This window comes from Coregonus clupeaformis, chromosome 10 (genome assembly GCF_020615455.1).
Source record: "Coregonus clupeaformis isolate EN_2021a chromosome 10, ASM2061545v1, whole genome shotgun sequence".
NCBI lineage: Eukaryota > Metazoa > Chordata > Actinopteri > Salmoniformes > Salmonidae > Coregonus > Coregonus clupeaformis.
This window is the reverse complement of record NC_059201.1, coordinates 16,469,103-16,757,460: the sequence shown is the minus strand read 5'-3', so window position 1 is coordinate 16,757,460 and position 288,358 is coordinate 16,469,103. Positions and strand designations below refer to the sequence as shown.

Below are 288,358 nucleotides of genomic sequence, written 5' to 3'. Positions count from 1 at the left end.
CAGGGCCAGCGCATCTAACCTCTCTGCAAATCAGCACGCTCGCTCCGGCAAGATCCCACCCATCCCCCAGGGACACCCAGACACTCTCTGGAGGCTGGGAGCCCACTCTGGCTTTGGCAAGGCAGGGGTCAGGCCTGTGCACCCACCCTTTAGACACCCAGGTTGGCGCAGGAACCTCTCCCCAGCACCCACCATGCATTCTTTAGTTACTTTGCCAGATACAAATATGGTACACACTCGAGGGTAAACACTCATTGAGACATGTACCCTTTATAAGGCCCATTCGTCCATTACTCTCTCTTTCTCGCTCTCTCTCAGCTCATCCCAGAACCCTGATTAAGCTCACAGAGACTAGATAATGAAGTCTCTGCCTGTTTATGTTGGATTAATCACTGTAATTATTTAGCAGTGCTGTTTTTACCTGACTCTGATGCCAGGGGATATCTACTTTACCCTGGTGCTGAAAATTGCCTTTTTAGTCCCATGTATTCACTCTCCATAAAACAGGATCTATGTTATGAGAACTTTAACTAGCCCCCAGTGACTACATATATGTGAGGATTTAACTACTGTTATACTGTAATGCTTTATCTTCTTGATTATAGTATTGAGCTCAAACTCCCATGAAAACCTTGCCAGGACAGGAAGCAGTGAAGCACTGTGACAGTGAGTATACACAGAGCTCTGTTTAGTGTCAGTGATTTAGATACTAGAGTACAATCATCTGATGTATTCTACATTTACACAAGTGGATCCCAAATTGACTGAGAGTGCATGCCAGAGAAATTGAGTGAAAGACTGGAAAACGTTGTTGACAGACCAAAGTTAAATGACACCATGACCAGCATCGTGATGAAGGGAAATACTTTGGCACCATGTCCATATGTCATCATCATTGCCACCCTCTTCATGAGACAAGATGCCCCCATACAGCATCTGGTTCCCAGTTGTTACCTGGCTCAGGGCTCATCCATTAGTCTAGAGGGCTTCCTAGTCAGCACTGTCACACACACACACGCACACACACACACACACACACACACACACACACACACACACACACACACACACACACACACACACGCACACACGCACACACACACACACGCACACACACACACACACACACACACACACACACACACACACACACACAGACACACACTTAGCAGAAAGATTGAGGGGGTTAACTCAGTTTAGTGGAGCAGTGTATCTAAAAGACAATCAGTACATCACTAATGTCCTTTATTACTTAAGTCTTAAAGACCCGTTGCGCTTTCATGAACCATATGAGAGAAGGTGTGAGATTGCATAGATCAGACTGTTGGAAGACTGAGTGCTGCGATGAAAGATGGAGAGAAAAATAAAGATTGAACACGTGTCTAGGAGAGAGAGTGTGATTGATGGGGAGATAGAAAGGGTTTGATGCTGTAAAGCTCCAAACTGAAAGACTGATTGTACTTCTGGTCACATGACACATCAGTGTGTTCTGTGACACGTAGAGCTGTGATCCAATTGAAACATGACTCCCAGTGTTTCAGGCCCACTCTGTCCTCTATTACCCCCCTGGGGGAGACTGACCTCTCTCTGTGACCCTTGACGACCCTGTACTAGTGGGCTAGAGGTCATAGCTGATACTCACCTGGTACTCATTACATATCAATCAAAAAGCAGACAGTCAGAGGCTCCCACACTCATTTATACACAGAGGGGAGGGAGGGTTGGTTTAAATTGTGTGTGTTGTTAGTTAGTACAAGTTAGCAACTGTCTCTAAGTGTCACAGAGGTTTAAAGGAATACATTGTCATGACTTCCACATAGTCATAATTATCCATGAACAAACTAGGGTCTCCATTCAATCCATATTGTGGAAGTTCAGCTTCATAGCGCAATTGACAATTAAAGGTAATGTTCCCGCGGTCGTGGAGACTGCATTAACCGTAAATGCTGCATATGTCTGCTCAATAGGAAATGAGCTTTTAGTGTTTAGGGTTATTTCCATCTCTGTTGTACAACTCACTGTACAACTAAGCACAGCTATCCCAACTGTAGCCTTGAGACATTTGTATTGTGCATTAGGGGGATTCTTTACATTTACAGTCATGGAGTTACATATGATTTACGTTCTTCCCTGGCAGAGGTAAAATATATATTATTTTGTATGGAGGACATATTGTGTGCGTGTGTGTGTGTGTGTTTGAGGACACGGTTGCTACAATACATTTCCTGCTGTGTCAGTAGCTGCCAGGAAGGATAGAAGGATAGATAGATAGATACTGGTGTTCAGTGTTTTTCTCTATCACTGAGAGGCTCACTGACACTGTCTACATGCCTGAGAGAAGTGACCAACACAAACACTGCCACCAGCCAGTCTGTGTGGAGACTGTGGACAAGGCACATTAAGTGTTTGAGCGGCAAGGCTGACCCAGGCCTTTGTTAGCCCACAGTGGCTTGACCCCAGGGTCAAATGCTCAGGAGAGTGCAAGAAGCCATAAAGTTAAACGTGAGAGAAAAGGATAATTAACGGACCAGGGCTGTTAGTAATGAAAGACTGGGGTTAGTTGTGTTGATCTGTGTCACCAACACACTCTGTCTAAATTAGAATAGCCCTTCCTTCCCCGCTGCATTGTCTTATGTTATGAACAGGATGGGGCCCTATAGAGCCACAGCCAGCCAGCTGTCATACAACATGGTCACTGTGTGCCCACAGCCCACTGTCCAGGTGTGCTCTCATTATGTGTGGCATGGTGTGTTTCACTTTGAACGGCTTTATGAAGCCTAATGAATTAATTCAATATGTTTTGATTATGCTTTTGGTGGCATTCTATCATTCAGTATAGACGTAGCCTATTGTAAGAAATCTTTCAGATTGTTTTCACATTTACAAATAATGAGTCAGTTGAGCATGGCTATTGTGTGGTCTGCATGAGCAGACGTGTTGCACACCACTGAAAACATCTCCACTGCCCTCCACTGTGAATGATGTTGCTCTTTTTCATTCATGACTTGAGCTATAGCTTCTGTGTTGACTGCAGTCATTCACTCATTGAGGTTACTATTGTGTGTTGATTTCTAAAGCTAAAATGCAGGTTGACACGATGTGTTTGATAGTCTTGTTTTTTTATTCTCTGGAGAAAAGTTGTCGCTCTATAACTCATTGTAAACATATATTGGAGCTGAGTGATGTAAGTAGCAGAACAATCCTGTCACATCCGCTCCTCTCAGCTCCTCTCAGCCCAGAGCCTTGAAGTCTGTTTTGGTATGTGGTGGGTAAGATGGCCAGATTGTCCATTGGGGATATCGTGTTACGCAAGTGGTATTTAAATCAGGAATATGAGTCTGGATGCTCTTCTGCAGAGGCCTGCATGGGGCGAGGGGGGGGGATTTGAGTAGACTCGGAGGGTGCAGTTTCCTCATATGACATTTTAATCCTTCTTTGTGCTCAAATACAGAAACACAATGCCCTTCTTCCTTACTCAGAGTGGATGTGAGTGCTTGGAGGCAATATTACACTGTAAAAATAGAGATCTAACGTAATTCTCAAAATATCTTATTTAATAATGCAGACTAGTGAATATGGATATAGAGATAACATAAAGTAGCTTAGTAGTTTCAGTGTACTTCAGCAAAGCTAAATCTATTTTAGGCCTACAGTAGATGTCCATAGGGTTCTGGGGGGATACCTGGAGTTGGGATGCTCACACACAGCAGCCTCCAACATTCCTAGGGCCAAGCTGAATCTGAACACCTCTCAGGGCTCCAGACTAACATTTTCCCCTGGTGGCACTAAGTTTTTCAGTTGGTGGCACCAGCCCTTTATTAAAAAGTGTAATAGACTACTGATATGGTATACAATAAATACATTGTTTCATCATCTTTTCATGTTGTGATTCAAAATATTTTAATGTGCAACCTAATCCAGTGATTGTCATGCATTTTGGGTTGACAATTAGGGGTCCATTTTCAGATTATAATTTTTTGTTCAATATACTGTACGTACAGTGGGGAGAATCCAGAAAATCACATTGTATGATTTTTAAGTAATTAATTTGCATTTTATTGCATGACATAAGTATTTGATACATCAGAAAAGCAGAACTTAATATTTGGTACAGAAACCTTTGTTTGCAATTACAGAGATCAAACATTTCCTGTAGGTCTTGACCAGGTTTGCACACACTGCAGCAGGGATTTTGGCCCACTCCTCCATACAGACCTTCTCCAGATCCTTCAGGTTTCGGGGCTGTCGCTGGGCAATACAGACTTTCAGCTCCCTCCAAAGATTTTCTATTGGGTTCAGGTCTGGAGGCTGGCTAGGCCACTCCAGGACCTTGAGATGCTTCTTACGGAGCCACTCCTTAGTTGCCCTGGCTGTGTGTTTCGGGTCGTTGTCATGCTGGAAGACCCAGCCACGACCCATCTTCAATGCTCTTACTGAGGGAGAGAGGTTGTTGGCCAAGATCTCGCGATACATGGCCCCTTCCATCCTCCCCTCAATACGGTGCAGTCGTCCTGTCCCCTTTGCAGAAAAGCATCCCCAAAGAATGATTTTTCCACCTCCATGCTTCACAGTTGGGATGGTGTTCTTGGGGTTGTACTCATCCTTCTTTTTCCTCCAAACACGGCGAGTGGAGTTTAGACCAAAAAGCTCTATTTTTGTCCCAGACCACATGACCTTCTCCCATTCCTCCTCTGGATCATCCAGATGGTCATTGGCAAACTTCAGACGGGCCTGGACATGCGCTGGCTTGAGCAGGGGGACCTTGCGTGCGCTGCAGGATTTTAATCCATGACGGCGTAGTGTGTTACTAATGGTTTTCTTTGAGACTGTGGTCCCAGCTCTCTTCAGGTCATTGACCAGGTCCTGCCGTGTAGTTCTGGGCTGATCACTCACCTTCCTCATGATCATTGATGCCCCACGAGGTGAGATCTTGCATGGAGCCCCAGACCGAGGGTGATTGACCGTCATCTTGAACTTCTTCCATTTTCTAATAATTGCGCCAACAGTTGTTGCCTTCTCACCAAGCTGCTTGCCTATTGTCCTGTAGCCCATCCCAGCCTTGTGCAGGTCTACAATTTTAACCCTGATGTCCTTATACAGCGCTCTGGTCTTGGCCATTGTGGAGAGGTTGGAGTCTGTTTGATTGTGTGTGTGGACAGGTGTCTTTTATACAGGTAACGAGTTCAAACAGGTGCAGTTAATGCAGGCAATGAGTGGAGAACAGGAGGGCTTCTTAAAGAAAAACTAACAGGTCTGTAAAAGCCGGAATTCTTACTGGTTGGTAGGTGATCAAATACTTATGTCATGCAATAAAATGCAAATTAATTACTTAAAAATCATACAATGTGATTTTCTGGATTTTTGTTTTAGATTCCGTCTCTCACAGTTGAAGTGTACCTATGATAAACATTACAGACCTCTACATGCTTTGTAAGTAGGAAAACCTGCAAAATCGGCAGTGTATCAAATACTTGTTCTCCCCACTGTATATACAGGCTAATTTATTTGGGTCTAATTCATCACCTGAGTAAGTAGAAACTCAAAACACATTAGCTAGATGGCTAACTCTAAATATAATACCCACTGCTAGTAGCCATGTATTAATATAATATTATGTTTTTAATGTCTCAAAAAACTTTGCAGTTGTAGCCTACAATCAATTTGCATTTCGCACGCTCCGTATCTCAAAGCCATATCAAATATTTTAGTTGTAAAATAGTTGCTATTGAGCTGACAATTGAGAGCTGAGAAATAAAAAACATACCTACAGAAAGCTGATAACCTCCTTTCTTCAACTCAAGGAGAGAGAGAGTGACTCGCTCAACACAGCAGCAGGCCCCAGCGAAACAAGTACAGGGACAGGCAGACACATTCATTACAGGAATCATGAGGATAATGTACTTTTACTATTTGACCAAATCATGGTTTTAGCCTCCTAAAAAATAGGACGTTTTAAGTGAGGTGACCATGTAGAATGTGCAGCTCGCACTGACGTGACCAATAAAAAATGTAACTCGCACAGCCAAGTCAAAGGGTTGCAAAATGAGACTTAATGGTCACAGCCTGGAGCTCTGCCTCTTTGTGGCCTAATGGAATGTCCCGTGGTGTGGCAGGCTCCGGGGCCGAGGCGAGCAGAGGGAAGCAGTAGTTTCAATGTCGCCCCTAACAGGCATGCTTTGTTGGTTCCCCACAGCAAGGAGGGCCATTTCCTGCCCTCACAGGAAGCACCCCTATTGGAAACAGATTTTCACTGACAGTTGACTGTGATCCCAGGCTCAGCTGAATCCACTCTCAGCCTCTCCTGCTTTGAAACTCATCTGCCTCATCTGATAGGAGGGAGGAGGGGGGGGTTCTTTCCTTCATTATTTCACTTTTTTATGACTGTTTCTTCTCTCTTCCTCTTCTCGCACATCTACAGCCAATGCTTTCCTGTGTTCTGCTCACATTTTACTATGCAGTTTGGGTTTTCAAATGTCAACAGCCAGGGGCCGGGAGGGGTAGATGGAGCAAGGGAGGAGACACCCAAACCTCAGCAATGCAGCGGGGGTCCAGGCAGAGCCCTGTGCAGATGGACCAGCCGCAGCCCTAACATAAATAGTAGAGACGACACACCATCACAGAGCACTTTTAAACCTTCAGCCCCTTCAGCAGGAGGGAGTTAACATCGGAGCCCCGGAGTGCAAATACCCAGTCATCTATTGGGTATATAAAACTGTCAGGAAAAACTTAACTGACCCTGGCGTTAACCCAAACATAACCTTCCTGCAGCGCCCAGCACACACATGTACACGCATGCAAACACGCACGCAAACACACACACACACGCATGCACACACACACACACACACACACACACACACACACACACACACACACACACACACACACACACTCAGGGCTCTGGCTGACTAGCACCACACGCAGTGTTGACAGATCAGTCTAATAAATAGTGTATGTGATGGACCATGGACCATACTCTTGTTGGCTGGCCCTCACTACATATTCGTCGCCAAACCCACTGGCTCCAGGTCATCTATAAATCACTTCTAGGCAAATCCCCGCCTTATCTTAGCTCATTGGTCACCATAGCAACACCCACCCGTCGTATGCGTTCCAGCAGGTATATCTCACTGGTCATCCCCGAAGCCAACACCTCCTTTGGCCGCCATTCCTTCCAGTTCTCTGCTGCAAATGACTGGAACGAACTGCAAAAATCTCTGAAGCTGGAGACACTTATCTCCCTCACTAACTTTAAGCATCAGTTGTCAGAGCAGCTTACCGATCACTGCACCTGTACACAGCCCATCTGTGATTAGCCCACCCAACTACCTCATCCCCATATTGTTATTTACATTGTTATTTATTTTGCTCATTTGCACCCCAGTATCTCTATTTGCACATCATCTTCTGCACATCTATCACTCCAGCGTTAATACTAAATTGTAATTATTTTGCACTATGGCCTATTTATTGCCTTATCTCCATATCTTACTACATTTGCACACACTGTATATAGATTTTCTATTGTGTTATTGACTGTACGTTTTGTTTATTCCATATGTAACTCTGTGTTGTTGTTGTTTTTATCGCACTGCTTTGCTTTATTTTGGCCAGGTCGCAGTTGTAAATGAGAACTTGTTCTCAACTGGCTTACCTGGTTAAATAAAGGTGAAATAAAATAAAAAATAAAATAAAATACTGCTGCTGCTGTGGTGTCTAGTGGAGGCTGAATGGAGTGTTTTATAAGGCATAGGGCATCACATGGGGAACAGGGAATGGCTAGTTACATAAGAATTGGCAATGGAGCACTCACTCACATGTCAGAGGGATACAGTAGTTCCCCGAAATGTTGTATAAGTTTTCCCTCTTAACTGAATTTACCTCTGGTGGAGAAAGAACCCATTTTAGAGCACCACATGGAGGGGGTTTATAGCATTGTTGTTTGTGATTTTTGCTCTGTTTGATTTTATTGTTTTATTGATGTCACATTGTTTGTGTGTGAGGTACATGGATTTTAACTAGAAATGCATTTTATTCAGTGCTGGTATTAAATGAGATCTCATTGGATCATTATTGAATTTTACTAGGGCTGGCGGTTACCACAAGCAAATAATTAAGGTCTGGGGGCTATATCGGGCATGTTAACGTTGGCTAGCTAACGCTGCAGATGAGATGACCTAATCCCATTGTGAGGCATACAAACAGAACACACAGAATGTCTGCTACCACACCAAAGACTCAATACTACACCCAATCCCAGCAGCTCACCTCCAACCACAGCCCAGCAGAAGGGTCATTTCAGCCAGGCCCAGGCCAGGTATATTACCCAGTAGCCACTGGGCCATTCCTCACAGAGGCCATAATGATAACCCTGAGGTCAAGGGAAGTGTGTCAGGAAGAGGATCCCCCATACTGAGGCAGCAGCAGGCTCCCAGAGGACCAGACTGTTCATGTGTTTACCTTGCGTCACTTCTTCCACTAATAAATGAACAAAGCAAACAGAACATAGTGCATCTGCTTGATCCTAAGGGAGGAGCAAGCATTCCAAGCCACACACAACTCTGATGCATGGTGGAAGGCACATGGACACATTGTTATTAACCAAAACATAGGTTGAGTTTGTATTGCATGGCCGGGTACCCCAGGTTGGTGGAGTTTGCTCATTTGAGATCATTCCATTGGTCCTTAAGTGAAATCTCCACCCACCCGGGGCATCAGGCCATGCAAAACTAACTCCACCATATACTGTAGAGTCAGGGGTCAATTTTGAAATATATATTTTATGTTTTTACAGTTATTGGTTGAATATGACAAATTTTTCATTGAGGATGCTAAATGTATGCAGGCTATACAGCTGGAAGCTCATTGAGTTTCACCAAAAAAACATAAGCAAACCACTACAGCATGAGAGCTCATAAATATAAACACAACTCTCTGATGTATGTGCTCTAGTGCAACATTCTGGACTGTTTTGTTTTAGTGTGGGAAGCATGGAGCATCCAAAACCATACTCTTCTCTAATTAAAAAGTACACTTTTTTGTGGGCTGCCTGTGTGAGTAACTTGTCCCAGCTTTTCTGGGTTCATTGTGTTTGTGCTGCTGTTGATGCAGGATGATTTCACCTTCCCTTGGTGTTCTATTTCTCCATGACTAATCCATCTCTCCTTTTCTCTCCTTTCAGTTGATTCTTCTGCGCCGCTGCATGTTACTTTTGGCCCTCTTCAAAGCCTTTGTCCCATCTGCCGGTGGCCCAGGCCTCAACTTACCTGGGCAGGTGTTCTTAACAAGCCGTGGGTCTCCTAGCAACCAGGCAGGTGAAAGGGGGCTTGGAAAACAGAGGCAGATGTGGGTGTATTATAATCCACAGCCTCAAATCAGGAGGCTACAGTAGGGCAAACTAAATCTCTCAAAACATCCCACAAGTTGGGTCCTGGTTTTTCAGCACCCCATAACTTAACTTAAATGTAATCATAGATCAACTACACCACGATTCTCTCCACCCTCCAATGTGTGCATGGTGTGTGTGTGTGTGTGTGTGTTAGCGTGCCTGTGTGCAACCTGTGTATGTGTGTGTGTTTGTGTGAGCGGCCTCCAATTGAGGACCGAAGAGACCACAGGAGAGAGCTATGTCTTTAGGGAGGGTGAGGTGACTTTTCCCAGCTCTCTCTTGCTCTGGCTGTGGGAGATAGAGAAGGTGTTCACAGGCCTCTTAACATGCAGCCTGTGAGTGCTAAACTGGGGTTAGTGGGAGAGTGTTCACCCTCCCATCATATTCTCTCCACAGGGGTGCTGCCAGAATGACACACTGCAATTTGGCTGGGGCTGCAAGGGTGTATGCTGCAACTCGCTGCTGGGAAAGAATGTGTGCTCTGTATAATTTTGTCCCTCTGGCTCTTGCCTATATTTGAACATGAAGACGTCCTCTGAGGCGAAACAGATGCTTTGTTGAGAGTTCAAAGAGGAGGCTGTTCTTGGCTGAGCAAAGTGATAAAGCATTGGAGAGCGGAGATGGACTGTGCAGCTCAGTTCTCTCACCACCACAGCCCAGTCTCTTCACTGCCTGACCATGACCTCCATCTCCGTAGTGCCGCAGAGCTGTGGTCTCTGTGTGAGTTAGAGACAGCACTTATACTGATATGATGCAACAAGGGATAAAATGGCACATTTAACAGCTAGAAAGCAAGTCATTGAGATTTATAAGGAGAAATTCTCAATGCAAGTTGTGTTTAATACAAATGTGTGTGGTATGTGTGTATCTCTAATTGAGTAGTCACATTATAGAATAGCACATACAGTTGGAGAGAAAGTAATGACGATACTGTTCTGTAATGGCAATAACATACTGTAACAGTCATCCATTTGCAGGGTGGCATAGTGAATTCTCTAAATGTGTGACACTATGTGTAGTGGTACTATGGGCATAAACATCATCACACTTCACATCCTTTGCTCACCACACAACAGCAATACTAAGTTTGAATGTCTTACCTAATATGAAGCTTGTTTTGGGGGAACTGCTTATTGTCCTCAGACAGTATGATGTTATATAACTGAATTTAAATCAGAATAAAACTCAATTACACAATTTTTCAAGCTGTATTTATTTCTCTCTCTTTCCCGTCTCTCTTATTTTCCATCCATAATAGTGTGTACAGAGAGCAGACAGAGCGAGAGAGGGCATGTGGCAGTGATTAGGTGGGCCTGGATCCAGGGAGAATGTGTTAACTGCAAGCCCCAATCCCCTCCTCTCTCCTCTGCTCTTCACACCCTTGTGTCAGGGGAGGAGAGAGTTGAAGAGGCTGCTCCACTGCCCAACACAGAGCTCTACACAGAAGCACCCTTGATATGAACTAGTGTAAAGAACGTCATGCTGCTTGCTTAGAAAGTACTGCTTCCCCCTGATCAGATCATATCGAGACTTGAACTCAGGACCACAAACGTGACCACCCTCATGAAGCATTCCAACCCATTGTGCCATTGAAAAAGGTATTCTTCAACAGAGCAAAGGGTGACACACAGGCTGAGGAGTGAGTTTCACAGATCCCCAATAAAACACCTTTATTTAACTAGGCAAGTCAGTTAAGAACAAATTCTTCTTTACAATGACGGCCTACCATGTGCTACACTAGCATAAACAAGCCATGGTTTACACACATACTGTAGATGTATTAACACACACACACACACATTGAATCAGCCAGCTGAAAATGGTTAGTACTGCATTATACTAATATTATATAATATATTAGAATTGTAATATTATCACATTCCTGTTGGATCACACATGCATAGAGAACATTGATGCAATTCATGCATTTCAATGATATGTTGTTGTTATTCTTGCTGTACTTTCTGGGGCCTACGTTTAGGATTTCGCTGTTTAGACGTGTGTGTATCTTTCTCCGCATGCAGTCAGTAAGGGACCATCTTGTTCCTAGCCCACCATAGACAGAGAGGACAGAGGGGACTCACAATCCCCTGGCTTGCATCACAGGGCACCCATCTCCCTCCCTATGTCCCAAACAACTGCCCCCATTAGCCCGCCAGCACACCCCTCTGGTATTTGCCCTCAGGTAGGCAACAGTGGGCTACAGGAGGGTCCAGACCCCCTAGCCAACATAAACATAGTAGTGGAGCTCACTCAGAGAGAGAGGCTGGGTCAGAGTTAACACTGGACTGATATTGCTGCTCTGCCGTAGTACTGTTGTACCACACAGAATATCTGTGTTTATACTTGGTGAAAGGCAACAGCAGTCTTCAGCTTTGTCTCTGTTTATTGACACTCCATCTCCATGACAGTGGAGAGAGCATGTACAGCATGCTATTGACTTATTCAATATAAATGTATGCTGTTTGTCTTGTGTTTTACTAATGGGGTATGTCAGGGTGTTGTTCAGTAGACATACAGTAGTGGTAGATGAGAGCGCTGAGGAGAGGTAGAGCAGTGTTCTGACTTGCCCCTCTAGCTGGCTTGCAATCTGGTGCCAATTATGCTGATTGGAGGGCTGCTGGCCTGCAGACAGCCTGCAGTGTGAACGTGATTAGCTTCCTCCCAGTGCTGCAGATACACCATCAGGTGTGAGGACCACATGGAGAAACGGTAATGAGAGACAGGTAGGAGGCAGGGGGGCAGGGTAAGAGGGTTTGGATCCATTTGGTAAGGTCCAGGCACTTTGGTCAAATAAGATTCAAATAAGATTCCGGTGTTCACCACAGTTAAATCAATTGGGCTACACAATTAAAGGGATGTTTCACTCAAAATACAACCTTAAACCTTTTACTGCAGTGGGCTAATTCAAGGTCACACAGAGTGTTTCTTGGTAGTCATAAATACATCTACTTTGATACAGAAGTATACACCTCACACACATGGTTATGGGCTTTAAAAAAAAGTCAGATATAGAGTTGATATGTATTCCATTTTGAGTTTGCATCCCAATATTACACTTTATATACATCACAGAAGACTGAAATATAACAAAACAGGTTTTTTTGAAAGAATGTTTATTAATTATGAAATTATGAAAAAGATTAATAACATTCCACCTATGAGGCCACTAGAGGTTGATTTGGTCATTTGACTGTAGGAAAGGGCTACCTTAAGGCTAATTTTATAAAGTAAAAGGCTCATTGTGTATGAATTGATGGGAGAGAGAGGGAAAAGAACAGCAGGTCCAGTTGTGTAACATAAGAAGAGACCAGGAAGTGAATGGAATACTCCCTTAGGAAATACTGTAGTTTGAATAGAATGTAGAATATTTCATTTTCACCATGGCCAAGTTCTATGTCTCTAAGCAGTGGTGAAGGATTCTAGCATTGTTTTTTTTATCCCATATTTGGAACAGTTCCAGAGGGTAGTCGCTGCATTCTTACTGCATTAAACCATTGGTTTGGTTTATATTTTACACACTTTGAAGGATTATTAACTGATGTTAAGATGCATGTCATCACATGTCTAGCATGGTGTGGTTACAAGAAGCAGCTGTCATATTTATGGTTTGATGTAGAATGGAACATATCTTCCTCTCTGTGTCCTCCTCCCATGCTATTGTTTTGGCAGGCCACTGTAAACATTTCCATCTCTAGGGAGGACTAGTAGTAAATTGGGTTATTTATATTCACTGCTCAAGACAAGGCTGCTCAAGACAAGTGCCATCTCCTTATATAGACCTGGAGCATCAATCTGTCTGACTGCAATAAACGTCCTCATCAGTCCCAGACAGTCCCATTTAGCCCCATACCTTCTCATTGATATCAGCCTGCTCTCTTCAACCCCATACCTTCTCATTGATATCAGCCTGCTCTCTTCAACCCCATACCTTCTCATTGATATCAGCCTGCTCTCTTCAACCCCATACCTTCTTATTGATATCAGCCTGCTCTCTTCAACCCCATACCTTCTCATTGATAGCAGCCTGCTCTAATCAACCCATACCTTCTCATTGATATCAGCCTGCTCTAATCAACCCATACCTTCTCATTGATATCAGCCTGCTGTCCTCAGCCCCATACCTTCTCATTGATATCAGCCTGCTATCATCTCCAGAACATCACAGAAGACTACTCTCTCTCACACACCAGAGGTCACCCCATGGTAGCCTTGCTTGGTTGAGCCCTTTGTGTCATAATGGGTCCAATTATCTTTGGGAGTGTGATTGAGTCCCTCTACAGTGGTCACTTCTGGCCCTCTATTACTGTCACTTCTATCCACTTCTATCCTTTGACCAGCAACAGAGGCTGGCCCACTGTTGTAAAACGCCAGGTCACATTAATGCTCAGTCTGTGACTTTCTTGACGTCCTCAATCACTAAGACATCTGCTGTGAGCTAATTGAGAGAGGTCTCATCTACAGACAGAGAGACAGACAGACAGACAGACAGACAGACAGACAGACAGACAGACAGACAGACAGTGCAGTCAGACTGCTGCCAGACTCTGCAGTGTTAACTGGCAGACCTTGTGTTCTGACTGGCCTAACACAGGAGAGGAAGAGCGCCTCCCTTCACATTGTTCTCCTAACAGACACATTTTGAGGGGGTATTCTCTACATATATTGTGCCACTGCACACCATTGATATCATTGTTATTGAATTGTGAATTAGTGCATAATCTTCTGCAATGAAAATATACTCCCTGATTCAATACAATTGTCATAAAAAATGAACACTACAATGCTAATTTATCTCTGTTGATAGTAGCTCCTGTGTGGAAGATCATAGGTGATGATGTCAGCTGTTCTGTGACTGACCCAGGTTAGTAAGAGTGGGCTGGGCTCTGTGTTGAGCTCGTGAGGGTGTGACACAGTAGTATGTGGGGAGGACTTGTACAGGGAAAAAGAGAGGGAGCGGATCACTAGGACTTAAAGGACTCATCACTGGTATAAATGTCCAGTTGAGCAGAGAGTGCAGGGTTAAGGGTGTGTTGAGGGTGTGTGGGTGCGGCCAGCGCTCTGTGCCACATATTGGCGAGCCGGCACCCGCCCCCTCAGAGAGCAGACAGAGGGGCACACATAACCTCAAGGGTCAGGAGTCAAGAGGAGCCACACTTCCTGTGGTCCGGGTCGACCGGTCGTCAGCCCCCTGCCTTCAGACTCCTTTACTGGCTCCCTCATTATTCTGATTTATCATCAGGCCCATTGATGTGGCCCCTTCCAGAACCTGGTAAACACCAAAGAGATTCACCCCAAACCAGATGTTGCACCAAACGACCTCTCTACAGGTCATCACTGAGACTGATAGTACGTATCCAAGGAGGAGTGATGGCTCATATAACTTAACTTAGTCTATAAGTACTAGGAACTATTTAATCAACTACAGAGAGTAAAAGATCTAACTGTCCAGGCTGGGGTCAAATATAGCATTGGTCGTCATTCACCCACAGAGTTTCAACACCATTTAAACTGTCAGAGCGAACTATGCGCGGCTCATTTCTGGAGTTATTTTGGTGGGTAAATACCAGCCTGTAGGGTAGTTTAATGTCTGTGGTGGGGAGGAGGAGTCTGTCCCCAGAGAGAGAGAGAGAGAGACCGGTGGGGTGACGTGGCCTTGATCAGGGACTGGAGAAGGAGAAGTGGCCACCATGGTCCTGTGTCTATGTCTATATGTCTCTGATGATGGTACATGAAAGCCCTTCTCCTCTCTGAGCCATGTGTCATTTCACTCAGGACCAGAGAGAGGACCACCGCCCTGCAGCCCTGCTGAGCTCCAGAGAGGCAGGAAGTGGAGGCGGGGCCAGGGACTAATGTGATCACATCAACCCCATTAGGAGGGTCCCACGTGAGGCAGGGCCGAGGGGGAGAGGGCAGCGCACACAAAGGGGTGCACTGTTCCCCCCCTTGGCTGGGTGAAAGAGCTGCCGCATGCCAATGTAAAAATGAACTTAGGGGCTAATCAGAGACAGCAGCCCCATGCACTTTCCCACTGAAGTACAGATGATGATGCATATTTAAACTATGTGGCCAGTGACAGTGGTTTCCTTTGGCGTAATGCGATGAGAGAGTGAGGCACAGCTGCAGCCAGGAGAGAGAGGAGAGGTCTGGAGCTGAAGCTGTGGTGGGAGACCAGAGGGAAAACCTCTCTCATCACTGGGATTCGCTGGGATTGTTTGCAGACACACTGTACCTCTACTAACTGTGTTCAGGGACATAGTGTTCCACAAACACAAGGCATAGAAACACACAGTTGGGAGAAAAACAATTCTTAAGATTTGTGGGATTTCAGAGTAGGCCTACTATGTTATTTCCCCTATGCTTCTTATGATTAAATAAGAAAGATGAGGATCATTTATCTTTTGCAGTTATGCTGGCTAAACATGAAACCATTTCCTCAAGAGAAAAGGCACTGTTGTCAAGTAATCAGTTATGGTTAAATATAGCAATTACATGGTCTATTTTTTTATTTATCTGGGCAAGTCAGTTAAGAACAAATTATTATTTACAATGACGGCCTACCCCGGCCAAACCCGGATGACGCTGGGCCAATTCTGCGCCGCCCTATGGGACTCCCAATCACAGCCGGATTGTGATACAGCCTGGAATCAAACCAGGGTCTGTAGTGACGCCTCTAGCACTGAGATGCAGTGCCTTAGACCGCTGCGCCACTCGGGAGATAGAGTCAGCACATACTGACATGAAACCTAATCAACAAAACCAACCAGCAACCTCTTACATCATAGCAGCCTGTGAGGATCAGCATCATATATGTGGTTTTTATCGGTTTTACTTCTGCCTTCCCCTCACAAAACATGTAAATAGATGATCTGCAAGTCAAGACTGTTGGTAATGTAAAAAGAGGTGAAAGACCACACGTTAAGAGAATGAATGACTTCAGTGGACTCTGTTTTCCGAGGTGAATTTATCAAACCTGAGTCTAAACCAATCTGTCGGGACAAGCCACAGAGAAGATTGCCAAATTGCTGCAATAACAAAGCATTCCACTGAAAACCAACGCTTATTATTTTAAGGTGTCATTTAAAAGAGGATGAAAAACATAGCTTCTCTGGAACCATGCAAACCAAACCCTGGGTTGTTGGTTACGCTTGGGTTGCGGTTCTACAAATCAAACAAAGCATGTTGTTAGGCTCAGGTTGAACACTCAGCAGGAATGTGAATGTGAGGATCTTAATTGCGATCAGGCGTGTGTGTGTATTTGATCAGAGTGACACGCATTAGTCAGAGCAACACATTCCCTGAAAACCAGCCAAGAAACCAGCCTGACTTCCACTGTATAAACACTAGTATTATCAGGGTTTATTTGACCTGTTGGCCTGATGTATGCATGTGTAAGCACATACTGGGTAGAGACAGCATAGATAGAAAATATAAGAGTGACGATTGACTCCAGATTAGATGGCAGTGTTTAATGAATGGCTATAAGATCAGGTCAATATGTTAGTGCATGGGAACTACAGTGTGAACTAATACTGTCTGAACTCAGTAGAGAAGCATTGTGTCCATACGTCTGAAGATTGTTGAGTTTTGAGGGAACGGCTTATTGCTGACAACCAGGAGTTGTTTTTGCTGTACTGTTTAAATTGCAGCTCAGGCCCGAGTCAAACTCTCAGCTTGACTGTGACAGTCTCTCCTCCACAGCCACAAACTCTCTAATTTCAGACTAATATACATGCAAATTTAGTGGGAAGGTGTGAAAGTGACTGAATGAAAGGTTGGATGTTTATGCAGTTGAAAGAGGACCTCAGCTTTTAGTTTTGTCTTGAGTACAGTGGGGGAGGGGTGGTGGCTGCAGTGGCTGGATGATGACCATCACAAGGGGGTCAGGGGGTCAGTGCCCTGTGGTCAGTCTGTGTGGTCAGATGTGAGAACTGTTGTCCAGTATTGCCCTGCAGCATCACTGGTGCTGTGAGCTGAGGGACCTGGCATCATAGGTCAAACATGTTCGGCACGGTCATCAAAGACAAAACAGCCATTCAACACCACCATTCTCTGATTCTCGCCCTCTTTCGATGTGTTTTTGTGTGTGTGTGTGTACCTTTGTGTATGCGCATGCATGTGTGTGTATGCACATTAATTAATTGCATGTGCAGTAACAAACATGCAAGCCTTACAACCAACATTCAAACAAAAGGTTCCTTGTTGAGGTGACAGTAATGGTTATGACACCGTTACAGTTTCCCACTCTGCATGACGTTTGTCACTTTTCTCCGTTATGCTAAACAGCTGAACTGGTCCTGCCAGTCGGCTGTCTGATGAGAGTTCCCACATAGAGAGCTATGGCTCTCTGCTGTGCCTTGTGGCGTAGAGAGCTAACTAACTGTGGCTTGTGGCGTTGCCCGGGACGGCTACTGGCTGGCTCACACCGAGCAGTCTGGTCTGTTCCCTGACTCAGTCTTACTCACCCAGTTAGCCTCCGTTCACATGACCATGTGACCCACTGACAGTTCATACACAGACACTGGGGGGAAATCCAATATATTCCCTCAGTAGGGTGGTTTTCCTAGGTCCAGGGATGGTTTCTGAGACAACTAGGCATAGGAGTGTTTGGCAGCCTGGTATAATAATATCTGAAAGCAGGCCTGTGGCTATTGTGTGCCCTGTGTACCATGTACTGTATTGTACTGTGCTATGCGGTGTGGCGTGTGAGGGGTTGAGGCTGGCTGGGCCTGGCAGGGCAGGGTTGACATCTCCATTAGATTAGCCCACAGCAGTCATTAACGCTAATCTATTTTCAAATAATGTCATCAGATGAACTCAATCAGAGCGCATCATTAGATGTGAGCAGGACGACATTGACCACCCCATGTCTGACTAGTCATGGATAGCCTGTGTCCCTTTATATAAAGGTGTGATCTCCATTACATTGATTATTACTCCATTACACCCACTATTGTGCCGTTTAGAGGACTCATAGATAGGCCAATGTGCAGTGAATGCGGTGGGAATTGTTTATCAGTACTGATAGGTGAGGTGTTTCATGACCCATGGCATCTCTCTTTTTGTCTCGTGTCACCAAACCTGTTTCACTTTCGCTTCGACTGTTGACTTCACATTGTCAATCAATGGCAACTGGCAGCTTAAACTCGAGGATAACGTTAGGACCTGAAATTCAGGTCATGAGTACTCTTGTTTTTTGTTTTTACACAGAGGCTAGTGGCATTTAGCTTGATACTGCATCTGTGTACTGCTGAGATAAACAACAAGAAAATCTAAACTCATAATCAACCGAAGTAATGAATTGTGGTTATTTGTCACGATCGTCGGGTACAGAGGACCAAGGCGCAGCGTGGAAGGTGAACATATTTATTAAATAATGATTACACGAACAAAACAACAAATGATACGTGACGTCCAAAGGTGCAAAACACAAACCTACACAGGAACAATATCCCACAAACACTGTGGGAAAACTGGCTGCTTAAGTATGGTTCCCAATCAGAGACAACAAGCAACAGCTGATACACGTTGCCTCTGATTGAGAACCACACTGGCCAACATAGAAATACTAAACTAGAACGAAAACAAATGAAAACTCACACCCTGGTTCAACATACTAGAGTCCCCAGAGCCAGGGCGTGACAGTACCCCCCCCCAAAGGCGCGGACTCCGACCGCGCCAACCAAACACCACAGGGGAGGGACCGGGTGGGCACTCCACCTTGGCGGCGGATCCGGCTCCGGGCATGATCCCCACTCCCTCTCTAACCCCCCAAAGTACCCCTGGTCCGGTCTGGCCCTGCTGACCGGAGCTGGACTGCACACTGGTGGAGCGGATTGCTCTAGCTCCGGCGTGAAGCAGCTGACCCGTGCCGAACCAGGCACCAGTGGAACAGGCACGGGCTGTGCCGGACTGACGACGCACACCACTGGCTTGGTGTGGGGAGCAGGAACGGGCCGAGCCGGGCTGACGAAACGCACCCCTGACTTGGTGCGGGGAGCAGGAGCGGGCCGGACCGGGCTGACGAAGCGCACCACTGACTTGGTGCGGGGAGCAGGAACGGGCCGGACCGGGCTGACGAAGCGCACCACTGACTTGGTGCGGGGAGCAGGAGCGGGCCGGACCGGGCTGACGAAGCGCACCACTGACTTGGTGCGGGGAGCAGGAGCGGGCCGAACCGGGCTGACGATGCGCACCATAGGCTTGGTGCGTGGAGCAGGAACAGGCCGGGCCGGGCTGACGACGCGCACCACAGGCTCGATGCGAGGAACAGGAACAGGCCGGACCGTACTGGGGACACACACCACTGGCCCTACGCAGGGATCAGGAATGGGCCGGACTGGACTGGTAACACACCCCAGTACCTCTCGCCGTGCCTCTACACTTTCCCTCTCCTCTGTGACCAGTGGCCCCCTTAACCTGGCGGCCTCCTCTGCAAACCCGCTGGACCGCTCTATCATGGCCTCCTGCTGCCCCGTCGTCCACGGCGTGAGCCCCCCCCTAAAAATTTTCTGGGGGTCTCTCCTCCCCGTGGGCCAGGCCCAGTCGAGGTTGATGTCCTTTAGCGATACCTCTGGCGCTGGCTCCTGGACACGCTGCTTGGTCCAGTGTTGGTGGGATCTTCTGTCACGATCGTCGGGTACAGAGGACCAAGGCGCAGCGTGGAAGGTGAACATATTTATTAAATAATGATTACACGAACAAAACAACAAACGATACGTGACGTCCAAAGGTGCAAAACACAAACCTACACAGGAACAAGATCCCACAAACACTGTGGGAAAACTGGCTGCTTAAGTATGGTTCCAAATCAGAGACAACAAGCAACAGCTGATACACGTTGCCTCTGATTGAGAACCACACTGGCCAACATAGAAATACTAAACTAGAACGAAAACAAATGAAAACTCACACCCTGGCTCAACCAAAGACAGGTCCGTCCCGTCTGTAAGCGAACGTGACAGAAGATCCCACCAAACGAGGACCAAGCAGCGTGCCCAGGAGGAGCGAATAGTCATGACACAGGTGGGCAAATTGTGATCATGGGAAGAGATATTCGCGGGGAAAGGGCCATGGGCGAAGGTAGATGCCCAGGCAGGGGAGGAGCAATGGCAACACGGAAGCCGGCCGAGGAGGAGGCCCGAGAAGCAGCCCCAAGAAAATGTTTTGGGGGGGCTAAAGGGGTGGTCGGGGAGCGTGAGAGAAGAGCCCCGACCACTGCACCCGGTTGGTTTTCAGTTTGGGTCCCTACAACCTTGGGAAGAGGAGTGGGAACAGTATTATACTGAGGAGTCGGAGGATGACGACGACGACGAGTTTCTGTTCCCTAACTCGTGGGGGCTCCCGGAGGAGTCCTCACGGGAAGAGGAGTGCCGACAACAGAGACCCGAGAGGCAACCCCAAGAAACCCCAAGCCAGTGGTGCGCGTCGCCAGCCCGGCCCGGCCTGTTCCTGCCCCTCGCACCAAGCCAGGGGTGCGCGTCGCCAGCCCGGTCCGGCCTGTTCCTGTCCCTCGCACCAAGCCAGTGGTGCGCGTCGCCAGCCCGGCCCGGCCTGTTCCTGACCCTCGCACCAAGCCAGTGGTGTGCGTCGCCAGCCCGGCCCGGCCTGTTCCTGCTCCCCGCACCAGGCCAGTGGTGCGCGTCGCCAGTCCGGTACGGCCCGTTCCTGCTCCCCGCACCAAGCCAGTGGTGCGCGTCGCCAGCCCGGTCCGGCCCGTTCCTGCTCCCCGCACCAAGCCAGTGGTGCGTGTGTCCAGTCCGGCACGGCCCGTGCCTGTTCCACCGGTACCTGGTCCGGCACCGGTCAGCTGCTCCACTCCGGAGCCAGAGCAATCCGCTTCACCGGGGTCCAGTCCAGCTCCGGTCAGCGGCTCCACTCCGGAGCCAGAGCAGTCCGCTCCACCGGTGCCTGATCCAGCTCCGGTCAGCTGCTCCAATCCGGAGCCAGAGCAGTCCGTTCCACCGGTGCCCAGTTCAGCTCCGGTCAGCTGCTCCACTCCGGAGCCAGAGCAATCCGCTTCACCGGGGTCCAGTCCAGCTCCGGTCAGCGGCTCCACTCCGGAGCCAGAGCAGTCCGCTCCACCAGTGCCTGATCCAGCTCCGGTCAGCTGCTCCAATCCGGAGCCAGAGCAGTCCGCTCCACCGGGGTCAAGTCCAGATCCGGTCAGCGGCTCCACTCCGGAGCCTGTGCAGTCCGCTCCACCGGTGCCCGGTCCAGCTCCGGTCAGCGGCTCCAGTCCAGACCCAGATGTCAGCCCCTCTCCAGGTTCGGGGTCTCCCACACCAGGGTCCAGACAGGGCTTGGTACTTCGTGGGAGGAAGGAGAGGGGAAGCAGCACGCCGAGGTCCAGACCAGACCAGGGGTGCAACAGGGAGGCGGAGAGTAAGTGGTCGTCACGCCCTGAGCCGGATCCGCCTCCGAGGCGGAATGCCCACCCGGCCCCTACCCTGTTATGTTTATGTTGTGCGGTCGGAGTCCGCACCTTTGGGGGGGGGTACTGTCATGCTCTGACTCAGAGGACGCTTGTATGTTGAGTCAGGGTGTGTATTTTCCTTGCTGTGTTTGTCCATGTTGTACATTCTAGTTTGTATAGATCTATGTTGGCCTGTCTGGTTCCCAATCAGAGGCAGCTGTCGCTCGTTGTCTCTGATTGGGGACCATACTTAGGCAGCCTATTGGCACTAGTGGGTTGTGGGATCTTGTTCCGTGTAGGTATGTTTTGTGTTCTACCTTGGACTTCACGTTTCGTTTGTTTATTGTTTTGTCGGTTGTTTATTCATTTAAATAAACATGTACGCATATCACTCTGCGCCTTGGTCCGTCCCGTCTGTAAGCGAACGTGACAGCTGTGGAACTTTGCAACTCCTTCAGGGTTATCTTTGGTCTCTTCGTTGCCTCTCTGATTAATGCCTTCTTTGCCTGGTCCGTGAGTTTTGGTGGGTGGCCCTCTCTTGGCAGGTTTGTTGTGGTGCCATATTCTTTCAATTTTTTAATAATGGATTTAATGGTGCTCCGTGGGATGTTCAAAGTTTCGGATCTTTTTTTATAACCCAACCCTGATCTGTACTTCTCCACAACTTTGTCCCTGACCTGTTTGGAGAGCTCCTTGGTCTTCATGGTGCCGCTTGCTTGGTGGTGCCTCTTGCTTAGTGGTGTTGCAGACTCTGGGGCCTTTCAGAACAGGTATGTATATATACTAAGATCATGTGACAGATCATGTGACACTTAGATTGCACACAGGTGGACTTTATTTAACTAATTATGTGACTTCTGAAGGTAATTGGTTGCACCAGATCTTATTTAGGAGCTTCAAAGCAAAGGGGGTGAATACATATGCACGCACCACTTTTCCGTTATTTATTTTTTAAGTTCTTTTTGTCATTTCACTTCACCAATTTGGACTTATTTTGTGTATGTCCATTACATGAAATCCAAATAAAAATACGTTTAAATTACAGGTTGTAATGCATCAAAATAGGAAAAACGCCAAGGGGGATGAATACTTTTGCAAGGCACTGTATCGTATCATTGTGTAGTCTATTTTTGTTTGTAAAGGGAAGCCTACGTGGTATCAAGGCCAAAGGACCTTTGCATACAGTTAGAAATCACATGTAGTAATACAGTGCATTTTGTACAGCGCCCAACTGATGTAACATATTGAGAGTCACATAGAGACCTCCTCAACCCAAGCATTGGAAGTTGTGGAATGAACACATATGGAGAGATGATCCATGCATTCCTCCATGCCCCTGCTGCAAAAATAAGCTACTGTCCTTGTGTCACTAAGTATTCATTCCATACAGAACCGATTCAGAAGCCTACAGCTCTGTGTGTGTGCTTAAACAGGGAAGGACTAAACTGTAGGAAATTCTGTTTAGAGAGAGACACATATTCACACTCTCCCAGACACACAAACAGTCACCAGAATCCTCACATACTTTCTCTCTCCAAAACACACAGACACTGAGGGGTACAATCAATAAACCAGCCTCCTCTCCCTAGTTCTCATGTCTTTATACACAGCAGGGCCTGTAGGACTGAGCTCCAGAATATTTTGTATTATTTCAGCAACCATACTGAATCACTATAAACATTCCCTCTCCAATCCCAACATATAAAGCCTGACTAACAACCATATGCAGCTATACCATCCATTGAGAATCTATGTCCCATTCAACACAACATCATAGTGTAAGCGTGGCATGTGACTCATGATACATATAGAGCCCTTACCCCCTATGGTGACTAATACAGCCATTCACTCTCAGACTAGTGAGAGCAGAGCTGAAGGCCTGCTGACTGACCTGCCCACAGGCTACTGTGGAACAAGCAAGAGACTGCACAGTCCAGACCCTAATCTATAAACTAACATGCCTGGCTAAAACGGGCTCATGTAATTTTAATATAAAAGGGTGAGAGAGAGAGAGCAATAACCAAAGCTTTACAAATGTTTTGAGACACAGGAAATGTCTTTACTGGGGGAGAGGGGGAGCGGAGCGACTTCTGGCTCGTGGTCAGAGAGAGGAGTGGAAAGGAGTGGAGTGGAGGATATTTGAGCTGAGGAAGGAAGGCTGCATGATGGAGAAGAACCACAGGGATGTGAGAGAGAGAAACCGCAGCCTGGTCCCAGATCTGTAGTGCTTAAAGTTTCACCAACTGCTCTGTCGTTCTCATGTATGGCCTGCCTGACAACGTTAGTCACAGGAGTGGACTAAATACAAATGTTGAACCCACTGACTGTATAGGTCTTGGAACAGGCTGGTACAGCAGTGTGGGCAAACTGCAGTGATGACGTTAGCCTACTACAAGCCGCACAATGGGTCATTCTGGCGAGCAGGAAGCTGAGGTCAGAACAGTGACCTTGATAAGTTGTCTTCCTGTCGCGGACCACAGCATGGCCGTGTCACTGTCCCCCTCCATGGCTCCAGAGAGAAGGCCCTCGCCACAGTCTCCAGTTTCCAACAAAGGGGCAATTTTTTCAGATCCAGACACGTTGTGTTGAGGGGACAGGCAAGGGACAGGCACTGTGTGGTCTCAATATGCTCTCACTGACCCACTTCCTCCTGCTCTGTTCTCTGTGACATTCTGACTTCCTACAGCATTTCATCATCCCCTCAAACTGTGACGCCTCTTTAGCTGAAACAGTTGAAAAGAATGGAGTTACAAATGATTCGCTTTGTTCCTGGCAAATGTATGGTTGCTTCTCAGACTGCTGATCAGAGCATATTCATCACTCTATACTTTTCTAATGTTCATGTACTCTTGTGTGACTGGCTAGTGTTTTACCCTTGGTCTGTCAGTGTTAGAGCACAGTTTGCTATATGAGGGCAGAATCTGTTAAATGACCTCCTGCCTTGATATAGAGCAGAGCTGAGTAGATGTCAATATAAATGGTGGGAATACAAGCAGATGTTGATGCAGTGAGAATATGGTGGAGAGGGCGGGTATGGGTGTCAGACACACAAATCAGATGCCTAGGCTGGCCACGCTTCTGTGGGTCACAGCAGTGGTGATATCCCACAGGCCTCTGTCCAGGGCTCCAGAGGTAGGCCCAGAGACAGTAGAGAAAGTGAGACATCCAACTCCCTCATTTTTTCTGATCGGGGCGGGGCCGCTTTGGTTGACTTATTGCCCCCGCCCCGCGGAGGGGGTGCCCCAGAAACAGTAGAGAAAGGAGACATCTCACTGGCAAAACAATTCTGATCGGGGCGGCTGGGGCGAGCGGGGAGGTGACAATAAGTAGACCAGTGCCAGCTGTTCCCGCTCTCGCGTGAGCATGCCAGAGATTATGGAGGAACCGTGAGCACACATGGAAAAGTACGCTCACGTGAGAGAGGGAACGCCCACTTATACAGACATGTAAAAAATGTAAATGGTAAACGGCTTAAGTCGTTCATCTTAATTTATCCACCATCTTTTTTAGGCCTACTGGTTGTACTGTCTTTAAAACAGTAAAAGAGGTAATTGTTTCCTCTTTCCAAATGGATGGCATGACAAAGATCTCTTATTGAACAGAAGGTTTACAGAACTCATCACAAGGCTATCACACTGCCCTTTGCATTGATGTAACATTTGGTTTCAAGCAGCCCTTGTGCTGGTGAAGGGTTATCTAGGGCAGCCTGTCAACATGTTATTGTGTTATAACACGGCAAGCCTTACGTGAAAAATAAAGAAAGGTTGTGTTATTTCAAAGGTCAAATGATCATATGCTGGCCCAGATGAATCAAGTTAAAGTAGAATCCTATCAGGCTAACTTTGTGATCACTGATCATGAGCAGTGTCAGGGAAGCTACTCTGAAAATGTAATTTATCAAGCTACCAATTACTTCTTACTGAAAGAAGTTAAGCTACACTATAGCTACCGTTAAGAAAAATATACACTGAGTGTACAAAACCTTAGGAACACCTTCGTAATATTGAGTTTCACCCTCTTTTGCCCACAGAACAGCCTAAATTCGTCGGCCATGGACTCTACAAGGTGTTGAAAGCGTTCCACAGGGATGCTGGCCCATGTTGACTCCAATGCTTCCCACATGGGAAATTGGATGGAAAATTGCTGAGGATAATAGCGGACGATATTGCCACTCCTTTTTGCCATATTTTCAATTTAAGCCTACTAGAATGTGTGTGCCCCCAGGCTTGGAGGGAAGCAAAAGTCATTCTGCTACCTAAGAATAGTAAAGCCCCCTTTACTGGCTCAAATAGCCGACCAATTAACCTGTTACCAACCCTTAGTAAACTATTGGAAAAAATGGTGTTTGACCAGATACAATGCTATTTTACTGTAAACAAATTGACAACAAACTTTTAGCATGCTTATAGAGAAGGACATTCAACAAGCACAGCACTTACACAAATGACTGATGATTGGCTGAGAGAAATTTATGATAAAAAGATTGTGGGGGCTGTTTTGTTAGACTTCAGTGTGGCTTTTGACATTATCGATCACAGTCTGCTGCTGGAAAAACGTATGTGTTATGGCTTTACACTCCCTGCTATAATGTGGATAAAGAGTTACTTATCTAACAGAACACAGAGGGTGTTCTTTAATGGAAGCCTCTCAAACATAATCCAGGTAGAATCAGGAATTCCCCAGGGCAGCTGTCTAGGCCCCTTGCTTTTTTCCATCTTTACTAACGACATGCCACTGGCTTTGAGTAAAGCCAGTGGCTCTATGTATGCAGATGACTCAACACTATACACCTCAGCTACTACAGCAACTGAAATAACTGCAACACTTAACAAAGAGCTGCAGTTAGTTTCGGAATGGGTGGCAAGGAATAAGTTAGTCCTGAATATTTCTAAAACTAAAAACATTGTATTTGGGTCAAATCATTCACTAAACCCTAAACCTCAACTACATCTTGTAATGAATAATGTGGAAATTGAGCAAGTTGAGGTGACTAAACTGCTTGGCGTAACCTTGGATTGTAGACTGTCATGATCAAAGCATGTTGATACAACAGTAGCTAAGATGGGGAGAAGTATGTTCATAATTAAGTGCTGCTCTGCCTTCTTAACAACACTATCAACAAGGCAGGTCCTACAAGCCCTAGTTTTGTCGCACCTAGACTACTGTTCAGTAGTGTGGTCAGGTGCCACAAAGAGGGAATTTGCAGTTGGCTCAGAACAGGGCAGCACAGCTGACCCTTAAAAGTACACGGAGAGATAACCTTAATGACATCATTAGGCACGTCAGTCTCTCCTGGCTCAGAGTGGAAGAGAGATTGACTTCATCACTGCTTGTTTTTGTAAGAGGTGTTGACAAGCTGAATGTACCAAACTATCTGTTCGGAATACTGGCACACAGATCAGACACCCATGCATACCCCACAAGACATACCACCAGAGGCCTCTTCACAGTCCCCAAGTCCAGAACAGACTATGGGAGGCACACAGTACTACATAGAGCCATGACTACATGGAACTCTATTCCACATCAGGTAACTGATGCAAGCAGTAGAATCAGATTTTTAAAAACAGGTAAAAATACACCTTATGGAACAACGGGGACTGTGAAGAGACACACACAAGGGTATAGACACATGCATATGCACACATTGTGATATTGTTGTATGGTGGTATTAAACATTTTGAATTGTAGATAGGTAGTTGTGTAATAATGTCATATGATGTACTGTTTTATATTTTGTTTTATATGTAATGTAAGTGTTTTAATATGTTTGGACCCCAGGAAGAGTAGCTGCTGCCTTGGCAGCAGCTAATGGGGATCTCTAATAAATACAAATAAATACAAATACAGTGCCTTGCAAAAGTATTCATCCCCCTTGGCGTTTTTCATATTTTTTTGCATTACAACCTGTAATTTAAATGGATTTTATTTTGATTTCATGTAATGGACATACACAAAATAGTCCAAATTGGTGAAGTGAAATGAAAAAAATTACTTGTTTAAAAAAATTCGAACAAATGAATAACGGAAAAGTGGTGTGTGCAAATGTATTCACCCCCTTTGCTATGAAGCCCCTAAATAAGATCTGGTGCAACTAATTACCTTCAGAAGTCACATAATTAGTTTAATAAAGTCCACCTGTTTGCAAAAAAATAAGCAAACACGTTTGTTGTTTTCGCCAAAAGGCATGTGGGCGACTCCCCAAACATATGGAAGAAGGTACTCTGGTCAGATGAGACTAAAACTGAGCTTTTTGGCCAACAAGGAAAACGCTATGTCCCCACAGCATGATGCTGCCACCACCTTGCTTCACTGTGGGGATGTTTTACATTGGCAGGGACTGGGAAACTGGTCAGAATTGAAGGAATGATGGATGGCGCTAAATACAGGGACATTCTTGAGGGAAACCTGTTTCAGTCTTCCAGAGATTTGAGACTGGGACGGAGGTTCACCTTCCAGCAGGACAATGACCCTTAGCATACTGCTAAAGCAACACTCGAGTGGTTTAAGGGGAAACATTTAAATGTCTTGGAATGGCCTAGTCAAAGCCCAGACCTCAATCCAATTGAGAATCTGTGGTATGACTTAAAGATTGCCCATCCAACTTGAAGGAGCTGGTGCTGTTTGTCTTATTCTTTGTTTGTTTCACAAAAAAAAATATTTTGCATCTTCAGAGTGGTAGGCATGTTGTGTAAATCAAATGATACAAACCCCCCAAAAATACATTTTAATTCCAGGTTGTAAGGGGTGAATACTTTTGCAAGCCACTGTACAGTTGTGTCAAGTTGGCTGGATGTCCTTTGGGTGGAGGTCCATTCTTGATACACACGGGAAACTGTTGAGTGTGAAAACCCCAGCAGAGTTGCAGTTCTTGACACACTCAAACTGGTGTGCCTGGCACCTACTACCATACCCCGTTCAAAGGCACTTCGATATTCTGTCTTGCCCATTCACCCTCTGAATGGCATACATAACCAATCCATGTCTCAATTGTCTCAAGGCTTAAAAATCCTTCTTTAACCTGTCCCACCCCCTTCATCTACACTGATTGAAGTGAATTTAACAGCTGACATCAATAAGGGATCATAGCTTTCACCTAGATTCACCTGGTCAGTCTATGTCAAAACAAAGAGCAGGTGTTCCTAATGTTTTTTACACCACAGAGCATCATTAGGGTGAAATCATAGAAAAGGCCGCAAATCAGAGAGTGGTTTGCTGCCGGCCTGGCCCGTGTGTTTATAGAGTGTAGCAGAGGCTGTATGTCCACAAAGCGTAGCAGAGCAGAGGCAACCAACTCAGAGACAGATGGCGAGACCCCTGAGCCCACTCTCCTGCACCTAGACCACCATTTTAAACAGAGATGTCAGCTTGTAATGGAGACCGCATGACTAAGTGACTAGCCTAGCGCTACTGATTGAGTAAAATATTAAACTCACACACACAGTTCAAACACACTCTCCCAGACCTCAATACAAGTGACTAACCTATACTACTTTTAAAAAGTTAGGATAATAATTTGCTTAGTATAAGGCCTTGAGTAGTTTCAACAAGCAAAATAATGTCACGATCGTCGGATATAGAGGACCAAGGCGCAGCGTGGAAGGTGAACATACTTATTTATTAAATGATACACGAACAAAACAACAAATCGATACGTGACGTCCACAGGTGCAAAACACAAACCAACACGGAACAAGATCCCACAAACACTGTGGGAAAACCACCTGACTAAATATGGTTCCCAATCAGAGACAACCAGCAACAGCTGATACTTGTTGCCTCTGATTGAGAACCACTCTGGCCAACATAGATATACAAAAACTAGACTAGACACAACGAGCACAAAACATAAACTCTACACACCCTGGCTCAACTTAAAAGAGTCCCTAGAGCCAGGGCATGACAGGACCAAGGCGCAGCGTGATATACGTACATGTTTTTTTAAATGAATAAACAACCGACAAAACAATAAACAAACGAAACGTGAAGTCCAAGGTAGAACACAAAACATACCTACACGAAACAAGACCCCACAACCCACTAGTGCCAATAAGCTGCCTAAGTATGGTCCCCAATCGGAGACAACGAGCGACAGCTGCCTCTGATTGGGAACCACACAGGCCAACATAGATCTATACATACTAGAATGTACAACATGGACAAACACAGCAAGGAAAATACACACCCTGACTCAACATACAAGCGTCCTCTGAGTCAGAGCGTGACAACAGCGGAGATTGGAGTATCTGTCCATAGGACCACTTTAAGCCGTACACTCCACAGAGCTGGGCTTTACGGAAGAGTGGCCAGAAAAAGCCATTGCTTAAAGAAAAAAATAAGCAAACACGTTTGGTGTTCGCCAAAAGGCATGTGGGAGACTCCCCAAACATATGGAAGAAGGTACTCTGGTCAGATGAGACTAAAACTGAGCTTTTTGGCCATCAAGGAAAACGCTATGTCTGGCGCAAACCCAACACCTCTCATCACCCCGAGAACACCATCCCCACAGTGAAGCATGGTGGTGGCAGCATCATGCTGTGGGGATGTTTTTCATCGGCAGGGACTGGGAAACTGGTCAGAATTGAAGGAATGATGGGTGGCGCTAAATACAAGGAAATTCTTGAGGGAAACCTGTTTCAGTCTTCCAGAGATTTGAGACTGGGATGGAGGTTCACCTTCCAGCAGGACAATGACCCTAAGCATACTGCTAAAGCAACACTCGAGTGGTTTAAGGGGAAACATTTAAATGTCTTGGAATGGTCTAGTCAAAGCCCAGACCTCAATCCAATTGAGAATCTGTGGTATGACTTAAAGATTGCTGTACACCAGCGGAACCCATCCAACTTGAAGGAGCTGGAGCAGTTTTGCCTTGAAGAATGGGCAGAAATCCCAGTGGCTAGATGTGCCAAGCTTATAGAGACATATCCCAAGAGACTTGCAGCTGTAATTGCTGCAAAAGATGGCTCTACAAAGTATTGACATTGGGGGGGTTGTCTTATCTCTTGTTTGTTTCACACAAAAAAATATTTTGCATCTTTAAAGTGATAGGCAAGTTGTGTAAATCAAATGATACAAACCCCCCAAAAATCCATTTTAATTCCAGGTTGTAAGGCAACAAAATAGGAAAAATGCCAAAGGGGTGAACAATTGTCTATTATTGCATGACAGTCTTACTCAAGTGTGCCTTTTCTTAGACAAACAGGGAAACCGGGGTCGTTTTGATGGGAGTTTACAAACAAGAAACCAAGCAGGAAACAAAAAGGCCATTAATAGTCTCTAGAGAAGTAAATGTTTTTTCCGTTCTCCTTTATTGTAGGTTTTTTCTCTTTTTCCAGTGCTTGGAGGGGAGACATCATAGTTGTGGCTGGCAGCGACCGTGCTCTGGTCTCAGAACGTGACTGCTGGGGTTTCTGGAGAGGAGAGGCCCACACCTCTGCCACTGAGCCAGGGGCAAATGGGTTAACTGGAGCACAACACACAGGCTCAGACAGGCCCTGTAATACACACACACACACACCACACCTGGGTTCAAATACATGTGTATTTGAGTATCTGGTATTTAAAATACTTTTTCTGTGTATTTGATTATTTTCAAATACAGCCCAAAACAAGTAATTTTATTTGAGTTTTTGAATGGTTATTTATAAAAACCAAATAGTTGACTAAATTGTATTTGAGAGTATTTTCAAATACTTTCCAAGTGTATTTCCAAATACATTAAAGTATTATTTTCAAATAAAATATCTGAATGTTACTTTGAATGTATGTAAAAGTAATTGAGATATTTGAAATAGTATTTGAACCGAGGTCTGATACACAAACACAGACACACACACACACACACACACACACACAAACAAACACACACACTCCAGTGGCGGTCGGTGCCGTTTAAGATTAGGGAGGACGATAATTTTTTTTAATGAGCATGGCCTTATTTCTATTACAGCATATTGGATGACTGTCATTCACATTCCAAACTGTTGAGCCCCCCAAAAATGTGGGTAAACTGTGTTTACTTGTGTTTACCTTCCACTACACCACTGGCCCTGATCACTTGCATACACAGTTCACGTTCATAGCAGCCACATACAGCATCATCACTTTGCTTCTTGTATAATTCCTTCTCGCATCTACGCGCTCTCCTCCTTTCACCTTTTCCCTTTGCTTGTGGACTTCAGTGCACAACACAACAGCTGCCTTCATACCAGAACCGCTACACAGCCTATATCATTGTCACCATATTAACGTTATAGTCAAGAAGCTAGAACTAACGCGTTAGTAATCCCACAATCCAATCCATGTGTACAATCACGCAGTACAGTGTACAGCAAGCAGTTTAGCAGTTACACCGACAGACCCTGGCTGCAATAAATCAATAAAACCAAAAGCTTACCTTAACTTGGAAGAATTGCTGTGTTGGATAGCCTTAGCCAATTATCATTCCTCCCTGTTTGAGTCAGGTTGTGGATTAGGCTAAATTAGCTGCATTAGCTACGTAAGTGATAGGTAAACTAAGAAGAAAAAAATACAAAGAAATATAGCTAGCTCTATTTCTCTCTCTCTCTCTATGCTGCTTCTCCTTAATTTTTTTAGAAATGAATTTGTTCAGAACTGTTCAACTATTGTCTTTCTCTCCAGTGGTGTGTATTCATGACCAGGCTTCTCCAAAAAATTTACCAACAAAAATACTAAAACAAATAAAAAATAATGTATCTTTCATCTCTCTGTGTTTCATAAATGTGACTGACCGCCTCGATTCGGGTATTATATAGCAACATTTTAAATTGTGTTTTTTTTTACATTGGATAAAAGTTGAGACTCAGAGCTAGAAAATGGTATATCATACACTACAATTGAGGAACAATGAGAAAGTAATTCTGCTTTGAAAGTTGATAAACTTGTAACTCCACTTTTGAGAAAATGGACCTTGAATGTTTTGGTACACCTACTGGAGAGCTCTTCTTTGTCTACACCCATTCAGCATCGTTCACACCCTCTTGAGCCTTAGCTCCACCCATCTCTTTAAGGATTCACTTGTGAGGTCATGTGCTATACAGAGTGAGTATGGTAGTGTACTAAACAACCAAAGATTTCAAGACTAAAGGCTGTTTTATACTACGTCTATCGACATGTCTGTAGACAGTTGTAGCAGTGACATCATGAACATTCTGTTGTTGTTATGAAAAAGTATAAAAACAAAAATGATAAGCTGCATGACATCAGCAGCCTAGTAGTCCAAAATAGCATAACTGGTGTATGTTAACACCAATAAACCAATCCATTTAAAAATGAATTTAGTATATGTCAATCTAGCAAACCAGGCAACTAAAAGCACATTTCTAATCAATGTTTTGGTTCATTTCTAGCTTGTTAGCTCGCTAGCCGGTTCAAATAAGGACCATATCATATAGCTGACAACGTCTTAACTTTAGCTAATTTCTATTCGTTATTACAGTAAAATAAACTCACAACAAGATCATTATTTACAAGTTAATGGCGAGCTAATTGGAGAAAATAGAGTGTGACTAAATAAAAGCAGGGCATTCTACAGGAAAATTTTAGAACTTGGACACTGTATCGTTGGCCTAACGATATATCCTAATTTGACTTTGGTGCAGGTCATGTTGTTCTTTACATTACTGTCTCTAGTAAACACACACTATATCAAATAAAATCAAAGTTTATTTGTCACATGCACAGGATACAGAAGGTGTAAACGGTACAGTGAAATGGTTACTTGCATAGTGGAGTCTTTTGTTTAGATGTAGCTAGCTAGTTAGCTAGACAATGAACCATAATCCCAACTCATAACGTTACTACCCTCCATTAATCTGCTGGTAGCTAAAGCTAACCAACTAACTAGGTTAAATGTTACCTAGCTAGCTAACATAAGGCTATAACTAGTAATGCCAATGGCTCTGAGATACAAATAATATTACCACACATAATGTTAGCTAGCGAGCCAACCAGCTAATGTTAGCTAGCTAACTAACAGTATGCTTTAACTTGCTATAAAAACAACTTTCTGACAAAATTTGAAACGTATAATATCTGACAATGTAGCTAGCTAGACTCTCTTACCCGTATGCATGGAGGAACGCTTCTCCCTCTCTGTCAGGGATGCCATGGTTGCCCTTAGTTTGAAGATGTAATCCGAAGACAGGTGTTTTATACAACAGCCTTCTTCTGTATGTTCTCTTTTCGACTCCCTCTGCATTATTTGCAATCAAACGCCAGAATTTTCTCCATCTCCTTAGCTATCATACTCTGCTTCCACCAAGCATTCCACTGATTTCAAAACTCGGTCCTCCAGAAAGTGGAGAACATTAGCAACACTTATGCAGTTCTTCATGATATCTTTTGAAATAGCCGCATTAGAAAGGATTACCTACACATACCGAGCAGCTCCTGTTACAGACAGAAGTGTGCTACATGGCAGACTAATCCAAACTCATATCTCGGCCAATTATGGCTAGCGGGAAGGTTCCTGGTTTAATTTTGTGGCTATATCAGCTAGGCTCGTAATTTAACAATTGTATTTGTATTTATAGATGGCATACAAGTTTGTTATTAAGGCACATCAAAGTTCACATGTTACAGAGGGCGTTTTTGTTAGCAGAAATGTTTTGATAAAAAATTAATGTTTACGTTCAAATGCCTCTCCTGTAAAGTAGTGACGCACGCCATACGCCTAGTTTCCTGAAACGAGTCACAAATGTCCTTCAATTCGCAAGAGACTGAATGTATCTCACCGGAGAAAGCATCCGAGCGAATGAAACAGCACCCCTCTATCTCTCTATTTGTAGCCTATCTATCTGATGCTGTCTGGTCAAAAAGAGTATGACATTGTTGCTGCCCGTAGCTTTGAATGCAAGGGAAGCCAGTGAGCATTTGGCTTCCCTTGATAAAAAAAGTAATAAAATAATAGCCAATCAGCGTTGAGCTAAACTAAGTGAGCTCAGCGGTGAATGTTCCTGGCGCACCAAAAAAAAGTGTCAAGGGAAGCCAGTTTGGATCTGGCTTCACCCCAATCATATCAGAAGTCAAACGTCATTGACAGAAAGAACTTGAATTATTGCATCTCGTTGTGTCGTTGTCCTCCGGTGGCTACCTAGCTAGCTAAAATCAACCCTTTCCTAAATTAGCCATCGATGGAGATAGGGATTTGGACTACAAGACTTGTGGTTTTACTTAATTCTCCATACTGGCCAATGATTATAATGGTGATTCTGTTCCAACTATAAATTCATACATTGTACCCCTGGCCTGAGAGGATGGAAGTTCAACATGTAGCTAGATGTAATATGCTAATGTTAACTAGCTGGCCTGGCACATCATTGCCCATGAAAGGAAGTTAGGCTAGCGAGCAAGCATTTTAGCAAGGTAGCCTAAGACAACAAAAACTAAAAGCGTGTACTGTATGACAGAGTCATGGACTGTTTAGGCAACATGAGGAGGATGGCATTGGCGTTTCTCTACAAGAAGGGTGAGTCAACATGTTTTTTCTACTTGCACGCACACGCACGCACACACACACACACACACACACACACACACACACACACACACACACACACACACAGAGAGAAATCAGTACCATGGAAAGCCACATCATATTTAGCTTACGATGATTGGACTAAATAGTTTTTGGTATCTTTTAGTTGTCACTGTATTAGACTAAGCATAGGTGATTTTTGAAAAGGTGTGCAGAATGGCAGATTATATTAATCTTACAGAGCGTTTCTGCAGGTGATAGATTGATAGTAGTTTGGTATGGTGTGTGCTGGCCCATATAATGTTACAGTAACTGATGAATGGGAAGATCATAGTGTTATAGAGACTAAGAGCAGTCCTTCTGTTTAGGAGATATCTCATTTTGCCAAGTATCCCGGTATTTTTGGCGATCTTAGAGGTTATTATCTTTATGTGTGGTTTCCATGACAATTCATCATCAATCAGAACACCAAGAAAGCGGGTCATACAGGCATAATCAACAGGTATATTATCAATATGGACCCCTATATAATATAAATGATAGATTGAAAAAGTGGGCAAGAGGTGTGATAATATCAACCACTTATTTAGCCATCTTAGCATTCAATCTGTTTTGACCAGAGGCAGTGTCTTTCAGAGATAATAAGATGTCACATACATCATTGCAGGACACAGGTGTAAATTAAAACTTGCTAGATTGGGACAGATTCATAAATTGGAGTGGACTTTCATCAGTCACAGGAATTTTGTCTGCTAAAGTAGGCCCAATTTCTGTGAAAAACGGATTAAACTTGTGCGCTATTGTCACGCCCTGACTTATGGGACTCTAGTATGTTGAGTCAGGGTGTGGAGTTCTATGTTGTATTTTCTATGTTCTCGTTCTAGGTGTTGTATGTCTATGTTTGGCCGGGTGTGATTCCCAATCAGAGACAGCTGTCGCTCGTTGTCTCTGATTGGGGATCATACTTAGGGAGCCTGTTTGAATCATTAGTTGTGGGATCTTGTTCCGGTTTGAGGCTTGTTTTGTGTTTAGCCTTAGGACTTCACGTTTCGTTGGTTTGTTGTTTTGTTAGTTTGTTTATCGTTGTAATACGAACCAAGCAGCGTGCCCAGGAGCAGACAGCCTGGACATGGTAGGAGATCCTGGACGGAAAGGGATCCTGGACATGGGAGGAGATTCAGGCTGGGATGGATTGCCGTCCTTGGGAGGAGACAGTGGAGGCCCGGTTCAGAGAGGAGCAACGGCAACGCAGAAGGCACAGGCCGAGGAAGAAGCCCGAGAGACAGCCCCAAAAAAATTTTTTGGGGGGGCTAAAAGGGTGGTCGGGGATCGATGGAGAAGAGCCCCGACCACTGCACTTGTGGGGGCTCAGGGAGGAGTCCTCACGGGAGGAGGACTGGGCGCGGAGAGTGAAAGACTGGTACAGTCGGAGATCTCTAACGTCAGTTCTCAGTCCGGTACACCTCGTGCCTGTGTCTCGCACCAAGCCAGTGGTGCATGTTCCCAGTCCGGTACGGTCCGTGCCTGCTCCCCGCACCAAGCCAGTGGTGTGTGTCCCCAGTCCGGCCCGGCCCGTTCCTGCTCCTCGCACCAGAGTAGTGGTGCGTATTCCCAGTCCGGTCCGGCCCGTTCCTGTTCCTCGCACCAAGGCAGTGGTGCATGTTCCCAGTCCGGCCCGGCCCGTTCCTGCTCCTCGCACCAGAGTAGTGGTGCGTATTCCCAGTCCGGTCCGGCCCGTTCCTGTTCCTCGCACCAAGCCAGTGGTGCGTGTTCCCAGTTCGGCCCGGCCCGTACCTGCTCCCCGCACCAAGCCAGTGGTGCGTGTTCCCAGTCCGGCCCGGCCCGTTCCTGCTCCTCGCACCAGACCAGTGGTGCGTGTTCCTAGTCCGGCCCGGCCCGTTCCTGTTCCTCGCACCAAGCCAGTGGTGCGTGTTCCCAGTCCGGTACGGCCCATGCCTGCTCCCCGCACCAAGCCAGTGGTGCGTGTCGCCAGCCCGGTACGCCCCGTACCTGCTCCCCGCACCAAGCCAGTGGTGTGTGTCCCCAGTCCGGCCCGGCCCGTACCTGCTCCTCGCACCAGACTAGTGGTGCGTGTTCCCAGTCCGGCCCGGCCTGTTCCTGCTCCTCGCACCAGACCAGTGGTGCTTGTTCCCAGTCCGACCCGGCCCGTTCCTGTTCCTCGCACCAAGCCAGTGGTGCGTGTTCCTAGTCCGGTCTGGCCCGTGCCTGCTCCTCGCACCAGACCAGTCGTGTGTGTGTCCAGTCCGGCACGGCCCATGCCCGTTCCACCGGTGCCTGGTCCGGCATCGGTCAGCTGCTCCACTCCGGAGCCAGAGCAGTCCGCTCCACCGGGGTCCAGTCCAGCTCCGGTCAGCTGCTCCACTCCGGAGTCAGAGCAGTCCGCTCCACCGGTGCCCAGTCCAGCTCCGGTCAGCGGCTTCACTCCGGCGCCAGAGCAGTCCGCTCCACCGGTGCCTAGTCCAGCTCCGGTCAGCAGCTCTACTCCGGAGCCAGAGCAGTCCGCTCCACCGGTGCCCAGTCCAGCTCCGGTCAGCGGCTCCAGTCCGGAGCCAGAGCAGTCCGCTCCACCGGTGCCTAGTCCAGCTCCGGTCAGCGGCTCCAGTCCAGACCCAGACGTCAGCCCCTCTCCAGGTTCGGGGTCTCCCACACCAGGGTCCAGACAGGGCTTGGTACATCGTGGGAGGAAGGAGAGGGGAAGCAGCGCGCCGAGGTCCAGACCAGACCAGGGGCGTAACGGGGAGGCTGAGAGAATGTGGTCGTCCCACCCGGACCCTTCCCTGTTAAGTCAGGTTGGTGCGGTCAGAGTCCGCACCTTTGGGGGGGGTACTGTCACACCCTGACTTATGGGACTCTAGTATGTTGAGTCAGGGTGTGGAGTTCTATGTTGTATTTTCTATGTTCTCGTTCTAGGTGTTGTATGTCTATGTTTGGCCGGGTGTGATTCCCAATCAGAGACAGCTGTCGCTCGTTGTCTCTGATTGGGGATCATACTTAGGCAGCCTATTGGCACTAGTTAGTTGTGGGATCTTGTTCCGAGTGGAGGCTTGTTTTGTGTTTAGCCTTAGGACTTCACGTTTCATTGGTTTGTTGTTTTGTTAGTATGTTTATCGTTGTAATAAACATGTACGCATTTCACGCTGCGCCTTGGTCTGACCCGTCCTTAAACGAACGTGACAGCTATCTTTTTTAGATCAGTAGTAAGTGATCCGTCGACTAGGAATTCATTGGGGAGGGATTTGGGTTTCATCTTTTTTATTGAGGATTTAATTAATGGTGCTCCATAGTGCTCTCATATTGTTCTTACGCTTTGAGAGTTTACGGTCATAGTATACTTTTTTGGTTGTTTTAATAATTTGATTGAATTTGTTTCTATATGTTTTGAATCTCACATGGTTGTATGGAATAGGGTTTGAAAGATACTTTTTGTATAATTTGTTCTTAAAAGAAAGGGATTTAATAATACCATTGGTCAGCCAGGGTTTTCTTATTTTAGACTGTACTTAAGTAATTTTTCTTTTTTCAGGGAATGCAAGATTGTAAAATCTGGATATTTCAAATACTGTGTATAGGCTTGCTGAGGATCATCAGCCTCTAAAGTCTCATTCCAAGAAACTTGCTGTATCAGATTATAAAAATGATTGGTTGTATGCTGGTTGACTATCCTATAACTTTTTGATTGATGCCATTAACCTGTCTCCTCACTGATGTCGATGACATTAGGAATATCGGAAGATTATCAGAAATATCCATGCAAAGGATACTGCAGTGCTAGCTAGCTGTAGCTTATGCTTTCAGTATTAGATTAATTATCTGATCCTTTGATTGGATGGACAACATGTCAGTTCCTACGGCAAGAGCTCTGATAGGTTGGAGGACGTCCTCCGGAAGTTGTCATAATTACTGTGTAAGTTTATGGTGAGAGCCATGAGCCTCCTAGGTTTTGTATTGAAGTCAATGTACCCAGAGGAGAACGGAAAACATCTGTCCTCCGGCTACACCATGGTGCTTCCCTAGAGGGTGCTGTTGAGGCTACTGCAAAACAGTATGTTTTAATCAGTTATTTGTTGACGTGAATATATTTAGTATAGTTTTATCAAAAAATTATAATTTTTAAATGTTTTACTAGTTTTAGTTTTATGAAATTCACTGATTAGGATGGGTTTCCCCTTCCTCCTCTTCGGAGCCTCCACTGATACACACACACACACACACACACACAGACCCACAAATGCGTATGTGGGCACACAGAGGGAGAAAAGTGCAGAAATAGCATAGTTTACATTCTGCTCTAGGGGGTAGTGGCTAAATTCTACACAAGAAAAGTCTGGCAGACTGAAGAAGTCATTTTTTCTACACCATTAATATCGTGGGGGAAACCATTTTGATCCTGAAAAGGGATAATCCTACCATTCTCACACTGCTAATTAAGCGTGTACTGTAAATGCTGCAACCATTTAAATTATGCATTATCATTTCCATCTTGCAAAGTGTTGCTACATTAATCTACTTCCTATGACCACCCCCAAAAAACCTGCTTGCATAAAAACACACGTACATAACATTCACATTATTTATTATAGTCTTCTACAACAACTGTGATTCAACCTCTAGCATGGCTGTAAATGCCAAAGTTGTATTTATACTGAGCCATGTCTTATTTGCTTGTGAAAGAGCCTGTTTGGCCCAGCAGAGGAAGTGGGGTTTGACCCCAGCGGTTATGTTTGGCCTTCATCGTGTCATGGCCATGAGAACCCAGGCAGGCTGGCCGGGCTCAGAGCAAGCCAAGACCCCGTGGGATGCTCCCTCTCTCTGTGTGGGTCAGCTCTTCTGTTATGTTTCTCATGAACCTCATGGTAAAAGTTTAAGCCATACCATGACATGTGTGAGTGTGTTGGCACTAGATCATGAAAGCAGAAACTATTACAAAGTCTTCTCTTTTACAAATGGCTATTTTATTATGCAACCTTTAATTCTCATGAATAAGATAAAGTTTCTTCTTATTTGATGGGAAGAAGAATAACCATCTACATGATCTTAGACTACAGTATACACTGAGTGTACAAAACATTAGGACAACCTTCCTCAGAGGGTTTGGGTTAAATGTGGAAGACACATTTCAGTTGAACGCATTCAGTTGTACAACTGACTAGGTATCCCCCTTTCCCCTAACATAGAGCCCTCAGAACAGCCTCGATTCGTCGGGGCATGGACTACAAGATGTCAAAAGCGTTCCACAGGGATACTGGCCCATGTTGACTCCAATGCTTCCCACAGTTGTGTCAAGTTGGCTGGATGTCCTTTGGGTGGTGGACCATTCTTGAACCCAGCAGCGTTGCAGTTCTTGACACACTCAAACCGGTGCGCCTGGCACCTACTACCATAACCCATTCAAAGGCACTTAAATATTTTATTTTGCCCATTCACCCTCTGAATCGCACACATACACAATCCATGTCTCAATTGTCTCTGGTCTTAAAAATCCTTCTTTAACCTGTCCCCTCCCCTTCATATAGACTGGTTAAAGTGGATTTAACAGGTGACATCAATAAGTGATCATAGCTTTCACCTGGATTCACCTGGTCAGTCTATGTCATGGAAAGACAGGTGTTCCTAATGTTTTGTACACTCAGTGTATAATAAAACTAAAGGCAAAAGTTTAAGCAGAAAATGAAAATGAGATACACCATCCTCTTCCAGTCCTCCCTGAAATGGTGTGAAAGGCTGTGTCTGTAAATATGTAGAGTGATTACTGTGTGCTGAGTGAGGAGGACTCTATGCTGACTGCACCTTCTGATTGATTTTATTTACCCAGTCCCCTCAGAGAGATGGGTATTAATCACATTCAGCCTATGTCAGCCTCTCTCAGACTCCAGCCTTGACTGACTCCATGCACACACCCACACTCCACTTTCTGCCTACCACGCTCTCTCTCTGTGGAAGACTAGCGACTGACGGAATGGTGTGTGTGTGTGTGTGTGTGTGTGCGTGCGCGCTTGCATGTGTGTGCATAGGTGTTTGTCTGTTTGTGTTTGTGTGTGCGCGCTTGCATGGTTTGCGTGTGTGTGCGTAGGTGTGTGTGTGTGTCTGTGTGTGTACACCTCTTCTCATGTGGCATCAAGACAGAATGGAGTGAGAGAGGGAGAGAGAGTTGAATATACTTGTACTTTCTATCAGAGACAGAAGCGGTCTAGCCCAGTGGCAGATATATCCTTAATCCTCAGTCTGTCTGAGTCTGGGTCTGATAGTGGGAAGCTCGGCACTGGGCAGGGCTCCAACACATTTTTCATCCATTTATCGCTTTAGATTCTGCAGAGTCTGCAGGCCCACAGTGGTCATAAGCTAACTTTTCAACTACATTGTCCGCAGTTACTCTTTCCCTAATATAACAGACATCCTGTGAGATAAATACTGTACATATGGTGTTGTTGTTGTCCACATGTTTGGCCTCAGGATGTTTTTTGACCCTCCTGAGTTCACTGAACTATAATAATGCTTACTGAGAAACGTTACTGCTACACTTGGCTGATTCACCTCCATTCCAGAGAGGTGAGTTTAAACTCTCTCCCAACATGGGAAGTTTATGAACTGCTGGCTTAGAGGTAGATAATGAATTCAGTAGAAGCCAGCATTGACAGCAGGGATCATACTTTCTAAAGAGAAGTATACTGGAGAATGAGCACAGCAAACGGCCACTCTCATGCTGAGACAATTGCTTAGCCTAGTTCTAGCCCAGTAGCCAGCAATGTGGGATGAGTTCAGACATGTTCCTTTATCCTGCTCATGTTCCCTCCATCTCTGATCCTGCATGACGCTAAACCGAAAACTAGGGCTTCCGGCGAAGTGTGTTAGACCAGTCAGACTTCCAAGTGATATCTTTTGATGTGCGTGAAATCAGTCGTCTTCTGCGTAATCGGCTTGTCGAACATCTCACTCCAGAATCATGGGCATTAATATGTAGTTGCCCCCCTCCTTTGCTGCTTTAACAGCCTCCACTCTTCTGGGAAGGCTTTCCACTAGATGTTGGAACATTGCTGAGGGGACTTGCTACCATTCAGCCACAAGAGCATTAGTGAGGTCGGGCACTGATGTTGGGCGATTAGGCCTGGCTCGCAGCCGGCGTTCCAATTCATCCCAAAGGTGTTCGATGGGGTTGAGGTCAGGGCTCTGTGCAGGCTAGTCAGGTTCTTCCACACTGATCTCGACAAACTATTGTTGTATGGACCTCGTTTTGTGCACTGGGGCATTGTCATGCTGAAACAGTAAAGGGCCTTCCCGAAACTGTTGCCACAAAGTTGGAAGCACAGAATCGTCTAGAATGTCGTTGTATGCAGTAGCGTTAAGATTTCCCTTCACTGGAACTAAGGGGCCTAGCCCAAACCATGAAAAACAGCCCCAGACCATTATTCCTCCTCCACCAAACTGTACAGCTTGCACAATGCATTCGGGCAGGGATCGTTCTCCTGGCAAAACCCAGATTTGCCCAATGGCGGCGAGCTTTACACCACTCCAGCCGACACTTGGCATTGCGCATGGTGACTTTAGGCTTGTGTGCTGCTGCTCGGCCATGGAAACCCATTTCATGAAGCTGCCGACGAACAGTTCTTGTGAGGACGTTCCTTCCAGAGGCAGTTTGGAACTCGGTAGTGAGTGTTGCAACCGAGGATACGCGCTTCAGCAGTCCCGTTCTGTGAGCTTGTGTGACCTATCACTTTGCGGCTGAGCCCCCATCCAGATCGACTGGGCTGTAGTGGAGTGTTTCTCCTAGACGTTTCCACTTCACAATAAGAGCACTTACAGTTGACCGGGGTAGCTCTAGCAGGTCAGAAATTTGACAAACTGACTTGTTGGAAAGGTGGCATCCTATGACGGTGCACGTTGAAAGTCACTGAGCTCTTCAATGAGGCCATTCTACTGCAAATGTTTGTCTATAGAGATTGCATGGATGTGTGCTCGATTTTATACACCTCTCAGCCGAATTCACTAATTTGAAGGGGTGTCCACATACTTTTGTATATAGTGTGTGTTGAGGGAAAGATCAAACTTTGCTGGGGGGGAGGGTTTGGTCCAACACAAGGTGTCACAAAAACGCGTATGTCTAGCGACCGTCTTGCATGTTTCGAATCACATCACGGACTGATTTAACATATTAGCAATTTTGCAAGTACTTACTACTTTTTAGCTACTTTGTAACTACTTAGCATGTTAGCTAACCCTTCCCCTAACCTTAACCACTAACCCTAACCTTAAGCCTAACCCTAACCCTTAACCCCCTAACCCTAACACCTAGCCTAGCTAATGTTAGCCACCTAGCCACCAAGCTAACGTCAGCCACAACAAAGTGGAATTCGTAACATATCATATATATTGCAAATTCATAACATATTGTACAAATTTCAATTCGTAACATATCATACGAAATCGATGATGGACATCCACCAGTTAATACATACATACGAAACGTAACATATCATACTAAATGGAGGGTACAGATTTACCTTTACTATGTTACGTCTATCCCTGAGTCCAGGTTGTCTGCCCAGACAGCCCCTATTGAAGTCATTCGAATACTGAGCCCGTTTAGGATCCGGTCCATTCTGGTCCCAGAGTGTCTGTGCATTTCAGATTAGAGGGTTTACTGATTATACCTGGCTGTCACCCTTTTCTCACTACAACTAGAGTGCTCTGTGGCCCTAAGAGAGTGGAGTAGTGTCAGGTTTACTGACTTTTCCTCCCATACAAACTGATCAACTGCAGTTTGGAAGAGCTCTGACTGAAATTGGTCTCCTCTGACACTACAAAGCCACAAGAATGAAGAACATGCCAAACTTTAACACATGGTTGATCTCCTGTTGTTTATTCTGGGGATGATTGGAATCAGAGAGATTACAGAGCCTGATTGGTGTGTGCTTTTCATCAGGCTATCAGTTGGGACCAGGGAAAAGCCATGGTTCATTTCACAACCACTGTTCATTAAAAATAGATTTGGTTAAGAGGTCTGTCTGTCTGCCTGCCTGCCTGCCTGCCTGCCTGCCTGCTTGTCTTTCTTTCTGTCTGTTGCCTTTAAACTGTTTACAAACAGAGCCTTGGCTGATTTAGAACATCTGCTTGCTGCCCTGATCCCTTCACCCGCATGCAATTACATGATCTCCAAACCATCCAACATCTGGCATCCACACGCCTGCCTGTCTGTCTGTCTGCCTGGCTGTCTCACTGCAGACAGTCCTTAGACCCTCAGTAGTGATAAAGCCCGTGTTGACCACTCTCATTAGTCTAGATCTACTGAGGATTACATTGGTATTACTATGGTATTACTATGGTAATCACAGCACTGTAGGTCATGGCTCACATCAGCACCATCATCCCAGACACCCTGGACCCACTCCAATTTGCATACCGCCCCAACATATCCACAGATTACGCAATCTCTATTGCACTCCACACTGCCCTCACCTACCTGGACATAAGGAATACTTATGTAAGAATGCTGTTCATTGACTACAGCTCAGCACTCAACACCATAATCCCATCCAAACTCATCACCAAGCTCAGGACCCTGGGACCGAACACCTCCCTCTGCAACTGGATCCTGGACTTCTTGAGGGGCCGCCCCCAGGCGTTGAGGGTAGGCAACAACAAATCCGCCACGCTGACCATCAACACAGGTGCTCCTCAGGGGTGCGTGCTTAGTCCCCTCCTGAACTCCCTGTTCACCTATGACTGCGTGGCCTCGCACAACTCTAACACCATCATCAAGTTTGCTGACAACCCGACGGTGGTAGGCCTGATCACGACGACAATGAGACAGCCTACAGGGAGGAGTTCAGAGAACTGGCAGTGTGGTGCCAGGACAACAACCTCTCCTTAAACGTCAGCAAGGAGGGAAAGGAGGGGCGAGCCCGCCCCCATCCACATCGACTGGGCTGTAGTGGAGGGGGTCGAGAGCTTTAAGTTCCTCAGTGTCCACATCATTAAGGAATTAACATGGTCCACACACACCCACACAGTCGTGAAGAAGACACAACAGTGGCTTTTCCCCCTCAGAAGGCTGAAAAGATTTGGCATGGGCCCTCAGACCCTTAAAAAAAGTTATTCAGCTGCACCATTGAGAGCATATTGACTGGCTGCATCACCGCTTGGTATGGCAACTGCAAGGCATCCGACCGCAAGGCGCTACAGATGGTGATGATTATGGCCCAGTACATCACTGGGGCCGAGCTCCCTGCCATCCAGTACCTCTATACCAAGCGGTTTCAGAGGAAGTCCCAAAAAATTGTCAAAGACTCCAGCAACCCAAGCCATAGACTGTTCTCTCTGCTACCACACAGCAAGCAGTACCAGCGCACCAAGTCTGGAGCCAACAGGACCCTGAATAGCTTCTACCCCCTAGCCATAAGACTGCTAAACAAGACTGCTAAATAGCTCAATCAAATGGCTACCCGGAGTCTACACCTATTGTTTACGAAGCATGTGACAAATAAAAATCTATTTGATTTGATTTAGGATCTTATTAAAGATATTCAGGGATTATTGAATGGTGATCAACTCAGGGTGTATTGTTGAATTGATTGCAGTTGAACAACACTGGATACTACTGTTCAATGGACTAGTATTCAGATAGTAGAGTAGACATCTTCATCTCAGTTTAGTATCTGTCATCCACTCCTGTGTGATCCCCTCCTGTGTGATCCTGTGTCCCAGGGTACAATAAGGACAGGGATGAGAGGACCAGGCTTATTAATAGAGTGGCACCTTCAATGACTCCTACAGCCATCACATAGAATACCTTCTAAATCCGCAAAAAACATAAAACCGCTGCATCTACCTACTCAAACTATGATCTATAGAACAAGTCAGGTGGAGGAACAAAGCAAAACTTTTTGGGGACTGTATGTTGGTGTAAAGTAGGCTGAGTAATAGTTGCTTGCTCCACAACTCTACCGCTTCAGCTCTCTCTATCTCTTATCCCTCCATGAATTATTCCTAGCGTAGTAGACAGATTGATGCACTTAGTAGCCGGGGCACCTAATATTTCTAAAAAAGAAGCAATACGCTCTCAGAATACTAAGTGCAAACCCTCGTTTCTTAAAATACTAGATAAACCACTCTCATGCAGTCTGTTCTTTGTTGAGCGTGTTTCTATAAAAATATAAAAAAATTCTCAGCCATCATACATTTGTCCTTCCTTTTTTTCAATGTGTAAACTTAAGACATCAGAGGATAAGGGTTCACTTTATCACTGCTGCCTCAGTTAGAATAGGTCTGGCTGGCTTTCCGCTAGAAGACCTAGATAAACAGGCAAAGATAAAGGAGTCCTCCCAGGGTCCTCCATATCACACATGATTGGTGATGCTGGATGCCCCTATGGAACTCTGGGAGAATGTGTGAGATTCTACACTGGAAACTCTTTCCCTCATTACTTCTTAATGCTATCAGTAAACTTTTATCATGAAACTGGACATGATAATTAGAGAAAACCATAAATTAATCTCTATCGCATTTTGGTGTAGATTTCCTCTCTGTCTGTAACCTGTCTGAGTGAGTAAGCATTCTGTACTGAATGAGTGCAAACAAATGGTACCCTCCGTTAGCCAATGAGTGTGGATGAGTGGGCACCACCTGTGAGTCCAGCAGCCCAGTGAGTATTAGAGCTGCTTAAATGAGACGGTGGGTGGGCTGTTAGTTTGTTTGTGAGAGCCCTAAAGCGAGTGATAAGGAGAAGAGTAAACTTCTGCTCCATCTGCATACAGCTGATCTGCTTAACTTCTCCTCACATTGCTCTGTTGGGACACATGGGGCATTAGCTCATAAGACACGTGTAGCTGGGGCTGGGGCTGGGGCTGGGGCTGGGGCTGGGGCTGGGGCTGGGGCAGGCAGGCAGGCAGGCAGGCAGAGATTTTTGTGTTGATACAGCCTTTCTCTTTCCATGGTCTGTAAATAACTTGGTCACCATCTTTACTCTCTCTGGGATATATTCAGAATTTCTGATATATTCAGTCCTTGTAGGGTGATACAGAGGAGTGAAACAGGGACTTGTGAGAACAATGTGTTTTAACCTACTGAGTTAGATACAGTGCCTTCAGAAAGTATTCACACCCCTTGACTTTTTTTTATTTTTATGTATGAAAGATAAAAAACTAATATATATTTTTTACATAAGTATTCAACCCCCTGAGTCAAAACATGTTAGAATCACCTTTGGCAGCGATTACAGCTGTGAGTCTTTCTGGGTAAATCTCTGAGTGCTTTGCACACCTGGACTGTACAATTTTTGCACATTATTCTTTTTTAAAGCTCTGTCAAGTTGGTTTTTGATCATTGCTAGACAGACATTTTAAAGTCTTGCCATAGATTCTCAAGCCGATTTAAGTCAAAACTGTAACTATGCCACTCAGGAACATTCAATGTTATCTTGGTAAGCAACTCCAGTGCATATTTGGCCTTGTGTTTTAGTTTATTGTCCTGCTGAAAGGTGAATTTGTCTCCCAGTGTCTTTTGGAAAGCAGACTGAACCAGGTTTTCCTCTAGGATTTTGCCTACGCTTAGCTCTATTCCGTTTCTTTTTATCCTAAAAAACTCCCTAGTCCTTGCCGATGACAAGCATACCCATAACATGATACAGCCACTACCATGCTTGAAAATATGAAGAGTGGTACTCAGTGATGTGTTTGTCACGAATACCGCCGAGGCTGCTCCTCCTCCTTGCTCGGGCAGGCTTCGGCGTTCGTCGTCCCCGGAGTACTAGCTACTTGTTTGGTCTTGTCTAGTTGGTCGCACCTGTTTCGTCTTCTGTATTGATTATGTCACCTATAAGTTTCCTTTGGTTTTGTTTGCAGTTGTGTGTTATTGTCCGCCTGTCGTTTGGTGTCAAGGTTCGGTACTTTTGTGTTTAAGAGTATTTTACGCATTGCGCGTGTTAGTTCGCCTCCGGTGTTTTCGAGGCCATTTACTTTGTATTGTTCATGAGTCTCAGTAAAGTCGTGTTGACTTATCCTCTGTGTCCTGCGCCTGACTTCACCACCGCATCCACATCAACAACGTGACATGACAGAATAACACACCATTACTATGGAGTCAGCAGGAGCAGCGGCGGGGACCGAGTCGCTGGAGGATCGGGTCAGCTGCCAGGACGCCAGGATCCAGCAACTCGGATCCGCCATGCAAGAGGTCATGAACACCCTGCGCCGATGGGAGAGAGGAGGCTTGCCCACACCTCCTCCTACATCACCACCACCATCGGCCAGCCCCACCAGACCAGCTCCGGAGTCCGGTGGGATTCGGCTCTCGCTCCCGAGGGCATATGATGGCACCGCAGCCGGGTGTCAGGGGTTCCTCCTTCAGGTGGAACTCCTGTCTCTCCGGCAAGGCGTTGGAGTGGGCCAATGCCGAATGGAGGGGAATAGACGCCGCCACCATCAGCTACGCGGAGTTCTCCCGCCGCTTCAGGGCTGTTTTCGATCATCCCCCTGAGGGTAAAGCGGCGGGGGAGCGTCTGTTCCACCTTCGACAGGGGAAGAGGAGCGCACAGGAGTTTGCCCTGGACTACCGGACTCTAGCGGCGGATGCGTGGTGGAATGAGAGCGCCCTCATCGACCACTATCGGTGCAGCCTGCGTGAGGACGTTCGACGAGAGTTGGCCTGCAGGGACACCAATCTGACCTTCGACCAGTTGGTGGACATGTCAATCCGTCTGGATACCCTGCTGGCCACCCGCGGACGTCCAGAGTTGGGGCCGTCCATTCCATTCCCCAGCACCTCCGAGCCGAGCCCTATGGAGCTCGGGGGTGCTGGCGCTAGAGAGAGGAGGAGAGAGAGCCCGAGGGGGGCCGTCCCCTGCACCAACTGTGGCCGTGGAGGACACACTGCGGCTAGGTGCTGGGGAGGGTCTCCTGGGATTCGAGGCAACAGGTCGCGCACTGGAGAGTCATTCCAGGTGAGTAGGTGCCCAACTCACCCAGAGCTCTCTGTTGTTCACTTGTGTATACCTGTAGTATTTCCTCAGGTTGCATCTCATTCCCAGCATAAGGCGCTAGTCGATTCTGGCGCAGCTGGGAATTTCATTGATCATACATTTTGTGTTAAGTTAGGGATTCCCCTCCTGCCCGTTGATGCACCCTTCCCTGTCCATGCCCTAGATAGCCGTCCGTTGGGATCTGGGTTGATTAGGGAGGTCACAGCGCCACTAAAGATGAAGACGCAGGGGGGTCATGAGGAGATCATTCAGTTGTACCTGATCAACTCTCCTGCGTATCCCGTGGTGCTGGGGCTTCCTTGGTTAATCGCCCATGACCCCACCATTTCGTGGCAACAGAGGGCTCTTAAGGAGTAGTCTGTCCAGTGTGTCAGCGATGTTTAGGTGTTTCCGTCGGGGCGACCACGGTGGAGAGTCCGAACCAAGTGCCCGCAATGCACATTCCCCCCGAGTATGAGGATTTGGCACTCGTGTTCAGCAAGACTAGGGCGACGCGATTGCCACCTCATAGACGGGGAGATTGTGCGATAAACCTCCAGGCAGGTGCGGCTCTTCCGCGGAGCCATGTGTATCCTCTGTCTCAAGAGGAGACGGCGGCTATGGAGACATACAGTGGGGAAAAAAAGTATTTAGTCAGCCACCAATTGTGCAAGTTCTCCCACTTAAAAAGATGAGAGAGGCCTGTAATTTTCATCATAGGTACACGTCAACTATGACAGACAAATAGAGAAAAAGAAATCCAGAAAATCACATTGTAGGATTTTTTATGAATTATTTGCAAATTATGGTGGAAAATAAGTATTTGGTCACCTACAAACAAGCAATATTTCTGGCTCTCACAGACCTGTAACTTCTTCTTTAAGAGGCTCCTCTGTCCTCCACTCGTTACCTGTATTAATGGCACCTGTTTGAACTTGTTATCAGTATAAAAGACACCTGTCCACAACCTCAAACAGTCACACTCCAAATTCCACTATGGCCAAGACCAAAGAGCTGTCAAAGGACACCAGAAACAAAATTGTAGACCTGCACCAGGCTGGGAAGACTGAATCTGCAATAGGTAAGCAGCTTGGTTTGATGAAATCTACTGTGGGAGCAATAATTAGGAAATGGAAGACATACAAAGACCACTGATAATCTCCCTCGATCTGGGGCTCCACGCAAGATCTCACCCCGTGGGGTCAAAATGATCACAAGAACGGTGAGCAAAAATCCCAGAACCACACGGGGGGACCTAATGAATGACCTGCAGAGAGCTGGGACCAAAGTAACAAAGCCTACCATCAGTAACACACTACACCGCCAGGGACTCAAATCCTGTAGTGCCAGATGTGTCCCCCTGCTTAAGCCAGTACATGTCCAGGCCCGTCTGAAGTTTGCTAGAGTGCATTTGGATGATCCAGAAGAGGATTGGGAGAATGTCATATGGTCAGATGAAACCAAAATATAACTTTTTGGTAAAAACTCAACTCGTCGTGTTTGGAGGACAAAGAATGCTGAGTTGCATCCAAAGAACACCATACCTACTGTGAAGCATGGGGGTGGAAACATCATGCTTTGGGGCTGTTTTTCTGCAAAGGGACCAGGACGACTGATCCGTGTAAAGGAAAGAATGAATGGGGCCATGTATCGTGAGATTTTGAGTGAAAACCTCCTTCCATCAGCAAGGGCATTGAAGATGAAACGTGGCTGGGTCTTTCAGCATGACAATGATCCCAAACACACCGCCCGGGCAATGAAGGAGTGGCTTCGTAAGAAGCATTTCAAGGTCCTGGAGTGGCCTAGCCAGTCTCCAGATCTCAACCCCATAGAAAATCTTTGGAGGGAGTTGAAAGTCCGTGTTGCCCAGCGACAGCCCCAAAACATCACTGCTCTAGAGGAGATCTGCATGGAGGAATGGGCCAAAATACCAGCAACAGTGTGTGAAAACCTTGTGAAGACTTACAGAAAACGTTTGACCTGTGTCATTGCCAACAAAGGGTATATAACAAAGTATTGAGAAACTTTTGTTATTGACCAAATACTTATTTTCCACCATAATTTGCAAATAAATTCATTAAAAATCCTACAATGTGATTTTCTGGAATTTTTTTTCTCATTTTGTCTGTCACGGTTGACGTGTACCTATGATGAAAATTACAGGCCTCTCTCATCTTTTTAAGTGGGAGAACTTGCACAATTGGTGGCTGACTAAATACTTTTTTCCCCCACTGTATATAGCCGAGTCCCAGAGACAAGGATACATACGGTCCTCCACTTCCCCTGCGTCCTCGAGTTTCTTTTTTGTGAAGAAGAAGGATGGAGGGTTGCGCCCGTGTATTGATTACCGTAGTCTCAATCAGATCACTGTTAAATAAAGTTATCCCCTTCCTCTGATTGCGACTATGACTGAATCATTACGCGGAGCGCGTTTCTTCACAAAACTGGATCTCAGGAGCGCCTACAACCTGGTGCGCATTAGGGAGGGAGTTAATGGAAGACAGCATTTAGTACCACCACGGGTCATTATGAGTATCTCGTCATGCCATACGGGTTAATGAATGCTCCTTCAGTCTTCCAATCTTTTGTGGACGAGATCTTCCGGGACCTGCATGGGCAGGGTGTGGTAGTGTACATTGACGACATTCTAGTGTACTCTTCTACACGAGCCGAGCATGTAGCCCTGGTGCGCCGAGTGTTGGGTAGGCTGTTGGAGCATGACTTGTATGTCAAGGCAGAGAAATGTCTGTTTTTCCAGGAGTCCATCTCCTTCTTGGGTCATCGGTTGTCCGCGTCAGCGGTGAAGATGGAGATTGACCGTGTGTCAGCCGTGCGTAATTGGCAGACTCCAACCACTGTTAAAGAGGTGCAGCGGTTTTTGGGTTTTGCCAATTACTACCGGAGGTTTATCCGGGGTTTTGGACAGGTAGCAGCTCCCATCACGTCCCTGCTGAAGGGGGGCCCGGTGCGTTTGCAGTGGTCGGCTGAGGCGGACAGGGCGTTTGGTAAACTGAAGGACCTGTTCACTTCGGCTCCGGTGCTGGCGCACCCGGACCCTGCTTTAGCGTTCCAGGTGGAAGTGGACGCGTCAGAGGCCAGTATTGGGGCAGTATTGTCTCAACGCTCAGGCACGCCTCCTAAGCTCCGTCCCTGCACTTTTTATTCTAAGAAGCTCAGCCCGGCGGAACGAAATTATGACGCAGGGGACAGGGAGCTGCTAGCCGTGGTTCAAGCCCTAAAGGTGTGGAGGCTTGAGGGGGCTCAACACCCTTTTCTCATTCTGACTGACCATCGTAACCTGGAGTACATCCGGGCAGCTAGGAGATTGAACCCTCGTCAGGCTAGGTGGAACATGTTTCTGACCCGGTTCGTTTTTAGGATAACTTACATCCCAGGGTCCCAGAACGGTAAGGCAGACGCCCTGTCCCGGCGGTATGACACAGAGGAGAGGTCCATTGAGCCCACTCCCATACTGCCGGAGTCTTGTCTGGTGGCACCGGTGGTGTGGGAGGTTGATGCGGAAATCGAGCGGGCGTTACGCACCGACCCTACTCCTCCAGAGTGTCCAGTGGGGCGGACGTACGTTCCGCTCGAGATCCGTGATCGTCTCATATATTGGGCTCATACGTCACCCTCCTCTGGACATCCAGGTATTGGCCGGACAGTGCACTGCCTTAGTGTTAAGTACTGGTGGCCAACATTGGCTAGGGACGTGAGGGTTTATGTCTCCTCCTGCTCGGTGTGCGCTCAGTGTAAGGCGCCTAGACACCTGCCCAGGGGGAAGTTACAACCCCTGCCCATTCCACAACGGCCGTGGTCTCACCTCTCGGTAGACTTAGTCACGGACCTTCCCCCCTCTCAGGGGAATACCACTATTCTGGTCGTTGTGGACCGGTTCTCTAAGGCCTGTCATCTCATCCCAATGCCGGGTCTCCCTACTGCCCTACAGACCGCTGAGGCTTTGTTTACCCACGTCTTCCGGCACTACTGTGTTCCCGAGGATATAGTGTCTGATCGGGGTCCCCAATTCACCTCTAGAGTCTGGAGGGCGTTCATGGAACGCTTGGGGGTCTAGGTTAGCCTTACCTCGGGTTTCCACCCTGAGAGTAATGGGCAGGTGGAGAGAGTGAACCAGGATGTGGGTAGGTTTCTGAGATCGTATTGCCAGGGCCGGCAGGAGGAGTGGTCGGGGTATATCCCCTGGGCAGAGATGGCCCAGAACTCTCTTCGCCACTCCTCTACTAACCTGACCCCTTTCCAGTGTGTGTTAGGGTATCAGCCGGTTCTGGCACCATGGCATCAGAGCCAGATCGAGGCTCCTGCGGTGGATGAGTGGTTTCGGCGCTCGGAGGAGACGTGGAACGCTGCACACGTACATCTGCAGCGGGCTATCCGTAGGCAGAAGGCGAGCGCCGATCTCCACCGCAGTGAGGGTCCAGTATACGCACCTGGAGATCGAGTCTGGCTCTCGACTCGAAACCTGCCCCTTCGCCTGCCCTGCCGGAAGCTTGGTCGGCGGTTTGTGGGCTCATTTAAAGTCCTGAGGAGATTGAACGATGTATGTTAAAAGTTACAACTGCCTAATGATTATCACATTAACCCCTCGTTCCATGTGTCTCTCCTCAGGCCGGTGGTAGCTGGTCCACTCCAGGACAGTGAGATAAGAGAGACTCCTCCGCCCCCACTGGACATCGAGGGGGCTCCGGCGTACTCTACAATAGTGGGAGGGGTACGGAGTGAGAGGGGTACGGTCCGGAGGAACGGTGCTGGGTGCCTAGGAGGGACATTTTAGATCCCTCCCTCCTGACGGAGTTCCACCGTAGTCATCCCACGCGCCCTGCTCCGCGTCCTCCTGGCCGTCCCCGAGGCCGGGGTCGGTGCACGGCTGGAGCCGTGCGTCAAGGGGGGGGGTACTGTCACGAATACCGCCGAGGCTGCACCTCCTCCTCGCTCAGGCAGGCTTCGGCGTTCGTCGTCCCCGGAGTACTAGCTACTACCGCTTGTATGTTCTCGATGTTTGTTTGGTCTTGTCTAGTTGGTCGCACCTGTTTCATCTTCTGTATTGATTATGTCACCTATAAGTTTCCTTTGGTTTTGTTTGCAGTTGTGTGTTATTGTCCGCCTGTCGTTTGGTGTCAAGGTTCGGTACTTTTGTGTTTAAGAGTATTTTACGCATTGCGCGTGTTAGTTCGCCTCCGGTGTTTTTTCGAGGCCATTTACTTTGTATTGTTCATGAGTCTCAGTAAAGTCGTGTTGACTTATCCTCTGTGTCCTGCGCCTGACTTCACCACCGCATCCACATCAACAACGTGACAGTGTTGGATTTGCCCCAAACATAACGCTTCATATTCAAGAGATAAAGTTTTTCTTTGCCACATTTTTGCAGTTTTACTTTGTGCCTTGTTGCAAACAGGATGCATGTACAGGCTTCCTTCTTTTCACTCTGTCATTTAGATTAGTATTTTGGAGTAACTACAATGTTGTTGATCCATCCTCAGTTTTCTCCTATCACAGCCATTAAACTCTGTAACTGTTTTAAAGTCACCATTGGTATCATGGTGAAATCCCTGAGTGCTTTCCTTCCTCTCCGGCAACTGAGTTAGGAAAGACACCTGTATAGTGACTGGATGAATTGATACACCATCCAAAGTGTAATTAATCGCCATGCTCAAAGGGATATTCAATGTCTGCTTTTTTTTCATATTTACCCAATAGGTGCCCTTCTTTGCAAGGCATTGGAAAACCTCCCTGGTCTTTGTGGTTGAATTTGTGTTTGATATGTACTGCTCGACTGAGTGACCTTACAGATAGAGTCCATTCTGAAAGTATTCAGACCACTAGACTTTTTCCACATTTTGTTATGTTACAGCCTTATTCTAAAATTGATTAAATCGGTTTTTTTCCCTTATCAGTCTACACACAATACCCCATGATGACAAAGCAAAAACAGGTTTTTAGAAATTATTGCAAATTTATAAAATAAAATAAAAACGGAAATATCACATTTACATAAGTATTCAGACCGTTTACTCAGTACCTTGTTGAAGCACCTTTTGCAGTGATTACAGCCTTGAGTCTTCTTGGGTATGACGTTACAAGCTTGGCACACCTGTATATGGGAAGTTTCTCCCAATCCTCTCTGCAGATCCTCTCAAGCTCTGTCAGGTTAGATGGGGAGCGTATTTTCAGGTCTCTCCAGAGATGTTCGATTGGGTTCAAGTCTGGGCTCTGGCTGGGCCACTCAAGGACATTCAGAGACTTGTCCCGAAGGCACTCCTGCGTTGTCTTGGCTGTGTGCTTAGCGTCGTTGTCCTGTTGGAAGGTGAACCTTCGCACCAGTCTGAGGTCCTGAGAGCTCTGGAGCACATTTTCATCAAGGATCTCTCTGAACTTTGCTCCGTACATCTTTGCCTCGGTTTCCTCCAGACGTGACGCTTGGCATTTAGGCCAAAGAGTTCAATCTTGGTTTCATCAGATCAGAGAATTTTGTTTCTCATGGTCTGAGAGTCTTTAGGTGCCTTTTGGCAAACTCCAAGCGGGCTGTCATGTGCCTTTTACTGAGGAGTGGCATCCGTCTGGCCACTCTACCATAAATGCCTGATTGTTGGAGTGCTGCAGAGATGATTGTCCTTTGGGAAGGTTCTCCCATCTCCACAGAGGAACTCTAGAGCTCTGTCAGAGTGACCATCGGGTTCTTGGTCACCTCCCTGACCAAGGCCCTTCTCCCCCGATTGCGGCCAGCTTTACGAAGAGTCTTGGTGGTTTCATTTAAGAACTTCTTCCATTTAAGAAAGATGGAGGCACTGTGTACCTTAAATGCTGCATAATTTTTTTGGTACCCCTACCCAGATCTGTGCCTCGACTCAATCCTGTCTTGGCGCTCTACGGACAATTCCTTCAACCACATGGCTTAGTTTTTTCTCTGACATGCACTGTCAACTGTGGGACCTTATATAGACAGGTGTGTGCCTTTCCAAATCATATCCAATCAATTGAATTTACCACAGGTGGACTCCAATCAAGTTGTAGAAACATCTCAAGGATGATCAATGGAAACAGGATGCACCTGAGCTCAATTTTGAGTCTCATAGCAAAGGGTCAAAATACTTACGTAAATAAGATTTTCTGTTTTTCATATTTTATAAATTTGCAAACATTTCTAAAAACCTGTTGTCACTTTGTCAATATGGGGTATTGTGTGTAGATTGCTGAGGATTTTGTTTTATTTAATCCATTTTAGAATAAGGATGTAACGTAACAAAATGTGGAAAAAGTCAAAGGGTCTGAATACTTTCCGAAGGCACTGTAATTGTATGTGTGGGGGTACAGAGATACATTAAAAAATCATGTTAAACACTATTATTGCACACAGAGTGAGTCCATGCAACTTATGTGACTTGTTAAGCACATTTTTACTCCTGAACTTATTTAGGCTTGGCATAATAAAGGGGTTGAGTACTTATTGACTGAAGATATTTCAGCTTTTCATTTTGTATTAATTTGTAAAAAATTCTAAAAACATAATTCCACTTTGACATTATGGGGAATTGTGTGTAGGCCAGAGACACAGACTCTCACAAAAAAAAGGCTATAGCACAACAAAATGTGGAAAAAGTCATGAATACATTCTGAAGGCACTGGGGGATTAATTGAGACGAAAGAGGCCTTGGAAAATATAATTTCTTCCTACTTTGAGGTAACTTTGGACTTTCATTTTGTCATTCAATTGTTACATAACTTGAATGATAAAAACGGTTTTAAATAAACAGTGGTCTGGTGACTAAGCGGTCCAAATGGGTTACCCTCTCTTCTCAAGCTTGCATGATTCCCACCAATCTCTATGCTATTTGCCTTGAGTTTCTATATGATTCTAACAACGTAATTAACCTTACTTTGTGTTCCATCTCCCACAGCAGGTAGTAAAAAATGTTTTTGATCATGTGTGTGCAGTGAGTAGTGAAGCGCCCCTCACTCTGACGGACATTAATTAATCTCCGGTGAAGACAGCAGGCTAAATAAGTAAGCATTTCACGGTAATATCTACACCTGTTGTATTCGGCGCATGTGGCAAATAAAATTTGATTTCATTTCATTTGAATACTCTGGCCTCACTTTGTCTAACTGTTACTAGGCAGAGTTTCCTTTGGGTAATAGCTCTCCATTCCTTCTGACTGGTATTCAGCAACTGTAAAGCCTGAGTCTTATAGTTGAATATGTCAATGACACAACAAATATTTCCAATCTCAAATAATATGTTTTATTTTTGGCAGTTTATAGTCAGAACAAAGTGATAACGTTTATCATATGAAAATAGTGACTTTGGGGATTGTCCATTGTTTAGAATGAGAGTCTGTTAGTGGCTGACCTGGAGTCAGATGTAGCCGATGTCATTACAGATAATAGGCTGTCTGCTGCCAGTCTTCATGAGGGCAGTGAACTGATAGAAGTCTGTGTCTAGTTCATGCAGGCCAGAATGGGACTGGTGGAAGAAGGGGGACTGGCGTGGGGCAGGGGCCTGCACCCCTAGGGGGCAGGAGAGTCGTTTGGGGGCCATGGCTGTCCGACTCACATGTGAAGAAGAGTCTGAGGACCTCATCCTCACCCTCCCCTCTACACTCTTTGACATCCCAGCTATTTTCCGCCTCATGTTTACCAAGAAGCCAGAGATGGGCTTCAGTTCTGCTGGTTCAGGGCAGTCCGGTAGGTCCATCCAGTTCTGTATGAGGTCAGCAAAGCTGTTGTCCCCCAGTACCAGAGGTTGTCTGTTCCGTCCCCGTGTCAGCAGTGACGTAGTCCAGTCCTCCGGGTCACTGGCCTCGAATGAGGTCCACCTCTCCAGGCAGGCGTCTGATGTGGATTTGGGCCGGACCAGGTCACTGGAGGCCCGGTTGGTGCGGAGGCAGGCAGAGGAGGACACCCGTACGTTCCTGGTCCTCCTGAGCACCACGGCCTCGTCCTGCCAGGAGGCCTCAGAGTAGCCAGAGTCAAACTCAAGACTCTTCTCACTGCTGGGGGAGGTCAGACCCAGGCCAAGGCCCAGACCCAGCCGGCTGCCTGCATCCTCCTCCTCCTCCAGAGGACTGGCCAGACAGCAGGCTGAGTCGTAGGTGCTGGCCGTACTGGCGTCAGAGATGCGCAGCCGGGTACGGTGCTCCCTCTGCGGTGCTCTCTGATGGCAGGCTCGTGCCACTGCAGAGCGGTGGACCAGGGTAGGGGCAGGGGGGATGGCAGGGGCAGCAGCAGGGCAGGTCCTCCTCAGGTGCTTCAGGTCCTGCAGGGACCTCATCATGTAGTGCATCTGGTCCCGCAGGCAGTCCCCAGAGTCACGCAGACACAGCTGGGAGGGACAGGGGACACGGTCAGACATAGGCTGGTACACACACACTATGACACATTACTATGTTTAGATAAAGAAAACAAAGTCAGTGGTTGAGTGCTATTCTTTTGTCATAGCAAAGATTTTCTATTAAGCCGGTGAATACAAAATCACACAAATGTAGTGTGCTTATTAGAAAGAGCTATTTCTAATAAGCACACTGCATTTGTTGGTGACTATAGTGGAGACCGGCTCTGTAGGGCAGGCTCAGACTTGAAGAGTGGGTGACTGCTGCTAAGTTTCGACTGTCTGGAAGAGCTACGCCTCTTCTGTAAACTTGAACTCACACAGCCAAACGGCCGTAAATACTCCCCTCAATCATCCATTTGAGCGGTTAACAACACCTATGCTCTACCTGTACTGCTTTACCTGTCCTGCTTTACCTGTCCTGCTTTACCTGTCCTGCTCAACCTGTCCTGCTTCACCTGTCCTGCACCTCACACCCTTCTCAGAAACAAAACTATCACACCACACTTGACCAGTTTTCATATGGATCCACCCACTCCAAGTTGTTTTAGCAACAACAATTTTTTATTTTTTTTATTTTATTGTTGGACATAAAAGACTGTAAAAACACCAGCAAATCAGCTCCAAGTGATTTTAATTTTGGAAATCTGTTCCAAAGTATTCCCACGCATAATAGAGAGATATATGTGATCATATAGAAATATAGGCATGGTTTGAAATGATAATATTTTTGTCAAATATTATATCTGTTTGGGCTTCTTGCGGTCAGTTTGCAGTCTACAAATTATTTGTAATTATGTTCCGGCCCCCTGACCATCCGCTCAAGAAAAAATTGTGGCTGAATCTAGTTGATGATCCCTGCTGTAGGGGGATGTGCAGGGGGATTGAGGTTTCTCTGATGTAGTTCAAGGCACAGGATGTAGGTATAACTGTGTGTCTCTTTAAAGGTGCGGCATGCCTGCATATGAAAGTCAGCTGTGACACACTAAAGAGCATATACTCTCATTTCCTCTCCCTTTGATTCACAGGGACCCACTCTGATTGGTCCAAACCAACCAGTGAGCAGAGTCGGCTCACACTCAAAATCAAACAGGGCTGACTGAGCATAACGGTGTGTGAACCACGTACAACATTACCTCTGAATGAAAAAGGTGGGCTACAAAACATATACAAACTGATACTTCAAAAAGTGGGATAGAAGAGTAAATCATGTAGTCCTGACAGAAATGTTAACTTTGTTAAAAATAAAACATTGAGAGGATCCATTAAGTCCTTTCATGACAGTGATAATACCTTGCGACAGTACCAAATAGCATTACAATAATAATGATGTCCTGTAATGGAGATACAAGGGAGTGGTTCCCTCTTTCCAAACATTTAGAAAATCTAGTATACTTTAAATGCCCGGATGTCATACTCATTTTGGCTCATCAACGAATAGCAGGAAACAACGCAACCACGCACGACACATTCTCAGTATGCGAAAATATAATATTTAATAGTATGCCAAACATTTTTTACATCTAGTATGGTTTAAATGACAGGATGTTATACTAATTTCGGCTCTTCCTCTAGTAGAATTCGATGCACACTTTTCCACAATGCACTGAAAGAGTTGGGCTGCGAGTGATAGGCCCTAGTTCTCTTCAAATAGCCAACAACAAAACTAAGCTACTTAATTGAGAAGATTCCAGAAGCTTCTGTGGTGGTGTTCAAATATAGGCTAAGTAGTTTTTGTTCTCCTTAAAATTATCAGGAGTATTGCATCATAGGCTACATCTACCCAAAGTGGATTTCTGTTTTTGAAAAGTGTTTCTTGTTCTCTTGGCCTTCGTCAGAGCTTTTAAACAAAATACTAAACCATCTTTTGATTTCTGAATGTGTCGGCACCGGGGACTCGATATGTAACTGTGTTATTGATGTCACGTTAATCAGGCCTGTGCAATAGCCTTTTGAATTTGGGAAAATCCACCCACACTCGGCCCCGCCCCAACTACTCAGCCAATCAGGAGCCGCTACTGCGTTGCAGCCGTGGAATACTGCATACTTTTTACTAGACAATGACGATGAGAAAATAGTATGCAGTTTAAGTATGTAGTACACTAGTATGGGTATACGGACATGGCCACTGTACCTTTACCTTCCATACCTTTATGGGGGACTGATCTGAGAGTGAGGTGAGAAATGTTTAGCAGACCAGAGGAGGAGAAACATGGAGCCCTCTGAGACACAGGTTTATATCTGACCATAGAGGTCACATCCAGTGAATGAACAGTCCTGTTCACCCCACAGTCCTCTCTTTCCTGTCCTGTCAGTGTGTGTGACCCTATGCCCTTTCATGCAGTGGGTAAGTGCCCCAACTCCTCTATTATCCACTGAAGCATTTGACCCTGTGCCAAGACCTTCTGCCTCTGTTTGCTCTCATCACAACAATGTTAGATACAGCGGGAACTTGAGAATGCAGCCACAACACAGGTTGTGTGGTACACTCATAGACACAACAGACACAACTTGCTTATAAAAGTCAGACTTATGCAGGGATGATTTTCCTGCAGGGATGATTTTTTTGTTGCCAAAATGGACAAAGTGGTAAAACCACATGTATAGTTTCAAGAGATAGGCCTCCACAAAGGAAAATACCCTTTACAGTTACAGGAAATTATGATGCCCTTTTCATACAGTGAAAATGAAAAGTATATCTAACAAATTAGACACCCATCTGCCTCATAGATTTAGAGCACATTAACAAACTGCCATGTGTTTGTTTAACTGACTCATGGCATAGCCTACAGTGGATAGCATCACTCTGGAGAGGCATTTGGGTATTTAGTCAGACATTATGCGTGATAACGCCGTCTGTGCACAGAGCGTTGTTGCCCTGCAGATGTTGTCCCTATATGCTGGTGTAAAACCCCATCATTTCAGGGACAGACAGTTCATTTAGTATCTTGTAATACAATTGGGCTATTTAATTTTAAATATGGTAGGCCTATAGTTTATCTAATTCATTGCCATTTTATGCACAGAAAAATTACAATTGGAGCAAACTGAGCATAAACCAATTTCAATGCCATTGCCTACTACTGTACTGTATTGCATGGCAGTCTATGCTTAGGTGACAGAATGGAAAAATACTTACCATTTTATTTATTTCAGAGTGACCGTCACAATTAACTCCTGAAAGAGAAAATACGAGGAGATGAATTCCTGCAAGTTTTAGTCTAAAATACAGTAAGAGCAAAATCCATCATAATTGTAGCCTATAATCCACTTTAACTAGTCTGTTAATACTCACATTTGATATGGTACGTTGCATCCAGTTTGACATTAATCCATAAAGGGTTGATATGTTCCCATAAGTCAGTCAGTTTTGCGCACAGCTGTTGGTATGAATCCTCGGGACTGAAGGCGCACTGTGAAGTGTAGTGATTTTGTCAGATTCGTTTTTTTTCCAATGTGCACTCTCCAGCCAGTTAGAGCGTTGCATCTCTGAAGCAGCCAATCTGAGTTTGAGATCTGAGCAAGTGAATTAGCAAATCATCACCTGTTATTTATGCACATCTGGACATACTGTTTCATGCGCTGGACTGAATAGAAATAGATTCAGATAGTCATCGGTGGCATAAATTGCATATTAAAATAGGCCTACTTGGTCATAAAAATGTAGCCTATCATAGAGCTATGTATTTAATAATAAAAAAATATTAAATAAATGACAGATGTGTGCAAATGTTTGTGTTATCTTTTTTGTACTAAACATGCCCGCTTTTTTATTTTATCCCTAGGGTTTAGGCTACTATAATTATCCTCCTATATGTTTGTTTTTTTACATAACATAAGTGTTTGGGGTGAGAATTAAAACAATATATATATATATATATATATATATATATATATATATATATATATATATATATATATATATTGTTATTTATCTTTTATTGTAAGTAAAAATGTTCCTCTGTAGTGGTCATTAGGACATTAATATGAAACATTTTACATTACAGTCAATGGGTACAGTAGGTGAAAAACATAGTTGCGGCATCCGGGTGTCCACTACAGAGGATATTTCTTGATAAGCTCATATTTAATGTTTTAAAATTATTAAACAGTCCTGACAACTCACTTAACTATTCCTGAGACATTCACTTACTAGAAACAATTTGAATATCAAACTCACAAAAAAAATTGATAATTGCACACAATTCTTTTTTACATTTCCATAAAATGTGCTAATTTTGATGGCAGCCATTTTTTAAGAACCAGGAAGATAAAGTTGTCAAGGTCACACCCCTGCACATGTGATATCATTGAAAAGCCCAGAATGTCCTCTCAAAGGGACAACAGGACTTAATACAGTGGCTTGTATGGCTTCAGAGATAGGGACCAAGAACTGATGTCCACTAGAGAGGACAAAAATGAATTGCTGGGTCTCAGGAGGATAAATATAGAGCAGAAATTATTTAGGCGTCTCTACAGCTTGGTCTCATAGACTAGACGTGACATAGTAAATGTAAATCCAGGACACTGAAATTAGTATGATATGTTACGTTTGGTATAGTCACATAAGACAGAAGGTTACTTAAGGCAAAAACAAAAGTAGGGTTGTTGGTCGGCGTGGGCGTATAAAGAGAACATCTAGCAACCCAAAGGTTGTGTGTTCGAATCTCATCACGTACAACTTTAGCTAATTTGCTACTTTGCAACTACTTAGCATGTTAGCTAACCCTTCCCCTAACCACAACCCTTTAACCTAACTCCTAACCCTAACCTTAACCCTAACCGTAACCCCTAACCCCTAGCCTAGCTAACATTAGCCACCTAGCTAACGTTAGCCACAACAAATTGGAATTCGTAACATATCACACGTTTTGCTAATTGTTGAACATTTTGTACGATTTGCAATTCGTAACATGTTGTACTAATTGCAATTCATAACATACCATATGAAATGTAATTCGTAACATATCATATGAAATGGATGATGGACATCCACAACTGAATACATACTATACAAAACATAAAATATCATACTAATTGGAGTGTCCCGGATTTACTTTACCCTGTTACATCTATCCCTGAGTCCAGGTTGGTCTCTGGGGTCACATGAGTGAAATTAGTCACAAAGATTAGTCTCTGGGAGAACCTGCGGAACCAGCAAACCAAATGGGAAACAGTTAAATCTGTAAAGTGTGTGAGGCTGCATTGTGCTCTTGCTGATGATTTTAACTTATGATTTTACGGTATTCCAGCAAACGGAACTCAATTGACTGGTCAAAATTAAATCAGCCATGAAAACATTTTCAAATTTGCCCTATATTGTGGAGGCTCCAACGGAATGTCATCTACAGTATAAGTACATTAAATAACATACATGTAAGTGCTTTAAAGCACCAAGTTGAAACAATAACAAAGCATTCTCCCTGCCCCTGTTTCGGTAAAAAGCTAAGGGATGGGGCTGGAGAAATGGAACCACTCTCAAATTCATAGACAGAGTCATGATATCAAAATTATAGTTTTAACCATGTTTTCAGGCTATATAGTTTTTGTTTACATTTCCTTTGTTTACAAACATTGGAGTAAAACAAGCTTATATTTTGGGTTCTGATGGGGTACAATGGTTGCACTAAGCTCATGAAGCATTTATAAGTGATATTCTTCAAGAATCAATGGGTACAATCAATGGGTACAATCAATGGGTACAATCATGTCCACCATCCTGGCTGTCTGCCCTGGAGTTGCCTTATATGTTGACTTGGTGACATTATGGTGTATGGGGAGGATGCAACCACACATGACAAGCGCATAAGACAAGTGTTCACTACAACGAACCAACACAGCCTGACACTCAGTGACAATAAATGTCTTCACATACAGTATAATAAGAATTGCACCTCTCCAATATCAATGCGTGGTCCTCTGTAGCTCAATTGGTAGAGCACGGCGCTTGTAACGCCAGGGTAGTGGGTTCGATCCCCGGGACCACCCATACGTAAAAATGTATGCACGCATGACTGTAAGTCGCTTAGGATAAAAGCGTCTGCTAAATGGCATATTATTATTATTATTATTACATGTAATTAATTTATGTAGCAATGGATGTAGCAACTGCAGAATGCCCCTTTAAGTATATTGTGCACAAACATTTCTGAAATGACAGATTAATTAAATATTTGAAAATTATAGCGCATGAAGGTTGCCACAGTAATAGAAATGTATAGGTCCACATATGTCGCCATCTAGTGAGATAGATGCTGTACTGTATAGAATGCCACAGAGCAGGTGATAATCACCTACTGTCAATGGGTCTTCAGCATTCATTTGCAACATTTTTGTAATGTATTGTTATTCATGTCAGTGTTAAGGTGAGCGATGTATGGTAGACTATCACTGTTAATTGGACAAATCCAAATTTGATAGTCTACTATTCATGTGCAGATGTACACATCTCATCAACCATGATGTGACCAGACTGTGTAGAGTGCATCATATGTGACATGTCTCAACCTGCTTCTACAACTTGTCCTTTTTGGGGGGAAGTGAGTAGTTTATTTAGTCCACACATATTTTCCCATACAGTGTAAAATCAAATATATAACCTAGTTCTCCAGATGCCTGACAACTCAGTCTGGTAATGGTGTTTTACTAAGTAGGCCTACTTCTAATGTAGTCCACTAAAACCAGCCCCAGCTACCTCATTGACATCTTATAGTGCCCATGGGGCTGATTTTATAATGATGTGCCATGTGTGAATTAAGAAATTCACAAGATGTTCCCATCTTTGCTTTTAGGGTCTTTTGTGTGTTTTTGTGAAAGGGCCCCTGATTTCTATAAAAGGGTCCCTCTTCATAATTGAATAATGTCTCTGAAAAATTGTCCATTAACAACTGCACACCTCAATGATAAACCTTTCTATGTCTCTAATAGCAACTGTAAATGCCTCTCCCCATACATTTTGGATCAATTATGTCTGTTTTTATCTACATGCATTAGGCCTAAGTAATTACACTGTGCCACTTTGAGTGCGTTTTTGACCATTACTGCATTACGACGGATCGAAATGTGAATTCATTTTAGGAACATCCAGGCCTTTCCTTCTCCCTCCTTGGTTTACAGAGTATATCTAATGTGTCAGTCAGTATACACGTATTGCTATGGCATTTTCATGTGTTGCCCAGTCTCTGTTCTGTTCCTGTTAATATGACCTAGATAATACAACATGTTATCAGTTCATATTGACTTTAGGATCATAAATGTGTCAAGACCAGGCAGAGCTGATGTGGTCATGTACTTTACGTCTGAGGAGGGGTATGTTTGTTTGGTAACCAGGGCTGAGGAACACAGAACATACAGCCATACTAGCTCTACTAGGTCTGCCCAGTTCTACACAGTCCAGATAATCAGCTTTCCCAGTCAGCCTTAACCTCCAACTATGGGTGTCTACAATCTCCTCTGTCTCCTGCTCCTACCATCTTTTTTACAGCTTCACATTTTGACCGGTGAGTTCATTAAGATCTATCTATAACATACATCTTTCAGTTGGACGTATCGATGAATGGGTACTCGTGCTCGTGAAAATGTGTCTTCATTAATCTACTCCGATAGACAAGCTGTAGATGGACATTATAACTAAAAGCCCAAGTTTCTTTATAATCAATTGAAAATAGGACTTCCGAACAAGTTGAGACTATTTGCATATGTAGTGGAGAAACCTGATTTTATACTGCCACAGCTGTACAATTTTGTGAAGTCAAAAGTCTGATGAGATACTCTTCAAATGCTCTTATTAATTTAACTTATTCTGTGCTGTTCATTGTCTTAAGGAGCACAAGTTTCCATAGCGACTGGTGAGTTACCTGTGTCTGCTGTCAACTCAAATCAAATCAAATTGTATTTGTCACATACACGTGTTTAGCAGATGTTATTGCGGGTGAAGCGAAATGCTTGTGCTTCTAGCTCTGACATTGCAGTAATATCTAACAAGTAATATCTAACAATTTCACAACATATACCCAATACACACAAATCTAAGTAAGGAATGGAATTTAAGAATATATACATATATGGACAAGCAATGACAGAGCGGCATGGACTAAGATACAGTAGAATATTATAGAATACAGTATATACATATGAGATGAGTAATGCAAGATATGTAAACATTATTAAAGTGTTCAATTTCTTAAAGTGGCCAGTGATTTGAATAGGCAGCAGCAGCCTCTAGTGTGCTAGTGATGGCTATTTAACAGTCTGATGGCCTTGAGACAGAAGCTGTTTTTCATTCTCTCAGTCCCAGCTTTGATGCATCTGTACTGACCCCGCCTTCTGGATGATAACGGGGTGAACAGGCAGTGGCTCGGGTGGTTGATGTCCTTGATGATCTTTTTGGCCTTCCTGTGACATCGGGTGCTGTAGGTGTCCTGGAGGGCGGGTAGTTTGCCACCGGTAATGCGTTCGGCAGACCACACCACCCTCTCTAGAGCCCTGCGGTTGCGGGCGGTGCAGTTGCCGTACCAGGCGGTGATACAGCCCGACAGGATGCTCTCAATTGTGCATCTGTAAAAGTTTGTGAGGGTTTTAGGTGCCAAGCCACATTTCTTCAGCCTCCTGAGGTTGAAGAGGCTCTGTTGCGCCTTCTTCACCACACTGTCTGCATGGGTGGACCATTTAAGTTTGTTAGTGATGTGTACACCAAGGAACTTGAAGCTTTCCACCTTCTCCACTGGGGTCCCGTCGATGTGGATATGGGGGTGCACCCTTTGCTGTTTCCTGAAGTCCACGATCATCTCCTTTGTTTTGTTCACGTTGAGTGAGAGGTTATTTTCCTGGCACCACACTCCCAGAGCCCTCACCTCCTCCCTGTAGGCTGTCTCGTCATTGTTGGTAATCAAGCCTACTACTGTTGTGTCGTCTGCAAACTTGATGATTGAGTTGGAGGCGTGCTTGGCCACACAGTCATGGGTGAACAGGGAGTACAGGAGGGGGCTGAGCATGCACCCTTGTGGGGCCCCAGTGTTGAGGATCGGCGAAGTGGTGATGTTGTTTCCTACCTACAGTTAAGGAGTTTATGTCTAGCTGTATGTCTGCAGTGCTCCCCAGTGCACTGCTGTGCTGCGCTAAAGCCACTCATCTTGTATTTCTAATATCATTCATATAATTGATTAATCCCCCTCTCTCACTCTTTCTCCCTTCCTCCCGAGTGGCGCAACAGTCTAAGGCACTGCCGTTTTATGGACTCTTAACCAACCGTGCTATTTTGTGTGTTTTTTCGCATTGTTTGTAACTTATTTTGTACATTATGTTGCTGCTACTGTCTCTTATGACCGAAAACAGCTTCTGGACATCAGAACAGTGATTACTCACCTTGAACTGGGCTAATCATTTTTCTTTAATGAGTCGGACGAGTGGGATTTGCTCCAGACACCCGACAGGGCACTCATCCCTGTCATTCGCAGTAGAAAGAAAATGAGATATCGCGGAAGGAGATCGGGGTGCTTGGTAAGGAGCCAGCGACGAGTGGCTAATCTGCCTTTGTGTCACGCCCTGACCTTGAGAGGCTGGTTGTTTTTAGTTGGTTTGGTCAGGGCGTGAGGATCTATGTTATAATTTCTATGTTTAGGATCTAGAAATGTTGTTTCTATGTTTGGCCGGGTGTGATTCCCAATCAGAGACAGCTGTCGCTAGTTCTCTGATTGGGGATCATACTTAAGTAGCCTGTTTGCCTACCTTAGTTGTGGGATCTTGTTCCGTATTAGGCTTGTATGTGTATAGCCGGAGGACTTCATGTTACGTTGTTTCTTGTTTTGTTGTATGTTTATTTAGTTAAATATACATGTACGCTTTTCACGCTGCACCTTGGTCCGACCCGTCTCTCAACGTTCGTGACAGAAGATCCCACCACAAAAGGACCAACAGCGTGCCGAGGCGGAGCGAATAGCTTTGTCACAGGTGGGCAAATGGTGGTCATGGGAGGAGATACTCACTTGGAAAGGACCCTGAGCGAAGGTACAGGCACTGGCAAGAGAGGATCAATGACAACGCCAACGGGAACAACTGCTGAGGAAGCACTAGAAGCAACCCCCAATTTTTTTGGGGGGGGCTAGAGGGGTGGTCGGGGATCGAGAGAGAAGAGCCCCGACCACTGCACCCGGTGGGGTTCCAGTTGGAGTCCCTACGACCATGGGAACAGGAATGGGAACAGTTTTACTCTGAGGAGTCGGAGGATGACGACGACGATGAGTTTCTGTTCCCTAACTCGTGGGGGCTTCTGGAGGAGTCCTCACTGGAGGAGTTTTGGCGAGAGAGAGAGAAGGACTGGAGCTGTCTGAGAAAGGAGGCCACCACGTTACGGGGGCTGTTAGATCAGAGGGAGCAGGAGTTATCCTTTCAGAGGGAGGCGCTACAGGAGGCTCAAAGGGAGAAGGAAGTAGTGGAGGCAAGGAGAGAGGAGCTGGTCAGGCAACAGAAGGAGTGTGTGTTCATAGAAGAACCTAGGTATGCAGAGATACGCACTGTGTCGCCAGTGCGCATTCACAACCCAGTGCGTCCTGTGCCAGCGCCACACTTTCGCTCGTGCGAAAGTGGGCATCCAGACAGGACGGGTTGTGCCGGCTCATTGCTCCTGGTCTCCAGTGCGCCTTCAAGGTCCAGTATATCCTGCACCGGTTCTACGCACTGTGTCACCAGTGCGCCTCACCAGTCCAGTACGGCCCGTGCCTGCTCCCTGCACCAAACTAGTGGTGCGTGTTCCAAGTCCAGTACGGCCCGTCCCTGCTCCTCGCACCAAACCAGTGGTGCGTGTCGCCAGTCCAGTACGCCCCATACCTGCTCCCCGCACCAGACCTGTGGTGCATGTATCCAGCCCGGTACGCCCCGTACCTGCTCCCCGCACCAAACCAGTGGTGTGCGTATCCAGTCCAGTACGGCCCGTGCCAGCTCCTCGCACCAAAACAGTGGTGCCTGTCGCCAGCCCTGTACGCCCCGTACCTGCTCCTCGCACCAGACCTGTGGTGCGTGTTCCCAGTCTGGCCCGGCCCGTCCCTGCTCCTCGCACCAGACCTGTGGTGCGTGTTCCCAGTCCAGCCCGGCCCGTTCCTGCTCCTCGCAACAGACCTGTGGCGCATGTCTCCAGTCCGGCCCGTTCCTGCTCCTCGCACTAGACCAGTGGTGTGTGTCCCCAGTCCGGCCCGGCCCGTTCCTGCTCCTCGCACCAGACCTATGGTGCGTGTGTCCCCAGTCCGGCCCGGCCCGTTCCTGCTCCTCGCACCAGACCTGTGGTGCATGTGTCCCCAGTCCGGCCCGGCTTGTTCCACCGGTGCCTGGTCCAGCAACGGTCAGCTGCTCCACTCCAGAGCCAGAGCAGTCCGCTCCACCCAGTCCAGCTCCGGTCAGCGGCTCCATTCCGGAGTCAGAGCATTCCGCTCCACCGGGGTCCAGTACAGCTCCGGTCAGCGGCTCCACTCCGGAGCCAGAGCAATCCGCTCCACCGGGGTCCAGTCCAGCTCCGGTCAGCGGCTCCACTCCGGAGCCAGAGCAATCCGCTCCACCGGGGTCCAGTCCAGCTCTGGTCAGCGGCTCCACTCCGGAGCCAGAGCAGTCCGCTCCACCGGTGCCCTAGTCCAGCTCCGGTCAGCGGATCCACCCCGGAGCCAGAGCAGTCCGCTCCACCGGGGTCCAGTTCAGCTCCGGTCAGCGACTCCACTTCAGACCCAGAAGTCAGCCCCTCTCCAGGTTCGGGGCCTCCCACACCAGGGTCCAGACAGGGCTTGGTGCATCGTGGGGGGATTGCCGATCCAGGCCCAGACGTCAGCCCCTCTCCAGGTTCGGGGTCTCCCACACCAGGGTCCAGACAGGGCTTAGTGCATCGCGGGAGGATTGCCGATCCAGGCCCAGACGTCAGCCACTCTCCAGGTTCAGGGTCTCCCACACCAGGGTCCAGACAGGGCTTGGTGCATTGCGGGAGGAAGGAGAGGGGAGGCATTGCGCTGAGGTCCAGACCAGACCAGGGGCGCAACGGGGAGGCAGAGAGGGAGAGGTCGTCACGCCCGGAGCCGGATCCGCCTCCGAAGCTGAATGACCACCCGGACCCTCCCCTAAAGAGTCAGGTTGGTGCGGCCGGAGTACGCACCTTTGGGGGAGGGGGGGTACTGTCACGCCCTGGCCTTGAGAGGCTGGTTGTTTTTAGTTGGTTTGGTCAGGGCGTGAGGATCTATGTTAGAATTTCTATGTTTAGGATCTAGAAGTGTTATTTCTATGTTTGGCCGGGTGTGATTCCCAATCAGAGACAGCTGTCGCTCGTTGTCTCTGATTGGGGATCATACTTAAGTAGCCTGTTTGCCTACCTTAGTTGTGGGATCTTGTTCCGTATTAGGCTTGTATGTGTATAGCCGGAGGACTTCACGTTACGTTGTTTCTTGTTTTGTTGTATGTTTATTTAGTTAAATAAACATGTACGCTTTTCACGCTGCACCTTGGTCCGACCCGTCTCTCAACGTTCGTGACACTTTGCCATCGATACTATTGGCCAATTTACAATAGCTTGATAATAAAGTGGACGAACTACAGGCACGAATATCCTTCCAACGGGACATTAAAAACTTTAATATCTTATGTTTCATTGAGTCATAGCTGAACGAAACATGAATAACATACAGCTGGCGGGTTATACACTGTATCAGCAGGATAGAATGGCAGCCTCTGGTAAGAAAAGGGGTGGCTGTCTATGTATATTTATAAACAACAGCTGGTGTACGATATCTAAGGAAGTCTCGAGGTTTAGCTCGCCTGAGGTAAAGTATCTCATAATAAGCTGTAGACCACACTATCTACCAAGAGAGTTTTAATCTATATTCTTTGTAGCTGTCTATTTACCACCACAAACCGATGCTGGCACTAAGACCGCACTCAATTAACTGTATACGGCCATAAGCAAACAGGAAACCGCTCATCCAGAGGCGGCGCTCCTAGTGGCCGGGGACTTTAATGCAGGGAAACTTCAATCTGTTTTACCTCATTTCTACCAGCATGTTAAATGTGCAACCAGAGGGAGAAAAAAAACTCTAGACCACCTTTACTCCACACACAGAGATGCATACAAAGCTCTCTCTCGCCCTCCATTTGGCAAATCTGACCATAATTGTATCGTCCTGATTCCGGCTTACAAGCAAAAACTAAAGAAGGAAGCACCAGTGACTCGGTCAGTAAAAAAGTGATCAGATGAAGTGATGCTAAGCTACAGGACTGTTTTGCTAGCACAGACTGGAATATGCTCCGGGATTCTTCCGATGGCATTGAGGAGTACACCACATCAGTCACTGGCTTCATCAATAAGTGCATCGATGACGTCGTCCCCACAGTGACTGTACGTACATACCCCAACCAGAAGCCATGGATTACAGGCAACATCCCCACTGAGCTAAATGGTAGAGCTGCCGCTTTCAAGGAAAGGGACTCTAACCCGGAAGCTTATAAGAAATCCCGCTATGCCCTCTGACGAACCATCAAACAGGCAAAGTGTCAATACAAGAATAAGATCAAATCGTACTACACCGGCTCCGCCGCTCGTCGGATGTGGCAGGGCTTGCAAACTATTACAGACTACAAAGGGAAGCACAGCCACGAACTGCCCAGTGACACGAGCCTACCAGATGAGCTAAATTACTTCTATGCTCGCTTCGAGGCAAGTAACACTGAAACATGCATGAGAGCATCAGCTGTTCCGGACGACTGTGTGATCACGCTCTCCGTAGCCGATGTGAGTAAGACCTTTAAACAGGTCAACATTCAAAAGGCCGCAGGGCCAGACGGATTACCAGGACGTGTACTCCGAGCATGCGCTGACCAACTGGCATGTGTCTTCACTGACATTTTCAACCTCTCCCTGTCTGTCTGTAATACCAACATGTTTCAAGCAGACCACCATAGTCCCTGTGCCCAAGAACACTAAGGTAACCTGCCTAAATGACTACCGACCCGTAGCACTCACATCTGTAGCCATGAAGTGCTTTGAAAGGCTGGTCATGGCTCACATCAACACCATTATCCCAGAAACCCTAGAGACACTCCAATTTGCATACCACCCCAACAGATCCACAGATGATGCAATCTCTATTGCACTCCACGCTGCCCTTTCACACCTGGACAAAATAAACACCTATGTGAGAATGCTATTCATTGACTGCAGCTCAGCGTTCAACACCATAGTGCCCTCAAAGCTCATCACTAAGCTAAGGACCCTGGGACTAAACACCTCCCTCTGCAACTGGATCCTGGACTTCCTGACGGGCCGCCCCCAGGTGGTAAGGGTAGGTAACAACACATCTGCCACGCTGATCCTCAACACGGGGGCCCCTCAGGGGTGCGTGCTCAGTCCGCTTCAGTACTCCCTGTTCAGTCATGACTGCATGGCCAGGCATGACTCCAACACCATCATTAAGTTTGCCAATGACACAACAGTGGTAGGCCTGATCACCGACAACGACGAGATAGCCTATAGGGAGGAGGTCAGAGACCTGGCCGTGCATTGCCAGGACAACAACCTCTCCCTCAACGTGATCAAGACAAAGGAGATGATTGTGGACTACAGGAAAAAGAAGAGGACCGAGCACGCCCCCATTCTCATCGGCGGGGCTGTAGTGGAGCACATTGAGAGCTTCAAGTTCCTTGGTGTCCACGTCACCAACAAACTAACATGGTCCAAACACACCAAGACAGTCGTGAAGAGGGCACGACAAAACCTATTCCCCCTAAGGAGACTGAAATGATTTGGCATGGGTCCTCAGATCCTCAAAAGGTTCTAGAGCTGCACCACTGAGAGCATCCTGACTGGTTGCATCACTGCCTGGTATGGCAACTGCTCGGCCTCCGACCGCAAGGCATTACAGAGGGTAGTGCGTACGGCCGAGTACATCACTGGGGCCAAGCTTCCTGCCATCCAGGACCTCTATACTAGGCGGTGTCAGAGGAAGGCCCTAAAAATTGTCAAAGACTCCAGCCACCCTAGTAATAGACTGTACTCTCTGCTACTGCACAGAAAGCGGTACTGGAGCGCCAAGTCTAGGTCCAAGAGGCTTCTAAACAGCTTCTACCCCCAAGCCATAAGACTCCTGAACATCTAAGCTTTTATTTCTTTCATCACATTCCCAGTGGGTCAGAAGTTAACATACACTCAATTAGTATTTGGTAGCATTGCCTTTTAATTCTTTAACTTGGGTCAAACATTTCAGGTAGCCTTCCACAAGCTTCCCACAATAAGTTGGGTGAATTTTGGCCCATTCCTCCTGACAGAGCTGGTGTAACTGAGTCAGGTTTGTAGGCCTCCTTTCTCGCACACACTTTTTCAGTTCTGTCCACAAATGTTCTATAGGAGGGAGGTCACGGCTTTGTGATGGCCACTCCAATACATTGACTTTGTTGTCTTTTAGCCATAACTTTGGAAGTATGCTTGGGGTCATTGTCCATTTGGAAGACCCATTTGCGACCAAGCTATAACTTCCTGACTGATGTCTTGAGATGTTGCTTCAATATATCCACATAATTTTCCTTCCTCATGATGCCATCTATTTTGTGAAGTGCACCAGTCCCTCCTGCAGCAAATCACCCCCATAGCATGATGCTGCCACCATGGTGCTTCATGGTTGGGATGGTGTTGTTCGGGTTGCAAGCCCCCACTTTTTCCTCCAAACATAACGATGGTCATTATGGCCAAACAGTTGTATTTTTGTTTCATCAGACCAGAGGACATTTCTCCAAAAAGTACGATCTTTGTCCCCATGTGCAGTTGCAAACCGTAGTCTGGCTTTTTTATGGCGGTTTTGGAGCAGTGGCTTCTTCGTTGCTGAGCGGCCTTTCAGGTTATGTCGATATAGGACTCGTTTTACTGTGGATATAGATACTTTTGTACCTGTTTCCTCCAGCATCTTCACAAGGTCCTTTGCTGTTGTTCTGGGATTGATTTGCACGTTTCGCACCAAAGTACGTTCATCTCTAGGAGACAGAGCGCGTCTCCTTCCTGAGCGGTATGACGGCTGCGTGGTCCCATGGTGTTTATACTTACGTACTATTGTTTGTACAGATGAACGTGGTACCTTCAGGCGTTTTGAAATTGCTCCCAAGGATGAACCAGACTTGTGGAGGTCTACCATTTTCTTTCTGAGGTCTTGGCTGATTTCTTTAGATTTTCCCATGATGTCAAGCAAAGAGGCACTGAGCTTGAAATACATCCACAGGTACACCTCCAATTGACTCAAATTATGTCAATTAGCCTATCAGAAGCTTCTAAAGCCATGAACATAATTTCCTGGAATTTTCCAAGCTATTTAAAGGCACAGTCAACTTAGTGTATGTAAACTTTTGACCCATTGGAATTGTAACACAGAGAATTATAAGTGAAATAATCTGTCTGTAAACAATTGTTGGAAAAATTACTTGTGTCATGCACAAAGTAGATGTCCTAACCGACTTGCCAAAACTATAGTTTGTTAACAAGAAATATGTGGAGTGGTTGAAAAACAAGTTTTAATGACTCCAACCTAAGTGTATGTAGACTTCAACTGTAGCCTTGCTATTGTTATTTTTACTGCTGCTCTTCAATTATTTGTTACTTTTATTTCGTATTATTTTATATAGTATTTTTTTGTGCTTTTTTTTGGTATTCTTTCTTAAAACTGCATTGTTGGTTAAGGGCTTGTAAGTAAGCATTTCACTTTAAGGTCTACACCTGTTGTATTCGGCGCATGTGACAAATAAAATTTGATTTGTTCTCAATGCTAGAGGCGTCAGTACAGACCCTGGTTCAATCCTGGGCTGTATCACAACTGGCCATGATCGGGAGTCCCATAGGGTGGCGCACAATTGGCCCAGCGTCGTCCGGGTTAGGGGAGGGTGTCACGCCCTGGCTCTGGGACTCTGTTATGTTGAGCCAGGGTGTGTGGTTTCTATGTGTTTTGTGTGCTAGGGTTATTATCTAGTTATTTTGTTTCTATGTTGGCCGGTGTGTTTCTCAATCAGAGGCAACGTGTATCAGCTGTTGCTTGTTGTGTCTGATTGGGAACCATACTTAGGCAGCCTGTTTTCCACAGTGTGTTGTGGGATCTTGTTCCGTTTGGTTTGTGTAACCGTAGGACTACACGTTTCGTATCGTTTGTTGTTTTGTTCGTGTGGTGACTCAAATAAAAAGAAGTATGTTCACTCATCACATCTGCGCCTTGGTCCACTGTATTCGACGATCGTGACAGAAGATCCCACCATAACTGGACCAAGCAGCGTGTCCAGGAGCCGACGCCAGAGGTGACTCTGAAGGATATCAACCTCGACTGGGTCAAGCCGCGGGAGGAGGAGAGAGGCTGGACTTTGGAGCAGAGGAGCGAGAGTCTGGCGAGAGCCATGGAGGCCTGGCCCACGGGGAGGAGAGAGACGCCCAGACATTTTTTGAGGGGGCTCACGCCGTGGGACGACGGGGCAGCAGGAGGCCGGGATAGAGTGGTTCAGCGGGTTGGCAAAGGAGGCCGCCAGGTTACGGGAGTCACTGGTCACCAGGGGGAAGGAGAACGTAGAGGCACGGCGAGAGGTACTGGGGTGTGTTGCCAGTCCGGTCCGGCCCGTTCCTGATCCCCGCGTAGGCCAGTGGTGTGTGTCCCCAGTACGGTCCGGCTTGTTCCTGTCCCTCGCACCGAGCCTGTGGTGCGCGTCGCCAGCCCGGTCCGGCATGTTCCTGCCCCTCGCACCAAGCCTGTGGTGCAGCCCGTCAGCCCGGTTCGCCCGTCCCTGCTCCCCGCACCAAGCCAATGGTGCGCTTCGTCAGCCCGGTTCGGCCCGTCCCTGCTCCCCGCACCAAGCCAGTGGTGCGCTTAGTCAGCCTGGTTCGGCCCGTCCCTGCTCCCCGCACCAAGCCAATGGTGCGCGTCGTCAGCCCGGTCCGGCCTGTTCCTGCTCCCCGCACCAAACCAGTGGTGCGCTTCGTCAGCCCGGTTCAGCCTGTCCCTGCTCCCCGCACCAAGCCAATGATGCGCGTCGTCAGCCGGGTCAGGCCCATCCCTGCTCCCCGCACCAAGCCTGTGGTGCGCGTCGTCAGTCCGGCACAGCCCGTGCCTGTTCCACCGGTGCCTGGTCCGGCACCGGTCAGCTGCTCCACTCCGGAGCTAGAGCAATCCGCTCCACCAGTGTTCAGTCCAGCTCCGGCCAGCAGGGCCAGACCGGACCAGGGGCGCTTTGGGGGGTTAGAGAGGGAGTGGGGGTCATGCCCGGAGCTGGAACCGCCTCCGAGGAGGAATGCCCACCCGGCCCTGTTCGGTTTATGTTTGGCGCGGTCGCAGTCCGCGCCTTTGGGGGGGTACTGTCACGCCCTGGCTCTGGGACTCTGTTATGTTGAGCCAGGGTGTGTGGTTTCTATGTGTTTTGTGTGCTAGGGTTATTATCTAGTTCTTTTGTTTTTATGTTGGCCGGTGTGGTTCTCAATCAGAGGCAACGTGTATCAGCTGTTGCTTGTTGTCTCTGATTGGGAACCATACTTAGGCAGCCTGTTTTCCACAGTGTGTTGTGGGATCTTGTTCCGTTTGGTTTGTGTAACCGTAGGACTTCATGTTTCGTATCGTTTGTTGTTTTGTTCGTGTGGTGACTCAAATAAAAAGAAGTATGTTCACTCATCACGCTGCGCCTTGATCCACTGTATTCGACGATCGTGACAGAGGGTTTGGCTGGGGTAGGCCGTCATTGTAAATAAGAATTTGTTCTTAACTGACTTGCCTATTTAAATTAAGGTTAATAAATAAATAAAAATAAATAAGAACTACCACCGCCACTGACAACACTCAGCCCAGGTGAACTATAAGAGTATTCCCCATTCTGTCATTCATTTGAAATGTTTCTCTTTTCCCCATCTAACAGTCTATGATTACACCATGTATAATATGCCAGTATATCAGTAGCCATGCCCTACTACACTACATATTTCTATTCAGTGCAGTGGTTTACTCTGGTACTGGTACTCCCTGTATATAGACCCATTCTTATTTTATTCCTTGTGTAAGTTACTATTTTACTTTGTATTATCTTTTAAACTCTGCATCGTTGGGAAAGGTTCATAAGCAAGTATTTCACTGTAAAGTCTACACCAGTTGTATTCGGCACGTGATAAATAAAATTTTATTTTATTTGGACAGGAGCTCTGAATGTTCTGTTTAGTATTTAGATCAGTGCTGTGCTGTGGCTCCCTCTAGGGTTCATAGACCTCCCAGCCTCTGTGTCTGTATCGGAGAGCACCCGTCCCAGGAGTGTGGTGGTGGAGTTTCAGGTGCAGAGCTCCAGTCTTCTCCCCACAGTCATCATCCTCTCTGTCAACCCAGAGTTAGCAGTGTTTGAGACGCCCATCGTAAACCCTACTAAAGTCTCTGGGATCTTCAATGTCCAGGTCGGAACAGCCAATTTAGTCAAATATCAGTTCTCAGGTATCTTTATTGTCATCTGCTTTTTATACTGATGAAGACATTAAAAAATGTAACATTCTAACCTAACCCAAGCTTCATGTCCACACCCTGGCACAACCCTAGTCTCAACCCTAACTTCATGTCCACATCCCAGTTCAACCCTAACCCTAGCTTCATGTCCACATACCAGTTCAACCCTAACTCTAGCCTCAACTACAACCCTGACCCCCAACCATAACCCTAACTTCATGCCCACATCCCCGTTCAACCCTAACCCTAACTTCATGTCCACATACCAGTTCAACCCTAACTCTAGCCTCAACTACAACCCTGACCCCCAACCATAACCCTAGCTTCATGTCCACATACCAGTTCAACCCTAACCCTAGCCTCAACTACAACCCTGACCCCCAACCATAACCCTAGGGTTATGTCCATACGCCAGCTTAACCCTAAACCTAGCCACCTAACCCTAACCTCTGTTTTGCACATGGACAAATGAGACATTAGTAAAGATACATGTTTTGCAACTAATATTGTGTATATGTGTAGATAGTGTTGAACGGTTCTCTGGACTATGAGAAGGCCAGCATGGTGAGTGTTCGTCTGGGCCTGGTCACTCCATCAGGCCGTGTAGACCAAACCTTCCATATCAGAGTGGTGGATGAGAACAACACGCCACAGTGTGAACCTCTGTTCCAGCTGCCTGGTAACACAACCTCACCCCAACCACTACACATACATTATACACTGTTTACGTGGCTATTTCGATGTTATACTATGGTATAAGGTCAGTGTATTGTTAAGAGGGACGTTGTAATGAATAGATGGGCTGATGAGTGTTTGTGTACAGGAGCTGAGGTTCATGTCCCTGAGAACCTTCCTGTTCCTGTGACTCTCTACACTGTCCTGGCCTCCGACCCAGACCGCAACGACACTCTCTCTGTAATATACACACACTACCTCCTCATTACTTTATGATCTCAATTGTATTACTGTACCAATACATTGTCTAATCATATTTAGTATAGGTTTAGACCGAGTGTTGATACCCGTTCTGGTTTGTGCGGCAGTTCTCTATCAGTCAGGTCCTGCCCAACACCTCCAAAGAACAGTTCCACATCAGTGGAGGTGGCAGCATCATCTCAAACCAACCATTTGATTATCACACAGGGCCAAGGGTGAGGGTGTGATATGGTTGACCTTTATGTATAAAGAGAGATTTTAGAAGTTTGTTTTATCAGAATGATTTCCTCCTCGTGTGATGCTGTTGAACAGGAGTTGATGCTGTCTGTGGTTGTGAGAGACAAACATGGGGCTAACTGCACTGGGACAGTCAGGATCAAGGTGCTGAAAGTCTACAACCCTCCCCTGGATCTGCTGTGAGTTCAGCAGAGATGGAATGATGCCTTGCCTTCTGAATGTTTATCTATCACCCCCAGTCCTAAGAGGTTTCATTTCTGGGGTTTATGATACGATTTGTGTTTATCAGATTTAAATGTTAAAAGCTTGGTTAATCCAGATCTCTTGTCAGTCTTGTTTCCCAGAATGTGTCCACCTTTGAGAACCAAGGACCCGAGGATATTGTAGCTATCGTCAGAGCTAACCTCACCATCCCTGATGTACTCTACACTTTTGTGAAAGATTATCCCCATTTCAAGATTGGTAGAGGTTCGGATTTTCTAATTCTTATCTCACCAATAATATGTGAAGAAAATCAATGTTTTTATAATATCCTCTATGCATTGAGATGCATAAATAGCTGAATCCTAATTTGGGATTTCAACGTGAAACTCAATTTTCTTTGCGTAAATCCTCGACATCAGTGCATAATGATCTGTTTCCTACATATATTTAATTGTTAGGGAACTACTACCAAATATCACTTAAATTGGTACAGCACTCTCACTAACGGGTGCAACAAATATAGCCAATTACAAGGCACACCTCAAAATATGTTAATCAGTGAGAAACAACAATACCATGCACCCACTGGTGTTCAAAAGGTTTTTGGCGCTCCAAAAATGCGGTATGATACTATATTCTGAATTACAGTAAATAACTGGCAGTAATTAGTTAATGTAGAGTTTCAGGACATGGTTTGTAGAATTCCTAAAATACAGTATTTTACTTTATTCTGTGGTGGTACACCGTTCTCATTCCTGGGTGCAACAAATATAGCCTCTTACAACCTTAATATGTTAATGAGCCAGAGATTCTTTGCCCTCCCACATTTTCCCACAGTGCACCATAATTAATACTGTAAAGCACATTTACGGTATTTTACGGTGCATCTTACAGTATTTTACTGTTGAAAGTACATGAAGGTCTTACAGTGTGCTGCAAAACAAATGTATGGTATTTTACTGGGCATTATACAGTAATCTAGTGTGTACAGTTTATACAGTGTCATTTGGTCGATTAATACATCAAGTTACCGATAACATTACAAAAAACGGCTAACAGTGAAGGATTTGCGCCCAAAGTGTTGAACTGTCTCTCTTCCTGTCTTGTCCTATCAGAGGACGGTATCATCAGAACAGCCTATAACCTGGACCTGGAGGCGGAGCGGGCCCTGGCCCAAAGTGTTCTATTGGTCAGAGCCTACAGTGTGGCAGTGGAACGCTCTGCTACCGCCACTGTCACGGTCAACGTTTTGGATGTCAATGAGTTCCCACCTTTCTGCTTCCCCTCAGTGTTTGTGTAAGTAACATGACTCCACTGGATCACTGGGCACCTGACTAAAATCAGCCTTATATTACTAAAGTATATTTTTGATAGATTACATTAGGTCATGTCTATGGCCAGGAGTTTTCTATGACCATGTTACGTGACCATAACTCCTATAACTGGGGTCCATAGTTTTTTTGGTTAGGAGAAACTCTGGGGCCTACTCATGTGCAGACTGCAGTGCCCCAAAGGCTGACTCAAGAGGAGGAAGCATAGAGAGGATATAGGGGTGTATAGTGTTAGACTAATGGTGGTCATTAGGACAAGACAAGCATCATTATACAGTCTCCTTCACTACAGATGAATGACCACCCAGCCTGTATGACCTACTTCATACCCACCATCATTATCCCTATCAGGCTACAGCCTAATTATGAATGATGATATGTATTATTGGACAGAGGTTGGAGATAATTGGGTCTTAGCTGAATTACTTTAGAACTGCTTTGAATCAGTGCAGAGAAATGAGTCCCATTTGGGTCTGGGATAAGGCGCTTATGCAGTGTGTGAGGTTAATTATTGTTATACATATTAGCTCAAATAAAACAGATGTTTATAGTCTAAGAAATGTAAGAAGCTGAACTTAAACAGTTTGATAATTTCACCTTTCTGTAAATGGTTTTGGAAACAGAAATAGAACAGCCGTTTGCCAGATTGAACACAGACTGTGTGTCCTGTTGTGTTGTAGGCTGGAGGTGTCAGAGACCACTGAGGTGGGCAGCAGTCTGGGCTCACTGACCTGTGTTGACATTGACGTCAGTAACCAGAGTGTGTCTCTCACACTTGTCGAGAACAGATTATCACTGTTCAAATTCCGCCTCAGAGACGGACAGCTCCAGGTAACCATGATAATGACATAACAATGCATAACATTTGAAGTGAGGGCTCGATTCAATCCGTAGCGCAGAATATCTGCATTGTAGCGCGGTTCACATTTAAAGGTCTTTTCCGATTGAGCCGACATATGCAGCGGTTACAGTGAATGCAGTCTCTGCGACTGCCTTTAATTGTCAATCGCGCTATAAAGCCGATCTTCAGCGATACAGATTGAATTGAGCCCTGAATCTTCCTGCCAGGTAAACAACACTCTGGACTACGACTCTGCAGAGATAGCTACCAATAACTTCCAGTATGAGGCCACCATCTTGGCTATGGACACAGGCACCCCTCCTCTCACATGTCAGTTTACTTTGTGTTGTTCCGTGTGTGTGTGTCATGTACACAGTACACCATCATCTAATGTATGTGGCAGTTTACTTCAAAGTTATAGGATGGCAGTATAACACAGTTTCTCTCTGTATCCAGCCCAGGTGCGTGTGCTGGTCAGTGTGACCCCAGTCAATGAACATGATCCAGCATTTCAGACTTTGTTCTTCAGTGTCCCAGAGGGCACCAGGCCTGGTACGGCAGTGGGGACGGTGGTGGCCAGAGACACAGACTGGCCCTTTGACAACATCCGCTACTCCATCACTTCAGGAGATGCCATGTTCACTATTGACCCTGAGGGAGGTGAGGCTACAGCTGAGCACACAGGGATCATCTTAAGATTATTAGTTAACATTTAACATCCATAAATATGTTGCATGTACCAACATGTAGAGTGGCCCCTTCTCTCTCTCCAGGGGAGCTGTATCTGGGCGGAGAGCTGGACTTTGAGGAGCAGCAGGTGTATGTAGTGAGGGCTCAGGCTGAGGATTATGACCAGGATGTGGACCGTACCAACCGCAAGAGAAGAACAGTGGACATCACTGTGCAAGTGGAGGTGAGGAATGGACAGAGAGCTAAAGCCCCATTGTACATTTATCTAGTACAGTAGAACAGAGTACATACTTTCAGACATTTATCCATATAATACCATAGATTAAATAGTTTTGGATGTAAACTGTGAAAACTAATATGATTACTGTGTTTCCATTCCATCCTCTCTCTTCTCTGTCAGGATGTGAATGATAATGCTCCAGTGTGTGACCCAATCTCCTATGAGTCCACCATCTTCTCCACCTTGTCTAATAAACTCCCCATCCTCTCACTCAGCTGCACTGATGCAGACGACGACGAACTAACAGCTACCATCGCTAACGGTACAGTGTGTTTATGTAACTGAGTGTATGTTTCAGTTTACACTAATATTCCCCAGCTGAAGATTTTTTGCATATCTGAGCATGTGTGATTTCATTCATGACAGGTGCTGCAGTGGACCGGTTTCTGATGACCGGGTTGAGTCTCTTCTCCAAAAATGTGTTCTCCTACGTAGTGGATGGGGTTTATGACCGCACCATGTTTGAAGTCACCATTTCTGTGTCGGATGGCAGGCATCACACTGCGACTGTGGCCTACATCTATGTAGTTCCCTGGACCACTACTGTTCCTACTACTACCACTACAGTAAGATCAGCCCTGTAGAGACATGGTACACACCACTGTAACACAGCTACTGCATATGAAGGAAAACCTTTTACAATAGGAGACCCATAAGAGACTGTATCATCTCACTGCTGTCCCTCCTCTAGGCCAAGCCTCCACAGGTGGTCACTGTGATGTCAGACTACTGGGATCCAGAACCTTGGTTTGTTGCCGTGGTGACGGTTACCGGTGTCCTGCTCCTGGTAGTCACAAGTCTGCTCATCTGGACCATACTGAGCCGGTGATCACCCCCCGCACACACTGATCACCTGTGCCCAACTCTCTCGCTCTAGACTCTCTATAAAAGAGATAAAAATAAGTCTGAAGTGATGATGTCGAGCAAGGTTGCACAACTCTGGTCCTTCACGACCTCTGTTCAATTAATCCGCTCACTGAAGAGTTCACAAGACCTGCTCTCCCATGGAAGCAGCAGGGTTTTCGGGCAGGGGTTAAGGTATTATAACAGTTCATAATAAGCATTTTATGTTTATGCCTGCAGCGTCTATGGTTGGGGACTAAAATACGTGCCTGAACCTACATCAAATAAGACGTGAGTGCCATTAGAGAACCAAGTTGTGAATTATAAACGTTTTACCACTAACTCACAACGTACTGTATAATATGTTATCTGAGCAGGGAAGAGATCGGCAAAATGAGCACAGAAGTGAGTCAAAATGGAGCCAATGAAAATGACCAGGTAAGTTTGGATCAATGGTTTCCAATTGCATCCTGCTAAGAATAAATGATGTGGAACAACATGGGTTTACCTTTGAATGTGTTTCTCCAAGGCCTCACTAGATGGCACTCTAAGTCTGTCTAAAGTCAGCATACAAGACGACCTGATGGTAGGTGTTCATTGCCTATGGAAAACTCTATTATGGGTTACAGTCTGCATGAGGTCCAGGCTTAATAGAGATTTAACTTGTCATTTCTGTTCTCTCAGAGGTTTGATGGGAAGGCACAAGATCCAGGTAAGAGCTGTGCTTACAAACCGGTTTCAAAATGTTCCAATATTCATATTAAGCAAATCATCTTCTGGAATTTATCAAAACATACGAATTAATCCAATGTTTTCAGGCCTAAAATGTGAGAAGTAATTCGAAAACATGTTTTTTGTTAGTTTCAGGGCGCAGTTACCTGTTCAAGTCGACCACTGGTGAACGGCGTTGGTTGTAGGGGACGTCCACAGCCTCACCATCAACGACCTGCAGTGATCTATGTGCTGTTTACATCATCTGGTTCTGCCTGAAGAGGATTCATATGATGTGTGCAATCAGGCATTCTAGCATAATTTTGATTTCAATTACAGGTCGATTTGAAGTTTGTGTGAGTAAATTTTAAAATATATACTGTACTTATAACACATAATCATACTGACATGCTGTGTTGGAGCCTACTACTAAATTACTATTCCTGTGTGTGTACCTCTAGTTCAGCATCAACAACATACACTATATATACATAAGTATGTGGACACTCCTTCAAATTAGTGGATTCGGCTATTTCAGCCACACCCGTTGCTGATTGGTGTATAAAATCGAGCACACAGCCATGTAAATGTCCATAGATAAACATTGGCAGTTGAATGGCCTTACTGAAGAGCTCAGTGACTTTCAACGTGGCACAATCATAGGATGCCACCTTTCCAACAAGTCAGTTCATACAATTTCTGCCCTGCTAGAGCTGACCCGGTCAACTAAGTGCTCTTATTGTGAAGTGGAAAAGTCTAGGAGCAACAACGGCTCAGCCGCAAAGTGGTAGGCCACACAAGCTCACAAAACGGGACAGCTGAGTGCTGAAGCGCGTAAAAATCGTCTATCCTCGGTTGCAACACTCACTACGGAGTTCCAAAGTGCCTCTGGAAGCAATGTCAGCACGAGAACTGTTAGTCGGGAGCTTCATGAAATGGGTTTCCATGGCCGAGCAGCCGCACACAAGCCTAAAATCACCATGCGCAATGCCAAGCGTCGGCTGGAGTGGTGTAAAGCTCACCACATTTGGACCCTGGAGCAGTGGCAACGCGTTCTCTGGAGTGACGATTCACGCTTCACCATCTGGCAGTCCAACAGACAAATCTGGGTTTGGCGGATGCCAGGAGAACGCTACCTGCTCCAATGCATAGGGCCAACTGTAAAGTTTGGTGGAGGAGGAATAATGGTCTGGGGCTGTTTTTCATGGTTCGGGCTAGGCCCCTTAGTTCCAGTGAAGGGAAATCTTAACGCTACAGCATACAATGACAGTCTAGACGATTCTGTGCTTCCAACTTTGTGGCAACAGTTTGTGGAAGGCCCTTTCCTGTTTCAGCATGACAACGCCCCTGTGCACAAAGCAAGGTCCATACAGAAATGGTTTGTCGAAATCGGTGTGGAAGAACTTGACTGGCCTGCACAGAGCCCTGACCTCAACCCCATTGAACACCTTTGGGATGAATTGGAACGCCGACTGCGAGCCAGGCCTAATCGCCCAACATCAGTGGCCAACCTCACTAATGCTCATGGCTGAATGGAAGCAAGTCCCCGCAACAATATTCCAACATCTAGTGGAATGCCTTGCCAGAAGAGTGGAGGCTGTTATAGAAGCAAAAGGGGGGACCAACTCCATATTAATGCCCATGATTTTGAGATGTTCGACGAGCAGGTGTCCACATACTTTTGGTCATGTAGTGTACGTCGTTTTGTCTGACTTGTGGAATAACAATTTGTTTTGGTTTTATTACACCAACAGTTCTAACATGCTTTAAATTATGTGGTTTGGTGGAATTAAACTATATCTGTTGTGTTCTATGAACAACTTGTCCATTAGTATGTGAAAATGACCTAAACAATGTGTAGGAAAAAACACACAAGAGCAAGTAAATCAGATGATCTCTACTTTTTATTTAAATTAAATCATTATATAAGACTTTCAAAGCATTTTAATATTGACCAAAAACACTAACCTTTTTTCCCCAATTAGATTTTGTCTTTCCTTAATCACTATTTATCCTTAAGATGGTTTGACGAAAATGGAAGGAAAATTTAGGCATACGGTCGATCAAACAGTACTGATAAAAGCATATCTACGAATCGGTTGTAAACTTAAGTGAAGGCACAAACATACTGCAAAAGACATGGAATTGGTACTATAAAAAAAATAACAATGTTAGGTACATACATACTTTAAATCAGTTAGAATTGTTGCCATTCTTTCCCCTGGTTGTGATGCTTTTTTTGTTTTACTTTTTAATATTTTTATTTAGATTTTGTAAAAGGAATGTTAAAATATTCTGTGCAGATTACAGAGCTAATATATTTGCCATCTTGAGTCATGCAGGAACAATATGCGGTTTGGCTATGAATGAGGAACATATGTAAACATGATAAAAAAAAGCACTTCCTTTTTCCATTCATAATCTTTATCCATGCCTGTGCTTCTTTTAAAAAATGAGCTTTATGCGATTAAAAGTTTAACAGAATTTGCACTGCACATCAGATTTTCGAAAGTAAAATGAACGCATTTATATAAAAACTTTTTCCATTGCCTCCTCTAATAATTGAAAATAAACTAAGAAAAAACAACAATACAATAATAAATGTTTGATTTGTGGTCTTAGCCCAAAGAGTTAACAATACGAGCAACTGGATCAGCAATCGTTGAAATTCTGCAAGGCTCTCCGAGTTCTCAGTCTCTTAGGTGTCCTTAAAAAAAGCAGATCAAAGCAGAAATCGTGGTTGGCCAGTGCATTCCTTCACAACATGTTTCTTCCCCAACCTTCCTTCTAGTCATCAGAGCTGTTCAAGTAATCTGAGGGAACACAGAGAAAGGGAGGGGTTAATGCATCCAACATTTACCTTTAAGTTGCATTCAAAGCACATTAAGTAACTGGTTTCTGTGCATTTATGAACAGATATCTCTCAGTGTGTGCTCTATTGTACATGTGTAGAAGCTCACCTTGACTATTCCTCTGGCTTCACTCTAGAAGAGACCACAGTCCTTCAGGTTGTTCTTGATGATGACGTCGGTGACGGCGTCGAAGACAAACTGAACGTTCTTGGTGTCGGTGGCTTGAGTGAAGTGGCTGTAGATCTCCTTGGTGTCCTTCTTCTTGTTCAGGTCCTCAAACTTGGTCTGGATGTAGGCCTGCGCCTCCTCAAATGTGTTGGGACCTGGGCATAGGAGAGGAGGCCCATAGAATTACAATGGTTGTGCTACCGATTCTGTACGCGACAGGAGAAATCTAGTATCAGGTGGAGAAGTTGATCTGCTCTACTGATGGGATTCATGGGGTTATTGAGCTACACATCTTGCCACTAGATTCCTTCTACTGGTAAAAACGACACCTCTTAGCCTGACATGAGAATTTCAACATAAAGCACTGCCAACTACAAGAGAACATGGAACATTCAGGGGATTCCAAGTTGTGTTGTGGTCTTACCAGAGTACTCTGGGAAGCAGATGGTCAGGGGGCTGTGGGTGATCTTATCCTCAAACAGATCCTTCTTGTTGAGGAACAGGATGATGGAGGTCTCTGTGAACCACTTATTGTTGCAGATGGAGTCAAACAGCTTCATGCTCTCGTGCATACGGTTCTATGGGGAGAGAGGAAATGAAAACAGAGAACATAATTTAATTCCAGTTGATCCAGACAACTCAAAATGAATGTGAAGTAATTTCCTTTAGAAATAAAACTGCATTAAAGGGATAAGAGAGATCCCGTCAGTGGTACTTAAAACAGTCTTCTGCCTCCTCACCATCTCCTCATCCTCAGCCAGCACCAGATCATAGGCACTCATGGCCACACAGAAGATGATGGCTGTGACTCCCTCAAAGCAGTGGATCCATTTCTTCCTCTCGGAACGCTGACCGCCCACGTCAAACATCCTGCAGGGACACAAGCAGCAAGTGAGGGTCACCCTTTTACTGCTGTTAGTCTAACCCTGTATCTCTTTGATGTGTGCAGATTGTGAAGTGGATAGGTGTAAACAATATGGTGCTGGCTGCACAGATTTTCATGGGCTTACGGGATTTCCCCAATGTTGTTTACACTTATCCAGTCTATTTGGATCTGGAAACACAGGAGGGGAGGTTTTCTGCAGGGCCATTCATGTCCTCTGTATTGGGATCCATAATTACACCACTGAGAGGGAAGCACCATGATGATGTGACATTCCTGGGGGAGCCCCCACACTCCATCAAACCAGGCTGGCCCAGAGGAGAAGGGAGGCCTGAGGGTCTCTCTGTACTTATAGCAGCTAGCCTTCCTCTGGGGACATTTCGCTATGTGCACTGCAGTTCGAGAGAGATGGAGAGAGAGCGAGGCAGACTGTCTCCACTGGGCAAAAACCTTCGCTGCACAGACCCTGGCATTTTGTTGGAATGTTTTGTACTGTGAGCCCTGCTAGAAATTCTGCTGATATTTGGATGAATTTCGTATGTAATGGAGTGCTGCTAAGCTATGTGTTGATAGGCTGTGTAAGCCTGCCAACACAGGGCTGTAATGTTCAGGGCTGTAATGAGTAGCGCTCACCTCAACAGGGCTCTAGTCAGCTCTAATATCACTCACTGTAGCCTGATTCCATCAGCCCAGCTAAACACTAGCTAACACTGCTGCAGGGCATGTTACTTTTGTTTGGGGTTGTGTGTGTGTATATCGAGTATACACACACACACAAACAAACAAACCTCTAATAATGACAAAAGTCTAATAGATACAGTTGAAGTCGGAAGTTTACATACACTTAGGTTGGAGTCATTAAAACTTGTTTTTCAACCACTACACACATTTCTTTTTAACAAACTATAGTTTTGGCAAGTCGGTTAGGACATCTACTTTGTGCATGACACAAGTAATTTTTCCAACAATTGTTTACAGACAGATTAATTCACTTATAATTCACTGTATCACAATTCCAGTGGGTCAGAAGTTTACATACACTAAGTTGACTGTGCCTTTAAACAGCTTGGAAAATTCCAGAAAATGATGTCATGGCTTTAGAAGCTTCTGATAGGCTAATTTACATAATTTGAGTCAATTGGAGGTGTACCCGTGGATGTATTTCAAGGCCTGCCTTCAAACTCCGTGCCTCTTTTCTTGACATCATGGGAAAATCTAAAGAAATCAGCCAAGACCTCAGAAAGAAAATGGTAGACCTCCACAAGTCTGGTTCATCCTTGGGAGCAATTTCCAAACGCCTGAAGGTACCACGTTCATCTGTTCAAACAATAGTACGCAAGTATAAACACCATGGGACCACGCAGCCATCATACCACTCAGGAAGGAGACGCGTTCTGTCTCCTAGAGATGAACCTACTTTGGTGCGAAAAGTGCAAATTAATCCCAGAACAACAGCAAAGGACCTTGTGAAGATGCTGGAGGAAACAGGTACAAAAGTATCTATATCCACAGTAAAACGAGTCCTATATCGACATAACCTGAAAGGCCGCTCAGCAAGGAAGAAGCTACTGCTCCAAAACCACCATAAAAAAGCCAGACTATGGTTTGCAACTGCACATGGGGACAAAGATCGTACTTTTTGGAGAAATGTCCTCTGGTCTGATGAAACAAAAATATAACTGTTTGGCCATAATGACCATCGTTATGTTTGGAGGAAAAAGGGGGGCCTTGCAAGCCGAAGAACACCATCCCAACCGTGAAGCACGGGGGTGGCAGCATCATGCTGTGGGGGTGCTTTGCTGCAGGAGGGACTGGTGCACTTCACAAAATAGATGGCATCATGAGGAAGGAAAATTATGTGGATATATTGAAGCAACATCTCAAGACATCAGTCAGGAAGTTATAGCTTGGTCGCAAATGGGTCTTCCAAATGGACAATGACCCCAAGCATACTTCCAAAGTTGTGGAAAAATGGCTTAAGGACAACAAAGTCAAGGTATTGGAAGCCCTGACCTCAATCCTATAGAACATTTGTGGGCAGAACTGAAAAAGCGTGTGCGAGCAAGGAGGCCTACAAACCTAACTCAGTTACACCAGCTCTGTCAGGAGAAATGGGCCAAAATTCACCCAACTTATTGTGGAAAGATTGTCGGAAGGCTACCTGAAACGTTTGACCCAAGTTAAACAATTTAAAGGCAATGCTACCAAATACTAATTAGTGGTTAAGAGCGTTGTGCCAGTAACCGAAAGGTCGCTGGTTCTAATCCCCGAGCCGACTAGGTGAAAAATCTGTCGATGTGCCCTTGAGCAAGGCACTTAACCCTAATTGCTCATGTAAGTCGCTCTGGATAAGAGTGTCTGCTAAATGACTAAAATGTAAATGTATGTAAACTTCTGACTCACTGGGAATGTGAAGAAATAAAAGCTGAAATAAATCATTCTCTCTACTATTATTCTGACATTTCACCTTCTTAAAATAAAGTGGTGATCCTAACTGACCTAAAACAGGGAATTTATACTAGGATTAAATGTCAGGAATTGTGAAAAACTGAGTTTAAATGTATTTGGCTAAGGTCAAATCAAATCAAATCAAATTTTATTGGTCACATGCGCCGAATACAACAGGTGCAGACATTACAGTGAAATGCTTACTTACAGCCCTTAACCAACAGTGCATTTATTTTAAACAAAAAAAAGTAAGAATAAAACAACAACAAAAAAAGTGTTGAGAAAAAAAGAGCAGAAGTAAAATAAAGTGACAGTAGGGAGGCTATATATACAGGGGGGTACCGTTGCAGAGTCAATGTGCGGGGGCACCGGCTAGTTGAGGTAGTTGAGGTAATATGTACATGTGGGTAGAGTTAAAGTGACTATGCATAAATACTTAACAGAGTAGCAGCAGCGTAAAAAGGATGGGGGTGGGGGGGCAGTGCAAATAGTCCGGGTAGCCATGATTAGCTGTTCAGGAGTCTTATGTCTTGGGGGTAGAAGCTGTTGAGAAGTCTTTTGGACCTAGACTTGGCACTCCGGTACGCTTGCTGTGCGGTAGCAGAGAGAACAGTCTATGACTAGGGTGGCTGGAGTCTTTGACAATTTTGAGGGCCTTCCTCTGACACCGCCTGGTATAGAGGTCCTGGATGGCAGGAAGCTTTGCCCCAGTGATGTACTGGGCCGTACGCACTACCCTCTGTAGTGCCTTGCGGTCAGAGGCCAAGCAGTTGCCATACCAGGCGGTGATGCAACCAGTCAGGATGCTCTCGATGGTGCAGCTGTAGAATTTTTTGAGGATCTGAGGACCCCATGCCAAATCTTTTTAGTCTCCTGAGGGGGAATAGGCTTTGTCGTGCCCTCTTCACGACTGTCTTGGTGTGTTTGGACCATGATAGTTCGTTGGTGATGTGGACACCAAGGAACTTGAAGCTCTCAACCTGTTCCACTACAGCCCCGTCGATGAGAATGGGGGCGTGCTCAGTCCTCTTTTTTTTTCCTGTAGTCCACAATCATCTCCTTTGTCTTGGTCACGTTGAGGGAGAGGTTGTTGTCCTGGCACCACACGGCCAGATCTCTGACCTCCTCCCTATAGGCTGTCTCATCGTTGTCGGTGATCAGGCCTACCACTGTTGTGTCGTCGGCAAACTTAATGATGGTGTTGGAGTCGTGCCTGGCCATGCAGTCATGGGTGAACAGAGAGTACAGGAGGGGACTGAGCACACACCCCTGAGGGGCCCCCGTGTTGAGGATCAGTGTGGCAGATGTGTTGTTACCTACCCTTACCACCTGGGGCGGCCCGTCAGGAAGTCCAGGATCCAGTTGCAGAGGGAGGTGTTTAGTCCCAGGATCCTTAGCTTAGTGATGAGCTTAGAGGGCACTATGGTGTTGAATGCTGAGCTGTAGTCAATGAATAGCATTCTCACGTAGGTGTTCCTCTTGTCCAGGTGGGAAAGGGCAGTGTGGAGTGCGATAGAGATTGCATCATCTGTGGATCTGTTGGGGCGGTATGCAAATTGGAGTGGGTCTAGGGTTTCTGGGATTATGCTGTTGATGTGAGCCATGACCAGTCTTTCAAAGCACTTCATGGCTACAGACGTCAGTGCTACGGGTCGGTAGTCATTTAGGCAGGTTATCTTGGGCACGGGGACTATGGTGGTCTGCTTGAAACATGTTGGTATTACAGACTCAGTCAGGGACATGTTGAAAATGTCAGTGAAGACACTTGCCAGTTGGTCAGCACATGCTCGGAGTACACGTCCTGGTAATCCGTCTGGCCCTGCGGCCTTGTGAATGTTGACCTGCTTAAAAGTCTTACTCACATCGGCTACGGAGAGCGTGATCACATAGTCATCCGGAACAGCTGGTGCTCTCATGCATGCTTCAGTGTTGCTTGCCTCGAAGCGAGCATAGAAGTGGTTTAGCTCGTCTGGTAGGCTTGTGTCACTGGGCAGCTCGCGGCTGTGCTTCCCTTTGTAGTCTGTAATAGTTTTCAAGCCCTGCCACATCCGACGAGCATCAGAGCCAGTGTAGTATGATTCAATCTTAGACCTGTATTGACTCTTTGCCTGTTTGATGGTTCGTCGGAGGTCATAGCGGGATTTCTTATAAGATGTAAACTTCCGTATGTAAACTTCCGACTTCAACTGTACCTTGCAACTGGAGATTCCTTCAAAACACTAAATGGAAGTGTATGCTGACTCCATTTGAACACCTCTATTCCATTTGATGTGTAAAGGTGGTTGTGGTGGTGGTATTGACATTTAACCTGGAACTTCCTCAGGAGTTTATAATTAATACATAGATAGAAAGATGACTGAGAAATTGTTCAGTTACACAGGATAAAAGAGTAATGGAGGAATGGATCCAATTCCCACATTCAAATGATCAGAGATTTCTGAAGCCACTGCCATTGAACACATAAACCAGCCTGCAAATAGCCACGCAACAGGCCAGTCCATCAACACTTTTTCACACCACTTCCCCACCATACACACACACACACACACACACACACACACACACACACACACACACACACACACACACACACACACACACACACACACACACACAGAGAGAGAACCAGACCAAGTCAGTCAGCTGGAAATGGCCTTTTCAAAGTAACAACCAGACAAGATGGTGTCTTGGAGTGAAGAAGAAAGACAGAGAGGAAAGAAACAGAGGTTCCTTTGTGTTTGGGCAATGGTGCGGGCAGTGGTTTCAAAATGAACCACATCCTGATGCTAACTTATGAGAAAGGATTAGGCTACCCATTTCACATTCACCATCAACAACAGACAGAAATTAAAGCAGTGCTTTCTGCTGGAACAATACATATCAGAATATAAAGGAGGAACCTTTGATTCACAATGGGGAACTAGTGCACTGGCGCGCGCGCGCACACACACACACACTAGGAAAGTCAGTGGTCCACTTACTTAAAGTGCAGGTCTTTGAAGGTGAAGTGTGTCTCAACGATGCCGGTGGTCTTCACTCTGGTCCGCAGCACGTCCTGCTGTGTGGGGATGTAGTCTGCTTTGGCTATCCTCTCCAGGTCATTCAGGTAGCTGACAGGGACAACACACACACATGGGTCAGAATATAGACAGCTGTCAGATTAAAAACCAGGTGGACTTTCACTAAGCCTAGGGTCACAGGGTTTCAGGCATCTAACTCTACACCACTGGCTTTCCCACATTGTTAATGGTATTGGTGAAATCTGTTTATTTAACCCCCATCAATATAAACTCATCACTTAACAAGTACACACACTAAGTAGATAAAGATCCATCAACATAAGTCTGAAGTGCCCTCTCTATGGTGGATATGATACGCATCAGCACTCAATCTGCCAGGAGATTCCGACAGACTGACTCTTAACCCATTTACACACACATACAGATGATAGTGGTATTAGATCATTGGGAAACCATCTGATTTTGCCTGTTGAGAGGGAAAACTATTGTGTCAGACCACTGCAAATCATTACTGTCCAGCCTAGTCTCAGACTAGACGTAACATAGTAAACTAAAATCTGGGACACTCAAATGAGTATGATATGTTAGTTTTGGTTACATAACACAGAAGGTTATTTAAGTCAAAAACAAAAATGAAGGTGGTTGGTCAGGGTGGATAGGTGGGCATATAACGCAAACGTCTAGGAACCCAAAGGCTGCGTGTTCGAGTCTCATCACGGAAAACATTAGCATTTCTGCTAATTAGCCACTTTGCAACTAGTTACTACTTTTTAGCTACTTTGCAACTAAACTCAGCAAAAAAAGAAATGTCCTCACTGTCAACTGAGTTTATTTTCAGCAAACTTAACATGTGTAAATATTTGTATGAACATAAGATTCAACAACTGAGACATAAACAGAATAAGTTCCACAGACATGTGACTAACAGAAATAGAATAATGTGTCCCTGAACAAAGGGGTGGGGATCAAAATCAAAAGTAACAGTCAGTATCTGGTGTCGCCACCAGCTGCATTAAGTACTGCAGTGCATCTCCTCCTCATGGACTGTACCAGATTTGCCAGTTCTTGCTGTGAGATGTTACCCCACTCTTCCACCAAGGCACCTGCAAGTTCCCGGACATTTCTGGGGGGGAATGGCCCTAGCCCTCACCCTCCGATCCAACAGGTCCCAGACGTGCTCAATGGGATTGAGATCCGGGCTCTTCGCTGGCCATGGCAGAACACTGACATTCCTGTCTTGCAGGAAATCACGCACAGAACGAGCAGTATGGCTGGTGGCATTGTCATGCTGGAGGGTCATGTCAGGATGGGCCTGCAGGAAGGGTACCACATGAGGGAGGAGGATGTCTTCCCTGTAACACACAGCGTTGAGATTGCAGGCAATGACAAGCTCAGTACGATGATGCTGTGACACACCGCCCCAGACCATGACGGACCCTCCACCTCCAAATCAATCCCGCTCCAGAGTACAGGCCTCAGTACAACGCTCATTCCTTCGACGATAAACGTGAATCCGACCATCACCCCTGGCGAGACAAAACCGCGACTCGTCAGTGAAGAGCACTTTTTGCCAGTCCTGTCTGGTCCAGCGATGGTGGGTTTGTGCCCATAGGCGACGTTGTTGCCGGTGATGTCTGGTGAGGACCTGCCTTACAACAGGCCTACAAGCCCTCAGTCCAGTCTCTCTCAGCCTATTGCGGACAGTCTGAGCACTGATGGAGGGATTGTGCGTTCCTGGTGTAACTTGGGCAGTTGTTGTTGCCATCCTGTACCTGTACCGCAGATGTGATGTTCGGATGTACCCATCCTGTGCAGGTGTTGTTACACGTGGTCTGCCACTGTGAGGACGATCAGCTGTCCGTCCGGTTTCCCTTTAGCGCTGTCTTAGGCATCTCACAGTACGGACATTGCAATTTATTGCCCTGGCCACATCTGCAGTCCTCATGCCTCCTTGCAGCATGCCTAAGGCACATTCACGCAGATGAGCAGGGACCCTGGGCATCTTTCTTTTGGTGTTTTTCCGAGTCAGTAGAAAGGCCTCTTTAGTGTCCTAAGTTTTCATAACTGTGACCTTAATTGCCTACCGTCTGTAAGCTGTTAGTGTCTTAACGACCGTTACACAGGTGCATGTTCATTAATTGTTTATGGTTCATTGAACAAGCATGGGAAACAGTGTTTAAATCCTTTACAATGAAGATCTGTGAAGTTATTTGGATTTTTACAAATTATCTTTGAAAGACAGGGTCCTGAAAAAAGGGACGTTTCTTTTTTTGCTGAGTTTACTTAGCATGTTAGCTAACCCTTCCCCTAACCCTAACTTTAACCTAACTCCTAAACCTAACCCCTAACCCTAAAACCTAGCTGACGTTAGCCACCTAGCCAATGTTAGTGTTAGCCACCTAGCTAACGTTAGCCATAACAAATTGGATTTGTAACATGTATCGCAAATTCGTAACATATTGTACGAATTAAATCGTAACATATCATACAAATTGTAATTCGTAACATATAATACAAAATTGGATGATGGACATCCACAAATTAATACATACCATATACAAATGTTACATATCATACTAATTTGAGTGTCCTGGATTTTCGTTTACTATGTTACGTCTACCCTCGAGTCCAGGTTGTACTGTCAGATTCCTCTCATGTTGCGGCCAGGAGTTAATTGAATGGTTTCATTAATTGAGATCTTTAGTTCATGGAAATGGAGCTTTGTTTATCAACAGCTGTCTGTTCATTTCCTTAGCAGTAGTGGCCCTGTGGTGTAATTTGAATATAGAGCACAGTTCTTGGCCCTATGAGGATGATTGACACATATCTGAATGGTGGAGATAGAAGCTGGGAGGCTGGGCTTCATATTTAAGATCAAATCAATGTCTCAACACACAGTTTATTAGGTACACCACCCCGTTCACAAAAATGGCCATGTGGCCGTGGCTTGCTACATAAAGCAGGCAGACCGGCATTGAGGCATTCAGTTACGGTTCGATTGAAAGTTAGAATGGGCAAAATTAGTGACTTAAGTGACATTGAGCATGGTATGATCGTCGGTGCCAGACACGCCGGTCCCAGTATCTCAGAAACGAGCATCCTGGGCTTTTCACGCACGAAAGCGTAGCGTTTACCGAGAACGGTGCGACAAACAAAAAACATTCCAGTCAGCGGCCGTTCTGTGGGTGAAAACAGCTCGTTGATGAGAGAGGTCGAAGGAGAATGGCAAGAATCGTGCAAGCTAACAGGTGGGTCACAAACAGGCAAATAACGGCGCAGTACAACAGTGGTGTGCAGCACGGCATCTCGGAACACACAACTCATCAGTCCTTGTCAACACTGAACAATTGAGGAGTGGAAAAACAGCCTGGTCAGACGAATCCTGGTTCCCGTCATTCTGATGGCAGAGTCAGGATTTGGTGTAAGCAGCATGAGTCCATGGCCCCATCCTGCCTGGTGTCAACGGTACAGGCTGGTGGCAGTGGTGTAATGGTGTGGGGAATGTTTTCCTGGCACACGTTATGTCCCTTGATACCAACTGAGCAACGTTTGAATGCTGCACCTTGTAGAATCCACCCCCCGAAGAATTCAGGCTGTTCTGGAGGCAAATTGGGGTCCAACCCGGCACTAGATGGGTGTACCTAATACATTAGTTATTTTTCTGCCTAATAAAGATGTTCTGGATGGTGTGCTTCCTCACTGTACAGTACCACTACCATCAGCCACACCCACCGTCATATTCACCTCATTTTACCACAGACTTACCACCCTCACATTCTCAGTTTCCCTCTCTGTGTTTATACCTGCAGAGGTTGACTTCTAGAGACTGTTGGATAAACAGTGTGCCCTGAGCTGAGGTTTACACAGCTATGCCAGCATCATCACAGAACCATAGAGAAACCCAGAGCCATTCGAATAATACAGCGGCCGGCCAGAAGATGGTACATAAACATCATGGCACAGTGTTCGTGTTCAGTGGTAGAAAAAGTACCCAATTGTCATACAAAAGTATTTGGTTTTAAATATACGTAAGTATCAAAAGTAAATGTAATTGCTCAAATATTCTTAAGTATCAAAATTAAAAGTATAAATAATTTCAAATTCCTTATATTAAGCAAACCAGACAGCACCATTTTTTATTAATTTATGGATAGCCAGGGGCACACGCCAACACTCAGACATAATTTATAAACAAAGCATTTGTGTTTAGTGAGTCCGCCAGATCAGATGCAGTAGGGATGACCAGGGATCTTCTCTTTAAGTGCGTGAATTAGAAAATGTTCCTGTCCTGCTAAGCATTCGAAATGTAACGAGTAATTTTGGGTGTCAGGGAAAATGTATGGCGTAGAAAGTACATTATTTTCTTTAGGAATGTAGTGGAGTAACGGCTCGTGTACACTAACACGCAATAAATTGCAGAGTGCCACGTCGGCCGCCCAGAGTGGCTCGCTTGTGGGCGTGATGGCAGCATATAGCAGCAGTTCAGTTGGGCATCAAGAATTCAGCATAGCAAGCTTGTATGAAGGTATATTATTAAAATGGGTAAATAATTTAATCCATTCTTCATTTCATGAATTTATTCACAGGTAAATAGTAATATGCTCTAAACCGCTCTGGTGACAAATAAAACTTTGCTGCCCTGTTTCCAATCGTCCACATGGCCGGCAGAACCATTTAAAAAATGTAAAAGAAATACGATGTATTATTAGCTAACTAGCTACAGTGCAGGCTAACTCAAATGAGCTGCTAACGTAGCTAGCTATCTAGACAAACGTACATACTGTATAGATAGCTAGCTAGCTAATTGAATATCACCAGCTACCTAACTTCATATTAGCTAGCTATCTTGATGTATTTATCATTGTAAAAATAAAATAAAACTCCAAATGCATTTGAACTGTCCGGACAACTGGAGGCCCAAGGCTGGTTAAGAGACACCGCTAGAGACACTATGTCATTTTGATGACATGAGAGTAGCACTGTAATTCATTAAATCAAATGCAGTGCTCCTCTGTTCTTACCTCTTTCCCTTTCTGTCTTTTACACTCTCACACTTCTCTCCCCACCTTCTCTTTCTTCCTCAGTTGTGCATTGAAGTCGAAATTGAACTTGTATTTATAATATTACAATTATAATATTTATAATGCATTTATTTTGTATTTATAACACTTGGATAATGAACTTCCAATAACGCATTTCACATTCTCTACTGGATGAAATTAAGTAACTAATTTGATGAAATACTACACCTATCCTGTGTCCTCAGATCAGTGCTGGTGAAGGAAATTAGATATTGAGATGAACCTGTTTTAGAGTATTTACATGATGCATAGGAAATGTAGTGTACTGTTTCTTAAATTATATGTTTGCATATATACAGCGCATTCGGAAAGTATTCAGGCCCTTTGACTTTTTCCACATTTTTGAAGTTACAGCCTTATTCTAAAATGGATTAAATTGTTTTTTCCTCAATCTACACACAATACCCCATAATGACAAAGCAAAAACAGGTTTTTAGAAATTTAATTAAAAATAAATACGGAAATATCACATTTACATACGTATTCAGACCCTTTACTCAGTACTTTGTTGAAGCACTTTTGGCAGCGATTACAGCCTCGAGTGTTCTTGGATATAACGCTACAAGCTTGACACATCTATATTTGGGGAGTTTCTCCCATTCTTCTCTGCAGATCCTTTCAAGCTCTGTCAGGTTGGATGGGGAGCATCGCTGCATAGCTATTTTCAGGTCTCTCCAGAGATGTTCCATCGGGTTCAAGTCCGGACTCTGGCTGGGCCACTCAAGGACATTGAGACTTGTCCCGAAGCCACTCCTGTGTTGTCTTGGCTGTGTGCTTAGGTTCGTTGTCCTGTTGGAAGGTGAACCTTCGCCCCAGTCTGATGTCCTGAGCGCTCTGGAGCAGGTTTTCATCAAGGATCTCTATTTTGCGTCGTGCACCTTTTCCTCGATCCTGACTAGTTTCCCAGTCCCTGTCGCTGAAAAACATCCCCACAGCATGCTTCACCGTAGGGATGGTGCCGGGTTTCCTCCAGATGTGACGCTTGGCATTCAGGCTAAAGAGTTCAATCTTGGTTTCATCAGACCAGAGAATCTTGTTTCTCATGGTCTGAGAGTCTTTAGGTGCCTCTTGCCAAACTCCAAGCAGGCTGTCATGTGCCTTTTACTGAGGAGTGGCTTCCGTCTGGCCACTCTACCATAAAGGTCTGATTGGTGGAGTACTGCAGAGATGGAAGAAACTTCCAGAAGGACAACCATCTCCACAGAGGAACTCTGGAGCTTTGTCAGAGCGACCATCGGGTTCTTGGTCACCTCCCTGACCAAGGCCCTTCTCTCCCGATTGCTCAGTTTGGCCGGGGGGCCAGCTCTAGGAAGAATCTTGATGGTTCCAAACTTTGTCCATTTAAGAATGATGGAGGCCACTGTGTTCTTGGGGACCTTCAATGCTGCAGAAATGTTTTTGTAATCTTCCCCAGATCTGTGCCTCGACACAATCCTGTCTCGGAGCTCTACGGACAATATCTTCAACCTCATGGCTTGGTTTTTGCTCTGACATACGACTTGCATCCTTGGCACAAAGTTATATTATATTCTACTCAATCCATAGGCTTCATTGATGCCATTCAGACTGTTTTGACGTCGATATAACCGGCTATGATAGCTGGAGGTTCATATTTATACCAAAACGTTTTAGGGTCCATACACAGATCGGCTACATAGCTAGCAACACATCCATTGGCATACAGGTATTTTTATCCTCCACTACACAATAAGCAAGAAAATAGTTAGCTTGCTACGTTACTTCAGCTGCATTGCATGGCAAATATCAGCAAGGTAAGCTTACAAAATGGTACATTACATTTGCAGGAAATGCTTTAGCTAGCTAGAGTCTTTACATCCACTGTTTCACAAGACGACAGCCTGGTTTTCTGGTTCTCAGGTGTCCCTAAAACATTAAACACAAATTACAATTTCATACTCATGTCACAACACCCATAAAGCTAGCTAGCTAAATAGCGATTTTCATAAATTAACTTTGACCAAAAAATATGCATAATTGTTTCTCTACCTTAACTAAATTCCTTTCAACTGCAAATGTTTTGCATGATTCGTTCTAACGTTATAATTACTTACATTTGCTTCCATCATGAAAATTCTCCAGCGTTTGGTCGCAGTGTCAAATTCGTCATGGGAACCACTCGATATGATTGGTCATCGCCCAGCGGTCGCCGCTGGTGATTTGCATGAAGTTGGGAAATGTTTAACTTTTTCACCACCCACGCCACGTTCGAGCTGCCCAACGGTCCCCCGCCCCCTCCGCGTCTCACCACTTTCCTTAAACTGAAAATGAAAGGGAAGCGGTGTTTCACCGCGCGGTGCCGCCAGTAATGTACACGGGCAGTAAAAGTAAAAGTCGTCAAAAATATAAATAGTAAAGTACAGGTACCCCAAAAAAACTACTTAAGAAGTACTTTAAAGTATTTTTACTAAAGTACTTTACACAACTGTTCGCGTTCTCTGCCTATAGTCCTGCCTAAGCCAAGTCTGTGCGTATATTAAAGTGTTCTCCACACACACACTCCTTCCTTCGTCTCAAACCACTGTCTATGATCGAATAACTCTAATCGCATGCCCCACAGAGAAAGGCCTCCTTAGTTGTCTGCGATTCACATATTGAAACATTACTTGATTTGAGATTTAGATTTCTAGTATCCAGAGCTTAATTGAATCCTGTGGGCTTACAGTTACAATTTACAAACCCTCCACTACCTCCTCATGCTCCACCTCCTAGCACTAGTTAAACATTTTTGTGGTTATTAGCTCTATGCTTTGATTCATTTGCTCAGGGATTTGACCTTTGGAGAGCAGGTGAGTTACAGTAGCGGAGCTGTAGGAGTGATTCTAGCCTGCTGAGAGGTGTAGCTGAGAGCTGATAGGGCCTCTCCATGTGCTCTGAGATAGATGACAGTCTGGAGGCTGATATTGTTGAAGCACACAGGAAGGTTCTCTAACTACAGCAGTCACAGTGCTCTGTAGAGCCCTGATGAAATAACGTAAATCCTTGTCACCGGCACCTCCTCCCCAACCTCTCGGGGGCCATCTCAACAATACGCTTAGCAGAAAGCCAGAGCTTTAATAAGAGCAGGGCGAGAGAGAGAGAGAGAGAGAATGATAAAAATAGGATTAGACTTCGTAATACAACAGTGAGTGAGATCAATATTTAGTCGGCTGCCAGGCAATCATTTTGTGAAACACCATCCTGTCATGCCTTTTAGAGCCCATTTCCGGCGCTATGCAATCTCACCAAGAGCCCTTGTGTCTAATGGACTGCCTTGAGAACAAATACAGCACTCTCTCTGCTGCAGGTGGAAATACATGTACAAGTGGAATTCCAGGCACATGGACGGTGAGTGTAACAGGAATAGGGGATGTGTTGTGTTTTTTTCTACATTTCCATATAGAGTGAACTGTTTGCCCTGGTGATACGGGCCTCTCACCTACACCACACTGCAAAAGCACTGAGGAGAGAGAGCCTTGCAGCATTACTGTGCGTTCTTTCATCATTAGACTATCACCGTAGCACTACATTACACAGACGGAGTATGGTGTTTCCGTCGACACATTGGTGCAGCTGGCTTCCGGGTTAAGCGGGCGGGAGTTAAGAAGAGCGGTTAGGCGGGTCATGTTTCGGAGGACGCATGACTCGACCGTCGCCGCTCCCGAGCCCGTTGTGGAGTTTTTTTAATGGACAAAAAAATTGATTTCCTTTCAAAAACAAGGACATTTCTAAGTGACCCCAAACTTTTGAACAGTAGTGCGTGTGTGTGTGTACACGTACACACACACACACACACACACACACATACATACATACAGTGGGGAGAACAAGTATTTGATACACTGCCGATTTTGCAGGTTTTCCTACTTACAAAGCACGTAGAGGTCTGTAATTTTTATCATACGTACACTTCAACTGTGAGAGACGGAATCTAAAACAAAAATCCAGAAAATCACATTGTATGATTTTTAAGTAATTAATTTGCATTTTATTGCATGACATAAATATTTGATCACCTACCAACCAGTAAGAATTCCAGCTCTCACAGACCTGTTAGTTTTTCTTTAAGAAGCCCTCCTGTTCTCCACTCATTACCTGTATTAACTGCACCTGTCCACACACTCAATCAAACAGACTCCAACCTCTCCACAATGGCCAAGACCAGAGAGCTGTGTAAGGACATCAGGGATAAAATTGTAGACCTGCACAAGGCTGGAATGGGCTACAGGACAATAGGCAAGCAGCTTGGTGAGAAGGCAACAACTGTTGGCGCAATTATTAGACAATGGAAGAAGTTCAAGATGACGGTCAATCACCCTCGGCCTGGGGCTCCATGCAAGATCTCACCTCGTGGGGCATCAATGATCATGAGGAAGGTGAGGGATCAGCCCAGAACTACGCGGCAGGACCTGGTCAATGACCTGAAGAGAGCTGGGACCACAGTCTCAAAGAAAACCATTAGTAATACACTACGCCGTCATGGATTAAAATCCTGCAGCGCACGCAAGGTCCCCCTGCTCAAGCCAGCGCATGTCCAGGCCTGTCTGAAGTTTGCCAATGACCATCTGGATGATCCAGAGGAGGAATGGGAGAAGGTCATGTGGTCTGATGAGACAAAAATAGAGCTTTTTGGTCTAAACTCCACTCGCCGTGTTTGGAGGAAAAAGAAGGATGAGTACAACCCCAAGAACACCATCCCAACCGTGAAGCATGGAGGTGGAAACATCATTCTTTGGGGATGCTTTTCTGCAAAGGGGACAGGACGACTGCACCGTATTGAGGGGAGGATGGATGGGGCCATGCATCGCGAGATCTTGGCCAACAACCTCCTTCCCTCAGTAAGAGCATTGAAGATGGGTCGTGTCTGGGTCTTCCAGCATGACAACGACCCGAAACACACAGCCAGGGCAACTAAGGAGTGGCTCCGTAAGAAGCATCTCAAGGTCCTGGAGTGGCCTAGCCAGTCTCCAGAACTGAACCCAATAGAAAATCTTTGGAGGGAGCTGAAAGTCCGTATTGCCCAGCGACAGCCCCGAAACCTGAAGGATCTGGAGAAGGTCTGTATGGAGGAGTGGGCCAAAATCCCTGCTGCAGTGTGTGCAAACCTGGTCAAGACCTACAGGAAACATATGATCTCTGTAATTGCAAACATATATCTCTGTAATTGCAAACGCATGCCTGTATATGTGCTTTCTTGAGCAGGGGGACCTTGCGGGCGCTGCAGAATTTCAGTCCTTCACGGCGTAGTGTGTTACCAATTGTTTACTTGGTGACTATGGTCCCAGCTGCCTTGACATCATTGACAAGATCCTCCCGTGTAGTTCTGGGCTGATTCCTCACCGTTCTCATGATCATTGCAACTCCACGAGGTGAGGTCGGCCCCAGGCCGAGGGAGATTGACAGTTATTTTTTGTTTCTTCATTTGCGAATAATCGCACCAACTGTTGTCACCTTCTCACCAAGCTGCTTGGCGATGGTCTTGTAGCCCATTCCAGCCTTGTGTAGGTCTACAATCTTGTCCCTGACATCCTTGGAGAGCTCTTCGGTCTTGGCCATGGTGGAGAGTTTGGAATCTGATTGATTGATTGCTTCTGTGGACAGGTGTCTTTTATACAGGTAACAAGCTGAGATTAGGAGCACTCCCTTTAAGAGTGTGCTCCTAATCTCAGCTCATTACCTGTATAAAAGACACCTGGGAGCCAGAAATCCTTCTGATTGCCTGTAATTTTCATCATAGGTACACGTCAACTATGACAGACAAATTGAGATTTTTTTTCTCCAGAAAATCACATTGTAGGATTTTTAATGAATTTATTTGCAAATTATGGTGGAAAATAAGTATTTGGTCACCTACAAACAAGCAAGATTTCTGGCTCTCACAGACCTGTATCTTCTTCTTTAAGAGGCTCCTCTGTCCTCCACTCGTTACCTGTATTAATGGCACCTGTTTGAACTTGTTATCAGTATAAAAGACATCTGTCCACAACCTCAAACAGTCACACTCCAAACTCCACTATGGCCAAGACCAAAGAGCTGTCAAAGGACACCAGAAACAAAATTGTAGACCTGCACCAGGCTGGGAAGACTGAATCTGCAATAGGTAAGCAGCTTGGTTTGAAGAAATCAACTGTGGGAGCAATTATTAGGAAATGGAAGACATACAAGACCACTGATAATCTCCCTCGATCTGGGGCTCCATGCAAGATCTCACCCCGTGGGGTCAAAATGATCACAAGAACGGTGAGCAAAAATCCCAGAACCACACGGGGGGACCTAGTGAATGACCTGCAGAGAGCTGGGACCAAAGTAACAAAGCCTACCATCAGTAACACACTACGCCGCCAGGGAGTCAAATCCTGCAGTGCCAGACGTGTCCCCGCTTAAGCCAGTACATGTCCAGGCCCGTCTGAAGTTTGCTAGAGTGCATTTGGATGATCCAGAAGAGGATTGGGAGAATGTCATATGGTCAGATGAAACCAAAATAGAACTTTTTGGTAAAAACTCAACTGATCGTGTTTGGAGGACAAAGAATGCTGAGTTGCATCCAAAGAACACCATACCTACTGTGAAGCATGGGGGTGGAAACATCATGCTTTGGGGCTGTTTTTCTGCAAAGGGACCAGGACGACTTATCCGTGTAAAGGAAAGAATGAATGGGGCCATGTATCGTGAGATTTTGAGTGAAAACCTCCTTCCATCAGCAAGGGCATTGAAGATTAAACGTGGCTGGGTCTTTCAGCATGACAATGATCCCAAACACACCGCCCGGGCAACGAAGGAGTGGCTTCGTAAGAAGCATTTCAAGGTCCTGGAGTGGCCTAGCCAGCCTCCAGATCTCAACCCCATAGAAAATCTTTGGAGGGAGTTGAAAGTCCGTGTTGCCCAGCGACAGCCCCAAAACATCACTGCTCTAGAGGAGATCTGCATGGAGGAATGGGCCAAAATACCAGCAAGTGTGTGAAAACCTTGTGAAGACTTACAGAAAACGTTTGACCTGTGTCATTGCCAACAAAGGGTATATAACAAAGTATTGAGAAACTTTTGTTATTGACCAAATACTTATTTTCCACCATAATTTGCAAATAAATTCATTAAAAATCCTACAATGTGATTTTCTGGGGGAAAAAATCTCATTTTGTCTGTCATAGTTGACGTGTACCTATGATGAAAATTACAGGCCTCTCTCATCTTTTTAAGTGGGAGAACTTGCACAATTGGTGGCTGACTAAATACTTTTTTCCCCCACTGTATATACACACACACATAGTACCAGTCAAAAGTTTGGACACACCTACTCATTCAAGTGTTATCCTTTATTTTTTACTATTTTCTACATTGTAGAATAATAGTGAAGACATCAAAACTATGAAATAACACATGGAATATATTTTATATTTGAGATTCTTCAAATAGCCACCCTTTGCCTTGACAGCTTTGCACACTCTTGGCATTATCTCAACCAGCTTCACCTGGAATGCTTTTCCAACAGTCTTGAAGGAGTCCCCACATATGCTGATCACTTGTTGGCTGCTTTTCCTTCACTCTGCAGTCCAACTCATCCCAAACCATCTCAATTGGGTTGAGGTCGGGGGATTGTGGAGGCCAGGTCATCTGATGCAGCACTCCATCACTATCCTTCTTGGTCAAATAGCCCTTACACAGCCTGGAGGTGTGTTGGGTCATTGTCCTGTTGAAAAACAAATGATAGTCCCAGTAAGGCCAAACCAGATGGGATGGCGTATTGCTGCAGAATGCTGTGGTAGCAATAATGGTTAACTGTGCCTTGAATTCTAAATAAAATCACAGACAGTGTCACCAGCAAAGCACCGCCACTCCATAACACCTCCTCCTCTATGCGTCACGGTGGGAACCACACATGCGGAGATCATCCATTTACCCACACCGCGTCTCACAAAGCCACGGCGGTTGGAACCACAAATCTCCAATTTGGACTCCAGACCAAAGGACACATTTCCACCGGTCTAATGTCCATTGCTCGTGTTTCTTGGCACAAGCAAGTCTCTTCTTCTTATTGGTGTCCTTTAGTAGTGGTTTCTTTGCAGCAATTCGACCATGAAGGCCTGATTCACGCAGTCTCCTCTGAACAGTTGATGTTGAGATGTATCGGTTACTTGAACTCTGTGAAGCATTTATTTGGGCTGCAATCTGAGGTGCATTTAACTAATGAATTTATCCTCTGCAGCAGATGTAACTCTGGGTCTTCCTTTCCTGTGGCGGTCCTCATGAGAGCCAGTTTCATCAAAGGGCTTGATGGTTTTTGCGACTGCACTTGAAGAAACCTTCAACTTTTTTGAAATTTTCCGGATTTACTTACCTTCATGTCTTAAAGTAATGATGGACTGTCGTTTCTCTTTGCTTATTTGAGCTGTTCTTGCCATAGTATGGACTTGGTCTTTTACCAAATAGGGCTATACCACCCCTACCTTGTCACAACACAACTGATTGGCTCAAACGCATTAAGGAGGAAAGGAATTCCACAAATTAACTTTTAACAAGGCACACCTGTTAATTGAAATGCATTCCAGGTGACTACCTCATGAATCTGGTTGAGAGAATGCCAATAGTGTGCAAAGCTGTCAAAGGCAAAGTGTGGCTACTTTGAACAATCTCAAACGTAAAATATATTTTGATTTGTTTAACACTTTTTTGGTTACTACATGATTCATATGTTATTTCATAGTTTTGATGTCTTCACTATTATTCTAAAATGTAGAAAATAGTAAAAATAATGAAAAACCCTTTAATGAGTAGGTGTGTCCAAACCTTTGACTGGTACTGTATATATAAATGACATATTGTATGTTTTTTTAAGGGAATAAATCACACACAAAGGGTCCATTTCCCGGACACAGATGAAGTGTAAAAGAACGATAAACTGATTTGCTTTCATTGAGGACTGGCTTGAATTGTGAGGATGACCACACAATTTACTGTCATCATGAGCCAAACCTATTGGCTTTCTACCCAAAGTTGCAAAGAAAATGTTGCGATCTATTCAATAAACACAAGATAAAAGAGTGTGGCGGTATAGCAAGAACAGCGGCATCTAGTGGTCAAAACCTGGTATTTTCACACTACTTCATGGTAAATAACGACTTCATTGATCTAATTTCTCTGAACAGGGGAAAAAAAACATTACCAGATTCACAGGGAATACATGACATAGTATGGAGAAGCAATACTCCAAGCCGCAGCTTCACACTACTTAGAGAACTGATACTGTATACTGGTTGTTGGGGTGGGATTGGCATGGGGTGTGGGAGGTCTGTTGGATGGCTTTTATATATTTTTTGCGTTTCCTCATGTCTTACTCATTGGTATGAAGAAGTTTGGTCCAAATCCGATGTCAGGTACTATATTTTTGGATTTGATCTGAATCCTATAAATGGAAAATTTGGGTGCAATCAATTAGCTTAATTTCCCGGAGATAAAATTACATTTAAACAAAATAATGTTTCGGGAACGCCAATCTTACCTTTTTTTCGAACTACATAAACAATTTCAGAACAATCTGATATGACGGGTGTCATGGCTTGCTGCAATGACATGGAATGACTCCTCAGTTAAAGGCCTCAGAGTTAATGAGTGGCTCTGTGGAGAGGCTCTAGTGAGAGCATATAGTCGGCGGTATTGTAGGCAGGCTATGCTTTGGTCACACATTAGAAGCATGACTAAACCTATATGGGAAGTGACATGAGACGTGTTGTTGTTCCACATAGAGGAATAAGTAGAATGGGAGGAACTATAAAGGACTAACCTGGGACAATAGCATAGCCTTACACTGTGGCACCTATTAACTGATCACTGTGAGAACAAGAGCATAGAACCTTGAAACAACAGACAACTTCTAAAGCATTGCCTTGCAAATCAGGGCACAGAGGTAAATCGCACTGCTGGTTTCAGGGACTGATTCAGACTTGGAACACCAGGTGAGTGGTCTCTCTGGCCAATAAATTACATTAATTAAGAGTCTGGTACATTAGAAAAGAAAAGCAGCAGTACTACAGACCTGGAGACAGTATTTTAATAGCCCTTGTCTAAAGGCTACAACCAGGCATAACATGGCCTTTAACATGGCCAGGCAAACTGCCAGCAATCCCTGGAAACCCCAGTGACTTCCTCATTCAAGCTACATTTTCCTGATGGCTGCCTCATGACCAGCAGAGAGGGAGGGAAAGCGGGAGAGGTGAAGTGACTGCATATGTAAGCAGTCACTGTGAAACCACACTGTCCTCCAACCTGACTTCAGAGCTCTTGCTGCTATTCAGGGGCGTTCCCACACACAGCGTGACAGGACATGACAGTACAGTACAGGACAGCTATACTAGCATGGGTGGCTGACAACAACATAGAAAACATATTGAGGGCATGGTACTGTGCAGGGGACTATACAAGTGATTCAAAATATTATCACATTACAGTTAAGGTACATGCTGTTCTCTGTAAACTACTCTCTAAACAAGCATGAGTCATCAGTTTGTAAACAACATGTTGGTTCTTTCTTTACTTACATCATCAAAGTGGATTGATCCAATCTATTATCTCAGGAACTGGTGCTCTCTTCAGAAATTGATTCGAGGGAAATTAGGCATGGGAAAATTCCTGGAAGTTCAGAGCCGTGCTAACCCCTATTTGAAAAGCAATTGGTTTCTCAATGAAGCGATAACACTTCCTTGATCTTTTAATCCCCTTAAGATATCGATGGGAGACCGAGGGAGGGATGGAAGGGGGGAGTTGAGGGGTCACTGTGCTGTGAAGCCATCAGTATCAGAACCCGCAGATCTGCTGCTGCTGCTTCCACAAAACTCTTTGCCCCCAGATTTCAGAAGGTGAATCCAGTAAAAGCACAGCCCAGGCTATTTAAACACGCCTCAAAAAGGTGTGTGATCAAGGATAGATAGAGACCCAGCAGTGACAGGGAGATGAGGAGGCCAATGACAAAGTAGACTATGAGCCTGGCACAGGTACGTAGCCAAGTGGGCAGAGTGGTGGTGGTCGTTACTCACTAGGCAGCTGAGTCGTTGAGCTGGTACTCGCGGGCGCGCGTGAAGCAGCCCTGCACCCCTAGGTCGGCCCACAGCCGGTGCATGGCATTGGACAGGTCGTCTGGCAGGATGCCCTGCTCCTCAGCGGCCCCCGACAGGGCAAACAGCTGGCGGGCATCATCCTGGAGAGGGGAGACACAGACAGACAGACACAGGGTTAGAAATGAGTCAGACCAAGTGGAACAGACAAGATGCCTCTCTGACACCTTAACTAATCAATGTTAATAAACGTGGAAGTGGTAAAGCAGACTGTTAACAGAAGATTAACTTAAGATGCTTTGGGAAACCGGGCCCAGGTCTCAAGGTTAATAAGACTGAAGGAGACAATCAGACAGTCTGAACTACAAACTGAAGAACCATTAAACACAGTAATCATCCAATTTCACTGGAGAGACTGTCCTCACTCTGACACAGCGCCCACACACACGTTCTAGCCAGCCATACAGGGACTAATCATTCAGAGTAGCCACAGGGGAGCATCCCAGGGCACAGCACCCCTCTAGAAGGGTCCATGAGAACAGGATGACTCAGAGGTAATTATACCTGTAGACACAGCCAGGTCTCAGCCCTGATTTACACACAGAATGTGGTGGAGGGCTTTCCCCTAGCATGGGCCCACACTGACGCACGCACACACAAACACATGTAAAAACGTACACACACACAGAGCATGAAAAGGACTGATTACACAGCTCCCACATCAGCTTAGCACACTGCCCACACACCCCTCTTGACCCTCCCTCCGTGCCTTGAAGCGTTCCAGGGAAAAGCTGTTTGACTGGGAAGAGGTGTGTGCGCCTAAGCTCCATACAACTGGTTAACCTGTCTGCCCAGTCTAGTCCAACCCAGTCCAGCCCCCTCCCAGCCCATGGACTGGTTAATAAGTGAAGGGAGTGATAAGAAGAAGAATCTAAACAACTCCTAACACCAGGTGATTTCAAGGCCTCTCTAAAGTGGGTCAAAGGAAATGGAGTGTGACCTTGAGTGAGTGTTGTAATTAAAGTCTGTGATAAACAGACTCGTTTTATGGGGACTGAAGGAGGATGTACTGTAGTGTGTCAAGACTATGACACTTGAGTCCACTTCCTCCCGTCGAGGGCCCTTAAGGAGTGCACAATTAGAGAGAAAATAATGGAGTGTGTATATGGTTGCAAAATTACAGTAACTGTCCTTAAATTCCCCAGTTTTCCAGAAATCCACGTTGGAGGATTCCGTTTTTTCTGCTTACTCCCTCCGGATTACGTGATTCCTCCAACACAGATTTTCGGAAAACCTGGGAATTTTGGGAAAGTTACCGGAATTTCGCAACCCTAAGTGTGTAAAATAAAAACTAAGGCAGATCTGTGTTGTTACATTAAGTCAACGGCTTTTAAAAGGCAATCTAAAAAGAACATGTAGTAAACCAAAACTATCAGGCCGAGAGAGTAAGACACCATTACATTTTAAATAGCACTCCATCTTACAGATTCCCCCGAGGAGCTGCTTTGTAGAGGAAGTTAGCATGGCAGAGTTAGCCGCTGCAGCAGTGAATACAGCTGATAGATAATGTATATTGCAGTGGCGGACTAGCGAGAGAGCCCTGTCCCCTCCAGCACTACACAATCACAGGGAGCGGGATTAGATGAGCAAGCTGTAGTGTGAGTGTGTGTGCACAGATGGGTCTGAGACAGGAATAATCTTACAGCCCATTCCTACTCCATTCCAGTGTGGGTGCTGCACATTGGTAGTGAATGAGATGCATTACCCCATACAATGTAAAACGCTTTATCAACCACTATCTTCAAAGACAGAGCAACTATTCACCTAAATGAAATAAAAAAAGGTACGGCAACAGAGCCTAACATTTACTATGATAAATCCAAATCTACTGCTTCACAAAGCAATCTTAAGCGACATCCCTCAGTCCAGATATTGGAACAGTTCTAGGTACATGAGTGCGCATTTCCTCTGCAAGCTTCCATGACTCCAGAGCCATACATCTAAATACATGGCTCTGCTTGTAGCTAGTAGAACAGCATAATCCACAAAGCTCATTGTAGAAGGATGTAGCCCGTCTTCCTGTTTACAACATCATTCTGAATTCATTATGTTGATCAGGATCGGTAATATGGCGAGAGAGGTGTGTGTGTGTGTGTGTGTGTTATGTAAACGAGGGCCTGAGGGGACAGTCTTCCATCAGTGGATGTGACAGTGTACTGGCTCTGCTCGCTCTCCCACTCGTTACCTTTTACTGTCACTAATGACAGATTTAGGACTCAAACATTGGCAAATCATTATATAAAAGTACATAAACAAGATTACTTTACCGTACCACCTAACTCTCCCTCATTCACTCTCACTCCAGCACGTTCTGCAGAGACTTATGTGGGGTCTTGTGAAACATATTTCTCTGTTGATTGCATCCCCTCAGGCTGTGTGAAAAATCTGTCTATTTGACTTAAATCTGTGAAACGGGCTATTTGAGGCTCTCTGGGCATCTGTGGTTATGGGGGTGGAGGAGAGAAATGTATTTAAGATTGTAAATTAATTCAAGACACACTGCCAGACCTGCAGAGATTTGTAGCAGTAATATGTCTTGCAGAGCTAGCTACCTCCAATTGGGGAACACCCTGCTCTCTCCATACCTCGTCTCCACTAGCAAGTAGTACTGGCAAGTAGTACACAATAAGGTCTTTATCTCAACACTTGATTAAATCAAATCCTGGACATTTTAAAGAGAGTGGACAAATTGCTCAGCTATTAATACTTGATAGTTTGGTAATAAAAAGGACAGGCAAATCTTTCATAAGATTCCTATCTGCATAGAGAGGATCTGTAAATCATATTTGGGAGAAACATGGGGGGCATGACTAAATTGTCTCTTACTAAGAACACATGGATTGTTTTGTATTGCTGTGTCATCTCTCTCAGTAGTGCCCACTGGCCAGACAGGCAGCTCAGCTCTGCAGTGGTCCCTCTAATCTAATGACACACACATGGGCAGCAGGACTGAGTACACATGGCACATCACTTTATGGCACTCACTCCACCTCATACAAAGGTCTGGGAGGCTATACTACTCGAAACTCTAAACTGTCTGGGTGCTATTGGCACTTAGCACTCCAGGAAGAAGTGATATTTGAGCCAGATAATTTCCCCGGTCTCACTTCAGACAGACTAGAGCTGGACTAGAGAGTAGTACAGGTGCATCAATGCTGCGACCGAGAGACTGATAAACAGCTTCTATCTCCAGGGCATCAGACAGCTAAACAGTCAACACTAGCCGGCCTCCGCCCAGTACCCTGTCCCTGAACCTTAGTCACTGTTACTAGCCGGCTACCCTGCACCTTAGAGACTGCTTTGCCCTACATACATAGTCATTGAACATTGGTCACATTATAATGTTTACATACTGTTTTACGCACTTTACATGTATATATTGCATTCTAGTCATGGCTCATCCTATATAACCACTGCTATACACACACCTTTTCTATTCATATACTGTCCATACACACAATTACATACATACATACAGCGTATTCGGACCCCTTGACTTTATCCACATTTTGTTATGTTAAAGCCTTATTCTAAAATGGATTAAATAGTATTTTTTCCTCATCAATCTACACACAACACCCCATAATGACAAAGCAAAAACAGGTTTAGAAATGTTTAAAATGTTAAAAATAAACAAATGAAATACCACATTTACATAAGTATTCAGACCCTTTACTCAGTACTTTGTTGAAGCACCTTTGGCAGCGATTACAGCCTAGAGAGTCTTCTTGGGTATGACGCTACAAGCTTGGCACACCTGTATTTGGGGAGTTTCTCCCATTCTTCTCTGCAGATCCTCTCAAGCTCTATCAGGTTGGATGGGGAGTGTTGCTGCACAGCTATTTTCAGGTCTCTCGAGAGATGTTCGATCAGGTTCAAGTCTGGGCTCTGGCTGGGCCACTCAAGGACATGCAGAGACTTGTCCCGAAGGCACTCCTGCGTTGTCTTGGCTGTGTGCTTAGGGTTGTTGTCCTGTTGGAAGGTGAACCTTCGCACCAGTCTGAGGTCCTGAGCGCTCTGGAGCAGGTTTTCATCAAGGATCTCTCTGTACTTTGCTCCATTCATTATTCCCCTCGATCCTGACTAGTCTCCAAGTCCCTGCCGCTGAAAAACATCCCCACAGCATGATGCTGCCACCACCATGCTTCACCGTAGGGATGGTGCCAGGTTTCCTCCAGAAGAGACGCTTGGCATTCAGGCCAAAGAGTTCAATCTTGGTTTCATCAGACCAGAGAATCTTGTTTCTCATTGTCTGAGAATCCTTTAGGTGCCTTTTGGCAAACTCCAAGCGGCTGTCATGTGCCTTTTACTGAAGAGTGGCTTCCGTCTGGCCAGTCTACCATAAAGGCCTGATTGGCGGAGTGCTGCAGAGATAGTTGTCCTTCTGGAAGGTTCTCCCATCTCCACAGAGGAACTCTAGAGCTCTGCTAGAGTGATCATCGGGTTCTTGGTCACCTCCCTGACCAAGGCCCTTCTCCCCAGATTGCTCAGTTTGGCCAGGAGGCCAGCTCTAGGAAGATTCTTGGTGGTTCAAAACTTCTTCCATTTAAGAATGATGGAGGCCACTGTGTTCTTGGGGACCTTCAATGCTGCAGAAATGTTTTGGTACCCTTCCCCAGATCTGTACCTCGACAGAATCCTGTCTCGGAGCTCTACGGAAAATTCCTTCGACCTGATGGCTTTGGTTTTTGCTCGGACATGCACTGTCAACTGTGGGACCTTATATAGACAGGTGTGTGTGCCTTTCCAAATCATGTCCAATCAATTGAATTTACCACAGGTGGACTCTAATCAAGTTGTAGAAACATCAAGGATGATCAATGGAAACAAGATGCACCTGAACTCAATTTCAAGTCTCATAGTAAAGGGTCTGAATACTTATGTAAATAAGGTATTCGTTTGACTTTTAAAACATTTGCAAAAATGTCATAAAAACCGGTTTTCGCTTTGTCATTATGGGATATTGTGTGTAGATTGATTAAGATTGTTATTTAATCCATTTAAGAATAAGGCTGTAACGTAACAAAATGTGGAAAAGGGGAAGGGGTCTGAATACTTTCCGAATGCACTGTATATGTACGCACTGTGTGTGTGTGTGGATGATCTCCACATGTGTGGTTCCCACCGTGAAGCATGGAGGAGGTGGCGCAATGGTGCTTTGCTGGTGACACTGTCTGTGATGTATTTAGAACTCAAGGCACATTTAACCAGCATGGCTACCACAGCATTCTGCAGCAATACGCCATCCCATCTGGTTTGCGCTTAGTGGGACTATCATTTGTTTTTCAACAAGACAATGACCCAAAACACACCTCTTGGCTGGGTAAAGGCTATTTGACCAAGGAGTGATTGAGTGCTGCATCAGATGACCTGGCCTCCAATCACCCGACCTCAACCCAATTGAGATGGTTTGGGATGAGTTGGACCGCAGCGTGAAGGAAAAGAGGCTAACAAGTGCTCAGCATATGTGGAACTCCTTCAAGATTGTTGGAAAAGCATTCCTCATGAAGATGGTTGAGAGAATGCAAAGAGTGTTTAAAGCTGTCATCAAGGCAAAGGGTGGCTACTTTGAAGAATCTAAAATATATTTTGATTTGTTTAACACTTTTTTGGTTACTACATCATTCCATATGTGTTATTTCATAGTTTTGATGTATTCACTATTATTTCTACAATGTAGAAAATAGTAAAAATAAAGAAAAACCCTTGAATGAGTAGGTGTTCACATTTTTGACTGGTACTGTGTGTGTACCACACACACACCAATTTCAATGATTTTACTGAGTTACAGTTCAAATAAGGGAATCAGTCAAATGAAATAAATTAATAAATGTTCAAGAGAGAGCGGGAGAGAAAGAGAGAGAAAGAAAGAGAAAGATTGTATAAAACATTAGGAACAACTTCCTAATATTGAGTTGCACCCCCTTTTGCCCTCAGAACAGCCTCAATTCGTCAGGGCATGGACTCTACAAGGTCTCAAAAGCGTTCCACAGGGATGCTAGCCCATGTCGACTCCAATGCTTCCCATATCTGTCAAGTTGGCTAGATGTCCTTTGGGTGGTGGACCATTCTTGATACACACAGGAAACTGTTGAGCGTAGAAAACCCAGCAGCGTTGCAGTTCTTGACACACTCAAACCGGTGCGCCTGATACCTACTACCATACCCCGTTCAAAAGGCACCTAAATCTTTTGTCTTGCCCATTCGCCCTCTGAATGGTACACATACACAATCCATGTCTCAATTGTCTCAAGGCTTAAAAATCCTTCTTTAACCTGTCGTCTCCTCTTCATCTACACTGATTGAAGTGAATTTAACAAGTCACATCAATAAGGGATCATAGCTTTCACCTGAATCCACCTGGTCAGTCGGTCATAGAAAGAGCAGGTGTTCCTAATATTTTGTATACTCAGTGTACACACACTCACCGGCCAGTTGTTTGGGTACACCCATTTAGTACCGGCTCGGAGCCCCCTTTGCCTCTAGAACAGCCTGAATTCTCCGGGGCATGGATTCTACAAGGTGTCGGAAACGTTTGTTGCTCAATTGGTATCAAGGGACTTAAAGTGTGCCAGGAAAACATTCCCCGCACCAGTATACCACTGCCACCAGCCTGTACCAGGCAGGATGGGTCCATGAACTCCTGCTGCTTACGCCAAATCCTGACTCTGCCATCAGCATGCTTCGTCGGACAGGGTGATGTTTTTCCATTCCTCAATTTTCCAGTGTTGGTGACCGTGTGCCCAGAGGAGCCACTTCTTTTAATTGATAGGAGTGGAACCCAGTGTGGTCGTCTACTGCAATAGCCCATCCGTGACAAGGATCGACAAGTTGTGCGTTCTGAGATGCTGTTCTGCACACCACTGTTGTGCTGCAACGTTATTTGCCTGTTTGTGGCCCGACTGTTAGCTTGCTCGATTCCTGTCATTCTCCTTTGACCTCTCTCATCAACAAGCTGTTTTTGCCCAGAGGACTGCCACTGACTGGATGGTTTTTGTTTGTCGCACCATTGTCTGTCGTGCGTGAAAAGCCCAGGAGGGTGGCCGTTTCTGAGATATTGAATCCGGAGTGCCTGGCACCGGTGATCATACCACGCTCAAAGTCGCTTAGGTCACTCGTTTTGCCCATTCTAATGTTCAATCGAACAGTAACAGAATGCCTCGATACCGGTCTGCCTGCTTTATATATCCAGCCACAGAAATGCGACTCACTGTCTGTAGGAGCGATGCATTTTCATGAACGGGAGAGCGTACTTAATAAACTGTGCGGTGTGTGTGTTTGTGTGTATATATATTAAATTAATATATTTTTGGATTATGTGCATATTGTTTTGTAAAAAATAATTGCTAGGTATTATTACTGCACTGTTGGAGCTAGAAACACAAGCATTTCACTGCACCTGCGATAACATCTGCAAATATGTGTAGCGACCAACAAACGTTTATTTGATAAGAGGGACAGAGTGGAGAAGTTTGTGTTGGAGAAGAGTGGGAGCGGTTCAAGGTCTGGTTGGCCTTTGGAGCAGCAGTGGAGTGTATGAAGAGAGAACAGTGGCAGCTCTGGTGGATGGGCTCAGACACTGTGTGTGTGTGTGTGTGTGTGTGTGTGTGTGTGTGTGTGTGTGTGTGTGTGTGTGTGTGTGTGTTACCGCTCTGGCTGCGTCTTCGTAGTCGATCTTGAGGTTGGCCATAGCCTTGATGATGGCCATGATGGACTGGATGGTGTTGCTGTAGACCACAGCTCTGTACTGCTTACACTCCTCTTCTGAGTAGCCATCCTCATGGATGATCCTGACAGGAAAAAGAGAGGGAGTTGGGTCACACATGCACAGACACACTTGCACACACAAGCGCAGCTCTTAAATATAGCAACGCAGGTGTCACTAAAATCTTGCTCAATAACACTCAATGTCAGTGTTTACATCTCCATGTTTGTCCATTCATTTTTTAAATAAAACCAAGCCATCAGAAGACACATTTAGTATATAAATAATTGGTTGTACTATACAGATTACGGTACTATGCATGACTGACGTTACTGGTTTGAGGCTTTGGGGGCAGCTCAGGTCTCTGCTGAGAGCCAGGTGCTGGAGAGTACTACAACTAAAACAAATATTGACTACAGTATGGAGGGAGACCGAAAAAGATGTCGACAGTGAAAAGTGGCCAGGCCATGACAGGAGCCCCTAGGCTGTGCATATTTTCTCTGTCTATTCACAACAATGCCCTCTGGGAAAGTGAGGCCCTGCGAACGCCAGATGGCTGCTGATTGGCTGTGAGGCGATCTCAATCGAACCTCATTGTAATGCAAGGGAGACCACTAGGACGAAGGCCAACACAGACTTAAAGAATGAGCCCACGGAAGTGTTTTTTTTTCAACTTCAATTGAAACAGATACACTAAATCTTATCTAAGATCCACGCTGGCTGGGGAGGTTGGATGTGGGCCAGGGAGATTTAGTTGTGTAAAGTCATGTCCAATTTAACAAAAACGTAATTCCCAAAAATATCTCATTAGATTTCATGCAGAGACATTTTCCAAGAACCGGATGATATTGCAAATTAATAAGGGTAATAGTCAAGAAGAACCACGGCAGATTCATATCCTGAAATCTAAGTTCAATTTTGAAATTCCGAGTAAATCTTGATGAAGCCTTTTCCTTGTAAGTGGAGCCCTGAAGTTATTTAAACAGAACACAATTACAATCATTTTCAAGTGAAAATAAGGTACTTTCTAAGGGGCAACGTAGAAAGAGATTTCATCAGGACTGTTTTGACAAAGTGTTTGCACATTACAACATTTGGGGGGGTGTGTATGTGTGAGAGAGAAATGGTTTAATAGCGTCAGTTGAAGTGGTCTGTGTGAGTAGATGAAAGATGTATTGAAAGCACGGCACGTCCAGAAAAATATGGAGGAATAATTAAACCATCGAGTGAAGAGTGTGAGTGTATATATAACGGATCATTGTGTGTGCTTGCATGGATCTGTATGCATGTGTCGGGAGAGTAGGTGTGTGTGCTTCGGTATTCCAGGTAGTAACATCTGTGTATGTGTTCATGAATGTCCGCGCTTGTGTCCGTGAGAGGGATTGAGTGTTTAAGTGTGTGTTCATTTGTGAGATTGAGCAGCGGGGCTATACAGAGACAACAGTGCCTCCAGAGCCGCTCCTGTAAAAACCTGCATGGTCCAAGGACAGGTGAAGGGGGTATTATAATACACCCAGCCAGTTTGGCATGACAACAAACATGACAAAGGAGTGATACAGAACATACAGGTCCAGATCTGCTACCAGGGGCTAATAACCTGTATCCTCTCTATATGTTCTAAATGATCCAGCGTGTCTAATAGGGGGCATCCTGTAAAGCGTTGCCTTAAGCTAACTGCATACTTTACTGTCAGAGTAGCTGCTTGGAATATCAGTTAGCAGGGAGAGTGTTAATGCCTTAATCATGGTGAGAGAAACTCCTCCAGTCCATAGGTATTTATCTGCTGCTATGTGGGGGAAGATACAGCTGCCTGTGTGTGTGTGTGTGTGTGTGTGTGTGTGTGTGTGTGTGTGTGTGTGTGTGACGGCTGTCCATTCCTGGGGAGGCCTCTAACCCATACGAATGTAACAGCTGAGAAAGAAACAGGCTTCAGACTGTAGGTATATAGCATGAGGGCATGGACTCTGGGAGAAAGGATATGTAGAGGATTCCGGGAACCTAGCTTAAGAATGTACTGTCCCTGTCTGCTTGTGTTGATAATGACAGAGTCTGGTTGCGATATTGGGTTAATTGCTCATGCTTGACAGGAACAGCAGCAAAACAACTAAAACAATGAGGAGCCAGGCAGGCAGCTCTACTTACTTCATCTGTTTCACAATAGTGCTCTTCCCCGACTCTCCAGCACCTGCACAGAGAACAAAAAAAGGCAGCGGTTAAAAATATGCTCCCATTAGCGGTGAAATGTAAACAGGCAGCCAGCGAGGCCACCTCACATCTGGACTCCTGAATACCCCACCATCCCGCCTCCTCATCAGGCCTCTCTCCCTCTCTTCTTTTCTCTGAGTGAATCTGCCTGCCAGGCACTCCCTTTCAAGTTACAGCTTAACAGTCATGTCAATCTACAGTAGTGCATACAGTGTATAAACGGTAGTGTCTCTTTGCCTCTGAGTAGTGATGGGGAAGACAATCGATAATTACATATCGCAATATTATTTTTGGACGGCATTCTATCGATATTTGACTCCAAGTCTTGATTTGTAGAAAAATCTATAAATAACTAAATAAATATACATACACTGAATAGAAATATAAATGCAATTTGTAAAGTGTTGGTCCCATGTTTCATGATCTGAAATAAAATATCCCAGAAATTGTCCATATACACAAAAAGCTTATATCTCAAATTTTGTGCACAAATTTGCTAACATCCCTGTTAGTGAGCATTTCTCCTTCGCCAAGATAATCCATCCACCTGACAAGTGTGGCACATCAAGAAGCTGATTAAACAGCATGATCATTACACAGGTGCACCTTGTGCTGCGGCCATTGAAGAGGAATGGGACAACATTCTCTGTAGCTCAGCTGGTAGAGCACAGCGCTTGTAACGCTAAGGTAGTGGGTTCGATCCCCGGGACCACCCATACACAAAAAAAAATGTATGCACGCATGACTGTAAGTCGCTTTGGATAAAAGCGTCTGCTAAATGGCATATTATTATTATTATTAACATTCAACAGCCTGATCAACTTTATGCGAAAGAGATGTGTCGTGCTGCTTGAAGGAAATTGTGGTCACACCAGATACTGACTGGTTTGCTGATCCACACATCTACTTTTTTAAGTTAAGTTATCTGTGACCAACAGATGCATATCTGTATTCCCAATTGTTGCTTGTTGCGTTTATATTTTTGTTCAGTATATTGTTTGTTTTTTGCTAGGTAGCGCTAGCTAGCGCTAGTCAGCTATACCTGTGCCAAAATGCTGGTATTTTTCATCCTATAGCTTGTTCTCCATCTTCTTTTTAAATAGTGAGCCAAAATGTTTTCAGCACTTATTTCCATGCCTGATCAAAACTCATTTATGCTCTATCATCTCTCTGTAGCAGACATAGTGATCATTATGTTTGAACATCAAACCTCAATATTGAAATCACAATACATATAGAATCGTGAGAATCGCAAAACTTCATAAATCGGCACCTAAGTATGATAATATCGTATCGTGAGGCCCCCTCTCCACTCGGTGAGTGCGTCACTTGTTCATAGTGTTTCACTGAGTTTCATAACTCCTGTGCCAACACCACATCCTGTGTCTAAACTTCAGAGGGACCCTGTCCTGTTGTAACCCTCCCTCCCCACAGCCTCTGAGACGAGACACTTTATCATCATTAACCTTTAGTGAAAACGTCTGAGTGCTTTCACAAAAAGGATATTCTTGGTCTTATCGGCACTCATATTTATTTTTGCAGTCCAGCCGGTGGTGAGGCGAGCTCATCTGCCACGGTCTCAGAGCACGGGCGCGAGCACACTACGTGGCCAAAAGTATGTGGACACCTGCTCGTCGAATATCTAATTCCAAAATCGTGGGCATTAATATGGAGTTGGTCCCCCTTTTGCTGCTATCACAGCCTCCACTCTTCTGGGAAGGCTTTCCCCAATGTTGGAACATTGAATGGAAGCAAGTTCCCGCAGCAGACACAAGAGCATCAGTGAGGTCGGGCACTGATGTTGGGCGATTAGGCCTGGCTTGCAGTCGGCGTTCCAATTCATCCCAAAGGTATTCAATGGGGTTAAGGTCAGGGCTCTGTGCAGGCCAGTCAGGTTCTTCCACACTGATCTCGACAAACCATTTCTGTATGGATCTCGCTTTGTGCACAGGGCATTGTCATGCTGAAATAGGAAAGGGCTTTCCCCAAACTATTGCCACAGAGTTGAAAGCACAGAACCGTAAAAAATGTCATTGTATGCTGTAGTGTTAAGATTTCCCTTCACTGCAACCAAACTTTACAGTTGGCATCTATGCATTTGGGCAGGTAGCGTTCTCCTGGCATCCGCCAGACCCAGATTCGTCTGTCGGACTCCCAGATGGTGAAGAGTGATTCATCGCATGGAAACCCATTTCATAAAGCTTCCGACAAACAGTTATTGTACAGACGTTGTGTTAGAGCCGATTTGGGCATATTTTGTATAAAAGACTGAACATACTGAGCTCCATGTACATTTGTGTAAATATATTAAATATTAATGTATATGATGAAATATTAGGTACGTACCTTTATGATTTATTTACCGGATTGAGATATATTCATTTGTTATTAGTGTAACTCAGTTTTTGGCCCCCCCTCTTGCCCATTCATTGTACTGTGTTAATTGTGTTAGTATAAAGGCAGGAAGTTGGGCCTTTGGGGGGAGGAGTCCTTGCTAGATGCGGGAGCGGTATAGTTTTTTGACCATATAGACATACAGAAATACAGACAGACAGGTCATATTATATTATGTATTTGCATTTCAAGTAATCTCTGCTTTAAGTTGATTGGAGAATACCTTTTTGTTAGATAAGAAGAATAAACATTTTTTGTTGCACTATATCCCTGGATCTCATTGAATGTTTGGCCGTTTGGAAACGTTGAGTGTGGACTGTATGCGTCCGAAACAACCCCGCTTCAGGCTAGGGCAGTGGCTATGGTAAAGAGGAAAGGAAGCCACTACACGTTGCTTCCAGAGACAGTTTGGAACTCAGTAGTGAATGTTGCCACCAAGGACAGACGATTTGTACACGCTACACTCTTAAGCACTCGGTGGTCCCGTGTGAGCTTGTGTGGCCTACCACTTTGCGGCTGAGCCGTTGTTGCTCCTAGAATTTTCCACTTCACAATAACAGCACTTACAGTTGACTGGGGCAGCTCTAGCAGGGCAGAAATTTGACCGACTTGTTGGAAGTGGCATCCTATGACAGCGGCACGTTGAAAGTCACTGAGCTCTTCAGTAAGGCCATTCTAATGCCAATGTTTACCTTTGGAGATTGCATGGCTGTGTGCTCGATTTTATACACCGGTCAGCAACGGGTGTGGTTGAAATAGCCAAATCCACTAATTTGAAGGGGTGTCCACATACTTTTGTATATATAGTGTAGCGCCACACTTGCTTTCTCGCTCGGGAACTCTGTCACACACAGGAATTGGCACAGACCAGGGGCCTCATTTATAACCGTTGCATTCATTTCTGCATGCGCCATTTCTGAAAAGTCTTTGGACGTACAAATGTTTCCCGTTATAAAATCAGACCTGTCGTACAGGTCTGTACACGCGTGAACAAGCATTAAAACTAATGGCAAAACCTTTTAATGGCTTTAATGGCTTTAATTTAAACAATAACGCCCTTTATTTTCTGTATAATAATAATTCTGTATAATAATGCAAGTATTGGCATCATTAGGCCACGGCATGCAAAAGACGAATTGTTGTTCAATATTTAGTTTATCAATAGATTTAGTTTATATATCTTCTAAATGATGTAAATGTAAATATGTGCTGCCTTGGTATAGACTGAGAATAAATAGGCAATGTTGCGCTACTATCACACTCACAGCAATACTGTAGCCTACCCATAATGTTAAATATTTTACATAAGCTACTGGTCTATTTACTGTGTTGGCAGAATGCCTTTTAATTTTTTTATTTAATTTGTATATTTTTCTTATCTATTTTTTACTTAACACTTATTCTTCTTAAAACGGTATTGTTGGTTAAGGGCTTGTAAGTAAGCATTTCACTGTAAGGTCTACACCTGTTGTATTCGGCAGATGTGACAAAATACAATTTGATTTGATTTTGATTTGATTTAATCTTTAGCAGTAATTTATACTGTATCTGGAAAATGACTGTCAGTTTCTGGACGAGAAAACAATGGCTAATTGTTATGGATCTATCAGCAGAAGGTTTCAATTCAACAATGTTTTATCTTGACTTTTCACCCAACCTAAAATTCTGAAACATTGTAGGGCAGGCTACTAAAAAAACACAATTACAGTACTTACAGTAGTTAGCTCCATTTCTCATTCTCCTACTTGACTTTTTAAAAAGTACTACTGATATTCATTACTGCATTGTTGAGAAATAGCAAGCAAAAAAGGCATTTCACTGTACTTGTGCACGTGACAAAAACGTGAAACTAGATACATAGACCCACTTCAATGTAAAAGATCACCTGTTAAATCCGACTGTATAGCGATATTATAAATCACGCTGCCTATTATATTGAAAAACTTGAAATACATAGGTTATAACCTTTTTATTTACTAGGCTACTAGGTCCAATTAAATGAGAGATGCGCATGGTAATTTGTTGTATGGCTCCTTCAGGAAAATGAACCTTATCACGGCCAGAAAAGGTGAGGTATATTCTGCAATGGTTATCAAAATAAAATCAAGTCTAATTATAAGATTCATATGTCTATTTTAAATTCTACAAATAAAACATTGATTTTCGCTCTTCTCACTAATGGCAAATGGATGCATTCTTGTCAAAACGTTTTCCTGTTTTTAAATTTGTATGAATAAGCTTTTCATCATAACCCCCATTTGCACAAAATACTTACTTACAGCTTGCAATACAATATTCCAACCACTAGCAGATGTGTGTAAGCATGGTCTAAAGTTTGTGGTGAGGTGAACACATTCTCACGTCAAACTGGTGCACAAACATTTTGGGGTATATTTTGTATGTACACACGGTTTATAAATGAGGCCCCAGGGGAAGAGAGGGAGAGGAGATTCATTTTACTGGCAGCTGTCAACTCACTGCCTTCATGCTATGTGACTTGTGACTGGAGAAGAGGAGAGAAGGAGAGGGCTGGCCGTCCAGGAGTGGCAGTGTGGCCAGCCCTGCCTCCATCATACATCACATAGCCTTAAGCAAGACTTAGCATTAGCATTTCTGTACCAATTTTCTGGGAATTCTCAGATGACGTCATGTTGCTTGTTTCATGTTCAGGCTCCACAGGAAACGCATTAGGGTATTTTGTAATGTAATGTAGTTGGCTGTCCGGACAAGCTGGCAGGAAGAGAACAGTAGCACTGAGTTAACTGGTCACACAGCACATGTAAATGATCCACAGTCCACCACTAGGGTCACGGTCACACTGACCCAACACCATTCACTGTTTATATGCAGTGTGTCCATGTATCAAACAACAACCATATTCTTCCACCTACAATATGAGCCACTGACATTCTACCTTCCATTACAACAGTGATGTGAATACAGAACAGCAAATTACAGACAGTCTGAAACTCTCCATTTAAAACCTCCTTATATTCCCCATGCTAACTGGCCAATCTAGGAGAGACATGCTCTACTCCATTTCTCATTCTTAAGAGGACACTCTCAGCATACCGCAGTGGGCAAATCACCCTGCAATGAAGCATTCACTCATCTGCTCCAGTATGTGGGCTGAATTGATGAGCTCAAATAAAGAACGGGTGGAGAGATGGAGGAGAGATGGATCTCAGGCTCCAAGTCTTGAGCGAGAGGGAACTCAGAGGGAAGTGACTCAGAGACACAGTGGAAAGCGTGCAGGTGTGTGTATGCACCCTTGCGCATCTGTGAGTGCAGGGTGGGGTTGAAGCAATAATACATTATGAAGAAATGTAATGAGATATGTGAGCCTATGTTCTGTTTGCCTGACGACTCAAACAGGATTGTTACGCTGCTCTGTTCGCTACATAGGATACTTCAGTCAGACTGCCATCGTTGAAGTAATTTGTGGTGACGTCTAAATGAGGTGTGTTGTACAAAACAAAATAAAATCAGCGATTGGATCATCTCTAACCAATCAGAGTTTCCCACTTTTCAAAACGCTGCTTTACCCACGTATGTTCTGCCGCAAACCTTCAGTTTCTATGACCAATCAGAACGGTTAGAATGTGTTTGCGTTCTAGAAATCGTCGGGGAGGTACTGAGATCAGATTTCAATCTTGATTTTCCTACAGCAGGGTTCCCCAACTGGCATTTGGCCCCCAAGATTTCTGAGCACATATTTATTTTAGACATGAAAATAGTAAAGTGATTAACATTTTGGAAATCTGTTCCCAATTATTCCCACGCATAATATAAATATATATATATATATATGATCATATACAAACGTAAGCATGGTTTGAAATGACTGTTTCAGTCAAATATTATATCAGTTTGGCCTTCTTGCGGTCAATTTGCAGTCTAAAAATTATTTATAATTACGTTTCGGCCCCGCAACCATCCGCTCAAGAAAAAAAAATCAGCCCACAGCTGAATCTAGTTGATGACCCCTGTCCTACAGGATATTCTTCCTAACAGAGAGAGGAGACAGACAGAGAGAGAATGCCACCAGAGCCCCTATAGCGAGTGCTACAGATACAAGTATATATGTCCAGTGGCTACATAGTGCCAAGCTGCAAACACACTCCCTTAGAGTTCATAGACCTGTTAGCACAGTGGCGTGATGTGACTGAACTCAGCTAGGCCTCTCTCTCACCACATACACACGCGTTTAACCTTCACTGGATCTCCCCCTCTTTCTTTCTCTCACACTGTCTCTCTCCGTCCCACCATGTTGCCGATTGTAAATAGACATTTGGAGTTTGTCCAGTGAAGCTGAGGACATTAGGAGATGTAATGACAGGAAGAGTAAAACACTGAGGTTTATGGCAACAAGAGAGAAGATCTATTGACTGTACATACACTTATCTCCTCTAGATGGATACCTCTGTGTGTGTGTGTGTGTGTGTGTGTGTGTGTTAGATTACGCTCTAAAAAGGTGTGTGCATTCTAGCTATTATTTTACCCCTTAGATATGTGAAGGTTACTTTGAGACGCAATACAATGCAAAAAAAAAGACCATGCCCATAAAGAGCACTACTCTCAAACACTGTGCAGAAACAAATCAAAGTTTATGCTGCCTTACTTGTTTAAATGGAAAAACAGCCAAATTGCCTATGGGGAATGACCAGTTAACCACAATGTAAACTGACTCACTGGTGAAGCTTGAGGTACTTCCTGCACACACACACTCCCAAATATGGTGGTGTGTTATCATACTGCACTGCTGCTCAGCCATTCTCCTGCATTAATAATGCACCTTCAGTCAGCGCGCGCACGCACACACACACACACACACACACACAAACCAGCAATGCACTGGAGAGCTTTAATATTTAATGTACCTGCCAACCTGCAAAGGACCACTATGATGTTCACAGCACACTTGCAGTACAGTCATACACAAGCGCAAACACATATGTATACACATACACACACACACATTTGACCAAAGTCATTCAGACTACAAGTCAAGCCACTTAAACGTATGCAAGCCTGGTGCCATTTGCTTTTTCAACTAGAACAGGTCTTTTGAATAGTGAAATCTAATAGAATCCAATTGCATCAAACGCAACTAATTCAAATGCTGCCCCAGGCTTCTATCTGCACGGACTCTCAGAGCTTCTCTCTCCGTCTCCCTTCTTCCAGTTGGAGGAAGGCCAGCGACAACCCCAATAGGGACTACTCTCTCTCTAACGAAACAAACAGCCTTAATCACATTCTGACTATAATCACTTTTACTTATTCACTTTCACTCTACAAGGAGAAAACAATCTCTTTCAACACAGCAGCCTTTGAATAAAAGCAGTAATATGATGGCTGGCTGGTTGTTGAGCAGATGGAAGCTGTGCAGAGGGAAGCTGTGCAGAGGGAAGCTATTACGAGGAGACTGATTTGGTCTTCCTGCCTTAGTGTGACTTAGATTGGAGGATGAGTGTATGAGTGAATAACAGGGCCATTGAGAGCGTCCCTCCACTGTAATAAAATCATGATGACAGCGTCATGGGGAGACAGTGGTTGTTCTCTGCAGGTTTCTGTAACACTGATCCTGTGGTTATTACTGCGCCACACACTGTCCCTCCCCCTCAGATATATCTGTGACTAATGCTGCCTCACTACAACATTTCCCTATTGATTAGCAGAGCCCTACAGTGACAGCCTGGACACACACACACACACGCACACGCCAGGGTTTCAGTTAGCTGGTAATTGCCGGCTTTTGGCCGATAAAATAAATAAAAAGCCGATAAATTGTAGCCGGCCAAATTGTCTGGGGCTGCCTTGCTGCTGAGAGAGAGAAAGCGAGAGAGGAGCCTTGGCCTAGGCTACTGTTGATTGCGAAGATGGAGGCCTTTTTTATTAAAGTAAAATTAAAGTTAGAGAGTATGTCTATAATGAAAAGCCTACAAGGCAGGGCTCCAGACTGCGACCATTTAGTCGCCTTAGTGACCCTCTGACTTGGCTGCGCGAGTGAAAAAAATATATACGGTCGCATCGGTGCTGGCTGCATATTCATTCACCTCACTAAAAACATCCTGTTGGCCTCCTGGGTGGCGCAGCATTCTAAGGCACTGCATTGCAGTGCTAGAGGCGTCACTACAGATCAGGGTTCGTTCACGGGCTGTGTGTGGCAGCCGGCCGACGACCGGGAGACCCATGAGGCAGCGCACAATTGGCCCAGTGTCGTCCGGGTTAGGGGAGGGTTTGGCCGGCCGGGATGTCCTTGTCCCATCGCACTCTAGCGAGTCCTTGTGGCTGCCAGGCGCATGCACATTGACTTCGGTTGCCAGCTGTATTGTGTTTCCTCTGACACATTGGTGCGGCTGGCTTCCGGGTTAAGCGAGCAGTGTGTCAAGCAGCAGTGCGGCTTGGCGGGGTCGTGTTTCGGAGGACGCACGGCTCACGACCTTCGCCTCTCCCGAGAAACCATTATATTTTTTTAGGAGGCTAAAACCATGATTTGGTCAAACAAAGTACATTATCCTCATGATTCCTGTAATGAAAGTGTCTGCCAGTCCCTGTTTCACTAGGGCCTGCTGCTGTGTCGAGCAAGCCACTCGCTCTCCATTACCGGGTGAAAGAAATGCTCCGGGACATTTTAAAATCCAATTGCTGGGAAAACACAGCTATCCTGTTGTCACAGATGGAGTGAGGATGTTCTCAGCTTTCTGTGGGTATACTTTTTATTTCTCAACTCAACAAAAAAAGAAAAAGAAAAAGGAAATTACATTATTTCATACCACAAAATCAACATTTTGCAATGGCCATCTCAGTCTCCGGACTTGAACCCCATTGAAAACCTGTGGTTTGAATTGAAGTGGGCAGTCGATAAACACAGATGAAGGATATCAAGGATCTGGAAAGATTCTGTACAGAGGAAGTCTAATATCCCTCCCAATGTGTTCTCCAATCTCATTAAACATATTAGAAAATGGCTCAGTGTCGTTATCCTCGCAAGGGGAGGGTGCTGAAGTATTGAAAACAGGGGTGGCAATAATTTTGACCTCCATCTTTTTTAGACTTTTTATTACTTGTTAAACAAAATCTCTGAGCAACTGAATTAGTATAAATTTACAGTTTATTTTTAATTTTATTTTTACAGTCTTTTTTGCTCATCTTTATCAAGGGTGCCAATAATTTTGTACTTGAATGTATATTCAATGGGCAGACAGTGGGATCACGCTCCACTTCCAGGACTATGAGCAAAATAAATACTGCCCGCTGCCAAGTAACCAGCCAATGGAGGAGACAGTTGTGGTCGCATCCATTGACTCAAGCTGAGTAGGGAGGGCATTTTCCAAAAAGTGTGAAAGAGAGGGAAAAAAGAGAGGGTGCAAGGGAAAAGGGCCAGCTCAGCTCCACAGTCTATTTGAATGAGATTAGTGAGGATCTGTAGGTCCGTCACGCTTTCCTCACCTCACCCTCATTGATTAAACTAAAAGGATGGAGGGGAGTATGTGTGTGTGTGTGTGTGTGTTTGTGTAAGGGGGGGGGGCTCATTAGTCTGATGCGGGCAGACTTTGGCAGGGTGGGGGTCTCCTTTACTCCAGTGGGCACCCTGGCACAGCACATCCACCCCTATGCACCCTGGCACAGCCACCCCTGGCACAGCACAGCCACCCCGGGCACAGACTCCTCTATGTTGGTTGTGCTCCCTGCCTTTGCTCCAGTCCTCCCTCTCCTCCCCTGCCAAGACCCAGGAAATTGCATCATTATCAAATCAGGCCCAGTGTGGACTGGCAGGGGAGGAGAGGGAGGACTGGAGCAGAGGCAGGGAGCACAACCAACATAGAGGAGCCTGTGCCCGGGGTGGCTGTGCCCGGGGTGGCTGTGCCAGAGTGCCCACTGGAGTAAAGGAGACCCAGCTGCAGCGGTACAGAGCCAGGGTCAGGTCTATGAAGGGTAAAGAGAAAACATGGAGCACTGACATTGACATTGCCACAGCAGCCAGGGAGAGCGGCAGCTCACCAATGCACAGTTTGAAGGACCTGTGGAGCTGGGAGCTGTTCTAGAGAACATGGGTACAATACAGACACAATAACACACCCATCACACAGAAACAAACAGACACATGCTCAAGCTCACACGCACACTTAAATCACCTATCCTGGTGGGCAAATCAATATTGTATCTTTTGCAAAACACATGGGACTCCATGTCTCAGGAGAGGAACCAGAGCTGGCCGTACATAGGAGCTGTTTATATTGTGAGGTGCCTGATAGCACACAGGTCCCCTCTGAGCACCCAGCCCACAGAGCTACACCACTAATAGCATAAGGGGAGAACACATTGATCCCTGAGGTAGAGGAAGACATAAAAAACTCTCTATATTTGACCCAAGGGAGGGAGGGAGGGAGCAGGCTCTCATTAATTAAAGTGTATACGCTGGGTGGTTAGGGAGAAGCTGCAGCCCTTATTATAGGCCTACGTGGGACTCATTGATTAGTGCTCTGTGCTTTCTTAGGGTTCTGAGGAGCCTGCATAACAGTAATTGGCCATAGACAGAGATAACATCAGGGCTGATGAGGGCTCAGGTCTTGGTAAATTAGGATTATATTATAAGAGCAACTTTAGCTAGAGTATAAGACAAGAAAAACATGGCCACCTGTGTTGCCATCCTGTGGTTCTCTACTGCTAACAGGTTGCCGGTATTGCCAAGTGACTGCCGGTATTGCCAAGTGACTGCCGGTATTGCCAAGTGACTGCCGGTATTGCCAAGTGACTGCCGGTATTGCCAAGTGACTGCCGGTATTGCCAAGTGACTGCCGGTATTGCCAAGTGACTGCCGGTATTGCCAACAGCCAGGTGTTGTCATCCAGCGTTGGAATAATTTCAGAACATCCATATCCACAAGGTTTCTAACAATAGGTAATTGCTAAGAATTTCAATAGAGGGCAGTGATCTACTCAACAGCACTTCAACTGAAAAATTATATGGTTGAGAGGGATGAGGCAAAAGGTATGGCAAAAAAGTCTGGCAGCACAACCGATTGGCAAACTTACTGCAAATTGAGAAATCATGTGACTAAACTAAATACAAAATAACAAACTATACTAAGAAACAAAAATAAATTATGTAAAAAAAGTTACGCTTTGGAGGACCTTAAATTAAATTAGACAAAAAGGGCAAACTCAGCTCCATCATTCATTGAATCAGATGGCTCATTCATCACAAAACCCACTGATATTGCAAATTACTTTAATGATTTTTTTCATTGGCAAGATTAGCAAACGTAGGCTTTGTCGTGCCCTCTTCACGACTGTCTTGGTCCAAACACACCAAGACAGTCGTGAAGAGGGTACGACAAAGCTGATTCCCACTCAGGAGACTGAAAAGATTTGGCATGGGTCCTCAGATCCTCAAAAGGTTCTACAGCTGCACCATCGAGAGCATCCTGACTGATTGCATCACCGCCTGGTATGGCAACTGCTCGGCCTCCGACCGCAAGGCACTACAGAAGGTAGTGCGTACGGCCCAGTACATCACTGGGGCCAAGCTTCCTGCCATCCAGGACCTCTATACCAGGCGGTGTCAGAGGAAGGCCCTCAAAATTGTCAAAGACTCCAGCCACCCTAGTCATAGACTGTTCTCTCTGCTACCGCACGGCAAGCAGTAACAGAGCGCCAAGTCTAGGTCCAAAAGGCTTCTTAATAGCTTCTACCCACAAGCCATAAGACTCCTGAACAGCTAATCATGGCTACCCGGACTATTTGCATTGCCCCCCCCACCACACCCAACCCCAACCCCCTCTTTTACACTGCTGCTACTCTGTTTATTATTTATGCATAGTCACTTTAACTCTACCCACATGTACATATTACCTTGACTAACCGGTGCCCCCGCACATTGACTCTGTACCGGTACCCCCTGTATATACAGTGGGGAACAAAAGTATTTAGTCAGCCACCAATTGTGCAAGGTCTCCCACTTAAAAAGATGAGAGGCCTTTAATTTTCATCATAGGTACACGTCAACTATGACAGACAGAATGAGAAAAAAAATTCCAGAAAATCACATTGTAGGATTTTATGAATATATTTGCAAATTATGGTGGAAAATAAGTATTTGGTCAATAACAAAAGTTTTCAATACTTTGTTATATACCCTTTGTTGGCAATGACACAGGTCAAACGTTTTCTGTAAGTCTTCACAAGGTTTTCACACACTGTTGCTGGTATTTTGGCCCATTCCTCCATGCAGATCTCCTCTAGAGCAGTGATATTTTGGGGCTGTCGCTGGGCAACACGGGCTTTCAACTCCCTCCAAAGATTTTCTATGGGGTTGAGATCTGGAGACTGGCTAGACCACTCCAGGACCTTGAAATGCTTCTTACGAAGCCACTCCTTCGTTGCCCGGGCGGTGTATTTGGGATCATTGTCATGCTGAAAGACCCAGCCACGTTTCATCTTCAATGCCCTTGCTGATGGAAGGAGGTTTTCACTCAAAATCTCACGATACATGGCCCCATTCATTCTTTCCTTTACACGGATCAGTCGTCCTGGTCCCTTTGCAGAAAAACAGCCCGAAAGCATGATGTTTCCACCCCCATGCTTCACAGTAGGTATGGTGTTCTTTGGATGCAACTCAGCATTCTTTGTCCTCCGAACATGACGAGTTGAGTTTTTAACCAAAAAGTTCCATTTTGGTTTCATCTGACCATATGACATTCTCCCAATCCTCTTCTGGATCATTCAAATGCACTCTAGCAAACTTCAGACGGGCCTGGACATGTACTGGCTTAAGCAGGGGGACACGTCTGGCACTGCAGGATTTGAGTCCCTGGCGGCGTAGTGTGTTACTGATGGTAGGCTTTGTTACTTTGGTCCCAGCTCTCTGCAGGTCATTCACTAGGTCCCCCCGTGTGGTTCTGGGATTTTTGCTCACCGTTCTTGTGATCATTTTGACCCCACGGGGTGAGATCTTGCGTGGAGCCCCAGATCGAGGGAGATTATCAGTGGTCTTGTATGTCTTCCATTTCCTAATAATTGCTCCCACAGTTTATTTATTCAAACCAAGCTGCTTACCTATTGCAGATTCAGTCTTCCCAGCCTGGTGCAGGTCTACAATTTTGTTTCTGGTGTCCTTTGACAGCTCTTTGGTCTTGGCCATAGTGGAGTTTGGAGTGTGACTGTTTGAGGTTGTGGACAGGTGTCTTATACTGATAACAAGTTCAAACAGGTGCCATTAATACAGGTAACGAGTGGAGGACAGAGGAGCCTCTTAAAGAAGAAGTTACAGGTCTGTGAGAGCCAGAAATCTTGCTTGTTTGTAGGTGACCAAATACTTATTTTCCACCATAATTTGCAAATAAATTCATAAAAAAATCCTACAATGTGATTTTCTGGATTTTTTTCTTCTCAATTTGTCTGTCATAGTTGACGTGTACCTATGATGACAATTACAGGCCTCTCTCATCTTTTTAAGTGGGAGAACTTGCACAATTGGTGGCTGACTAAATACTTTTTTCCCCCACTGTAACCTCCCTACTGTTATTTTATTTTACTGCTGCTCTTTATCTTCTTCTTAAACTGCATTGTTGGTTATGGGCTTGTAAGTAAGCATTTCACTGTAATGTCTACACCTGTTGTATTCGGCGCATGTGGCAAATAACATTTTATTTTATTTGACATGCCAGCAATAAAGCCTGACACTAACATCCAAGTATATTTGACCAAATTATGAAAGACAATCTTTGTACTTTTAAATTCCGTAAAGTGAGTGTGGAAGAGGTGAACAAATTATTGTTGTTTATCAACAATGACAAGCCACCGGGGTTTGACAACTTGGATGGATACTGAGGATAATAGCGGACGATATTGCCACTCCTATTTGCCATATCTTCAATTTAAGCATACTAGAAAGTGTGTGCCCTCAAGCATGGACGGAGCAAAAGTCATTCAGCTACCTAAGAATAGTAAAGTCCCCCTTATTGGCTCAAATAGCCGACCAATCAGCCTTTTACCAACCCTTAGTAAACTTTTGGAAATATTTGTGTTTGACCAGATACAATCCTATTTTACAAGAAACATATTGACAACAGACTTTCAGCACGCTTATAGGGAAGGACATTCAACAAGCACAGCTCATACATAAATGACTGATTATTGGCTGAGAGAAATTGATGATAAAAAGATTGTGGGGGCTGTTTTGTTAGACTTCAGTGTGGCTTTTGTCATTATTGATCATAGTCTGCTGCTGGAAGAAAGTAGTGTTAAGGCTTTACACCCGCTTCTATATTGTGGATAAAGAGTTACCTGTCTAACAGAACACAGAGGGTGTTCTTTAATAGAAGCCTCTCCAACATAATCCAGGTAGAATGAGGAATCCCCCAGGGCAGCTGTCTAAGCCCCTTACTTTTTTCAATCTTTACTAATGACATGCCACTGGCTTTGTATGCGGATGACTCAACACTATACACGTCAGCTACTACAGCAACTGAAATGACTGCAACACTTAACAAAGAGCTGCAGTTAGTTTCAGAATGGGTGGCAATTAATAAATTAGTCCTAAATATTTCAAAAACGAAAAGTATTGTATTTGGGACAAATCATTCACTAAACCCTAACCCTCAACTAAATCTTGTAATGAATAATGTGGAAATTGAGCAAGTTGAGGTGACTAAACTGCTTGGAGTAACCCTGGATTGTAAACTGTCATTGTCAAAACATATTGATAAAACAGTAGCTAAGATGAGGAGAAGTCTGTCCATAACAAATGGCTGCTCTGCTTTCTTAACACTATAAACAAGGCAGGTCCTACAGGCCCTAGTTTTGTCGTGCCTGGACTACTGTTCAGTCGTGTGCCATAAAGAGGGACTTAAGAAAATTACAATTGGCTCAGAACAGGGCAGCACAGCTGGCCCTTAAAATACACCGGGAGCTAACATTAATGATATGCATGTCAATCTCCTGGCTCAAAGTGGAGGAGAGATTGACTTCATCACTGCTTGTTTTTGTAAGAGGTGTTGACAAGCTGAATGCACCGAGCTGTCTGTTTAAACTACTAGCACCCATGCACACCCCACAAGACATGCCACCAAAGGTCTCTTCACAATCCCCAAGTCCAGAAGAGACTATGGGAGGCGCACAGTAGTACATAGAGCCATGACTACATGGAACTCCATTCCACATCAGGTAACTAATGTAAGCAGTAGAATCAGATTTTAAAAAAGCTGATAAAAATACACCTTATGGAACAGCGGGGACTGTGAAGAGACACACACAAGGTATAGACACACGCATGCAAGCGCTAGCACACACACCTACATTGTAATACTGTTGTATGGTGGTATTATACATTTTGTATTGTAGATATGTAGTGGTGTAATAATGTTATATGATTTACTGTTTTATATATTTTGTTTTATATGTTATGTAAGTGCCTTAATGTGTTTGGACCCCAGGAAGAGTAGCTGCTGCCTTAGCAGGAACTAAATGGGGTTCCATAATAAATACAAATACATTCACAGGTTTGTTGAAACAAGGAATAATGGCAGTGTTGTAGTTTCAATGCCAGTCGTTCCAAGGAGACACTGTCTGTCCTGCTTCTCTGTTCAGTCTAGTGAACTTATCAGGAGCTGACACAAACAAATGGTTCTGAGGAAAAGTATTGTATCGACGCCGACCTTCAAGCTCTAAGAATTGTTTTTCAAAGACTTTGTATACCTCACCTGCATATACTACTACATACTTCCAGAAGCAGCGATACAGTGAATGAATTGTTCAGATCTTTCAGCAAAGGGTGATGTTTTGGGGTCATAGAAAGTGTACCTAAAATAGACAGATTGCCCCGCTATGCCATTGATATAGTTGGAACAATGGCTGTGATCGAGTCAGCAGGAGAGGAGCTGATTAGTCATTAGTTGTTCTGTACAGAACTCTGTAGCAGACTGGGTTGAACCCGTGGTTGCTTCACTTGGCACTGCTTGTGAATGAAGCCTATTATACAAGGCTATGACTGTGGGTGTGTTAGCCTAGCATATCACTAGCTCCCTGAATAATGCCTATTTGCCTACAACTTATCCAGAATGCTGCAGCCCGTCTGGTGTTCAACCTTCCCAAGTTCTCTCATGTCACCCCGCTCCTCCGCACACTCCACTGGCTTCCAGTTGAGGTTCGCATCTACTACAAGACCATGGTGCTTGCCTACGGAGCTGTGAGGGGAACGGCACCTCTTTACCTTCAGGCTCTGATCAGACCCTACACCCAAACGAGGGCACTACGTTCATCCACCTCTGGCCTGCTAGCTCCCCTACCTTTACGGAAGCACAGTTCCCGCTCAGCCCAGTCAAAGCTATTCGCTGCTCTGGCACCCCTATGGTGGAACAAGCTCCCCCACGACGCCAGGACAGCAGAGTCACTAACCACCTTCCGGAGACACTTGAAACCCTACCCCTTTAAGGAATACCTGGAATAGTATAAAGTAATCCTTCTTCCCCCACCCCCCATAAAACATAATAAAAAGTGGTTGTCCCACTGGCTATTATAAGTTGAATGCACCAATTTTAAGTCGTTCTGGATAAGAGCGTCTGCTAAATGATGCAAATGTAAATGCCAGTTGGTTAGCGTGTAGCTAGTTCTGCTGCATGATTAGAGGGGGGTGACAATTGGAGCTGAACACCTCCTCATCTCCTTCACTACCCCTGTACTGTGACTGGTCCCATTCATTACCACTAATACAGCTCTCTGGCCATGCTGCCTCTGTCGGTTGTTTAGTGTGACACAGCACTATACACTGTCTAAACAGCACAATACTATATGAATAGGGTGTGTGGTGTGAAATGTGTTTTTTGCATATACCACTCCCCGAGACACCATCGGAGAGTGGGGTCACGGCCAGGGATTAGCCATTATTGACAGCGACCCTGGAGCAATTAGGGTCAAGTGCCTTGCTCAAGGGCAGATCGACAGATTTTTCACCTAGTCTGCCTTTCAGTTACTGGCCCAACACTAACCGCTAGGCTTCCTGCCAGGTTTGTTGAAACAAGGAATAATGGCAGTGTTGTAGTTTCAATGCCAGTCGTTCCAAGGAGACACTGTCTGTCCTGCTTGTCTGTTCAGTCTAGTGAACTTATCAGGAGCTGACACAGACAAATGGTTCTGAGGAAAAGTATTATATCGACGCTGACCTTTAAGCTCTAAGCATTGTTTTTCAAAGACTTTGTATACCGCACCTGCATATACTACTAGAGCAGTTTATCGCATCCAACAATATATCTACCTGCCACCCTGTATATATGTAACCCGGAGCGGTTGCCATTGCGCCGCCATCCTATATCCTCCAACATTCAAATGATGCCATGGTTGAGTATCTGCACTTTCCATAGCAGGATGTTGGTGTTGGCTCTGTGTGTGTCCTGGTGGAACTGAGAGGGGGACACAAAGGCAGCAGTGATGAGGCTCATGCTGGCACGGAGCACAGGGGCACTACTGTTGATTGGCATTTAGGCCACTGCCATCTCACTTCCCCTCAGTCACATCCCCTGACGGTCCTGATCTGTGATTATCAAAGCAACCTCGCCATGTCACTCTGCATCACTTAGTGGCCGACACGGAGGTGGACAAAACATATAGAAGATGTCAAGACAAGGTCTAAGTACCGTAGCAGTTAGTAATTTACAAGTCTTGAACAGGGAGCTTAATGAGATGACTGGGCCAGTTTCCCAGACACAGATTAAGCCTAGTCCAGGACTAAAAATTCATATTTTTGGTCCTGGACTAGACTTAATCTATGTCTGGAAAAACGCCCCTAAAAATTAGAAACCGCATTATAATCTAAATGGCACTGTATGCTGTACAAGCACTCAAGCAGTTGTTGATTGTGATTGCTTCTGTCTTGGCATAGAACTCCATTGTGAATGTTTTTAAAAATATATATATATATATATATCAGTGGGATCACATGTATAAACAAAGAATACATGCAAATACAAAACAAACCATGGATTAAATTGATTATTTATGCATGCACTGTACTACTGAGAGCAAAAGAGTACAATACTTTGAGTTCAGAGGCATTTCCTAATGCTGATTTGATCAGGCTTTTCTTTGATCAGGATAAACAAGTTATCCAAATGATCCAATATACTAAATAAAAGCTGGTTGTTTTGCTGCAGTCATAGTGTTAGGTTTGGGACATTTATAATGCATGTTATCCCTATGGATGTGAACAATATACATAGTTGGATTTCAGCATTCCACAACAGTCTTTCTACAAGCCCAAACAGCTTTAGCCTAATGCTGTTGTAACTTGTAACCACATTACCTGAGTCATGTTTACTAGGCTGCCTTCCAGCAAACTGGAGCCAACCTTCTCAAACTGACAATATATTGAACAAAACAACTGCTCGTCTCTCACAAGCGCATATTGTGGTATTGGGTAAATGATCGTGATGTGGGTTTTTCTCCTTATTACCCAGTCCTTTAAAAGACACTGCAATGGTTCTTCCAGTTACAGTATTTACAAGACCTTTCTCCTGTCTGACAGGACTAGCCAGCTGAGCTCTGCGTCTGGCTTGTTATTGTAGTAGCAGTAGAGATGAGTTCTCCAGGGCACAGAGACAGCAGAATGAAAAGTTAATGAAGGCTCTAGCTTGTCAAAGAATTAGCACCACAAGCAAGGAAGGCTGGATGGAGGCTGTTATTCAATATTCATGTTTTGAGGTAAGGACATAGCTGAAAACAGACTGGTATATTCAGGAGCCGCTCGGTCGGTCTTTCCTTTGAATCCACTATGGGAAGAATGTACCCTTCGGTCCTATGATCTCTGTCTCAGAACTGGGGGTGAATGTCAAGTTCAGGTTGTAAAGAAGCCCAGGACTTCCAAGGCGATCGCACATCCTTTGGTTTTCACCAAGTAATGAGATTAGATCTGGTGAATAACGCAATATCTGACCGGCAGTATATACCTGACCCATGGAATACCTTCTATATTATTATATACAGTAGCTACTTTAGTCTCTCTGTCTACCATCTCCCCCTCCACTACTTTTACCATGTTCAGAATTAATGCATGTCTTAATGCCTCCAGCATTTCATAAACCTTTAGAGTCTGACTCACATCTAAAAGTATGTGTGCATCCTGTTTGTGTATGTAAATTGTCAGACCTCCAGTGAGTGTGTGGATGCCTGGACGGCTGCTGAGGGTGAATATTCAGATAACACAGCGCTTGGTGGTAAAATATGACAGTAAAATCCAACTCCCCGCGGAGAGGCCTGCATTCACCAGCCAGCACTTTGGAGGCACAATAAATGGGCGTCAAATGAGCCAAACAGCGTTTAGTCATCTCTCGCTCCCCTACGTGGGTATTGATTTAACACATCATAACCCTAGGGCTTTCTCTCCCCCTTTCCCTCCTCCTCCCTCTGATCGTGCTTTGAAAAGAGCTGAGTTTGCAGGAGAGCCACCAGCTGCCGCTAGTAAGAGGAGAGCTTCCCTCTGCCTTCCAGCCAGCACTGCCACACACACGGCTCTAATGCAACAAAGTGGCTTCTCTTACTTCTCCCTCACTTCTCTTCCCTTTGTCCGTTCCTCCTACCTCCTCTGTTTCTCCATATCCTCATCTCTTTCTTCTCCCCTACTTGGCCTTTACCATTCCTCTCTTCCACTTCCCTTCTCACACACACAGTTCCTCTCTCTCTAGCCCAGGCTGTGTTCCTTCCTGCCCAGAGCAGACAGAGGTCTGAAGTCACTGGAGGCGTACAGCAGCAGCAGGTCTGTGAGGGAGACATTTTCTCTCCCTGCTTGCCTCCCCTGGTTCAGTTCTACTTTCAGTTCCTTCCTAAGGCTGCAGGAAGGGAGGAAATGGAGGGAGGGAGATCCTTTGTTGGATCTGTGCTGTAGTGCATAAACACACACACACACACACCAGGGTTTCCATTAGCCGGTAAGAGCCGGCTTTTGTCAGAAAAGCCACAAAAAAAAAAATTGGTGAGGCCAATTGTCCAGGAGATGAAGAAAAGATCCCATTGCAAAATAATGTTTTTTAGCCTATTCATTGATGGAAATACCAGTCAATGGAAATACATTTGACTGGTCATGCTTATCGGTCTATAGGTTAATTAGCATAATTTAGTGGAATTAAATTGGCGAGTGTATATTTGTTATGTAGGCTATCTTATTTATCACACACATGCAGCATACAGATGTCACGTTCAAGACAACTGGGAACTCAGGAAAAATATGAGGTCAAATCATGACCTAAGTGATCTTCAGGTCGGAAAGTCGGAGCTCTAGAAAGAGGCCCGCATTGGAATTCCGAGTTGGATGACCGGAAGTCTGACATTTTCGACTTTCCAGTTGTTTTGAACGCGGCATCAAATGGTAACGGAAGGCAGGCTTCATCGCGTGTCACACACCACTTTGCAATGCGCTGGAGGCAGTATGCATTTTGAAAGCATATACTTAAATTGTTTGAAACCTGAACGTTTTAATACATATTATGAGGCCTGTCTTACCTTGCTTCAAAGTATATGATTTCTAACAGATTTTCTTCTCGGTCACATGAAACCGCTCGCACGTGCAGTGCCCTTTTGACAACAGTGTTTTCCTGCTAATTGCATTCTGGAACGAACATTCACACGTAGCCTACTGCCTTCTGCGCATTGCTGCGCTTATAATGTCAATAATTAATAGTTTATCAACATTTTAAGCTGTTGCATCAGACTCATTGCTTTTTAACGTAATTGGTTTAATGTAGCCGAGGCCTACTGGGGGTATTATTTTGGGCTCTATCGTCCCACAACTGTCCCAGAGTCTGTTTGGAATAGGTTCCATCTTTCTCGACAAGCTGACCAATTGAATAGGTAGCCTTTGCTGTTCATTACTTGTGACTTTGCTGTTCGTTACTCGTCTTTTTGGCTGAGGAAAAGTAAATGTGGACAGTTATTATAGCATATTCAAAGTGCACATTTGAATTTGGTAAGAAAGACCACACATTGTTGCATCCTTGATTCGCATGTTCTGTTAATATGAATTACCATATTCTAAATATGATTTCTGTCATTCTGAGCACCGTGGGTGGATGCCCTAATCAGGTTATGAACCCGATGCATATGGGTCCGGTACATTTCTCAAATATCTGTTAAATATAAAATGTTGCCGGTCAACTGTCAGGCGCCATATTTTCCTAATGGAAATCCGGACACACACACACACACGGATCAGGGCTCGGCTGCTGTCCATCTGAGAGGACATTCTCTCCCCTCACACAGATGGTTACAACTCCCAACCCCGGGCAGAGAGCAGGTCTGGACAGCACACAGACAACTGTTGCTGGGAAGGATGATGGGAGAGGAGAGGTTGTAAATGAGAGTAAGCAAGAGCAAAGAGAGAGAGAAGGATAGAGAGAAGGAGAGAGAGAGAAGGATAGAGAGAGAGAAGGATAGAGAGAATAAAGAGAGATAAGGATAGAGAAGGATAAAGAGAGAGAAGGATAAAGAGAGAAGGATAGAGAGAGAGAGAAGGATAGAGAGAGAGAAGGATAGAGAGAGAGAGAAGGATAGAAAGAGAGAGGAGAGAGGAGAGAGAGGAGAGAGGAGAGAGAGAAGGAGAGAGAAGGGGAGAGCGAGAAGGAGCGAGAAGGATAGAGATAGAGAAGGATGGAGAGAGAGAGAGAAGGAGAGAGAGAGAGAAAGGAGAGCGAGAGAGGAGAGAGAGAAGGAGAGAGAGAGGATATAGAGAGAGAATGAGAGAGAGAGAATGAGAGAGAGAGAATGAGAGAGAAAGAATAAGAGAGAGAGAAGGAGAGCGAGCCTGAGCGAGAGAAGGAGAGCGAGAGAGACAGGAGAGAGAGAGAGAGAGAGAGAGAGAGAGAGAGAGAGAGAGAGAGAGAGAGAGACAGGAGAGAGAGAGAGAGAGAGAGAGAGAGGAGAGCGAGCCAGAGCGAGAGAAGGAGAGCGAGAGAGAGAGAGAGAGAGAAAGAGAGAGGATAGAGAGAGAAGGATAGAGAGAGAGAAGGATAGAGAGAGAGAAGGATAGAGAGAGAGAGAGAGGATAGAGAGAAGGATAGAGAGAGAGAATGTGAGAGAGCGAATGAGAGAGAGAGAAGGATAGCGAGAAGGAGAGAAGGATAGCGAGAGAGAGGATAGAGAGAGAGGATAGAGAGAGAGAGGATAGAGAGAGAGGATAGAGAGGATAGAGAGAGAGGATAGAGAGAGAGGATAGAGAGAGAGGATAGAGAGAGAGAGAGAGGATAGAGGATAGAGAGAGAGGATAGAGAGAGAGAGAGAGAGAGGATAGAGAGAGAGGAGAGAGGAGAGAGGAGAGAGGAGAGAGGAGAGAGGAGAGAGGAGAGAGGAGAGAGGAGAGAGAGAGAGAGAGAGAGAGAGAGAGAGAGAGAGAGAGAGAGAGAGAGAGAGAGAATATGTAACTATATATGCAACACTCCTGAGTCCTGACGGTAATAGTCATCAACAGGAAGTGGATCAATAGGCCATCCTTTAACAGAAGGACGAAGGTACTACCCTCCCTGAAATGGACTGGGATTAGTCCCTGGAGAGGCCTAAGGCGGGGAGGGTCATGTACATTTCTGACCCACCATAAAAACCTGCTTCCTCTCCTACCACAGAGAAGCCCCGTAAGTGGCTTCCTCACTCACGGCGCTGGAGCAGTCAAAACATGACACCCTTCTCATGAAGTCCACAAGATGGACAGTGGGGAGGGTGGTGAAAGGAGGAGGAGAAACACAAGGAGAGTAGATGAGGGGATATGAAAAATAAAAAAGGGAAAGCAGAAAGATGTGTGGAACAAGCGTGCTTTGTGAACTGTTCGGCCTACAGTACAACACAGCAGACCCTAGAGACTTTCTGCACTGTCGTGACTTCACAGCTCGTCAAAAAGAGGAGTAGGAGGGGGGCCGTCATTTCACACATAGGACACAGTCCCATCTGAAGTGTCTGGGTGGTAATGTGTTCTGACAGGCTGGTGGGACCAGAGGCACAGTACTACTCCCCTTCCTCCCTGCCTGCCTTAATGCCCGCCCGTTTGTGATGGCTACTGACAGCGCGCCACCATTTCACTTCAATTTTCATACAGTATTTTTAAAGCTGCAGGTGCCGGTCTAACATCTCTGTCCATTAATTACAGAATATCAACATATCAAATAGATAGCAATCGGTTTGGGCAGTATCCAGATTTTCATACCATCATACCGTTTATGTACCATACCGGGGTATACGGTATTACCGAATGTGCACACAAGGTGCGCTATTTTGATGCACAAAGCAATTTAGGCAACAGGGATCTTGATCCAGGAGGAGATTGAATGTATCTGCTGTAACCAAGAAGCTTGATTTTGACATCTAGTCACTTAGCTAGCAAATTAGCAAACCAAATGCATAGCTGGAGCCCTGAGCTGGATATCATTTATTTGACACATTAGATTTCTTATAGTTATACTTAACTTATAATTATAAGCAGTGGCATTGCACGCACCCCAGCGAGGCAGGGGTTCTAGCCCAACCACCAGCCCCCAATCATACCGTCTGTATTTCGAAATACCCCGGTATACGGTATAAATGGTATCTCGCCCAAGCCTACTTAGCAACAGTGCTGTAAGTTAGATGAGATGGCAGTATGAAAATGTATGCACTCACTAACTGTAAGTAACTCTGGATAAGAGCATGTGCTAAATGACTAAAATGTAAATGTACTGGCAGAGAGCAAAATATTAATTTTCCTGTCATCATCCCAAAGGATGGAGTACTTTAAAGTTAGTTTTGAAGTCGTTCTCTCCTAAAGCAATCTCTCAGTTCCCCTGGCAACAGCCTTTCCTCTTGGGCCACCCTGCCCTACAGCTACCCTCCCTAACCCTGCCCTACAGCTACCCTCCCTAACCCTGCCCTACAGCTACCCTCCCTAACCCTGCCCTACAGCTACCCTCCCTAACCCTGCCCTACAGCTACCCTCCCTAACCCTGCCCTACAGCTACCCTCCCTAACCCTGCCCTACAGCTACCCTCCCTAACCCTGCCCTACAGCTACCCTCCCTAACCCTGCCCTACAGCTACCCTCCCTAACCCTGCCCTACAGCTACCCTCCCTAACCCTGCCCTACAGCTACCCTCCCTAACCCTGCCCTACAGCTACCCTCCCTAACCCTGCCCTACAGCTACCCTCCCTAACCCTGCCCTACAGCTACCCTCCCTAACCCTGCCCTACAGCTACCCTCCCTAACCCTGCCCTACAGCTACCCTCCCTAACCCTGCCCTACAGCTACCCTCCCTAACCCTGCCCTACAGCTACCCTCCCTAACCCTGCCCTACAGCTACCCTCCCTAACCCTGCCCTACAGCTACCCTCCCTAACCCTGCCCTACAGCTACCCTCCCTAACCCTGCCCTACAGCTACCCTCCCTAACCCTGCCCTACAGCTACCCTCCCTAACCCTGCCCTACAGCTACCCTCCCTAACCCTGCCCTACAGCTACCCTCCCTAACCCTGCCCTACAGCTACCCTCCCTAACCCTGCCCTACAGCTACCCTCCCTAACCCTGCCCTACAGCTACCCTCCCTAACCCTGCCCTACAGCTACCCTCCCTAACCCTGCCCTACAGCTACCCTCCCTAACCCTGCCCTACAGCTACCCTCCCTAACCCTGCCCTACAGCTACCCTCCCTAACCCTGCCCTACAGCTACCCTCCCTAACCCTGCCCTACAGCTACCCTCCCTAACCCCTGCCCTACAGCTACCCTCCCTAACCCTGCCCTACAGCTACCCTCCCTAACCCTGCCCTACAGCTACCCTCCCTAACCCTGCCCTACAGCTACCCTCCCTAACCCTGCCCTACAGCTACCCTCCCTAACCCTGCCCTACAGCTACCCTCCCTAACCCTGCCCTACAGCTACCCTCCCTAACCCTGCCCTACAGCTACCCTCCCTAACCCTGCCCTACAGCTACCCTCCCTAACCCTGCTCTACAGCTACCCTCCCTAACCCTGCCCAACAACTACCCTCCCTAACCCTGCCCAATACACACTCTCTCCCTCTTTCTCTGGTGGCCCTGTTTAAGTAATTAGGAAACAATGTGTTAGTCTAATTAGAGCGACTGAGTGGAGGATGTGAAGCAGGTAATCTCTCTAAACCACCTGCCTTCCTATCCACTGGGCGAGAGGAAGTCAGGGCAGAAAGCGGGAGAAGCGAGAGGTGGGGGGGGATGAAGAGAGAGAAAGAGTCGGTAGAGGGTGCAAGGGGAACGGACAGGAGGGAAAGAGAGAGCGAGTAAAAGACTGGGGAGAAACAGGAGAGCCGAGAGAGAGAGAGTGGGTAGAGAGGGTGCTGATGGGAGTCAGAGGAGCGGGACTGCAGCCCATTAATCCTGGCAGACAGAGGAGAGGAATAACAACAAAACAGAGGAGAGGTAGAGAGGGAAAGGAGGAGAGGTAGAGAGGGAAAGGAGGAGAGGTAGAGAGGGAAAGGAGGAGAGGTAGAGAGGGAAAGGAGGAGAGGTAGAGAGGGAAAGGAGGAGAGGTAGAGAGGGAAAGGAGGAGAGGTAGAGAGGGAAAGGAGGAGAGGGAGAGAGGGAAAAGAGGTAGAGAGGGAAAGGAGGAGAGGGAGAGAGGGAAAAGAGGTAGAGAGGGAAAGGAGGAGGGGGAGAGAGACTTGGAGACAATAGAAACCCCACTGTGGGCTTCCTAATAAACTCCCCAGCCTGGGACTGCGTCTGTAACCCCCTTAAGAGGCTACACCGCTCTCTGCTGATACATTCTGCCTTCCTGGCTGCCACACACTAAACTACCACTACTCTAACTGTACAAACACTGGAATTACTCTATAATCACCACTATCTATACTACCATTGGCTCACTAAAAATAGCACTGCTCAGTCAGTACTCAGCAAAATAGTACTTTCACTGTCTGCATCATATTTTCAGCTCTTTATTGTAATGCATAAAAGTGCCAAGTTTTCCCTGACTATGTAACCACAAGAGCAGGAACTCTGGGCCCTATGTCTACATATACTGAGTGTTTGGCCTGACTGACTGATTGACTGACACATATACCTAATGTCTCAGCTCATGTCCAATGTCTCTATCCTGCCTATGTACCCTCAGGTGTAACAGTGAGTACTATATAACTTATACAGTGATCAATGTGCTGTAACCACTATAATACTAAATCAGGGGAAAACAGTTGGAAAGGATACATCTATAATCGGCGCTGACTAGCTGAGTGTTAGTGAAAACGGCCCTGTCAGTGTGTTAGCTGCTGCTCTGGGAGTTTGGTGACAGAAAGATAACCTCTCACACAATGTCAACAAAACAAAGGAGATCATTATGGACTTCAGGAAACAATAGAGGATGCACCCCCCTATCCACATCAATGGGACCGCAGTGGAGAAGGTGGAACGCGTCAAGTTCCTTGGTGTTCACATCACTGACAAACTGAAATTGTCCACCCACGCAGACAGTGTGGTGAAGAAGGTGCAACAGAGCCTCTTCAACCTCAGGAGGCTGAAGAAATGTGCCTAGGCACCTAAAACCCTCACAAACTTTTACAGATGCACAATTGAGAGCATCCTGTCGGGCTGTATCACCGCCTGGTATGGCAACTGCACCGCCCGCAACCGCAGGGCTCTCCAGAGGGTGGTACGGTCTGCCGAACGAATTACCGGGGGCAAACTACCCGCCCTCCAGGACACTTACAGCACCCGATGTCACAGGAAGGCCAAAAAGATCATGAAGGTCATCAACCACCCGAGCAACTGCCTGTTCACCCCACTATCATCCAGAAGGCGAGGTCAGTACAGGTGCATCAAAGCTGGGACCGAGAGACTGAAAAACTGCTTCAGTCTCAAGGCCATCAGACTGTTAACTAGCCATCACTAGCACATTAGAGGCTGCTGCTGCCTATAGAAATCACTGGCCACTTTAAGAAAAGGAACACTAGTCACTTATAATATTTACATTTCTAGCATTATTCATCTCATATGTATATACTGTATTCTATAATATTCTACTGCATCTTAGTCCATGCCGCTCTGTCATTGCTCGTCCATATATGTATATATTCTTAATTCCATTCCTTACTTTTGTGTGTATTGGGTATATGTTGTGAAATTGTTAGATATTACTGCACTGTCGGAACTAGAAGCACAAGCATTTCGCTACACCCGCTATAACATCTGCTAAAAACGTGTATGTGACAAATAAAATTTGATTTGATGATAACATGAAACATCTGGAACAGGCATTTCAGGCCAACGCAGGCCCTGGAGACCTGCTAGAGAAAATAAACAACCATCTCAGGGTAAAGTGTTTCTACCAAATACAGTGGGGACAAGATGTCCCATGTAATACTTTACAGAGAAGAACCCAGCACAACATGTCACAATGACAACAAATACGTTGTTTGTTAGTGCATGCATGCGTTTGTAGAAGACCACTGAGCTCCCTGACCTTGGCACTCCGGCAAGCGGTACCGGAGTGCCAAGTCTAGGTCCAAAAGACTTCTCAACAGCTTCTACCCCCAAGCCATAAGACTCCTGAACAGCTAATCATGGCTACCCGGACTATTTGCACTGCCCCCCCACACCATCCTTTTTACGCTGCTGCTACTCTGTTAAGTATTTATGCATAGTCACTTTAACTCTTCCCACATGTACATATTACCTCAACTACCTCAACTAGCCGGTGCCCCCGCACATTGACTCTGCAACGGTACCCCCCTGTATATATAGCCTCCCTACTGTCACTTTATTTTACTGTATATATAGCCTCCCTACTGTCACTTTATTTTACTTCTGCTCTTTTTTTCCTCAACACTTTTTTTGTTGTTGTTTTATTCTTACTTTTTTTGTTTAAAATAAATGCACTGTTGGTTAAGGGCTGTAAGTAAGCATTTCACTGTAATGTCTGCACCTGTTGTATTCGGCGCATGTGACCAATACAATTTGATTTGATTTGATTTGTCCCTTATCCTTTCATCATGGTTAAACCCCTGTATACATCTCCTAGGGTTAGACTCAAGGTTGGGTTAGGTGACCCTTGGCCCCTGACCTTTAAAGCAGCAGTAGCGAGATTGGGCTTAGGGGTCGAGAGATCTAGAGAGTATGAGAGCAAGAGAGAGATGACCACAACATCCTTCATCTGGATAGAGAAACATGAAACACATGAGGGGCATGGGCCAGATGCCGCTGTCCTAATGTCCTTATTTCTCAAGTACATTGACCTCCCCTACACAGGAGACTTGGGCACCACATGTTCAAGGCACACCACTGAAAAACAATTACATTCCCTGTCTCGGTTCTCTATATTGTCCTGTGTTAGGAAACCCCTGGACAGTTAAAAATAGCACAACATTTTTTATATAAAAATGCCTTTGCATACTTACTCCCACAAAATAACCGCTCAGCTCCACATACACACAACCGTTATCTGACCTCGGATCTCACACCACATAGCTGAGAGCACACTATCCGTCTTGGCTATTGATATTCATTTATTTATCAATTCTTAAAGTAACTGTCCAGTATTTCCAGATTTCTATTAAATATGACCTACAATTAATTACAATATATGAGTGAAATAGTTTTCCTTCCAAAAAATGGTAATGAAGTATGTTAAAAAGCAGCTTTTCTTTGTTGGAATGGTGTGGGCGTACCCAAACAGCAGAATGGTGTGGGCGTATACCTGTCCTAAAAATATTAATGCAGTAGACAGTTGATTGGCCAGCTCAACCTCCTCAGGAAATAGCAAGCATTTTTTAAACTGTCTGTTTGAGATACAGGTGGGGCTTTTTCTGTGTTTTTTCTCCAATGTATGCTTTGGCCACAAATACGAGTATAGGACGAGTCAACAACAGTATTTGGGTATGAGTTGAAATAATATTAACTTTTAAAAGGGAGATTTTCACTGGCCAGTTACTTTACTTTTCCAAACGTTCACAATCATGAGATCCAAAAATGTTGAATCAATTGTGAGTGCTTGACTTTAAAAAAAAATATCATACTGTGAGATCATACAGTTCCCTGGCTTATAGCAGCCTTTTAAAGATAGTCATTAAAGAAAATAAGAGTTGAACATGTCCTCTCTCCACATCTATTTCCTTCCCCTTCCTGTCTGGTCGGGGATTGGTGGACAGGTAACGCTGCCATCAACAGCACATCACCTGATGAGGGAGCGAAGGAGAGAGAGGAATGGAGCAAGGTGTGTTCACTGGAGGCTGCTGGTGCATGATGGGCCACTACAAATGCCAGCTCCATGGAAAGAACACACACATTTACACAAACCCAGTCAGACACACAGACAGGCACAGAAACACACAGGCGGAGTATGGAAAAGCATCAGAGGTATTGAGGCTGACGTAAATCAATTACTAGAAGAGCCTGAAGACACCACCATGGGTATCTCTCTAAAAGCAAATCATCTATGGTGATTACACTTGGCTCTGTAGTCTCAAAATTACATTTCACATCAACACACAAATAACCTGTCCTACAGTACAGTGTAACCAGGCAGTTCAAATGACTCTAGAACCCAGATAAGTTGTCTGATAATCAGCTAATCAACTGTGTTATAAGTCATGACATAGGAGTGAGTAGTCATGGTAAACACGGAACTGAACTCCAAGACCCTGCAGTTGTGTAACAACCACATGAATAAAGCAGAAAGCAAAAACTGCCGTGGCATTGCTCCATGCAAGGCAGAGGATTGAAGGAATAGTATTAGACCTACTTCTCAGTTGGAAGCACAGATATGCAGAATATGTTTCTGGACTATTAAATCACGCTCCTCTTCCGGTCAGAATACTAAACCTGACAAATCTCCGTCCCTACGGTACCTTTGCCATCGCTGCTGAAAAGAATCCTAGGGGAAACACTGAAGCCACAGTGTTATTCAAACATTCATAGCCTCATGTTGTGTACTGAGACCACTGGCAAACTGGGAGTGTAAATATGGATGAGTTCAGTTTGTTTTCAGCTTGCTTGAATTCAGTAACCTCAGGTGTAACCTCCCGCTGTCAACTCGTCAACGTACATCTGCTAGGGCGCATTCGCACACACACGATAATTACTCCAAACTGAAAGGCCATCGATCAAAGGACTGATGAGGCAACAGAGGCTGCCAGTGGCAACCATCAAGGAGTTCACAGCCCACCAATCAGAACGTCTCATGGCACCATCGGGGAAAATGGTTGCCTTGAAGCCCGGCGAGAAATAAAAGGAGGCGCCGGCTGGTGCGCACAAGGTGGTCCGAGAGTAGACATCATCCCTCACCATCTCAACTGAACTTATTCAAATGTGACATTAAAACCCAGTCACTTTTATGAGACCTTCAGGTCCCCGATGCTGTAAACTCTTTGAAAGTAGTTTGCTTGTTTGTGAAAGGGTGCCTGACCTCTGAGGCCAAACTGTTTATTAAACATTCTGGCACACTGACATCAGTGATTAGTGAAACCAAAGGTTATACATATCAGAAATCGTTGCTACTGTAACGCAAGATAGTTCCAGAAATTTAATTTGATAGTGGGTCCCGTGTAGCTGAGTTGGTAGAGCATGGCGCTTGCAACGCCAGGGTTGTGGGCTCGATTCCCACGGGGGGCCAGTATGAAAAAAGATGTATGCACTCACTAACTGTAAGTCGCTCTGGATAAGAGCGTCTGCTAAATGACTAAAATGTAAATGTAAAATGTTCCCGGTAAGTTAGTTGTCTTATGGTAGGACAAAATCTACCAGAATAGAGGCAAAATGTGATGTATAAAAAAATAATAACTTGAGACTGGGTGAATCCTGTCACAAATAATAAGAGCCACCTTGCTTTGCTCCATTAGATAGACAGGTGGCTAACAGGAGCGGACCATGTGTTAAGAATGTTGTGTGACAGCAAACATTGTGTTAGGTCATGAATTGTGTTAAAATAGGCTTGTTTTTGGTATGCTGACCCTGTGTTAGGTATATTATGACAGCCAGAGAAGGTTTAGTGTGAGGAGATATCATCTCTTTACCAGACAGACACCATGTTTGTCACCGTCAGGAGTCAGGACGGAGGTCAGAGAGGTTAAGGACAGATCTGTATGTTTTCATAAAGACTGGAGTGAAGCCATTACGAAGGTCCACACACTTCTAACTTTCTCCATATAAGCCCTTTATAACCACTCAATTCTCTGCATAAACTTTTTCATGGTCATTGTGGAAGGAAGGTGCAATTCAACTTTATTTAAAAAAGATACTCTGCATTCAGCCTTATGCAACAGCTGTAAGGGCAGGGCACCGACTAAAACATTCCTTGCATTCAGGTCCTCCTTATTAATGACTGAAATGGCCCAGTGAAGGCAGATAAGCATCTGTTAATCAATTTCTACAGCAGTAGCTGGGCCCCGTCTACGCTGGCAACTTTACCAGTACAGTCCCAAATGCCTTCCCGACTGATCTGTCACTTGGACCTCTGTTCTTCCATCATCGTCATTCCTGTTATTTCTCAGATTAAAATTGTCTAGCTGTAGCTAGGTGTTTATTTTTCACCCCTGTCAAAGTACTGTGTGACATTGGGCCTGACATTGGGAGCTGTTTAAAAGCAGCGCGGCAGCCAGCGTTCACCGCTGTATGGCAGGGGGAGGGGGGCAGGATTAAACTCATGGATAATGAAAAAGTCAAATGGTCTATTTTTAGATGAGACACTCAGCATGCCCACACATTGTAGCCCTCTTTGAAACAGGAAAAGTGTACTGGCTGCGCTCAACATAACGCTCTCTGTCAGCTAACAAACTCTTATACTGACTGGAGAAATAACAGTGGGAAGTGGTCCGGTGAAAAACCTCTTAAATTTCCACAGCTGAGTGAGAGGACCTGTGATGTGTATAAAAAAGGCTTGCTTGTTTACAGAAAGACCACATCAGAAAAGCCTCCTCCATCGCTGTAGCCCAAGAAAACACTGAAATGGACTAAGAGAGATACTTTTCAATTAGAGGCCTTAAACTGTAGGCTACAACCATGAAATTAAATAGAGCTATACAAAAAAAAAAGATCAAGCCGTCTTACGGGTACTGACCTCGAGGTCATGTACAAGTGATAATTCATCCATTCGATACTCTTCAGAAGTAAACACACAAGAGTCTTTAGAGCCTAACAAATGCATTCTGCAAAGTGCACATTCATGGTGAGTATGTAGCATACTCATAAGCATACACTAGACGACAGAGGCTTGAGATGCTGATGAGCCATACAGCGTGAAATCAATTTGTTTGAAGAGTACAGGGACACTTTTGAGAAGGATCACAAGAGGCGCCCAAAGAGAGCAGTCAACCACAGGGAACAGACAGGTAGCTGATTTTCTACTCCATGGTTGCCATGGTAACCCCTTCCCGTAAAGTCTGCTAGAAAGAAACACAGGAAATGAAAAAAGAGGAGGGAGTGGGATCGAGGGTACACAGGACTGAGGCGGCTCACTAAAACCTTTCACTGAATGAAATAGTTAATTGTTGAGACGTGTCAAGAAAGCTTCGCAGCGCCAGCCACAGCGACTGAATGAAGGAGTAGCAGACTAAAATCTGGTCAACAAATCATGAGGACAAATTGAACTGGCAGAGAAGTTATAAACTAGCTGTCAGTTGTTTCTCTTCTCTCTGCAGTATAATCCTATCTATCCTCTGATGCTGTTTCACTGTGTTTTAGTGTGAGTGGGTTTGAAACCCTCTATGCCTCCATCATGTGTCATGTTCAGGAGGATGCAATGTTCAGGATGCAATGTACACTACCGGTCAAAAGTTTTACAACACCTACACATTCAAGGGTTTCTTTATTTTTACTATTTTCTACATTGTATAATAATAGTGAAGACATCAAAACTATGAAATAACACAATCATGTAGTAACCAAAAGTGTTAAACAAAATCAAACTATATTTTATATTTGAGATTCTTCAAATAGCCACCCTTTGCCTTGACAGCTTTAAACACTCTTGGCATTCTCTCAACCAGCTTCACCTGGAATGCTTTTCCAACTGTCTTGAAGGAGTTCCCACATATGCTGAGCATTTGTTGGCTGCTTTTCCTTCATTCTGCGGTCCGACTCATCCCAAACCATCTCAATTTGGTTGAGGTCGGGGGATTGTGGCGGCCAGGTCATCTGATGCAGCACTACATCACTCTCCTTCTTGGTAAAATAGCCCTTACACAGCCTGGAGGTGTGTTAGGTCATTGTCCTGTTGAAAAACAAATGATAGTGGGACTAAGCCCAAACCAGATGGGATGGCGTATCGCTGCAGAATGCTGTGGTAGACATGCTGGTTAAGTGTGCCTTGATTCTAAAACCACAGACAGTGTCACCAGAAAAGCACCCCCACACCATCACACCTCCTCTTCCATGCTTTACGGTGGGAAATACACATTGAGAGAATGCCAAGAGTGTGCAAAGCTTGACTTGGCTGTGTGCTTAGGGTCGTTGTCCTGTTGGAAGGTGAACCTTCGCCCCAGTCTGAGGTCCTGAGCGCTCTGGAGCAGGTTTTCATCAAGGATGTCTCTACTTTGCTCCATCTTTGCCTCGATCCTGACTAGCCTGTTTACATGGACACATCTGAAATCAGGATACTGATGGGCCTTTTGATAAATGCAGAAAATCACCAATCCAAATAAACGTTCTACCACAGTGACCATGTTATTTTTGCGAAGACTATTTGATTCTGAGTTCGGACATATAATGTTTATATGTGAAAACGTTTTAAGATGCATACTTTTTCCAAACTCGCATCACTCGCGCATGGAACATGCCACAACTCTTCAGCATACACAACCATCCCTGTTGACCATTACATGTCCTCTTGTATCATAACGTACGCCCTCCAAGACCTGATCTGTACGCGACTGCAGTGAAGACAGCACTGCAGGATGAGGCAGGGTGGTGTGTGACCGCAGCATATTCCCAGACAGTTGGAATGTCTCCCCTGCCTGCTCCATTAGATGGGCTGGTGGTTGAGAATTGAAGGTCCATTCCACCACACTGTGAGCATGAGGCCCTGCCTGGGCACCAGGGAGTTTCCAATCCAGCTCAGTCTCACTCTACCGGGCTCCCCAGTTCTGCCTCTCTACCCCACCCCCAGGCCAGGCCACACCACACCACTCGGCCTGCCTCAACTAATCTCCCTCCCTGGGCCCAGGCCAACACTTGGCTCCACAACCACAGCAGTAACAAAGCCATCTGCTCCACTCCCACCCAGTTTCACTGGTTTAACTGCCCAGTACTAAACCCCTGACAACCAAACTGTGATACAACACATTCCAAATGCAACACACCCTCTCACAGCAGACAGAAAGTCCATTTAATTTCACCCAAAGGCTGTGGTTTAAGCTATAAAACTGCACCTTTATTTCATCTTCTCAGACTCAGAGTTTGGTTTGTGAACTTTGTGAGTGGTGTCTGAGGCAGCCTCCTGGCTGGTGTTTTCCTGGTCATTAGTTGGTGTATAAGTGCCCTCTGAGCCCCGGGGCCCAGCTGAGGCTCAGTGGATGGGGTAATAAAGTAGAGTGGGAAACAACATCAGTAGCAAGTTAGTGTTTACAGAGGAGCCGCCGTTACTGATCCCTCCAGACCACTGGAGTACCACCATCAGGGATCCATTTATCAGAGAAGGAAGAAAGAAAGAGCGAGAGAGTGAGAGAGCGAGAGAGCGAGAGAGCGAGAGAGCGAGAGCACAAGCGATTCATTGCTAGTAGAGGAGGCCTGAGGGGGAGGGACAGAGATGCAGCTAGAGGAGACCCTATCTCCCATCTCTCCCAAGCTGTGCAGGATGATACAGGACTTTAGCATGTGTGCTGTGTGAAAGCCTAGCCACCTGCACCAACAACACTAGGAGTTACTGGTGGATAGGGAGGGAGGGAGAGCCAGTCCAGGGCTGGTGAGGAGCTCAGCTCAGCAGAGCAGCGTATTACACTAGCAGTCAGAAGCCAGGGTGTAATTCAGCTCAGAGGTCTTTAATTACAGCTGTGATCAGAGAAACAAGCTGCCCAGAAAGGGAGAGACAGCTTATCAGTGTTAACAGGTGAGTAATAACACTTAAAGCAGCCTGAGTAAGTGTGTTGCTAATGGACAGAGAGAGAGGTGTTCGTGCAAGAAGCTGTGTTGGTCATTCAGAAGACGCCACTCTAATCTCTCTAATGTGCTGACAGTGTAAAATATCACCTGTCCAAAGCAACAACCAAAATATAAATATCCTTCACTGTTCTTTTCTTACATGTTTAATTTTATCCTAATGCCTGCCACTTCCTCCTCATGTTGATTTGGGAAATGCATCCACAACAGCTACTGAGAGAGAGGTGGTCTGCTTGTCTGTTGAGAGGGGTGTGTGAGCTGTCTGTGCCCGCTGTGTGTTTGTGAGTGTGTGCGAGTATGTGAGTGCGTGTGTGTATATAAGTACTCTGCAGGAATATGGAGCGGGTTACGCCACCACTCTGACAGAGAGCTCTTTGTGTTGAGCACACTGCCCCTGGACCGCTAAACCCTCACTAGCTAGCTGCAGCTTGGTTTGGTTTGATTTTGTTTATCCCACTTCCTTTCAGACCTCCCTCTGCAGCTGACCGGAGCGATTGCCCTGGCCTCAGAGAGAGGGAACAAGAGAGCGGGAACAAGAGAGACAGAGCACGAGAGAGGACGAGAGCGCGAGAGAGGATGAGAGCGCGAGAGAGGACGAGAGCACGAGAGAGAGCGAGGAGAGATGGCCAAGGCAGTGCACACACAGTCCGTGGTGAATTCTAACGGACACAAGTTTAGGTTCACTACAAAAGACACCACGGCACTTGGACTATGGTGGAATTAACGGAGTGGAAAAATATCCCAAAAGCTGGTCAGATTTCAGCGCAAGTATCCATGGGCTCCTTAAAACTCCAGCACTGCAACATCTATAGAGAATGAGATTGATGAGGAGTCCAATATCATGTCAGACTACACCTTTAATAACTGGACCAGACCAGTAGGCTGTTACCTACTTCAGAAAGTATTTACACCCCTTGACTTATTCCACATTTTGTTGTGTTACAGCCTGAATTCAAAATTGATTAAATATTTTTCTCATCCATTAATTTTTTTACACCTTTATTTAACCAGGTAAGCCAGTTGAGAACAAGTTCTCATTTACAACTGCGACCTGGCCAAGATAAAGCAAAGCAGTGTGATAAAAACAGAGTTACATATGGGGTAAACAAAACATAGTCAAAAATACAACAGAAAATATATATACAGTGTGTGCGAATGTAGTAAATTATGGAGGTCTACACACAATACCCCATAATGACAAAGTGAATATGTTGATGTTGATATGAAAATGTTTTTAGACATTTTTGCAAATTTATTGAAAATGAAATACAGAAATCTAATTTACATAAGTATTAACACCCCTGAGCTAATACTTTGTAGAATCCCCTTTGGCAACGATTACAGCTGTGAATCTTTCTGGGTAAGTCTCTAAGAGCTTTCCACACCTGGATTGTGCAAAATTTGCCCATTATTATTTTCAGAATTCTTCAAGCTCTGTCAAATTGGTTGTTGATCATTGCTAGACAACCATTTTCGGGTCATGCCATAGATTTTCAAGTAGATTTAAGTCAAAGCTCAGTTGATAGAGCATGGCATTTGCAACGGCAGGGTTGTGGGTTTGATTTCCACAGGGGGTATGAAAAAAAAAAAATGTATGCACTAACTGTAATTCGCTCTGGATAAGAGCGTCTGCTAAATGACTAAAATGTAAATGTAAAACTGTAACTCGACCACTCAGGAACATTCACTGTCTTTTTGGTAAGCAATTCAAGTGTAGATTTGGCCTTGTGTTTTAGGTTTTTGTCCTGCTGAAAAGTGAATTCATCTCACAGTGTCTGGTGGAAAGCAGACTGAAGAAGGTTTTCCTCTAGGATTTTGCCTGTGCTTAGCTCCATTCCGTTTCTTACGGAAAAATGTATGCACACATGACTGTAAGTCGCTTTGGATAAATGCTTTGGATAAAAGCGTCTGCTAAATGGCATATTATCATCATCATCATCATCATCATCATGAAAAACTGCCCAGTCCTTGACGATTACAAGCATTTCCATAACATGATGCAGCCACCACCATGCTTGAAAATATGGAGCGTGGTACTCAGTAATGTGTTGTATTGGATATGCCCCAAACATAACACTTTGTATTCAGGACAAACAGTGAATTGCTTTGCCACATGCTCAAAGGGATATTCAATGTCTGCTATTTGTTTTTACCCGTCTACCAAAAGGTGCCCTTCTTTGCTAGGCATTGGAAAACCTCCCTGGTCTTTGTGGTTTAATCTGTGTTTGAAATTCACTGCTCGACTGAGGGGCCTTATAGATTGGGTGGTATACCGTATACAGTGTTATTTGGAAAAAGCTACGAGATGGGTTTTTTCAATACCATCAAAACTATTTATTTGAAGTTTCTCAATGAATTGGAATATTTGTAGCTACTTTTTAAGTTAATTCCTACAGTCAAATTGTGCAATAAGTTAGGAGATAAAGTAGATTGCTTTCTTCATTTCACCGGTCACATTATTTTACATTATGAAACTTACCGTAGTTCCCTAGACAAGTTGAGCCAGTCACGTGTTTGTTTGTATATAGCACAACGGGAGAAAGCGAGCTGGTGAGTCCATAGCATTCTATATCTATCGGCGAGTCTGTGTTGTGCGGCACACGAGGTGATGATGTTACACTTGTATGCAATTCACTACAAAATGTTTGCCATCAGATATCTTATAATGGCTTTCTACCTTCAGAAAAGCATGCATCACAACTTTGTTCATTTGCACAATTTCCCTCGTTCACTTTCGCTTGTAAATGTCCACAAACACCGAAAATGATATTCCGTAGCTACTAGCTATGCTTGTATAACTTTATGAGCTGGATTTGCCTGTCTTTGCAATTAGATTAGGTTCGTTTTCATTCGTTAGCATTTAGCTAACAGCGTCTATGTGATTTCACTATTAGTTTGTGCTTAATTTGTTAGCATTCTGGTAATAGAGGCCCAATGGGCTTTTTTTGTGTGCTATGCCGGTAATACCGTAAATCCCAGGATGAGAGAATGACAGTATGATGATATGAAAATCTGGATACCGCCCATGCCTACTTACAGATAATTGTACACGTGGGGTATCGAGATGAGGTAGTCATTCAAAATACATGTTAAACACTATTATTGCACACAGAGTGAGTACATTTACATGTTCGTCATTTAGCAGACGCTCTTATCCAGAGCGACTTACAAATTGGTGCATTCACCTTATGATAGCCAGTGGGACAACCACTTTACAAAATGTAATTTTTTTTTACATTTTGGGTGGGATAAGGGGGGGTAGAAGGATTACTTTATCCTATACCAGGTATTCCTTAAAGAGGTGTGGTTTCAAGTGTCTCCGGAAGGTGGTGAGTGACTCCACTGTCCTGGCGTCGTGAAGGAGCTTGTTCCACCATTGGGGTGCCAATGTACATCCAACTTATTATGTGACTTATAAAGCAAACTTCACTACTGAACTTATTCAGGCTTGCCATAACAAAGGGGTTGAATACGTATTGACTCAAGACCTTTCAGCTTTTCATGTTTAATTAATTTGTAAAAATGTCTTAAAACATAATTCCACTTTGATATTATGGGGTATTATGTGTAGACCAGTGACCCCCCCAAAAAAGTAAAAGGCTGTGAATACTTTCTGAAGGCACCGTATATAGCTGTTAGCTACTGCCTGCTCTCCACACAACTAATACTGCTCCAGGGCTGAGGACTCTACAAATCAAATCAAATTTGATTCGTCACATACACGTGTTTAGCAGATGTTATTGCGGGTGTAGCGAAATGCTTGTGCTTCTAGCTCCGACAGTGCATTAATATATAACAATTTCACAACATATACCCTATACACACAAATCTAGTAAGGAATGGAATTTTAGAATATATACATATGGAAAAGCAATGACAGAGTGGCATGGACTAAGATACAGTAGAATATTATAAAATAGAGTACAGTATATACATATGAGATGTGACACACATCCTGGAGCTCACCTTCAGTGGCTGTGTGACTCAGTGTGATGGTGTGGAGGGGAGAATAATAAAGGATACACCTTTAAATGTTCTGAGGAAGTGGATCAAACAGGACTGATCCATACAATACAGCTAGGACATTCTACTCAAACCTTTTCAATTCATCCTGAGTGAGTGTGTGTGTGTGTGAGTAAGTGTGTGTGTAAAGCCTACCAGCTGTGACACAACAGTAAGAGGAAGTATTACTGTGGTGTGATAACCACTGCCAGCATTCTATACATCTCGCGTCACTGCACGCATGTGCACAGACAGACACCCTCACAAAGAACTGTCCAACTGTCACTTTCTTACCCCTCAGCTGGTTTGGGCAAAAACAAATAATGTACACTGAGAACACCAAACATTAGGAACACCTGCGTTCCACAGGGATGCTGGGCCATTGACTCCAATGCTTCTTCAAGTTAGCTGGATGTCGTTTGGCTGGTGGACCATTCTTGTTACACACAGGAAACAATTGAGCGTGAAAAACCCAGCAGCGTTGAAGTTCTTGACACAAACCGGTGCGCCTGGCACCTACTACCATTCCTGCTTGGCACCTACTACCATTCCTCGTTCAAAGGCACTTCAATATTTTGTTTTGCCCAGTCACACTGAATGGCACTCACACAATCCATGTCTCAATTATCCAAAGGCTTAAAAAAAAAAATGCTTCTTTAACCTGTCTCCTCCCCCTCATTTACACTGATTGAAGTGAATTTAACAAGTGACATCAATAAGGTATCAATGCTTTCACCTGGATTCACCTGGTCAGTCTTTGTCATGGAAAGAGCAGGTGTTCTTAATGTTTTGCATTATAATAATAATAATAATAATACAAAATTCAGTCTCAGTGGACTAATCCATTGCGGAGGCCACGGGGATGGCACAGTCCATCACTCCAAGACTAAGACTGAAATTGTATATGGTTATGTAAAAATAATGGTGCAACACAAACACAATTATTTTATAACACGCTTTCTCCCGCGTTGTAAACGGTCGCTGTCCGCAGCTCTGAAATATAACCTTTAGTGCGCTGTAGAATTGACGCCTTTCCCTTTGATGCTATGTGCATAATAGCACATTTACCAGCATATTGTGATTGAGAACAGGCAGCAGCAGAGAAACAGCAGGAGGAAACAGGAAACAGCCCTTGCCTTAGCCTAATTGTCTAAGAAAATTGAGGAGACAGGAAACCCCAACTTAATTAGGTCTATAATCAATAGCCTAACTGTTAAATGTGCCTGGCTTTAGACATCATCCATATATAGCTATAGAAATAAGACAGACCTTTCTTCTGTCACCCGTTTGAGTGTTTGTTTAACAGCCTACTGATTCCATGAGCCTCATGCAACTGCAAAATGTCGGAAAAAGCAATTTCACAGATTCGGCTGTTTTTAATATTTGCTATGCTGTAATAAAGACAATTTTTTTAATGTTTCAAAAGACTGGTATTACTTATAATTTCTTTGTTTACACTGTTATAAACATGAAGAAAAATAATATTGTAATCTAACAGCAGCTGTTTGTCACACATAATATGCACGCAGCTCTTGCTCCTATATCCTCCTTTTTCTTGATCTCCTTATTATTACAATTATTATTATCATTATAATAATAAGTAATGTCGTTATCATTAGTAGGCTTTGTATAGTAGCCTTGTATAACCACCATTGAGCTGTAGGCCAAAGTGCGCGTCCTGTTTAGTCTTAATACCATAACTTCCTTAGGCCTATATTTCAATATATAGCCTACTATTATAAATCAATCATTAATTTGTTCATGCAATCACACAGCATACAAGACAGTCATGCCTTGAAATGCAATCAAGCATTTTAGTTTTAAAATTAAATAACAAAGGGAGCTTTGAATAATTAAAAACTGCAGTTTTTAGTCTGCTGTAACTTATTTATTTAGTGTTGTTTACACAGTTCCAAATGTTCAGAAAAAATATTAATATTGTAATCTAACAGCAACTGTTTGGCACACATAATACTCACTCAATACTTGCTCCTAAACCCTCCTTTTTCTTGATCTCCAGTAGTTTTCACAACTAAGTCAAATGCCTTCCACTGATCCGACTTCCCCTTTCCCTCCTGAGCAACCAGTAAAAATTTGCCCGTTTCGAGTTTCTTTTTCATGTCCTCCGCATCCATTTTGCTGTCACGTGTTACTGTGTTCAGAGTTTGTTATAACCAATTTATTGATGTGATTATGATGACTATAGGTCAGGCCCTATTTGTCACATGCATGCAATGTGTACATGTTTCATGTAAAGAGAGCAACGTTTGAGGGAATAGGGAATGTTTTTCCTAAACAATTTAGGGATTTCAGTAACAGAACTTTTCAGTCATTAACAAGTAAGAACCTAAAATGGTTGAAATGATGTTGCGCAATAAACACCTGCTGTGCTGTGGTGCCTTCGATGTAGTAGGGAGGAGAGCGAGACAACGTGCGCCAGTCACACAGGCACTCGCTGTCATTTTTTAAATATAGTGTGACCATCAGGCTCTGAGTCATTTGTGTGTATTAGTTATTTAATCAAACAGTGTGCTTAAAGCATCAGACAAGCTCAGTGCATATGTAGTTGACTTTATTCAAACACATATGGTGTGTCTGTCATATATATGGAGGAAGAACAGGAGGACTCTCGGTCAACCAATATGTTTTTTAGTTGGGGACAGCCATACTCAGTGTAAATAAACCCAGGATTGCTGATGCTATGTATAGGCCAATGAGAGGCTTTGGAAGTCACCGGCCGCCATATTGGTACTCCCCAGAATGCGCAGTTCTACAGAGGAAGGAATGGAATTCTACAGTATTTCAATTAAATGTTAAGGATAAAATTACATGTATTTAAAAAAAACTGACAAAAACGGGGACAGTAACAATAGTACTTCCTTACCGCAGAAATGTCCACCAGAGCTGTTACCAGATAACTGAATGTTCATTTCTACCATAAGCCGCCTCCAACGTCATTTTAGAGAATTTGGCAGTATGTCCAACTGGCCTCACAACCGCAGACTACGTGTATGGCGTCGTGTGGGCGAGTGGTTTGCTGATGTCAACGTTGTGAAAAGAGTGCCCCATGGTGGTGGTGGGGTTATGGTATGGGCAGACATACGCTACGGACAACAAACACAATTGCATTTTATCGATAGCAATTTGAATGCACAGACATACCGTGACGCGATCCTGAGGCCCATTGTCGTGCCATTCATCCGCCGCCATCACCTCATGTTTCATCATGATATTGCATAGTTGTCGCAAGGATCTGTACACAAATCCTGGAAGCTGAAAATGTCCCAGTTCTTCCATGGCCTGCATACTCAGATATGTTAACTGTAAGTCGCTCTGGATAAGAGTGTCTGCTAAATGACTAAAATGTAAATGTAATGTCACCTATGACCATGTTCGGGATGCTCTGGATCTAAGTGTACGACAGCGTGTTCCAGTTCCCGCCCAATATCCAGCAACTTCGCACAGCCATTGAAGAGGAGTGGGACAACATTCCACAGGCCACAATCAACAGCCTGCTCAACTATGCGAAGGAGATGTGTCGCGCTGCATGAGGCAAATGGTGGTCACACCAAATACTGACTGGTTTTCTGATCCACGCCCTTACCTTTTTTTTTTAAAGGTATCTGTGACCAACAGATGCATATCTATATTCCCATTCATGTGAAATCCATAGATTAGGGCCTAAATGAATTTATTTCAATTGATTTGATTCCTTATATGAACTGTAACTCAGTAAAATCTTTGAAATTGTTGCATGTTGCATTTATATTTTTGTTCACTATAATTTAAAAGTATGCATTAAAGGGATATACAGTGGGGAGAACAAGTATTTGATAACCTGCAAAATCGGCAGTGTTTCCTACTTACAAAACATGTAGAGGTCTAATTTTTTTATCATAGGTACACTTCAACTGTGAGAGACGGAATTTAAATCAAAAATCCAGAAAATCACATTGTATGATTTTTAAGTAATTAATTTGCATTTTATTGCATGACATAAGTATTTGATACATCAGAAAAGCAGAACGTAATATTTGGTACAGAAACCTTTGTTTGCAATTACAGAGATCATACGTTTCCTGTAGGTCTTGACCAGGTTTGCACACACTGCAGCAGGGATTTTGGCACACTCCTCCATACAGACCTTCTCCTGAGCAGGGGGACCTTGCGTGTGCTGCAGGATTTTAATCCATGACGGCGTAGTGTGTTACTAATGCTTTTCTTTGAGAATGTGGTCCCAGCTCTCTTCAGGTCATTGACCAGGTCCTGCCGTGTAGTTCTGGGATGATCCCTCACCTTCCTCATGATCATTGATGGCCCACGAGGTGAGATCTTGCATGGAGCCCCAGACCGAGGGTGATTGACCGTCATCTTGAACATCTTCCATTTTCTAATAATTGCACCAACAGTTGTTGCCTTCTCACCAAGCTGCTTGCCTATTGTCCTGTAGCCCATCCCAGCCTTGTGCAGGTCTACAATTTTATCCCTGATGTCCTTACACAGCTCTCTGGTCTTGGCCATTGTGGAGAGGTTGGAGTCTGTTTGATTGAGTGTGTGGACAGGTGTCTTTTATACAGGTAACGAGCTCAAACAGGTGCAGTTAATACAGGTAATGAGTGGAGAACAGGAGGGCTTCTTAAATAAAAACTAACAGGTCTGTGAGAGCCGGAATTCTTACTGGTTGGTAGGTGATCAAATACTTATGTCATGCAATAAAATGCAAATTAATTACTTAAAAATCATACAATGTGATTTTCTGGATTTTTGTTTTAGATTCCGTCTCTCACAGTTGAAGTGTACCTATGATAAAAATTGCAGACCTCTACATGCTTTGTAAGTAGGAAAACCTGCAAAATCGGCAGTGTTCAAATACTTGTTCTCCCCACTGTATACATTTTTTTACTTCGTACTCATCTGCAGCATCACCCCAACATCAGCATATGTGAAAATGGCACATTTCTATGTTTTGTAGTTTAAAAAGATAGCAGAAGATAAGTGTTTCCAAGTGTCTTCCTTGATCTTTTTTACTACAAAACATAGAAAAACGGAATTGTCCCATATGTTGATGTTGGGGTGGTGCTGGAGATTACGAATATGAAGTAGACATTTCGGGAATTTCCCTTTAAGGTGTCTAATAGAATAAACACGGCAAAAACAAATGTCGACATTAATAAATGCATTTCTGTAGCTTCCAAAATATTTTTTTAACAATGGTGGGGGAGTGCCAAGATGGAGGCATGGTAGTTTCAAAATGCACCCACGTCAGTCATCTAGTGTATACATATAAATCATTGGCCATCAGACCTGTTTGCTTTCAAAACACAAATCATCCACAGCGATAAATGCCATGGCAACCACATGGAGCAAAACCCATCGCTGCCAAAGCCTTTCCAAACGTTCACAATAAGACCTCACTGAACCAGAGACCGCACACAGGCAGCACTCAGCCAGCACTCAAATATTGAAGTACAGATGGACGGAGAAAGCAGATAAACTGTTCTAACAAACTGCTTCACTGACAGCCACCCGTGAGAGTTGACTTTCCCCTAAGATAACCCACTTCCTTGACAACCTGTACAATTAGGCCTGACAAAGAGCATTCTAAACACATGGAGGAGAACATGTAAGGGAAAAGCTGTGATAAGAGTTGTCTTTGTTGTCCCTAACAGACAGCCTTATCACTACTGTTCATCAGTGTTCCAATGAGCTCCATGGCCCTAAGCTTCCATAAACCTGATACTGTACAAAGGAGCAGTGATGAGTGAGTGAACTCTACTGCAGTCTCAGAGAGGAGATGGGGAGATGAAACAAAGACAGGTGAAGTACATCTCATCTGTCGCAAGCTTTACATGGAGACACTGTTACACACACACACACACACACACACACCACAACAACAACGATTCCATGAAAAGGATTCTATTAAACATGTTATGTCAGGTCTGCTACAGGACACTCACTATTCCCACTTTCTTTTTAAGCACAACACCTCAGTGGCCTCAATCAAACTGATCGGAGAGGCTTAGTCATGTCAGTTGCGCTCTTGTATCAAAGAGAGTTGGTCATACAGGTTGTAGTCTAGTTCTACATCCTCTAAAGTTGGTGTTGTCTCTTTAAGAGAAGGACAGACAGGTCTGTAGTGCTGGTCTGGCACACTGTAGCTCACTGCTGAAGGGAAATGGGAGGCTGGGAAAGAAAAGTAAACGAAACTAAAATAAAAATATGCAATGTATCAGAAGCCTCGACTTGAAGCGCCTGCCAAAATGCATCTGAAGATCTGACTTGTTGAAATATATCAAAAGAAACTTCAGAACTGTGTGTTCGTTGAACATCTAATTTGACAATCTAATAAATGAGCTGGCTCACAATAGGCCTGTGTGAGACAAATTAATTGGAGAAGAAATTATAGACAATCATTTTTAGTTCTGAATGATATGAGGTTAATACACACACTCCAACCGTCCCCTTCCCTTTCCGGCATAGTCAACAGGAAGCAGAGCACATTGCAGTAGCAGTTCCTCTCAGGGACTCTACAGTGGGCAGGGCTTAAAAACACACAGAGCAGGTCAGATGGAATGAGATTTCACATGCTATATATACACACACTTCTCTAACATCATGGTTGGACCACGACCCCTCACAGCGTTCATGAAAAGGTTTTACCTAGAATAATTGTATCAAACATTAAAGGGGCTATCAAGTGAAGGTCTGTATGTTCATTAGTTACAGACAGCTTTTTCAGAAAGGGAGGAGAGAAGTATGGTGGAGAGAATAAATATGAAGGGAATATACTGTCTAAAATACTTATCTATACTCCAGATCTCTCACAACAGAATCAAATTGCCCTGAGTGGGGAAATGAAGTCAAACTCTTATCTTATATCTCGTCACCCCCACCTCGTCACCCCCACCACCCCCATGAAACATGCTAAAGTAAAGTTGAGATCACGGTTTTAAATTGACAAACTTAATGTAAAACACTAAACAGTGCATGAAGGTATAGAGGGAAAGGCACACATATTCCAAAAACATACTCCAGCACAAATACACACACACATCCCTGTTGTGTTCTGGTGTGTGCCCTTCACTTTTAATGTCTGCGTAAACAGAATAAACACGAGTCCCAAGCGTCTGCGTCATCTCTCTGCTTTCTTCATCCTCCTCTCCTTTCATCCAGAAGGTCACAGACAGCTTGCTCCGTCAACAAACTAATGTCAAGTTAGTCTCCCTACTGATAGGCTCATTTCCAACAACGGGTGGTGAAATGTTAATGCAGAACAGTGAGCAGACTGGCATGAATACATAATGGTATTTGTGTTGCCAAATGAATTAGTGTGCCACTGCCATCCCTAGACGTGTGGTATAATCCAGGCTCAGCCTATTGATTAATGTCATTCCTAATAGACGCTGGGTCTCAGTGGGGTGCCATACTGTTGCATCATGGTGGCTCCCCATCAGGATCAAGTGATAGTCACAGTGAACTTAGCAGTAGGTACAATCAAAAGGGAATGTGCAAAACCTTTAAGGTGAACAAATCATTTGATGTCAAAGGATAGTAGAGTTTAATATGGGTGTTTAACAGGAGTTGCTTCAGTCTCTCCCCGTGCTAATTTATCTCCCTCTTTCCCTCCGGGTTTCAGTCAGTCAGTGGTTGAGTGTGAGGGAGGGGTCAGGTATCAGCGGGGAGTTTGTTTTGGGCCGGTGTCGAGCGTTAATTTACTCCCTCTTTCTCGCTATGTGGCTCAACCCGCATCACTTCCTTCCTGGCAGGAAACGCTGCTCGGCTCTACCACTCGGCTCAGCCGTGCCCTTCCTGCTCCACGGCTCAAAGTCAGACACTTACCACTATCATACGTGTCTTTCTTTTTTCCCTCTCTGTTGTTCTCCCCCTCTCTCGTCTCCCTAACCATCTATTTCTCTGCAACATACATTACTTATTTCTACTGTCACTGCTGCATCATTAACAGTTGTTAACATTACTATATGGTTTACTGAAATGTTACTATGAGGTGATAGCCACCCTGTCTGCCTCCTCTCTGGTCAACTTATTGAAGTAAAATCTAGCTCAGGGCTCTCCTAACCTGTTCCTGAGAGCTACCGTCCTGTAGGTTTTTGCGTCAACCCTAAATCTAGCGCACCTGATTGTAATAATTAGCTGGTTGATAAGCTGAATCAACTGGGGTTGGAGTGAAAACCTAGAAGAGGGTAGCTCTCCAGGAACAGGGTTGGAGACCCTTGATCTAGCCCAACACCTGAGCACCCTGGCCTAAGCAGTGAAACCAGGGCTATCGATTCCCTTGCCTCCCTCCCCTTCAGTAGTCCAATCCCCAACCACCTTGCCTTGGCTCCTCAACCACTGAGACAACGTGGCTCATTTCATCTGCCGAAACGCTGAGAGGCTGACAGACCCTTGAAAAACATTAGGAATACACATGTGGCCGGGTGGAACTGCATGCACAGGGCTGTAATTGCATGGTGACAATGTTAACAAAAACATGTCTGTCTGCCTGAGTCACAGGGAATCAAGGATAACAGCAATTCAGAACATTTACTTTAATCTACTCTAAAACACAAACCACATCACTTGCTGTGAATTAGTGCACATTTTTGTGGGGGAGTGAGTGAGCGAGCGAGTGTGTGTGTGTGGCAGGAGGTCTCTCTCAACAGCATCAAGTCAGAAAGTTTGCAGGAACAGAGACACTTCAATCACTGTGTGAAAACGTCAGGTAGGAGAGGCAGTACAACCACAGACCTGAAGAAAAACAGGATATCAAACAGCTACAACTGCCAGGGGTTGACAGACAGACTACTATACTCAATGCATACTACTGCCTCTATCTGGACTTTGCTTTTTTATTATCAAATCCAGACGTTTACAAGGAGGTTGATCAATGTGGGGATATAAGGCAAGCGACAGTGAATTAATCTCTATTCACATCAGACTATCAGTTAAGCATTGATACTCTCGCTAGCTGCATGAATGGCTTTGTTATAGGCTACAACACTGCCTCACAGATTGACGATATAACACTGCTTAACACACACTACCGTTCAAAAGTTTGGGGTCCCTTAGAAATGTCCTTGTTTTCGAAAGAAAAGCAACATTTTTTGTCCATTAAAATAACATCAAATTGATCAGAAATACAGTGTAGACATTGTTAATGTTATAAATGGCTATTGTAGCTGGAAATGGCTGATTTTTAATGGAATATCTACATAGGCGTACAGAGGCCCAATATCAGCAACCATCAGTCCTGTGTTCCAAAGGCACGTTGTGTTTGCTAATCCAAGTTTATCATTTTAAAAAGGATAATTGATCATTAAAAAACACTTTTGCAATGATGTTAGCACAGCTGAAAACTGCTGATTAAAGAAGCAATAAAACTGCAAAGAAAAAGCCATATCTCAGACTGGCAAATAAAAAGAAAAGATTAAGATGGGCAGTCTGAGATATGGCTCTGCCTAGAAGGTCAGCATCCCGGAGTCGCCCCTTCACTGTTGACGTTGAGACTGGTGTTTTGCGGGTACTATTTAATGAAGCTGCCAGTTGAGGACCTGTGAGGCGCCTGTTTCTCAAACTAAACACTAATGTATTTGTCCTCTTGCTCAGTTGTGCACCAGGGCCTCCCACTCCTCTTTCTATTCTGGTTAGAGCCAGTTTGCGCTGTTCTGTGAAGGGAGTAGTACATAGCGTTGTACGAGATCTTCAGCTTCTTGGTAATTTCTTGCATAGAATAGCCTTCATTTCTCAGAACAAGAATAGACTGACGAGTTTCAGAAGAATGTTATTTGTTTCTGGCCATTTTGAGCCTGTAATCGAACCCACAATTGCTGACGCTCCAGATACTCAACTAGTCTCAAGAAGGCCAGTTTTATTGCTTCTTTAAATCAGCACAACAGTTTTCAGCTGTGCTAACATAATTGCAAAAGGGTTTTCTAATGATCAATTAGCCTTTTAAAATGATAAACTTGGATTAGCAAACACAACGTGCCATTGGAACACAGTACTGATGGTTGCTGATAATGGGCCTCTGTATGCCTATGTAAATATTCCATTAAAAATCAGCCATTTCCAACTACAATAGCCATTTACAACATTAGCAATGTCTACACTGTATTTCTGATCAATTTGATGTTATTTTAAAATGGACAAAAAAAAAGCTTTTCTTTCGAAAACAAGGACATTTCTAAGTGACCCCAAACTTTTGAACGGTAGTGTATATTCTGCAGCTAAAGATATGGTGGACCTCAGAAGGACTTCACAGACTGCAGTCCCAGTCCAGACCAGTACAAATGGAGCAGCTATGCAGACCATAGAGGACATTTTGCCTCTTAAGTTCAGCAGACCACAATTAGACTAGCATGAGGAGACTTGGAGCCAGGGTTGGTATTTTGGAAAAGTCCACGGAGGACAGCTGTCCACATGCCTCAAGAAAGCTAGCAGTACTGACAGACAGACAGCACCACAACAAACCAGCATTCCACAACCCAATTTCAACTTTGGCCTCTACTCCTCCTCCCCTCCAGCCTCCTCGTCCATCACCCTCTCCATTTCTTGTTTATTTTAAGCTGGGGAACACTGATTTAGTCTCTCTCTCGGAGAATGAAAGAGCTATTTCTCAGTCAGCACCGGCCTGGGGAAACCAGACCCATCCGCCAGCACACTGCCATCACTCAAACAAACATATACACACACAGACAGACATAGCTCAAGACCTAACCCACTGCCCTTCAAAGACCACCGTCCTGCCTAACACACATGCACCCACACACAAATGCATGCACAAAATCTATGCAGATACGTAGCTCAGTTGGTAGAGCATGGCGCTTGCAACGCCAGGGTTGTGGGTTCGATTCCCATGGGGGGCCAGTATGAAAAATGTACAGTGAGGGAAAAAAAGTATTTGATCCCCTGCTGGTTTTGTACGTTTGCCCACTGACAAAGAAATGATCAGTCTATAATTTTAATGGTAGGTTTATTTGAACAGTGAGAGACAGAATAACAAAAACAAATCCAGAAAAACACATAAAAAAATTTATGAATTGATTTACATTTTAATGAGGGAAATAAGTATTTTACTCCCTCTCAATCAGAAAGATTTCTGGCTCCCAGGTGTCTTTTATACAGGTAACGAGCTGAGATTAGGAGCACACTCTTAAAGGGAGTGCTCCTAATCTCAGCTTGTTACCTGTATAAAAGACACCTGTCCACAGAAGCAATCAATCAGATTCCAAACTCTCCACCATGGCCAAGACCAAAGAGCTCTCCAAGGATGTCAGGGACAAGATTGTAGACCTACACAAGGCTGGAATGGGCTACAAGACCATCGCCAAGCAGCTTGGTGAGAAGGTGACAACAGTTGGTGCGATTATTCGCAAATGGAATAAAGACAAAATAACTCTCAATCTCCCTCGGCCTGGGGCTCCAAGATCTCACCTCGTGGATTTGCAATGATCATGAGAACGGTGAGGAATCAGCCCAGAACTACACGGGAGGATCTTGTCAATGATCTCAAGACAGCTGGGACCATAGTCACCAAGAAAACAATTGGTAACACACTACACCGTGAAGGACTGAAATCCTGCAGCGCCCGCAAGGTCCCCCTGCTCAAGAAAGCACATATACATGCCCTTCTGATGTTTGCCAATGAACATCTGAATGATTCAGAGGAGAACTGGGTGAAAGTGTTGTGGTCAGATGAGACCAAAATTGAGCTCTTTGGCATCAACTCAATGTGTTTGGAGGAGGAGGAATGCTGCCTATGACCCCAAGAACACCAACCCCACCGTCAAACATGGAGGTGGAAACATAATGCTTTGGGGGTGTTTTTCTGCTAAGGGAACAGGACAACTTCACCGCATCAAAGGGACGATGGACGGGGCCATGTACCGTCAAATCTTGGGTGAGAACCTCCTTCCCTCAGCCAGGGCATTGAAAATGGGTTGTGGATGGGTATTCCAGCATGACAATGACCCAAAACACACAGCCAAGGCAACAAAGGAGTGGCTCAAGAAGAAGCATATTAAGGTCCTAGCCAGTCTCCAGACCTTAATCCCATAGAAAATCTGTGGAGGGAGCTGAAGGTTCGAGTTGCCAAACGTCAGCCTCAAAACTTTAATGACTTGGAGAAGATCTGCAAAGAGGAGTGGGACAAAATCCCTCCTGAGATGTGTGCAAACCTGGTGGCCAACTACAAGAAACGTCTGACCTCTGTGATTGCCAACAAGGGTTTTGCCACCAAGTACTAAGTCATGTTTTGCAGAGGGGTCAAATACTTATTACCCTCATTAAAATGCAAATCAATTTATAACATTTTTTACATGCGTTTTTCTGTTTTTTTTTGTTGTTATTCGGTCTCTCACTGTTCAAATAAACCTACCATTAAAATTATAGACTGATCATTTCTTTGTCAGTGGGCAAACGTACAAAATCAGCAGGGGATCAAATACTTTTTTCCCTCACTGTATGCACTCACTAACTGTAAGTCGCTCTGGATAAGAGCGTCTGCTAAATGACTAAAATGTAAAATGTAGATATGCAAATAAATAAACAAACAGTGCAAGAACACATACACGCACAGTAAGCAATCTGGTCCAGTCACTCTGGATAGTGATTTGTGTTGATATCAGGTGTAGGCGCAACAGTCCTGCAGTCCCCTGATGGGGAGAAGGCAGCAAGCAGATTTACCTAGCATAGCAGGAAATGTATCGGACTCAGTGGGGCCATCCGGCTCTACACACACTCAATAAAACATACAAGTTAAACAGCACGTGTCTTGTGCTTATGGACTGGAGAACCAATTTAACTGAATGTCAACATAATGCATATTCTTAATATCTGACTTTATCACAACTAGTGGGTGAGAACTCTATTCTGTCTTTTAAACTAAACATTGGGTCCCCAAGTCCCTTCACTCACACACTCAGATGCTGAATTCCAAATCAACTCCTAACCTTGCCCACTAACCCTAGGTACTTCATATAAAAGAGATTGGATAGGTAATAACAGCAACATGCCAATACGTAGCTCCATCTTGCCCTGATACGCTAGGTGGGATACACCTCTCTACATAAATGCCTACAAAACAGGCTAGGGGGCCACCATTTGGAATTCCGTAAAAGGCTCTGTAGTGTTCTCTGTTCTAGGGGTGTGAAATGTTTAAACGAAGTTGAGATCCTTAACGTTAAAAATGATCCCTAAAGCCGGGTGTACACTACACGTCTTTCAAAATCCTAACATCGCTGAGTCTCTCACGTTAAATTACCATCTTTCCTGTCGTTTTTTGTCTTGTCAATATTGTGGTGTGCACACTACACGATGTGGCACAGACGAAGTGTCACACACTACAAGATTCTTCACTTGGTCGTGAGGATTCTCGATACCACCACACTGTCTCGCGAAAACAATATGGTGATTAGATTGTTAACGTAGCTTGAACAAAGCAGCCTCAAAATGTTTTCAGTCAGAAATTCACACCTGCCATACAGAGTTGAATTATTTAGCCAATATTTTGAATTGAATAACATTGCTTGAGAACTTCAGAGCTGTAACAATGACACTTTGGCTTTGGTTAATGGCAAGTACAAACGCATACTAGTAGTAGTCATGGCTCCTGCTCGAGAGTCTACACATTCTGTGTAATGCAAAACAACTTCATCATCTCACTGGCTTCTTCTCTGGCGAGCTCTCATTGGCTATTGCTGATCACCTTTCTTAAAAGTTGATTTCCACGGCCCGTTGAAATATAATTAGCATAGTAACAAAATATCCCCATACAAATCTGTCCTTTTAGTTTTTTGCATTGGATGAGTCTCAATCCACCACATCCACCGATGTCGCACTTGGCATCTGCGGTGAAAGGTGAGAGAGCTAGAGCGGTGTTTGTCAGACCATGAGACATGCCGGAAACTATTATGATAGCCCCTGCTTTACTGAAGTTGTGAGACATTGTTCTCGGAAGTACGGCAACTAAATCAGTCTCCTCCGTTCCAAAAATACTGAATCTTAAAAGTCGATTCCTAGCGGAATCTAATCTTGACTCAGAAAATGGGAGTCGACATGCAAGGAAAAAATACATTATTTTGGAGTCGACACTCCACCACTATGTCATCGTCGTTAACTTGGAAGAGAAAGGCAAGTGACAGCAGCAAAGTCCTGTATGGCAATACTTTGAGAAGGAAATGCAAACTTTCTGAGGTGGCTTTAAGGTAGAGTAATTGTAGTAGAGGTACAATGCTTAACCATATGAAAAGGAACACATCGTGAGACCCAAACTGTTGCTGGCAGCAGTGCAGCTGCATTGATTTTTGTTGTTTTAACAGAAAATCGTTAAGAAAATCTTTCCATTTGTCACATCCCTACTCTGTTCCCTCTAAGGGTGGAGCTGGCTGGGAGAGTTAAAGCTGCCCCCCTTCCTCTCTCTCTTTCCCTCTGTTCCCCCTTTCTTTTGGTTTCCCAGTCTCCTCTGGCTAAAAACAGCCCCAGTGTGGGAGAGCAGCAAACTGAGGCCCCACAGTAAATCCACATAATTACAAATCACAATAAAGCCCTCAGTGTTGTGAGCCTGCCTGCCAGAGGCTCAGCTGCACCATACCCCGCTCCAACTCCTGCCCCCTCCCCTCAGTCTTCCCTTTGCTCAAGCCACTGCTCACCCTCTTTCTCTCTCTCTCGTCTCCCTCATTCGCTTTAGTCTCAACGCGAGCCAAGGCCAGTGTCACTTCATACTATCTGTGTCCTAAGCTACACACAGACAACTGGGCAGCTGGACTGGGCTACTGCTATGCTGCCTAGCTACAGCCATAGTGGCTATGAGCTCTCAATGTGCCGTGAAATGGAACCATGGATTTTCTCTGGAAATTAACAGCAAGAAGAGGTTTTGAAGAGTAGAGTACTGCAGTTCTTTTCACCTAGGCCTAGTAAAACTTTCTATTCACTCTCCTGTCCTGGATCTGTTTTCTCCTTTAGAACAGCACTGTACTTACAGTTGAAAAGGCTACAGTGAGGGAAAAAAGTATTTGATCCCCTGCTGATTTTGTACGTTTGCCCACTGACAAAGACATGATCAGTCTATACTTTTAATGGTAGGTTTATTTGAACAGTGAGAGACAGAATAACAACAACAAAATCCAGAAAAAACGCATGTCAAAAATGTTATGAATTGATTTGCATTTTAATGAGAGAAATAAGTATTTGACCCCTCTGCAAAACATGACTTAGTACTTGGTGGCAAAACCCTTGTTGGCAATCACAGAGGTCAGACGTTTCTTGTAGTTGGCCACCAGGTTTGCACACATCTCAGGAGGGATTTTGTCCCACTCCTCTTTGCAGATCTTCTCCAAGTCATTAAGGTTTCGAGGCTGACGTTAGGCAACTCGAACCTTCAGCTCCCTCCACAGATTTTCTATGGGATTAAGGTCTGGACACTGGCTAGGCCACTCCAGGACCTTAATGTGCCTCTTCTTGAGCCACTCCTTTGTTGCCTTGGCCGTGTGTTTTGGGTCATTGTCATGCTGGAATACCCATCCACGACCCATTTTCAATGCCCTGGCTGAGGGAAGGAGGTTCTCACCCAAGATTTGACGGTACATGGCCCCGTCCATCGTCCCTTTGATGCGGTGAAGTTGTCCTGTCCCCTTAGCAGAAAAACACCCCCAAAGCATAATGTTTCCACCTCCATGTTTGACGGTGGGGTTGGTGTTCTTGGGGTCATAGGCAGCATTCCTCCTCCTCCAAACACGGCGAGTTGAGTTGATGCCAAAGAGCTCGATTTTGGTCTCATCTGACCACAACACTTTCACCCAGTTCTCCTCTGAATCATTCAGATGTTCATTGGCAAACTTCAGACGGGACTGTATATGTGCTTTCTTGAGCAGGGGGACCTTGCAGGCGCTGCAGGATTTCAGTCCTTCACGGTGTAGTGTGTTACCAATTGTTTTCTTGGTGACTATGGTCCCAGCTGCCTTGAGATCATTGACAAGATCCTCCTGTGTAGTTCTGGGCTGATTCCTCACCGTTCTCATGATCATTGCAACTCCACGAGGTGAGATCTTGCATGGAGCCCCAGGCTGAGGGAGATTGACAGTTATTTTGTGTTTCTTCCATTTGCGAATAATCGCACCAACTGTTGTCACCTTCTCACCAAGCTGCTTGGCGATGGTCTTGTAGCCCATTCCAGCCTTGTGTAGGTCTACAATCTTGTCCTTGACATCCTTGGAGAGCTCTTTGGTCTTGGCCATGGTGGAGAGTTTGGAATCTGATTGATTGATTGCTACTGTGGACAGGTGTCTTTTATACAGGTAACAAACTGAGATTAGGAGCACTCCCTTTAAGAGTGTGCTCCTAATCTCAGCTCGTTACCTGTATAAAAGACACCTGGGAGCCAGAAATCTTTCTGATTGAGAGGGGGTCAAATACTTATTTCCCTCATTAATGTGCAAATCAATTTATAACATTTTTGACATGCGTTTTTCTGGATTTTTTTGTTGTTATTCTGTCTCTCACTGTTCAAATAAACCTACCATTAAAATTATAGACTGATCATTTCTTTGTCAGTGGGCAAACTTACAAAATCAGCAGGGGATCAAATACTTTTTTCCCTCACTGTATGCTGAATTGACTGACATATCAGAGAACACAGTGACCTAAAAACATGTATATTGAGCCATGTAAGTGTGTAAAGGTCCATGATGGTACTGTGCACTACCCCAGAATACACACTCATACAGGTTTGACTTGTACACACACACAGATGGGTACGGTTTGACACCATATCATAACCTTTGGCACACCGCCAGAAACTGGTATATGTCCTTAAAGAGCCTTTACAGACAAACACACACTGCCTGTCTGATCTTTGCTCAAATCTAAAAAAGTAGAACTTCACCTCCCAGTGTGTGCTGCGATGTAATTAGTCTCAGCAAAAAATGTGAGCACATGCTGTGGTAGATGTGAGGAGAGCCACATTTTCCCTTCGTGATTCTCAGAGGGAACTCTAACAGGAATGTACTTCCATTAGTCATGCTATGAGTTGGCACACAAATTAGAAACTAATACAAAGCCAAACATACCTGTGTGTTTTTGTGTACACAGACTGACGGCAGCCATTAAGTCATGTTGAAGTGTAGCAGATGGAGCAGCTCCAAGTTAAACGTCAATTACAGTTCAATTATTCAAATGGCAGGTTAGTGGCGGACAGAGTCCCTTGTCAGATCCAGACAGATGGAGTCAGTTGAGGAGAGGAGAGAGTGTGCTAGACTGCCTAATTAAATTGCCATGCTTGTTAAGTTCATGAGATGGACAGAGACCAAGTCCAGAACTGACATTAGTTCTAAGCGATGACCCAGCGTTTGAGAGCAAAATTGCAGGATTTCATAGCATAAATTATAACAGCAAAGTAAATGACTGTCCTGGGGTGCTCAAATGCGCACTCAGTCAGAACTTCTGGGTGTGCTCTAGTCTCCCTCCCAATGAGTCTCTCGCGCCAGACGGCTTACTTCCGCACGTGAGACTAGATCTACTCAGGTACAGATGGCGCTAAAGCAAAAAGCTAATTGTAATTAACTTGTAAATAAATAAATCATTACAGTCATGGGAGCCTGGGACCTCAAACTGGACAACTACATCCAACAGGAGTCAAAAGATATAGCAGCGATGAGAGTCTAGCTAGAACAAAAAGCATTGTTTTATTGTTTCCCCCTATGGTGTTCATCAGGTTCTAATTATTTAGACCCCTTGACTTTTTCCACATTTTGTTACGTCACAGCCTTCCTCAATCTACACACACAATACCCCATAATGACAAATCAAAAACTGGTTTAGACATTTTTGCAAATGTATATATATATATATATCTTTTAATAAAATTAAATATTACATAATTATTCAGACTCTTTACTCAGTACATTGTTGAAGCACCTTTGGCAGCGATTACAGCCTTGAGTCTTCTTGGGTATGACGCTACAAGCTTGGCACACCTGTATATTGGGAGTTTCTCCCATTCTTCTATGCAGATCCTCTCAAGCTCTGTCAGGGTTGTGGGCTCTGGCTGGGCCACTCAAGGATATTCAGAGACTTGTCCCGAAGCCACTCCTGCGTTTTCTTGGCTGTGTGCTTAGGGTCATTGTCCTGTTGGAAGGTGAACCGTCGCACCAGTCTGAGGTCCTGAGCGCTCTGGAGCAGGTTTTCATCAAGGATCTCTCTGTACTTTGCTCCGTTCATCTTCACCGTAGGGATGGTGCCAGTTTTCCTCCAGACGTAACGATTGGCAATCAGGCCAAAGCGTTCAATCTTGGTTTCATCAGACCAGAGAATCTTGTTTCTCATGGTCTGAGAGTCTTAAGGTGCCTTTTGGCAAACTCCAAGTGGGCTGTCGTGTGCCTTTTACTGAGGAGTAGCTTCCGTCTGGCCACTACCATAAAGGCCTGATTGGTGGAGTGCTGCAGAGATGGTTGTCCTTCTGGAAGGTTCTCCCATCTCCACAGAGGAACTCTGGAGCTCTGTCAGAGTGACCATCGGGTTCTTGGTCACCTCCCTGACCAAGGCCCTTCTCCCCAGATTGCTCAGTTTGGCCGGGTGGCCAGCTCTAGGAAGTTTTGGTGGTTCCAAACTTCTTTCATTTAAGAATGATAGAGGCCACTCTGTTCTTGAAGATCTTCTATGCAGCAGACATTCTTTGGTACATATCTGTTCCGACACAATCCTGTCTCAGAGCTCTACAGACAATTCCTTTGACCTCATGGCTTTTGCTCTGACATGCACTGTCAACTGTGGGACCTTATATAGACATGTGTGCCTTTCCAAATCATGTCCAATCAATTGAATTTACCACAGGTGGACTCCAATCAAGTTGTAGAAATATCTCAAGAATGATCAATGGAAACAGGATGTACCTGAGCTCAATTTCAAGTCTCATAGCAAAGGGTCTGAACACTTATGTATATAAGGTATTTCAGATTTTTGTTTTTAATACATTTGCAAAAATGTCTAAAAACCTGTTTTTGCTTTGTCATTATGGGGTTTTGTGTGTAGATTGATGAGGAAATGTTTTTATTTAAATCAATTTTAGAATAAGACTAACATAACAAAATGTGGAAAAAGTCAAGGGGTCTGAATACTGTATCTTCTCAAAGAAACTAAAATCGGTAGTTTGAAAATGTGGCTTCATATTTCTGTCAACTTCAACCACCCCACGACCTGGCTATTCAGCCAATCAGTGGCCACCACTGTAAATGACCTTAAGTTACACTAAGAGACAGAGCTCTATGTAGAGACAGAGATAGCATACTTTAAAGTCTGGTCAACTAGCCTGGAGAAGCCTGGGGGATGATGATGTGTATGCTGGCTGGGTTAGAATGAGTATGATGGTGCACACACGCGCCTACACAGATAGGTGGCCTATCTTTCTAAAGAGGATTTAATGGCCCACCATTACACTACACTCTTATTTCTACCGTTCTCTTTCTCTGTGTGTATGAAGTTCTGTGGCCTTTTCTCTGTGTTCTTTGACGTGACTGTGTGAGAACTGTAAGTGTTCCTTGTGGCCACAAGTCCACACACCTTACATAAGCTGTTCCCTCTAAATGGGAAGAATAGACTTAGGATGGATGGTGTGTCGGGAATAATACTCCCCCTGTTTCAACTCACTGAGGTCTTCACCATACATCAGTATCAGGGGAACAACAGGGCCTGCCTGGCATGGCTCAATAGAGGGCCTGGCTGGCGTGGCTCAATACTGGGTTGTTACATAACGCATGAGAGAAGGCCTCAGTGTTCCACTATTGAGTGACTGAGCACAGTGATTATCTCTGAGTGCTGTAAGTGTTCTAACACATCACATCTTCCACTCATTATTTCTGCTTCAGTGAAATCGTCACCATCATTGTACAGTCTGTTCACGCTGTCATCTCTCTCTAATTGGCTGAGGGCCTCAGGGTCAAGCCGCCAGGGTCAAAGGGTCACCAGCGAATGACAGGGCTCTGGGATACACGTATGGCACGGCCGTACAGTACACAGCTTTCCCGACCAGTCAGTCACCCAGCCCAACCAACCAACCAGCCAGCCCTGTGCAGAGGCAGGCCAGGGAAACCGGCGGGGCCACGCTTCACTGTGCAATTATCCCAATTACTCCTGCTTTGCCTGCCATAATGGCTGTTTTAGGGCAGCTGTAGTACACCAACACTGTAAAACCAGCAGCCTGCCTGTCTCACTACGGCATATACAGTGGCACAATGCTCTCTTTTGAATCTTGCTCTCTTTCGCTGCACTCTCTCCCTTCTCATTTTCTCTCTGTATTTCGGAAGTGGAGAGGCCCCATTCCTGGGTAATATATGTCTCCCAGTATAATTATTATTAGGACAGGGCAATTCCACAGTAACAGAATTACGCTGAGACTCTAAAACATATTTAAAATGTGTCTGCCAAACAAAAAAATATTATTTCAAAGTTTAACAAACCATACAACTCTATGTACAATGACTATTTTTAACAATTTTTACCGTAAAAAAATAAAATACTGGGATGCAATGTTTGATAACAGATGCAAAGTTTGATAACAGAATTGGGTAAATCTCCCTCAGTTTTATTCTGTTACCAAACATTGTAGCTGCACAGATCTTCCTCTCAATCTGTTTTTGTAAAACTTTGTGGAAATTGTTAAAAGTAGTCCTTGTGCATAGTTATGTTTTTTAAAGTGAAAAATCTTGAGTTTCAGCTTAATTCTGTAACCATGGAATTGCCCAACACCGCCAACATCAGTTCAAACTGCCTTGTACTCTGCTGTCCTTGGGGAAATAATGTCTTAAAAATGAGGATGAGCCTGTTACATAATGTGTAGTAAGAGTTTTCCTACCCTCGGAGCAGAGACTGACTCAAATGGTAATACTCTTAGTCAACGCTGAGCATAACGAGTGATCTGGAGAGAGAAATGTCATGGATTGTAGTCCTGAAACGTCAACATCTGGATAAAAAAAGGAAAAGCAAGTTCAGCGGTCAGAGTCCACATTCAAATAGCTACTTTTAAGAATGAGGCATAGTGGAAATAAACTGCTTTTAAGATATGTAGTGGATCACATTTCAGTAGCTCTCAACTGTTTTGGAGGAAGCAAGCACTAGTAGTGATCTGTGCTCAGAGTCAATCTCCAGGGGATTTCCCATCTCAGTTCTGACCCCCATCCATGGCTAATGAGAAGTGGGTTAGGTTTCAGTTTAACTTGGGGCCTCACAATAGGACAGGGGCTCAGCCAGGGTTCGGTCGGAAGGTTTCAGGGTAGTGTCTGGGTGGGGCTGAGATCAAAGAGGAGACACTACGCATAAACCCCTCTGCTGTGGGCTCCGATGTATTTATGAGCACACACACTTTAAAAGGTCACGCTGACATTGAGTTTGGTGGGGCCGCTCCAGTCCAGTTTATGTGTGGCCCTTACACACACCACTGTGTGGCGCTAGCGGGGGACATCCTTGGACCTTGGGGCGCACACACACAGCTGTGGTGGCAGAGTGCCTGCAGCCTCCTGCTTGCCAGTTCGGCTGATTAAAGCCTTCCTGGGAGGAGACATAATCTGCATCGATAGCGGTGCTATTCAGACCCAGGAGCTTTGACTCTCTGGATCAGTCACTGTCAGACTGCCATCCACCCCCCTCAAATCTCCCTCTCTCACACACACACCTGCTTTAGCATTACGCACTCTCTGGGCTGGGCCAAATGGGGCAGCAGTCCCAGTATGGGGCCCCACACACAGCTCCCCACAGGCTCCCCGCTGTTTTAAGAGCTGTTTTTATTGGGTGGAAAACAAAACAGCACACCAAAGTACAAAAACTCATTATGGTCCCCACATTCTTTCCAAAATCATTAAATAGCCCGGGGGGAGTTTTCATTCAACAAACTAAAGACTAAAAAGTCTCAATTATGCGCAGTAGAGGAGCTGTTAGTAGACTTCTCACTTGTCAAATAGGAGATTAAACAGTGGTCAACTTCATGTTAGGTCCTGTACTGTACAAAGGGGAACTTGTAACCCTTGTAATGGCAAATCCATGAAAATGATCTATAGCACCCGGTGCGATACAGTTCCCATGAGTAACTCTGTTTTCCCAGGAAACCTACCATTCTGATTCACACCGAAATTCTAGTAAACCAATCATACAAATGACTGGAGAATCCTATACTACATACATACAGTACTTCCCACAGCCCTGGTAATAAATGACATAGTTCATGAATCATGAGCGAGCACATGGAGGCATTGAGAAACAATCAGTGTAAAAGGCCAGGGGCCAGCAGAGCTCTCTGTGACCCCAAAGTCAACAGTTTAGCAAAGCACAAGTCAAAGAGTTTATGCAGCTGGGGTCTGGTCAGTGACCCAGAGTAATGCACACATGCACATATCAACGCTGGAAACGAGGCAGACATTCACACAACACTGACAAGAGTTACTGAGAAGAGGAAGATGTTTTGGGTTGACGTGTCAAACGTAGCTCTACTCCAAAGATGAGAATAAAAACTACTAAACAGACACTAAGGAAGAGAGACAGCTGATTCAGAATGGATAGACTGAGTCATTGGGTGTTTTATATGAGTGTTTTAAAATGCTAATCGCACTTAAAGGAGAAAGAGTTTTAGTTGGAGTTGTGTCTGTCAGTTGGAGTCAGCCTGTAGCTCTGCATGGCTCAGCCAACTGACACAGGATGGGTGTGCTGGTTTCCTGAGCCAGCCGAATAAAGGATAAGCATCTACTTCTGTTTTATTTGTAACTGCAGCCAGCCGAAGGAGGAAGTCAGACATGGGGGGGGGTGGGGAGGTTGGAGAGGAAATGACATCACTCCATCTGTTCGACAGCATCAACAAATTCAAATGGAGGAAGAAAAGACATGGCTATGGGCAATAGCCTTTAAATCTAGTGTGGAACAGATAGTCAAAGCAGAAAGATTGGATTATGCTTTGTAGGCTATGTGTTAGCCTACTTGAATTAAAAAGCACCTCCGTCGCATTAGTCACACACTCAGCATTCGCTGCTTCAAGTTAAGTAGCCTACCTCTCCTCATCTAGTTGGGCATGTGAGTTCAAGTGCACCTTCAGTATATGTATGTGTGGTCTCAACGAAATATAGTAGGCTGCCTATGCACGGGCAGAGAATCACGTGGCAGTTAGCTTTCCAAGAAATTAACTTAAATATTAGGCTATAGTTTACTACAGAGTCTGTAAATAAATATTGATAATGGAAAGAAGTGGATGGCGCTCAACCAATGTTAGTCAAGGTACAATAAAAATATTTGATAATTGAAAAGGAAAAAAGGTGCACCGCACACATACCATGGTGAGCGAGCGTTGCGCTTTTACCTTCTCAATAAATATTGATTACCCATTTATTTGTCTCTGCCTGCAAAACGTCCCGCTCCTAAAAGGTTGGCTTTTTCCTATGCGCAAAATGTAGCTCCAGAGAAAGTGCAGGTGTCTGCTCTCTCTCCAACTATGCTCTCTTCAAACTATGTCTAGCCTATTGGCTGATAGGCCTATAGCCCAGTAATAGCAATATCCTAATATAAAAATGGGCCACATGAGAATCTCTGGTAATTTAACCTATTTCTTAGGTTATTTCTGCGCATTTTGATATTGCCTATAGGGCGCAAAATTGCTGGGACCATGGCTGGCAAGCGAGCTGCATCACATACACCTAAAATAACATTGCAGGACTGTGGTCGGGTTCGGGACAAGCTCTTGCTGGAGTGGGTGGGAGTCGGCCAGAAAGCCAGCGGGAGCGGGATGAAGAAATCAGTCCCACACAGACCTCGAGTTTGGGGCTTCATTTCCTCTCCATTTTTGCATGACTAACTCTACAACCATAAAATTGTTACCTATCCAGGGAGGATCTTAACACAGTGCAAGGGGAGCTGTGATTAGTTTTGGAAGGTTAACACAATGTTTGGATGTAGCAAGTAATTTCCACATAGAAAATCGCATATTTCATTTCAAAGTCTAATTTTGTGCTCTCAAGTCGATTTCTTGCAGCCTATTGGAGCATCGGGGGAATATTTAAAATGATTAGGTCATTTGGCAGGGGTGCACATAGAGTATGAGTTTAGCACAAGGCCAGAAACACTGGCCAGAGCACACAGAGAGCCCCACAGCTCCAGTGTCCTATACTATACGGTTTTCTAAACAGAAGAAAGTGAGAGGATAGTTACAGTAAAGGATAGAATACCAGCCAGTAGAAATAAAATTATTGAAGAGTGGCTAACTTAATTCCTGTCCCATTCCCACTGGTCTATATTGGTCCAGTTGCCAGACATTGGATAGCTGTAGGTCATGTCAGTGCAGTCCTGTGGCAGGAGATCCTATCAAAACAAATTGACCTATCAATTACTGTCTTGACGGGCCAGCTGTCACAACATTAACACCTAGGCCCCCTGGCCTGCTGCAGTCCAGGCATACCTCCAGGGGATATCCCAGCTATTCCCACTAACTCTGCAAATAGGACTGCTGGGTGATTTGAAAAGTCATAGATCAATCAATAATATTTTGATTTGATTTATTAGGATGCCCATTAACCGACGCCAATGTCGACAGCTAGTCTTACTGGGGCCCGACATATAACGAAAAAGACATTACAGACAAAAGACGTTACAACTTATATAAACTCAGCAAAAAAAGAAACGTCCTCTCACTGTCAACTGCGTTTATTTTCAGCTAACTTAACATGTGTAAATATTTGTATGAACATAACAAGATTCAACAACTGAGACATAAACTGAATAAGTTCCACAGACATGTGACTAACAGAAATAGAATAATGTGTCCCTGAACAAAGGGAGGATCAAAATCAAAAGTAACAGTCAGTATCTGGTGTGGCCACCAGCTGCATTAAGTACTGCAGTGCATCTCCTCCTCATGGACTGCACCAGATTTGCCAGTTCTTGCTGTGAGATGTTGCCCCACTCTTCCACCAAGGCACCTGCAAGTTCCCTGACATTTCTGGGTGGAATGGCCCTAGCCCTCACCCTCCGATCCAATAGGTCCCAGACGTCTCACAGTATGGACATGGCAATTTATTGCCCTGGCCACATCTGCCGTCCTCATGCCTCCTTGCAGCACGCCTAAGGCACGTTCACACAGATGAGCAGGGACCCAGGGCATCTTTCTTTTGGTGTTTTTTGAGTCAGTAGAAAGGCCTCTTTAGTGTCCTAAGTTTTCATAACTGTGACCTTAATTGCCTACCGTCTGTAAGCTGTTAGTGTCTTAACGACCGTTACACAGGTGCATGTTCATTAATTGTTTATGGTTCATTGAACAAGCATGGGAAACAGTGTTTAAATCCTTTACAATGAAGATCTGTGAAGTTATTTGGATTTTTAAGAATTCTCTTTTTAAGACAGGGTCCTGAAAAGGGGACGTTTCTTTTTTTTTCTGAGTTTACATTTAAAAACATTAACATGTAGTGTGTGTGCATCTATAAGTTACACATGCATGTCAGTACATACACACAACAAGTAGGTCACATGGGGGAGAGGCGTTGTGCCGTGAGGTTCTTTGTTTTTTTTAAACAGTGTTGCTGTTCACTTGTGCTATATAAGATGGAAGGGAGTTTCATGCACTCAATGCTCTGCATAATACTGTATGATTCCTTGAATATGTTCTGGACCTGGGGACTGTGAAAAGACCCCTGGTGGCATAAGTGTGTGTCAGTGCTATGCAAACAATTTTGGAATTTCCAACACATTGTTTCTTATAAAAACAAGAAGTGACGCAGTTAGTCTTTGATCAACTTTTAGCCAAGAGAGACTGGCATGCATAGTATTAATATTAGCCCTATGATTACAATGAAGAGCAAGACGTGCCGCTTTGTCCTGGACCAGTTGCAGCTTAACCAGGTCTTTCTTTGTAGCACTTGACCATATAACTGGACAATAATCAAGATAAGAGTCTGCAGAACTTGCTTAATGGAGTGTGGCATCAAAAAGGCAGATCTCTTTATTATGGACAGACCTCTCCCATTCTTCACAACCATATGTTAATAATATCTAATAATAATAATAATCTTAAATATTCTCTAATAAATAATCAGTATAAACTATGAGAATAGAAAGGTTCAGGACTTTTGTGAAACATCACAGCACATTTGAAAAATATATGGCTAATAGAAACTGGATGGTGTTCAGAGATAGATAGGAGGGGTTGAGGGGAGATGGCTAATGTAAAATATACTGTGTCCATAAAATGTACAGTACCAGTCAAAGGTTTGGACACACCTACTCATTCAAGGGTTTTTCTTTATTTGTACTATTTTCTACATTGTAGAATAATAGTGAAGACATCAAAACTATGAAATAACACATATGGAATCATGTAGTAACCAAAAAAGTGTTACATCAAAATATATTTAGATTCTTCAAAGTAGCCACCCTTTGCCTTGATGACAGCTTTGCACACTCTTGGCATTCTCTCAACCAGCTTCATGAGGTAGTCACCTGGAATGCTTTTCCAACAGTCTTGAAGGAGTTCCCACATACGCTGATCACTTGTTGGCTGCTTTTCCTTCACTCTGCGGTCCAACTCATCCCAAACCATCTCAATTGGGTTGAGGTTGGAGGATTGTGGAGGCCAGGTCATCTGATGCAGCACTACATCACTCTCCTTCTTGGTAAAATAGCCCTTACACAGCCTGGAGGTGTGTTGGGTCATTGTCCTGTTGAAAAACAAAATCATAGTCCCACTAAGTGTAACAGTGTTGCTTCCATCCCTCTTCTCGCCCCTACCTGGGCTCGAACCAGGGACCCTCTGCACACATCGACAACAGTCACCCTCGAAGCACCGTTACCCGTCGCTCCACAAAAGCCGCGGCCCTTGCAGAGCAAGGGAAACAACTACTTCAAGGTCTCAGAGCGAGTGACGTCACCGATTGAAACGCTACTAGTGCGCACCGCTAACTAGCTAGCCATTTCACACCGGTTAGATGGGATGGCGTATCGCTGCAGAATGCTGTGGTAGACATGCTGGTTAAGTGTGCCTTGAATTCTAAATAAATCACAGACAGTGTCACCAGCAAAGCGCCCCCACACCATCACACCTCCATGCTTCACGGTGAGAACCACACATGCAGAGATCATCCGTTCACCTACTCCACATCTCACAAAGACAGGGTGGTTGGAACCAAAAATCTCAAGTTTGGACTCCAGACCAAAGGACAAATTTCCACTGGTCTAAAATGTCCATTGCTCATGTTTCTTGGCCCAAGCAGGTCTTTTCTTCTTATTGGTGTCCTTTAGAAGTGGTTTCTTTGCAGCAATTCGACCATGAAGGCCTAATTCAAACAGTCCCCTCTGAACAGTTGATGTTGAGATGTGCCTGTTACTTGAACTCTGTGAAGCATTTATTTGGCCTGCAATTTCTGATGCTTGTAACTCTAATGAACTTATCCTCTGCAGCAGAGGTAACTCTGGGTCTTCCATTCCTGTGGCGGTCCTCATGAGAGCCAGTTTCATCATAGCGCTTGATGGTTTTTGCGACTGCACTTGAAGAAACTTTCAAAGTTCTTGAAATGTTCTGTATTGACTGACCTTCATGTCTTAAAGTAATGATGGACTGTTTGAGCTGTTCTTGCCATAATATGGACTTGGTCTTTTACCAAATAGGGCTATCTTCTGTATACCACCCCTACCTTGTAACAACACAACTGATTGGCTCAAACGCATTAAGAAGGAAAGAAATTCCACAAATTAACAACTGTTAATTGAAATGCATTCCAGGTGACTACCTCATGAAGCTGGTTGAGAGAATGCCAAGAGTGTGCAAAGCTGGCATCAAGGCAAAGGGTGGCTACTTTGAAGAATCTCAAATATAAAATATAGTTTGATTTGTTTAACACTTTTTTGGTTACTACATGATTCCATATGTGTTATTTCATAGTTTTGATGTCTTCACTATTATTCTACAATGTAGGAAACAGTAAAAATAAAGAAAAACCCTGGAATTAGTAGGTGTCCAAACTTTTGACTGGTACTGTATATAGTATGTATAAGCTGGAAGTAGAAGCCTAAGTATTGTTGTCCATTAGTTTACTCCAATTAGGGGAGGGATGATAGGGTTAGGGGAAAATAATAAAGAAGGAAAATATTTACTAAATATACATTTACCCCAAAATATATGGGGGATTGGAAATGATGCAGACAATTACATTGTCTGCAATATTAAAGCTGATCTACCCCCTAATTTCTGTATTCCTTTTTTAAATGCAGGAACTGGGAAAGTGGTCCCCATAATGTTTTCCTGACCATGTGACCTGACCATGAAAAGTCATTATAAAACAATAATAGTCATACTAGACCCTAGCCATGGCCTCTAACTGATCAAATTACTTCTCAGAGCAGTAGTGTACTGTAGATGGCTGAGCTGCATCAAGGTTCAGGTTAGGGGTGGGGCTTAAGTTCTTCCACCGGATACATTAAAATGCTCCCTCTGGGAGAGCGTTGAGGGGAAGAGGAGGAGGAGTGAAAAGTAACAGGACTAGGACAGTGATTATCAGTACATTACCAGCTCCACCTTAAGCGCTTCCTTTCCTTTGTTAGAGATAGGTTTCCTACAGGTTCATCATATCTCACTGGGACTCACCAAGACAGTAGAGCGGAAAGAACAGAAATACACACAGCAAGAGATGCTTCAAAAAATTAAAGATTCAACATGTTTCCAGAGGTAATCTAAGAGTGAGCGTCGCTGTTCTGCTCTGTTCTGGCGGCTACTTAAACTCTCTCTCTCTTTAACTTCCCATCCCTCCAGGCTCTCTGACAGACACAGAACACACACATTAAAGGACTCTCATAATTATTGTATGGAGGGGGAAAAGATGACACTTGAGGAGATCAGATTAGTGCCGAGCCGTGAACAACGGCAGCAGTGAGAGCTGTGGTTTGGCAAAGCCACCCTGCTGATTAAACAGCTCAACCTGGGGCCCAGGCGCTATACACAGGAGCACTGACACCTCACCACAGAGATGCTATCCCCCTGTCATAGCCTTTCCCTTCTCCTCATCCATTCTCCTCCTCTGCCCTTCCATCCTCTCTTCTCCAGTCCTCTTCTTCACTCCTTCTCCTTTCATCCTATCCCCTCCTCTCAAAGTGTCTTTACTGACATGTTCAACCTCTCCCTGACCCAGTCTGTAATACCTACATGCGTCAAGCAGACCACCATAGTCCCTGTGCCCAAGAATGCATATGTAACCTGTCTAAATGACTATCGCTCCGTAGCGCTCACATTTGTAGCCATGAAACAGCCCCAACAGATCCATAGATGACGCAATCTCTATCACACTCAACACTTCTCTTTCATACTTGGACAAAAGGAACACCTACATGAGAATGCTGTTCATTGACTACAGCTCAGCGTTCAACATCATAGCGCACTACAAGCTCATCACTAAGCTAAGGACCCTGGGACTGAACACCTCCCTCTGAAACTGGATCCTGGAATTTCGGATGGAATTCCCCCAGGGGTTAAGGGCAGGCAAGAACACATTCGCCACACTGACCCTCAACAAGGAGGGCCCCTCAGGGGTGCGTGCTTAGTCCCCTCCTGTACTCCCGGTTCACCCATGACTGCATGCCCGCGCACAACTCCAACATCATCATTAAGTTTGTCGACGGCACGACGGTGGTAGGCCAGATCAATGACGACAATGTGACAGCCTATAGGGAGGTCAGAGACCTGGCATTGTGGTGCCAAGACAAAAACCTCTCCCTCAACGTCAGCAAAACAAAGTAGGTGATCATTGACTGCAGGAAACGGAGGGCCGAGCACACCCCCAAAACATTGACGGGTCGAGAGCATCAAGTTCCTCAGGGTCCACATTATTAAGGATCTATCATGGTCCAAACACACCAACACAGTCATGAAGACGGCATGACAATGCCGCTTCCCCATCAGGAGGCTGAAAAAATGTGGCATGGTCCCGCAGATCCTCAAAAGTTCTACAGCTGCACCATTGAGAGCATCTTGACTGGCTGCATCACCGCTTGGTATGGCAACTGCTTGGCATCTGATCGCAAGGTGCTATAGAGGGTAGGTGTACGGCCCAGTACATCACCGGGGCTGAGCTCACTGCCATCCAGGACCTCTAGATCAGGCAGTGTCAGATAGTTGGCCCAAGAAAATTGTCAAAGGACTCCAGCCACCCAATGTCCTAGACTGTTCTCTCTGCTACCATACAGCAAGCGGTACCGATACACCAAGTCTGGAACCAACAGGACCCTGAACAGCTTCTACCCAAAGTCATAAGACTGCTAAATAGTGAGTTAAATAGTTAACCAAATAGCTACCCGGACTATCTGCATTGATCCTTTTTGCACTAACCTTTTTGACTCCTCACATACGCTGCTGCTACTGTTTACTATCTGTCACTTTATTCCTATTTATATGTATATATCTACCTCAATTACCTCGTACCCCTGCACATAAACTCGGTACTGGTACCCCGTGTATATAGCTAAGTTATCTTTACTCATTGTGTATTTATTTTTACTTGTATTACTATGTTTCTATTATTTCTCTAATTTATTTCTCTGCATTGTTGGGAGGGCCTGTAAGTAAACATTTCGCTGTTAGTCCACACCTGTTGCTTACGATGCATGTGACAAATAACATTTGATTAGATTTGATTCATACCCTCAGGGCTACTGAAGGCAGTATTCTTGTGAAGGCTCAGCCCTTTATTGCATGTCATTGTTCCCTTCTATTGGCAGGAGCAACAGCCTGACATTTGGTAGAACATAAGTGGGCTCTTTCCCACTCTTACTTCTACCGGCAAGGAGGAGTGGGAACCCAGGATTAATCCCTCTCCATGCAGGAAATGACACGATGATAACCCAATGAGGGGAGGGATGAAGGGAGTTCTTGTCATATAATGGAGCAGAGGGGTGCTGTGTGTGTTTAATGGCATGGAGAGAGAGAGAGAATCCCCCATGAAAACCAAAGAATGTAAACAATCTGATAAAGCAAACTTTGACATTTGCTGTGATGCTAAAGGCGTCAGCATGGTTCAGTTAGGCCTGCGCCTAGGCGACCCGAACGAGTGTGCTTGCATGCTTAAAAGACCTTCACTTGGAAAATGAGAAAAAAAGCGGCAATAGTACTGTTTGTGCATTTCAAGACGCCGTAGCCAGTATACACTTCCTCAAAATAGTCAGAATTAATCTAACTCAAGAAATAGGTCATTCATTTATGTTTTTGCAGAGGAGATCTTAGTCGCGCAATTTTACATCTAACTAAGATGTTTGGTGCAGTATTTAGCAATAAAAAAAAATTGCATGAAAATGAGTAATCTCTCGTTGAATGACAAAGACTTTATTGAAGAATCCCTACTGCTGACCAATCACCAACGAAAGGGCGTAGACTTCGGCTACCGACTTCGGCTACCGACTTCGGCTACCGACTTCGGCTTGCCTCCAGAAAACATTGTGTTCCTGAAACGAACAAAAAAACGTCACAGAATGTCATAATATATGCACAAACTCTTCCGAACGGTTTCGGCTGGGAAGCATGAGGACGCCTTTAGGAGGTTGTGGCCTCGGGATTCAATGGGGGTTTGTAGATGTTGGCAAATCTGTTGTGATTTCAGAGAGTGGTCCAGAGATAGAAAGGGTCATGCTAGTGTATGGTGGCAGGCAGGGCAGCCAGGGCTATATCTGGAACAGACAAAGGCTTATCTTGTCCTGGGGCCACATGACAGAACAGTGGAGTAAAGTAGACCTTTGGTAGATTGTTGCCTATGGGCAGAGCAAAAACCACAGTTTTGTAATGAGTCAACAGTTCCTATAAACGCTGTACAGGCTTGTCTGCAGACTAGCTAGCATGCAGCAGTGCCCACTTCGCTCTCCCACACAGAGATGTTATCGGAGGTAAACGGCACAGCCAAATGAGCCCTGTGCCCTGTCCCTGCCTCTCACACCACGGTGTGACCAGACCAGAGCAGACCCGTGAGACCAGACCAGACCCTAGCTCAACAGAACACAGCACAGGGCTGTGTGTGGGTTTAGCACTGCTACTGCTGCTGCTCTGACACAGCTTTACATACACTGAACAAAAATATAAACGCAACATGAATTAATTTCTAAGATTTTACTGAGTTACAGTTCATATAAGGCAATTTAAATGAATTCATTAGGCCCTAATCTATCGATTTCACATGACTGGGCAGGGGTGCAGCCAAGGGTTGGCCTGGGAGGGTATAGGCCCACCCACTTGGCAGCCAGGCCCAGCCAATCAGAATTAGTTTTTCCCTACAAAAGTACAGACAGAAATACTCCTCAGCATACACCCCCACTCCCCCTCAGACGATCCTGCAGGTGAAGAAGCCGGATTGTGGTGGTCCTGGTCTGGCGTGGTTACACGTGGTCTGCGGTTGTGAGGCCGGTTGGACGTACTGCCAAATTCCCTAAAACAACGTTGGAGGCAGCTTATGGTAGAGAAATGAAAATTCTCTAGCAACAGTTCTGGTGGACATTCCTGCAGTCAGCATGCCAATTATGCATTCCCTCAAAACTTGAGAGATCAGTGGCATTGTGTTGTGTGACACAATTGCACATTTTAAAGTGACCCTTAAATTGTCCCCAGCACAAGGTGCACCTGTGTAATGATCATGCTGTTTAATCAGTTTCTTGATATGCCACACCTGTCAGGTGGATGGATTATCTTGGCAAAGGAGAAATGCTCACTAACAGGGATGTACATTTCTGGGATTTTTTATTTCAGCTCATGACACATGGGACCAACACTTTACATGTTGCATTTATAATTTTGTTCAGTGTAGATACAAAACGGCAAGCCCAAATGGGCCCAGAGGAATTTTCTCATCAGTTAAATATTCAGGATGATATTGTGGTGTTCTTATTAAACAGCCAGGGAGACCATTGAAGATATGGTCGGTGTATGTTGAGGCAGAGAGGGAAGGAAAGGTGGAGGAAGGGAGGGAGGGAGGAGAGTAGCAGATTCAGCAGTAGTGTATCCATCCTGTTATCAGTGCTGTTAGTTGGAGGGTCCCAGCGGACCCACACTGAGACCTAGTGTCTGCAGGACCAGGCTTTATCCTCACAGCACTGTAATTACAGGATGTTCACCTCCCCCTTTGCACAGATGATCTCATAACCACCACGTCTCACTGCAAATTGGGCGGCACAACAAATGGAATGGTACAAATGTAGCCTACTTGTAAACAGTATCACACCTTCAAACATGCGCTGGAGCTCACTTGATGCTGAACATATCATCCCCTAAAGCTGTTGTCATGTCAGCACCTGGCTGTGAATAGTAATAATTCAACATTAGACTAGACTGATTTCCCTAGATCTCTGGGTGCTCTCAGTCGTGTCTGAGTTGCTGGGAGCAGCAGACAGACAGAGGTCGTTTGTTGATGTCAGCAGACAGGGTCAGACAGACTCTGTTCCTTCCAGTGAAACACTGCTCCGTCTGTGTAATCAGTGTACTGTAATTAACCTCCAGCCGACATAACTCTTCTACCAGCTGTAATAAGGGGGACTAACCCTGGTTTATGCAGGGCTCTTACAGGTAGCTGTAGAACATGTCTCCTCATGTAGCCATTATAACATGCACCTCCACTCAACAACATCTCTGCTGGAATGGTCTCTTACTGTACTTTCAAACCACTCTGGGGTGGGCCGCTACTGGAAACTCCACTAAACCTCATCCACTCAATTAAATAAAGCATGTAGGCTACATACTTCAGCTAAAATTTAGCTGCACCTCAATTGTTATATTAGTGAGGAAACTGCTAGAAAAGCAGACAGGTGTGACAGAAACAACAGTTTCCAGGATGAACCAATCTAACCACACATACATAGCCAATAGGTGTCTGCAGGTTTATGTTCAAAGTGAGGACGGCAGCCATGCCTCCGAGGCTCTAGCACTCTGCTCTTAAGATCACACCATGGCCGTTTCTCAGGTGTCAGTCTGGGACTCGCTCCAGTTGATGATGGCTCTCGACCACCAGCAGGCAGGTCAAAACAGCCCCTCAGTGTGATCAATACAGAGTGTTTTCTGAGTGCAGGTCAGGGGAAGAGACTCAATCAAGGCGATTAGATAAATAAAGGCAGCCGTTTGTCCTCCATGAAGCTACATGTGTCAAAGCGGTTACATTCTAATCAAGTTAGCTCAGCAAACATCTTATCCTGCAGCTGTCGGCTTTCTTCTTTATTCTCGGTGAGAAAGAACACACACAGCCACAACAATTGATGTTGAGTTCTGGGGGGGAAAGCACTCCCAGAAAAGGGGAGGTATGTGCATCAAACTTGGTACTCGGCTGGTGTAGTGTTTTCCCAGTGACAGATATGGGAGTGCACGTTGGTGGTCACAGATAGGGAGATAAGCCACATTCAAATGGCAGCTCAATCTGTAAATCAGTTAGCTAGCATGGATTTCTGCACTCAGAGGCAATGTATATGGGAAGTGGCAACTGTATTAACGGTATCAGGCTTGAGCGATTTCCTCTAGGTTGCCCTGAGCTCAACATCCAGGGAGAACCACCGTGAGGGGGACAGGAGACTGGTCCATCTCTTAGAGCAGACAGTCTCAGAAACTCAGATGTTTCGGAATACTGACGCATACTGACCTTCTCTCACACACATGCAAAAAGGGGCTTTTCTGAAAGGCTCTCCTTTTCTATTGTAATCAAAACTTCTCTCGAATGTGAATGATCAGAGCTGCATCATAAATTGAGTCATGTCACCACAGCACTCACACACAGAACAGAAGGCCTGATACATTTGGCCTGGAAGCACAGAAAGCCTGGGCTAGTTAGTTTCAGTCCTTATGGTGTCCTGTAACTAATGAGCACAAAATGATGAAACGTTGTCGCCTCGCCTTTCCATCCCCCCACGGTAGTTAACTATGTGACGCCTATAGTACTGTGACTTGAAACAGCCAGAGGCAATAGCGTATATCAGCCTTACATTGTTATTGGCCTTGTTAACATGTACTGCAGTGTATTATGTGACCATGAAGAGTTTTACAGTTGAATCCAATCTAGCCCTACATTCTAGCCATAAGCATGGTTGTAAATCGTAACTATAATGCGCAATGAAGTAAATGATGTGCTGTATATCATGTCATAAAAGAACACTCCTTTAGTTTCATTACCAATGGAAATAAATAACAGGGCTGCCATATCAGTTGTTTTTCCAACTTAAAATAGACAAGGTTTCTTCCCCGAGACCGTGATCAGCATTCCTTGTCCATAGTCCAAATAAAAAAAACTCTAGTCATGTCCTGTGAAGAAGCCGTCCTTTGTTTTCTCCTAGCTTCCTTTATCACCTCATCCCTGTCAAGCAGACAGCTGGGGAGGAACGTGGATGAACCCACTTTCAGAACTGCACCTCTCTTACACAAACACACATTTTAAAATCATTCTTGTGCATTAAATAACAGCGCTTAGACATAACAGCACTTATTATGCCCTGCCCCCATATCGTGTTGCCATGCAAGCATGTGTCTGTGTATTTACATAAATGCAAGGCATGTCTATAAGCAGTGTATATATATATATATATATATAGAGTGTGAGAGCGAAAAAGCGTAAGTGTGCGGGTGTCTTCAGCAAAGCCAGTGAACTGTACAGACATGTTCACACAAACCGAGCTGCCGCTCTCACACACAGTTCAAGAGAGAGGAAGAAGCTGCCAAGGGAAATTTCCATTCCAACTTAACTGAAAATGGGAGGTTAAAAAATATATATATAGAAGCACACAAAAAATAAACAATGATGGAATTCACAGATGCTCAAGTTGCTGGGGGGAGGAGATTAAACGTCGATCAAAGTCCAAAATCTGAAGGGAAGTCATTGAACGTGTGCTTCCTGTTAATGAACACTGGAGCCTTTAGGAGGCATAAACTCCTCTCTGTTTAAATACATTATTCATTTGTGGGGGGGGGTGTAGCTACAAACACCCATGTCAAAGTTGAGGTTCTTAAGTAACGTAGTAGATGTCCTCTTACCATTCCCTGCTACCTCGACAGCCCTAACTCCCAGTTCGGGGAGAAAAGAGATCCATAATTTCCTTCTACTGTATCTGCCACAGGTCCAAAAATAGCAGACGGCTCCATCCTTCATCTCTAAACCCCATAGCACTCTTCCTAATCTCAAAGTTTGCTTTAGGGGAGAGAGGGGAGGGGTGGTGGGGGAGACAAGGGGGAAGGATAGTTCAGAAGACACTTATCACAGACAAACAGTCAGGAGGAGGTTTCTCCCTGGTGTCTTCAAGCCAACAGGAAATAGTAGAAAGGCTTTCTCAGCTGTTCTGCACCAAATGAGGGACCTAAAAGGGCTTCTTCGAAGAGGTGAGATGTTGCACTTCTGAAAGGATGTCACACTTATTCTACACTGATGGCTGCACACTGACTTTAGTTTACAAGTCCAAGCCAAGGAGGGAATGTGTGATTGTAACCTGTCAAGAACTGATCCACCACACTTTATCCTGCAGGCTCCTCCAGCGATACACCTTGAATAAAGACAATGCAGCCTTATTTACTTTAGGGCTGGGATTCAATTCGATTGGGCTTTTTCGGCAATGCACCTTTTAAAGGCAATGTTGCCGCTTTCGCAGAGACCACATTCACGGTAAACACTGCATATGTCGGCTCAATTGGAATTTACCTTTAACCCCTGGTTAATGCGTTTAACAAAGGCAATGTTTACAGTGTGAAACAAAAAACAAACTCGTCTAAAAGTTAATTCAAACATGCATTCTAGCTATAGAATGTGCTCCCGAGTGGCGCAGCGGTCTAAGGCACTGCATCTCAAGGCTTGAGGCACTACAGACCCCCCGGCCGTGATTGGGAGTCCCATAGGGCACACACAATTGGCCCAGCGTCGTCCTGGTTTGGCCGGTGTAGGCCGTCATTGTAAATAAGAATTTGTTCTTAACTGACTTGCCTAGTTAAATAAAGGTAAAAAATAAAAATAAATAGGAGGAAGAATGCTTTATCTGACTTAATCCCAAATATGAGTCACTGGATCTGATCGAATAGAGTCCTAGGCCAGGATTCAAACCGATAACGCTTTGTAGACAATGCAGAATTTTATCCAAACATTGATTTTTTTTTGCAGCAGAAGAACAACGTCCTCAGGAAACAGTAAAGTTATTTGTTTGATTGACAATGGCACATGGTTCCATTTGTCTGGATGGAAAGTTAATGGGTAGCTAGTGCTGAGCGATAAACTTACATTTCAGTGGTTTTCCGGTTATTAAACTACTAATTGACCAACATCGGTTCAATTACTTGAATTACCTTTAGTTCCATTACATTTAGTTCCGTTCCGTCAAGAACTATGTGGGACGCTGGACTGAAGGGAGATGTAGTTTTCATTAAGAAAATATTCAACCTAGTTCAGTGCAGAAACGTGGTTATTAACTACAAGGACCATAATCCATTGCACCAGTTTTTTCCTGCTCAGACGGATCAGAGTGGAAGAGGCAAAGTGAGAGGTTTCACTCTCGCCAAAATCTTTCCAAAATAAGCCCAATGCATTTCTATGAGCTTATTTTGGACCTAAGCTCCCGCCTTTGGGACAACGACTCCCATTGTTAGGGCGGAGACATGAGCATCTCGTCATTATATACAGATCTCTGGACGTATACACTTTTACGGCTACTACGTTAGGTTAGATACACACAGACCACAAAGAAAGCATGAGAGAGGAATGTACACAACGACAAGAGGGACAGAGACAGTACCTGAAAGTATGCCTTATCTACTGAAAAACTAGTCAAATGATTTAATCAGACAGCTCTGCAGCATACTTAGGCAGGCGCTAAATAGGATGACTAAAGACAGTACAGTATTTGGAGCACATAATGTTAGATGGCCTGGCTGGCTGGCTGACTGCTACTGCCTGAGCAGAGATTAGATAATTACTTTAAGGAATTAAAAATAATAAAGTAATCAAATAAAAACTAAGTAATATACATATCTGAAATATTGTATTATTTATAATTTCCTATTTGTCTATTGCTGTCTACCCAATGTGGACCTGATCTGAGACAATGGAATATTGTCAATGGCTTTGGAATTTCCATTAAAAAGCTCTAAAATCATTGTAACGTCATTATTTTCAAGGTAATCCAAAACAAGATGTCAGGATTCCCTCTTAATCCACCTTTCAGGAAGTGTTTAGAGTCATGAGCTGATTTTTCCCGAGGCTCACGCCACTCACCATTCATCAGGACGTTAACAGAGTATTTGGTTTTGGCTCAAGCACATGCTTTGGCTGGCTATTTGGGCACCAACCTATTCAAAACAGGAGCCCTGTGTTTCTGTCAAAACAATACCGAGAATGGGAGCTAAGTGCACAGCAAACAAGACTTCACTGTCACTGTTCAGCATGGGGGGGTTGAGAGGGTGGCTATGATATGATCTGTCAAAAACCTGTCAGAACAGTCATGGCACTAGACTCAATAGAGGATCCAAATGACCGTGTCATGACAGTCCCTACTCTGTCACACTCAGGCCAGTCCTCTGAGAAGGGGATAAAGGTGGTCAATTTCATTTGACAGTGCAAACACACCACTTTAATGAAAACGTTATTACTGTACCCTAAGGTGGCCACAGCTTTTTTTTTACACTCTAGTATTCCCGAAGCACCTGACCTACAACCAACAAAGTCACTGTCAATCGGCTTTGACGCAACCTTGAGGTTTACATTGATTGCAACAAGTAGGGGTGTTATGGGTTAGAGGTGCAAACTGAACAGATCCAGAGTACAGACAACAGATCAAAATGTAGCCAACCAAATACATGTATAATGGTTAAATTCTCTAACATAGTGAGCACTTTACAGACTGCAATACTGTAAGCCAGAGTCTATTGCTTGCGGTTAATCATTATCTATTAGGACCTACATTGACACATGGGGTGAATGATCTGCCATTGCTTGGAGAGGTCTGAAAACCTCATTATGGACGTAATGGCGTCTTCATTAATAGGCACAGCTGGAGAGCTATGAAAGCAATCAGGAATATTCCCTTCATTAGTTTAAAATAGTATTATTATTTATGTACTTGACACGTAAAACTTGAAATGGCCAGACCTTAGTTGGCTGTTAAGTGATTGATAACACTTTTAGGCCTGGGTCTATAGTCTACATTATGCTGGAATCATTTAGAAACCACTCGATTTACATTTTAGTCATTTAGCAGACGCTCTTATCCAGAGAGACTTACAGTTAGTGAGCGCATACATTATTTATTTTTCATACCGGCCCCCCGTGGGAATCGAACCCACAACCCTGGCGTTGCAAACACCATGCTCTACCAACTGAGCTACATCCCTGCCGGCCATTCCCTCCCCTACCCTGGACGACGCTGGGCCAATTGTGCGCCGCCCCATGGGACTCCCGGTCGCGGCCGGCTACGACAGAGCCTGGATTCGAACCAGGATCTCTAGTGGCTCTAGTGGCACAGCTAGCATTTGTGGTGTCATCTTATGTTAGGATATGTTAGTTTGTGTTGACTGCTGCTTGAGTGTAATAAAACCTGGACATAAGTCGTGCGTTGACAGCAAGTTTTCTATTTTGAATACTTCGAGTTCATACAATTTCGGCGGCGAGGCATTCACTGAAGGTATGACAGAAGCAGGAGCGCGGCCTCAAATTTATTGTTTACTGGTTCTGACTAGCCTACTCCGTTCCAGTTGTGTACTGGAGGCTAGAGAACCTATGAAATTATACAAAAACTCGGCCATGTAGCTAGCTGTACATCAAAATGTTTAATGAGAGCGATTCGGTAGCGTCGTAGGATACCTAGCATACTGTACCTCAAAGCCTTACCACAATTTTCTCTATGCATCATGATCAATGCCTAGTCTCGAAAACGCAACCCTAGGCAACAGTCAAACTGTGATACGTTGCAAAATTACAATTACATTAAAATATCTATCGCCAGCTCACAACATCGTAACTGCATACAATGTAGCAAGTGCTCATGCGAATCTACATCGAATGGATTCAGACATTAGAATGGAATGTTTGGTGGTACATACCCAACAGGAGCAGTTTGACTTCTCTCGCCGCTTTCTCTCCATCTTCTCGAAGATTTTTGTCAATCATTTTGGACCGCTCTTGTGCTGCTTTATCTTCCTGACTCACTGTGCACCCCATGGTTCCAAGTGCACGCTTCAGGACTGCTGTTTTTCGGACAATATCACAAAAAATATATATATTTCGCCTATTTAGGGCTGTATGCCTGGGAGCGTTTCAAAACTAAAAGCGTTCCCAGGAAAGTGTTGTGAGGTTGAGAAATTCAACTTCCCCTTTGAGAAAAACGACTAGGATATACGTTTGATTCACCCACAAACCAGCAAACAAATACTTTATTCGATTTAGTCCCAATTCAGTTTTCTATTCCAGATGTTTAATCGTTTTTAATATTCCAAAGCCAAATTTGACGCCTATTTTTTCAACTCCAGTGACATGCTATCCAAGCCGACACCGAAAAGTAATTTGTTTGTCATTACGTGGACACTCTTTGAGCAACAACAATTTATTTTGAGGCGCGTCAATAAAATCATTCAAGTTCACTTTCAAGACCAGCCTCGCAGGTTATAACGCAAGGAAAAGGGCCCACGGAACTTCAGCAAAAGTATTCCAGCTGTGAAGACGGCGGAGCAGATGGATTCCGTTGCCAATTTGCAATGAAGAAGCTATTCTATTTTTCTCTTCTTCCTCTGTTTTTTAATTTAGTCGTTCAGCGTGTGAGTGCTGTTATGCATTCCTCTCTTCGTTAAGATTTATCACGTTTAAAAGCCACACCCGTAACCGCTGTGAAGTTCCTCAGTCTATCCGACAAACCGAAGACAGTTCTGTCACCTCCCAATCCCCTATGCTCCCAATTTAGCAGTGCCAGCCCGTTGCGAAAAACGCCCACCTACTTTGCTTCATGGGAAATGTAGTGTTGCATAAAATTGTAGTCACTCTCTGTTTTATTTTTTATTTTTTATTTAACCTTTATTTAACTAGGCAGTGAGAGATCAATCAAAACATTTAATACATGACTAAGACCATATTCCAGTTTAGTGGAGTATTTACTTTGATTTATTCTCAGCTTGTTACAAGACTAACTCATCATGTTAAGAGACCTGTCAACATTGCTCTGATTGTTTAACAGTTGTAAAAAGTAAATAGAGACAGAATAAATTACTCTATTTTATTTGTTATAGTCAAAGCTCTAAATTCAGAGTGCCATAAAACTTAGATTAGTAGTCGGGGTGTTTATTTGCTTCAATCACTGAACACAACCGCCGCTTATTAGAGACAGGCTTCTATTTGAGCCAGGTGTCTATTTCCTTAATGCACACAGCTTTTGCTCAATACAATTTTGAAAAGACTACCACACTGTTTATTGTGACCAGTATGACCAGTATAAACATTATAAAGTCCATTCTCTCACACACCTTGTTGCGCCTTGTATCCCCACCTAGTTAAACAGGACCAAAACTTTAAGGCTGAAAGTACAAAAACCCAGACGACGTCGTGACATAATTTACATACAAGCCATACTACCCCATGTTAAAGTATGCCGTGACAGAGGGTCGGAGCGGGCAGCCTTCACAGAGGCAAAATACCTGTTCTAAACAGTTTAACAATTGGAATGACAAATAATGTACATGTCAAACATTCTACATATTTTAGTCATTTAGCAGACGCTCTTATCCAGAGCGATTTACAGGAGCAATTAGGGTTAAGTGCCTTGCTCAAGGGCACATCGACAGATTTTTCACCTAGTCGGCTCGGGATTAGAACCAGCGACCTTTCGGTTACTGGCACAAAGCTCTTAACCACTAAGCTACCTGCCGCTGTGTCATCCATGGCAATGATGTTGCTCTCCGCAATCTTCTTTTGCGCAATCTGTACGGTACTCACTGAAGTTTGCGCGAAAACAATTTATTTAGACCCAATGTTTATTTGAAACAGGCTTTATTTGCTGAAATATGTGCCGATGCCCGGCTATTAAAAGGGACAGACGGCTGCGTTTAATTGAAGGTTGACGTACGCATACATTTACGTCATTTAGCAGGACCAATTAGGGTTAAGTGCCTTGCTCAAGGGCACATCGACAGACTTTTCACCTAGTCGGCACGGGGATTAGAACCAGCGACCTTCCGGTTACTGGCACGACGCTCTTAACCACTAAGCTACCTGCCGCCCAGTTTGAGAGCATCCCGTTTATGGCTCTTGGGTGTCCCCTTGTGGTCTTGTAGTCTATGATCAGAATGAAAACATACATTCCAAACACTAACCCTTTCCATGAAATGACTCAGGATGCATTATTTACCTTAATCATTGAATCAAAGCTAAAAACCTCAAGACACTGAATGTCAGCTATTAAGATTAGATCAATTAGACCCTATACTCTACGTGGTAGTAAGTCTACTGGTCAGGCGACCATTTCCTCACAGCCAGCTGATATGGCAGGTACTGTATCTGAATGTGAGTGAAGCATATTTCTGCACACTAAGGTCTTTGACAAAAAAATATGCTAGTTGATGAGCTCTCCTTAGCAGAGTAACTGTGTTAGCTTGTTGTCAGAAGATATGCCACTTCATCTTAAGCACAGCAGCCTACACTCATTAATTCCCAAGGCCCCTTTTCAAAGTTAATTACATTTCAGTATTAAAAATTGCTGGAGGAGTATTGAAATGAATTTATTAGTATTAGACAGTATAAGGGAAACACACTTAATATGCCACTTGTATCGAATGTGTCCACATCTTGTGCAGAATGATGTATCACTGTCTGATGATGGCTCATTACAACAGAGGTCTCTTATGCTTTGTCGAAATGTACTTGAATTGTTTCCCTGCCAAGCAAATCTTAAAACAAAAAGTGTAGTTCAAAATGAGACTCTCTTTGAAAAATGCCATCTGAACGGAACAAAATGTATTACAGTGCATGCCAAAAAATACATTGAGGCTATACAGTGAGGGAAAAAAGTATTTGATCCCCTGCTGATTTTGTACGTTTGCCAACTGACAAAGACATGATCAGTCTATAATTTTAATGGTAGGTTTATTTGAACAGTGAGAGACAGAATAACAACAACAAAAATCCTGAAAAACGCATGTTAAAAATGTTATAAATTGATTTGCATTTTAATGAGGGAAATAAGTATTTGACCCCTCTGCAAAACATGACTTAGTACTTGGTGGCTAAACCCTTGTTGGCAATCACAGAGGTCAGACGTTTTTTGTAGTTGGCCACCAGGTTTGCACACATCTCAGGAGGGATTTTGTCCCACTCCTCTTTGCAGATCTTCTCCAAGTCATTAAAGTTTCGAGGCTGACGTTTGGCAACTCGAACCTTCAGCTCCCTCCACAGATTTTCTATGGGATTAAGGTCTGGAGACTGGCTAGGACCTTAATGTGCTTCTTCTTGAGCCACTCCTTTGTTGCCTTGGCTGTGTGTTTTGGGTCATTGTCATGCTGGAATATCCATCCACAACCCATTTTCAATGCCCTGGCTGAGGGAAGGAGGTTCTCACCCAAGATTTGACGGTACATGGCCCCGTCCATCGTCCCTTTGATGCGGTGAAGTTGTCCTGTCCCCTTAGCAGGAAAACACCCCCAAAGCATAATGTTTCCACCTCCATGTTTGACGGTGGGGTTGGTGTTCTTGGGGTCATAGGCAGCATTCCTCCTCCTCCAAACACGTTGAGTTTATGCCAAAGAGCTCAATTTTGGTCTCATCTGACCACAACACTTTCACCCAGTTCTCCTCTGAATCATTCAGATGTTCATTGGCAAACTTCAGACGGGCCTGTATATGTGCTTTCTTGAGCAGGGGGACCTTGCGGGCGCTGCAGGATTTCAGTCCTTCACGGCGTAGTGTGTTACCAATTGTTTTCTTGGTGACTATGGTCCCAGCTGCCTTGAGATCATTGACAAGATCCTCCCGTGTAGTTCTGGGCTGATTCCTCACCGTTCTCATGATCATTGCAACTCCACGAGGTGAGATCTTGCATGGAGCCCCAGGCCGAGGGAGATTGACAGTTATTTTGTGTTTCTTATGTGCTCCTAATCTCAGCTCGTTACCTGTATAAAAGACACCTGGGAGCCAGAAATCTTTCTGATTGAGAGGGGGTCAAATACTTATTTCCCTCATTAAAATGCAAATACATTTATAACATTTTTGACATGCGTTTTTCAGGATTTTGTTGTTGTTATTCTGTCTCTCACTGTTCAAATAAACCTACCATTAAAATTATAGACTGATAATGTCTTTGTCAGTGGGCAAACGTACAATATCAGGAGGGGATTTTTCCCTCACTGTACATCACAGTGATAGACTAATCTTGTTTTCAAAACCATTAATTCGTATAGCTTCTCAACACCAATTAACTGTTCCAATATTCTGTTCCAATAATGAAGCATACAATAACTATTTGTTGATTGATGGAGGGGTTTTGACAAATTAGTGATCTGTTGAAACCTAGTGATTCATTGTCACCATTGGTAACTATACAGTGTCAGTTAAGGCCAGCGTGTGTTTTCACATAAACATAAACGCATCATACTTCAGTGAGCAATCTGCCTGGGTGCAGTAAACAGCACTGCTTAATAGAGGTGATGGGACAGAATGTGTGTGATTTGTGTGTCTGTTTGATGAACATCAACTAGGAAATGATTTGCATGCACAGTATGAAGCAATATGTTTATTATACATTTATTTAGTACATAGTGCCATAGTGAGGGACATATTTGGTGCAATAGGACATGTTTAGTAGTTCCAAAATCATGATGATGAAAAATCCAAAAGTATAATGTTATTTTATTATTTTTATTGCAACATTGTTTACAGTACAATTACTGCCAGCAATGTATTCAAATATATTGATATACAAGAAAATAAAGACATAAATTGAAGGGCAAATAGGTTTAAAAGCACTTAAAAAATGATTACATGTATCTTTTTAATTATCAGACTAAAACTGTACCTGCTATTTACATTATGCAAACTAGATATGCATATTGAATGAAAAGGGTTTACATTTATATACATTATTTATGAATGCTGGCCGAAGTCGATATTTCATTAAAGTTGTTATAAACTCATTTACCAATTTCATTAAATCACACAAGGAAATGAGAGTAGGCTACTGTATGGAACCAGTTACCAGACACTAGTCAGAGGTATCATATCAGCCACTTTCACAATGTCTCCCCCTGGTGCTAATAAATTGTACTTTTAAGGGCTGATACTGTATGTCACATAGAATAACAGATCGGTAACAGTTGTATATGACATCAGAATAACACAAACATGTTGTTAAAATATATTACTTTAAACATTGATCTTTATCTAAATGGAAACAGAATAATCTGTTAAACTATGACATAATTGAGTATTAGATAGAGAGGCTGATACTGACAAGTCTCTCTATATACTGGCACATGCAGACTGGTCATCATTCTGATCAATGATTGATTGAGAGAGGAGGTTTTTTGCCCTCACAACTAAGTTTGACAGAACAATGATACAATACTCATATACAATATTACAGCACTCACTGTAGTGTTGAATCTGCAACTTCATCACAAGGAAAACAACAGAGAGAGACAGGGGACATTTCACCTGATCTATCAAACCTGCTCAACACAAGGAGCTGCCAGACAGTCCTCAAAGGCAGCTACAGGGATGTTTAGACAACTGACCAGAAATACTATGCCACTCATACTTGACAACACTCTAGTCTGAGATTATTCATTCATTCATGAAAGGTTCATTCAGGCTTTTGAATCTTATATGCTCTTTAAATACTGTATAATGATAAGAGATCAACACTTCAATTACACATATGGTTAATGTATCCATTGATCGTTTCACAATACAATATAGTGTATAAGTACCACAATTAAAATACAATAGATCCATGTTTCATTTCAACAACATGGACACACTTACAATCCTTACAGTATATCCACTGTACACAGTTGTGTTCTTTCCATACTGGAGCAGATGAACAGACATACATCATGTTCACACACCATGTTCATACTTAAATCATTGCAGGACTGCTTAGCACTATGCAGACACAGAACAGGAGAGAAAGAGCTTCAAGTAGTTGGAGGAAACATCCTTGTACCATGTTAGACCGTAAATACAGTGGGGGAAAAAAGTATTTAGTCAGCCACCAATTGTGCAAGTTCTCCCAATTAAAAAGATGAGAGAGGCCTGTAATTTTCATCATAGGTACACGTCAACTATGACAGACAAATTGAGGAAAAAAAATCCAGAAAATCACATTGTAGGGTTTTTTATGAATTTATTTGCAAATTATAGTGGAAAATAAGTATTTGGTCACCTACAAACAAGCAAGACAGACCTGTAACTTCTTCTTTAAGAGGCTCCTCTGTCCTCCACTCGTTACCTGTATTAATGGCACCTGTTTGAACTTGTTATCAGTATAAAAGACACCTGTCCACAACCTCAAACAGTCACACTCCAAACTCCACTATGGCCAAGACCAAAGAGCTGTCAAAGGACACCAGAAACAAAATTGTAGACCTGCACCAGGCTGGGAAGACTGCATCTGCAATAGGTAAGCAGCTTGGTTTGAAGAAATCAAATATGGGAGCAATTATTAGGAAATGGAAGACATACAAGACCACTGATAATCTCCCTCGATCTGGGGCTCCACGCAAGATCTCACCCCGTGGGGTCAAAATGATCACAAGAACGGTGAGCAAAAATCCCAGAACCACACGGGGGGACCTAGTGAATGACCTGCAGAGAGCTGGGACCAAAGTAACAAAGCCTACCATCAGTAACACACTACGCCGCCAGGGACTCAAATCCTGCAGTGCCAGACGTGTCCCCCTGCTTAAGCCAGTACATGTCCAGGCCCATCTGAAGTTTGCTAGTGCATTTGGATGATCCAGAAGAGGATTGGGAGAATGTCATATGGTCAGATGAAACCAAAATATAACTTTTTGGTAAAAACTCAACTCGTCGTGTTTGGAGGACAAAGAATGCTGAGTTGCATCCAAAGAACACCATACCTACTGTGAAGCATGGGGGTGGAAACATCATGCTTTGGGGCTGTTTTTCTGCAAAGGGACCAGGACGACTGATCCGTGTAAAGGAAAGAATGAATGGGGCCATGTATCGTGAGATTTTGAGTGAAAACCTCCTTCCATCAGCAAGGGCATTGAAGATGAAACGTGGCTGGGTCTTTCAGCATGACAATGATCCCAAACACATCGCCCAGGCAATGAAGGAGTGGCTTCGTAAGAAGCATTTCAAGGTCCTGGAGTGGCCTAGCCAGTCTCCAGATCTCAACCCCATAGAAAATCTTTGGAGGGAGTTGAAAGTCCGTGTTGCCCAGCGACAGCCCCAAAACATCACTGCTCTAGAGGAGATCTGCATGGAGGAATGGGCCAAAATACCAGCAACAGTGTGTGAAAACCTTGTGAAGACTTACAGAAAACGTTTGACCTGTGTCATTGCCAACAAAGGGTATATAACAAAGTATTGAGAAACTTTTGTTATTGACCAAATACTTATTTTCCACCATAATTTGCAAATAAATTCATAAAAAATCCTACAATGTGATTTTCTGGATTTTTTTTCTCATTTTGTCTGTCATAGTTGACGTGTACCTATGATGAAAATTACAGGCCTCTCTCATCTTTTTAAGTGGGAGAACTTGCACAATTGGTGGCTGACTAAATACTTTTTTCCCCCACTGTACATATATTTTTGTAATGTAACATACAAATGATTATACAACTTACTTAGGATTTAGACACATTTTTCAGAAATTATTATTAGCATTAGTCCCTTAAAATCATATCTATAAAATGTATGAGTATCTTACAATAAATTGTTTGCATGTCAATTGATTAATTGGCTATCGGAAGAAGTTGTGCTTATCAGCTGAAAGTGCTATAACTAACCACCTACTTTGCAGGGGTGTTAGAGAGACATAGATACCATATTGTGTGCTCATCATGGCACCATGTCACTAGACTGAACTTTAGTTAGGGACCAAGCTCAAAAACGGGCTTGTCCTGGAAATAACAATATATACACACGCCATCCTTGATTCTCTGCCTCCTCTGCCACTTAGAACACTGGTCCTAGATCAGTGAACCCGCTCACCATCAAAACATGACGATGCAGCGATATACAACCCCACTGATCCAGGACCAGGTTAACAGTACCCTCCACCTCCAACACCTCGATAACAGACTCTCATACTGAGGAGGCAGCTCATAGCCAGGCTTTCCTTCCATTTTAGACAGAGCTACTCCTCGAACCATGAAAAAGGTTCAGTGCACGTATCAAAGAGACACACCAATGTGATATGATAGCCTTGATACTGTTGCTGAGGATAGACTGGAAAGTCCATACCATATCTTTCTTTATCAAATACAAATGATGAAAAAAATATATATCTCTGTATATACAGTGCCTTCGGAAAGTATTCAGACCCCTTGACTTTTTCCACATTTTGTTAGATTACAGCCTTATTCTAAAATGGATTAAATTAAGGTATTTCAGGGTTTTTGAAAAAAAGATTGTGCACAATTTTCTAAAAACCTGTTTTTGCTTTGTCATTATGGGGTATTGTGTGTAGATTGATGAGGGGGGAAAAAATATTTAATCAATTTTAGAAGAAGGCTGAAACGTAACAAATTGTGGGAAAAGTCAAGGGGTCTGAATACTTTACTTTCCGAAGGCACAGTATATATATCATACTGTATTGTAATGGTAGAGTCAACACACTGTGCACTGTACAGTTGCATATCAGTTGTATGGTTCCATCCTCTGATATCTGTGAGGAGTGAAGCCGAGCATGTAGATTAAGGACAGCACCTGGCCAGCAGGGTGACAACACCAGCACGGGTCACTAGACATTGCCACAGTAACCACCACTCTGCCTCTGTCCAATAGCTTTTAATGCCACATTTCCTCAGCTATTGCAACGAATATTGCCATGACCTAATTACATGAATAACTTAACACAGTAGACTTGACCTACAAATATGAAAGAACTATCCAGCCCCCAACGATCTGTTGTGTCTTCTTCTCCCCTACTGCTGAAGAAAGTTATGTGGTTGTCTAGACTAGAGTGTGGCAGTTAGATTCTTGCTGTGATTCACAGAGTACAAGTTTATAGGGTAATAGGTTATGGGTCTGGTCTGGTCTGGAGGGAAGGGCAGGGCTGGAATGGGAGGTGGTGGCAGTTTCAGCGAGCCAGCATGACTTTCCATTTGTTTCTAATGCACTATCGTCTTCCCCAGGAAAGTTTGTTGGCCTTGCCCTCTATACACAGTTTGGCTGGGGATACAATTCCATGTGCCTTGAGAGAGAAGCAGTCCAACGGGGAGCAGAAACCTCCAGAAGATTGAACTCCCCATCTCTAGACACTGTGGCCCACTCTTTCTGGAGGAAGAGATAGTGCATCTTCTACTAAATATGATCCATGACAAAACAGAGAAATACAATACAGGTCTAGACTTACAATATAAAAATAGAAGACGTTAGAAGCAGCCTAGTGACCGCTGCTGGCTTTGCTACTCCCCGACGTCCAATCAATGAGAATAAAGCTGAGGCTCATTATCATAAACAGGAAGCCTATTCCAGCAAAGCAGGCAGCCTGCGAGAGAGGGAGAGAGAGGCAGAGAAGAGGGAGAGAGAGTGGGAAGCAGAGAGAGAGAGAGAGAGAGAGAGAGAGAGAGGATGAGAGAGAGGTAATTCACACAGTTGATAACTCTGTCACTGAGTTTCAGCCTTAATGCACTCAAAGTGATTAAACCATCATTATTGTAGTCTAGGGCTTGTGTACCAATTTCTTTACTTTAATTATGATATTAGAGTGGCATGACATTAAAACTGCATTACTCACTCAACACATATTTCAAATGGATACTGAATGGATTTAATCTGCATCATCTATATTTAACACTTCAAACATTGTTTCAGCACATAATCTTCAGGCACTCTCTCTGTAGATATTCTAATATAATTGAAAGCTCACAGTCAAATTCCGGTAGCACTTTATAATAACTCCACGTAATAAAGCATTTATAATGGATTTGTACTCGGTTCATGAGTTTAATATAGGTCCTTATAAACCATTTACTAATCATTAGTTACATATTTTAGAGTGGCCTCATCTAAAGTGTGGGCTATTTATACTTTATAAATATTTTATAAATGTTTTGCTTGACCAGTGGAATTTCTCACAAAAAGATGGACATTGGTAGACGTTCCAGCAATACCTAATGCTCCTTAAGGTCTCAAAATAGCCTAGAACATACAATGGTAAAAGAATAAGCACACAACAGGAAACATATCAAACATTTTATTCACAAAAACTATTGTGAAACAACTGTTGCAAGGACTTAAGGAAGAGTTGTAATGTGAATGTTTTGCTAATGTTGTCAACCTTGCGAATGCAAACTAATCATAAAACAGGGAGATGTAGTTACACACAACAGCTGTCCGGACCGGCCATTTTTTCTCTAGTGGATTTTTATTCCTTAATTACTACTGATATGTGATCGAGGTAGAAATGTTACATGTATGATTAGCAGGCAGAAATGTTAAATGTATAACCTTTAAATGCTTCCTGTGCTTCAGTCTTTTAACCGCAGACTATTTTCACATATGACTTTATTTGGCGGAACCTTTACTGGGCCTCTAAAGGTAGTAACTCTTTAAAAGTAATGGGATAGTTCAGTGAAATAATGTATTCAGATATTTATTTCCTTACCACATAAGCAGTCTATGGACTGCTCTTAATCTCTTGTGGACAGCTTCACAAACACATTTGACCGTCTCTACCGGTCGCGCCACTCAAAAGCTAGCAATTTGAGCAGCGCAAATGTGGCCCTTTCACACCTCTACATACTCCACTCAAACGTATTCAACAGTGACCCTAGCGTTGAGCTCAGCGCAACTGTAAATTCGAATCACTGCGCACCACTGTAAAGGACATCACACTGCTTAGTACCACTTCCTGTTGATTCGGCACATACCGAGCTCGAACCCGGGTCCTCTGCTTTACAAACACACGTGACCGTCCTCCCTCAAGCGTCAATACACGTCGCACCACTCAAAATCCAGCAATTGAGCAGCACAAACATGGAAAATTCCATATAGCTTAGTAGACCCCCTCCCTCTGCTTACAGGGCATAGACTCTTATGGGTTAAAAACCAATAGTTAAAAGTAATCTGCTGAGTTTCAGTAAGAAATGACAGGAGTCTTTAGTGCTGTAGGATGTAGGGGGGCGCTAGGGGACATCACTCACCAGGATTTTGGGGGTAGAGCGCATGGGCTCCTCCTCTTCGGGTACGATGCGGATGTAGAAGACAGCAGGGAAGATGAAGATGAGGCAGGGGGCAGACGTGGCACCTGAGGGAGGAGAGGACAAAGACACTCTGTAGCCACTGTGCCAAACAACAAGATCTACAGAACCATAGAATAACAAGAGCCCAAGTTAACAGCCAGGAAGTAGCCTACCGATGTCAGGAAAGTCACCAAAAAGTATCCTTTGTCTCGCTGACTGTCAGAATGACACCAACAGGCTTTATTGGCATGGAAAGTGTTAAACTTAGTGTTAAACACAACAGATTACTGTTCACCCAACAATACTCATGGAACTACTCAGAGTTAGGACAGTAAGGTGCTAAAACTACAAAATACATGTAAAGTGCATTATAATTCTTGATGAAATGATTGAACGTTTCAGTTGCTTCGATCACAAGACTTTATCATTTATAGTATGCATTCCTGAGGTGATTTAAGAGCTTTCCCCTAAAATGTCTCCAAATCTGTCACTGTAAGTACAGTATTATGGGCTGAGGATTTAATGCATAGGGAATCAAAGGGTCTAGGGTGAAATGAAAGTATGCATTTCTGAGGTGATTTAAGAGCTTTCCCCTAAAATGTCTCCAAATCTGTCACTGTAAGTACAGTATTATGGGCTGAGGAGTTAATGCATAGGGAATCAAAGGGTCTAGGGTGAAATGAAAGAGGCTATGATCATCACGCTGCGAGGACCCCCCCCCCCCAGTTTACTAGTTTACTGTAAGGTAGCCGAGGGCAACTAGACCTCCGTCTGTCTGCACAATTATATTTCCTCTTAGCAAAGTCACAATGACAGTGCAGAAAGTTAGACAGCTTTATTCCAAAAAGGTTTGAATTAAAAGTATATTCCTGACGTTTAGTTACTAATTGTTTTTCATTTTGCCACAAATTTAAATGACACATAATATGTTAGATTAATCAATGTCTCACCTCATTAAACCACAAATCCTTAGTACCAAACATTATAATTTTTTACAAACCACCTAAATTCCTAAGCTTTTGCTCACAGGCAGGTGTGACCTTTTCCGTTCAATGAGGTCCAATTACAGGTAGCCTTGCGCCTAGAGGCATACATTCTAGAGATGTGCATTTTTAGAATTCCTACCGATGATGCCGAAGATGCCCAGGATGTTAGGGGCGAAGATGACCAGCATGTTGATGAGGGAGAGCAGGGTGACAGCGATGGCAATGTGGCGGGGCCAGTAGAACGTCTTGTTGGGGAAAAACAACTGCTGGATGGCTCTCCTTACCTGAGGAGACCACAGGGAGAAAAGCACAGTTACAACACTATTCTTATTCACAGACACACCCTTCCATCAAAGAGCAGAAAGCCACTGCTTTAATATGGTAATATGCTGTTTGTGACAGTGACATACATGTTAAGTATACATAGTATACATCTTTACTTCTAGACATACAAAGTTTAATTGAGCCAGACACAGTGTGTGATAAGAGGTAATACTCACAGGGAAGAGCACTATGGGGACGGTGAGTGTGACAGCGGTGAGCACAGCCAGACGGACACACAGGATCAAGGTGTCATATGGGTCCAGACGGCTGTAGGTGTGCAGCAGCTCTGACTCCACCTCACCTATAGGGGGCAGACACACAGAGGAGGGCTTATCGAAGCATCAATAACCACCAACTCCAGTAAGAGCAGAAAATGTATTACAAATTATATGTACCATATCATCATCACATCAATGTTTTTCCATCAGAAAGCATAAAAAGTCTGGCTTATATGTTACATGCTGCTCATCTATGTGCTCGGAGTCTTATATTGATATATACTACAGTAATATACTGCTATGATTGTGCTTATAACAATGTCATAGAGTAGAATCACTGGCATATTACAAAATGGTCTGATATGAGCAAAGGCCACCAGGTGGAGCAGTTACTTTATAATGATTCTCTACCACTATCTAAACTGCTGAAGCCACATGACCCATCATCTCATCTGAAACTAACTGATTTTATAACAGCTTCAGAAGCCAAAAAGAGCTTTGTCCATACAAATGAATAGCAAATGTGAGAAGTGGCTTTGCTGTTAGCGAACTGAACTAGCCTGAAGCTTATGTAAAATGGGCCTGGGGGGTATGACATGGAGGTGAGTGGGCCTCACCATAGAAGGTCAGGTATCCGAACAGAGCAGCCAGGAAGTACATGGTGTACATGACTACAATGGAGATGTTGGACACATGCTGCATCCTTTGCTTGGTAGGGCTGAAATCAGAGAATATTGGATGATGTGATGTCACACACGCTTACACACACACCACACACCAATATGCCCACAAAAAAAGGCCAGTTTGAGTTTTAGGGCATTTTTGATTGGTTTGGGAGTTAAATAAGATCCAAGACTCTTACAATGGAATATTATATTGTGACTGAACACATATCAGATTGATCTAAAGAGACAGATGTTATATTGGGCAGTAGGATGATTATTCAGATTATCACCAAGCTAGCCATGCGTATTTACACATGACATTACTGAGAATGCAAAGCAGTGTGCTATATGACACTGGCATATGAGTAGCCAAGCACAAAGTTGACATATTGATTTTCCTATCTGCAGGATGACTGAACTAAATTCAGGGTATAATAGTAAACAGCAACAATGTTGCATCCTGGGAAAGTGGGGCACCTACTTTTTGAGCTCGGTGTAGATGGGCAGGACCTCAGGGTGGCACACAAAGGCAAACGCCAGGATGGGGATGGTGTAGGCAGTCTGGGAAAAAAATAGAACACTGTGAAGTCACCATGGATACAGTGGCGCCAGCCCCAACCCTCTTACCACCAACCTAGCATTTACTCCCCATTAGGGCCTTGAAGCACACATCACACAGAGCAAATTCTTTCCTCTGATTAACTTGGACCTGGCTACTGACCAGCTTTTAGCCTGCTTAGGGATGCCTGGGCCGTAAGCTGAAAAGCAGGAGGGATTGGTCTAACTAGCCGGAGCGACTAGGGAAATCTCATGCATCTTTAGGGGATGCTGATAATAGGATTGTATATACTAGTCAATAATCTACCGCTAATTCCCTAGTGTATGACTGACTACACAAGACTACAACTATACTGTTACTAAGAGTACTTCATAATACGAATATTAAATACAATTGTATTTGTCACATGCGCCGAATGCAACAAGTGTAGACTGTACCGTGAAATGCTTACTTACGAGCCCTTTCCCAACAATGCAGTTAAAAAGCAAGCAAATTAACAAATAGATTAAAATAAAATAGTAACACAATAAAATAATACAATAAATTAACAATAACGAGGCTATATACAAGGAGTACCGGTACTGAGTCAGTGTACTGGGGTACGAGGTAGTTGGGGTGATTGAATGAGATAATATGTACATGTAGATTTGGTTAGGTGATTGATTTAAGTACTATGTACAGTTGAAGTCGGAAGTTTACATATACCTTAGCCAAATACATTTAAACTCAGTTCTTCACAATTACTGACATTTAATCCTAGTAAAAATTCCCTGTCTTAGATCAGTTAGGATCACCACTTTATTTTAAGAATGTGAAATGTCAGAATAATAGTAGAGAGAATGATGTATTTTCTGCTTTTATTTCTTTCATCACATTCCCAGTGGGTCAGAAGTTTGCATACACTCAATTAGTATTTGGTAGCATTGCCTTTAAATTGTATAACTTCGGTCAAACGTTTCGGGTAGCCTTCCACAAGCTTCCCACAATAAGTTGGGTGAATTTTGGCCCATTCCTCCTGACAGAGCTGGTGTAACTGATTCAGGTTTGTAGGCCTCCTTGCTCGCACACGCTTTTTCAGTTCTGGCCACACATTTTCTATAGGATTGAGGTCAGGGCTTTGTGATGGCCACTCAAATACATTTACATTTACATTTACGTCATTTAGCAGACACTCTTATCCAGAGCGACTTACAAATTGGTGCATTCACCTTATAGCCAGTGGGATAACCACTTTACAATATGTAAATACCTTGACTTTGTTGTCCTTAAGCCATTTTGCCACAACTTTGGAAGTATGCTTGGGGTCATTGTCCATTTGGAAGACCCATTTGTGACCAAGCTTTAACTTCCTGATTGATGTCTTGAGATGTTGCTTCAATATATCCACATAATTTTCCTTCCTCATGATGCCATCTATTTTGTGAAGTGCACAAGTCCCTCCTGTAGCAAAGCACCCCCACAGCATGATGCTGCCACCCCCGTGCTTCACGGTTGGGATGGTGTTCTTCGGCTTGCAAGCATGCCCATTTTTCCTCCAAACATAACGATGGTCATTATCGCCAAACAGTTCTATTTTTGTTTCATCAGACCAGAGGACATTTCTCCAAAAAGTACGATCTTTGTTCCCATGTGCAGTTGCAAATCGTAGTCTGGCTTTTTTATGGCGGTTTTGGAGCAGTGGCTTCTTCCTTGCTGAGCGGCCTTTCAGGTTATGTCGATATAGGACTCTTTTTACTGTGGATATAGATACTTTTGTACCTGTTTCCTCCAGCATCTTCACAAGGTCCTTTGCTGTTGTTCTGGGATTGATTTGCACTTTTCGCACCAAAGTACGTTCATCTCTAGGAGACAGAACGAGTGTCCTTCCTGAGCGGTATGACGGCTGCGTGGTCCCATGGTGTCTATACTTGAAGACTATTATTTGTACAGATGAACGTCAGGCGCTTGGAAATTGCTCCCAAGGATGAACCAGACTTATAAGTGTTATAATCTGTCTGTAAACAATTGTTGGAAAAATTACTTGTGTCATGCACAAAGTAGCCAAAACTATAGTTTGTTAACAAGATATTTGTGGAGTGGTTGAAAAACGAGTTTTAATGACTCCAACCTAAGTGTATGTAAACTTCCTACTTCAACTGTACATGTAGGTAGGGGGTGAAAAGCAGTTGACGCTTTAAACCACTTCAATAGCCCTACACTGTAAAAAGAAAATCCTGTTGTTTTTACAGTAGCTTACCTGCACTCTTAGAAAATAGGGTTCCAAAAGGGTTCTTTGTGGAGGAATAGGGTTCTACCAAGAACCGTTTTGTTCAGAATAACCTTTTTTGAAGACAAGGGTTCTATGTAAGGCAAAGGGTTCTACTTAGAACCTTTAACATCCTAAGAACCGTTTTTGGAAGAAATTGTTCTTTGATGATTCTTTGGAAGGCAATAACTATTATTTGATAGGCAAAAAGGGTTCTACATAGAACCATATATAATATCTCCCAGCATGTTCTATTGCAGGGAGATTTTCAGAATTGTTTGTTTTACTATAATATCTGTGTTTTTGCATGTACATTGATTGGTTGATTAATATTATGCTACACAAAGGTAAATAACATACAGATTTCTAAACTGATCCATTCGGTTAATAATTGGATTTATTGCACCCATTACTGAGATGGCTGTTCCAGTTTAGATGATTGAGGTAGTCTCAGTGTTCAATCATATCTACCCTGGCAGTCATTCTGAATGCAGGTTGCGGGTGATTAACAATTCCACTTGTTGAATATCCTAACTCTGGCTGGATTCCAATACGAATTACACATCACTTTGCAAGCCAGCATAATGTGACTTGCAGGCCTGATGTGGTCTTTAAACCAGGAGATTCCTAAAACCACTGTGTTTGGGTATAACTAGGCACTCAAAGAAAGGCCAAATGATATATGTAATGTAGTGTCATAAATAATTAATAATTAAATTTGAAAGGCTAATAAGGCTGGTGGAACCCTTCATAGATGGTTCTAGGAAGAACCTTTAGATTATAAAATGGTTATTGGTAGAAACCTTCATAGAGGGTTCTAGGTAGAACCATATATAGGGGGTTCTTTGAAGAACCCTACATACATAGAGGGTTCTACCCAGCACCAAAAAGGGTTCCCCTATGAGGACAATCCGAAAAACCCTGTATGGTTCTACTTAGCACCACTTTTTCCTAATAGTGTGTATGTTACTATTTTAAAAAAAAAGTACAGTATGTTACCGTAAATTCCAACGAAACTTTGGTTTAACAGCACATTACTGTAAAGTTTACAGTAATGTACTGTTAACCCAAAGTTTATTTGTAATTTACATAACTGGCTGCCAGCAAGGTACCGTAAAAACAACAGGATTGTTTTTACAGTGTAGCTGCAGAGTACTAGCTGCAGAGATTGTCATAGTCAGACATGAGAGAGACTGAGCCCCAGAAATGCCAGGCCTTTCTCATCAGGGCCATTTCCCCAGAGTTAGCCCACAGAGAGAGAACTGTTACAGTCTGTGATACAGTGCCAGAGAATGACGTGAGCCCCTGAGTGGTTCTACTCTCCAGTCAGACAGGAGCTGACATCTCAGTCTGGGAACACTGGGAGAACATTGGGAGGCTGAGCCCTAACCTTCACATGATGGATGATCCTATTACATCCTATTCAGACCTATTACTCTTTCTGGAGCACAAGGGTCTGATGAATGCATTGTGATTCAACAGAGTGGGATAGTTCATAGCGCCAACAGGCTAGTGTGTGATCAGTTTTTTCCATTGTCATTAGCAATATGCTAAATATTTTCTTGAATACCAGGGGTGGAAAGGATGGGCTGATGGAGTCGACTGTACAGGAACCCACCTGTGAGTTGAGGTTGACCATTTTGGGAACACAGGCTTGGTTGTAACCTGTGTCATTGGTAACAGCAGTCACAATGGCTGTGCTGTTAAAGGCAAAGTCCATAAAGGGACAGGGGGTATGGAACTTCTTATATATGACCTGCAGAGAGGAAAGAGGAGTTGGCTGGATGAGATGAGGAGCATGGAGGACATGGGCCTGCATACATAACAGCACAGTACACAAAACCAAAATTAGGTCAGACAAACACATACACACACACACACACAGACCAACGCGGTCTGAAACTGCAGGGTACAAAACTTGTCCACAGAAATCTGAGAGAGGAATATTAATGAGGTTGAACCTCAGATCACTGACTGATAGTGAGACTAAGCTAGGCGTAGTGATTGATTTGCTTTTTCTGCAAGAATGCCAAAACATGACGATTACTGCAGATATGAAGAATATAACTTATCATAACTTGAGATCTGTGCACATAACTCTGACATGTGCAAAAATCATCAATTCAAGTCAATGGAAATCCATTAAAGTCATTTGGACCATTATGAGAGCAATGCAACACGTGGAGGTCTATACAGTAGCTGAGTATGACAGTGCATACCGAGATGAGGAAGAAGACCATACAGGTGAGGGAGAAGCCACTGGTGTAGCCCAAGTACCCTGAAACAACACAGAGACACTTCATCAGAACTATTCACATCAGATATCACACTCTCACATCCTCTGGCAAACGGGGATGGGGCGTGGGAGGTTAGAATGACTCTCTTATTTCCCGCATGTTTAATATTTTCTCCCAATGCTAATTATAGGGAACACATACAAACATTCCCAGTTTCAAGACAATGTGTTTGGGCTTGAGATCATAAGTGTGTTTGTTCTTAGAGTGCCCAGAGGACTAGACTGAACAGGACTGGAGTACTGAGAGCTGCAGCTCATTACTGGGCTCCGGTAGCATGGACTCGCTCTCTTTCCTTTCTCTCTCTCTCCCTTTTTCTCTTGCTCTCTCTTCTCTCGGCTCAATTCTCTGTAGGAGAGAAACGCTTAATAAGAGGTCAAGATTTATCTCCCAGCCCCTCCATCCCTCTCTCTGCATCTCTCTCCCTCTCTCTACTCTGTCTTCCTCTCCCTCTCTCTCTCTCTGCATCTCTCTCCCTCTCTCTACTCTGTCTTCCTCTCTCTACTCTGTCTTCCTCTCCCTCTCTCTCTCTCATTCTCCCTGTCTATCTTATGTAATTGAATATGAGCCGTTTTTGCCAGTGCTACCCCAGTGAACGGGGCTTGCATGACGCTGGGTCTCTCTCACAGAGCATATAGGAGAAAAACACAGAGACAACAGAGAGGGAGATACTCTCACTCTCACTTGATGAAATCTGTGTAGACATTTCACTTTGTTAAACTAGAGAGCTCATTAAATGGAGCTGAAGCCAGGGTATTCTGAGCTGGGTATTTGTATATTTTCATAGGACTGCTGACAGTAACATTATCTCACATGACACGGCTATTTACTAAAGTCCATCCTAAAACAGTGGGGGATTGTTTGCCACTTAACACGAGAGAGAGAGAAAGGAGAGGGGGAGGAGAGGGGGATTGGGAAATAGTAGGTGGAAGAGAAGGGGAGAGGGGAAAGAGGAAAAATGAGACAAAGGTCACTGGTTCTAATAATTTCTTTCCCTGGAAGGGTTATGGGGAAACACAATGATGAAATGAAATGACTGTTCAAGCGGGATTTTTTTTCCTGCGTGAAAATCTCATAAGAGTAGGAATCTGTCATTTTACATCTACAAGTCGAAAATAAATTCTGAGAACCTTAATTTACAAAACATAACACAAATGTTACTTATGATAGATTATTAAATATTGATACTATTATTAAGGTTTTAATTAAGACAGTTAACAGAAACTCACCTAGCTGCTTCATCAAAGCCAGAGGCAGGATGACACTGATGGACACCATGATGACCAGGTAGTTCCCATTCAGGTACCACTCACTGGAGAGAGAAATGGGGAAGAGAAAGAGAAAGAGGGAGGAGAGAAAGAGAGAGAGATATTTATGATATTTATGTAACTAATTTATTACATCTTTAGTCCTTATTTGTAAGGGAAATGTTAAATGTCTCTGTTTTATTAAATGGCAAGAGGATAAATTCTTAACAGTAAAGCAAGCCGCCAGGGCTGGTGATGACCCATCATCCCATCAACTCATCATCATCCATCAACTCATCACCTCTTTACAGCCAGCAGTAGGACTGACTGACTTACCCCCTGAGGAACTGGGAGTGTTCCCTCAATGACACACATCTACACGTCTTTCCAGAACCGTTAGACATTTAACCCAGGTGGTGTTGGTATGAGAGGGACAGCACTGTGTTAAAGCTCTTAATAAGCCTGCCTGCTACTCCTCGTTCTACTAAGACCCACATCAAACGGAGCTCTCCAAGCAATCCGTTTAAAAGCACACAGACAGCACACTCAACAACAGGCTCTGTCAAATCTGTCACACTTACACATTACCACACTCCACATTAACAAGAGAGCTTCTGAGAGGGAGAGAGAGAAAGAGAGAGTTTGCGTGCATACGTGAGTGTGTTTGAGACAGAGAAAGAGAAAGAGAGCCAAACTAGAGAGCTTAGCCAAGTGGGCCACAGTGATATTCTTCCTCACCAGTCCTCCTTTCGTCCGCCTCCCCTAGGTCTCTAGTGACCACTGGCTGGTCTGGAGGGTGAGAACATGGGGTCAAGGCCCCGTCTGAGGCGGCAGTGTCTGGGAAGTAACTAGGGTGCGGACACACCATGCCCTAAGCATACTGGAGCAGAACACTCATATAGTCTACTACACCCAAGGTGTTGATGCATAGAGAGTCTGATAACAAGTGAAATAAGCCAATGTATGACACATGGAATCCATTGCATTAATAATATTACTAACTATTTTATTCTCTTTAACTCTGCATTGTTGGAAAAGGACCCATAAGTAAGCATTTCCCTGTCAGTCTACACCTGTTGTTTACGAAACATGTGACCAATAAACATTTTAGTTGATTTGATTTGATTTTGGATATACGGTGCATTCTGAAAGTACTCAGACCCCTTCACTTTTTCCATATTTTGTAACGTTACAGCCTTATTCTAAAATGGATGAAATATATTTTTTTCCTCATCAATCTACACAAAATACCCTATAATGACAAAGCGAAAACAGGTTTTTAGAAATGTTAGCAAATTTATTAAAAACAAAAAACAGAAATACCTTATTTTCATAAATATTCAGACCCTTTGCTATGAGACTTGAAATTGAGCTCAGGTGCATCCTGTTTCCATCGATCATCCTTGAGATGCTTCTACAACTTGATTGGAGAACACCTGTGGTAAATTCAATTGATTGGACATGATTTGGAAAGACACACACCTGTCTATATAAGGTCCCACAGTTGACAGTGCATGTCAGAGCAAAAACCAAACCATGAGGTCGAAGGAATTGTCCGTAGAGCTCCGAGACAGGATTGTGTCAAGGCACAGATCTGGGGAAGGGTACCAAAACATTTCTGCAGCATTGAAGATCCCCAAGAACACAGTGGCCTCCATCATTCTAAAAATGGAAGAAGTTTGGAACCACCAAGAGCTGGCCGCCCGGCCAAACTGAGCAATCGGGGGAGAAAGGCCTTGGTCAGGGAGGTGACCAAGAACCCGATGGTCACTCTGACAGAGCTCCAGAGTTCCTCTGCGGAGATGGGAGAACCTTCCAGACGGACAACCATCTCTGCAGCACTCCACCAATCAGGCCTTTATAGTAGAGTGGCCAGAGGGAAGCCACTCCTCAGTAAAAGGCACGACAGCCTGCTTGGAGATTGCCAAAATGCACCAGAAGGACTCTCAGACCATGAGAAAACATATTCTCTGGTCTGATGAAACCAAGATTGAACTCTTTGGCCTGAATGCCAAGCGTCACATCTGGAGGAAACCAGGCACCGCTCATCACCTGGCCAATACCATCCCTATGGTGAAGCATGGTGGTGGTAGCATCATGCTGTGGGGAAGTTCTTCAGCGGCAGGGACTGGGAGACTAGTCAGGATCGATGGAAAGATGAACAGAGAAAAGTACAGAGAGATCCTTGATGAAAACCTGCTCCAGAGCACTCCAGAGCCTGGACTTGAACCCGATCGAACATCTCTGGAGGGACCTGAAAATAGCTGTGCAGCGACGCACCCCATCCAAACTGACAGAGCTTGAGAGAATCTGCAGAGAAGAATGGGAGAAACTCCCCAAATATAGATGTGTCAAGCTTGTAGCGTTATATCCAAGAACACTCGAGGCTGTAATCGCTGACAAAAGTGCTTCAACAAAGTACTGAGTAAAAGGTCTGAATAGTTATGTAAATGTCATATTTCCATTTTTTATTTTTAATACATTTGCAAAAATGTCTAAAAACCTGTTTTTGCTTTGTCATTATGGGGTATTGTGTGTAGATTGATGAGGGAAAAAACACTTTTGAATCAATTTTAGAATAAGGCTGTAACGTAACAAAATGTGGAAAAAGTGAAGGGTCTGAATATTTTCCGAATGCACTGTACTAACCAAATCCACAAAATGTTCCTCCCACGCTGAACATGGGTTTAGTAGCTATTTTGGGATTGAGATTTTTGGAGGTTAAATTTATGTTTTCTCTATGGCAGAGAAATCCAGCATCTGTATTCTAGAGTTGTAACCTGTGAGAGTGGTCCATTTATTGTGCCTTCAGTGTGCCCACTAGAGCTGCCTCACCTACACCCCAGCCAACCATCTGGCCCGGTGACACAGTCACACATCATCATAGAGAGGGGCAGAGAGGACTGACCTTCCAAACCATAGAGGACACATACACACACTCATGCATGCGCAAAAACACCACCGCAGATTCAGACACAAACATCAACAACAACATACTCACACAAACAAACCCTCAATCCACAAATCAACACTCTAGGCAAACAGCAGATATCTGATAGCCTGGCTGGTCATACACACACGCACGCACACACACACACACACATGCACGCGCATACACATACACACACCCAGCCTTGGGTGGTGATTCTCTGGACAACTCACACACACTATGTCGTTCAGACTGAGAAGATAAGACGTTCTGTGTAGCTGTAAAACACCTCCTGGACATCATTCAGTTCAGTCTGCATCATAAACACACAGACAGCTGGCCATAACACGCCAACACAAGCCAAGCAGGCATCATATACCAAACAGCAACATGCTCCTCAGCCTCTTCCAGAGTAATAGCCATTGTCTCTGTACTATCAGGCCACCTGCTCTGGTCTACATAGTGTTATCCTCTGGTTTACATTTCAGCTGTGGAGCCTGGCTGTGTAATGATGTGTGCCTGTATCAGTGTGCCCTCTTCTCCCAGGGTCGTTCTCACAAACAGCTGTTCTCAGGCCAGCTGCTTGGCATGGTGACACGAAGGGCTGCAGGCCTCCCAGTGCCAGTTGGCACCACATAATTAGATTGGCTCAACCTGAGAGGAGGTTTCTTCTTCTTTGGTGATTTAACACTGGCTCAGGATCACTGGAGGAATTCACATGCTGTTGGATCATATCTCCTTCTGCTGAACATTAATGTCCTTCCATCCAACTGGATGAAAACACAGCTAGTCACCTCTCCCTGCCTGCCGGATACTTTCAGAACTGTTTCAGAACAGTGGCCTCCATATCTAATATATAATATAATATAATATATATATCTACACTATATATACAAAAGTATATGGACACCCTTTCAAATTAGTGGATTCTGCTATTTCAGCCACACCCATTGTTGACAGGTGTATAAAATCGAGCACACAGCCATGCAACCTCCACAGGGAAACATTGGCAGTAGAATAGCCTTACTGAAGAGCTCAGTGACTTTCAACGTGGCACCGTCATAGGACGCCACCTTTCCAACAAGTCAGTTCGTCAAATGTCTGCCCTGCTAGAGCTGCAACGGTCAACTGTAAGTGCTGTTATTGTGAAGTGGAAACATCTAGGAGCAACAACGGCTCAGCCGCGAAGTGGTAGGCCACACAAGATAAAAGAACAGGACTGCCAAGGTCTGAAGCGCATAGCGCGTAAAAATCGCCTGTCCTGTCCACTCACTACGGAGTTCCAAACTGCCTCTGGAAGCAACGTCAGCACAAGAACGGTTCGTCGGGAGCTTCATGAAATGGGTTTCATGGCCGAGCAGCCGCACACCAGCCTAAGATCACCATGCGCAATGCCAAGCGTTGGCTGGAGTGGTGTAAAGCTCGCCGCTATTGGCCTCTGGAGCAGTGGAAACACGTTCTCAGGAGTGATTAATCTTGCTTCACCATCTGGCAGTCCGACGGAAGAATCTGGGTTTGGCGGATGCCAGGAAAACACTACCTGCCCCAATGCATAGTGTCAACTGTAAAGTTTGGTGGATGAGGAATAATGGTATGGGGCTGGTTTTCATGGTTTGGGCTAGGGCCCTTAATTCCAGTGAAGGGAAATATTAACGCGACAGCATACAATGACATTCTAGATGATTCTGTGCTTCCAACTTTGTGGAAACAGTTTAAGGAAGGCCCTTTCCAGTTTCAGCATGACAATGCCCCCGTGCACAAAGCGAGGTCCATACAGAAATGGTTTGTCGAGATCGGTGTGGAAGAACTTGACTGGCCTGCACAGAGCGCTGACCTCAACCCCATCGAACACATTTGGGATGAATTGGAACACCGACTGCGAGCCAGGCCTAATCGCCCTACATCAGTGCCCGACCTCACTAATGCTCTTGTGGCTGAATGGAAGCAAGTCCCCGCAGCAATGTTTCAACATCTAGTGGAAAGCCTTCCCATAAGAGTGGAGACTGTTATAGCAGCAAATGGGGGACCAACTCTATATTAATGCCATGATTTTGGAATGAGATGTTCGACAAGCAGGTGTCCACATACTTTTGGTCATGTAGTGTATGTTACTTTTGAAATATTTGTGATAAGTAAAGAACATGCAGTATGTTACTCACCCTGATGGCTTGTCAACCCCCAGGAAGGCCTGGATGACCAGAGGGAACTCATACTTCACGATATACAGGTAACTGGACATAGCTGTGGGAGGGACACACAAAGACACACAGCTTTTAGTAATAGGATCACACACATACACTGTATACAGACATGGACAGGCACGCACACGCACACACTCATACTTATACACACACAGTATACAACACAGTATACAACACAGTATACAACACAGTATACACACAGTATACACACACAGTATACACACACAGTATACACACACAGTATACAACACAGTATACACACAGTATACACACACAGTATACACACACAGTATACACACACAGTATACAACACAGTATACAACACAGTATACACACAGTATACACACACAGTATACACACACAGTATACATACATACAAGCATGCAGGCACGCACGCACGCACGCACACATGCACACACACCCAGATACATACTCAATCCTAGTGCAGGTTGTGCATATTAACCTGGACAACAAATATCACGAAGTGAGAAACTCATATTCAAGCAAATCTAAATATATCCTAAAACACACAATGACGAATGACATAAACACACACACACATGTTTTATCCCTTTCAGATTTAAGTGTGTAATACTTTGATGTTGTGCTGATAAATCCCCTTTAGAAAACAATAGAAAACATAATGAAAACAGTGTTCGGTCTCTCTGGCAATCTCTGTTTAACACTAGTTAAAGGGTAGGAAGCAGGAGTTTTTACTCACCAAAGTAACAACACAGTGTGGTCAAAGACTTAGTAACTTAGTTGTAGTCACGATCTGGTTACCTACAACTCCAAAAATAGTTTTGTTTTTATTTTATTTTATATTTATTAACTTATTTTCTGATGTCTTTCGGAATTACCCTCGATGGACTATTGTCAGTGTCATTCAGAGTACCTACTCTGTGCTACTGAGTTTGTATGCTAGCTAGCTCGCTAGCTCAATTCGCTATCAAAGCTGTAGATTAGCCACCTAGGTGTTTATAGCCACTGGCTGACTCATGCAGTGCTAAAATAGCAAGCTGGTAGGGCTACATTTAGCAGGCTAGTTGGCTAGTAACCTTGCAAGCTGATTTGTAACAGTAAAAGTATTTGCTTGTAAGTTGGCTGAAAATGTAATTGAAACCAGTAGTCATGAGTGCACACGATTTGGCTAAATTAGAATTTATACATTTGAAGATATTACTGTCGGAGTTTACGTTATAGGGAATAGGCTGGCTGGCCGTGTCCTTTTTATGACGTGTCACCCCTCAGTGTGCCTTGCCTTTTTGAGTGAATTGTAGAGTTACCACCCATGACTGTATTTGTTATTGACAGAGACATGGTTGTTGAATTCATTCATTTTCAGTCCTGTGGAGTTCACCAAGTGAGTTCGTACTGTAGGTGAATGTTATCATTAAAATTAAATGGCTTATGACAATACATTACACATACAGTATATCATAAGGCCTTACTTTGACTGCCAAGTTATACCCTAACACAGTGGTGTTAGGAACCTCCTGGTTTACAGGCCACATCAGGCCTGCAAGTCACATTATGCTGGCTTGCAGTGATGTGGAATTCCTATTGGAATCCATCCAGAGTAAGGACATCCAACAGTTGAACATTTTATTCAACTGCAACCTGCTTTCACAATGACTGTCAGGTTTAGGAACATTGATAAAGGAGACTACCTAAACCATTTAAGCTGGAACAACCATTTCAGTAATGGGAGCAATAAATCTGACTAACTGATTGGATTAGTTTAGGAAAATGTATGTAATCAATCAATGTACATGCAAAAATGCAGATATTAAAAACAATCTTTAAAAAATCTAGCTGCAGTAGAGCATGCTGGGAAATATGATAACGATGGGTCTGAGTTTGATGGGAATGTTTTACTTTCCACAGAGTAAAACTGACACAATCACACTCTTACACTCAACACTGGTTAAGAACACCAACACTGGGGTTATTTTACACCACTGAGTGTTAATTTCACGTTTAGAGAGTTATCAACAATAGAAATGTTACACTGAAAAATCAACACTAGGTAACACTGGCCAATTTGCTGTGTGCCTGGTCTTGCCTGCATCCCATCATACAGACTCAGAATCCCCTCATCTTCCCAATATACACATCAGGGAGAGAAAACAGAAGAATAGAGATACAGTATGTAGGCACTAGGAAGAGAAAGGAGCAATGCTAATTGGCCATAGAGCTAGGCTGCTCTCAGGGTATCCATTGGCAAGGACATATCACAGTTTTCAAACCCAGAGGCGCAACATCGCAATACTTCCAGGAACGTGTCGCGAAGCAGACTTGACAGACCAGACCGGGGTTTGGGATTTGACAAGTCAATCAGAGAAGTGAAAAATGTATGTTTAGTTGTTATTTTCTCAAATTGTAAAGGCAAAACCTAGATTTGAGCCAATGTCCTGTCATTACTACAACCTTGACAAACTGACACGTTTTCATTTTTGTCAAAAACAAAGGAGTGCCTTTAATTTGACGCCTGCACATGTGCAGTTCGGAGCAACACAACCATTAGACCCGATGACGTGTTTCTATGCAAGTGCTATGCTAGCAGTGTGTGTGTGTGTGTGTGTGTGTGTGTGTGTGTGTGTGTGAGCCCTCACCTCCGATGTTTTGCAGTGTGATGGCGATGCCGGCGGCCATCTTGCCTGGCGTTCCAAACGCCCTTTGGCCCAGCTGCTCATACGCCCGGATGCCTGAGTCACAGTCACCAAGCACATTAACATAGAGTACTGTACTGCCGCATAGAGCATGCAGAAAAGCCATGCTATTAAAGCATAGTAGAATGTAGGGCACTGGGGAGGGGGCTGTGAATTCAAAGTGATTAGTGTAATTAAAAATATGCTAAAGAGAAGAAGCAACCTGTAAGCCTGTGGGATGTTATCATGACATTAATCTTCCTGACATGGCCTGTAGTGGTTGACTGTATGGTCTGTATGGTCTCCAATAAGGTTTTGCTCATGGTCTGAAGATTACATACCCACAATGCCAGAGGACTTGAGGAGCAAGTGGATGGAGTAAGATGAGAGGACAGCCACTACTGTCAGGAGCACCCTGCAGAGGAGAGGAGGAGAGAGCATTATCATCACCATCATCATCCTCATCCTCATCATCACCATCATCATATCATCACCACCTTCATCATCAACACCATCATTGTCATAATAATCATAATCACCATCATCATCTTTATCTTCATCATCATCATCATCCTCATCCTTATTGAACTTGATGACCAGCCTGCAGTACGTTCTGGTGCATTATGACAGTAACAGCTGTCCTAGTCCATGGCTCTATAGATGACCATGTAAACCATTGATTCAGCTGGATGTACAGCTGGGTGTTGGGTTATGGGGTCTTGGGTTATGGGGTGCGTTCATAATAAGCAACCCACTGACTCAGGTTCACCCAGGGTTAGCCTCATACAGAGCTTCAGCCTTACAAAGCCTCAGTTTCGCTGGCTGCATTATCTGCAAATATTTCCTCCATTCCCCCACCACGAGAAATAACCACAAGGACATGAAGGGCGCTATTTAAAGGGAGAAATATTTACAAGGTAATGCTGACATTGGCGAGCTGAGGAAAAACCACAGAGTTAACAAAGAGGGAAAGTACAAGACTCTCTGGTCCAAGATCTCCCCAAATACTGCTCCAGCCCCCAGCGGCCAACATCTGGCCAAACAGACCAATCTGGACAGACGGAACACAGAAACCTGATCTTTCTGCTCACTTCCCAGAGCATCTCCTCCTCCTCTCCTACTCCAAATTGTTTCCTCTCTATCGAATTTCTTTCTAATTGTTACTCTTGGCAACTGGAGCTGAGCTTGCTTCGGAGTGGCCAAGCACGTCTTTCACCTCGACATCAACTCTGCGCCGTTTCACATGGTTCTGTGTCTAGGGCGGCGTGGTGTAAGAATGCAGTACAGGCTGATTTGTGGTGGAGGAGAAGTCAGCCGGTGCAGTGGTGGGAACAGTGGGACAGACGGGCAGGCAGGCAGACAGACATATGCTCTGTGTGCTGTTCAACTCAACTCAACTCTCCCCCACTGCATTCCTGCCAGGGCCAGTGCCAAAGCCCATGCCAGCGCTCGGCTGAGACCTATGATCTGTGCCAACTATGATCTGAAACGTTAGACCACTACTACGGATCAAAAAAGCTCCAATGCAAGTCGTGGTATAGCTCTAGCATGTGATGTGTCTGACTGTGGGTGGCGAGGTAGCTCTGCAATGCAACCTTATTAATGCTATAGCTCTCATGATGAGGTACTACTGCCATGTGTCCTAACCTCACTGCAGTCCTCATGTAAAACATTCAGTTAATGTATACCTAGCTAGCACATAATGTTCTGAGAACCATATGTTTCTTAGAGCTTGGTGAGAGCGTGGTTGTCCTATGGTTATTTTGCATACAACCTTCCCACAACATTCTGGGAATGGTGCGGGATAGTTGCTTGGCTTTGGAACATTCTCAGCACAAACATTTAAGGAACTTGACAAAATAGCGTTATTTTCTTGGTCTTTCATTACTTTAACAGAACTTTTCCTAAAAGGTTACTTGGTTACATTTAATAACATTTTTGGTCATGTTCTAGGAACATTCTACAACTAGTTCAGAGAATGTTAAGAAACAACGTTCTCCGGTGGGAATTTCAGTACTTCAGCATAACATTTCCTACAGGTTTCCTCATGGTTCTATTTAAAGTCATGTTCACAGAACGTTCAGAGCACATTAAGAAACAACGTTCTTCTGTGGGAATTTCAGTACTTCAGCATAATGTTTCCACCAGGTTTCCTCATGGTTCTATTTAAAGTAATGTTCTCAAATTGTTCAGAGAACGTTAAGAAACAACATTCTTCAGTGGGAATTTCAATGCTTCAGCGTAACGTTTCCTACAGGTTTCCTCATGGTTCTATTCAAAGTAATGTTCTCAGAATGTTCAGAGAACATTAAGAAACAACATTCTTTTGTGGGAATTTCAGTACTTCAGCATAATGTTTACTGCAGGTTTCTTAATGGTTTTATTTAAAGTCATGTTCTCAGAACATTAAGAAAACGTTGCATAAAAAACACAAGAAAACAATTGGTAACGTTCAAAGAGTATAAAAACACTACAGGGGATATTGGCTCAGGCTCACCATGCTGGTTTAAGGTTTAATTAGCAACGGTCATCGAAATTGTTAAAAGGTTTTAAAAACAATTTGAATAAATGCAATATATTTTGTTCATATTTTGTGTTAAAATAAAGAAAATGAGACCGTCACCCGAGTGGCATCACAGTGCTTGAGGCATCACTACAGAACCGGGTTCGATCCCAGGCTGTGTCGCAGCCAGCCGCAACGGGGAGACCCATGAGGCGGCACACAATTGTCCCAGCGTCGTCCTAGTTAGGGGAGGATTTGGCCAGCTGGGATGTCCTTGTCCTATCGCGCTCTAGTGACTCCTTGTGGTGGGCCGGGCGCATGCACGCTGACTTCCGGATTAAGCGAGCAGTGTGTCAAGAAGCAGTGCGGCTTGGCAAGGTCGTGTTTCGGAGGACGCATGGCTCTCGACCTTCGCCTCTCCCGAGTCCGTACGGGAGTTGCAGGGATGGGACAAGACTGTAACTACCAATTAGATATCACGAAATTGTGTAGAAAAAGGGGTAATCAAATAATTATAATATATGTGTCTCATTTGCATAAATACACTGGTTGTATAAAGGGGAGGAACAGGGCTGCATCCACCAAACACTTGCTCTGTCTACCCTACCTGCACTCACCTGTGCTGTATAGAATGCCTAATTAATCACTGATGTTATCACAGTCTCTTACATAATTCAACAAGTGTGTCAATAGCAGGATACCCGTGGATAAAAAATCGACATGTTTGGCTCTAGATTACACCTATCTATACATACTTTACATTGTTTGCGAGATCGGACATATTATCACTATAATCTGAGTGTACATTTTCAGAAGTGGCTTTCATTTCAGTGCATCTAATATGTAAACTGTATTAAATTATTACTTTTTTAAATTCCACAAAAAATGAACACACATCAAAATAAAGTTGTCTTTCTTCTCTTTCTTGTGATTTAAGTGTCAAGACAGTGCGTTCAATCCCTGATGAAGCTTTAGCATTCTTATAGATTCAATGGAAAGCCAACGTATCAAATCAAATTTTATTTGTCACGTAAACAACAGGTGTAGACTAACAGTGAAATGCTTACTTACGGGCCCTTCCCAACAATGCAGAGAGAAAGATAATAGAGAAATAATAGAAAAGTAATAACACGTAATAATAAAATGTATAATAAATACATAATGAGTAACGATAACTTGGCTATATACACAGGGTACTAGTACAGAGTCGATGTGAAGGGGTATGAGGTAATTGAGGTAGTTATGTACATATAACTAGGAATAACGTGACTAGGCAACAGGATAGATAAACAGTAGCAGCAGCATATGTGATGAGTCAAAAAAGTTAGTGCAAAAAGGGTCAGGGCAGATAGTCCGGGTTGCTATTTGGTTACAGTGCCTTCAGAAAGTATTCACACCCCTTTACTTTTTCCACATTTTGTTCTGTTACAAAGTGGGATTAAGATGGATTTAGTTGTCATTTTTTTTGTCAAAGATCTACACAAAATATTATTTAATGTCAAAGTGAAATAAAATTCTAACATTTGTAAAAAATAAAAATAAAACATAATATATCTTGCTTAGATAAGTATTCAACCTCCCGAGTCAATACATGCTAGAATCACCTTTGGCAGCAATTACAGCTGTGAGTCTTTCTGGGTAAGTCTCTAAGAGCTTTCCACACCTGGATTGTGCAACATTTGCCCATTATTCTTTTCAAAATTCTTCAAGCTCTGTCAAATTGGTTTTTGATCATTGCTAGACAACCATTTCAAGTCTTGCCATAGATTTTCAAGCAGATTTATGTCAAAACTGTAACTTGGCCACTCAGGAACATTCACTGTCTTCTTGGTAAGCAACTCCATTGTAGATTTGGCCTTGTGTTTTAGGTTATTGTCCTGCTGAAAGGTGAATTCATCTCCCAGTGTCTGGTGGAAAGCAGACTGAACCAGATTTTCCTCTAGGATTTTGCCTGTGCTTAGCTCCATTCCGTTTCTTTGTTATCCTGAAAAACTCCCCAGTCCTCGACGATTACAAGCATACCCATAACATGATGCAGCCCCCACTATGCTTGAAAATATGGAGAGTGGTACTAAGTAATGTATTGTATTGGATTTGCCCCAAACATAACACTTTGTATTCAGGACATAAAGTGAATTGCTTTGCCATGTTTTTTGCAGCATTACTTTAGTGCCTTGTTGCAAACAGGATGCATGTTTTGGAATATTTTGATTCTGTACAGGCTTCCTACTTTTCACTCTGTCAATTAGGTTAGTATTGCGGAGTAACTACAATGTTGTTGATCCATCCTCAGTTTTCTCCTATCACAGCCATTAAACTGTAACTGTTTTAAAGTCACCATTGGCCTCATGGTGAAATCCCTGAGTGGGTTCCTTCCTCTCCGGCAACTGAGTTAGGAAGGATGCATGTATCTTTGTAGTGACTGGGTGTATTGATACACCATCCAAAGAGTACTTAATAACTTTACCCATAAGCTACAGCTAGCTAGGACTGCAGTGCATAAAATGTGGTGAGTAGTTGACTCAAATAGAGAGAAAGACAATAGTTGAACAGTTTTGAACAAATTAATTTCTTCCAAAATGAAAGAGAAGCAAGAGCGAGAGAGAGATTTCAAAATGTTGTTTCACTTTCAGTTTCACTTACTTAGCTAGCAAATGCAGCTAGCTAGTTTAGCCTACTCAAACAGAGAGATGCTATGTTAGCTAGCTGGCTATGACTATCCAACACAACATTGGAACTCTTCCAAGTCAAGGTAAGCATGCTCAAAGGGATATTCCATGTCTGCTTTTACATTTAATACCCATCTACCAATAGTCCTTCTTTGCGAGGCATTGGAAAACCTCCCTGGTCTTTGTGGTTGAATCTGTGTTTGAAATGCACTGCTAGACTGAGGGACCTTACAGATAATGGTATGTGTGGGGTACAGAGATGAGGTAGTCATTAAAAAATCATGTTAAACACTATTATTGCACACAGAGTGACTTATTATGTGACTTATTAAGCACATTGTTACTCCTGAACTTATTTAGGTTTGCTATAACAAAGGGGTTGAATACTTATTGACTCAAGACATTTCAGCTTTTCATTTTTAATTAATTTGAAGAAAAAAATGAAAAAACATAATTCCACTTTGACATTAGGGGGTATTGTGTGTAGTAGGCCAGTGACAAAAAATCAAAATACATTTTAAATTTAGGCTGTACAATACAAAATCTGGAAAACGTCAAGGGGTGTGAATACTTTCTGAAGGCACTGTAACTATTTAACTAACTATTTAGCAGTCTTATGGCTTGGGGGTAGAAGCTGTTCAGGGTCCTGTTGGTTCCAGACTTGGTGCATCGGTACCGCTTGCCGTGCGGTAGCAGAGAGAAAAGTCTATGACTTGGGTAGCTGGAGTCTTTGACAATTTTGTATTTTTGTAAACCATTGAGCCCATTTCAACCATTACCGGGGTGTGTTTGATAGGTCATCACAAACATTTCCGTGGTCGTAACATTAACGGGAAAAAACAACAGGCACAAGCAAAAGTATGAAAGAGTCACAGGAGTAAAATTAAATCAATCCAGCCAGCCAGATTTAAGTGACAAGTGGATTTTGCACCCCTCAAATTTAGGAAATAGATGGCTGAAAAAGACAGATCCTCAGGTGGGTGGGGCATGCGCATTGCTAGTTTAATGGGGATTGAAATGTGAATAGGATGTGAGTGGGGTGCAAATAAGGGCCAGTGCACAGCCAGCTCCCTCCATACAGCCTCTGAACACCGTCTTTGTTCAGCTAAAGCCCACATGACACAACAGTCAGGCCCAGAGGTGTTACACACAGTCAGTAGCCCTCTGCCTGCCTCTGCTCCAGCCCCTTCGCTTTGAGGAAACACACTACCCAGCTAGCACATAATGTTCTGAGAACCATACAGTGAGGGAAAAAAGTATTTGATCCCCTGCTGATTTTGTACGTTTGCGCACTGACAAATAAATGATCAGTCTATAATTTTAATGGTAGGTTTATTTGAACAGTGAGAGACAGAATAACAACAAAAAAATCCAGAAAAACGCATGTCAAAAATGTTATCAATTGATTTGCATTTTAATGAGGGAAATAAGTATTTGACCCCCTCTCAATCAGAAAGATTTCTGGCTCCCAGGTGTATTTTATACAGGTAACGAGCTGAGATTAGGAGCACACTCTTAAAGGGAGTGCTCCTAATCTCAGCTTGTTACCTGTATAAAAGACACCTGTCCACAGAAGCAATCAATCAATCAGATTCCAAACTCTCCACCATGGCCAAGACCAAAGAGCTGTCTCTCTGTCTCTCACTGTTCAAATAAACCTATCATTAAAATTATAGACTGATAATTTCTTTGTCAGTGGGCAAACGTACAAAATCAGCAGGGGATCAAATACTTTTTTCCCTCACTGTATGTTTCTTAGAGCTTGGTGAGAGCGTGGTTGTCCTATGGTTATTTTGCATACAACCTTCCCACAACTTTATGGGAATGGTGCAGGATAGTTGCTTGGCTTTGGAACATTCTCAGCACATTTATGGAACTTCAGAAAAAAAAAGTTATTTTCTTGGTATTTCATTGCTTTAATAGAACATTTCCTAAAAGTTAAAACATGGTTACATATCATATAAATGTAGTTTTTAGTTAATGTTTACGAGCGTTCTCCAACTGGTTTGACATTGGGAATTTTCTCAAATACAGTGGGGAAAAAAGTATTTAGTCAAATCAAATCAAATCAAATCAAATTTTATTGGTCACATGCGCCGAATACAACAAGTGCAGACATTACAGTGAAATGCTTACTTACAGCCCTTAACCAACAGTGCATTTATTTTTAACAAAGAAAGTAAAAATAAAACAACAACAAAAAAAGTGTTGAGAAAAAAAGAGCAGAAGTAAAATAAAATAACAGTAGAGAGGCTATATATACAGGGGGGTACCGGTGCAGAGTCAATTTTGAGGGCCTTCCTCTGACACCGCCTGGTATAGAGGTGCTAGGTGGCAGGAAGCTTGGACCCAGTGATGTACTGGGCCGTACGCACTACCCTCTGTAGTGCCTTGCGGTCGGAGGCCAAGCAGTTGCCATACCAGGCGGTGATGCAACCAGTCAGGATGCTCTCGATGGTGCAGCTGTAGAATTTTTTGAGGATCTGAGGACCCATGCCAAATCTTTTCAGTCTCCTGAGGGGGAATAGGCTTTGTCGTGCCCTCTTCACGACTGTCTTGGTGTGTTTGGACCATGATAGTTCGTTGGTGATGTGGACACCAAGGAACTTGAAGCTCTCAACCTGTTCCACTGCAGCCCCGTCGATGAGAATGGGGGCGTGCTCAGTCCTCTTTTTTTTCCTGTAGTCCACAATCATCTCCTTTGTCTTGGTCACGTTGAGGGAGAGGTTGTTGTCCTGGCACCACACGGCCAGGTCTCTGACCTCCTCCCTATAGGCTGTCTCATCGTTGTCGGTGATCAGGCCTACCACTGTTGTGTCGTCGGCAAACTTAATGATGGTGTTGGAGTCGTGCCTGGCCATGCAGTCATGGGTGAACAGAGAGTACAGGAGGGGACTGAGCACGCACCCCTGAGGGGCCCCCGTGTTGAGGATCAGTGTGGCAGATGTGTTGTTACCTACCCTTACCGCCTGGGGGCGGCCCGTCAGGAAGTCCAGGATCCAGTTGCAGAGGGAGGTGTTTAGTCCCAGGATCCTTAGCTTAGTGATGAGCTTAGAGGGCACTATGGTGTTGAATGCTGAGCTGTAGTCAATTAATAGCATTCTCACGTAGGTGTTCCTCTTGTCCAGGTGGGAAAGGGCAGTGTGGAGTGCAATAGAGATTGCATCATCTGTGGATCTGTTGGGGCGGTATGCAAATTGGAGTGGGTCTAGGGTTTCTGGGATAATGCTGTTGATGTGAGCCATGACCAGCCTTTCAAAGCATTTCATGGCTACAGACGTCAGTGCTACGGGTCGGTAGTCATTTAGGCAGGTTATCTTAGAGTCCTTGGGCACGGGGACTATGGTGGTCTGCTTGAAACATGTTGGTATTACAGACTCAGTCAGGGACATGTTGAAAATGTCAGTGAAGAGACTTGCCAGTTGGTCAGCACATGCTCGGAGTACACGTCCTGGTAATCCGTCTGGCCCTGCGGCCTTGTGAATGTTGACCTGCTTAAAAGTCTTACTCACATCGGCTACGGAGAGCGTGATCACATAGTCATCCGGAACAGCTGGTGCTCTCATGCATGCTTCAGTGTTGCTTGCCTCGAAGCGAGCATAGAAGTGGTTTAGCTCGTCTGGTAGGCTTGTGTCACTGGGCAGCTCGCGGCTGTGCTTCCCTTTGTAGTCTGTAATAGTTTTCAAGCCCTGCCACATCCGACGAGCGTCAGAGCCAGTGTAGTACGATTCAATCTTAGTCCTGTATTGACTCTTTGCCTGTTTGATGGTTCGTCGGAGGGCATAGCGGGATTTCTTATAAGCGTCCGGGTTAGAGTCAGCCACCAATTGTGCACGTTCTCCCACTTAAAAAGATGAGAGAGGCCTGTAATTGTCATCATAGGTACACGTCAACTATGACAGACAAAATGAGAATTTTTTTTCCAGAAAATCACATTGTAGGAATTTTAATGAATATATTTGCAAATTATGGTGGAAAATAAGTATATGGTCAATAACAAAAGTTTCTCAATACTTTGTTATATACCCTTTGTTGGCAATGACACAGGTCAAACGTTTTCTGTAAGTCTTCACAAGGTTTTCACACACTGTTGCTGGTATTTTGGCCCATTCCTCCCTGCAGATCTCCTCTAGAGCAGTGATGTTTTGGGGCTGTCGCTGGGCAACACGGACTTTCAACTCCCTCCAAAGATTTTCTATGGGGTTGAGATCTGGAGACTGGCTAGGCCACTCCAGGACCTTGAAATGCTTCTTACGAAGCCACTCCTTCGTTGCCCGGGCGGTGTGTTTGGGATCATTGTCATGCTGAAAGACCCAGCCACGTTTAATCTTCAATGCCCTTGCTGATGGATGGAGGTTTTCACTCAAAATCTCACGATACATGGCCCCATTCATTCTTTCCTTTACACGGATCAGTCGTCCTGGTCCCTTTGCAGAAAAACAGCCCCAAAGCATGATGTTTCCACCCCCATGCTTCACAGTAGGTATGGTGTTCTTTGGATGCAACTCAGCATTCTTTGTCCTCCAAACACGACGAGTTGAGTTTTTACCAAAAAGTTCTATTTTGGTTTCATCTGACCATATGACATTCTCCCAATCCTCTTCTGGATCATCCAAATGCACTCTAGCAAACTTCAGACGGGCCTGGACATGTACTTAAGCAGGGGGACACGTCTGGCACTGCAGGATTTGAGTCCCTGGCGGCGTAGTGTGTTACTGATGGTAGGCTTTGTTACTTTGGTCCCAGCTCTCTGCAGGTCATTCACTAGGTCCCCCCGTGTGGTTCTGGGATTTTTGCTCACCGTTCTTGTGATCATTTTGACCCAACGGGGTGAGGTCTTGCGTGGAGCCCCAGATCGAGGGAGATTATCAGTGGTCTTGTATGTCTTCCATTTCCTAATAATTGCTCCCACAGTTGATTTCTTCAAACCAAGCTGCTTACCTATTGCAGATTCAGTCTTCCCAGCCTGGTGCAGGTCTACCATTTTGTTTCTGGTGTCCTTTGACAGCTCTTTGGTCTTGGCCATAGTGGAGTTTTTCTCAATTTGTCTGTCATAGTTGACGTGTACCTATGATGAAAATTACAGGCCTCTCTCATCTTTTTAAGTGGGAGAACTTGCACAATTGGTGGCTGACTAAATACTTTTTTCCCCACTGTAGTTCAGAGAACGTTAAGAAACAACATTCTTCTGTGGGAATTTCAGTACTTCAGCATAATGTTCCCTACATGTTTCCTCATGGTTCTATTTAAAGTAATGTTCTCAAATTGTTCCAAGATTGTTAAGAAAACGTTCAATAAAAACCACAAGAAAACTTTAGCAACATTCAGAGAACAATCTAAGAATGTTATTTAAAAACATACACATTCCATTCTCAGCATCAACAAAACTCTCTCTATCCTCTATCTTGTTAAGTGTGTTCAGGTCAGTTGGCCGCGTTCACTAATTGGCCACACCTGATCTTAATAAGTGCTTGTTTCCTTTGAAATGGGGTCTGTTTGAATAGACTAAAATGACCAGCTTTGTATGCGTAAAAAAACATTGCATGCTAGCTCCATCCTGGTAGCGCAGTGGACTAATTCCATGGATAAAGAACATAACATTATAGGTTCGAATATCACTGATTCTGTGTCACAAGAAAAAATTAATACAAATTAGCTAGCAGTGTTATTTGGTATGTATTAGGATCCCCATTAGCTGCTGCAAATACAGCAGCTACTCTTCCTGGGGTCCACATATTGAAAGTCTCATTCAGTGAAAGTTTTAAGGGAGTTATTCAAAAACCTTTCAAATAACTTATCATTTCCATTCTCAGAGCGTTAATATAACCTCCCAGCAAAACTTTAAGGAACCAGAGTAAAACATTCTGAGAACCTCACTGCAATAAAAAATTAAACGTTCCCAGAACAGGCAAAATGTTAGCTTCTGTTCTCAGAATGTTTTTTTAAACTTACAGTATTTCCAGTCAGGAAACGTATGGCTTTGTTCACACAACCAATGTGAAACCAAAAACACATGTTCCCACATTCTTCTAAGGAACCAAATGTGCTAGCTGGGTAAATGTCCTTACAGCAATCCTACCAGTCAGTTGCTGGTCCCCGTTGGAGGCTATAGGCTACAGGTCCCATGGCCCCCTTGGACCTACACTCATACACAGGCATGAATGGTGTCAGATGTGTGGTCTGACACATCATGCCTTAGAGCAGACTGCAGGCCATACCAATAGTGGATGACTAGAATGCTAGTCAGTGCTCTATGGCTCCAATGTACAGAGTAGATGTTAGGTGAGGTCAAAGGAAAGGGTAGGAGAATACACTGGAGGGATGGGATGCCACTGTATTGTTGTGATGTTAGTTTGGGTGTGTTGTTGAGTTTCCCATTGTTTTTCTGTGTTCAGAGAAGCGTGTGCTGCTGCTATGTAGGTCTGCGGTCCCCCTTTGGGAACGAGCAGCTAAGATTCAGACTGACACGGTACTCTGGCAGAAAAAATAGAAAGGAGAGGACTTGCACGCTGGAGGCTAGAGCACAGCACACAGTGGTCAACTGAAAAGCTGCTTGACTGGCTGTCCCCTTCCCCCTACATGTTTATTTCCCTCTTTCTCTATCTGGGATACTAGTCAACTCAACATGGCTGCTGGAGAGCATAATTATTTGAGGCATGTGGTTCTATGTAATTTTTAGTAGATAGTATACATGTACTGTACTGTGTTTCACACATGGCTATATTACATTCCACATGAACAGTGAGTGAGGCATGTTTCGTTTTATGTTGCACAGGAGCAGATGAGTTGTATACAGTAAGCCAGGTGTCCGAGACAGACAGCCAGACAGCCAGACAGACAGATAGACAGTGTAGTTTAGTAACCCAGAGTTCAGCCGGTCCAGACCAGACAAACCACCCAGCTCAAAATAAATAGTTTTTTCTCACTGTGTAAAGAAATCCTCTAGACATGACTCGAGGCAGAAAGCTTGGAGACAGCCTATGAATAATATTTGTGTCTGTGATGGTTGTCTACAATAGTATCAACGCTTATTTAGTCACATTTGGTGAGAAATGCGGGCACGCTGCCAGTAAGACTAACACAATCTTCTCTTTCCTAACTAGAGGTAGTATACCTCTAGTTAGGAAAGAGAAGATTTTGTTAGTCACCCTACCTACAATTCCACCGAATTTAGACCCTGCTAGTAAACAATCAATGGATTTGGCATTACTACACACATCCCAAACATTGCTTTACCTCTAGGTAGAGAGCTATTGTATTGTAATGCATCCAAGGTCGCTTGGTAAACAAATCCCTGGGGCTAGGAGAGTTTTCTAATAAAAGCAGCATTATGAGAGTTTACAGCACACAGCACATACAGCTTTTCATGGAACAAGACTTAGCTACCTAGATCCCATGGCTGCTGCCACCTTGTACCCTAGCTGCTGCGGTGAGGAGGTTTGATGGTAATAGGAGGAAGACAAGGGACTGTGGATGTTATGGTATATGTCATTGATTTATGGGTGAGACTGGAAACCTGAACTGGACAGTAGGGTCATGTAAAGACACGCAGCAACACTCATAATCAGCACAGAATATTTAGGGCCAGGTTCAGTGCTAAACCCACAAACACATTACATAACCCCTACATGACCAATCTGACACCTGTGAAGCTAAACTCTCTGTGACTCATCCTGACAGCAGACGCCACCACAGCCCAGATTATTCTTCCTAGCTGGCATGGCAGACTCCTGAGAACGCATTCATGTATACTCAGTATTCACACATTCAATCACAGCAAAATATAGGACATGCAGATGCAAGCACATTGAGGTTATTTCCAGCATCCATAATTGTAATTGCATTGGTTTAACACAGCAGCACAACACTGCTATTGGCATACTAATGAAAGCTCTCCACCCCGGCCCCATTACATTACGTTTCATTAGTCCACACATGGCTTGAAGCCCCTATTCATCTCAATGCACATGTATTGCATGAAACACAAGGTGTTCCACACCTGCCAGTGTGTCACAGCTGTAGTTATGATACCTATTACACAGTAATTATGTATTTACTCTTTAGCCTTTATCTAGTGACTGTTCAATTAGGCCTGTTACATACAGAGTCTACCGCCTGGTTAATTGCCTTTAAATAATTACAGGGCTATTTCTATCCAGGGAAGAGCTCCGTTTAGAGGGACTAAACGGCGCGCAATTGAATCAGAGGAACATCTGTGGCTACTGTGAGCATGCCTGACTGGGTTTACATCCGTGTACATGCATCTACTCATTGATCTTAGCATTCATCATATAGAACTGCAGAGATGGGACCAGGTCACAATTGAGCAAGTCCAAAGCAAGTCTCAAGTCTTAACCTTCGAGTCTCGAGTCAATTCCCAAGTAATAATGGGCAAGTCTCAAGTCAAGTCCCAAGTTCCAAAGCTCAGGTCAAGTCACAAGTCCCTAATTTTGAGTTTCGAGTCCTCAAGTCAATGGTTATGTGTTTAATGTTATATTTTTTTCTGTTTTCCTTACACTAGGCCAACTAGTACAGTATATACAGTACCAGTGAAAAGTTTGGACACAGCTACTCATTCAAGGGTTTTTCTTTATTTTGAAAATGTTTTACATTGTAGAATAATAGTGAAGACATCAAAACTACGAAATAACACATATGGAATCATGTAGTAACCAAAAAAGTGTTAAACAAATCAAAATATATGTTATATTTGAGATTCTTCAAATAGCCACCCTTTGCCTTGATGATAGCTTTGCACACTCTTGGCATTCTCTCAACCAGCTTCATGAGGTAGTCACCTGGAATGCATTTCAATTAACAGGTGTGCTTTGTTAAAAGTTAATTTGTGGAATTTATTTCCTTCTTAATGCGTTTGAGCCAATCAGTTGTGTTGTGACAAGGTAGAGGTGGTATACAGAAGATAGCCCTATTTGGTAAAATACCAAGTCCATATTATGGCAAGAACAGCTCAAATAAGCAAAGAGAAATGACAGTCCATCATTACTTTAAGACATGAAGGTCAGTCAATATGGAACATTTCAAGAACTTTTCAAGTTTATTCAAGTGCAGTCGCAAAAACCATCAAGCGCTATGATGAAACTGGCTCTCATGAGGACCGCCACAGGAATGGAAGACCCAGAGTTACCTCTGCTGCAGAGGATAAGTTCATTAGAGTTACAAGCATCAGAAATTGCAGACAAAATAAATGCTTCACAGAGTTCAAGTAACAGGCACATCTCAACATCAACTGTTCAGAGGGGACTGTTTGAATTAGGCCTTCATGGTCGAATTGCTGCAAAGAAACCACTTCTAAAGGACACCAATAAGAAGAAAAGACCTGCTTGGGCCAAGAAACATGAGCAATGGACATTAAACCGGTGGAAATTTGTCCTTTGGTCTGGAGTCCAAATTGGAGATTTTTGGTTCAAACCGCTGTGTCTTTGTGAGCCGCGGTGTGGGTGAACGGATGATCTCTGCATGTGTAGTTCCCACCATAAAGCATGGAGGAGGATGTGTTATGGTGTGGGGGTGCTTTGCTGGTGACACTGTCTGTGATTTATTTAGAATTCAAGGCACACTTAACCAGCATGGCTACCACAGCATTCTGCAGCGATACGCCATCCCATCTGGTTTGGGCTTAGTGGGACTATCATTTGTTTTTCAACAGGACAATGACCCAACACACCTCCAGGCTGTGTAAGGGCTATTTTACCAAGAAGGAGAGTGATGGAGTGCTGCATCAGATGACCTGGCCTCCTCAATCCCCCGACCTCAACCCAATTGAGATAGTTTGGGATGAGTCGGACCGCAGAGTGAAGGAAAAGCAGCCAACAAGTGCTCAGCATATGTGGAACTCCTTCAAGACTGTTGGAAAAGCATTCCAGGTGAAGCTGGTTGAGAGAATGCCAAGAGTGTGCAAAGCTGTCATCAAGGCAAAGGGTGGCTATTTGAAGAATATCAAATATCAAATATATTTTGATTTGTTTAACACTTTTTTGGTTACTACATGATTCCATATGTGTTATTTCATAGTTTTGATGTCTTCACTATTATTCTACAATGTAAAAAATAGTAAAAATTAAGAAAAACCCTTGAATGAGTAGGTGTGTCCAAACGTTTGACTGGTACTGTATGTCTACATAATAAACATCACAGATCAAGAAATAAAGGTTTTTTGAATCATCATTACTAATAGAAAGGCCATCCAAATGATGATGCACAGTTAGTGTTGATAGTACAGCTACAGTTTGACTAACATTGTGAAATCTCCAATTAGAATAAAGTGGTGTTGTTTTTACCCCGCCCACTAAATGCACGTTGAGAGGTCTGTGGTTGGCTAAGAATAAACATTCATGGAAACTCTTACTCAGAGTGCATATTTTCGAGCGAGAAGCAGTGAAAAAATAGGACAGTACACTATTTTTCCCCTTGCCTTTCTGCATCTGGCGGCGCTAGGCAGAACTGAATTTAAGAGTTATTTCCCATATAACACAATGCGACTCGCCGCTTTGAGCAACGGAATTGCCACGAATGTATGTTCACCGTGTAATGCAGAATTTATAAGGAGAGGAAGGTGGTGCTGCTTGTTTGAGAGGGTAAATCCAAGTCTCTCAAGTCTCTTGAGTGTTACAGCTCAAGTCCAATTTAAGTCCAGAGTCATAGATGCTCAAGTAGAAGGCGAGTGTCAAGTGTTTTTTATTTTTGCCAAGTCATGTGACTTGAGTCCACATCTCTGTAGAACTGTATGTAATCTACTGTATGTTCATTACAATCATGAACTCATTCATCCGCTTATCCATCCATCCATCCATCCATCCTTGTTGGCTCACAGGAATAGGACGACCCCTGTGTTGGCCATGGCGTATGACAATCCCAGAATTCCACTTCCCATGATGGCGTTGCCCAAGTTGAATACTGACATTCCAAAAGAGGTCTTCCCCTCAAACTGATTCCATGGATAAAGACAAAGAGGAGAACACGCTTGTTAGCACAATGCTTAAAACAATCAAACTTGCTTCACAGAAGGAGCGAATGAACACACGTTACATATTAATCTGAAACATCCACTGGGGCCATAGCACCCTATTGGTTCAGCTTACGTCTGTGAAGCCTGTGGTCTTCTTGTCCTCCATGTTAGATAGGAACTCCTCACTCTCTGCAAGGTTAGCCTCTGGATCCTCACTTCTGTGGGGACTCATGGGAAAAAAGCACAGTCATAAGCACATTAAACAACAACAATGTTATACAACCACAACTCAAGGACACACTCTCTGAGAAAACTGTGGACTCATATAGGATAACATTCTACTGCTATAGGAGTCTGGGGCTGGTTGGTACTGTTCTGTCCTTATCACAACTCATGATTGTCATAGGTGAGATAAACAGTACACTGAAACATATCCCTTCCTTGTCAATGTTACATACCTGACATTTTGGGCACTATTAGGAACAATTTCCCTACAAAGTAGCGTAGAGAAAGACGATCCATCATCCAATGAAAGCACAAAGAGAAAAAACAACATAACCACACCCTCAGTAATGCAGCCATGATGGAGACAATGACACAGTCTGTGTAAACTAATGCATTCAAGCACTAAAGGGGGCATGGGGAGAGACTACGTTGTATGTTAAACAGTTCATGTCATTTCCTGTGACTGAGGGGCAGGTCTGTTGCATGCTGATGGAGGAGACCTCATGATTAGTAGGCCAAAGTAACGCAGGCTCTGATGCTAGGTAGTACTAGGTACGCATGACACACATTTCCATACACATCCGGAGTAGTTAACAAAGAGCAGTGTTGTGGTTGTGGGATGTCTGAAGGGAGACATGTGACACTCTCAGATGGCAGTAGGTCACATGCGCAGCCCACCCGCAGGACAAGGCAGCTAGTAGCCTCTCTCCAAGCCTCTCTCTGTCGAACACTATATGCGGTAGCGAATGAGCCTGGGGACGAGGTTATCTTCTATCTGACTGAGTGTATACTGTCCTTTTTCAGATGAGAAGCCTGTGTATACTTTCGTATGTTTGTAGTCTGCTATCTTGTACTTGAGTGAATACTTACTGCTCTGTGGTGTCTCCTGGGGGTGTTTTGGCTGCCGCTATGGCTTCCTCCCCAGGCTCATGGCCTTTCCCATTGGGAATAGAGTTCATCTCTGCTGGCGCTGCTGGTGCTGCCGCTGGTGATGGAGCTGGTGCTGCTGCTGGTGATGGAGCTGGTGCTGCTGCTGGTGGAGCAGGTTCTACACTTTCAGCTGCTTTATCATCACTCATCTTTGCGCTGATGGATGTGTGTGTGTGTTTGTGTCTGATGTCCTCTTTTCTTTTCCTTGTTTCCTTCAGGAGTCTATGAAATAATAGACAAGCGGCAGTTAGACTACAGCTGATGATTTAATTATGTTCACAATCACTGGAATATTACAGACAGTTAATTCAATGCAGATAAACTCGCTTATCTTACACATCTTACACAGCCATCTAGCTCCAGAATTGGGATACAAATTGTACAACTTGAGTACAAATTAGTTGCTGGCGACTATAAGATACATGTTGAAAGATAAATGAGGCCTGCTCTTGGCAGTTATAATGAGTCTGTCTGTGTCTTCCTGGTAGGCCCCTGGGAAACGTGCCTGAGTTATAAAGTGCTTTCTAAGAACGCTAGAGGAGCAGACAACACAACACAAACACTTTCTATTTTCAGTTTTTCGCACATAAGATAAAAACACCAGCCACCACCACTGAAGTCGGAAAGCCTTTGTTTCCGGGGAGAATCTCTGACATTATTGAGTTGTCAGCTGACAGGTATTTTCCTCTCTCCTTCCTCGGAGGAGAAAAGGCCCCAGTTAGCTGTGACACTCTAGGCTTTGTGAGGGATGGTTCGGGCCCCTCTGCTCGGGGCCCCTGTGTCCTAGGTCCCCTGCAGTGGTGTCTAAGCAGAGCTGCTGGTGTGCGGGACCCTGAAACGCCCCTGAAAGGCTCCTGTGACATGCGTCTCCTGGTTCCTGTCTACCTCGGTTCCCTCCTGGCTGTCCCTGAAAGCCACCACCACTAATTTCCCCATTAGCTATGCAGCGTAAACAGGGGTAAAGTGCGGATGGGGGGGTTAGTGAAGGTGGCACACACATAGTGGGACCCACAGAAGAAGGAGATGAAAGGCAGCAGAACCAGCTTTAGAACCAGTTCTGGGCATCTTTGTGCCCAATTTTTTAGTTCTAGCTTGCCAATTTTTTTTATTTAATTAGGAAGGGCTTAGCGTAGTGGCAGTGCTCTCTCTCTCAGTGCTTCAGCCCTCTTCACTGGGCCTTTCCCCTCAGCAGCCCCCTGCTCCTGCTTCCCACCACCCCCACCCCCACCTCCCCTCCCCTACAACCACCACCTCCCCTCCCCTGCCCGCCTTTTAAATGTAGCTTTTCGTAAAATGATTTTAGCACATCAAATACTGAGGGAGGTGAATAAACCCTGGGTCTCCATCGAGTAGCAGCCCCTCATGGCCTGTGTTACTGTGTTACTGGCCTCCACCAACCACGTTGTGATGTGAGCCTTACTGCACAGCCAGGCTCCTTTGTCTCTTTGGCTAAAGCCGGGCAACGTGGTCGGCCAGCAAAACACGGCACACAATGGCGCATGTTGTGTGGTTTCCTGGGAACGGGCCGGAGAACAGTGACACTATTGTGCCAGGCATCATTATACCGCCGGGGCCCCCTTGGCTGCAGCTTGCCAGGCCACTCGAGGGGCTTAAAAGGTAATTCATTGCACCCTAATTGAAAAGACGCCACCTTGAATTCCGCAGCTACCAGGGTCCCGCGCTCACGCACATGTGTGGCAGGGGAAGGGCAGGGGGCAGTGCCACACACACTAGGAGCCCATCACCAGTGAGGAGTCTCTCTGTCACTGAAGCGGAATCTGTGATTGGCTGGCTGAACCACGGGGGGATCTCTGGGATGAACTCACAGGGTGGAGCTTCTCCACGCCAAAGCTGATTGGGCAGAATCACATCACCGATGACCATTGTATAAATTAACAAAAGCAACATGTGACCTCCTTCAGCTAGCTGGGTGTGAAAACACAAACACAATGTGTTTTCATTCAGCCAGAATGCCTGACAGATCTCTAGCCACAGACACAGGGAATACGGTATGAATATAGTATGTTTGAAGACTTAGTTGATTGTTCCACTAAGCTCCTGAGAGAGCGAGCCACTGAAAATGAAAGAGAATGTGTTGCGATGAAGAAGAGGACATTTACAATGGGGAATGTAGGACAGTCACCATGTGATGTAAGCAGCAAGGATACACACAGATCTCCATGTGAAGGACTGGGAGACCTCCCACCAGGATATCACACATAGAACAATACCGGAATACTACACCTACAGTATACATATAGTACAGTATGAAACATAAGAGAAAAGGAGGTTGTGTGTTGATGAGGAGAGGTCTATCTAGGTCAAGTCACAGTAGCGATGAGATCACATCCTGAATAACATACAGATGTTCTATCTTAATTTGATCACTCTGTTGTCACAAAGGATTTTCCTGTGCAGTAGGAAATGTAAATTGTAGTGTATTCGAGGTTTAAAAAGGCTTCTAAAGTTTGTAATTTCTGCTTTAAAATGTCAGACTTGATTTATCCTAACAACCCCTACAAAAATGGCAATTAATTATAATCCACATAATAATTCACATTTTCTGTTGCTGCAGGATTATTTTCCTGCTGTGAGAAACTGGTTAAATTAAGATAGCACATTTGTACCAGTGGAGGCTCCTCAGAAGAGGAAGGGGAGGACCATCCTCCTCAGTGAATTTCATAAAAACCAAAATAGTCCATTTTTTAAAAAGTTATCATTTTTAGATAAAAATATACTAAATATATTCACAAAACACACTGTTTTGCAATGAAGGTCTACAGTAGCCTCAACAGCACTCTCTTGGGTAGCACCATGGTGAAGTCGGAGGACAGCTAGTTTCCGTCCACCTCTGGGAACATTGACTTCAATACAAAACCACCCAATCAAAGGATCAGAGAATAAATCTAGTACTTAAAGCATAAGCTACAGCTAGCTAGCGCTGCAGTGCATAAAATGTGGTGAGTAGTTGACTCAAAGACAGAGAAAGTTGAATAATTGAACAGTTTTGAACCAATTAATTTCTTAAGAAATGAAGGAGAAGCAAGAGATAGAGTTGTATAATTTTTTTTCCACTTTCACTTACTTAGCTAGCGAATGCAACTAGCTAGTTTAGCCTAATCAAACACCCTGTCTCAAACAGAGACATATGCTATGTTAGTTAGCTGGCTATGACTATCCAACACTGGAATTCTTCCAAGTCAAGGTAAGCTTTTGGTTTTATTAATGTATTGCCACCGCCAGTGTAAATGCTAAACTGCTTGCTGTACACTGTACTGCATAATTGTAGCGGGTTTACTAACGTGTTAGTTCTAGATAGCTACGTTGACTATGACGTTAGCTAATATGGTGACAACGATGTAGGCTGTGTGTAGCGGTTAGCGGTTATGTTATGAAGGTTTGGTTTGGAAAGGTTTTTTCGCCTGGTCGAAGACAGCTGTTGTACTGTGCGCTGAAGTCCACAAGCGAAGGGAAAAGGTGAGAGGAGGAGAGAATGTAATCATGCTGTTTGTATGTGGCTGTATTCATTCCGCCGATTCTGTTGAAAATCTTTTCTTAAACGGAAGCAAACGGAACGAAACGGGTATAAACATACCTGAATTTGTACAACAGAAACTCTCATTTGCAACTGTTGGACTAATGATTACAACCTAGATCAGCTAGATGCCGGCAAGAAAGAGTGTGCAAGGCGGTATTGAATATGCCACTGTCTATCAGATTACAAAAAAATATATCTCGACCTGTGCACCTACATTGTAAACTTTCATTTGTAGGCTAGGTTGTAGCAACCTCATGAAGGATATAGGGAAAATTTGAGTATCATGTAGTAGCCTAAACTTATCAATGTTACATTGAGCTGAGTGAATGGAATATGAATGACAGTCATCCAATATGCTGTAATTGTCACGCCCTGACCTTGAGAACGCTGTTATTCTCTTGGCCAGGGTGTGAATGTTGACAGATCTAGGTTATATAGTTCTATGTTGGCCGGGTGTGGTTCCCAATCAGAGGCAGCTGTCGATCGTTGTCTCTGATTGGGGATCATACTTAGGCAGCCATTTTGCCTACCTATGTTGTGGGATCTTGTTTCTGAGTCTGTTTCTGTTTTGTTTGATGTTTAGCCTCTTGAACGTCACGTTCTGTTGGATTTTGTTATTTTGTCTGTGTTTATTAGAATAAACGACTATGTACGCATACCACGCTGCACCTTGGTCCAATCCTTTATACACCGAACGTGACAGAAGATCCCACCACCAACGGACCAAGCAGCGTGAACAGGAGGAGCAGACATCATGGACATGGGAGGAGATATTAGACGGAAAAGGATCATGGACGTGGGAAGAGATCGCTTCCTTGGGAGCAGACGGAGACAGCGAGGGAGAAAAAACGGCGACTCAAAAGGTCCCGATCACTAAGGAAGCCCGAGAGGCAGCCCCAAGAAAAAAATTTTTTTGGGGGGGCATACAGGGTGGTGGGTGAAGCAGCAGGAGGCCCTGAAAGACCTGCAGCTCAGCACTCTGAGAGAGGAGACCACCACCTTACGGGGGCTGATAGATAAGAGGGAGCAGGAGCTCTCCCTTCAGAGGGAGGTGCTGCAGGAGGCCCACAGGGAGAAGGAGTCAGTGGATGCACGGAGAGAGGAGCTGGCCAGACAACAGGAGCTGAGAGAGGAGTTAACCCTACAGCAAAAGAGAATGAGCAGAGGCTGGCGGAGCCAGGTTTCGGAGTAGAGCCACCTCCCTGCACTCGCGTTAAGGAGCGTGGGACCATACAGGCACCCTGTTATGCTGTGATACGCACTGTATCTCCAGTGCGCATTCACAGCCCGGTGCGCTTGGTGCCCGCGCCCCGCTCTTGCCTGGCTAAAATGAGCGTTCAGCCAGGACGGGTTGTGCCTGCTTCTCGCACCAAACCAGTGGTGCGTGTCTCTAGCCCGGTGCGCCCCGTACCTGTTCCTCGCACCAAACCAGTGGTGCGTGTCTCCAGTCCTGTACGGCCCGTACCTGCTCCTGTACTGTCACTGACCTTGAGACCCTGTTATTCTCTAGTTAGTTTGGTCAGGGTGTGAATGTTGACAGATCTAGGTTATACATTTGTATGTTGGCCGGGTGTGGTTCCCAATCAGAGGCAGCTGTCGATCGTTGTCTCTGATTGGGGATCATACTTAGGCAGCCATTTTGCCTACCTATGTTGTGGGATCTTGTTTCTGAGTCTGTTTCTGTTTCGTTTGGCTTGTTTGATGTTTAGCCTCTTGAACTTCACGTTCTGTTGGATTTTGTTATTTTGTCGGTGTTTATTAGAATAAACGACTATGTACGCATACCACGCTGCACCTTGGTCCAATCCTTTATACAACGAACATGACAGTAATAGAAATAAGGCCATGCTCATAAAACAAAAAAATGGTCCTCCCTCATCTTAAACGGCACCGCTCTCCACTGATTTGTACGGCATGACGCCACCATCATCACAAACCCTTCATACACAATTAACAAAGCCTGCCTGCCCAGACATCATCACTTAAATCTCAACACCTCACTTTCCCAGATTGCCCTCCTAAAAGTGTGTGTGTGAGCAGTTTGACAGGAAGTGGGTTGTTGGGAGAACGTCATGCAGGCTTACTCACCACCTCTAGGGAGGTGCACATGTGGCGTTGGCTAATTACATTGAGAGCGTTTAATTAAATTCAACATGCTGTTATTTTTAAAGGTCTCTCTATCATAAACTATTAATAGATGGAGTTTATTTGCTACGGCTCTGCATGCAGCATTAAGATACACATGGAAAGGCTGACACAGAATGACTATTGGCAATGATCCCTATATTGCGCCCTAAGCCAGTGGATGTTGTGGATGCAGTGGTTTTATAAACCGCTGTTGTGTTCTGTTCTCGCAGGGTTTCATGGGTGTTGTTGTTGGGTCTCTGCTTTGTGTAGACAGAAGGCCGTGTCCCAGAGGAAAGGGAACTTGTTCGGTAAGGGTGGGGGTGGGGGTGGGGGGGTGGGAATAGGGGCAGAATTACGCAAGAGCAAATGTCACAGTGTTACGCTTTCGTGTGGGAGAAAATCAATGTCCTCCTTCCCTGTCTAATCTGTCAGAGGCTTGCTGTTTATCCAAGCCTTGAAGAGCCATGATCCCAAAAAAAACTCCTACATTTCTCACCCTCAGACCAGCGTCTGTGCTGCTGAGGCTGCTCTGACGTAGGCTACATGGCTAATGACGTCACCCCAGGAGGGAGATGTATGAGGACCAGATAAGAAGTGTTTACCACTATCCCAGGACCACTCCAAAGCAGGGCCCTGACCCACACACCACATCTACCAACACTGATTACTTCTATCGCCCACGTGTGCGGGGTGTGTGTGTGTATGTATGTGTGTGTGGGTGGGTGTGCGTGTCTGTAGGTGGGTGTGTGTGTGAATAGTCTGCTTGAGGAATAATCAGGCTATAATACCCAACCCTTCTCCAACACTGTCAAGGCCCTGTGCTTCATTAGTCCACTGTAATTTCATTTGAGCTTAATCTGTTGAAGAGGCTCTGGGCTATCATTAAACCATAAGAGATTTATTTTTGCGGTTTTGTTACTCTCCTCAGCAAAACCCTTCGATTTTCCCTAACCCCTGTGGCTACAGAGGCTACAATTCGGCTACCATGAGAAAATATCATATTGTGCCTCTAGCTGGCTGTCAAATTGAAATCCCCAGGGCCCTGAGTGACAACGCGTCTGACTAGAAAACATCTCCTCTCTCTAGCGGGCTGAACGTTCAGTGTGGAGAGATTTCCAACAGTTTAAGAGATTACACTTTTCCACACAATTTATCTGATGAGCTGCTAGTGTTTACCACTATCCCAGGACCACTCCAAAGCAGGGCCCTGACACACACACCACATCTACCAACACTGATTATTTATATCGCCCACGTGTGTGTGTGTGCGTGATTATTATTATTATATTAATAGATGTGTGTCTCCCTGTGTTTAAGAGCAAACAGTGGAGAGGAGAGTCTGGGGGCTTCTGACAGCCTGTCTCTGTCTATCCCTAGGATGACTGGATTATACTAGAGCCACTCTCACTCAGGTGGGAAATCAGGATTTAACCTCCCATGCGTGTCACACACACAAAAACACAAACTCACTATGCTGCTAAAAATAGCCTCATGTCACAGAGGCGTGTTGAGCAGCAGCACGTGTGAATATGGACGGACGGATGAATGGATGGATGGATGCAGTGGACACCTGAAGTAAACCTGCCTGGTAAACAGTTGTGAAACGCCAGTGCTAGTAAACATTATGGATGGGCTGAACTGTCATCTGTCTATTCTGGTTCTTCACACACAGCAATCAGACAAGGGTGTGCTTCACATTTATCCACATTGCTATATTCATTTCATTCAACAAATACTTCAGTGTGAGGGGGATGCACTGGCACCAGCTGTAACCATCAGCTTTCCATCCAGCATACTACTTGGTGTTCTTTCAGCAGCATAACCTGGACTGGACTGCTAAATTAAGTGCTTAACCAACTAAATCAATCTACACATGGGACCCTTCAGCTCCACTTTATATCTACGTGTGTTGATTTCTCTTTGTTTCAAATAGTTCCAGTCAGTCACAGACCAATACATTGAATGGCAAGTGAGGTTGCTGAGACACTAACAAAGTCAGACACTTCTGTTCTGATGCTCAGACGGAATTCCTCTCACCCTCACATCACAGACCCGTGCCCTATGGCTACTGCTAGTGCTAGTGCATGTGATCAGGTGTCTCTCTTTTTCATTACCCATTCCCCAAGAACTCACTGCTCTCCCCTGCTCTAATTCACTCTATCCCTTCTTTCTCACACTCCTACCATCCTCTCTCTCGTCCTCCCAAGATGGGCGGCAGGTAGTTAGATCGTTGGGCCAGTAACTGAAAAGTTGGTAGTTTGAATCCCCGAGCCGACAAGGTGTCGATGTGCCTTTGAGCAAGGCACTACCCAGCTAACAATTCTAGGGAGAGAGAACATCTTTGTAATGTGCCCTTGCCATTTCAGTGTCCAGTTTTCTTAGTTACGGGAACATTCTATGTATGTTAGAAAAAAACAAAAAATGTATTTAGCATGTTTGGCATTAGAGTTAGGAGAACATTCCCTTAATGTCAAACAGAACTTACACAGAACGTGGTTACCATGTTCTCAGAATATAAGATATGAATGTTCTAGACACGTTTTATGGCAACGTTGCAAGAACATACAGCGGGGAAAAAAAGTATTTAGTCAAATCAAATCAAATCAAATTTTATTGGTCACATGCGCCGAATACAACAGGTGCAGACATTACAGTGAAATGCTTACTTACAGCCCTTAACCAACAGTGCATTTATTTTAAACAAAAAAAGTAAGAATAAAACAACAACAAAAAAAGTGTTGAGAAAAAAAGAGCAGAAGTAAAATAAAGTGACAGTAGGGAGGCTATATATACAGGGGGTACCGTTGCAGAGTCAATGTGCGGGGGGCACCGGCTAGTTGAGGTAGTTGAGGTAATATGTACATGTGGGTAGAGTTAAAGTGACTATGCATAAATACTTAACAGAGTAGCAGCAGCGTAAAAGGATGGGGTGGGGGGGCAGTGCAAATAGTCCGGGTAGCCATGATTAGCTGTTCAGGAGTCTTATGGCTTGGGGGTAGAAGCTGTTGAGAAGTCTTTTGGACCTAGACTTGGCACTCCGGTACCGCTTGCCGTGCGGTAGCAGAGAGAACAGTCTATGACTAGGGTGGCTGGAGTCTTTGACAATTTTGAGGGCCTTCCTCTGACACCGCCTGGTATAGAGGTCCTGGATGGCAGGAAGCTTTGCCCCAGTGATGTACTGGGCCGTAACGCACTACCCTCTGTAGTGCCTTGCGGTCGGAGGCCAAGCAGTTGCCATACCAGGCGGTGATGCAACCAGTCAGGATGCTCTGGATGGTGCAGCTGTAGAATTTTTTGAGGATCTGAGGACCCATGCCAAATCTTTTTAGTCTCCTGAGGGGGAATAGGCTTTGTCGTGCCCTCTTCACGACTGTCTTGGTGTGTTTGGACCATGATAGTTCGTTGGTGATGTGGACACCGAGGAACTTGAAGCTCTCAACCTGTTCCACTACAGCCCCGTCGATGAGAATGGGGGCGTGCTCAGTCCTCTTTTTGTGCAAGTCACCAATTGTGCAAGTTCTCCCACTTAAAAAGATGAGAGAGGCCTGTAATTTTCATCATAGGTACACGTCAACTATGACAGACAAAGTGAGAAAAAAAATCCAGAAAATCACATTGTAGGATTTTTAATGAATTTATTTGCAAATTATGGTGGAAAATAAGTATTTGGTCAATAACAAAGTTTCTCAATACTTTGTTATATACCCTTTGTTGGCAATGACACAGGTCAAACGTTTTCTGTAAGTCTTCACAAGGTTTTCACACACTGTTGCTGGTATTTTGGCCCATTCCTCCATGCAGATCTCCTCTAGAGCAGTGATGTTTTGGGGCTGTCGCTGGGCAACACAGACTTTCAACTCCCCTCCAAAGATTTTCTATGGGGTTGAGATCTGGAGACTGGCTAGGCCACTCCAGGACCTTGAAATGCTTCTTACGAAGCCACTCCTTCGTTGCCCGGGCGGTGTGTTTGGGATCATTGTCATGCTGAAAGACAGAGCCACGTTTCATCTTCAATGCCGTTGCTGATGGAAGGAGGTTTTCACTCAAAATCTCACGATACATGGCCCCATTCATTCTTTCCTTTACACAGATCAGTCGTCCTGGTCCCTTTGCAGAAAAACAGCCCCAAAGCATGATGTTTCCACCCCCATGCTTCACAGTAGGTATGGTGTTCTTTGGATGCAACTCAGCATTCTTTGTCCTCCAAACACGACAAGTTGAGTTTTTACCAAAAAGTTCTATTTTGGTTTCATCTGACCATATGACATTCTCCCAATCCTCTTCTGGATCATCCAAATGCACTCTAGCAAACTTCAGACGGGCCTGGACATGTACTGGCTTAAGCAGGGGGACACGTCTGGCACTGCAGGATTTGAGTCCCTGGCGGCGTAGTGTGTTACTGATGGTAGGCTTTGTTACTTTGGTCCCAGCTCTCTGCAGGTCATTCACTAGGTCCCCCGTGTGGTTCTGGGATTTTTGCTCACCGTTCTTGTGATCATTTTGACCCCACGGGGTGAGATCTTGCGTCAAGCCCCCAGATCGAGGGAGATTATCAGTGGTCTTGTATGTCTTCCATTTCCCTAATAATTGCTCCCACAGTTGATTTCTTCAAACCAAGCTGCTTACCTATTGCAGATTCAGTCTTCCCAGCCTGGTGCAGGTCTACAATTTTGTTTCTGGTGTCCTTTGACAGCTCTTTGGTCTTGGCCATAGTGGAGTTTGGAGTGTGACTGTTTGAGGTTGTGGACAGGTGTCTTTTATACTGATAACAAGTTCAAACAGGTGCCATTAATACAGGTAACGAGTGGAGGACAGAGGAGCCTCTTAAAGAAGAAGTTACAGGTCTGTGAGAGCCAGAAATCTTGCTTGTTTGTAGGTGACCAAATACTTATTTTCCACCATAATTTGCAAATAAATTCATTAAAAATCCTACAATGTGATTTTCTGGATTTTTTTTCTCAACGAAGGAGTGGCTTTGTAAGAAGCATTTCAAGGTCCTGGAGTGGCCTAGCCAGTCTCCAGATCTCAACCCCATAGAAAATCTTTGGAGGGAGTTGAAAGTCCGTGTTGCCCAGCGACAGCCCCAAAACATCACTGCTCTAGAGGAGATCTGCATGGAGGAATGGGCCAAAATACCAGCAACAGTGTGTGAAAACCTTGTGAAGACTTACAGAAAACGTTTGACCTGTGTCATTGCCAACAAAGGGTATATAACAAAGTATTGAGAAACTTTTGTTATTGACCAAATACTTGTTTTCCACCATAATTTGCAAATAAATTCATAAAAAATCCTACAATGTGATTTTCTGGATTATTTTTTCTCACTTTGTCTGTCATAGTTGACGTGTACCTATGGTGAAAATTACAGGCCTCTCTCATCTTTTTAAGTGGGAGAACTTGCACAATTGGTGGCTGACTAAATACTTTTTTTCCCCACTGTAAATGTGTCCAGTTTTCTGATGGTTTGAAGAATATTCAATCAACGTCACACCCAACATACACAAAACATGGTTACTTGTGCCCAAGAACGTTTAAAACATAGGACATTCTGTCATGGTCCTCTTGAGGTTTTTGTCTACTTCCCGGCTTGTTCCAGGGACGTCACTAAAGATGTTGTTAGGACGTCGCGTGATGGTCCCAAAAAAACTTGTTTCATCACACATTGTGCACACTCAAGAAAAACTATTTTTTTATCATAGTGATTAAGAATTAACATTAAAACAGAGTAATATGCCCCACCAACATTAGACAACCATAAAATTGCTGAAACTAGTAAATCAAATCAATAATGAGAGAATAGTCAGATTAAATGACAACTGACACAGACATGGTGGTGTAGCAGGAAGATTGGAATGTTGTGAACCAAGAGGTTGTGAATTTAAATGCCAGGGGACGACATGTTGAATAATATTTACTGTATAAATGAACATGCACAATGCAATCGTGTGTCAAATATGTAAGTTGAAACGTTGTACATTAAAAGCACTGTGTGTGTCCCTATTCCTGCCAACAGACAAAAAGCTGTAAATATATTAGTGGTTCACCAATCAGGGCCTTGATGGGCTCTGCAACAGTAACAATGGGTGGTTTGTAAAGAAACATGTTTTTTGAGGGGTGGAGAGAACGTTTCTTTCAGACCATCAGGCGACGCCCTAAAATTGTTTTAAGGGACGTCCCCAGAACAAGCTGGGAACTACACAAAAACCTCCAGGGGACCGTGACAGAACGTCCTATGTTTTATTCATCATTGGACACATGAATGTTTTTGCAACGTTCCCATGAAACATGTCTAGATCATTAATATCTTATATTCTGAGAACATGGCAACTATGTTCTGTGTATGTTTGGTGTGACGTTGATGGAATATTCTCCTAACCCTCAGAAAATAGGACACTGGAAAATTCTTGCAACGTTTAGAACATTAATATTGAATATTCTGAGAACATGGTAACCACGTTCTGGGTAAATTCTGTTTGACATTATGGGAATGGTCTCTTGGAAACAGTCCTTGCAGATCACTTGAACATTCCTATGAAAATGTTAGGTAATGACCTAATGAGACTCTTAAGGGAACATTCTCTAAAGTTGTGGGAACGTTTGTTGTTAATTGGGTTAAACCTAATTGATCCAGGGTTGACCCCACTCTCCGAGAGTGTCTCAGGGGGACTTGGGATATGCAAAAAACACATTTCCAATTCACACATGCGTACTAATACACACTTGTACATGTGTGAATTAGGACAAAAATAAGCACCTACCAAAATATTACTATTAATATTACTCTCACCTTTACAATCTCTCTATTCGATTTTCGCTCCCAATCTCCTCTCCCCACTCAATACTTAATCCCCTCTCTCTTCCCCTCTCCGCCTCGCTCTCTCTTCTCTCCTCTTTTCTCTCTGTTCAGTGGCTCTCAGAGGGATTCCAGGCCCATTGAGTCCCATTGAGTCCCATCGTGATTAGCCGGCTGGGTGAATGGGAGATGAACTAAGAACTCAGATGAAGCGGATGCTAAGTTATAGGACTGTTTCGCTTGCACAGACTGGAATATGTTCTGGGATTCATCCGATAATATCGAGAAGTTTACCACATCAGTCACTGGCTTCATTGATAAGTGCATCGACGACGACGTCCCCACAGTGACCGTACGTACATATCCCAACCAGAAGCCATGCATCTACACTGAGCCAAAGGCTAGAGTTGCCGCTTTCAAGGAGCAGGACACTAATCCAGACGCTTATAAGAAATCCCCCTACAACCGCCGACGAGCCATCAAACAGGGAAAGCGTCAATACAGGACTAAGATTGAATCCTGAATGGATGCAAATCCCCACAGCAATGTTACAATATCTAGTGGAAAGCCTTCCCAGAAGAGTGGAGGCTGTTATATCAGCAAAGGAGGGACCAACTCCATATTAATGGCCATGATTTTGGAATGAGATGTTCGACGAGTAGGTGTCCAAATACTTTTGCTTGGCATCTGACCACAAGGCACTTCAGAGGGTAGTGTGTATTGCCCAGTACATCACTGGGACTGAAGATCCCTGCCATCCAGGACCTTTATACCAGGCGGTGTCAGAGGAAGGCCCTAAACATTGTCAAAGCCTAAACATTGTCCAGCCCCCCAAGTCATAGACTGTTCTCTCTGCTACCACACGGCAAGTGGTACCAATGCACCAAGTCTGGAACCAACAGGACCCTGAACAGCTTCCACCCCATAAGCCTGCTAAATAGTTAAACAAATAGCTACCTGGACTATCTGCATTGACCCCCTTTGCACTAACTCTTTTGACTCATCACATATGCTGCTACTACTGCTAATGCTTAAATTATTATCTATCCTGTTGCCTAGTCACTTTAGCCCTACATATATGTACATATCAACCTCAATTACCTCGTACTGCTGCACATCGACTCTATACTGGTACCACATGTACTGTATATAGCCAAGTTATTGTGGCGCATTGTGTATTTATTCCTTGTATTATTATTTTTCTCTCTGCATTGTTGGGAAGGGCCCTTAAGTAAGCATTTCACTGTTAGTCTACACCTGTTGTTTACCAAGCATGTGACAAATAACATTAGATTTGATTTGATATCCTCAAGATATTAAAAGCCGTAACCAAACAGCTAAGACTGTACCCACATCAGAAGTAGTTTCCTATACGTTCACAGGGCCAGCCAGCTGTATAGTTTCCACTGTGGCTCCATCCATCCATAGCACAAAGCAGCTTGTCTGTGGCACTGAGCAAGGTGCTTGTCATAAAGGAGAGCATTGACACAGCAGCAGCAGAAGGCATGGGGCCCATGAGGAAACCATTATATGGATGCTTGGTATGCATGTGTCAGCTGTGACAATGGCAGAGTTTTAGTCAGCACATGGGCTTGTAGCCTGTATGTATGGCTGAGGCTCTTCCTGCACCACTCAGTGCCAGCGCCTACTTATCTCAGTCATGTGGCCCCAGACAAAAGAGCATCCTCTCCTGGCTCCCTATCTTCTCTTCTCTCCATCACGTGGACGAGGAGAGAGATCATCACTGGTGAAACCATCCAGCTGGAAATACAACTCCCAGCAAGGGGCCTCCACCATGGTTCAGCGCCGTGGACCAGACTACATCATATGCCATCGTACCAGGTGGGTCTAGGGCTAGGCTAACCCCGCTTTCATAGGACTTGTGAGCACATGTTGCCAAGGGTTTTAGGTTCAATTCTTTCAAAAGCATTTATAGTTCCACAAAACAGCTGAGATAACTACTAGGACTTCACAAACTTTGAGATGTGTGCCATACCTCTAAATTAGAACCCAAAACAAAGCTCTGGCTCAGCTCAGACCTTTCTATTTGGAAACAGAAATAGAGGGCTCTGGCTCTGCTGAGTGAGAACAGAGTAATGCATTCAGAATGTATAAAGTCACATCCTGATTACTGACAGTCTAGGAAGTGAATCCCGGCCAATGGGCTGTGTTCCCAAGCAGCTGTCCTAAATAGATTAGTACCTCTCCTCACCCTTGCTGCTGATGTCACAGTGAGGCCATTGAGATAATAGAGGGGTAAGGGCATGTCTCTGAGTCTGGCCTACTTCTAGTTCTAGCCCTGCATCCCATGCCTAATGACACCCTGATCAATGCTGAGTTAAAGAGTGTGACTCCCTTATGCACTTCCTCTGAGATGTCTTCCACGAGCCCGCAAACACTGAGCTCACGGATGTTAAATTGTGAGTTAACTTGTGACAAACACATGAGCTTTACCGATGCAGTGGTATAGAAGTCCAACAGTAGAATATGAAACAGTTGTCTGGTGGACCTGGAGGCATTCTCACCATCAAATTGGACACCAACAATTTCATTTGAGGTTTTCATCACTTTCTCTCCAGCAAATCTAAAAGCATGTGAGTGCTGGGTATTCTAAGACTCAGTGAAATAATTCGTTTTAAGCACTCTTTTAAAACTGTTCAAAGAAGGCCAAAGATCTTTGAGTGGATGCTCTTACAATGCCGCGCTGATGTCATGAACATTTCCAGAAAAAAGCTCACTTCACCTGCTTCAAACTGGTCAGCCAAAAATTTTTTTTTCAAACTACCTTCCTAACTCCCTAGCCTTGGTAGTTTAGACAATTTAAGAGATTACAGGTCAATTTTCCCTCCCAGACTACGGATTTACAAAGTACTTCAATGTACAAACAGAACTTCAAAAATAATTTGGCTTTCATGGCTGAGGATTTCTCTAATTCGTTTGGACTACTGTGTCTGATCATACATACTAGGTTAGGTGTTTCTTATCATTCTGATACACTTTGAAATTGTGTTGAACAGGAGCACACAGTAAGCAGTGGCTGGCTTCAGCTATGTGGGGAAACAAAAGTTAATATGTTATTACATGTGTTATAACACATGTAATAACCACATCAATCGTAACGCTGTTCAATGTAATTTCAAACACTAATTTCTTACTTAGCTACAAGTAACCATCATATTAAGGTGAAAGAGGTTGAGTGCAAAAAAATTAATTGTTTAATTAATTGTTGTTGAAGTTGATGTTCCCATCATTTCATTATTTCAGTGAGACACAGCAAATCACAGCATCAAAACGCTTGACGAGACAGTGGCTTATGCATTCTCATAATCTAAGTCTCTGGGGCTCAAGTCTCTGTAGGGGAGTTCAGTCTTCCTGCATTGCATTGTGAGTTCAAAATTTTAAAATGTAATTCACTTCATGTTGACTTGTCATTCCAGCTGAGGTAAAGCAATACCTGTAGGCAGGAGGGGGAAATATTACAAATGGATAAAATACTTTGATCCAATAAGGTAGGAATAAAGTGAACCCCTCTACCAACTTACCAGGCCATTAACTCTCACACACCATAGAGAAGATGATACAAGGCGCTGTAATGTGGGATTACATGATTACATGAACAGCAGAAACCAAATGCACTTAAAGGGTATGTTACAAAGGCTAAAGGCAGAAACCAGGCTATAACTCTACTCTAGCCACCACCTCCCTTGCCACTCACCTCACCTGACTCCACTCTGCTCATTAGCACCCTTGACTATTTAAGCAGCAGTTCCCCCCTCCAGTCTTTCGTATTCCTTTTGGTGAATGCATGGGGCGGCCAACTTGTTTTCCTTTCTATGTTGTGTGTGCACTTGACTGAAAAATATGTATAACTGTTAACATTAAGATCCTGTTTAGTTGATGTTAAAGTTTATATGCTACTGCCAAATTCCTTAGTACAATTTCCTGTCAGTCCAGCATGTGGGATGCATTTGTTATTTATCCCTTTTGCACTTGTCCGTCTTGCATGTATGTTAACATGTGTTTGTATCTCCCTCTTGTATTTGTGTTTGAAAATCACTGTTTTTAAAATGTCAGCTTTTGATGTTTTCACATATGTAGACAGTGGTATTGTGCTGAGATGAGGTTGAAAAGTGGTGGAATTGCCCTTTAAGATTGAGATTCAGAATGCATGGAAAACAATCTGAGGCTGATCAAAGGCACTCCCTACTAGGTCATTATTAAAATACTTGAACTGAAGGCCTAATGCAAAATGTATATCAAATAAGATGAAAATAACTGTAATTTCACATGGATAATGACTCAATGAGAAAACGATTACACTTGTATCTCTCTCGCTAGCTCTGCACAAACCCACTGACTACTGCCTGTAGCGCTGAGATATGCAGAGTCATGTTCAGTCAGACATGGCACTCTGAAAGGATGAAAATCAAGCCTCATCCCATAAGCCTACGATAAAAATATATGCTAAGTTACGCTCAATCAAAAAATACCTTCCATAAAACAGACTTGTGTGACTCTGCAGTTCAGAGCACACAGCTCCGGCTGGAGCATCAGTCCACTCAGCTGTGAACCAATGCTCTGGAGTGGGGGTGGAGGTTTGAAGGGGGAGAGTGAGCCAGAGCACGACTCACTGACAGGCCAGCGCTCATTCAAATATAGCAACAGTACAGTCCTGACAGGCTGACAGAACAGGAAATCTCACCTGCTCCCTCCTGTCAGCTCCAGCAGACACAGTAGTCTCACCTGCTGCCCTCCCTACAAATAGCCCACAGAAGGGGCTCCGCACTCTGCGGCGTCTCAGCAACCCAGGTGTCTCTAGGATCTTTTTTATTTTATTTATTTAACCTTTATTTAACCAGGTAAACCAGTTGAGAACAAGTTCTCATTTACAACTGCGACCTGGCCAAGATAAAGCAAAGTAGTGCGATAAAAACAACAACAACACAGAGTTACATATGGAATAAACAAAACGTACAGTCAAAAACACAATAGAAGATCTATATACAGTGTGTGCAAATGTAGTAAGTTATGGAGATAAGGCGATAAATAGGCCATAGTGCAAAATAATTACAATTTAGTATTAACACTGGAATGATAGATGTGCAAAAGATGATGTGCAAATAGAGATACTGGGGTGCAAATTAGCAAAATAAATAACAATATGGGGATGAGGTAGTTGGGTGGGCTAATTACAGATGGGCTGTGTACAGGTGCAGTGATCGGTAAGCTGCTCTGACAACTGATGCTTAAAGTTAGTGAGGGAGATAAGAGTCTCCAGCTTCAGAGATTTTTGCAGTTCGTTCCAGTCATTGGCAGCAGAGAACTGGAAGGAATGGCGGCCAAAGGAGGTGTTGGCTTTGGGGATGACCAGTGAAATATCCCTGCTGGAGCGCAGACTACGGGTGGGTGTTGCTATGGTGACCAATGAGCTAAGATAAGGCGGGGATTTACCTAGCAGTGATTTATAGATGACCTGGAGCCAGTGGGTTTGGCGACTAATATGTAGTGAGGGCCAGCCAAAGAGAGCGTACAGGTCACAATGGTGGGTAGTATATGGGGCTTTGGTGACAAAACGGATGGCACTGTGATAGACTACATCCAATTTGCTGAGTAGAGTGTTGGAGGCTATTTTGTAAATGACATCGCCGAAGTCAAGGATCGGTAGGATAGTCCGTTTTACGAGGGCATGTTTGGCAGCATGAGTGAAGGAGGCTTTGTTGCGAAATAGGAAGCCGATTCTAGATTTAACTTTGGATTGGAGATGCTTAATGTGAGTCTGGAAGGAGAGTTTACGGTCTAACCAGACCCCTAGGTATTTGTAGTTGTTCACATATTCTAAGTCAGACCCGCCGAGAGTAGTGATTCTAGTCGGTTGGGCGGGTGCAAGCAGCGTTCGATTGAAGAGCATGCATTTAGTTTTACTAGCGTTTAAGGGCAGTTGGAGGCTACGGAAGGAGTTGAAGCTTGTTTGGAGGTTTGTTAACACAGTGTCCAATGAAGGGCCAGATGTTTACAAAATGCTGTCGTCTGCGTAGAGGTGGATCTGAGAGTCACCAGCAGCAAGAGCAACATCATTGATACACACAGAGAATAGAGTCGGCCCGAGAATTGAACCCTGTGGCACCCCCATAGAGACTGCCAGAGGTCCAGACAACAGGCCCTCCGATTTGACACATTGAACTCTATCTGAGAAGTAGTTGGTGAACCAGGTGAGGCAGTCATTTGAGAAACCAAGGCTATTTAGTCTGCCAATAAGAATGCGGTGATTGACAGAGTCGAAAGCCTTGGCCAGGTCGATGAAGACGGCTGCACAGTACTGTCTTTTATCGATCGCGTTTATAATATCGTTTAGGACCTTGAGCGTGGCTGAGGTGCACCCATGACCAGCTCAGAAACCAGATTGCATAGCGGAGAAGGTACGGTGGGATTCGAAATGGTCGGTGATCTGTTTGTTAACTTGGCTTTCAAATACTTTTGAAAGGCAGGGCAGGATGGATATAGGTCTGTAACAGTTTGGATCTAGAATGTCACCCCTTTTGAAGAGGGGGATGACTGCGGCAGCTTTCCAATCTCTGGGGATCTCAGATTATACGAAAGAGATGTTGAACAGGCTAGTAATAGGGGTTGCGACAATTTCGGCAGCTAATTTTAGAAAGAAAGGGTCCAGATTGTCTCGCCCAGCTGATTTGTAGGGGTCCAGATTTTGCAGCTCATTCAGAAGAGGTCCTCTGTAGCTCAATTGGTAGAGCATGGCACCCGGGACCACCCATACGTAAAAATTTATGCGCACATGACTGTAAGTCGCTTTGGATAAAAGCGTCTGCTAAATGGCATATTATTATTATTATTATTAACATCAGCTGTCTGAATTTGGGTGAAGGAGAAGCAGGGGGGGTTATGGGCAAGTTGCAGTTGAGGGTGCTCGTTAGCGGAGGAATGCTCGTTACCTGTCTAGTGCAGAGTGACACAGAGTTAGTGTGTGGGGGTGTAGGCCTACATTGGATAAAACAACCAAACACACCAGATAACTTGCTTCTAAATGCACTATAGCCTTTGTCACTTTTGAGGCATTTGGAACTAAAGGGGCCTGATTTGCAAAGGGCAAATGAAAACAATATTGGACTAGCCTATTTGATAATACAGTTAGGCCTATATGTGCCTATAATATACTGAACAAAAATATAAACACAATATGCAACAATTTCAAAGATTTTACTGAGTTGCAGTTCATATAAGGAAATCAGTCAATTGAAATACATTCATTAGGCCGTAATCTATGGATTTCACATGACTGGGAATACAGATATGCATCTGTTGGATCAGAAAACCAGTCAGTATCTGGTGTGACCACATTTTACATTACATTTGAGTCATTTAGCAGACGCTCTTATCCAGAGCGACTTACAGGAGCAATTAGGGTTAAGTGCCTTGCTCAAGGGCACAGACAGATTTTTCACCTAGTCGGCTCGGGGATTAGAACCAGCGACCTTTTGGTTACTGGCACAATGCTCTTAACCACTAAGCTACCTGCGACCATTTGCCTCATGCAGCACGACACATCTCCTTCGCATACAGTTGATCAGGCTGTTGGTTGTGGCCTGTGGAATGTTGTCCCACTCCTCTTCAATGTCTGTGCGAAGTTGCTGGATATTGTCGGGAACTGGAATACGCTGTCGTACATGTCGATCCAGAGCATCCCAAACATGCTCAATGGGTGATATGTCTGGTGAGTATGCAGGCAATGAAAGACCTGGGATATTTTCAGCTTCCAGGAATTGTGTACAGATCCTTGCGACATGGGGTTGTGCATTATCATGCTGAAACATGAGGTGATAGCGGCAGATGAATGGCACGACAATGGTCTTCAAGATCTCGTCATGGTATCTCTGTGCATTCAAATTGTAATCGATCAAATGCAATTGTGTTCGTTCTCTCTAGCTTATGCCTGCCCATACCATAACCCCACCGCCACCATGGGGCACACTGTTTACATCGTTGACATCAGCAAACCGCTCACCCACACGACGCCATACACATGGTCTGCGGTTGTGAGGCCGGTTGGACGTACTGCCAAATTCCTAAAATGATGTTGGAGTCGGCTTATGGTAGAGAACTGAACATTAAATTCTCTGGCAACAGCTCTGGTGGACATTCCTGCAGTCAGCATGCCAATTGCACGCTCCCTCAAAACTTGAGAGATCTGTGGCATTGCGTTGTATGACAAAACTGCACATTTTAGAGTGGAATTTTACTGTCCCCCGCACAAGGTGCACCTGTGTAATGATTATGCTGTTTAATCAGCTTCTTGATATGCCACACTTTTCAGGTGGATGGATTATCTTTTCAAAGGAGAAAGGCTCACTAACAGGGATCTAAACAAATTTGTGCACAAAATGTAAGAGAAATAAACTTTTTGTGCATATTGAACATTTCTGGGATCTTATATTCAGCTCATGAAACATGGGACCAACACTTTACATGTTGCGTTTATATCTTTGTTCAGTGTAGTATATATGCATATTAAGAATGCCCAATAATCTATAGAGGTGTCGAAGACCTGTGGCAAATACACCACATGCTGGATACTAACATAAACTGATGGTGAGTATAGTCTAGCCTACTCTAGAGGACCAGTAAACTGTTTTTATTTAAATTACTTTGTGAAATTGTAGATAACCATCGCATGACAAGACCAGCGTGCAGCATCAATTATCACCTGGATCAGCGTTCACTGAGAACCTGTACTTCAGTAATATAACACCAATTTAACAATAATGTAACAATGTAACTATAACATAACACCATTCTTTAGCCAAAATTAACTCGAGAAGATAGGCTGTCTTTTTATTCGAGCTACAATGCATGCCATGGCTCTTGATGGCAACACTATTCGATAAACCGGTTCAGATATTAATATTCCTGACTGTCTGATAGCCATATTGGATATGGTTTCAGTAGACCACAAAGGGAATGAAGGGATGAATAGCCGACTATGTAAAGACATTCCACTGAATATTGACGGTGAATAATAATCTTACCAGAGATAACTAGTGTGCCGATGTGAACTCAGTCCGAATATCTCCACACGAATCTTGCCTCCGCTTCTTTGCTGTTTTTTCTGTCTTGTGGCTCTTCTCTCCGTTACCTGTTATATGGCAATAAATATTTGATGAGATCCGTGTGTGCTCCTTCTCAATTGCTGTGTAAATGTCATGTGTTCACCATTAACATTTTCCTCATAATCTATTGAATGTGGGATGTTGAGCGTGTCCAGGTTCCGCCTACTGCATGCAACCTCCAATCAATTGGTTCTATTGTGCGGTTCCAGAGCGCGCGGAGCGTTTTTCACGCGGCACGCGTTCTCTTGGAGCGCAACAAAATGACATGTACTAGTCTGTGTTACATGGCAGCCTACATTTCTTCGTTCTAGACTTGAATTTTACGTTGAATAAACTATGCAGAAATCATTATATCCATGATTGCCTAATAAGCCTGTTGCCTGTAGCATACTATTTGAAATGATTGCTTGGTTTTTAACAAATGTTTATATTTTCTCAACGTTTAGACTTAATCAAGACAAAAGATGCATGATTAAATAACTGCATCATAGAGCATAGACAATTTACCCAATAATATGGAAGGGAGCATATCACACAAAATATATGCACACAAACAGTATGAAAATGTATGCACTCACTAAGTGTAAGTCGCTCTGGATAAGAGCATCTGCTAAATGACTAAAATGTCAAATAAAATGTAAAAAAAATTGACAGTGTTTTCTTTAAAGTATTCTAATTTATTTGGCCATTTCATTCCTGTTCAAGGCAGAATGAGCAGCCACTTGCAGTGACCTGCATTGAAGCAGCTTCCACAGTGATGCCATGCAGAAGCATGTCTCAAGTTTCCCTTTTTTTTACAAACACACACCATTTCTGGGTCATTGACTGTCGGCTATTCATGAGAGTGCATACTGATGTCATATGCTCAAGGTGTCACAGGGGAAGCTCCCTACCTGCTTTATAGCCTACTGCCTGGAGGCTATATCTAATTCCTCTCTAAACAGCACCTTGGGCTCCAATAGCTTATGAATAGGATGATGATTGTGATGCCCTGCCATTTTTTTCTACAAAGGCTCACATAGATACATCATCACAGGTATAGGATACATTCAGTGTGTGAATTATTAATAGGAGTAGAGACACAGCACTATATGGCCACCGGAATTACAGCTGCGATATTTTACTCCCTCGTGACACTACACATAGCCTACAAATACCATGCTCAAACAAGCTTTATTTCCTGTGGTGTCTCTTCTATATGGATGGGCCACTCCATCTCCTTTGAAGTTGTCAGAGGACTGCAGGCCTAGTTTGGAGTGCAGGAGACATTTCACCTCTGGAATCTAGAAGCCCAGCAGCTGTTCCGAGAGGGCCCGGTGGGGATCGGTTACCTAGTGAGGAGGGGCCATGGAGGCGCAGGCAGCACCATGCGCAGTTCAAAGGTCAGTGGAGAACAAGGGCAGATGTACACTATGACACAGTTCTGTCTCTCATTAGAGAGATGTTGATTTACAGTATCCATTTGGAACTGTTCGACCTTTAGCCTACATTTGGACACTTGAAATATACTCGCACACAATAGATACACTATGGTTCTCGCTTTTATTTGTCTTATCAGGTAATGAAGAAAAATAATTCAGACAGGAACAATGAAGAGGACACCTGGTAACTGGCCCTTGAAGGTGCTGATATTTCCTTCCAGCTGAATCATCCAAGTGTGTGTGTGTGTGTGTATGTGTACGTGCATGCCTGCATACGTGCGTGTGCATGCGTGTTATCATTCCTGGTTTCTCCTGCTGTGCTGGGCTCAGGTGTGTGTGACTTCAAAGCTGTCTCCTTCATAAAGTGATTCTACTGCAGAGGGACTCTCAAAAAAGCACAAAAGTTAGGGTGTATAGGCTAAACATCATTTTGAAAAATCCCTGATTCATAACATTTTGAGGGGCTACTACATCCATGGTTAATGTATTAATCGCCTTTCAAGCCATAACCTCATCCCAAGGCTCAATTGCTACTGCATATAGACAGAGAGAGAGAGATATTGGATGTACTGGGCCAAGTTAGCTGACTGGTGGATGAGATTATTCAAACCATCATCGAATTTCCCAAACTGGATTGGTCCAAGTCTAATGTTTACAAAATAATTGGCCCAGATAGTGTCATTTTAAATGAAAACCAATCAGGCAAAACGAGGTATAATATTCCTGTTTACCTAATTGGAGTAGCTCAATTGCATATTAAGTGTTCCCATGATAACACTCTTTACTGACATTTACATTTTAGTCATTTAGCAGACGCTCTTATCCAGAGCGACTTTGTGAGGCGCCCACTAAACAGGAAGAAGTGCTGATGTGTCACTGTATAGTGACATTAAACATTACTCACAATATGGTGAGTCTCTCTTATTCATATGGCCCAACATGTTGTTTATGAAAACAAAGTGAATGGCAATCCTCCCCCGACAGACAAAACCATACTGACAGCGATGGTCCATACCTCAAGAAGAGACCTTTGACAGGCTGTCTTGTGCAATGACAACGTCAAAACTGCCGTTAGCCTGCTTTGCCTGCGTCTGCATGTCCTGTCAAGCCTGTGTGTCTGTGGCCTATGGAGATGGACATGAACACAGAGCCAAGCAACCCTCTACCTTCAGCACATAATGGGGTCAGAGAAAGAAAAGGATCCCCTCACAGATCACTACACCCAATCAATTGGCTGAGTTCTGTTGGGAAATGTTACGATCAAACCCAATTAAGGTCAATGTTTCAGGCCCCCCTGGTTTTGACTGTCGGGGGAGGATTGCCATTCACTTTGTTTTCATAAACAACATGTTGGGCCATATGAATAAGAGAGACTCACCATATTGTGAGTAATGTTTAATGTCACTATACAGTGACACATCAGCACTTCTTCCTGTTTAGTGGGCGCCTCACAAATAAGATAGGAAATATTTTAGAAATGAGTCTGCAAACGCCCTAATTCTTTACTGAAATGAGGGAGCAGATTATGATATAAGAATAATGTGTAATGCTATAGAAAGTCAGAAGTTGTTCCAGTGAATCACTAAATCCTTGTGAGAGGTGCTGGATATCGGAGGCGCTAACACTGATGACACTTGACACACTGCCTGCGTGAATGAGGATGTGAGTCACATAGGTGTCTGAAGAAAGCACCTCTAATGCTGACTCTGTTGAGCAGGGTCATTACACTGAATAATCAAATAGCTTTTCTACTTAGAAATCAAATGATGAAGCTCAAACCTTTATGTTTATTCTGTTTCATGACATTCTGTGATTACATCTCTGTGATGGTGCCTTTACAGACTCAGTCATCCCTTAACTTCCAATGACTCACTGTGGTTGGTTGCCCTGTTGGTCCACGAAGACCAGTTAGTGATCTCTCTAAATCTGGTGGCATTAGGGAGTGTAATATGGTGACCCTAAGGGGCAAAGTACATTTATGATGGACAGTATATGACTTCTATCAATTAGAAATATGATTGACAAACCACTCTAAAGCTTCTGATATTCCCAGTTGGCATAGAAGTCTACACCATGAAGAGTCTATCTGAGGCCCTATCTGGTTTTCCTCAAGTGAGGCAGCCTTGCGTAAACCCCTCACTAAATCCCATTGTAACACTGGCTGGATTCCCATTTAATTTCCATCCTCTCAGTGATTTTAATAATCAAGCCAAATTTGGTCTCAAAGGAGCTCAGTGAGACTACAGTATGTAGAACATCTAACATTAGTTGCTCTAGGTAAACTCCCTCCTAACTAGCTATTTGATTTGTTCCAGGAATAGAGATAAAAACCAAGAAGTCGAGATAAGATCCCACATCATTTTCATGCTCGACAATGGAGCAATCAGTGTAGGAATGTAAAAGTCATCTGAGTCATCAAGAATAAAACTGGAGCACAGCTGTAATAGTTGTGCGTTTCAAGAATATCAACAGGGTGTTTGCACAGCGCTATGTTGCTGACTGTGAATGGTGGTTTTGTATTTTGAGGACCAATTTAAAGCAAGTGTCCTCAAATGTTCACTGTATTTCGTGCATGTCCTCTCACACACAAACACACATCTCCTGTGTGTATTTGCAGCAGCGGCATGACTGACATCATCAGCGGGAGATCAGTGAAGGCTGTGTCATCACCTAGAGGCTGATATGGTGTGAACTTTCAGATCCTGTGGCGGTGACACTCACACACACACACACAGACACACAGACAGTAATTACTAGGGGATTTTGGTTTAGTCAGATGCCCTCAAAACCCCCAAATACCCAATTCACTACAGTGTCTGAGATCTCTGCCAAAAAGTCTGCTGGGCTCATTTCTGGTAAAATAACTGTCATACTAGCATGGGCAACTGAATCGTCCAGCAGATCTATTGGAGTGGCACCAATAGACAGCAGCAGTGTAAATTGACATGCAGCATTTGTGGCTGTTACATAATGCTGCTGTACCAGCCAGCCGGTGTAATCAGCGAGTCTCTGAAGTGTTCATCAACAGGAGACATCTGTCATACCACTGAAGTGTTGTTTGTTATTTCCTCAAGACTTCAAGCGACAGAGAAAGTTTTCACAGGACAACTTCACAGAGCACCCCCTCTCACACACATAAACACACACACGGATCCCCCCCCTCCCTCCCTCCCCCCTCCCCCTCCCTCCCGCCCCCTCGCGCTCAGGCCATCAGAGAACCTGCGCCGTGGAGCACAGACACTGTATTGGAAACAAAGAACCCCTGAGCATTTTTCCTCTCTGCAGGAGGAATTCCACGAAGGGAGACACCAGGTGCCCCAGACAAAGAGGGACAAGGCCCCAAGAGGGAGGAAGGTGGGGGTGGAACTGAAATTATACATCAATAGACATTTGAAAGGGATGAGATCAAGGCTCAAAGACTTACCAGAAACCACAATCTCACAAATCCTTGAGATATTTATATTCTGTATTCTGTAGTGCGCTTGTGTAAATAGCCAGTTTTTTTTTTTTTTTTTCGTATATATTTCTCAATGTCACTTTTCATCCTTCAACTAAATATACTGTCCTTCAACCCGCCTCACCCAATTTGGAACGGATTCTATTATTTCTTATACCTTTTTATCTAGAACCGGCTGAAACTAGCCAGCTAACTAGCTACTTGCTAGCTACTTGCGATTAGCCACTGTTAGCGGTTTTCACCATTGTCCGTGGCCTGCACTACCTACCAGCCAGCTCTAGCCTGGACAATTATTGGCCAGTCTGCACAGCGCGCTATCGACCCAGAACATATCGGATTTTCTGCCGGAATCACTGAATCACTGGACATTTAACACCGGTTCATCGCAACTAGCTAGCTGCAACAGAATGGATGTTGTTGTTGGCTAATCACCACATCTCCTGGCTATCTACCTCTCTGTCAACCGGACGGGACCTCCTAGTTCCGACACGGAGCCCCGCCGATCCGATCACGACTGGTCTGCCGACGTAATCGCCTGATGTGGTTTCAACAGGCTTCCCGTTGCGACGACCATGAATATCCATCTGCTAGCCCCAGCCCGCTAGCACACGCAATCAACAGCCGTGCCTCCTGCTCACCTGTGCCGTAGCAGCCATCGAACTGCAGCCATCTAACTGCTCCCGGACTCACCTATTGCTGTTCACTGGACCTTATGATCACTCAGCTACACAGCTGATGCCTGCTGGACTGTTCCTTTACACAGTACCCCATCCTGTTTATCTGTCCTGTTTATCTGTTTAGCCTCAGCCCAAACTTTCGTTACCATTACCAGTTGTTGTCTTAGCTCTCTCGAATAACACCTGTGATTGCTTTATGCCTCTCTCCCATGTCAATATGCCTTGCCTATGGCTGTTTCGATTAGTTCTTATTATAAAATTTAACTGTAGAGCCCCCAGTCCCGCTCAACCTGCCTCAGATAGCTCCTTTGTCCCACCCCCCACACACACAGAGACCGGCTCAATCGGTGCCTCCAATGATGCTATCTCTTTCATCGTTACCCAACGCTTAGGTTTACCGCCACTGTACTCATATCCTTCCATATCCTTGTCTGTACATAATGCCCTGAATCTATTCTACAACACCCGGAAATCTGCCCCTTTTATTCTCTGTACCCAACGCACTAGAAGACCAGTTATTAAAGCCTTTAGCCGTATCCTTATTCTACTCCTCCTCTGTTCCTCTGGTGATGTAAAGGTTAACCCAGGCCCTGTAGCCCCCAGTATCACTCCTACTCCCCAGGCGCTATCATTTGTTGACTTCTGTAACCGTAAAAGCCTTGGTTTCTTGCATGTTAACATCAGAGGCCTCCTCCCTAAGTTTGAGTTATTCACTGCGTTAGCACACTCTGCCAACCCTGATGTTCTAGCAGTGTCTGAATCCTGGCTTAGGAAGGCCACCAAAAACTCTGAAATTTCCATCCCCAACTACAAAATTTTCAGTCTAGATAGAACTGCCAAAGGGGGCGGAGTTGCAATCTACTGTAGAGATAGCCTGCAGAGCTCTATCATACTATCCAGGTCTGTGCCCAAACAGTTTGAGCTTCTACTTCTAAAAATCCACCTTTCCAGAAATAAGTCTCTCACTGTTGCCGCTTGCTACAGACCCCCCTCAGCCCCCAGCTGTGCCCTGGACACAATATGTGAATTGATTGCCCCCCATCTATCCTCAGAGTTCGTACTGCTTGGAGACCTAAACTGGGATATGCTTAACACCCCGGCCAACCTACAATCTAAACTAGATGCCCTCAATCTCACACAAATGATCAAGGAACCTACCAGGTACAACCCTAAATCCGTAAACATGGGCACCCTCATAGATATCATCCTGACTCATTTACCCTCTAAATACACCTCCGCTGTCTTCAACCAGGATCTCAGCGATCACTGCCTCATTGCCTGCGTCCACAATGGGTCCGCGGTCAAACGACCACCCCTCATCACTGTCAAACGCTCCCTAAAACACTTCAGCGAGCAGGCCTTTCTAATTGACCTGGCCCGGGTATCCTGGATGGATATTGACCTCATTCCGTCAGTAGAGGATGCCTGGTTGTTCTTTAAAAGTGCTTTCCTCTCCATCTTAAATAAGCATGCCCCATTCAAAAAATTAAGAACTAAGAACAGACATAGCCCCTGGTTTACCCCAGACTTGACTGCCCTTGACCAGCACAAAAACATCCTGTGGCGTACTGCATTAGCATCGAACAGCCCCCACGATATGCAACTTTTCAGGGAAGTCAGGAACAAATATACACAATCAGTTAGGAAAGCAAAGGCTAGCTTTTTCAAACAGAAATTTGCATCCTGTAGCACTAACTCCAAAACGTTTTTGGACACTGTAAAGTCCATGGAGAATAAGAGCACCTCCTCCCAGCTGCCCACTGCACTGAGGCTAGGAAACACTGTCACCACCGATAAATGTATGATAATCGAGAATTTCAATAAGCATTTTGCTACGGCTGGCCATGCTTTCCACCTGGCTACCCCTACCCCGGCCACCAGCTCTGCACCCTCTGCTGCAACTTGCCCATGCCCCCCCCCCCCCCTCTTTCGTATCATATGAGATCCCCAGAGATTGGAAGCTGCCGCGGTCATCCTCCTCTTCAAAGGAGTGGCTTCAATGCCATACAACACTCCTTCTGTAGCCTCCAACTGCTCTTAAACACTAGTAAAACTAAATGCATGCTCTTCAATCGAATGCTGCTTGCACCCACCCGCCCGACTAGAATCACTACTCTCGGCGGGTCTGACTTAGAATATGTGAACAACTACAAATACCTATATCCGTTTTGTCACCAAAGCCCCATATACTACCCACCATTGTGACCTGTACGCTCTCGTTGGCTGGCCCTCACTACATATTCGTCGGCAATCCCACTGGCTCCAGGTCATCTATAAATCTCTGCTAGGCAAATCCCTGCCTTGTCTTAGCTCATTGGTCACCATAGCAACACCCACCCGTAGTATGCGCTCCAGCAGGTATATCTCACTGGTCATCCCCAAAGCCAACACCTCCTTTGGCCGCCATTCCTTCCAGTTCTCTGCTGCTAATGACTGGAACGAACTGCAAAAATCTCTGAAGCTGGAGACTCTTATCTCCCTCACTAACTTTAAGCATCAGTTGTCAGAGCAGCTTACCGATCACTGCACCTGTACACATCCCATTCTGTAATTAGCCCACCCAACTACCTCATCACCATATTGTTATTTATTTTGCTCATTTGCACCCCAGTATCTCTATTTGCACATTATCTTCTGCACATCTATCACTCCAGTGTTAATACTAAATTGTAATTATTTTGCACTATGGTCTATTTATTGCCTTACCTCCATAACTTACTACAATTGCACACACTGTATATATATTTTCTATTGTGTTATTGATTGTATGTTTTGTTTATACCATGTGTAACTCTGTGTTGTTGTTGTTTTTATCGCACTGCTTTGCTTTATCTTGGCCAGGTCGCAGTTGTAAATGAGAACTTGTTCTCAACTGGCTTACCTGGTTAAATAAAAGGTGAAATAAAAATAAATAAAAGATCAGGCTTTGATGTGAAGATTCTTATATCCTGTTCAGGATGCTCATAAGAAGTATGTTTGTGTTGATGCAGTAGAAGTCTTCTGAAGTATATGATGAAGAACCCAAGCTATCTATCTTGTATCTTGTACTAGCAAATGCAGGGATCTGTCCCTAGACAAGTGGACCGCAGCACTCACTGACCTCCCTATGGTAAGCCTTCACTGACCCCACTATGCTGGAGCTTCTCTCAGTGAGTTCCTCACATTCTGCTTATGAAGGGGTTGGAGCACAGTGCACTGCAAAAAATATAAATCTTACCTACAATTTTAAGTATTGAGATAATGAAGTTACATTTATTTGATCTCTATCACCCAGAAAATGCATGTACTTGCTTTTAGTTGATTTTGCTTACCCAGAAAATGCATCAAGATAATTTGTATTGTTTTAATATATTCTGACTTGTTTCAAGCCTCTTTTATGTTAAAGAAAGCTAAATTATCTGCCAGTGATAATTTATCTTGGTAAGACGTCAAGTCAATGCAAGTCAACCTCTCCCTCAACGTGACCAAGACAAAGGAGATGATTGTGGACTACAGGAAAAAAAAGAGGACTGAGCACGCCCCCATTCTCATCGACGGGCTGTAGTGGAACAGGTTGAGAGCTTCAAGTTCCTTGGTGTCCACATCACCAACGAACTATCATGGTCCAAACACACCAAGACAGTCGTGAAGAGGGCACGACAAAGCCTATTCCCCCTCAGGAGACTGAAAAGATTTGGCATGGGTCCTCAGATCCTCAAAAAATTCTACAGCTGCACCATCGAGAGCATCCTGACTGGTTGCATCACCGCCTGGTATGGCAACTGCTTGGCCTCCGACCGCAAGGCACTACAGAGGGTAGTGCGTACGGCCCAGTACATCACTGGGGCCAAGCTTCCTGCCATCCAGGACCTCTGTAGTGCCTTGCGGTGTCACTGCTACCGCACGGCAAGCGGTACCGGAGTGCCAAGTCTAGGTCCAAAAGACTTCTCAACAGCTTCTACCCCCAAGCCATAAGACTCCTGAACAGCTAATCATGGCTACCCGGACTATTTGCACTGCCCCCCCACCCCATCCTTTTTACGCTGCTGCTACTCTGTTAATTATTTATGCATAGTCACTTTAACTCTACCCACATGTACATATTACTTCAACTACCTCAACTAGCCGGTGCCCCCCACACATTGACTCTGCGGTACCCCCTGTATACAGTGGGGAAAAAAAGTATTTAGTCAGCCACCAATTGTGCAAGTTCTCCCACTTAAAAAGATGAGAGAGGCCTGTAATTTTCATCATAGGTACACGTCAACTATGACAGACAAAATGAGAAAGAAATTCCAGAAAATCACATTGTAGGATTTTTAATGAATTTATTTGCAAATTATGGTTGGAAAATAAGTATTTGGTCAATAACAAAAAAGTTTCTCAATACTTTGTTATATACCCTTTGTTGGCAATGAAAGGTCAAAACGTTTTCTGTAAGTCTTCACAAGGTTTTCACACACTGTTGCTGGTATTTTGGCCCATTCCTCCATGCAGATCTCCTCTAGAGCAGTGATGTTTTGGGGCTGTCGCTGGGCACACGGATTTTTCAACTCCCTCCAAAGATTTTCTATGGTGTTGAGATCTGGAGACTGGCTAAGGCCACTCCAGGACCTTGAAATGCTTCTTCCGAAGCCACTCCTTCGTTGCCGGGGCGGTGTGTTTGGGATCATTGTCATGCTGAAAGACCCAGCCACGTTTCATCTTCAATGCCCTTGCTGATGGAAGGAGGTTTTCACTCAAAATCTCAGATACATGGCCCCATTCATTCTTTCCTTTACGGATCAGTCGGTCCTGGTCCCTTTGCAGAAAAAACAGCCCCAAAGCATGATGTTTCCACCCCCATGCTTCACAGTAGGTATGGTGTTCTTTGGATGCAACTCAGCATTCTTTGTACTCCAAACACGACGAGTTGAGTTTTTTACCAAAAAGTTATATTTTGGTTTCATCTGACCATATGACATTCTCCCAATCCTCTTCTGGATCATCCAAATGCACTCTAGCAAACTTCAGACGGGCCTGGACATGTACTGGCTTAAGCAGGGGGACACAGCAGGATTTGAGTCCCTGGCGGCGTAGTGTGTTACTGATGGTAGGCTTTGTTACTTTGGTCCCAGCTCTCTGCAGGTCATTCACTAGGTCCCCCCCGTGTGGTTCTGGGATTTTTGCTCACCGTTCTTGTAATCATTTTGACCCCACGGGGTGAGATCTTCCGTGGAGCCCCAGATCGAGGGAGATTATCAGTGGTGTTGTATGTCTTCTCCATTTCCTAATAATTGCTCCCACAGTTGATTTCTTCAAACCAAGCTGCTTACCTATTGCAGATTCAGTCTTCCCAGCCTGGTGCAGGTCTACAATTTTGTTTCTGGTGTCCTTTGACAGCTCTTTGGTCTTGGCCATAGTGGAGTTTGGAGTGTGACTGTTTGAGGTTGTGGACAGGTGTATTTTATACTGATAACAAGTTCAAACAGGTGCCATTAATACAGGAAACGAGGGGAGGACAGAGGAGCCTCTTAAAGAAGAAGTTACAGGTCTGTGAGAGCCAGAAATCTTGCTTGTTTGTAGGTGACCAAATACTTATTTTCCACCATAATTTGCAAATAAATTCATTAAAAATCCTACAATGTGATTTTCTGGATTTTTTTTCTCAATTTGTCTGTCATAGTTGACGTGTACCTATGATGAAAATTACAGGCATCTCTCATCTTTTAAGTGGGAGAACTTGCACAATTGGTGGCTGACTAAATACTTTTTCCCACTGTATATAGCCTCCCTACTGTTATTTTATTTTACTTCTGCTCTTTTTTTCTCAACACTTTTTTTGTTGTTGTTTTATTTTTACTTTCTTTGTTAAAAATAAATGCACTGTTGGTTAAGGGCTGTAAGTAAGCATTTCACTGTAATGTCTGCACCTGTTGTATTCGGCGCATGTGACCAATAAAATTTGATTTGATTTGATTATAATGGTAAGATATATCTTACCCTGCAGATAGCACTACTGGGTGATCTGAAAAGTCATAATCAATCGATCAATAATATAATAATACTTTTAGCAACAAAAAAAAATTCAATTTATAATCTGTAGAAACAATGAGAATAGAAGGGTTCAGAACTTTTGTGAAACATCCCAGTACAGTTGAAAAATATATGGCAAATAAGAGATAGATGGGAGGTGTTGAATGGAGCTGAAGGATGGGACTAATAACAACTAACAACAACTAATAACAATAGGATAACTAATGTAAAGCATACTGTGTCCATAATAAATAAGAATATGGGTTTTAGGTTGAGAGCTTTTGTGAAAGAGCACAGTTAGAAAGATATGGCATATAGAAGCAAACCGGATGGACATCATGAAAATGATTGGAGGTTGGGGGTAGAGGAAGTTCAGGAGTAAAAACAAACAAAATAGAATTATTGTTAAATTGACTGTGTCCATAAAATGTGTATAGTATGTTTAAGCTGGAAGTAGAGGCCTAAGCATTGTTCTTCACTAGTTTAATAAAGGGAAATATATTTTTAAAAAGAATATGTATATATATATGTATTTATATGTATGTACATTGAGGGAAAAAAGTATTTGATCCCCTGCTGATTTTGTACGTTTGCCTACTGACAAAGACATGATCAGTCTATAATTTTAATGGTAGGTTTATTTGAACAGTGAGAGACAGAATAACAACAAAAAAATCCAGAAAAACGCATGTCAAAAATGTTATAAATTGATTTGCATTTTAATGAGGGAAATAAGTATTTGACCCCCTCTCAATCAGAAAGATTTCTGGCTCCCAGGTGTCTTTTATACAGGTAACGAGCTGAGATTAGGAGCACACTCTTAAAGGGAGTGCTCCTAATCTCAGTTTGTTACCTGTATAAAAGACACCTGTACACAGAAGCAATCAATCAATCAGATTCCAAACTCTCCACCATGGCCAAGACCAAAGAGCTCTCCAAGGATGTCAGGGACAAGATTGTAGACCTACACAAGGCTGGAATGGGCTACAAGACCATCGCCAAGCAGCTTGGTGAGAAGGTGACAACAGTTGTTGCGATTATTCGCAAATGGAAGAAACACTAAAGACCTGTCAATCTCCCTCTGCCTGGGGCTCCATGCAAGATCTCACCTCGTGGAGTTGCAATGATCATGAGAACGGTGAGGAATCAGCCCAGAACTACACGGGAGGATCTTGTCAATGATCTCAAGGCATCTGCGACCATAGTCACCAAGAAAACAATTGGTAACACACGACGCCGTGAAGGACTGAAATCCTGCAGCGCCTGCAAAGTCCCCCTGCTCAAGAAAGCACATATACAGGCCCGTCTGAAGTTTGCCAATGAACATCTGAATGATTCAGAGGAGAACTGGGTGAAAGTGTTGTGCTCAGATGAGACCAAAATCTAGCTCTTTGCCATCAACTCAACTCGCCGTGTTTGGAGGAGGAGGAATGCTGCCTATGACCCCAAGAACACCATCTTGGGGTCATCTAGGTAAGATCAACATTTTTGCAGTGTGGGCCGTACAAATTGCATTTTTGAGATGGGTGTATTTGCAGAACACAATTAGGGGCGTTTTGTGATATCTGTGTTTCTGTATGTCAAGTTACACCCATTGAAGCTCACCATTGTTCCGTGGCCATTTCTTTCCTGTCGGGGACAACAGTTGTTGACAACTGTAGCATTGTAGCTAAGCCTAACACTAACCCTTTTCCTAACCTTAACCTCAGTCTCCTAACCTGCCACGCTAATTCACCTAACCTACCACGTTAATTATCCTAACCTGCAGGGCCAGCTCTATGGGGTGGCAAAGCCGGGCATGGACCCCCCAGATAGAATTTGTGCCCCCCCAGTTTTGTTTCCCCATAAACATAACAAATGTTATATGAATTACCCTGCCCGGTTTTGCCAATGTAGCGCTTCCTGGCCTGCCAGTAGCACAGACCGGGACAGAGGCTATATGCCGGGTGTGCACTCATGATCTGAGGAGGGGTAATGAAGGGGGGATGTAATAATTTAATATTTAGTAGTTAAAATCCAAAAATGCATTCTGATTGGGCACCTAGCCTTGCAAAGTCTTAAGAAACCGCCTTCATTACCTTGTTTAGGAAGCTCATTGGATCCCAGGGTGGGGTTTTCTTTCTCACAGAGAGTGGGAAAAGTGTTTCACTTTTGCAGACAGCTAGGCCCACAGCTAATAATAGTCTAGCTAGTGGCTACTAGCTTTGTTAAGTTTTGGTAGCAGCGCGCTGAATAAATATAGCTAGTTGGCTACGCTTTGATCAGCATGGATACCCAAAAATGGCTGGGCACTGCCAAGAGCCAAAATACTGAGGACCACCATGTTGAGAGTGATGCCAAGCTCACCAACCAGCCTGCAGGCCCGATCCCAAGGTTGAGTAGCCTAGCATCAAATGTAATACCAGCCCATCCCCCACGCCGCCTTCTGACCAACAAGATCGAGAAGAGCCAGGGCCTAGCACCAGCAGCACGAGGGTAACATCACAACAAGCACCTGCACCTCCGTTACCCCGGCCACTAGCACCTGACAACCTGTTGAATCTAACCAAAACTGAAGAAGTGGAAGCAGAGTTTATTATGGCTCGCACATTATTGCGAAGTGAAATCGAAACCACAGCAACAACAAATGGACCCCACTCAGTGTTCTTCAAAGATACGGCGGGCCTTTGTCAGTAATGCCGACCGTGCTGTTGTCACGACTTCGGCCGAGGCTGCCTCCCCTCCTTGTTCGGGCAGGCTTCGGCGTTCGTCGTCACCGGAGTACTAACCACTGCCGCCCCAATCATCATCACAATTGTCTTGTATTGTTATCACACACACCTGGTTCTAATCCCGTAATTAGTATGTGTTCCCTCTGCCCCCTTGTCCTTGTGGGTGATTGTTTTAATGTGAAAGTTAGTGAAGCTCGGTGGAGCTCGTGTATTTTGTTGGACGGGAGTATTTTCCCGTGTGCCTTGTATTTTCCAGTGCACCTGTTTTGTGCCCTGGAGTGTGTTTGACGCATCTCTGCGTAACCCTGTATTTGTGCTGATTAAAGCCTGTTATTCTGTGATTTACCCTCCTGCACCTGACTCCTTCAACACCACTACATTACAGCTGTTGGCACTGAAACATGCAAAAATAAATATTAGGGCATCTACAGCAATGTGCGAAAATGTGTTCTCCACACTGAAGAACGTATTCAGTGAACACAGACTCTGAACACAGAGTATGTTACATCAACAAAAAGCCCAACTTTTCCAGCTGGAATTTGAGAGGGACCTGACAAGTACATTTTGCCTAGGAAGGAGAAGGGAATCAGAAACTTCTCATGAGGTTCAACAAAGCATCGAAGAGGCTGCAACTCTTCTAAATGGTAAGCTACAACCTTTATGGCCCTGGCCGCCTTTCCAGAATTATTAATTAATTGGTTTTCCCTCATGTAAGCCTACTGGTTGTTTGGCGAAATGTTTTATGTAATGTACAGTTGAAGTCGGAAGTTTACATACACTTAGGTTGAAGTCATTAAAACTCGTTTTTCAACCACTCCACACATTTCTTGTTGACTAACTATAGTTTTGGCAAGTCGGTTAGGACATCTACTTTGTGCATGACACAAGTAATTTTTTCAACAATTGTTTACAGACAGATTATTTCACTTATAATTCACTGTATCACAATTCCAGTGGGTCAGAAGTTTACATACACAAAGTTGACTGTGCCTTTAAACAGCTTGGAAAATTCCAGAAAATGATGTCATGGCTTTAGAAGCTTCTGATAGGCTAATTACATTTAAGTCACTTAGCAGACGCTCTTATCCAGAGCGACTTACAGTTAGTGAGTGCATACATTTTTCATAATGTGACCTTGTGAAGATGCTGGAGGAATCAGGTACAAAAGTATCTATATCCACAGTAAAATGAGTCCTATATCGACATAACCTGAAAGGCCGCTCAGCAAGGAAGAAGCCACTGCTCCAAAACCGCCATAAAAAATCCAGACTACGGTTTGCAACTGCACATGGGGACAAAGATCGTACTTTTTGGAGAAATGTCCTCTGGTCTGATGAAACAAAAATAGAACTGTTTGGCCATAATGACCATCGTTATGTTTGGAGGAAAAAGGGGGTAGCTTGCAAGCCGAAGAACACCATCCCAACCGTGAAGCACGGGGGTGGCAGCATCATGCTGTGGGGGTGCTTTGCTGCAGGAGGGACTGGTGCACTTCACAAAATAGATGGCATCATGAGGAAGAAAAATTATGTGGATATATTGAAGCAACATCTGAAGACATCAGTCATTAAGTTAAAGCTTGGTCGCAAATGGGTCTTCCAAATGGACAATGACCCCAAGCATACTTCCAAAGTTGTGGCAAAATGGCTTAAGGACAACAAAGTCAAGGTATTGGAGTGGCCATCACAAAGCACTGACCTCAATCCTATAGAAAATGTGTGGGCAGAACTGAAAAAGTGTGTGCGAGCAAGGAGGCCTACAAACCTGACTCAGTTACACCAGCTCTGTCTTGAGGAATGGGCCAAAATTCACCCAACTTATTATGGGTAGCTTGTGGAAGGCTACCCGAAATGTTTGACCCAAGTTAAACAATTTAAAGGCAATGCTATCAAATACTAATTGAGTGTATGTAAACTTCTGACCCACTGGGAATGTGATGAAAGAAATAAAAGCTGAAATAAATCATTCTCTCTACTATTATTCTGACATTTCACATTCTTAAAATAAAGTGGGGAAACGAACTGACCTAAGACAGGGAATTACTACTTGGATTAAATGTCAGGAATTGTGAAAAACTGAATTAAAATGTATTTGGCTAAGGTGTATGTAAACTTCCGACTTCAACTGTATAGTTTAGGCCTTTGCTTCTTACTTCAATGCATCTTTTAGATTTATCTGTGATTCTTAATGTCAGTACTTGCTTTTGCGGGTCTAATTGCGATTGATAGATATACAGATTTGCATTATTTGATGGGTATAGGGACAATGACCAATGTAGCTTCTTGGTTGTGCTCTGGAGGTGAGCCCTGGCACAGTGCTCCTGTTGTCCTGGCTGTCCACTGAAATTGGCAGAGCATCTAACGTTACCCTTTCATCGCGCTGACTGGCGTTAGCCTTCTGTCAATGGTCCTGAATCAATGGTTATGGTGTGTGCTATTTTAATGAGTGCATCTTGGGCTACCAGTCTTCGTGGGGCTTCTCTTCAACACCATGTCCTTTCTTGTGTGCAAAATTACATTTATTTACTCCCGAGTGGCGCAGTGGTCTAAGGCACTGCATCACAGTGCTAGCTGTGCCACTAGAGATCCTGGTTCGAGTCCAGGCTCTGTCGCAGCCGGCCGCGACCGGGAGACCCATGGGTGGCGCACAATGTCGTCCAAGGTAGGGGAGGGATGTGGGTTCGTTTCCCACGGGGGGCCAGTATGAAAAAACCCACAAAAACAAACAAAAAAACATGTATGCATTCACTAACGGTAAGTTGCTCTGGATAAGAGCGTCTGCTAAATGACTAAAATGTAAATGTAAAAATTGTGTATATGGCTGCATTTAAGATAGGCCTACATTTTTGTACATTTTGTATGTCGCAGTAGTAGGACCAATATGCCTACTAAAAGAAGTAGGCAAACGTTCACTCTGTTATTTGCATTACACATTAGTTGTGTGATAGGCTACTGTAAAAGTGATACTATGAAAACGACACAGCCTACTTTTTGGCCCCCTCCCTGCTCTCTTGCGATAGCGTGTGTGTGTGTGTGTGTGTGTGAGAAACTCTGACACACAGAAAATATGAGAGAAGAGGCGGCTTGGTTACGTTCATTGTGTAGTGTCACAAATTCTAAAGCAATGTAGCCTATAGTTCAAATTATTTAAGTTTAAGCTATGAAGCCTCTAAGAATCTTTGATAGCCTAGTAGTGCTCATTCTGTCAAGCTGATTTGTGTGTGTTGGTAGGTGCAAATTATGTGTAGGCCTAAGGCAGATACGGCTGCATTTCGAATACACTTGTATGTCATGGTGGGGCACATATCTTTCTTGTGTTATTCTATAAAACGACAGTTGTTGATGTGTATGGCTACATTTCAGATACATTTTTGTACATTTGAACAGTAGTAGGACCAATCTACCTTGTTTTATTAGGGTTCTAAAGCAATGCTAGTTGTGCCCCCCCATGGATTTAAAATTCCCCCTCAGACATGTCATCCTGGAGACGGGCCTGCTAATCTACTATGTAAACAAATCATCTGTGTCGAGAAACCATCAGTTTCCTAACACCGGAACTGACCAATGGCAGGTATCAATGGGCCTTTCCTGATATCAGGGAACACACACATCAAGAAACGCCCTGAATTGCGTTCTGCAATTACACCATATTAGAATTTTTGCAGACTGCAGGCTTGTCTCATCCTTGCCAAAAACAACCGACATGGGCAGCAGCGGGACTGCTGGGAAACCACGGGACACAGCACAATCCTGGGGCTGGCCACGGATGACACACACACAAGCTGCAATCTCCAACTACGCCAAACTCCTTTTAACTGTAAACCTGGTCATTCAGTCCACATACTGTAACGGCTTGGAAATGGATCGGTCATTGTACAAAGAGAGTCTTTGGGTGTGGACCGCCACGGTTCATGGGGTTGTTGTTCGTAGACAGTCAGAGAGTGGAAATAGTGCTCTGATGTTAAAAGGAACAATAGTGGCTATGAAGACAGTTACAGTCAACACAAGCCAATCAGTACATAACATGCTGCAGTAGAGTAGCCCATGGCACTCTCATTTAATCACAAAAAGTCCAGTTTTAAGACGATTCATAATAGGGTATTTGATAATAAATAGTAGTGTAATGAGAATATGCCTCACATAATCTCCCAATTCCACTTATTAAAGACTCACCCGCTGAATCATGCATGGCTATTTCAGTGATAAAGTGATACACTGTGGGAAGCGTTAAAGACTTAATTACAACGTTAATTACATTTTGTTTTTTTCTCATTTATCTTTGCACTTATCCAATGAGCACCTCACAGGAGTCAACTGTAATTCTAACTGAAATGTGGTCTTAGTTGTCTTGGAGATCATTAAAGTAATCTCAGATATGATGTTGAAAAAATGTCATGGCTTTTTGTTGGGAGGGAGGAAAAGAATGAAAAGGCCTAATATGAATGCTGCAACTCATAAAATATCTAAACTCTCTAGAAATTGATGTGGCCATCATATGTTCAATGCTCTCCAGTTATTGACTTCAGATGTCTTGTGTTTGGACAGCTGCATGGCCAGACTATTAAAAAGGGGCTTGCCTGGCTGCATAAAGCACATGTATTATCATTGTGTGTTTTCTCTTTCTAATTTATTTATTCTGAGAATTGCCTTGGTTGGGGGCAGCAGTAGCCTCGAGGTTAGAGAAGCGGCCCAGCAACTGGAGGGTTGCCGGTTTGAATCTCATTGCTGGCGGGGAGTAAGCTTGCAAACGGAGGGTTGCTGGCATCAATATCTCAGATGCTACATACTGCTGATGTTCCCGTGAGCAAGGAACTTAACCCCCAAAATTGGGCGCTGCACTGTGGCTGCTCCAGCCTCTCCAACCTAATGTGTGTGTATATCAGGGGGTTGGATGTAAAGACAAATGTCTATCTCGTGTGGACTAATAAAGTATACCTCATACCTCTAGGAAAAAGGGTTTCAAAATGTCTCCAGTAAAATGAGGACAAGAACTACAGTATATTCTGAAAGGTGAACTGTACTGAACAGGTTTACCACAATCGGAGAAGGCCATATTGTTCATGTATTTACTTTGCTGTTACTTTACTTCTGATATATGACACTGATGATACTGTACCAGCCAGAATACATATTTAAATGGTAAAACGTTCACAAAACACCAGCTTGTCATTGGTGATCGGCATTGTGGAAAATATGTCTTAATTAAAATAGGAATTTAATACTTGGGAGAAATGACACATTTCTCAGAAATGTTGAGGGAAAAACTACTCTCTATCAAGCTGCTGAATGACGACAGTTATGCTTGACCATAAGTCATGGATGGGAAAGTTCCCCTGACCAGCAGTGGCACCCTGCCCTTTACCACAAAACCCAGAGCCTCTCCATAGCTGGGCCTCATGTTGTCCAAGTGGAACCAGGGCCAGAGAACCCAGAGGAGTCACACCAGGACACTCAGCAGGGTCGCTAGAGGACACAGGGGATAACGCCTGTCTGATTTGTCAGGATTCTCATCATCACAATAAATCAAGACAAAGTCCTTGCAATTACTAAGGGTTATTTAGGTGACATGACTGGAAGGTCATTACTGCAGGTGAACTGTATCAAATATGCTTCTTACATGTTGATGTTGTGGGAATGCAGTCATGGGTAGTCTGGATGGTTGAATTATTTAGGTTGATTTATTAATTTGTCCAAACCTTAATTTAAACCATAACACATATGTGATTTTCATGCAGACCCTCATGCCCTAAAACAAACCCACGCTTTCACTCTTCTAGTTCACATCCCCACATTACAATTACAGATCCAAGAATAGCCAACTGGAGAAATCCTTTCATGCAGAACTTTTAATGTAAATTTGAATGAAAGAGAATGAGTTTTATTCAAGATAGTTGGCTCAGTGTTTAGGAACTAAACTGTATAAATGCATACTGTATATTAGTCAAGGAGTGCTTTTCTGAGAGATACAGTGCCAATGGTTTCTATCTGCCTTGACTGAACCTCCACTACAGTACAAATCTGCTATACGATCAGAAGTTCTTAGAAAAATGGACATTGGACATTTGTATATGTAATCCCCTCTAAAACACTCTGGCCCCTTGTAGTGGTTGTTATGGAAATACAGCAGGGTGACTGAAATATGTCCATTCATAGCCTGGCCCACTACTAGATGCAAGTCACGACTCACCTACTACACAGCATGGTATTCATTGGGACAGCTGGGATGATGGGCACGTGAGCTTGTAGAGTGTGACCGGACCAAGACAGGAGGTGACAGTTGCGTGGAAGTTGCTGTTTCTCCAGTCTGGTGGCAGAATATTATAGACCTCCATTTATATGGTCAAAACCCTCTAATGTCTGGAGAGATCACAGATCATGCTCTGGAAATCTGGGAAAATTTAGGAAAATGTACCAAGGCAAAATGTCAGTAAAGATAGCACCACATTTTATCCTTTCTCCAGACTTCAAATCTACACCCATGAATGTGCATCTGTGGCTATTGTGTTATATAAAAAACCTTGTAAACTGACATGATGCATTCCAGCAAGTCCCCACTCAGTTGTACCAAGATGACAACTGCTAAAGTTTTACCCTCTGCAGATGGAATAGACCTATCTCATGTTGTTGCTGGGGTATTAATCAACAAGGAGATGAAAGCTGGCTGTCACTGTACTGCCTTAATGTCACTTAATCTGCTGAGGCCTGGCTGTCACACTGTCAATCAGAGAGGAGACTTGGGGCCAGCTTGGGCTGCAGGCCAATCCGGTCACACACCACCTGATGTGATTGTATGAAAGCCGCAGGAATTTCCCTGAGCTATTTTCCTCATCTTTGATAAATAAATGAAACCGGCTCAAATAACCCTCTACTTGTGCTGCCCCTTAAAAGCCGAGTTACAGTAAAGAACCTGTGATGTCACGACCTGCCACCGCTTTACACTAATCCACCTAATCCAGTAGGGAGACTGGGCTACAACCAGGTCACCTGTGGGTAGGTGCTGGGGGACAGAGGAGAGAGAGCAATGGTGCTTACACATGAGGTGTGTTGTAGTGCTCTTCCCTCCAATTGATAGTATACTAATATGAGTATGGTACATTTAGGATATAATGTAATGTGTCAGCACTTTATTTGACAAAGGGATAAGGAATGGGGGGGAGAAGGTTGCTTGTCATTAATGGGACTTGCGAAGCAAACGTCCCATTCTAAATCTTCATCATACTTTGTATTATCTTTCTTTGGAACACTACTCCTCCTACACCGTTTAAGCTAGAAATGTCCTTCAAACTTTAAAATGTGCAGATTGGTCTGGAATAGTATGCTTGTATACAACTTTGATGTATTTTACACTTTTTGAACTATTAAGCTTTTTGTCTTTCTTTTTGGCCTCCATCCACTTTCATGGGATTTCCTCAGCATTCTAAAGGGCCATTGTGACATCATGACTCCCAACATTATATTATATTAACTGTAAACAATGTAACTTTTGACACAAATCAGCTACTTTGACCACTTTACCAAAAACTTAGACAAAAAGTTTGAGCGAATGAAATCTTCCTCTACTTTTCTGCTTTTCAAATCAGAACAGGAATAGCTTCTACCAATCAAGAGGTAGAGCTGTTTTAGTAAGCCATCAACTGCTGTCATTAAATATGCAGTAAGTCATGTCAGAAGCTAGCAGATTCATTACTTACCAACAACAGCAGCAGATTCCAATAAAACTACATCACGTTTTGAAGTTCACTTTCCTTGCTTTGTCTAACAACACTATCACAAACTTTTGTTAGGCGGCAGGTAGCCTAGCGGTTAAGAGCGTTGGGCCACTAACTGAAAGGTGGCCGATTCGAATCTCTGAGCCGACTAGGTGAAAAATCTGTTGATGTGCCCCTTGAGTTCCCCCTTTCCGGCCCTCTTCCCACTGATCCCAGTCCAACCCAGAGAGGACTTCATGAACATCCCGCTGTCATCCAAATACGTTGTAAAAAATAAAGTATTTTATTTATTTAAAACTTCAACAATGCCTCATTATCTTCTGTGCTCTATTATTACAGTTGTCATATACTGTGGTATTCTAGTAGGAGTGTATAAAAGTGTAGTAGTCCGAGTGTAGTTATTTCTGATGAAATGTGTGATCTAACTGCCCCACAATCCAAAGTAATAAGGTTAATATAGTAGTATATCAAAGTAATCAGACCAATTATTTTACTACTGTACATTTAACTTTCACTATATTTAACTGCTTTGTTTTAAGTAAACCTTTTTTTCTTCTTCAACTACCACAACAATTATTTTAAACAGGTAAAGCAAGTACCACAAATGTCTTAATGTAAAATTACCATCTAGTTTCATCATTGCTCTTATTGGATGTGTTATTTGCTTTGTGTGAGGATGGACAGGTCAACAGTGGTCTGTGTATTCTGCAAGTAGGGTCCATCCACAGTTTGAAGTTTTAATAAAATATGCAATTCAACAGACTTGTACAATATTCAGAAAAACAACAACCCTAAAACCGGCATGTTAATACTGACTTACT

The 288,358-nt window shown here is 44.2% G+C and overlaps 4 protein-coding genes across 6 annotated transcripts; 1 reads left to right on the top strand and 3 right to left on the bottom strand.

Annotated features, from left to right (window-relative positions):
* Positions 1 to 57,504: 57,504 nt before the first annotated feature.
* LOC121575228 (PAK4-inhibitor inka1-like) lies at positions 57,505 to 62,040 on the bottom strand. Its single transcript, XM_045223250.1, has 3 exons — positions 61,909 to 62,040; positions 61,753 to 61,790; positions 57,505 to 58,607 (listed from the first exon to the last, which is right to left on the bottom strand). Exons 2-3 carry the CDS (start codon positions 61,753 to 61,755, stop codon positions 57,642 to 57,644), a joined length of 969 nt encoding a protein of 322 aa, XP_045079185.1. The 5' UTR covers positions 61,756 to 61,790; positions 61,909 to 62,040; the 3' UTR covers positions 57,505 to 57,641.
* A 9,259-nt stretch (positions 62,041 to 71,299) lies between these two features.
* LOC121574609 (cadherin-related family member 4-like) lies at positions 71,300 to 83,412 on the top strand. The gene is made up of 15 exons (XM_045223218.1): positions 71,300 to 71,312; positions 77,828 to 78,018; positions 78,587 to 78,743; positions 78,888 to 78,979; positions 79,108 to 79,215; positions 79,313 to 79,416; positions 79,569 to 79,699; positions 80,557 to 80,737; positions 81,453 to 81,603; positions 81,841 to 81,943; positions 82,070 to 82,273; positions 82,387 to 82,526; positions 82,704 to 82,845; positions 82,950 to 83,149; positions 83,275 to 83,412. The coding sequence occupies exons 1-15, from the start codon at positions 71,300 to 71,302 to the stop codon at positions 83,410 to 83,412; spliced, it is 2,055 nt and encodes a 684-aa protein (XP_045079153.1).
* A 2,611-nt stretch (positions 83,413 to 86,023) lies between these two features.
* On the bottom strand, positions 86,024 to 199,891 carry LOC121575227 (guanine nucleotide-binding protein G(i) subunit alpha-2-like). The gene is made up of 9 exons (XM_045222864.1): positions 199,068 to 199,891; positions 119,539 to 119,581; positions 117,340 to 117,481; positions 109,614 to 109,774; positions 93,470 to 93,598; positions 87,898 to 88,027; positions 87,582 to 87,735; positions 87,098 to 87,312; positions 86,024 to 86,950 (listed from the first exon to the last, which is right to left on the bottom strand). Exons 1-8 carry the CDS (start codon positions 199,183 to 199,185, stop codon positions 87,122 to 87,124), a joined length of 1,068 nt encoding a protein of 355 aa, XP_045078799.1. The 5' UTR covers positions 199,186 to 199,891; the 3' UTR covers positions 86,024 to 86,950; positions 87,098 to 87,121.
* Positions 199,892 to 207,709: 7,818 nt separating this feature from the next.
* LOC121575226 (sodium-coupled neutral amino acid transporter 3-like) lies at positions 207,710 to 265,746 on the bottom strand. 3 transcript variants are annotated; one of them, XM_041888190.2, is made up of 17 exons: positions 265,489 to 265,746; positions 243,933 to 244,214; positions 243,296 to 243,328; positions 242,971 to 243,064; positions 242,701 to 242,816; positions 227,041 to 227,114; positions 226,664 to 226,756; positions 224,007 to 224,088; positions 218,901 to 218,983; positions 217,597 to 217,655; positions 216,996 to 217,133; positions 213,055 to 213,134; positions 212,526 to 212,626; positions 211,867 to 211,991; positions 211,506 to 211,650; positions 210,342 to 210,445; positions 207,710 to 208,684 (listed from the first exon to the last, which is right to left on the bottom strand). In XM_041888190.2, exons 2-17 carry the CDS (start codon positions 244,139 to 244,141, stop codon positions 208,580 to 208,582), a joined length of 1,641 nt encoding a protein of 546 aa, XP_041744124.1. In that variant the 5' UTR covers positions 244,142 to 244,214; positions 265,489 to 265,746; the 3' UTR covers positions 207,710 to 208,579. The 3 variants fall into 3 exon arrangements, with proteins under 3 accessions (XP_041744124.1, XP_041744125.1, XP_041744126.1); XM_041888191.2 differs by having other exon boundaries at positions 242,971 to 243,055; XM_041888192.2 differs by lacking the exon at positions 243,296 to 243,328.
* Between the last annotated feature and the right edge of the window lie 22,612 nt (positions 265,747 to 288,358).

Coding starts and splice junctions, on each gene's coding strand:
- LOC121574609 (XM_045223218.1), top strand. Junction 78,744..78,887: donor ACCTCTGTTCCAGCTGCCTG/GTAACACAACCT, acceptor GTTTGTGTACAG/GAGCTGAGGTTCATGTCCCT. Junction 82,846..82,949: donor AACAGCTACCATCGCTAACG/GTACAGTGTGTT, acceptor CATTCATGACAG/GTGCTGCAGTGGACCGGTTT.
- LOC121575227 (XM_045222864.1), bottom strand. CDS start 199,185: ATGGGGTGCACAGTGAGTCAGGAAGATAAAGCAGCACAAGAGCGGTCC. Junction 93,599..109,613: donor CTCAACGACTCAGCTGCCTA/GTGAGTAACGAC, acceptor TGTCCCTGTCAG/CTACCTGAATGACCTGGAGA. Junction 87,313..87,581: donor CTGCTTCCCAGAGTACTCTG/GTAAGACCACAA, acceptor TCCTATGCCCAG/GTCCCAACACATTTGAGGAG.
- LOC121575226 (XM_041888190.2), bottom strand. CDS start 244,141: ATGAGTGATGATAAAGCAGCTGAAAGTGTAGAACCTGCTCCACCAGCA. Junction 226,757..227,040: donor CAAGTCCTCTGGCATTGTGG/GTATGTAATCTT, acceptor ACTGTGACTCAG/GCATCCGGGCGTATGAGCAG. Junction 217,656..218,900: donor GGCTTTGATGAAGCAGCTAG/GTGAGTTTCTGT, acceptor GTGTTGTTTCAG/GGTACTTGGGCTACACCAGT.